The sequence below is a fragment of the Channa argus genome, chromosome 11 (genome assembly GCF_033026475.1).
Source record: "Channa argus isolate prfri chromosome 11, Channa argus male v1.0, whole genome shotgun sequence".
NCBI classification, from domain to species: Eukaryota; Metazoa; Chordata; class Actinopteri; order Anabantiformes; family Channidae; genus Channa; species Channa argus.
In genome coordinates, this window is record NC_090207.1 from 17,529,888 (window position 1) to 17,818,245 (window position 288,358).

The window sequence follows — 288,358 nt, forward strand, 5'->3', positions numbered from 1 at the left end:
GTTTGTTATAATGAATCAAACTTGTGAGGCAGCTTTCTCTTAAGCATCAGCCTCTGATCTATGATAACAAACCCATAAGTTCTTATGTACAGTACAGTGCACATCAACACAAATGCTCCTGTCTGGCAAATTCAGTCTGATTTTGATCTGAAAGAAAGGGATATATATACTGGTCTACTATGAACTGCATCCATACAAGAATCAGATAAAACTTCAGATTATTGAATTTTGCATTGATTTAATAGTATTTACGTCTTGACAGCTCATTTTGTATGAGATTATCCATAAGTCAGTGCACAGGAAAGGAAATGGACAGCATTGCTTTCCCAGGACTCTACACGTATAGAAAAGTTTAACTCCACGTGCAATGACAGGGTGGACAAGCTGAAGAATATGAAAAGGGAATTTATCTAATTCCTTTCAGAATCAGCGGAAAAATGACTACTGTTAATTTTCTTTCTCCTATCATTTACTATTCATCCATTCTACTGCTCTGTCTCTATGCTGGTGGTTTTTGTTGTTTTCAGTGACCTTGTTCACCGTGTAGAGTCCTTAAATGTGACATCTTCACAGAGGTGTCACAGGAAAAGTCCTTGATCTTCCAACACTGTATTTATAGGAATAGTAACCGGGGTAGAGAGAAGGATCAGTGGCAGGTGGCTTTAGGGGGTGGGGAATGAAGACGAAAGCATTTCTGCTCTCTGTTGACTTGTGCCTGTTGAAAGGCAAACCAGGGACCAACAGGGACTCCGCCAGTCTTACTTACAGTTCGGTGCTCATCGTCAAACCTGTCATGTGGAGACCCACCTCAAAGCTAAAGTTCCTGCTTCCCTAACAGGATTATGAAGATGCCAAACATCAGTTATTAGTGGTGAAAAAAACTATCTTAACCTGCTTTACAGCTGAGGTGCACACAAATAAGAAAGGACAAATTACAATGGAATGGACACAGGATCCCAAGAGAGAAGACGTAGTGAACCTATCATGCTCTTCAGTAGCTAAACGTACTCCATGTACTGATGCTCAATGCATAATTTTGTACAAATCCAAAGCGGTATAAGGTTAGAATACAACAACAAGGCAGCTTGTATTCTCAGATGAGTTAGGGAGGAGGGGTGGTAGTGCACTCAAATACGACGGAGTCCTCTCAAATTATACTTCGTGGCCAGGTGATGCATGCACAATTTCTGCACAATTTCCTGCTTTCCATGTTGACATGGCATGCTCCGGTCTGAGTGTGTTTGTAGCTGTGTTTGTGTTGATTTTTACAATCTTTGCAATTGAAAATTTACCAAATTCAGTAGTTTTTTCATTTTACAAATTAGCTAATGTGTGATTCAGACCAGCAAAAGGGTTCAGGTGGCTAAATGCATTCACTATATATATTTCACTTGTCAAGAGCAGTGATGTAAATTATGAAAATAACTTTTCATAATACACACCAACATTTTTGCATCCTGAATGTGCACATGAGTAACACTTATGAACTTTATTCTAATCTGATTTGTCAGAATTTGTGAATTATGGTGGAGCGAAGTGAAGCAAAAGCAAGTAGAAGTATAAGTGTGATAAAGCTTATTTTTCATTGTTTATTGGCAACTTGGTGGTGGAGTAGTTAATTCTGCTGCCTCACAGCTTGAAGGTTCCATGTTAGAATCCCAGCTTTCTTCTTGCATGTTCTCTCCGTGTCTGTGTGGGTTTCCTCCACAGTTCAAAGATGCATGTTAGGTTAATTGGGGACTCTAAATTGCCCATAGGTGTGAATGCGAGTGTGAATGGCTGTCTGTCTGTGTACTTTGCCTCCCAAGCTCTGTGTTTGCCAACATTTATTCCCAAACTCTGCGTTGACTATAAAACAAATCCATATTGGGAAATGTTGATTCATTTAGTAAGTACAGGTTTCTGTAAATCATAAAGAGCAATTAGGAAAGTCTACAATCTTAAGGTGATCTTTTCCTGTCAAAGCTCCCTGTTATTTAAAATCTGCTACATTCCTTTTGAATTTAAAATTGAAATTGAAAAGGATGTTTTGAAAATATTTTCCACACTGTGATGCCAAGAGCATCCAGAGAAGGTCCCATCTGTACAAAATAGGAGCGACTTTGGGCAATGCAGAGCAGATCGAACGCATCACTGCCGCCTACAGTGACGCAGAGCAATCCATCATTATTCGGTTTTGTCATATAATGCCTCTAAAGGAGTACAGTAAAATATAGCTCAATTATCAAATTACCATCTAACTATATTGCCACGTTCCTCCTTAAAACACATTACTGGTGAAACCTACTAAAATGACTCAGCTTGAAAAAGTGTCCACTGGCAATTTCTTTTGAAATTTAGAAATTTAGTTTCTCTCTGTCTTTATAAAGGAAACAAATTAAAATGGGATGATTTGATACTGAACCTGGAGCATAAAGGCCTCTTCCCGTCCTGTATTACTTATGATTCACAGCTCATTAGACAGAACAGTGTCCTTATGAATTTTTTGTCAACATCAGATTGATACATTACTGAGATATTGTATGGGTAGTAGAACACATGACAGGCAGCTGTGCGGGCCAATGGGGGTGGCACTGGCCATGCTAAAAATGTAATTGGCCACGCCAGGTCCCAACCCCTGCCAGAGTAACAAGGTGGTGGGTACCTGCAGATCAAAAGATCAAGTGGATCCCAGTTTCGATAATCTCAACCTATTTTCATTTTAAAAAAACAACCTCAGTTGTTCTGCTACTTGGTTGTGTGAGGTGTTCAGACAAAATTAGTTTTAAAAATTGTGCTTAATTGTAAACAGCTGATTGTTGAATGTCAGCTCCTTCTCAATGAGTACTATGTGCAGCAAGTGACATATGAAGGGATTTGTGTGTAGAAAAACAAAAAGATCAACAATTCTGAAACATACGTGAAAACATAGGAATAAGGGTTATAATATATGCAATTGCTAAACAATGTAAACTTGGCCAGGGAAAGTTGTGGAAAGCAACTAAAAGTAAGAAAAATAGTTTGTTACTTTATTTAACTACATTTTTCATCTGTACAATCCAATGCAATTTAACACAGAAGCTCTGCCATGAATTCAACTTTTACAATGTTAGAATTTCTCAGTGTAAATGCGATCTTACTCATATCTGATGGTCCAACAATTAGTTCACTCCAGAGATCAATGTATGACGAACACTGAACATCTATTGTATTAGTTTCTCAACTGTCCGATAACGGACTAATTATACAAGTTTACGAACATTAATTTCATAAGCACGTTCACAAACAGTTTCATGAAACAAGTTTTTCAAAGTATGGCTTAACCCACAGAACCCGGTAAGAAACCGTGTGCTTCCACAACTACACAATGAACCTTTCACTTCCCCATTATCTTGTAGTCAGTTCCTTTGCTACAGTTACTGTCTCTCTGAACTGAACTCTCTTGTAACAAAACCATTGCAATGCAATGTTTATATGACAACTGGACAACAAACTTAAAAGATAAACTACAAATGCAAACATATAAAGGCAATCATCAAAGCCATATGATGTCACTAATGACATCATCAGTACGCCTAAATGTATACCCCTTAATCCAATTAACTTTACAATACACAACATAAACCAAAAACAGAGGAAACCCTGGTTGGCTCATATGCTCAGTTTATAAGTTGAAATTGTAAGTAATAACTCTACTCTCTGTTTATTATTGAGATCATAGTGGGTAGTGGAGTTATACTGGTGTGCATTATAAGAAGAGGTGGTTCTAAGGTTTAGGCCCCCTCCTTTGTTTTTCATAGCGTGGCAGAGCTGCTGTATTGGATTCATTAGATTGTACAGGTGTACCTAATAAAGTGGGCAGTGAGCGTAAACATTACTATGATTCACTGACTCACACATTTTTTGTTGTTACTGGCTGTTTCTGTCATTATGTGATAGAAAGAGAACTGAATAATCATCAGCTCGTGCAGCCAAAACTGCTCCAACCCATTATTTATGTCTATTGCCATTAAGTAACGTGTCATTATGATAACAAGTGATTACTAGACCCTGGACCCCCCAAAATGGCACTTATTCTGCTCCACGTTGAGCACTTCAAATTAGGGAGAGTGAGGGGCACAGTTTTTGCCTATTTCTCCATCCAAAGTTTTCAACTAATTAGTCATTGTCATGGTTTTGTTCGGCTTCAATGTAATGTTACCAATGTGTAAACATTGGATGAGCGATTCTGTGATTATAGCAACTTTATAGGCCTGTGGTACAAAGCCTGTTTCTAAAGATAGATTAATCAAGTCTAATATAAACATGTTTATTAAAGGTAAAACAGCAATTTGGTTGGAAAAGACATGTTGTTTTAGAAGTTAGCTCAGTGAGGTCTATGTGTAAGGTAGCTGTTGTACATGAAGATCTATCTGTACTATTTGTGGGTAAGTTCGGATGAATTCTTTCCCTAAAGCTACAATTTTATTCATAAAGAAATTCATGAAGTCATTGCCGCTCAGAGTTAAGGGAATACTAGGCTCAACAGAACTATAGCCCTTTGTCAGCCTGGCTATAGTGCTGAAAAGAATCCAGGGGTTGTTTGTATTGTCTTCTATTAGTGATAAATCAAATGCTGTTCTGGCATTACGGACTTTGTTTTGAAACATGATTAAACCATTTTTCCAGGCTAAACAGTGATTCTTCTAAATTAGTGGAACACCACATCCTTTATAAGTTCCGTAAAGCCTCCTTTAAGTTGTGCATTTGTGAATTTTACCATGGAGATCATCTTCTCTGATCCACTGCTTTCTTTTTTAGAGGGGCAACAGTATAAAGCATCATATGCAGTGTGACTGCAGAATAATCAACTAAATTTCCTTAAAGTTGTTCACAGCATTTTTCACTTAAGCACCTGCTGTACTTTCTTCCAACTGCTGTATAGTCCATTATTGTAAATTCAAATCTTATTAAAAACTGGTGTGACAAAGAAGAGTTATGGGGATATTTTGTTAAATTATAAAATTTTGGGAACAAACAATTGGATCTAATAATAATCTAAACATCACCTCTGATCAACCCACAATCAGTTGAACAGTAAATGAAACCTTGGCCTCATTTAACCACGTTACAATAACTGTCCTTGGATATTAGTTTAAGAAACTTATCAACAAATGTCCAGCAGGTGTCCTCATGCACTCATGATAGGGAATTGGTTGTGACAGCTTTCTGAAGCAGTTCACTGTGTGCAGAACGACTAGTGTTTGTGTTTCAATAAATAGCCCAGATAAAACAAGCAGGTCGTTCAGACAAATATCACCAAGTTGCATATTGAATGACTAGAGCAAATGGTGCATATGGCACCAAAAATGACTCTGTCACATGTAAAATATGAAGATAATATCCCTGCTTTAACTGACCTGGTTTGGGTCTGTAGTCTTTCAACAGGGGGGCTTTATTAAAACCATAATACTAGGCCGGGGAGTCTATCTCCCCATAATAACAGCACTCTGAAAATGAAGAAGGCTAAAAATATTAGGTTTTTTTTCCATTATGCGATGTCATGAGAATGAGATGCACAGAGACTGTTTGTCTCACTCTCTCTCTTTTATTACATATTTACTAGAGTCATATGTAGACACAATGATGTGTTTTCACTGGGTAATAGAGATGTGAGAGTGGCGTCATTGAGAGGCAGTGACAAATCCTGCAAGTCCAAATAATAATGACAAAAATAGGATAAAAGCAGTTTAAAAAATTGAATTTGTTAACATCAAAGATGACCCTACATTAACCAATGGAAATGTGAAATTGCATTCGCATTTTTGTTTCACTTCAGTCTCATTTTTGCATTAAATCACATTGACGAAGTTACTACATCATCTGTGAGGGAGGCCTTTACAATGGCAGTCTACAGTCATACTTGGTATAAATAATTTGCTACTAGAAACTGCGGCCCTCTGAATCTAATGCCCTGTAAAACTTTTGTGTCAAGTCAGTGTTGAGGGTGAGAGTCCTCAAAGGAAAGCTTTGTCTTTGCCTGAACTTTGTTTGTCTGAGCACCCCACTCCAATTATACATACACAATGAGGGAGACAGAGGAAGCTGAACAGATTCCTCCAAGGACACCATGCTGCTGACCTGAATACCAATGAAATAAACAGTAGGCAACAAAACTGAAGTTTGTACAGCAGCGATTCAGCTTCATGCAACTTGTTTTAAGCAAAGTACAAGTAAAGATGGTGCTTGTTGTTCACCTCCATTATGAAAAATGATGCTGTGCAGTGTCAAAATGGATCCTTCAATTGTTTATTTATTTATTTTATATTAGCTCAGTGCACTGCCACCTGAGGGGAAAAAAAACGTGGAAATAGACAAAACACAAATAAATTAGGAAGCATCTTCAACAATCTGGCAAAACAAAAGCACCATTTTCAAAATAACGCCCTAAACACTGCAAAAAGAGAAAAGAGAAAGAGCCTACTTAAGAAAAAGAAGCATAGGTTTCTCTCTTGCGTTGGTCTAAATAGTGCCATTATAGTTTGGACATTGAAGAAGAACTTGGATTTGGATCAAAGGAGCAGAAACGTTTGTTTTAAAGAGTCTACAGTCTATTTGATCATCTTGACAAAGTCTAATTTTTAATTGCACTGTACCCATGTTTTCAATTTACAGAGGTGTGAGAGGAAAAGCCCTCGATGGGATGTTTGTATAGAGTATAAATAGCTCAATAGTAACACGGAGAGAGGGAGGGATCGGTGGAAGAGGAGGTGGGGTGACCCCCCCCTCCCCCCGCGTCTGTCGCAAAACAGACAGCCAGCCGGCGGGGACTCCGCCAGCCTCGCTTCATTAACAGTCCGGTGGTGCTCCTGAGCCATTTTTGCCATTTGTAGACTCACCTAAAACACTCACAAACACGTTTGTGAAGATGCCGCAAGTCGATGATCATCGGTGGTTCCGAAACATGTATCTGAACTCGGTTTGAGTTTAGAGTTGAGGCGCGCGAAAAAGGAAAAGACACAAAAGTACAAACGTATCGACACGGGACATCAGAGAGAAGACTTGGGTAGGCTGCTGCGTGAGATGTCTCTGTGTTTGGAGAGCAAGTGAAGCAAAAAATGGGAGCTAATGTCACCCTATGATCTTTAGTGCTACTAATGTAACGGTGTTTGTGTGTGATGGTGTTTTTATTACTCAGACATTACTATGCTCAGCTGTTATATTATGTGTCATCAGTCAACACTGTTGATTGTCCACTCTTAGTGAACTGCAGCCACGCAGCTTGTGTTCTCAACTGAGCTGGGTTCAGTCAAATAAGATGGAGTCCTCTAAAACGAGGTGGTGCAGGTGATGCATTCTGCACAATTTCCTGCTTTCCATGTGGTCAGTGCAAGCTCAGGTCTGAGTGTTTGTGAAGGGCTCACACTCACTGTAGGAGGGCAGCCTTTGGTGCATGTAATATTTGCCTACATTTACATTAGATTAGATGTAAAAACACATTTATATGGGTCAATGAAACCATTCAGGAATACACATATTTCTATGATGTTTTGCTGTTGCATGACGTGTCACTTTAGGTTTCTTTCGTCTGAACGTGGCGTCAGGAAGTCTTTGCATATGTCTTTCTGCACAAGTTTGTATGTTTTTTTACGTGTATGCTTTTCCAGTATATTAACTTACACATCTACCCAAACTAGAAGTGTAAACGTTTGATTTACTGACAAGATGTTTTACAAATGAGCGGCTGTGTGATTTGGTACTTTGATAATCAGAGCAGCATAGGGTTCAGATGATTAAATGCATTCACTAAATATATTTTACCTGTCAAGAGTAGTGATATACTAAACATGTAAGATTCACGTGCACCAAAACAATTTGTAAATACATTTTAGTACACTGACTATGTGCATATTTCCAAAAATTTATTCCTATATGAATTTTAAATGCATTTGCTTCCTTTAATGTGTCAAATACATGGGGGCGGTAGTCGCTCAGCTGGCAAAGGCAGTCGTCCACGGACCACAGGGTCAGTGGTTCGATCCCCAGTGCTGGTTATATGTCGAAGTGTCTCTGGGCAACCCCCAACAGCCCTTTCCCATCCCCAACTGTGCAGTGCCGGTCCAAGCCCGGTAGAAATTGGGGAGTGTTGTGTCAGGAAGGGCATCCGGCTTAAAAACTGCCAACTCAACATGCGGACAATGATCCACTGTGGCGACCCTGAACTCATGGGATAAGCCGAAAGGACAAAAAAAACACCAAATGTGTCAAATACATCTTGAAATCAGAGGAAATGTATTTATCCTACAAATGAAAAAGCATTATCCTAGTGGTAATTAGGACAGGAACCACAATCATCTAAATTATGTATTTGTTATGGAAATGTATTGTAATTGTAATACACACAGCATAAATGTTGTGTGTATTTCGGTTAACTGCACCCCTGAACAGTTCTGTGCTCCAATAGATTACTCAGATTTATTAGATGTTTCTTTCTCTGCAGCATACACTCAAGCAGATCTTTCCTTGTGGGATCTCTGTAGTCTATTTGCTGCCACATTCCTCACTTTTGCTTTAATTGAAATTCTAAACTGGATTTAATGTCACCTCACTTCGGCAAAAATGTGGCAGGATGTTTAGGACATATTCTACAAAACTGCGAGGGCTCTTTTATTGACAATAACCCAAGTTAGTGGTTATGGGGCTAATTTTGCCCACAGTGATGCCACCAGCTTTCAGAGATGGTCCCATCTGGTATAAACATGGACCGACTTTGTGCACTGCAGAAAAGATCAAATGCATCACTGCCACCTACTCTGACTTAGAGCGATCCGTCTTTATTTGGGTTTGTCAAAAAATGCCTATAAAGGGAAAAATAATGCTCAAATGAGTTTTCAACCACAGGCTTGGACTGTTGCAGTACTGCAATATCAGTTGGAAACAAGAAGACATTTGTTTTCTAGTTTTAAATTCATCAGAGGGTAGGGAGGTTTAGAAGTGAGCCAGTGAGCTCAAGTTTTTATCTGTTAAACTCTGAGAGGGAAAACATTAACATTCTCCATCTCAAATTTGAAACTTCCGCCCTCCCTTTCTCTCTCTTTCGCTCTGTCTGCATTAAGGAAATGGATAAAAAACTATGTTTCATTACCGGAAGGCAGAGGCATTTCCTGTTTTGTAATACTCTGATCACAAAGAGATTATTAGAACAGTGTCCTAAAAGGCATCTTTCTCTTCATCAGGCTGACACTTCTCTTTTACATTACTACTACCTGTAGCTACTCATGCAGGTATATGTTGTTCTATAAAGGCCAATGGCATCAGCAGGGATAAAGCCACTTAGTAAGTGGCTTGTCAGAGAGAAAGTAATCTTTAGGTGACCTTGCTGGCCCACGTGTGGGTGAGCATCTGCCTGACATATTTTCTTGTCTTTCAGGGATATATTGTGGAGCTGAAGTGACCAGCATGGTGCCAGTTTCAGACTTGAGCATGATCTGAGGATGGGGCTGTCTGTATGGGCCATCATGGCCATTGTGTGTAACTCATTGGTGGGTATCCTCATCCTCATCCTGTTTGTCATCCTCTACAAAGCCTGCAAGGTGCCTTCACGCCAAGAGAAAGTGCCAGTTGTAACATCGGAGCCAGAAGAGAAGAAGTCAGGAAAGAAATACCTGCTGACTGTGGCCTGTTCTTGACTTTAAGACACAGACTTGAAACGGAAACAACAAAACAACAGTTCGTGGATCTTCTGCGGTTCAAATATTACAGAAGAGCTGTAGTTTCTTAGAAGACTAACCTAAATGTGAAATTCAATGTTTTTCTTATTTGTTTCCTCTTCAGCAACTCTTGTCAATAATTTCACTCAGTGTTTGCTTTTGTCTTAGATGCTGTTCACATCTCTCCACCATCAGCTCTCTTTCGTCCAAGTCATTCAGAAGAGCTCAGAATAAGCTAACGGAATTAAGAGTTGAGGCAAGACCAACAACAGCAAACACATCTAATCCTCTTATATCTGCTGTGCATCACTGGGACTGTCCATCTGTCTGTTCACTTTTCTGTACACAAATTGCCTCTACTCCATTCTTTTTCATTGCTCCACAACAGACAACTGAGAGGATGTACAGGAGTAAGGGCAAAAACACTTGAATAGAAGAATTTGGAGATGGCTGAGAGATACAAGTATATTTTATAGAAGAAAAAGTGTACTTATTTAGCTAACAAGTGGCTTGGCATATTCCAGCTCCAGTGCTAATGATGGCAGCAAACAAATGACAGGTAGACAAACATCTGACATTGTCAGGAAGAAGAGAGATGCTGCTGTAGGAAGTGTGGGAGTAGAGAGACAGATGCAGACAAAGGGTGGATTTTTGGTGGAGATGATCAAATGCAGGGAAGCGGAGGCTTTCACGTTTTGTTTACAGAAAAAGGAGCTCAAGGCCCCAGTTTGACATACAAATCTCAGATTTCACCAATCCAGCACCCCAGAGATTAAGACTAACAGCAATAATGCTACTGGTGTCCCAGTGTGCCTCCTTTATTTATATACAATTGATTTTTTTTCTTTTTTAATAAAAGGGCTCTGGAAATATTTTATATTTATGAATATGAGTTTAAATGCATTTAGTCCAATCGGATCTTCACTTCGGTGTATTGCAACTTGTTATTTGTGGTTATTTGTTGATTTTAATGACTTAAATCATATATAATCAACAGATTAAATGGTATTGAGAATATGCTATAATTTAGCATTTTGCTATATTTTCACTGTGATAATTTGTATAATGCTAAATGACTTGTGGTCCTAAATTTATCATTTGTTTCTGATGTCTGATGGAATAAAAATATTACTCTTGTTTATAATTCAATGTTGCTATGTCCCTTTGGTGCATATTGTCAATTTTTTAACAAACGATATTGAGTCACTTGAACAACTGATCGTTTTTCTTGATGTCCTCAACTTAACTAATCAATGAGGAACACACTGACCTCAACAGTGACCCACATTCAGTTTGTCAGCTTTAAGCCTAAAATCCTTTTCTGTTCCAATGATCTAGCATTACAGCTAAGGGGGAAGGGGAGGAAATTCTGGCTGTTGTTATCGTCTCCGAGTAGTGAACAAGATCTTTATTATACAAATGACTGAGCATACTGTAATAATCTTTAGGTGCTTGTGCTTTTTATGTAGTTTTTCCATTCAATTCTATACTAATTTTGGGGAATTTATTTGGCAGCTACATGTGCATAATTCAGCTTATAATAAAAAATATTAATACAATTATTTTCTAAATACAGAAAATGAGGGTAGATTGAAGTTCCCCTACAAAAAATAAACAGTAGTCTTTCCTCAAATGACTCCTGCACAAAAATATCAGTGATAATATGATATAATGATAATTATACTTACAAAGTATTCTTTCCAAGTGCTAATAATAATTTTATTATTCTTAGTACTTCATGGACACGGGTGATTGCATGTAGGTGCTTTCATTTGTTTTACTCTGTAGTGATCTTCTACTGATGGATTTATCACAGATCTCTTGAGATAAATTATATAACTGTGTAATGTCATTTGTTTGCAATTAAAATGAGTCAACTACATGTCCACTGAGTGTGTCAAAAAGAAAAAGATTGCAAATACACTTATGTAAATATGTAAAACAGTGGTTTACGGCATATATGAAACAGATGGTTGGGGCCTTTGGTGGGCTGTTGACTTGAAACCGCTCATCATCATAGTGTTTATCTGCTTCCCTTCTATTTATCTGCCTGCCAGTTTCCCCCTCTATCTCTTTGGCATTCTTTCTCTTATTTGTTTCTCTACTCCTTCATAGTGCCAGATCTATGCAAACTGGCCAGCACACATCCAGTGATTTACTCCATAATGAGCTGTTTAGATGAGTACAGTCTAAAACATACTGTTAATGAACCTTTGCACTGATCTTCCATGTTTTTCAAACTAGATCTATTCAAGAAAGTCATGATTATTATTTGTATAACCTAATTAATAACGAATGAAAACCCACAGTAAGCCCTGTTCAGCTTCTTGTATCCATCAAACTTCCACTGATCCATCCATCTCAGGAGACAGAATTATAGTGTGGATGATGTTTACTTCATCCAGTTAGAATTAAGCATGGCTTCTGAACTCAGCAGTCACATCATCACCCCATTTATGGTAACGCATTACACTGCAGCAAACAAATTTCCTGGGTTCTCCAATGGTAGTAGAGTGGGAAGAGGGTCACTCAGCTCAACATGATGTTATATAATGATCGGGACGAATAATGCAGACAGAGAGATTACTAATAAACATGTGAAGGGCCAGTAATCTGCAGATCCATCTGCACTACTGGAAGGGTTGCATAATGCACATCAGTCCAAACTGAGTCATGGAAAGTCTCTCTCTCTCTCTCTCTCTCTCTCTCTCTCTCTCTCTCTCTCTCTCTCTGTGTGTGTGTGTGTGTGTGGCCTACTATCAGATCAAATGTTAATATGTTCTACACTCTAACTGCATAAAATGTATGGATATAAAAATAATCTTATGTAATTTGAAATTGTATTTAGGTGCCCCAACCACAGCATTTCAGGTTTCAAGTGTGTGAAACAGACTGAGATAGGAAGTGAATTTTGACGTACTAATTTATGAAGTATAATGAGTAATTTGTGTAAAGTGCTTGTGGTTTTGGAATGGTGTTTAGGTGCAGGAATGAATATAGTTGCTTTACTTGTGTTTGAATAATTACTGACACAATTTTAATCATACTTAATCAGATTTGCATACCAGAACCCCCAGGGGGGTCCCCCATGGTGTCATTAAATCAAGTTTGACAGTAGTGCAACTCTAATTTCAAAATTATTATAATTCTGTATAAATTTGTTAGAATTAATGTTTATGCTGTCAACAGAGTTCCAATTATAGTAGGAAACAAATGGAAACAATGATGATAGGACAAGCATCAATACAGCAGAGAAAAGTATGTTAGACGCAGAAAAAAGGAACATTGTCTCCCTAACCTGCACACATTTCTTTCATTTGTTTTAAACCACAAAATAAAAAGACTGACATTTAAACTCCATATGTGCTGCTTTATTCATATCTGATTCACATGCATGATCAGAAGTAAGGACCTCAAAGTGCTTTGAATTTGAAAAAAACACATTAACACTTCACCTTACAAGTCCTTACTAATGTCTCTCCTGTTGTGTAGAATTAGACTGCCACCTGCTGGCTCAAACATTATTGTGCTCCTCATTTTGTCACCGCACTTTTGGCTGCTGCTCTGGCTCATTAGCTGCCAAGACCCCTCTCTATTATGCTAAATGGTCTGCACTTATATAGCACTTTTCTACCTATTTTATTTTCTACCTATTGGCCAAAGAGATGATCGAGAAAAAAAAAACATACTCACAAGAAGCTTGCCGAAGCCAAAGCTAAAGCTTCTTATTCACCCATTCGCACTCACAATCACACACACACACACACACACACACACCAATGGGGGAGCTGCTATTCAGCTGGCCAACACTCATCGGGAGCAACTAAGTTGGGGTTCAGTGTCTTGCTCAAGGACACCTCGACGTGTGACCGGAGGAGCTGGGGATCGAACCACTGTGAAATTGATGGACGAACGTTCTACCTTCCTGCGCCACAGTCCCCCTCTATTACTGTGCTTTTGCTGCTCTCTGCTGGTAATTGTAGGTAAGAACAATGTACAGTCATTTGTAACAGACTTTCAACCTTCAATTGACGTGACAGATGCTTTTCTTCTGTACCATTAACGATAGCTCAAATAAGTGCAACTCTAGATCTATGCGACTTTAAGTATACTTATATTATATTTTAACAATTCATTAATTATCAGGTTCCTGATTTATCCTCACGTATTTACCAGCACATTTTTGAATTGTAAACTGCTACCAAATAAAACATTACAATCTGGAGTCTGGTAGTATGAGTATAAGTAGTATAAAGTCGCAATGAAAATAAACATTTAATATTAATGATAGGAATTTATTGTGTTATACTCCAACACTCCAGTATGTTGCAGTGTTTGTTTTGTTTTGACTTTGTTACAGTTTTAAAAGATTTGTTTTTGATAAATCATACACACAAAACATTAGTTAAATGTTTACTGCATCTTTTAAACATTTGCTGTATTTATTTAATGCTTTATTTAAAACACTTTCATGCCCCAGCCTCATAGTAAGTAGTAAAGACTCTGGTTAACTTAAGTACAACTGTCACAATGTAAAAAAACCCAGGCAAGGTTAGCACAATTAATGTAATAAAGGCTAAACTGAAAAAGCTAAAACCATCCAGAGGGTCTGATGGTCCATTGCATCATGTGATGTGGTTCCAAGAGGTCTCCAGACAGGATTCCAAAGTTTCATAGATGATCAGACACAGTGGCAGAGATGCCATTTGTATTATTACAAGTGTACTTGAAGCTGTGGTTTTACTGAAGACTAACGAGTCTTTAAAGCTCCAGAATAAGGAGTTAATTAACTTTCAGGCCGGTGGGTAAAAGTGATTTGTTTCTGACAGTGTATTTCTACTATCAATGTAATATTATAGTCATTGGCCGTGTGGTTTTAATGGAGAATTATATTAGAATAAAACTAATCACATAAACTGAAAACTGCATCAGCAGACAAAACACTTATGATAGAGAATTTCACATATAGTGTTATGATTCCCTCAGATTAGACAAAATCTGAATCACTGACACTCCTCACTTTGCTGGGGACCACATTGGTCCTCTTCAAAAGGCCCGTTTTGAGTCCCCGGGCCCTAGCTTGTGATACCCCACCCGGAAGTGGGTGGTGGAGTCACCGTCACCCAACTGGTCACACCACCGTCGGCATCCTGCGTGCTGGGATGTAGCTCGCCACCGGAGAACAACTGAGATTTTTATAAATCTGATACCACTCACAGTCTCTGCGATAACTCATCGAAACGACCAGTTATATTTAGTTTTTGGGCGAAAGAAGCAAGGAGGCGCGCTGCCAAAATGATGGAAGAAATAGATAGATTTCAAGTGCCGAGTGCCGTGCAGGAGGCGGAGATGCAGGCTGAGATGCAGCCGCTGGTAAGTCACATCCAGCAGAGATGATCGCTCAATGTTTTGGTGTTGTTTTCTTCTTTAAAAAGATAGAATTGTTAGCTACGCCAAGATGCTTATTGCATGAGGCCTGCCGTATCATAATGTTATGATTTGGGATGCCGAAAAATCCATCACCTGCCATGCGTAATGTTAGCTGATGTGCCAGTAGATCTTTTTCAATAAGTTTAAATCGCTGTAAAACAATAACATGTGAAAATGTCAGTTTAATAAATCAGATAATAATTCATTTGCTGGTAAAGAGGGGTTTTGTGCCTTAATGTAACGAAATCAGCGTCCAGTCTGCTGCGTAGTGAGCAGCATCCGTCATGTCTGGCGAAAACAAGCATCCCATCCCATCACTGATCCTACATCCTGCATCCGTGCAGCTAAAGTGTCACCTCACCACAATTACTGAGTGGCTCATATAGGCTCCATGCGTGTATGTGCCTTTAAACCACCGTAATTTGACTTAAAAAAAATAAATCTGTGTAAATTGTTTAGCGGTGCGCTCCGTGGCCTGTAGCGGGGCCCTGGGTTACTGCAGCCTCCAGGGCGGCCTTTGCTGCCCACGACCGGGGCCGCTAGAGAATCAGGCTAGACCCACAGTAATATGACCTGCTGTCCTGAGATGTCCGCATATCATTCATCAGCGTGTGTCATGTAGCCACTGATTAAAAAGGGATATGAAATGTAGGCGAGATGTGTGCGTTGTTTTCTAACGGGTTTCCAGAGCAGATTTTTTAGTTTTTGCTCTTTTTGAAACAAGCTATACATAATGATTCATGCACTGGGATTCATTACATATAAAGTAATTCCCCTTCACGTTTTATCTATTTATGACTATTTACTGTTTATTCAAGTTGTCTGGGCATAGAATGATCTATAATTCATTACAGAAAACATATTAATTATTCATGGATGCCTCAGTAATGCCCATTTCTGCTCATCTTTTTGTCCATGCAGGACCCGGCCTTGTCCACAACTTCAGAGGGGGACTCAGACACAAGGGAGGGGGAACCTGTCACCATCAACTACAAGCCCTCACCCCTGCAGATGAAAATAGGTAAGAGTAAGTCAAGTCTACAGCATGTAATTGTAATACATTTTACTCAGTTGTAAACTATCCCATAAATAGTAACCTGCTGTCAAAAGAGTAACTTTTGCTGTAAGGCAGAGGATACTTTGTACAAATTGTGTTGAGACATTTTCTCTGATAGGGTGATGGTATGTAAGGATCAGTTTTTGGAAGAACATCCTGTCTCAAGGCAAAGGAGATAATACTCATTGTTATGTGAGCAGCAAATATATTAATTATCAATTTATCTGTCAGTTTTTTTAGCAATCCAATAATTGTTTTAGTTATTAATATGCCACAAAATAGTTTTTTTTTATGTTTTTTCCTGAACAACGTTTCCATGACCCAAACCAGGTTCTGTTTACACTGACAATAGATACAGATATATTAGAAGCTAGTACTAGGTTTAGAACAAATCTCATTTCCATTTCTCAATGTTGGTATGCTGAGTAAAACGTGAGTAAAGAGAATGCAATAATTTATCGATCATTAAAAACATATTTTTACTTGAAAATAGTACAAAGACAACATTCACTGAGAAACTTAATCGTTTGAGATTGGGGCATGTTTTTCACTGTGTTGCATCTCTTCCTCTTCTAACAACAATCAGCAACTAAGGAAACCTGTTGCTTTAGTTTTGAAAGTGCTTTTTCATCCCACTTGCTTGATATAAAATTTCAACTGGTCAACAGTTCAGGGCATCCATTATCATCATAATGTGCCAAATGTTTTCAATGGATGACGGGTTTTGACTGCAGGGAAGCCAGTTTAGCAAATGGACATTTAGACTACAGAGTCATGCTGTTTTATTACATATAGAATGTGGTTTGTCTTCACTAAAACAAAGAAGGCTTCTGTGAAAAAGATGTAATCTGGGTGGCAGAATATGTTGCTTGAAAACCTACTGTTCAGCGTTAATGGAGTCTTCACTGATGTGCAAGTTTCCCATGCTGTGAGCACTAATGCAGGGGTTCTCAAACCTGGTCTTCAAGCCCCCCCTGCTCTGCTTGTTCTCCAGTCATCCCTGCCATATTCACTGCAGATCATCGGGTCAGGTGTGTTTACTCAGTGAGATGCTGGAAGATACCATCTTGATGGTGGAGTGGGGGAAGACAAAGTGAACTGATGCCTTCGAGCTTCTGATTGACTGAACACAGTCACAGATAATATGCGGTGGGTAGTATGGGGGTAGTTGGAGAATAAATAGGATAGGGGGTTTTATGAACCAGGGTCAAAAATGAAATTAGAAAAATCAAATGAAAATCAAAACAGTTACATTTCTTAGTTTCAACATTTATTATATTTGTGCTATTTACAATGAAAAAATATGTTTCAAATGATTTTCAAATCCTTGTTTTCTTTTTATTTACACTTTATCCCCACTTTGCTGCCAATGGGTTCTATCAATCATTTATAAAGTTTGTTGTCAGGTACATCTTAATTAGCAAATAGATGTTTAATGTTTAGATTGAGCCTCTTGTGTTTAAGAAAAGCACAGTCCCTAACCTCATTTCAGCAAGTTCACTGGTAAACATCACTTATTTCCTAGCTACTCTTTGCTAAAGCCTAAAGATACTAAATGTTTAAAATGACTGAAAAAGCGTGACAATGTCCTTTTTAAAATTTAACTCAAGCACCCACATGCATATTGATTGTGGAGCCGCATTAATTGCTATATTTGCACTTCACATTATTCGGTTTGTCTTATTCTTTGCAGTTGTTCCAACATCTAAACACTGTCATAAAATGTCCTGTCTTTAAAATATAATCTGAGCATTGTTCTTTAATTGTGCCTGTTTGGTATATGTCCTTTAGCTTTTGTGACCTTGAGATGGAAAAGTACATTTGCTGATTTTCTAAAACTCTTTTAAGGATTGAAATGTAATGTTGATAACTCTTGGCACAATAAAATTATACATTAACATACAACATTTCTAGCATTTTTAATGCTGTTGACGAGAAACAAATGAGAGAAAAGGGAGGCTAAAGCTTTTGAAGTCACACAGAGTGTGTTGGTATTGCTGTATGTTAATAAAACCTGGTCTGTGGGGATGTTGAGGAAGAGAAAATGTCAGTAGTAGAAGTCAGATTTAAAATTGGTACCATTCACTGGTCGTCACACTCATTAGTGAGAATTTGTGCTTTTGTCCTCTTTGGTAATGTGTCAGGGTTGTTTCATCCGGTGTTAACTAATAAACTAAAAGTGACAACAGAAAGTTGAGAAAAATATTTGTATTAGCAAAACAATGCTTTACATTAGTCCACTATGAAGCTTTATTAGCTTATAAGAAAATTGCTACATTGGATTGCACATGTCCTCCAAGTCTTGGCATAAATATTAGTTCGGTCTTGTTCCATCACTTTTGGCTTTTGGTGCAGTTTGTGTGTCATTTCATGCCTTAATAATGTATGTGTGTGTGTTACTTTGTGTCTCTTGTGTGCAGAACAACAGAGAGAGCTGGCTAGGAAGGGCTCATTGAAGAATGGCAACACTGTGGGTAGTCCAGTCAACCAGCAGCCCAAAAAAAACAATGTCATGGCCAGAACACGGTAAGTCAGCCAAGTTAGGGGAAAACACAAATATCCAGGTCGCCATCGACGTCTAAGAAAGACTTCGATTTTCTGTTGCTTGCTGGTATCTTTCTGTGAAATGACAGTAACTACAGTGCAGCCCAGTGGTAGATTGTGCTTATCACTTAGTTTGCTACTCTGGCTAATTTACCAAAATAACTGAGGCCAAAATTGAGTTTTTATACATATTCAGTCATGTCATGCATTAGGGGCGGCTATAGCTCAGTTGGTAAAGGCAGTTGCTTACGGACCACAGGGTGAGTGGTTCGATCCCCGGCCCTGGCTATATGTCGAAGTATCCCTGGGCAAGACCCTGAACCCCTAACAGCCTATTCCCCCTCCCCAGCGATGCAGTGCCGATCCAAGCCTGGTAGAAATTGGGGAGGGTTGTGTCAGGAAGGGCATCCGGCGTAAAAACTGTGCCAAATCAACATGTGGACAATGATCCGCTGTGGCGACCCCGAACTCACGGGATAAGCCGAAAGGAGATCATCATCATCAGTCATGTCATGCATTGATTCAGGGTTTGTATGATGTCCAAGTTAAAAAATTGGACTTTTTTCATACTTCTGTTGTTACTGTAGTTCAGCTGTGATGTTGCCCCCAGGCCCAGGTCCGCCTTCCTTTTCTTTCAACATCTGTGCCAACACTCGTCTTACCCAGCTCTTCCTGTTTGTAAATCTCTTTCCCCCACCTCCATCCTTCCTCTGTTGTAACCTTTCTGCTCCTTTGATTACTTCTCTCTCTCTCCCCATTTCTGATTTCTCTTCCCCACAGGTTGGTAGTGCCCAATAAAGGCTATTCCTCTTTAGACCAGAGCCCGGATGAGAAGCCTTTGGTGGCCTTAGACACAGACAGGTAAACACACACGCAGCAATACACTTTTTGCCTCTCTTTACTCTCTTTCTCAGAAATATGCTAACTTGTGTTTTTCTGTTTCAGTGATGATGATTTCGACATGTCGAGATACTCGTCATCGGGTTACTCCTCTGCTGAGGTGAGCTGCATGATATTTTACATTTATTCTCTGATTTACTCCCTCCCTGGCCTTCTTCTCCATCCTGCATATTCATGTTAATCCTGTAGGTGTGGGCTCCTTAGTAGTAGTTGTTGTTCACATGGCAAAGTACATTACAGTGTAGAGTTAATGGACAATAGATGGGACAGGAAAAACGTTGGGATTTTAAATGAAGACAATGCTTCTCTTTGCTTACAAACAAAGGGATTGTTTTGCTGAAAAAAGGCATCACAGTGGGACAGTAGTCATCACGTTTATGAGAAAGTACAGCCATCTGTTAAAGTGCCATGACTCGCTTTGCCATGGTTACAACTATAACTTTTAGCCAGTGTAAGTCACGACCAAATCTTAATATCTGCATGTTGTGGGGGCGTCTGGTAGTGAAGTGGTTGTCACATAACCACAATTTCCACCGTTGTAGACCTACTCACTACCATGATTTCCTTCCTGTCCAAGATGTCCACTATCAAATATAGCCCCCTCCCTAGCCAAAACACATATTTGTGGATGTTGAATTAATATTACAAAGTGATAAATTCAAAGAAAACATGTACTTCTTGTCATAAAACAGTGTGGGGTTTTTTGTGTTGTTTTTTACAATGTACATTGCAATTAACAATTGTGCTTGTGCCTTCCTCTAACCCATTAGTTCCTCTTTTTGGTTTCATAAAGCATTTTAACTTGTACAGCCTTGTTGCTGTGACCTAGCTCCTTCACTATACGTAGCATGAAGTGAAAAAGGATGTCTCCCAAAATGTCAAATATTTCTTTAAATGTCCCAAAGTGTAATGGCATGTGAGGTTGTGTGATTAGTGTTCCGATTTCACTGCAGAGTGTCTTTTTTCATGGTATAGTAAAAAAATATAGTAAATGTCTTGTACTGATGCACTGTACTGATGGGGGTGACCAATAATCTCTTCTGTCCCTCCACCCTTCTTCAGCAAATCAATCAGGATCTCAACATCCAGCTGCTGAAAGATGGCTACCGCCTAGATGAGATCCCCGACGATGAAGACCTGGATCTGATCCCGCCCAAATCAGTCAACCCTACCTGCATGTGTTGCCAGGCAACCTCCTCCACCACCTGCCAAATACAGTAACCCCAGTAATTTGACCTCCTTCCCCCTACCCCTTTCCACACAACATGATTCCCTGATCTTCATCTGCTGTGAGTTTACTTCACCGCCAGAGCGGCGACAGTGAAGCAATGGTAGAATATTGTACTGACAGTTAAATGCTATGATGATAATGACAAATAAACAAATTAACATTTAGAAAGTTTGGTTTAAAATCTAGGAGAAGGAACGAGTGTGAAAATATGTATTTAAAATGACACTAAAGATATTGGTTTCCTCCTATGGTAGGACATTCACTTGTGTTTGGCAGCCCTTTTCTTGGTGAACATGATGTGACATAACGCACTGATACCAGAAGAACAAAAGGTAGGATGGAAGCTGTTAAGTGATTTCAATCACCCTGAAGAATAAGAAACGTTATCATTGCTGCTGACTCAATTGTTCTGCTTACCTGAATTCTGGCTTGCATTTTTGCATTTTCCTGTTTTTTTGGTTGTTGTTTTTTTTGGGGGGGGTAATTTTTATTTAAATTCTTACTTTTTTAAACAGAGGTATCAGGATGATTAAATGTGTTGAAGTGAAGATATTTGAAAAGTGAGGATATCTGGTACTGTATTTTGTTGTACTGTACATGGTTGTTATGTAGCACAGGTTGGGTCATTGCCTCATTCACATCAATTTCAGCACTGCCGCTTTCTTTCACACACTGGCTTGGGATGTTTTATGACAGAGTGTATAGATGAATGTATGAACATAAATGGCTGAGGAACAAATTGCATGAAAAGCACCAGACTGAATAATTGAATGGAAAATAATAGGTAGCATGTTGCACATCAGATTTCAGCCCCATGTCTGTTGTGCAATCACATGCTACCATTGTGGAGCTAGCGTCACTTGATCTTCTGAATTTGCACTTTCTTCTTTAGTTATTTTGCGGCCATTTCTTTGTACTATTTCCTGCATAACAGTGACAGTGTCTTATCGGAAATGAAAAGGGAGGATTACATATCATTGCCCTCTAACACATGATGCTCACATGATTCAGATGCTATCAAGGCCAAAGGGTCTGGAGAGGGGCTTTAGGTTGTTTTTTTCAGTACACTTTGTTGTGTTATTTCCTGCTGAACCATTTTTATTCTTACACAGTGTATCACTATGGGAGCACACATGTTCAGTTACCTGAAGTATTTGCCCTCTCTCTTCTCTGTCTGCCACGCACACACATATATGTATATATATGCATATGCATGCATATTAACATGAAATGCCAAAAAAAAAAGAGTGAGATGGAATCCATTTGTCTCTTATGAGTAATAGATTGGAATACTTCTAGTAAAACTAGAAGAATCGTTGACTTGGAGAACCAGTATCTTTCATTTATGAGCCTCTCTCCCCTTGAAATCAGTTGATTATTTGCATTTAGAGTATGCCTTAAGTACAGAGAAGTTTAAACGATGTGTGTATTTATTGCCATATTGATAATTTAGTTTATTTATATGAGCATTTGCTGTTGGTGAAGTTTTTTTTTAACATTTAGACATGGGTGTTAATTGTTTTTAGTTGTTTCTTCCCGTTTTTTAAATGATTTTTCTTAAATTGTAAACACTTCCATTATAGTATTTAACAATGTTATTGTTATGTGTGATGTATGAAAACAACAAATAAACACAAAGCTAATGTAGCACTCCCTTTTAGTTTAATGCTTTTGTTATTACACCTGCATCTCAATATAGTATATAAGTATAAATAAAAGAAATCCCATTCTATATTAGACTGAGTCAATATATATATATATATATATATATATATATATATATATATATATATATATATAATGACTTAGTCTAATATAGAATGGGATTTCTTTTATTTATACTTTATGAACTCCATGTTACTGGTGTGATGTACAAAGGAAGTAATAAGCACATGTTTAGAAAGCAAAGAATTTAATGCTAAAACTTTTAATCAGTAATTATGTATATTGCAATAACATGGAGCCTGCTTTTACAGTCCCTGATTACAATACAATATGATCAGAAGTAAGAGTTTCAGTCTGAAGGCACCAACATCTAATTACAGTTGTCATAATGCCAGAGAGGAATAGATTTTCACTTCTGTAGCTTGTCTCCTACAAAGTTAACAATGCCTCACTTTACACTCTAAAATACTGGATGTTTTAAATGCAATATGTAGGCAGGTATAAAAAGAAAACAAATGACATTGACAATGTTTCGAGCTCCTTTAGTGGACAAATAATCTGAATCCCATTAGTAATATAAAAAATTACTAGACAAACAAATAATGCAGTGCACCAAACAAACACATACAATCATGCTACATGATGGAATTAAATGTTTATCAAACTTGTCAACAGAGCATGCTGCCTAGGACAGAAAATTGAAACGATTCGATTAATTTCTGTTGTGAGACATGTTGTGCTTCCATATCACCACCAGAGGGTGTTGATAGAAATGACCTTGCATCACATTATTCCCTGATAAAACGCAGTCCAGACCCAGAGTAAACACAGGTTTGTTTCAATGTACAGCAGCTGGCACTCTTGGTATAACAGACAGTCGTTCATATTGAAAGTATTTAATATCAGCATAAATAATTTGTTCATTCAGGTAGTATTTCTAAAGGTTGATAATGTACAAATTCCTCTCTGCTACAAAACCCTTAAAAGGCACAGATGTCCTTGCTCACGGTTTACACACTTCTGCATGAATCACAGTCTTGACACCAAAAAGTGCTTCAACTGCAGGTGAAAATGAACAATTCCCACTCTATTTTTAAAAAGCTATACCCTGTTATGTTTTCCTGCGCTATTTAAAATTCAAGCCTGAAAAAACAACACAAATTGAGACGCGTATGCTCATTTGCTCATGCTCTACGGGCCTTCCAAAGTATGTCCTTAGTTGCAAATATTTAAAGTTTATCATCATGGGACCACAGTTATGTTTCGACACAGCCTTCACCGACAAGCTCACAGTAGAGCTGATCAATACCCAACTCTGTATTTCTCTATATTATAGCTTTATCTTATTACGTTCTAATATTCACTTAACTACAGAATATTGAGTATACCATCTACCTAAACGGTACTCTGTTTAAACTATTTACATGATAATACTGTAATACTGGACATTCACCTTGTCTTTGACAGAAAAGAAACTGTACAGGTATTTATCTATTTGTGCAATTGTGTTAAAGAACTGCTGAATTCCCAATTTTTCGACACAAGGGGGGTATCTCAATTTTGCTGATTTGTAGTCTTTTTACCAGCTTCACTTGCAAAATAAATCTGTCATGCAAAGTGAACACATGTAGTGTTTCTGAAAACTATATATGCACTTTAATACAATTTGGATGGCAGATCCTTTTAGAAAAAAATCATACAACACAAAGGAAAATTATTACAAAAAGCAAAACATCTAGACCTGCCTGACAGACCCTGAATAACTGCTAATAAATACCAGTCACCCCAGAGAATAAAAGGGGGAAGCTCTGGTTTGATTAAGTCAGGTTTTTTTTTCTCCATATTACATAAGACGTAGGAAAACTGAATCGTTGTCTAGCTGGTTGAACTGTCTGACTCAGAGGGATTTTATGTGCACACCCGCCACACACACGGGTGTGTCTGTGTTTGCCTTTCTATCTACAGTGTGTAAGTGAGTCTCACACCCCTGCAGGGCTTTGGTCTCCAGACTCAGACGACGACACAGACATGGAGCAGCGGCGTCTTTTGGCCGCACTGGAGCCCAGGAGCATGCTGGGATGGAAGCCTGTGTGTCGGCGTGCATGTTTAGTCAGATGGTCACTCCTCATGAAGCACTTGTCACACATTGGACAGTTGAAGCGCTTCTCCCCAGTGTGTGTGCGGTAGTGACGTGTCAGCTCATCTGATCGGGAGAACTTCTTCCCACAGTCTTGCCAGGTACACGCGAAGGGGCGCTCACCTGAGGAGACGCACAAGTGTTGTCTTACATTACTTTAACTTTCATTTGATTACACTGATATCACAAGCTCCAACTTTAAAATGGTCATTTTGTTCTTCAACACTGTTTGGGGACCACAGATGTAAGATGTATAAAAATAAATATAAATAATATCATGTTTTCTATATTTATATTTTTTATTATATAGAAAAAAATGAAAGTGATAATCCCTTCCTTTCCAACATTTAATAATGGTGACAAATACAAAAAAGACCACAAAGCATGTTACACAAAATTAAATACATATTCTGTGTATGAACAAATATATTTCTACCTAAAAACAAGACTTTGATACTAAACGATGCTTTCAGGTTTGGGGTAAAATGAACCCCAGAGAGGTCATTGTCCCGATACATAAGAACAAACAGTTATGAAACTCCAATAACAGAAATATAAATAGACTTATTTGGGAGGGAGGGGCAATGTTGTGTAAAAGACTGTTTCAACACCAGGAACCTAGACCTGGACCCTAAACAAACTTTAAGTTTGACCTTCATTAGAGCTTTAACTCTGTTATCATCCCAGTTCACATGCTCATTCAAAAACATAATTTGAATTCCCTTGAAAGAGAGAGGTGTGCTCCTAACCAAAATAAGAACACACGTAACAATTTATAAGTGAGAGAACGAGCAGAAAGCTTCACTATAAATACAAACAAAAAAACAAAACGTTTTGGCAAACTAAAACTCTACAAACAGCATTTTCTAGGAACATTAACAGAACATATTGCAATGGTGAGTCATGACAAGATTCTCCTGAAAAACAAAAACAAAAAAACAAAAAACGTGTATGACTACCCCCACCCCCTTCTCCACGTGTTGCCCTAAACCACATGCCTGCTCTTGTTTACAATGTGACGGGAGGGGAGGAGGGTGACGTATGAGGAAGTAGTGGTGCAGAAAGGTTACCTCCGGACAAGAACATGTGGGTACAACAGTGTCGCAGTGACCTGCATGTGAATCAAAAGCCAAAATGTCAAAATGTACAGAACATTTCCTCGCTGTTAACACAAAGATGATGTCTCTCCTGTTAGATCACACGCGAGTGATAACAATGATGTTAGTGTTTGGGTAACATCATGGCTCAGTGTGATGTAGGATTCTTATTGCAGATCCTCTGTGCATCACAAATATGGGCGGCAGTACGCGGTGTTCCCAGAGCTCAGTGTGGGTCGGCGTCAACAGAACATTAAAATACACCCCCTCTATCTCACACACGCCCCCCTCCACTCTCAGCCATTTCTCTAACCCTAGTCAGACCCCCAGCAGGGACAAATTCATGGGACTGTCTTTCCTGTAACCTGTTATTCATTCGCAGGACCATGTGGTCTCTCCCTTATCACTCTTAACATAGACCAACGTGGACAAAGGGCCTTGATACCAACCCTGTTACATCAAATTAGACTAATAATGACGTCATATTCTTAGTGTTGTACCTCTTAGGCTTATTTCATTTTTACAGATGTCACTTATATACAACGTTTGGCGTCACAATAAAATACTATTTTTGAGTTTTGACCAGTGTAAAAAATAATTTCACAAGTGGTCAAGTTTTCGAGTCAACCGAGCCATTAGTTGTAGGCGTGCCCCCCCCTCCACCCAGCTCCAGCTTCCACTTACCGGTGTGCACCCTTAGGTGGGCTTTAAGATGGGACGACTTGCCGTACATCTTCCCGCAGCCGATAAACGGGCAGAGGTGCCTCTTCTCTGGACCCTCCTGTCTCGTCTTGCTCCGGGACTGTTTGGGTCTCACAGTGCCCCGGCTGTCCCCGGGACTTAACCGGCAACTTGGCCGCTCCACCTTCTCCTGTGTGCTGGCGTCGCTTCCCCCGAGGCATCTGCTGCCTCCCGCGCTGATGGCGTTTGATGGACTGCATTTGTTCAGGTCCAATAAAATCATTGCCACCATCAATAACGTCCTGTGCTCCTGGTTCTCTTTAGGCATGTCCTCTGTCCGCCCCGGCTGTCGGCTGGGGACACAGTCTGCAGAGACATCAAGCTCCGACATCACTACAGCAGATCCGGGTGGAGACAATAACCAATGTATATGGCTTTATATTTTAAAACAATCTGTCAAAGCGGAGGCAATAAAGTAATCAGTCCACACTCCTCCCAGGAAACATGCACTTAACCATCCACACGTGTCGTCTTCAATGTGACTATTCCGCATAGGCTGCGTTTTCTTGTTGAGGTTGCAGGGCGGTTAAAATAACCAACCCCCCCTCCAGGAAAAATCACTGAACTGTCTGAATCGTCTCCCGGCACTTACTTTTGTCCTTCTGCTTCTGGATCCTTTTTCTCTACATCCCGGGTCAAAAGGTTCTGCGTTTGCCGATCGTGTTATTGCGTCTGCGTGTATTCCGCCCCTCGGTGCGCTCACACACATGCGTCAACTTGTCCTATTTTATTAGGAGGAACACTTCTCTCAACTATAAGAAACAATTTCGCGGAATCCCACGGTGTCATAATAAAAGAGGGCTGTGATTGGCTGAGATGAAACGTGACTCGTTTTTTGGAATTGACTGTTCAAGAGATTGAGTGAGGGGAGACTGGACCAATCACAGACGAACCGAAGGGCTGGACTAGACTGATGCTGCCTTCAGGCACATATAAATACATAATCCAAAATAAGTATTTCAGCTGCAGCTAAAATTGCTGCGTACCTAAGCACTCCTATCTAAAATACTAATACATATGTCATAATCGTATGACTGAGAGCTAGTTCCATAGTTATTACAAACTTTTGCGTTAACTTTGAAAAAAACTAACGAATGTGTGCTATACCGCGGGGTTTTAAAGAGTGTAAAATGCACCATCAGCAAATGTTGTCTGCCTATCTTAAACATCACCACAAATATGTCTGCAGTCGGAATTAAATGATTATTTGATGCCACTAGGGAAAGATTTAAGAAAACACTACTGATAATTTATGAGGTGTTTCTTGACTTTATAGAAAGGAAACGTGGAGAGCAAAATAGCATTATAAATGTAATTTATTCTACCACAGCAATTTAAATCCAAATTCTTTACTGACTGAAATTGCATTTTCTACCGAACGGAGAGATCAGATTTCCGACACACTATAAAGAGGCACTGCCGCGTCAAAAACGGGGGGCTGGGTTCAGAATCACAGTACGCCCCCAGCTTCACGCTACTGCCAACAACTGCTGAGAGTGGACACTGCTGCTTATTGGAGAACCCTGTAAACCTTATTTTTGTACATGAAAACATGTTTTATTGTTATATACACATGCATAAATTGGTTTACATTTAAATGTAGCAAAAGGGTTTGGGTTTATAGATTTATAGGATACAGGCTTATCACAAGTCTATAAGGCTAAGTTTGTGCATGAAACCCACATAAAGGCCTATAGATAAAGACTATAGCCGTTAGGGTTGCTCAAGAACAGACATGCTCACCATCGCACCCTCAGCAACCCCTGAAGCTCCCACAGTTTACATTTTTTGAGTGGACAAATTAGATGCATTGCAGCCAGTCAAGGTCATACCGCGAGGTTCACGTTCAGGCCAGAGTCTATAAGCGGCTGTTGTTGACACAGATCGGTGCCAACAAGTGCAACTGCAAAATGTTTCCATTTGCTTTCACGGTCCTTTGCTTTCCACATTTTTAGCTACTTAAAGCAGTAACTGGTGTCTCATAGACTACATTTTTGGGATCGTTTATTTTATTTTTTGTTTGGGGGGGGGGGGGATATTATAAACAGTTATAATAATAACAATCAACATGCTGAAAATGATCCGCTGAGGCTCACGGGATAAGCCAAAAGGACAATAAATGAATAAATAACAGGCAGAGAAGAAAGCCACTCCTATGTCAAAAAAACTCTTAAGTTTCGGCTGAACCGTATCTGTCTGTCTGTCTGTAAAAGCAGATTTATTGCCATCCCATAATTTAAGTGTCCACTCTGCTCAGACGGTAAGACGGTGAAAGCTCCTATGCGTGCACATCCAAACAGGGACTGCACGGCCCAATCCGCGCTGGAACTCCGCCTCCGCTTTGCTTGATTTGGTGAGAGGACTCCTACATTTCCAGGAAAAAACAACCTGGTTGAAACTGGGGTCTTGGCCGGACGTGTACTCTGCAGCCCCAGTAAACATTTCAGTGGAAGAGGAGGAGCTGTTCAGCTGTTCTTGCTCCCCGCTTCCCTTCTCACCAAAGTGCAATAGTTGAAGAGCGTGCATCGCATCTGGGTCACGCTGTTGCGCTGACTGTGACGAAGTTGTTTTTCTATTATATTTCTAAGTGTGCAGGCGGGCGCGTGCCCGCAATACATTGTGCCAGAAAGAAGGAAAGGGGCACGTGCGTAATCTCAGTACAGAACAGAACGTCCCTTCCCTTGCGGAGTAGCAGTTCCCTTAAATGAATCGTGCCACACACCCTCAGGCAGAAAGATAAGACGAGGGTGCAGAGGAAGAGGAGGACAGAGAGGACAGACCGGAGGCAGCAGCGTGTCGAGCACAGTGCTCATGATTCTTAGCCATTAAATAAACACGCTTATATTACATTATTCACTTTAGGAGTCAATACAGTCACAGTGACAGAAAGTGTATATTATTACCACTTAAGTTCTTAAGTTAGGAAATAGAGTAGTTAATATATTTCATCACTGTATTCATCTATTCAAACTCCATAAAAACGTAGGACATGAAGCTTATAATTTTCTTTTTTAAGGAGACAAGTAGTGTCAGAGACAGAGACATGGCATATGTTGTAGTGCATGTGGCATTTTATTGTAAGAGATATGGTGCAAGAGACTTTGTTACATCTGTATGTTACCACAGAATGCAATCAAGACTCACACTTCAACTCAAGAAATACCTTAGAGGTTAACTTACATCTAATTGATGTAGTACAAGTTTAATAGAAATCCAACAATCGTTTGTTATTCTCTTTTGGTATCAGTCCAAGTCAATATTTCAGTCTCATGGGACAACACAATTACTGTCCACCAAGCAGCACCTGTCCCAATCATGTCTCAGCAGCCAAGGAGGATTGACATCATGCCAAAACTGCAGAACAGCTTGTGTGATGTGCTGCATAACTTCATGGATAGGAGCCATGAAAGGGACTCACAGAAATGTAGATGTCCCCAATCATTAATCCATACAGATTAGATTAACTTTATTTTATTAATCAATATAAGCAACATCGGTCTTTTCTGTGTGTTTTTCTGTGTGTGTTCGTACTAGCTTGGGTGTGTGGGAAACACGTCTCTGTTTTTCTTTCTTTTTCGTTTCATGAAAACAAACCGATAATCCTACATTTTCCTGATAAGATAACATAGATTTGTGTCATGCACAGAACAGGCATGGCAATATCTTTATCTATTAATTATCTATTAAATATGCAGATAAAGCAAAGACAGGCGAGACACAAAGTACCAATCTATTTAATTGTTTATTTAACAATGCATGCCAGACATGATCCTATTCACATTGAAGAATATAGATTTGTATTTGCATCCAAATACTTACTATTTCAATTTCAGATTATAACCTCTCTGTGTCTTTCTTTGAGTTATCTTTACAGGGCACCTCTGTACACTCTGAATGGAAGAACTGCATGCATTTAAATAAAAATAAAATAAATTGTGACCATCAAACGGCTAGGTCCCTTTCAGTTGCAAAAGTACAATATCAGCTATTATTGCAGAAAAAAAATGTGCGTCAGCTCTCTTTAGCTTATGAGTCACAGGTCATCATAAGAGGGAAGCAAATTATCATCATATGATTATGAATCCAAAAAACTGTAGGATACAGTGTAGCAAAATATTTAAAAAATACTGTACATTGAGATTCCTTAAAATTGTGTTGTGTTGGCATGCCTCCTTGTTATAAGAGTCATCGACATGTCTGGGCTACCACCCAGTTAATGCGCAAACAAACATACTGCAGACGTGCACACTTCCCATAAAAGCCTGCCCATTAACAGCCATGTCAGCATATCACAAAGCAGTAATTAGAATCATGTACACAGGTGTTTGGCAGTGCCCTGGACTAAGATGAATAAGACATATGTCATTTATTTTTTCACTACTGGCAAGATAAATATATTCTATTTTAAAAAGTAAAAAGCATCTAAACTTGGAGTCAGACATCTGTTTTTTTACTTAGGGATGCAAAGCTGCGTTGAGCTGTATAACCCTTGGCTGCCATATCTGCATACACCACAGGTCAGTAGAGCACAACTTAGCTTGTATCCATTTGGTTTGGCAAAGTTTGGTTCAGTCTGTAAAGATAATTTGTTCATCACTAAAGTCGTTTCTATTATTACTAAATTATACATAAACCTAAAAAAAATACTAATTATTTGTACTTTGGGGAATTTAAAGTTCATTCATATACTATTGCCATTTGTGAAGACATAAACCACAGTTTTAATTTACAGTTTCCCTATATGATACCCGAAGTTTCTGGGTTAGACTCGTGAAGCACAGTGATTAATGTGAAGCCTTCTGCTGAAGACAGTCATATATTTCTTTCATTCTTTCTGTCCAGCACCACTTTATGATGTACATACTACCTTGCATCACTGTGGTAATGTTGTCCCTGAGCACTGACTTGGGGTCAGCCTTTCCCCTCTAAAACACGCAAATCTGTTGAGTAAATTGAAAATCTCATACTTCAAATGTACTAAACAGCTATAAATCTGTGTTACTTCCCAATCTGTCCAAATTACATGATCATACTGACCATGTGTCCACAGTGTTGATGTTATACTTACTCGGATTAAAGGGGTATTCCACTGGTTTAAAATATAAATGCCAGGTTACTTATCATGAACACAGTTGTGTAATGTAGATGTAGTAGTCTTCTGAGGTCTGGAAAAATAACCCTGATATTTGCTGAGGCTTGAGAGTTCACATGTGCCAAAGAAAATATTTATTATTGGCCGCTAAAAATTTGAAGAATGAATGCCTTAGTCATCCAGAGAAGGTACATCAAAAGATGCTATTCGTTTGCACTATGGGAATTGCAGAATCCAGTTAAACCCATATTGGACACACATCCCCAAAAAAGGATAGGTCAATATTTGCTGCTTTGATATTTGCATCACTTTTAAAAACCAGAATCCTGTAAATAAGGTGCAGTATTGAATTGCTGGAATACCCCTCTAATGTTGGAAAGTTACTATGAACAGTCTGGATCATCAACTACATTTGGTTGTGACAGAGACAAAAGTAAATTCATTCAGTTTAAGCAAGAAAATAGACAAACTACAACAGCAACAACTTTATGGTGACACAACTTCCCGTCTCATTTTTATGTGCAAATAGTTATTTCTTCATTTATGAAACCGTTACTCTCAGTGAGAACCTCTTTGTATGTGTGTTTTAATTGATTCAAACAAATGTCCGTACAAACAATGATAGAGTCTACCAAGAACAACAACCCTCCTACTCTGTGTGAGAAGTGTTTAAAGAGAATAAAGGTCTGAAAAAGGAACATGTTGGAAATAAGTACTGATATGATATGATTAAGGAAAGAGAAAGATGAGAAATTTCACAGATATTTGAATCACTTCAGTCTGCACATACTCCATCCATGCCAAAAAGGCACCAAAAGTTTGGTATACTGGCAACTGCGTATTGCCATGTCAACATTACAATAGAAAATTCTCATAAGCGGCATAACAATAAAAACTACTTTAAATACTTTAAATATGAAATGTACAGTATATAAGACAACCCTATAATTAATAAATTATATAATACATCAGCATTTAGTGCATGTAGATGGTCATCACGATTTATTAAATTTAAAAGCTTAATTAGAAAATACTCAAAATCTGACAAAAATATCACTGAGAAGATATAAATATTAATTTTGTCATTCAAACAGGCATTTACTGTAATTATCAATTATGAGCAAGAGAATGTCAATAAGTAGAATCAATCTCAAAATAAATGCAACATGATTAAACTTAATTGTAATAGTGATTAAATATAAAACAACATAAAAAAATCTGTAAGAATTCTATTATTTTCACCTACAGAATCTTATCTTTACAAAGCTATCAGAGTAGGACATCTTCTCCCCTTCCAGACTTCTTCTTATAAAAAAGAGAGAGAGGTTTTGAAACACTGGATTTCATCTTTTACCAACTCTGTGATTCCTCCTTCAAGTCCCACCTTTCTTAAATCTCAATTAAAAATGCATAAACTTTGCAGCTTATTCTCAACTTTTTTTCTTTAAAGTACATTTATAATTAAGCTCTGCCTTCTAAAACTGTCCTTGACCTGTATGTGATTTATTATGGATTTATGTGGGTGAAGATTCTCAATCATCCAAGTTTGTTTATCTGAAGATTGAATCCTCTTTCCTCTTGGTTAAAAAACATTTCACTACTTCCAAGCATCCAAGCAGCTTCTTCCGTCTGAATAAAGTGGCTAGGGAACCAAGTTATTTTAGGGCTTTGCACTGTGGTGCAGGGACCTGATGACTCTTAGTTTGTGTTGCAGTGGGTGGTGGGAGTCAAACTGTGGGTACCGGTCCAGGTGTTTCCTTTAGATTTCAATTTCTAGATTGCCACAAAGCCCAACGTTCACTGTGCAGTCCAGGAAGGCCAATCTGTTGTCATTGGTGTCCTCCCTGATGAACTTGATGTTGTTGTCAACTGCATTAAAAGCCTGTATCTCCTGGATCTTGATCTTCACTCAGGTGTCATTTTTCATGCTGCCCTTTCATCCGTCCCCAGAAAAATTAAGACCACTTCACACATTTACTCAGGAGTTTAGGGGGTTAGGGTTGTAATCGTTACATCTTGATGACTCCACCCTGTTCCCGCCTCCAAGCTTAACAAGCCTATTCAGGCCAGGGTGGAACAAAGGCCTAATCTAGAGGATATGATTAGGTTCCATAAGCACTTTATTCAGACTGAAGAAGCTGCTTGGATAAGTAGCGAAACCTTTCTAACTAAGAAGAATAAATGCCAGTTGACATGATTTCGATCTTCAGATGATGGACTTAGTCACTGTTTTTTAAAGCCTTCTTTTGCAGTGGCTGGCTTTGAATGCAAGTAAACAAATACAAGAGAGAAGCAAATGATATTTATGGAATAAATGAAGGACGGATCATTAGGTAAAGATGGATGTAAGATCATTGCAATATATGCCACTGTCAAAACCTGAAGGAGGAGGGCTACAGCTGGTTGAGTGGAAGGATTTTTGGTGTTAGGTGCAGGCAAAGAAGGTTCACATCAGGTTTACCCAGCAAGCTTTGCTTCTCAAAAAGGCTAACAGAGGCCTCTTGTCCCCATTTTTTTTGCAATTGCACTTGTTAAAGCTCTCAGTTCATGTCTGAGGATCAGGTTTTCTAGTGATAGGTGTGATTTCACTGACTGTGAATGTGTGCAGACATGAAAATATACATGTGAATGTCTATATGCACTTCATAAAACCCTTCTTTCTTATTTCCTTTCCTATGCTTTGGCCTTTAGCATACTGGCTACCCTCATTTACTCTCTTTATTTCATTCAGGCTTATGCCTTAAATCAGTCCACCAAGCACAAGATTGTTGACACCTGCTAATTTCAGTCTTCACATGTTGTTTCTTGCTTTATCCTGATAATAACTGAGCTTTTCACACTTATCACATGGCTAATCAACTGAGTTCCAGTCACTGCATGCACAGACCGCTGACATTGGATAGCTGTGACTAAAGACATGTGATCGACTTCTTTTGACTGGAGTAAGTTCTTTCTTTTTCTAGCTGAACTGGCAAAACAAGAAACAGATTCAGTAAATATGCTACAATATGTGAACAATAGACAAATGTTGTTGTTGTTTTTTTTAAAGTGATAAATATTGATTAATTGAAAGGTGTATTTGTGTATCCAGAGGTAATTAGTTGCTATGTTACAGCCACATCCAGTGCATCCAAGAGGGACAATAGTCCTCAGTGGTTCCAAAGATGACACTGAATCCTTTATGATACAGCCAGACATCTTATCTTCTTTCTGTTTTCTAATGCTGGGGTTTTACAAGGTGGAGTCAGGATTGTATGAAGTGAGGAAAATGTATTTGAAGTGAAAATTGTGTGACTCTCTGCGAACACCAAATTGTTTTTCTTCTCTCCATCTCTCAGACTTGACACTTTCTACCATTTAATGCAGGTACGAGTAACAGTTTGCTTTTTCTCTAACATGTTTTGATGTGTGATGTAACAGAGTGACAGATGTCCACTTGATGTGAAGGTGGGTGGAAGACATACAGTACAATTACACCTTCCATTGAGTTATCTTAGCTACAAGAGGAGGTAAGAACTAGTCTAGATTCATAGCTCTTAGTTTTGGACTGGTGTACAATGGGACCCAAAATAACCTATACTTGCCCCCTGACTCATCATTTAGAGTAAAGTTGCCCTCCAGCACTGACTATGAACAAATACTAGTCTTTTCTAACCTAAAACATTGAAACTGTAGATCTGCTCCACATCAGCATCTAAGGGAAACTTCACCCTGCTTCCACGTTTGCCTGTGGCCCTTTCAGGTATCCTCCCTGGCCCCAGTGTGTGAGCATACTGACCAGTGTTGTCACGTGTAATTCTGTCTCTCAAAGCTGCGAAAAGCGGATGGAGTGGCTAGCTTTCTCATGGAGAGGCTGTCAGTCTTGGCTGCTTCAGGCCGTGCTCCAGACTTACTCCTGAGGAAGGGGTTTCTGGTTCCTGCCAGACCCCGCCCCCCTGGCCCAGGCCCCCTGTCTCCCCCCAGACCCGGTCCCCTCTCCATCCTCTCACTCACTGACAGGCTCTTCCTGTGCGGAGGGGCCAGTGTGACAGAAGGATGGGAGTCATCTGAGGAGCAGCTGTTTGCTCGCTCTAGCTTGGAGAAGGGGGAGCAGAGAGGAGCTCCGCCAGGCCCACCAAGACCCCCTAGGCGAGGGGTGCCAGGGGCTGGAATCAGGTCCTCAGGGTCCTCTGGATCAGACTCTGTATGACTAAGCTCTGCCTCTCTCTCTGGGTGAGAGGAACCAATGTCTGACGGCTTATCAAAGGGGAATGAGGTGGATCCTCCGGGGGACTGTGAGCGTTCTGCAGGAGTGTATGGAGCTGAGACACAGCGTGTATCAATGCAGTCAGTAATGCTGGTGTACTCTGCAGCTTTTACCTGAACTCCTGCCCCCATTCCACCGTAACATCCTCTAGGTGTGAACATGAGGCTGTGGGATTTGACTAGAGGAGGCTCATCTAGAAATGCTGTGCCTGCTGTAGAGAGGTAGCGGCTGCTCTTAGAGCGTTCAAGCAGCCCTGCTGAGGGAGGTGGTGATGGTTCTGTGTCCCAAGGAGCTAAGGAAGCGTCTGGTAAAAGGTGGGCAGAACAAAATGACAAATCGGCCGCTGCACTGTCATCAAACATTGCTCCAGCCGTGCCGCTGCTGCCTGCGCCGCCCTCCGAGAGCCTGTCGCCCAAACCGCTGGTTGCAGCGCTGCTGAAGTCCCGGCCTCCCTGCAGCACCGTCTCCATGGTGTCAGACTGCACGGAGGAGTCTCTCTGGAGCTGTGGGATCACACGGAGAGGATCCAGAAAGACCTCCGCAGGCCCCACCTCCTCAGAAGTTGAGACATAGATATCAATGCATGATGATGGACGGTGCTGCTGGGAGACCGACAGCGTCGCCAGGGGAAGGGGCTTAGACTCCTTGGGGGCCGCAGATGAGGAGACAGATTGGGAGCTGTTTGCTCGGTGAAGACTGAGTGAGCGCTCTTTGAAGAAGTTCTCGGCTCGTTCAGCTCCACTTGAACGTTCACTGCCACGACCCACTCCAACATAAAATGACTGGCTCCTTGTCCGTGTAGCTATGCCAGTAGGAGTAGGAGGGGACATGGAGCCTTCAGTTGTTCCCTCCAGGGCCTCCTGTAAGCGGTAAGTATTCCCCTCTGTGCTGTTAAAGCTACTTTGACGAAGGATGTATGCTGCTTCTGGGCACTCACCCTGGCGGAGTATGTATGCAGAGTCTGTGCAGTCAGATGAAGTACGGGAACGCACTTTGTTGACCTCACCCCGTTCAACCCCTGTCACACGCTCCAGCGCTACTGCAATCCGTCCAATCAGCTCCTCCATTTGGGCCAGGCGAATATCAACAGTCTGCAGTGACGCCTTCATGAAATGTTCCCTCTCATTGACTTCCTCCAGACGCATTGCCATGTTCTCCACCCTGATAGAGTAGAGAAAAAAGGAAACAAAAGACATTAAAGATAAGAATAACAGGGACATACTGTGCTGAAAAGACAACAAAACAAAATTGTTTCCAGGGACAGAATTGGCTGAAATGGCACACAGTGGTATTTAGGGATAAACAAGGAATACAAGTGAGTTCTACAACTCACTGTCGTCCGAGGATTATTCTATAATGTGTAGTCTCTAAGCTGTGTGTACTATCCTGCAGCATGTGAAATTCTAAATGCCGTTTATGTGTTATCAGATTGTCTTTTTCCTCTCAAGTTGCTGTGTGTTGTTGCTCTCTTGACCAAAAGACAAAGGAAAATAATATCAATAATGACGTATGAGAACTATTGCTAGAAGGGCAAAATACAGACATATTTGTTCAGCGTAGCATTGTGTGACCTTTCAGAAGTGACTCTGATCCGCTCATCATTAGAGGAATGGAATCTGTCGTCTTTTTCTCTGAAGTACTCCTCGATACATTGCTCTTCAAAGTCATGGACTTTCTTTAACTCATCCTCTGTGATGAAAAGCTCTGCAGACAAAAGGGACAGTAAAAGTGTTTAGGGTAATAAACTAATAATGTCTGGAATGTCCAAATTACAAACACTGTGCTAATTATTTGGAATCATTATTATTTCAAAAACACTGCTAAAGCACTAACAACAGAATATGAATGAAAATAATGTACAGTGATCGGAACCAGCTACAGCTCTGAATAAACTCATGCTCACACGGTCATGTCCATCCTCAGTTTTATCTGTCACTTACTCAGTCCATAATCCCTTTCGTCGTCGTCATGCTTGCGCCAGCGACAACACAGGTGCTTGAGGACCATGGTTATGTGGCTGAAGATGATGAGAGGTGGAGGAAGGACTGGGCGCTCATGGAAGGTCATAATGAGCTGATAGCGCTGAAACTTCCAAACCTGGTTGGAAATGGACTTCACCTCGAAGAATGTATTACTATAAAGGTGGACAGCCACAGCCAAAAATGCCATACCAATAAATAAATTTTAGTAAACTGAATAAAGTCAGATCATGTGCTAATTATAGCTATATTGCAAAGGCAAATTCAGACTCCAAAGTGTATGTGGAGAAATTAATGCAGCAGAGACCAAAATATAATGCGATTAAACAATTTTGCTATTGTTTTGTTTTTTTGTTTTTTTATTTGCACGTCTCATTAACTACTCTAACAAATGATGAAAACAGTATGATCACCCTTGCAACATAGATTATTCAGTGACACAATAGCAGATCATTAGCATGATAATGTCTCTATGGAAGAAGCACCATCCCATCAAATGTGCTACTAGCCTCTAATGACTGCGGCTTAACACAGCCAAAACAGAAGCTCGTGTTGTTTCTCTTTTCTCTCTCTTTCTCACACACACACACACACACACACACACACACACACACACACACACACACACACACACACACACACACACAGAACTCAGTTATGTCATCATTATCATTATGCTGCCAAAATAAGCATGTTTCAGATCCTGAGGTATCTGTCAATTATTAAAGGTGGCAGACTGAAACTATTAGAGTTTACGTACTTGAACACAGCTATGAGCAGGTTGACTAGCAGTATGTTGGCCACCAGCAGATAGCAGGCCATGATGGCTGGGACAATCCAGGCACCTGTCTTACAGGGAGGCAGAGCCACCACCCCCCCATCATCTGTAGTAATGTTCTGCCCACAGGGGGCTGCACAACACCAAAAAATAAACACACACATACAAGTTAATTCAAGGCAAACAATGTCTTTTGAGTCTTGAATCCATCACAATAGTAGAAAACGTTCACAAAAACTATGAAGACATGCAGACACAGAACATAGACAGATGAAAGTGTACACTCAAGAGAAGTCAAAGCTAAAAACTATAATAAAATAAAAAGAAAACATTCATAGAAATGTACAGGACCCAACAAACAAAGAGACAAGCAGACCTGAAAATACCACACAAAATGCATAACTACATATTTTGCAAACAAACAAGAAGCATAATACATTGTTATGCTTCTTTTCTTAAAGAGGGAACTAGAGACAGAGTGGATATTATTATGGCAGGGGCCTATGTTCAGAAAATGTGCATCTGAAAACAAAATACATAAAAACACATTCATCATGTATCATCACAATTTGTGTTCCCAATATATTTAAACATGTAGCCAATGTTTTAAATATATTGTCACATGTGTGAGCCATAGCTTCATTCAGCAATGGTTGATTGCTCTGAATCATTTGATGTACTTAGGATACATAGTATGTTTTTTCCATCTGTGATGGTTCAGTTGCTGTGATCTAGGGAACATTCAGCATTTGTTCTTTGTTTGTTTGCCTTTGAGATTCATTATAGTTATGTTCATCATTGATTCAATTGTTTCACACAATGCAGCCCAAAGACAGAGAACTGAAGTAATTAATTGTTGTTGCTGTTTTTTTTTAACCTTAAAAATTTGGATTTAAAAACTCTGACAACTGAACCACGTGAAAAAACAGATTATAGACGATGAAAGGTGGCTGATAAATATGTTCTGGTGTTGATGTGTTTATTTTTGATTATTCCTGTACAATGTGATATTTACGTTTCAGTTTCAATGGTTTAGTATGTTAAATGTGGGTTATATTCATGGAAATAAATTTAGCAATGTTGCAATTGGTCCAGTAAGAAGCTGAGCCGGCGTAAGGGGAAGGTGACATGGTTGACGTGACAGATGGTGTTAACATGGCAGGGTCACTTCTTCAAATTATACTAACTCATGAACAACGGAAATAAATCAAGGAATATCAAATATTAAGACTTTGATAGTTCCTCTTGTTGTTCGAATGTGGAGAAAAATAAGAATGACAGCAGAAAAAATTTGAAAAGTGCTACTGCCATGTAACAGTGCCATTTGCAAGCCAGAACCAAAATTAGTCAGGAAAAAAGTTGCTTACAGGTTATAGCCTTGGGTCAAACTACTGAAAAGCTAGGTAGTCTCATAAAACAGGTCATGATTTGACTGGTATCTTTCTTTTCACAGAAAATGCTGCTGATATGTGGCAGTTGACCCCAGATGCCAACACATGAAGGCAACTCTAACCATAGAGCATGTGGAGCTGCATGCACACTTTGTCTCAAGTGGCGTCTAGTGGTAGGAGTTGGCATGACATGGTGGTAATGTGAGGATGATGAAAGAGGTGGGACAGGTAGATGTGGTTAAATTGACGTCTATGTTTATAGATTTACTGGAATTTTGACTGCACTGGGCAGTGTGGGATGGACCATTATTACGCCAGCTTCCGTGAGTTCGTAAGTAATTTTCGACCAGCCAGAGTTTTTCATTCAGCCTTTGCTGTAACTTCCTACTATTCTTATCTGAAACAAAGAATGAAAACATTATTTCAGATCTCTTCTCTTTGGGCCACGCCTCACAATATGTACACACCATCATATATACTACCATACATATAGACAACAAAACAGCACAGGAATACACTTTCACTCTCAGGACATTTTCTCACAGACACCGTTCAGTCTCTTTCTGATATATTGAGTGAAAATGTCACTATGAAATAATGCAGGGACCAAAAAGATCAAGACAAAGTGACTCTAAATGGCAACAATCTGATGCAAGAACCCGAGTAACTTCATAAAACCATAATGCAAAGATAGTGGTATAGAAACACAATCTGTCAGGAATTTCCCTTCTTCAAAATCTTTGGATGTGTAATTCTTCTAATAAAATATATTTGAATATTTATGCAATATTAGGTGATCTTGCTGGATCTTTTTAACCGCCAATGGAATTATTTGGCTAACACTGTCTGTATGTCTAAACACAATGAACACAAATGAAGTTTATTCAGTAGCTCTTATACTCTGGCCTAGAACTTACGGTCAATCTGGTCAGCAAACACTTCTCCGTATATCATCCAGTAAGGCATAAAGAAGATGTTCCTGGCTAGCATCCAGGATGGGTCTTCATTAGGGTTTAGGATAGCTTGCCGTGCCACCCCAAAACTCATCAGCACCACCAACATGATGATCACAAAATACATCATGTCGATCATCTGACACAGGGAGGGGGATAGAGTAAGGTTGTATATAAGAAGAGAAATAATAAGAAGCAGTTAGTATGAATGTTTAAAGAAAGGAACGATGATTAAACAAGAATGAATGAATACATTGAAAAAGCAGTAATGAGGCCAAACAGGGGAACAAAGCAAAGAGAGAGTGTGCTGGTCTGTTACAGCTAGAATTGCTGTTAAAGTTTGATGAATGATGGTGTGAATTTGCTTTTTTGATTACTATCCCTCGCAGAGTCTTAGTTGGTCAATCGAACTTCACTTTAGTTTGTTCTGCAATGAAACCTGAAGTCAATATTTAAAATGCATTTAATTTGGTTTCCCAGATTGATTCTGGAAGTACTCCGAACTGAATTGGGAGAAAACACTTCCCCTGTGCTAATTTATATTCCAATTTATAAGCTAATTTATAAGGGTGTAAGTCATAGTCTTTCCCAAAAGATAAAAAACATCTTAGATGTAGTCACAATTTTTACAGAAAAATTGGAGCTAAAGTTGTCAGTCTAACTATGATTACTTTGTTATAATCATGATAATGATGGGGCTGCTTCAGCTTTTTACTTTATGCAGCATTTGTTTTTCTTTATTACTCTTAACTTGTGTGATTTGCAGACCAGTTATTGGAGAGCTGTAACATCTTATGTATATGGCAGTTACTTGATTAAGTCACCAAATGCAAATTGCTCCCTCCCTCTAATTGCTGATTATCATATCAAAAAGAGTGTGCGTTCAGTGGTACACAGCTCATGTCAAAGACATGAACATCAAACAGATACAAATTTGGGCCTTTGATCCCTTTTTTAGTTTTGTCTTTATGTACATATCAGAGGTTCTGATCTTGTGCTCTTTGAGATCAAACATTAAGGTTGAGAGCCACACAATCTCCATGGAGACAGGCCCTGCCCACCACATCCAAATTAAACTTCAGTAATCATGGAATTCAGTTATCATGCTGAGTGAAGTCAGAAGGTACAGTCCGTTAAAAGTGAAGAGAAAAACGTGTGAGTTACTGTGAAAAGACAGAAAGACAGACGGAGCTTGTCTTGTCTCACCATTTTGCCAATCATCATCACATAGGGACCCAGGTACTTGTTGACTCCAAAGATGTCAAGCAGCCGGATGTACCAATAGATGATGTTAACGCAATATATGACCCGCCCATAGCTCATGAGCGGTGGCTCCTGGAGACGCAGAACCATGCCCACAGAGAATATGAGGATGGCCATGAGGTCTGTGATGTTCCAATACTCCTGCAGCCACACCTTCACTTTCTGCAACAACTTTCCTGGCTCAGACATCAGGATCTGTAAGAGGGTTAGGAGGGGAAATTAGTAGAGAAAGAAAAACAAGAGGTTGAATATCATCTGCAGGGATGATGATAAAAGTGTTTAGAAACACAGCGACTAAAGAGTAAACGGGATACCAACCCACACAGGGACTGAAATAGAAGAACAGAAAAATATGAATGCATTATAGCACAACCACCATAAGAGGGCAGTGTGAGTTCATCAATGAGTGAATCAAAATTTCTGAGCAGGTATTTTGCAGCTGTGAACGACTGATTAATGCATTTCATACACTTACAGTACAAACACAGCCATAGAGTAAAGCTGAATTAGACATTGAGTCCACATCAAATAAGGCCATATGCGTTTTCTATTTACTTTTTCTTTTTTCTTTACCCATATCTGTTTCCTGCCATCGTTTATACCCTCCTCTCAACCCCTCCTCTCAACCCCTTGAGTTTCCCTTTCTGCTTCTGCTTCAGATCAGCAATTCCCCTATTTATTATGAGGCGTTTTATGATATGGGCACAATGTGTAGCCTCTGCCCACATTCAACTCTTTATTTTGTTTTCATTAGAGTTCTGTACTTATGGGGCACATCTACACGCAACCATTGCTAGAATCTTTTTTACCTCTCTCATCTTCTCAATGCCGTTGGTGAAGATGTAAGCGATGACAATCCATTCTTGAGGAGAAGGCCATAGGTCCATCTTGACCAGAACAATGTAGTTGAACAACATCAGGTAGCCAACATATGCCATCTATGTGAAAGCACAACAGCAGGGGGAAATCAGCAGGATGACATTTATGGCCATATGGTTCTGTTTGAGTGTATAAATAAATAAGTTATATTCTTTCTGCATACAAAATGGCTCAAAGGGTGAAAAGGGGTTTTGTATGTGACTGCTCAAATTAAAACCTTGTTTAAGGAATGATTGGACCTCATTAAATCTTTGTTTAATTCAGGTTTCTTCACATTTGATAATCTGATTGCTGTACCTCCACAGTGTGCCTGAAATTGTCCATTATGTGTCTCCTGAAGCTGAATATATTTAAGTCCCAGTCAGGTTTACACTTAACAATTTCCTGCATTTATTTATGCATTTTGGCTCATCAAGATTCAGATTAGATCAAAGATCAATAATAATGCAAGCCTAACTATCCCAAAATTAAGTTGTCATGGCCTGACATATGTACACTAAACATATGAAAATGTAAAATTTATTTTTGCATATGGTTTTCATGAATTAATAATAATAATTCTTTAACTAATAAAATCAGTGCTTAATGTTGAATTAAAATTCAGTTAGGTGAGTGGAGCAGCCCTACATGCTCAGTTAATTATTTTAATAGGTTTGACTCATTTTGCTATAGGCAGGTCAATGATGGATATGATTTCAAACCTGGTAATGAAGTAAAGTTTGACCCTGAGAACGCAACCATCTGATAATATCAGAAGCATATTGTCATTTAACATAAAGGGTAGAACTATAGATCCAGAGAAAAGCAGATGGGATTAAACAAAAGACAGTCAAAATATTTTCTCAACATAAATAAACTCTGAAATCCCTGCTAGTGATAAAGAGATGTTTCCATTCGTTGAGCAAATTGAAATAGCCCAAGACAAGTTACGGAAAATACAACACATACGCTCACAGGCAGATACTGTACAAAACACAAGCTACCCACAAACTTCAAAGACATCTAGATTTGCATAAACTAGTTGAATAGTTCTGTATAGAAAGATGTAAAACCCACATCCTGAACACTTACTTTCTCACATAAGTAAACATTCTGCAGCATTAAATCAAATATCAACTTACTGTAATGTTTAGTGCGGAGTACGTCATGACTCAGAAATTTCAAATGTCCTTGTGTCATCTTTATCTTATTTCTCGTCTTCACTCTCCTACAGTTTATAAACATACTGCTTACATTTATCTCACCATATCTTTTGCAGTAAAACTGGGTAATGACAGGCTGGGACAGGAGCATGACAGTAATAGAGGCACCACTGAAGTAGGAACTAACGGCAGGGAACCCAGCATTGCTGCTGTTGCATAAATACGCTAAACTCAGACAGTGCCAAGTAGAAGCTGGGTATGTAGGTAGTGTTGCTGAAGCTAATACTGACCGTATGAAACCAGAACTTCACAATTGGAGCATTGTAGAACTCGTATATCTTGTGTCCCATGGGGATGAGGCGGTGGCGGTGCTGAACCTCCTCAACATCCTTCTTTCTAGATGTCTCTGTGGTCACCTTGCCCAGCATTGCCTGGGCAAATGCAAACCCCCCGTGGAGCGAAGGAGCAAAAAGTATAAGGGATAAACGGAAGGAGAGTTTGGGAAACAGGACATGTGATGGATTGGAAAGACAGGGAGGAGTGGGGCGTGGAAAGAGAGTGATACAAATATGTGGAAGGGAGGAGACAGGATGGGAAGAGCCAAAAACAAAGAGAAAAGGGGGAGGGAGAAGGTGGGGAGGGCGAGAGGGTTACATTATGGTTTAAAGCACAGTTTTAATATCTTAATCAAAAATGCAAGCACAGGCAATGTCATCATTCCGAAATGTGAAATGTATGTTTGAGGTGGAGTGTTGGGTGAGGGCTGGTTACACGGTATGACACAGACACTCATGGATTTGTGTCTCAGACAACAATTAAGAAGCAAAAGAGAGACAAAGACAATGACAGAGGAAAGACAAAAGAAAAAGATAAGACACACACATATATATAATTTCAATCTGTGACACATTTCCTTATCCATGAGAGAGGGTTTGGAGCCCACTGTTTTTATGGGTCATGGTCTTAATGTCAAAGCAACATGAGACCTCTGAGGGAGTTTATTTATGAAATTGCATTGTATGTTAAAAGTATACTCGACCTGGGCAAAGATAAAAACATTAACAGCTCTATCCAAATATTCGAAATATGCACTGAGTAGTTTGACAAGGTTCCCAGGCCATTGACCAGGTATAATAATGAAAACACCATTGCTATGGCAGGAGCAAGAAATCAAGGAAGAACTCGTGGTCAGTTAGGAATGAAGGGGTTATTCCATTTTTCAGAATATGTGAAACATATACATCGAAGGTTTTGTCCCAGGCACACACAGACAGGGCCTTCAGGGTGAACAGATTCAGATGCCAGTGTGCAAGTTACACCATGCTTTACTGTCATATTGTACTGCACTAGACATGCACATTATCTGTTCAGCAAGTGGAGACGAGCTATCACACATCCATCAAAGTGGGGTTCTCTAAAGCATCTGAGGAATTGGACAATACAATCTCCCTCTGTGGTGCAGCAGTGTGTGTACATCTGTATGAATCTTTATGTGATTCATAAGTATCCGAGCTTGCATTCGTACAGACAGAATCCAGAGCAACAGGATGGGCTCACTGCAAATGCATCCTCTGGTAGCAGGATGTTTTTTTAACAACACTGCACCTCAAGGACTGCATGTGTAAAATGGCTCATTTTGTGAATCTTTGCATTGGTTTGCTGGCTGTGCTTAATGCAGATGGAGAGTATGTACAGTGGAGCTGAAAGGCCTTCAACTTCAGTTCAATCACCTAATGGCACTACCTAAAATCCAGTTTGTGCATTAAAAATGCTTTTCAAATTCCAGTTTTTATTTAAACACACAAAGTGGATCTTGGCTCTCCAGAATTGATTGGATTGAAATGGAACAAGCCCTAATCCTGCTGTACATCCAAGTCTATGCAGATGGACCAACTCTTCTGCTGTGAGCTGGGAGAAGGTGCTCAGACTTTGCATGATTTAGGCTCTGCAGCAGCAGGCGGACACAGTTATATAATGCAAAGCCTGGGCCTCCCATGCTCAGCAGCCAACATGCTGAGTGGTATGCTGCAGCAAGCCATCACTGATGGGAGAGAGTGTGGGGCAGCAATCGGCTAGCATACAGTACTGTACCTCAATCGGAACTGAGCTAGGAGAGAAAGGGGGAAGAAAGAGAAAGAGCTAGGAAGAGGGGAAGAGTTGAAAAACAACGGTGCAAAAGCAACAGAAACAAACGTAAGGAAGCAAAGAGAGAGCTGAACGAAGAACGAGCGGGACCAAAAAGGAAAGGCAGAGTAGAAGAGAAGATGGAAGAAGAACATACACAAGGGAACCCACAAGCGGCGACAGACTGAGACGCTACAACTCCACGACCATGTCTTTGCTGAGACGACGAGAAACAGTAAAGGCTGATTTGGCTGGAAGGATCCAGTTGGCCAGAATAGAGAAACAAGTATGTGTGTGTATGTGTGCACATGTTGTCATCTCGCTGTGGCCAGCAACACCATTGTTTATAACTAGCCAACAAGAGATAATAACGATGGACACTAATTCTGGGTTATGTGCTTAATTATCAGTTTATATTCTCAAAAAAGCATGTGTGTTGTCTCAAGTTTGATGTGTATAGATTCTGAGATGCAGGGCTGAGGTGGGTTCTCTCACCACGGAGTTGTACTGCGTCTCACAGTAAGATCTTACTGTGAACTCCATGTCTTCGTCCTCCTTCTCCTTGACTGTTTTTTCAGGCTCCTCCTCCTCTTTCTCCTGCAGGTAGGCCTCCTGATCCTGGGGCATGTAGGACATCTCATCCTTGTTCTTGAACTCCAGACTCAAGATAGATGGTGGCAGAAGCAGCCCTAATATTACCTGGATGATGGAGGTGGAGGAAGAGGAAAGTTAAAAAGTAGAACTAAGGACACAGATAGTATGGGACAATCCTATCTTCATAATCAGCCTACGACACGCACATGTGAAACTATTATAACACAAATTTACCCTGGTGAGGACCTCACAATCACACACTGATGCCTGGATGGCAAAGCTTTGGTATTTATGACAGCTCAGGAGAGGGCCTTCATCACTGAAGACATTTATAAAAGCATTTGTCCATACAGACAGCAAGAGTACTGTGCTGCCAAAACACATGAGACACACACCCGCAGCATATAAAGGAGGCAGATGTGCTGTAGACCCCTCAGTTATGTAATAGTTAAACAACAAAAGCAAGAGTGAGGTTTTACTAGAGTGGGAAAGTGAAAACAAAGGAAAAGAGTGAAAGCAGTGCACTTGATTATCTCGGCTGACCTGTGAAATTTAGCTGTTTTTGTTTAATTTGTTTATATTTGCTAAATTCGACTATTTTAACCACAGCCCAAAGTGAAGACTGTTGTCAACAGTCATGACAAGGAATCAAAGGTGAAGATTTCAATAATCTGTCTGAAGTTTTGATGTGCTGAGAAGTCAATATACCAATGTTATGAGTTGAAGTGGTCAAGTGTAGAAGCTGACTGTCCTCACAACTACAGCAACTCAAACAGGTGGACACATATTATTCTGACAACATTTGGACAATGTTATTTGCTGTATATCATGAACTCCCAGGGGCACTAAATCTTGTTTGCTCCACTTGTGGTTTCCTTTCTGTCTTTCTGCTCCAGTGAGCTTGCCTTAGCAATGCAATCCGTCCCACCCCCCCTTGAAAAGGCCAAACCATACTTAAAGCACTTGTAGCCTGCCCCTGCTCTTAGCTAGCCAGCCAGACCCATCATCCTGTCTTACTCTCTAAATGAATGAGTGTGAACCCAGTCATCCCTATAACAACTCCCAGGACAACTCTTTATTATAAATAACTTTAACCTCTGATCTGAGCAGATGCGTCCTATCACCCTACTGCCAGACATCTGGAAAACACACATAAGAAATAACTGCTCAAAACTCAACCACCAGTCTTAACTGAAACCTCTCCCCTAGGCTCAAAACGATGTTCACCACATGAGCCTCAATGTAATAAATGTGGGACACCATTTAGGTTTTTTTTAGTAATTAAGGTCAGTTCTTCTGTCCCCTCTGGCCTAACAGAAAGCTTTGCAGGGTTATACTAATGAAGCTGTGGTGGAAGTTAAAGAAAGAGGAAGAGCCACCCAGACATTCATTGCACTAATGTTTCCAAACGTGTACAGTTGTACAATTGTGTTTTTACTTTTAAGCCAGAAACATCGTGAAAAATTAAACTGGCTTAAAACACACACTATGGAAGTTTCAACAACTTCATGTTATTAACCTAACTGCATTATTTGGATTTGTCTAGAATCCAGAGTTAAGATCTTGAGTTGATATTATATAATCGTGAACATGCTGAATAAATAGTTCCATTTTTACTAGTCTTATTTGAGTCATATATATTTAACAAGTAACTACACAGACACATTCTACAGAAAGGTAATCAGCAAGACTCTCCCTTCACATACACACATTTCTACCTGGTAGCTCTGGGAATTTTCTGTAAGCCACTAAACAAATCCACAAGAGCGATTTGGGATGCATCTATGAGAGTTTCTCAGGGAGATGAGATTATATTATTCTATTACCTTTAGGCCTGAGTTCTTGCGCATACGCAAGCGTCCCATCCACATGTCGGTCAGTAACATCTGACTGCAGGTGTGAGCGATGAAATCTCTGTGTTTGGCTGCTACAGCCAGCTGCAGGCAGGTGGCGTTGCTCCAGTTCTTCAGTTCATAAGTCAGCAGCTTCATGGCCATCTGCTCATCCTGTTTATAGGACTGGTCTAGGAGTTCCACTGCCAGCTGGCCAAACTCTCTGGGAAATTATATGCAGGACATATATAGGCACATGGAAGCACAAACTGAGACAGTAATACACTTTACCCACTTGTGAAAATTTATTTGAACTGATCAAAGAATCTCTGATCATGTACCCAAATTTTGGATGAGCTAAATCTGCATAGGCACACACACACACACAAACACATACACACGCACATGCACGCACGCACGCACGCACGCACACACACACACACACACACACACACACACACACACACACACACACACATAAATAATAAAACAGCACATAAGCAACATCCTTTGTGACATGTATACCACATTTAAACAACAAGTAAACACATGTAAACAGCAAGGAAGGTCGACATTCTTACTGGGATGGAATAGAAGGTGTGGAGGAAATGCTCTGAGCATACACACAGACACATTCAACCCCCCCCCCCCCCACACACACACACACACACACACCTAAACACACACTCACACATCCCTTAACACAACTTCACAATATCAACCATTGAGAATTGCAAACAAACATTAAGAGCCACTCCTCCTTGCTCGAGCACTTTAAAACCTCTTCTTTCAGACACTAAAAACGCCAATCAATATTCTGAGATTCAACCTATTGTCAGCCACTGAAAGGACATAATTTTACACAGACACACAACCACATGCACACGCACACAAAAATACACAGTCCAATATTTCACTATACAGGAAATCCGACCTGTGTATTTTAATGGGTATAACAAAGAGCTAACACAGCTGGGGTTTTCAATATTAAAAACAAACCAAAAAAAAAGAAAACACAGCTCACGGTGTCACCGGTACAGTGCACAGCAGAATACAGTGGAACAGTGTTCCATAAGTGGATGGATGAGTTTTTGCCTATACGTGGTTTTATAACATATAAACTTCTAAAAAGTGAACTTAGCAATGTCTTTTTAGAGGATATTCACAAGTACCATGCTAGCAAGATCTTCTCACATAAAATAGGAATTAATGCATGACCCTTCACACATAATGTTAGTTCACACAAATATCCCTCAGGTTCAGATGAATATAAACACACACACACACACACACCTAAGCGTACAAACATACAGAAGAATGTTCACAAACATTGCAAACACAAGTCATTACACGATTATACGAAAATAGAAAAATGTATGTAGTTAAATGAGCCCTCTAAAGCTGTTCTTTGACTGTATGTGTGCACTGGGGAGGTGGCTGGGTTGACGTAGCTGGGCTTGTAGCATCTGAACATTTTTACTCCTAATTACCAGTTATGTCTGCAGCCAGAATTCTCATCTCTAGATAATAACCTTCATCTCAAATGCATATCCTTAGCTAATGATGCAACATGCATACTGCAATGTATGCTATTAGACTGCTATATGTCCTTTTACATCCCATGGGACACTGAGGTCGTCTAAATTAAGTGAGGAAGAGATGGGGGGAGAGAATGTTTGTGTGTTTGTGTGTGTTTCTGTGAGTGTATCTGGCTTTATGTGCTTAAGTCAGGGGGTAAACATGCACATCTAAACTACCCACTCAAGCTTACATTGATCACTTAGTGCAGAGATATTTCCAAGCCCTGCTTATGAATGCAAAATCACATTGAAATGTTCTTTTGAAAACCATACAAGCAAAGATGGCTTAATGTGTAGGTGTATCATTCATGACACCCACCTGGAGTTATGGTTCAGCTCCTGGGAGATGTCATCCACCATGTCGTTCTCGGAGGCTTCGTGTGCCATGGCCTTACAAAGCTTACAGGCGACCAAGGCCTTGGCCATGGCCTCTTCTCCATGCTGCCAAAAGAACAGTGCCATCTTCTGACGTTTCATTAGCACAGCCCACACCATCAGCTCATGGAAAGGGAAAGGGAAGTGGTTGATTTCTGGGTCATCTAAATCAATGTCCACCTCCTCCTCTCGTTTACGTGTTGTCTTCTGGCGACCTCTGCGGATTGGCATGTCATCCTGGTGGAGATCCATATCAGGTAAGAGGGGTGGAAAGAAAGAATCATCCATGTAGATATTTTCCAAGGAATTTCATGTTTTTGTTCTGTGCTCATTCTGAGCTGCATACAGATGCAGTAGATGAATTCAGTCCTTGGGTGATTCCAAATGGCGCCCAGGAAAAGCGGCTCTGAGATTGCCCACATTAAACAAATGTCTAAAATACCTGGATCATATTTATTAAAGGGGTTGGTAAGACCGAGACAAGAGAAGGCACTAACTGTCATAAACAGAACAATTTAGAAAACCTATAGCAGATGCGGTTTCATATAACTTTTCATAAAATCTTCTCATAGAATTTTAATTGTTGATAGTATAATGCAGTTTACTTTTTGTTTGACCTTTTTTGTTTAAAAAAACAAAAAACAAAACACTAGATATTTCTCCAGGTTTGCTTACCGTTCCTGGTGACCGACACTGCCAGTTGCATTTTAGTAGGCTGCATTACGTTTGTGATTTAACAGGTAGACATGACCGTAGCACCATACATTTCAATAATCAATACTCATGTTTTATGATTACATTGCCATACCAATTATCTTATAAACTGGCATAAAAAAGTAGGAATAAATGAAACAAGGCAATACACACACACAGCCATTCACTTCAGATGTAAGTATCTCTAAGAAACTGAAGATGCATGCTGTGATAAATGCTTTACAGTGGGGACACGTCACAGTATGTATCAAAAGAGATATCTACATACAATTAATGTGTCTGGAGCTATTACACTTTATATGTCCATGACTGGGTTTTTATTATAAATCTGATGAATATGTGAAATGAAAATAACTATGAAATCTATGCAGATTGGCAATAAAATAAATAAAATATGCCTCAAGGTCTTTCTGTCAAAGACTGCAAGACACAGCACACACTGGCTATACACTTAGCACATGCTTCATGAGAGAAGACTGAGTTTTAGATGAGAGACAGTAACAGTGAAGGAAGGACTGAACAACAACTTTGATGGGATCAACACTCACCTCCATCCCCAGCAGTTTCAGGGCTTTGGGCTAGAGAAGCAACAAAAACATAAACAAAAAGAAAAAGGCCTTGTCGAATTTGTTTTACAGAGCAACGTCCTCTATAGACACAACACAGCATAAACTAACTGACTGAAAGACAGATTCAATCACATTATTATGTTAAGTTTAAAAAATTAGGGTTTGGCATTTTTTGTATATACGCAGCAACAATCTCTTATGCATGTAGCATTTTGCATGTATTAATGCAAAATGTATTTGTGCGTTTGGCACTGTACTGTGTATCTTAATTAAAGCAGGGCATGTATGAATTATGCATTCATAAACCATCGTCTCTATTGGTAAAAATAGCAATAGTGTCCAGTGTTTTTTTTTTTTTTTATATCTGCATCTATTTCAAGGCTTTGTTCTTAGGTAACATTTGTTTGTGTGTGTGCATGTATGTACACATTCATTTAATCTAGAAAATCACAGTTACATTGAAACTGACTCCCCATCTTTTTCTCTCCCTTTTTTTGCCTGTGTCTCCATGCTGTTCCTTCGCTGCGTCTTTTCAGCTGCTTTGTTGCTGCCATGGCAGACATACAATAAGATAACTACATACACACACTTTCAAATATGGAAACACAAAGGTACACTATCAAATATAATTTTTTTGACTTATAACATATATATCAGAACAACAGAACATCAATGAATACATTATCATGTACAGTATGTGTTTAGAAAAATGCACAATAATGAAACAGCATTACACAATTTGAGTAATGAGTTTTCCCACTTTGGTTGAAAGCGTGTAATCAGTGAGAGGAGTTTCAATGGTGGCTGGAGCGATGTGTTTACAGTATATTCTTGTGGTTATTATGGCTCATGATAAAAGAGCCACTAGATGGATGGCGGGTTGCATCAAGGCAATAATACATTGCATGGCCACCCTACTTGATGTGGAAATGAAGAATAATGGGAAAATGACTTCTGTGTGAACAGCACCATGATCAGATGGATTTAGTGACAGCTCTACAAAATCAGCTGTACAACTAATCCCTTAATGTTATGTTGACGTTTTTTAAATGCTATTTCAGTGTCTGGGTTTTAGGTTAGAGAAGTCTGGCTGAGATATGCAGACCTACAGAATTTGCCATCACCTCGAAGACAATCTGGTACTATTAGCAGTATGCCTAAAGGTGTTAGTAAGCTTTATTGAATTACTTACTTACGGATTCTTTGATTTTCTGATCAAAGAAAATCCACCTTCAATTTTAAAGTCAAAATACAACAGTATAATACTAACAGTTATCACATCTCATACACTGCTTATGTTATCCATTTTAGCTTTCCGGGGCAAATTTGATCATGAGGCTAGTTGCACTGATTGTATTCCTGTCATTACTGAGATTAAAAATTCCTAGATGTTAGTGTTAAAATTCAATAAGTAATTGGATTGCTAAGGAATCTTTCACTCACCCTCTTGGGTCCAAAGAGGTTGTGGTATAGAGTTCTGAACCGTTTCCTGGTGTAGTTACACCGATATGCCCCACCCATGAGGTATTCAATGACCAGTCCGATGTCGATGAGGCTGATTCGGTAGTCCGGAGGAAGGTTTCCCTGGAAAACCAGACAGTGTCAACAGTTACCAACCCATGCTAACTGATTAATACAGGAAGGAAAGCAAGAGGGACATAAAGAATAAAAACATATCCATGTCAAACTGTTTTCAGCTATAAAAGAAAACGTGATTTTCGGATTCACCTTGAAGTAGATCCAACTGAACCCTGGATATTCTCGCTTGGAAAAAACACACAATGTCAGTAAGTAAACCACACTATAAACAAGGGCAGGGGTGATGAGATACACAGAACCTCTGAGATCTCTCTTCCAACTCCTCAATAAAGCGTTGTCCCAACATGACTGTGGTTTAGTTTATTTTTTGATAGCTGGAACTTTGGTCTTTGTTTGAATGTAGAAAGTTGTACCATACCTGCACAATGTATCAGTAAATTTGGTTGAAGCATATACAGATTGCAGTTTCAGGTATTTATCTTCAAAGTTTAAAGCTCCAAGCTGTAACATATTCTCTTAAATTTATTAGAAGAACAGAATATGAGGTGCAATTGAAAGTTCGAGTGCAATATGAAAATATTCTTTGAGGACAATTAAAGAGTCTAAAAAAATGGATGATTTGTTATAAATGTTTCCCTTATGGTAATAATGAGATCTTCTCAGTGAGGTTCAATGTAGTCTTAAAGAGAGGAATAGAGAAACTGGTAATGACTCACTCACTTGAAAAGAGGGAAAATAGCAAGAAGATAATCACTATTAAAATAGATTTCATTTTGCGTGAGAACTACAATCCTGTCAACACTTGCTGCTCCTAATCGTGCCCCCAACATCTACCCCAGATTCTGCAGTCATTATCCTGAATCCCACTGTTCCTTTGAGCTACTCCAATTACCTTGCATGGCTTTACACCCACCCTGATACCATTTTCATTCTCTTCATTTATATGAGGGATCCTAGAGAGAATCATCTCTGTCCAACTCATTCCTGGCCAACCTTCATATCCAATGATTCAATTTCATAATTTTAATTTCAATGGCCATAAAGCCTGGCAGCACTGCTGCCAAACCCCTGTAGGCCAGAGGTAGGTCAGATACTACTATCTCCCCATTGCACTGAATGCACCATGTGGTTAGCAGAGCCTTACTTCAATTCTCTTTGGTGGTGAAGCTTAAGCTAATAACTGTTTGTTTACACTTCTGTCTATAAAACTTTAAGCACATCGACTGTTCAGTTTTCAATTCCCAGTGTGGTTGGTAAACTCTGTATTCTGGCTTATTTAGTAATAAGGAACCTGCTGTACTGAAAAACTCTCTTCCCTGCCATCATAGGTAGCCTGATGAGTTACTTTTGTTGAGGTGTCATCTTTTGCTAAACGTATAGATAATGTCAGTTACAATTACAATACAGACCATATTCAAATATCTAATGCACTGTACACCAGTGTTTCTCAGTCCCAGTTCTCATGTCAGCCAATGGCCTACAGAACCAATGTACCCAAATATTCCAGCTCATTTCTTTCTGCTCATATTTTCAATTAGCAAAAGTAAAATTGTTCTTTAAACATCCCCGATAGCCCTCTTTTAAATGTGAAACTCAAGGCCCATGGTGTATTGCTACAAACCTTTGGCCACGTAACTGCATTGTTCATTTACTCTACAGGAAAACCAATTTCTGCTTTGGCAGCTGGAGTCCACCAGCCCATCTCTGGGATTCTGTGTTTTCTCACCCAGCTTTCACACAACCTAATGAAAACACCAAATTAAACCAGATAGTGACCTTCACCAGCCCTTGCAGCTTTTATTAGTACAACACCTGCATCTGATCAAAATCAAGTACTGGTGACAGTAACAATCTACAGAAGAGGAACAAAAACAAAGCAGTGACATTATGCTGTCTTAGTCCATGGATAATCTAATAAGCATCATACTGCAACAATAACATACAAACATTCAGCTACACTGTGACAGTTAAACAGAGCTTTGCAAAAATAAGATGGTAATGTTCTGCCATGCACTACAGTGTGTTTGCATGTTTATGAAATGATGTAGTGAGATGTCATGCATCATCAGTTATATATTCTATGTGTGCCAACTAGAGATCAGTGATGCATTCAAAGTCAGAGAGTAGGTAAAGGAAAGAGTGAATACAAATACAGTAGAGTCTTTCCAGGGACTCCCAGAGGAGTGTGCAGCATTAGTTCACTCAGTAACCCATGACCTCTACATTATCTATCAACAGTTGGATCACCCCAATTGGCATACATGTGCTTAATGCAAAACTCTAGGATGCAGTTTTCTTTTCAGCAGTAATCATTGAAATGCTATAGATGAGCAGAAAACAATATTAAGGATAGTGTTGAACTTTTTTGAGTTACTGAAAGATGATAGTTCCTCCTTAAGCAGAACACTTCTGTGCAGGTTAATATAAAACAAATAGCTACAAATCAAAAAGAACTACACTTATTAATGGCATTAATAATACAAATAAAAACACATGGAATCTGGGTCTACAGAGTCAGCCTCACAGCAGTTCCACTGTGGCCTCAGTTTGTTCAATTTCAAAGTTCTGTGGATAAAACAATGTTTAATACATGCAGTGTTTGTTTAATATGGCAGTGTTTGCCTTAGAGAAAGAACAGAGTAAATTGCTGAAGAGTCATGGGAGGGATGAAAGTCGTGCACAGCTCTATGCAGCCACTGCAGCCAGCAACTCCAGCTGAAAGAGAAAAGCTAGCCTCCATTTGCAGTTAACAGCAACGAGGCTAGAAAATGTAGACACACAAACTGCAAACAGAGTAACAGCACACATTGCAAAAAAGCAACTGAAACTCTACTAAGTCAAACATGTCTTCTTTAAAACACACACCCAAGCCAACATTGCCATACTTTACACAGCCACAGAGGGAGAGAAACGGCAATGATGCGCATACCTTTTTGACATCTCTGACAAGGTGATACAGTGTATTGGATGGTCCATGTCTCTGTTGGGAGAAAGAAATTTATAAAAATCAGACACAGTAGTATATTATGTTCACTGGTCACATCAGTAGTACAAACTTGTTCTCTAGCAGCTTAGTATGTTTCATGCAAGCAAGCTTTCAATCAACATTTCCCTGTGAAACTCAGTATTAAAAACATTTGCCAAAAGAAGCTGTTTAATTGTGTGCTACAACTATACGATGCAGCATTATATTTATGATGCATTTATGCACACTTGTTATTACCGTATTGTAGAGCTCCTCCAGTCTGGAAAGTGTGAGGAAACGGTGCATACTGACTCCATTTTCAATCAGAAGCTTGACAAAGTCCACTCTGTCCAGAACTAATGCGTCCAACATTGCCTGCTCCAGGGAACCAACCTAAGGCACATGATTTTATGGTGATACCATACACTGTACTACAAACTATACAGGATTAATAAAACACTATTCCTTTCACTAAAGATGTGAGTGGAGCCACAATAACTGTATCATTTTAATATCTATTTATATTGTTTCCTGCATTTTCTCTATCATATCTTATGCCTTCATACAGCACACAACCAATATAAAGAAAGCTGAAACTGACAGTTTCAAAATCTAAAGTTCAAAAACCACAAGGAATGCATACTTTCCAATTATGCTCACAGATAACCACAACAGTCTGTGATTATTATACAGTATGCAACCATTTTCGGATCCAATCACCCATGACTTATACTGAGTTGCTTTCTGCATCACAATTGCTTTAAAAGCTAAAAGTATCACCTTTTTCCTATTAATCAAGTTATTTTGTCCTAAGATGACACATTTTCAATTGAATTTCTAGTATGCTCTATAATTTTTGTTCATTACGTAACCAATTAAGTTCAATTCAAGACTGAAACACACAATGCTTAAAAAAGCCCTTTTGAGTACGGTCACAATATCTGCTATATAATGTGTAACAAGCTTTGTTGATCTTACAGGCCACTGCTGTCCGTAGATGAAAATCTGACTGCGGGCAATGTCCACTCTGTTCCATGCCAGAGCCAAACTCAGCTGGTCAGGAGCGGAAGCATTGGCACCTGAGAGAGGATAAAGTATTTTATAAATAAATGTCATTTTCAACACTGATACAAACTCTAGAGTAAGTTAGATATTTATTAGTTCTCTTTACATGCTCACATTCTCTTTACACTACATATGATGTTGTTTAATCTTAGGTGAGAAGCAGCTATTGAAAAACATGTTTTCTTATACTGTATTTCACAGTGTTTATGTCGGTATTAATGGTGAATCAATGTAAAGTACCAGTGGGGTGAGAGATATTGTGACTGCAGCTTCTTCAATTGTGTAGTTTTGATTAGGAAAAGATAAAACTATTCATTTGAAGCTGTTGTCAGCTGTTATTTGACTTGTACTTGATTATAGTGGGACTGCCCAGATCTAATGTTGTAGAGATGAGGAGCCATTTCTGCCGACTAAGGAAAGCTATCTCCAATATTAAAGTGCCGGAGCTAAGGACAATGTTTGAGCACTGCAGGCAATACATCTTCAGGCTTGGTAAATCTTTGCCCTTATGGCTACTTGTGTTTCCCTGTCTGCGTGCAAAGCATCTGCTCTGTTCCTCTATGTATTTATATGTGCCTGTCATGTGTTTCTGTAGAAAAGAAAATGTCTTTGCGTTAGTGGATGACAGCTTTGGTCTTTGATGTATCATTACACTTGAATCATCCCTGCATAAAATTTGGGCTTTGTTGCTTTAAGAACACCATTTACAGTTTTCTGGTTTTCTGGTAACACCACATGCCCACAACATATTTATGGGGAAGAAAATAACTGTAGTACATACAGCATTGAGGCAGGAAGGAGAAATAGTGTATATAATAATTTGGACAAAAGGCTCAAAAAGCAGCACATGGACAGATCCAATTAGCTCACTGCAACACATTTGAAAGTAAAGACAAGCAAAAAGACATCCTGTTTACAAGATCCAGTGGCATCCTGACATTAAAGATAAAATGATACTGAATTGAATGTCATTTCGTCTTATCCTGTGAGTTCAGGGTCACCGCAGCGGATCATTGTCCGCATGTTGATTTGGCACCGTTTTTACACCGGATGCCCTTCCTGACGCAACCCTCCTCAATTTCTACCAGGCTTGGACCGACACTGCACAGCTGGGGAGGGGAATGGGCTGTCGTGGCATGTCCTGGGGGCTTACTGCATACTAGTATTAAAATGTCCATGATTTAATTCTTTGAAGGGACATTTCCCATCTGTTTCTCTTCAGGGGGAAAGAAATGATTATGATGAGCTTTAAGGATAACTTGCACCTTTGTGTCACAGCAATAATGTCAAGTAGTTCAAACTGCAAGTATCTCACAAGGGCTTAGATGACTGTGAGACAGAGCAATAGCTGGTGGAATGGAGAAATATGAAAATTTGAATGTTTTAAATTAAAATAAACCTCATGATTTTTCATTCATTCAGCTTCAGTGTAAAATATTAGAATGAAAGCAATTGCAGTTAAACTGTTATAGTCAGACACAGATTATTTGTAGCTGCTTTTGCGACACATTTCAAACATTGTTGACCATCAAGAACTAAGATAAAACACAGTGTGCTGTTCACGTTAACTATTACATTGGGGGTAGCTAGGGGAAGTGCAGAGGAGAAAGAAAAAACTACTTATTTCACACTTCACACAAATCCAGCATAAAATAAAGTATTATAATAACCCCTTGTGTGTAGACATGACTAATATTTAATAAGCACACCGGTTTTATCCCTTTAAATAGTACTTTGTCTGACTTTAAGGCCTTCACAGCATTGCTGGAGGATAAAGGTGTAAGTTCAGACACAACCCTGCTAATTAAATGCAGAGCTCACTAATAAGCACTTTAGTGAAGTGGGGTGTATGTTCAAAGGCAGGGTGGCCTAACTTTATCAAAGACCTGTGGTTTCATGCCTACGGGGAGCTTGAACTGCAGACGATGGACTTTATGAACCCAATCTTACGCACACTGACTACTTCCGACAGCAGACAATCAATTACACCAATCTCCCCTCTGTTACACCGTGTAACTGCAGTTTCCTTCCTTCACTGTTCGCACTCTCTCTCATTCACCCGCAAAGGCTCACACTCTCAGTGCTGCTCCTGCTCTGTTCCCCTCTCACTGTGTATTCCTGCTTAGGAATCTGGTTTGTTGAGCTTCAGGCGGTAGCTCAATTCTTCAGCAAAAAAGTCTAATCCAACGTTTTCAAAAAGCTCTCAGGCAGGATGTTACTGATTCATTTTACACTAAAAGCCTTAACGTGTATCATTCACTTAGCTGCAGAATGAGACTTGCATGTAAAAGGACCATCATGCTGTTTACCATAAAGCATTTTTTGTCTTTTTTCCTAATGTTCCTCTCTATTCCTTGTTTCCTTTTTCCTTGTCATCTAAAAAGAAAGTTAAAAGAAAGAAAACAAATGATGGATTGATCAACAGATGAAATAAACAGAAAGCATGTGTGAGAGATTCTGAGATGGAAATAAAGATCCAGGAGTGAAGCATGGGTCAAAGAAACTATTCAACTTAACATGATTTACATAAATTATGTAAAACATGTTTCTCTTTCACTTTCGATCTCTTCAGTCTCTACTAGCTTCGTCTCCTCGTCAACCTCTGTGGAAAAAAATGTTTCTGTGAGGTACAGTTTTTGAGATAGTCGATCATATTCTATGAACTGCTAAGCACTCCCACAGGGCTCAGTGTTCCTTTATACACACACAACTGTGTGTTTACATATTCCTTGCAGAGGCAAGAGCAACTGTGATCAATGAAAGCTACTGAACAACTAATCGAAAGTATAGATCTATAATCCTCTGTGCGTGTGGGGAGGGGTGGCTTGGGCATGGGAAACAATGAAGTTGGAAATAAGTTGGAGGATTGGGAACCATGGAGGTTGAGTTAAAATGCTATTTCTGCACTTAATTTTTCAATTCTGCATATAACATTTTTCAGCAGTCCAAGATTCAGAACATCTGCTAACTGTATATTTTCCTGTGTCATTTTTCAGTTTCATGCATCGTTTTGCTGTTACTATGCTGATTTGTTATTTTCCATGCGTTGTGGTGTGACATGTGGCAGAAGGAAACCAACACAGCTAGTGGCATTTAAATGATAATTTGCATGGATGGTAAACAAATGCCTCCAGATGACATCACTTGAAAGGAGCCTTCAGTTTAGATTGTGTTATATTGTTACTAATACTATGGAGTTTGTTATCATGGTCAACCTGCTTTCCCAGAGCTCCCCAAGATTACATCATCTGAACTCCTAATGATGAAAAAGATAATAATATAAGCAGTGGAATATTTTAATATAGTGAAGTCAGAGGGAAGTTTAAAAGCATTATTGTACATTTACACCATTATCTAAAGCCATAGAAAGCTGATTAGAGACATAGAAAGTTGAAAACTGGTGAAATCATCATTTAAGAACTTGTTAGACGTAGAAGTAAATGTCTTATCTGGAATGACAATGTATTGTTAGTTCAGCATTCCCTTTTTAAAAATAATTATTGACCTGATGAGCAATACATTTTGTAAATAAAAATTCAATTGAAATACATACTTTAAAAGAAAAGCCCCAAAAGAGATGGCACTTCTCATAATTCATTGGTGACTATAAGTGCCTTGCTGTAATTATTTGTCTCTGGACACAGAGTTAATAAACGGCTGTGTTCACACTACTTAATTATTCTGCAGGTGCTGCTTTCGTATTAAGGTTTTATTAGCATACAAAATTCGAAATTGAACTCACTGATAGCAACATGATAGCTAGTTATATATATACCAATATAGCAACAACATCCTCACATTTAAAGAATAGTTTGATATTTTGTGAAATGTTTACAAATGCCAAATGCCAAGAGGTAAAAAGCTGTTGAATAAGTTAGAGCCAGTGGTCAGTCAACTTCACTTAGCATAACCAGGGAATTAGAGGAAAACAGCTAGGCTGTCCAAAAGTAATACAATCTGCCTGATCTGTCTGCTGCTCATTAAATTAAAATATTATATGTCATTTTTTTAATCAGAAGAAAATGATCAAATCTTTATGATTTTATTATGTTATATGCCAGACATGCTAGTAAAACTAATATTTAAAAAAAAATCTGTTATTTTTGTTAAAGGACTGAACCAGTGAACACTGCACTTATATTAGACACGAACAATGGTTTTTGTTAAATCTATAGGTAAACCATTGTTTGATAAGCTAATAATATCAAGAGTGACACTAGGAGCTTGGCTTCCTGCCCTGCACGACTAAAAATTGATTAAAGGGGCCATTAGCTGAGATAAAAAACCCCACAGATGACTATATTATATTTCTCAGTTATAAACTGAAAAAAAAAATCTTGTGTTCTTTGAACAGGGACATAAACTAGGACAGTGTGTGGAATGCTTTCTGAAATGATATCATCTTCTATTATGTAGAGAAAGTCCCAAATAACAACAGGCCCGCAGCGTGGCTGTGAAATTGAAATCACTTACACTACACTTATGCTCCAGCACACATACTGTACATAAATAAACACACCCACCTTTGAGTAATGCAGTGAGGATGGCAAGGTCAATGTCTTGATGACCCTCCGACCCCATCCGGAAAACTGTTATCTGGGAGACAATGAGAAAGCGAGACAGAATGGAGGGAAGGTGAGACAGACAAAAAGAGTGAGAGAAACATGCTTTAACTCTACAGGATCCAAACTATTTGAAATGGACTTTAGTCCTGAGCCGTTTTACTTTTGTTTGCTGTATCAATGCTTATGGCATAAGGAAATTCATTCAAATCTTGAGTGAGAGTGCTTTCATTTGTTGTATTGAACTGTTTCACTAAAGCCACTACTGCTGAGATGCTCAAAAAGAGGGAGTTGAGAGGAGGAGAAAGGAGAGGCATAACTCAGAAATAATATACTGTATGTCCCCCTCTCCAGACTCTCTGTGTTATGTCTTCAGCAGGGAACACCACAAAACTCTCATGTACAGCTTGCTCACTGCAGGGAGGAAATGAAGAGATTTGCTGAGGAAGCAACTCAGGAGAATGAGACCAAAACCATGACAAAGGGGGGATTAAATAAATTATCAAATGGCACTTTCCATTATCAAAGATTTTTGTTCTTTTCCTTTTGCTATGTTGGTTATTTTCTATCTTTAAGTGAAATATTTTACTCTAAGTGCTAAGATGAAGTAATGGTGTAATGGATAAAAAGCCATTGAGACAAAAACCTAAAAACAGTTTCCTGGATTCTCTGTTTTTTCAACCAAGTGATAGTAACATGAATGAGGCACATGCTCACATGTGAGAATGTATGAAGGGCACCTTGTGGGAGGCACATATGGGAGAATGCGTGTTTCGAATGCCTGATAAGCTATTCCTTTAATCCTACTATCCAGTCATCTATCTCCTCCCACCTCACCCTCTTTCCTGCAGCTCATCTCCCCTCCCATCTTCCTCATCTAAATGGCTTTATTTTATGGAGCTCTGGGAAACTGCAGGCTTTGGTGCTGCTGTTGCTGCAGCATTCCCTTGGGCAATGCAGCAGCAGCATAGGCTAACCCTACTCATTTACCCTGTATCCCTCTCTCTCTCTTCAGACAATCTGCTTTAAATGCACAAAATCATGCATTTGACAATGATAACTTACAGTATCCGTGCTGACTCACTCATCATTCCTACACCATATGCTAAGGACATGCTGGCTCCTTCCCAAGAGACAAATGAGGAGTGGGTCACCTGTTTCATACATTGCAAATGCAATCACTAATAAGGGAAGCATCTACGTGTGTATGTGTGTATGTGTGTGGATGTGAAGGCATTGACAGAGGTCTTGATGATTGGGGACACCTACAAGTTTTTGTTCCAATGTGTAGGGTTATTGTGTAGGGTTCATGTTTAGGATTTCTGTGCAAACTTAGAGCAGTGCATGTTTTTATGTTGAATAATGTGGCCAGATTAAAATGTATTGGAATAAGGTTTCAAAATAACAGATGTTAATAAAATGGTTAGGGAGGCATCAGTTGAACTGTGTTTGTGTGTGTTGTTTGCTAGAGAGCTGTTCTTGCATTGTAAAGAATCAGACTATGAGAAAGAGATAAAGAAAGATGGAGATTTATATAATATTTGGAGGCACATTCATGTTCAAACCTAATTTCTCGAATCACTACAGACTTTTCCTTTGGCTACTTATTTATTACAGCCTGTAGGTATACATATACAGTACCTCGAATCAGTACCTCGAATGCACACACACACGCACACACACACACACACAGAATGCCATCAGGACTAAAGGCGTATGCCAGTGTGATAGAGGAAAGCTTATAATTATAGAAGATTTTGGCTGGTCTTCAGGCTTTTCCATCTTTACCTGAACTTGTCTTTCTATCACTGATAATCTTTATGCACTGCACCTCCAACCACTAATCTTACAGCAACCTCCCGCTGGCATGCTAAATCCCACCCCCACCGTCTTACCCTCATCGTCTTCTCCACTTCCTCCTCCCTTTTCCCATCCTCAAATCACACCCCCAAGGTGACCCTGTGAAAATTCGCTGTTGTTATCAAAGACACCTGACAACATGGAGGCTAAGCAACGGAATCTCGATGACAATACACGGTTGCTAATTTGATCTCAACCATCTCGCAGAGAGTCATCAATATGTGTGTGCAAAGGTAAACAGACAGCTTCCCTCCATCTGTTTTCATCATCTTGACAAGCAAAGGTGCTATTGAGTACTTACAATAAGCGAAGTTTTGCCAAACAGCTTTACTGTTTTGTTGTTGTTGTTGTTTTATACTCATGGCATAAACTCACTTGTGTTGTACATTACACTTTTAATCTGTTGATGATAGCTGTGCTTGGTTTAATACTGTAGCTTATATGCTGTTAACTCAGCACCAACATGCAAGAGACAGAGCACTGACTTATGACTTACACTATGCTGACAGGAATATAGGGGAAAGAGAAAAAGTGGGAACGATAAGGAGAAAAAGACAGCAAGGGTAGAATCAGGGAGGATCCACAAGAGACGGAAAAAAAAGGAAGCATGTGTACATCAAAGGATAACATAAGGAATGAGATTTAGCGCTGACAAATTAAAGAAAGACATAAGAAATGAAAAGAGAAGGGGTAGCCCCACCTTTCCCAGTGTGACTGGATTGAGTCAGAGGATTTCTTTATCTTTAGATGCTAAGCTACATGTTTGGAGGATCAGAAAAAAAGCTCTCCACGCTGCAGTGAGCGAAGCTAATTGGAAAGCTTTCATCTTCATTTAACAGGCAAAGACCCTGCTAATGCTGCTACATCTATAAGCATGACACATGGCAGACACCACACACACACACACACACACACACACATGCACACACACACACACACACACACACACACACAAGCATCTATTGAAGTACATTAACAATGGTAGCAATATTGTTTTAGATCTGAAGAAAACTAAATTTTTGCATAAAATATTTAGATGTGTATTCATTATTTTCTTGGATAAACGAAAAAGCCTACACTCTTCACTAAAACATCCAAAGTAAGAAAGAGGGAAAGAGGGAAATAAGTTTCCTCATTCATCAAATTTTACACTTAGAAAGTGCTTTGCAGATAATCAGTTAAGGAATTCTTTTTCTCCTGGCATCATGTCTGATATCTCTGTACCTCAAACCATTTGGTTCCCCTTCTCTTACTTATTTTCTTATTTCCTCTAATCCTCTCTTTTACCCCCATCTGCACCCCCCACCCCCCATCTTCTTCTCCCTCTCATGGTCCATTAAATCACTGTTTTCCTCTCCTTGTTTTCCTTCTACTCATTCGTAGTTTCTCTTGTCAGGGGAGTGGAGGAACATTGTGGACTGGTGGTTCATCCTCAATATTTCATTTGAATTAAACATATAAGGACTATTCAGCACCTAAATATTCATGCCAACCTGGAAGATACCAGGACAGTCATCTTGCCCCCCCCTCGCAGAAGAAGAGTGAGGGATTTAGTGGGACAGAGTAGGGAGAGAGAATGGCACACTTGTCTCTAATTAGAACAGGAATTGAATACACATATTTTAAAAGCACTGATTACAATGCAGCTTCTTGTCTTTTCAGTGGGCCTGTTGGACACTCATGTGAAACTGTTTAACCTTTGTATGGAAGAAATCAAAGAAGCGATGTGCATATATGAGGACGATAATTACTCTGATCATTCAGACAAATTGTTACAAATGTGGCCTAATCTTTCTTTCACAACTGCATTTCATTCACCTGTATAACACAAAACCTATATGCTTCACATCTGTAAACTCAAGGGTTTGCACAATATTAATTGACCTGGTTTGCTTTTGTTTTGTCTTGAATACAACTGTCAATTCCAATAATAGTACGACAACGACAAAAACATACAACGCAAATTAACACATACAGTAAACACTGTATGGATATCAGTGTGCATGTTTTTAGAATGGCAAGTTTGTTGCCTCTTGGTATAAAGTTCAAACAGCCCTAAGTATGATAAACAAAGCAGAGGGTAGAAGGAAATAGCTGAAGCACAAAATGTCTACATGAATAAACCAACATGCTGAAAATAAGGAAAAAGAAGACACAGCCTCCCTTTAGTCTTCCTCCTTCTCTTCACTTGCCCTCTTAAGAAGACACACACTCTCCCTCTCTGATACATTATCCCAGCCAGTCACCCATAGTCTTTTTCATTTCCTCCTACTCTTTGGCTTTGCTCCTACAGAACCAAAAAATGAAAGCACAGACGTACTGGCACAGAAACAAACACACCCTTTCATTGTCTCGTTCTATCTCACACACTTACCCTCTTCAGACTGATGTACTGACCCAGGATAAATCTGCATTTTCTGCAAGTGTGAATGAGTCAGTGCATATTATCCAACCTGCCTTTGTGACCCAGTCCCAGACCTGGGTGTGAACATGGTTTAGACACTACTCTGCAGTGGGATTCAAGGGGAAACACAGCTTTTTGAAATTAGAATGATACTTTGTAACAGGTATTACAGATGATTTTCAATGCATATCTATTGTGGCATAAGCATAAAGCATAAGATGATTTGTGATATGTGATACTGCAACTTTTCATTTTTAATTTAGTTTGTTATAGGTTTCTGTGTCTTTGCTGTATTCGTGTATTTTGTCATCATTACAAGACACAATAACAGGTACAGAATAGTTAAATCACTAATGGTCAGACCGAAGAATATGTTCAGCAGCATGGTGCATGGTGACACATGGATAACAGCCTTATCTCAAAAGTGTTACTACCTATTGCAAGTTGTGTTGTAATGTATCAAGCAGGAAACCACCAAGCAAAACCTAAATAAATTAGATGCCTAATGTGTCATCAGGATTTACAGTAAGTAAGTGTATTAAAGCACTGTTTGCATGTTGCTGGAGAAATAGAAAGAATTTAATCCAGAGGACTTTTTAAATAAAACTGGTAAACCAGACCCTGGAGCTGTCTGTCATTTTTCCCCCCTGCAGTCTTACAGTTACTCCCTATCCAATATTACATACATACGCTCTGTGACTTTCAGAAAGTGAGAGCGAGGGAACCCCTGTGATGCCTATCAGCCCAAAAAATAGGAGGCTGGTAAAACCACCTCAGTGAGATAAACAGAAAGGAGCCTCTTTAAGCCATTTGTATCACAGGGGACTAATAACTGCACAATGTCTCTCTATGTGACTAGGTATGTGAATAATAAACTATCAGCTAATTATTATTAATCATTTATAATTACAAAAAAAAGGATATATAATTTAAATGTATTCTTGTCCATTGTAGAACATGGTTACACCACTACCCTTTAGTGGTTAAAGGCATGAAGTTAAACATGCATTTGCCGACCACCTCTAAGAGCAGCACAGTTTAAGGGCCAAACACAAGATACACTCAATGTAAGAAATAAACACGGATGAACACTGTAATGTCAAGATGAAAAAATACCACAGAGTAGTTTTCTAGTGGCTGTTAAGTGTGAGAGACAGCAAAGAGAACCACTGTAGCCAAACTGCTGAAATACAGAACGAGCAGTAATCTAATCTGTTTTACTTTGAACTTAATCAGCACAAAACTGATGAATTGTATAGAGTAACAGATGCAATTTACCTGTTTATTATTTATGAAACTTTCCGTAAATTGGCATCCCATAATCAAGTCAAGTAACTAGATGTTTTCTTAATGGGTTCTTTAATTTCCTAATTTACTGACATTGTTTCATACATTGTTACCAATTTCAACAACTTTATTAAATTGGTATAGTTGTGAAACACAAAATCCAATGTTTTTTTATTTGAATGGTGGACAAAGTGGCACAGCAATCATTTAAAGCAATGCTGTGATATTGGTGCAGGAGTATAGGGTATACTGCTCACATTTGGTATGGCAGGACGTAAGTAGGAGCAGCAGAATCAGATTATCTGACCTCTACAGCTGCCCGTGCTCAGTGATTTACTCCATTTACTTCATTCATCACACAGCCACCACAACCCCTCAGAACTCAATCAATCCATTTACATGTTTCATAACCATGACCAAAGCATGAACTGCCTGTAAATTACTATTTGTATCCTACTAAGATAGAACATGTTCTTGTGTAGTTGTTGTGTAATTATGCCTGAAACACATACTAAAATACCGACCTTTAGAAACTTTACAAAGACTAATATCTCATTTACTGTCATCTAGCAAATATCCCGTTTCTTTCAAAAGACACTGTACAGTGCACTATGTTCAAAGTGAGTTGAGACAAGAGCAAACTAATAGTCATTTATTATTAATGCAGAACTAAGATACAGTGGACGTTGCTTGATGTTTGCATCGCAGAGGATGTGTTAACCTATTATCATCAGCCAAGTGCCGCAGTGACACTATGAGGCAACAAAGCACCATGCTCCCTGCAGCTGTAATCAAATGTACCAAGAATAACATACAACACACATTAACAAACATCATCTCTACACACAACATTTATCAGCATTGTGTCTGGCAATGGGTGTGTGTGGACACGTCTTGGAAACCCTTGTTGCGAGGTGACTTCGGCAACGTGAGAAAATTTGGCTGGTGCTCAGAGCATGTGCACAAAGGATGCATATTTGTATGGCTAAACATTGTGATCATGGATTCACCAGTTGAATATGGGACTGGAAACATTTTAGACATATGAAGAGATTTTGGCCACTCTTCACTTTCTCACAAACTGGGATTTAGACTTGGTTTTAGGGTTATAATGAGGCATTTTCAGCATTTGCAAAATATGATATGTTTGTTTGCTGGCATGCGTATATGTACACAAGTATGTACAGTAGATGACACTCACCAACTCCTTCTTCTTCATGCACTCCATGAGAATGATGAACAGATGTTGGGCCTGTGTCCGACTATAGGTGAATGTCTTCTGGATAGTCACCAACAACTGGTCTCTTAGAGACTCGTTAATAATGCTGCAGAAGAAGTCAGGTGGGAAAAAAAGAGTGTGTCAGAAGTCAGGGCATCAGACAGAGGTAGAAAAAACCAGCCAAATTAGATTTGTCAGTATGTTAATTCAAGGTCGACAGGGACTCTCAGCTCTACTGTGTCTGAGGTCTTGGTGAGATGCTATGTGATTGTTCACCGTCATCTGTAACCAGATATGTGAAGCTGTAAAAACTATTCTAAATTCATATTGTGTCTCAGGAAGAAAATAGAATCTAAATTGGTTGTAATAAGTAATGCATCAGCACATTTCAGAAAAGTGCCAAATTTTACAAGTTCTTGCATCACTTTGTCTTTTTATCAATTCCCAAAGAAGCTGTTTCAGAATTACATAGTTGCCACAACATTATATAATAGTCAAATTTTAAGGAACTTTATTAATTTTTATCAATAAATAAAACAATAAACTGAAATAACTGATTACAAACATTCTTATGAGGAAAGTGTAGTTACTTTTTTCACACTGGACACAACTTTTATTATTGTTTGTTAAATACAGAATACAATGTACACATGTGAGTGCATACCCTCCCTCCTCAGAGTATTTGTGTCCGAAGGCCAAGATGTCTGATGCTCTACCGCTGCCATCACACACTACCACAGGGACTGGAGGCGTGTCCCTGAGGTACTCCAGCACTATGGAGATCACATTAGGGCCTCCCTCTACAATCAGAGCCACTACTGGCACACCCTGACCAATACCTGCATATAAAGACAAAGAAAGCAGGAAGAACAGAGTGATGGAGTGGGTGTAGAGAGGAAAACCCATGTGAACAATATACTAAAAGAAACAAAACTGGAATGAAGGAAAAGAGAACAATAGAAAACAACAAAGAAAGGACTGTCAATAAACAGACTTTGCTATATCAGGCAAATCTTATCCACAAATAGAAAAACTAAATTTGTTACCAACAAGGTGTAAATGTGACTCCTGTGATGCCTCTACTGTCAAGACACTGTAAGCTTTCTGTGGCAGTGGTGTCAATAACAGAGAGGTTTAAAAAAAAAAAACACTACCAAAAATAACAATCCCACTTTGTTCTTTGTGCTCTGTTCCTGTGATGTGTATGTGTGTCTGGTGCGTGTTTGTATTCACCACATATACTCACACTGTGGGGACCAAAATCTTTAAACACACTGACACTGTTGGGATGCTGCCTTCCTCGTGGGTTTAATGTTAGGCTAAGCATAGGTTTAGGTTACACTTGTTCACTCTAAAAAATACACTATCATAATTTTCCCATATTCTTCAGGCTTAATATTACACAAATAAATATGAAGTATTGATTAAAAAATGACCCACTAGACAGTGACCTGTTTCATCAATCACTGAAATCCACATCTTGCCAGTAAACCTTCTCACTTCCTGTCTTATCTATGGAGATTCTAAGTCATTCAGTCACGAGTCATTGTTGCAGTGTGATGCACTCCTTCAAACTACAATTACCACTTCTTTGTCCAAAATGTGTACATTTTGCTCTTCATGTTTGTCACATTGCAAATCCTTGGGTAAATATTGAGAGGTGAATATAGGAGGTGAAACGTCTTTAAGAACCACTTTTGGAAACATTTCCTGTCATTCTCTCTAGAGTCTGTTTGGTCATTTCATCCCTATCCTCTCTCTCCCTTTCTGTTTCATGTGATTGTATTTTCTGCCTGATGTTTTGACTCTTCTAATTCAAAAGCTGTGTAACTACCGGATCTTCCCCGCCCAGCACCCTCATTCTGGTCTGCATAATTCACAAAGGAGAAAGCATAGTCTGTCTCTCAAACACGTAGGCAGATGAGCACCGAGTACAAATGCATGCTTACATACTGTATCCACACAAACACACACACACATTTCACCATTACGCTTTGCCTCACACAGCCTCATGTGGCCTTGCAACAGGGACAGTTACATAAGGAGAATATTTTAGGGGCCTCTCCTACTTCAAAGAAGTAAAACGTCACTTGCGACAACACATCACAGGACCACACATCAACAGGGCAGAATATCGGAGAGAAGCAGACTAATGACTTGCATTTTCTATCCTTTCCATTTCTTTCGGGTATCTATTTTTTTGTTTATTTGCACATGTGCATGCGTGTGCGAGCTTGCAGTTGTGTCGGATCAAGCATTGAGATTGATGACTAGTGAGCTTTGGAGGCAATGTTGCAGTGTCTAAAGCAGATTATTGTTGAACTGAAACCCACCGAGGAGCAGATGAACAGGGGAAAGCACAGCTGTGTCGTGGCCAACTTTCAGGCGAAAATTCAGCCTGTGTTCACATACGTACACATGCTAACAGGCTAACAGAAATGGAAAGAAACACTTGCAAACAAACTACAGGTTCAAATACCACAAATCATTAGGCACATTTCAGGGTAGGTTTGATTCTCCCACAGGTAGTTTTTCTGTTTTTAAACAGGTGGGAACATGGACGTATTAAAACATGGCTGCATAAGTGAATCATTGGGAACTTTAACTAAAGCTACCAGCTTACAAATGTATAACACTGTATGCATTAAAAAAATATATATTTCTGTATCTGTGAACGTAGCATCCACCTCTGAAAAAAACGGCCACACATTGCAGTGCTGGTCCTGGTGGCTTGTGTGAGAACTGAAGCCTTAAACATATCTGTAATAATGCTTTGCCAACTGCTGCTTCTAGTAAACATGTAATTTCATCCTTCACATTTAATCCTGTGATTGTTAGCAAGAATGATTTCATCTGTGAAGGGCAAATTTTGTGGTCTGAATTACCAGTAAAACTGATGTAAAAAGTGTTTGAATAAATCCAGTGTGACTACATGAGTTGGCGTATCCAGAAGTATACCTATTGTTACTGGTTTGAAATATAGGCTGGAAAGCAAATCTATAAAAAAATCTACTAAAGATTTCCAATCCTTCTTCTTGTGGTCAGCCTGCTACAGACTGCTATGCGATGGCCTTTATTTTCTCTTTTCCAATTTTTGAATTAATAGTAAGATGGGGCTCATCTTTACTAAAATGAGAACATGTAACCTATGAAAGAACCCCTAAACGTTTAAAATAAATTTCTGTATTATCTATACAAGCATTATTGTCTATGTTGTCTAGACATACAGTATATAGAATGTATACACATTTCTTTAAGACATTTTACACAATATATTCTGTTCGCTGGGTCTGTTTCAATACATTCTGTCTTTCCACCCCCTTTTCCTGCATTGGCTATATCCATGCACCATTCGCACACTCCAACGCATGAGACAACACAATAATCAAACACCTACTCTTTCTTTCCCTCGCTTCTTTCTGTGTACCATACTTTTAACCCAGTGCCTACACTTTACCTCTCAAGAGGGAAACTACCCTGTGAAAGTGTAAAAAAGCAGAGGCAGAAGAAGCGATGGTTTATGAGAATCCACGGCCACAACTTTCTATATTTATTCCGCCTGGGAGACGAGGAAGTAACGAGGGACAGAAGGAATATGAAGGAAAAGAGAAGCGTGTAAGCGAGACACACATAACATGCTTAACTGGTCTTAATTAAGGATCCAGCAATGACTCATCCTCTGTGTGTGTATCTGTCCTGGTGTGCGTGGGTGTGTGCAAGTGTCTGCGAGTTTGTCCTCGTATGTGTCAAATTAGTATCAGCATGACCGGAGGAGGTGTGCTACAGTATGTGGGTGTTGTTTTCATACCCCACCATCACCACCAATTTTAATAAATAAAAACACTCTTACACACACAAAAAACACTATTACTCCATCAAAAACTAAAGCAGACAGGAACCATCAGTGACATGACTCAACAGGCTACAGAACAAAAGGTCACTGGGTTGGGTACATGAAAAGGGCATAGCCTCCCTTAATACTTACTTTTCTAGTCACGTTCTCATATCAAAATATCTTGTCATTTTAACCTAACTTACATAAATTCAGACTAAATCCAATGACCTGTGCCACCTTTTTATCAGTTTCAATTACCAGTCAAATTTTACTGTTATTGAAGCAGAGTGAGCCAATGCGAACCAGGGACCTCCTCCTCTCATCCCACTTCCTTTAATATAACTTCCCTGCTGATTTCTAGACAGACTGACTCTGCAGAGGCCTTTAAATTCAAACTCACTTTTATGTCTTTCAGTTAGTGGCTTATTCTTTGATTACTTCAGGACTTGTACCTCGTACAAATCTTTTACTGGAATGATCTGTCTCATTAAACCTGAAATGTACAGTAAAATATGGTCTGCAGATCAGATTACTATATACAACCATCTCCAACAACCAAACTCTAACAACCATCTCTCTAATCTCTTGTAATATTCTTTCAAGCACATGGGTGTCTAAGCCATGTGCTTTTTTCCTTTCTATCTGTTTAACCAGTCTCAGTGTGCTGGTCCATTAGACCAACCAGTTGAGGTAAATTTCTCATTTGTAACATCGGCCATCAAATCTATCCAGGTATAGACTGAAGGAGTCACCTGCATGCTGCACCACAGTTTCAATAGCACAACCTGGAGGTGTTTCTACATGTGTGTATCTGGATAAGAATGCGTGCTACAGCTGTCCAAAGAAACAAAATTAGGCAGTAATAACATTCTCATACAAAATCAATACAGGTTTTTTCTCACCAAAAGCATTGATTTAACAGGGGAGCTGTCAGGTCAGAAGGTAAACAGACATAATTTGAAGCTTGTGTAAACCTCAAGACAGGCATCAAAGAAGCCAAATACAAATGCAAGCAGCGCACTGAGGGGAACCTTTGAGGAAAAAAGCAGCCATAGCATCTGGAGTAGAATCCTGGCATTGACAGGCCAGAGAAAACACAATGTCTTGAGCCAGTTTTTCCCCATTTCAACACTCCAAGGGATGGAGTTGCACCTGAAGTGCCTAAATGACAACAGGCCACTAGTCTTAACACCAAAACAAAATAAGGCTTTTAGAGACTGATGTTCTCACACAACCAAACATAGATACTTTATTTGTGGGCTTCAGTTTTGCATTTAACACCATGATTTCATACAAGCTAAATGACCCTGGGCCTGAATACTGATTTCTGCTTCTAAACTATAGATTTCTTTGTAGACAGAACGCAGTTTATAAAGATTGGAAACTATGCCTCATTAATTCCCATCCTGAACAGGGTGCTGTCTGTTGAGCCCAGTGATGGTTCACATATTTCACCCATGACTATGCCCCCCATCTACACTTTACAGGAGTCAGGCTCAACACTTCACATTGAAGCATAAGGCCAATAATCTTGGTATAAACAGCACAAAGATCAAAGAGATTAATTTCAGCAGACCTGTGAGCACACACTACCTCCCAGATTCAGTTAGGGCTATAAAGCGGTGCTTGATAGTTTGTGAACCCCACCTAAAACATTTTCATAAAAATTCTAATATTAGTAATACAGGCCATTAAAAAATTATACTTGTTATTTAATTTACTGAGAAAAATATACAAATGTAATGGCCATCTGTGAAGATTCTCAGATATTCGGGTCATCCTTATCCAAGAATTGCTGTTCAGTGGCAACTAGACTTGTTTGTAGTTCTTGCTTGTAGATACTTTACCTCTTATTCAAAAAGAGCTCTCTTTAAAGGAGTGATGACACAAACAATTCACCGCTGTACTTTACTCTTCTGAGTGTTAACACACACGTTAATGCATATATGTGAACGCTCAGAAGAAAACTGAATACAACATTCGCAGCGGTCCTTTCCATGTTTGTAAAGGTCAGGTTCACTAGTTGCACATCCACAGAATACTGCACAGGACTTTTATTACACAGGACACGTTGGAAAAGACCCTCCCCGAACTTAAAAATTGTTTTTGCTACCGGATGAACTACAGCTAATGCCATTACATTAATGTACATGAAAGTAAATTAACACAATTTGTGTGGGGTTTTTTTTGTCTATTCTATGTGAAATTGTGCACATGGTCTTTTGAAAGAGCTCCATCCATGTCCTGCATCCATCATGGAAGCTTAGCTTTAAAAATACTGCTGTAGGTATGTTGATGTCCAAGAATTGTTAACCTGGTTGTGTCTTTTGGATGTTGTCGAGGTCAGTGCATTTGCTGTGCTTACATAAACCTTCGAAAACCTGACCTTCACTGTCAGATTCTTTAACTAAATTGCTAAGTTCAAAAGATTTCTATTTATATTCTCAATTTATATCTATTTATATTCTCACTTTTATTATTCTTTAACTAAAGTGCTAAGTTCAAAAGATTTCTATTCATATTCTCACTTTTATTAACTGATCTATTTTCACCTTTTGTTTGTGAGTCACTTTGTAATATTTGTTTTGAAATGTGCTACATAAATACCACTTCACTTACTGACAATGATCCCACCATGTCAAATAAAACTACTATATTAGTCTTGGACAGATTAGACAGTTGGTTATAATATATCAAAAGAATCCAATAGGAATTTGGCAGATGTTCAAAACAACTTAGATGCTGAAGACCTGTAAATGAAATCCCCACTCTGCATTGCCTATAAATGGACCACAGGCTGCAGCTACTATCTGGGTAACATGTCAGTCTCACTAGCCAATCAGTGAATTCTTGCAAATCCAGAGTTGCATGTTTTATTTGATAACCCATAATCACTGTTTAACCACTGATTTGTAGCTCTTAGAAAGAAATAATTAGTGAAAATAAATAGTGTATATAACAGATACAGAAGTGAAATAGAAAGACAAAGTTGATATTCGTTTATTAGCTGTTCATAATCTATTAGGACATTTCTTGGATTCTCCTTAGTTTTACTACTTCTAAGAAAAAGAAGAAGAAAAAAGAAAAAAAATAGTTCACACTACTGATAATGCACTGAAATTATTTTCATACGAAATAACACATTGTATGTGTGCATGTATATCCTCCACCTGAAACCACACCTGGAGCAAATCTTGTATCCAACCTTACTCTGTTATGTCTCCACCACAGGAATGAACACTCTGGTCATTTATGTTTATCATTTGGACATGTTTTTTGGATTCAATCCTGCATGAACACTGATCCACACTTACAGTGTCATTTTAGTCCGACAGATTTAACCAGTCATCATGGAGACCCAAACCAGAGACAAACAGAAATTAATTTGTCTGCTGATTGATTGGGGACCTAAATTCACTTGAAATCCTTTATATTGATTTGTGTTCCTTATGAAACAATATGTAAGCTTATCTCCATAATATTTTCTGCTATTTGTTGCTTTATTTGAATGAAATACATTTGACAGGGGCAGACTCAAATTGTGGCACTGCAACTTCATGATATCTGTCAAAGAACAAGAGCAACTAAGTAATCCAGTTGGTCTCACATTAGTACAGCATTAAAAAAGAGACATTATTGACTATATCTAAAATAATCAAGCATTTAGAGTGCTCAAAGTGAATTACAAGCCTCTTGAGTTGTACCAGATTTTTTTCTAATCTCTTCTGAATGAGCTGCTCCATGGTGGAGGTCACAATGTCACAGCTAATCTGAAACGCAAAGGCTTCTGGCTTCTGGATTCAATTACCCCAGCTGTTTCATCCTGTACATATTCTGTGATTAATGAAACTACTGCTTTTTGGGGGTCAGTGAAGGTTGCACAGCAGACAGTTAATACACACACATGCCTACACCTATGCACACATTCAATATTTACAAAGTACTTATGTGTTCACCTTAATATTCCAATTCATTTAGGTGAAATGGACAAGGGCAAACTCAAGGTGCCTCATTTATTCTCACAGACTATCTCAACTTGAACAAGTTAATAACTTTTATTTCACTTTGGGCCTGAAATGTGAATCCAATTTGAATTGTCATAGAGTATGTGTAAAAACAAAATCATGAGTGAAAAAATAGGTTATTTCTCCTTTTATTCATTCAAATAAAAATAAAAACATTCATGGATGAAGTCTATTATGTCTGTCCTGTCATTACTTCGTCACTTTTTTATCCTGCTTTTTCAGTGAAGACACCTCACGATATTATCTTGTCTGCACTGCACTCTCCTCACCCACACACTTTCTTCACACCTTATGCAATTTTCTCGTCTGTATTCTCACTTATGGTCTTCATTTTCTTACTCTGCTCTCTTTCTTTTTGTGTTTTGTCTCTGAGAGGCAGGCGTGTGATTAAAAAGCAATATAGCTACTGCTAGAGAGGTGTCAAAAGGCTGCCCAGTGGTTGAGTGAGCTGTGTTAAGTAGTACCAATTATTTCATTGATTTTCTTCAGTTTCACAACATCTGCTACACTAGCTTCAGTAGATTGGAAGAAGGAGTAAAGTGTGTGTGCCTGTTCATAAATTAGAGTGTGCTGATGAGCAATGTAGGTGTATGCACTTTTTTAAATTTACAATTTAAACTGTAATTATGCAATGACTGTTGATGATCACTAGTTATAAACTCATTTTCTCTATTCACATGTGATTCAGGCTCATTTCCATCTATGTCCATGTTGTATTAAGCTACATGATATTGGCTTTACAATTCAAGGAAGGGCCACACATGGCACAGCAGGCCACATCACTGAGCATTTACTGTAACGTGTGAATATGCTGGCTCCATTCACCATATTTACGACCTTCCTGTTTCCTGTCCTAAGACTTTTATTTTGTTTACAGTCAGCCAGAACTGTCCCTAATATATTCTCGTTCACTTTTCACTACAGAGGGTACAAAACCAAAAAAAGGGGGCTAGCTGTCACAAAATCTAGAGGAAAAGGCAAGAGGACAAAAAATATGAGCATTGTCACTAACGGTGGCAACTAACCACTGCACCGACTGTGCACCAATGATGAATTTTGACAATGGCACGCAAATAGTTGTGCAAATAAAAATGTAGAAAAGATTTATGTAAAATGATTATGAAATCAAGCAACAGATCTGTGAAGTGACTGTCTGCCCCTAAATTAGTTCAAAAGAATTGCTTCCGATATGTATGTAGTATAATACTGTGGACCATTTCAGGCAGTAATGATGGCCATTGCATGCAAAAGGATTAGCAACAGGATTGCCCAGACATCACAAAAATACCACAGGGAAAAATTACGCATATCTCTTCACCCTACTTCTTTCATCTTGTGTTTGTGTGAACAGTGTCTGACAGTGTGTTAAAAAAGAGCTTTTACTTAGAATCTGCTGTGTGGTCTAGAGCCCACGTGTCAGGACATTCAAACTAAACAGCTTTTCCTCCTTCTTTACTTTCTTTATCCTCCTTTCCTTGACAGGACCTCAGGCTACACTCAGATCCCACGGGAGCCCAGCTGTGAGGAAAATTGATGTACTCCTCAAATGACTGCAGAAAGGTAATCAAATCAAGAAATGGTCCTTGTCTGCCAACCCTACAGCAGTGAATGAGGAAGTAAAAGGTCCAAAAGAAGAACAGGATACATACATTTTGTTTAGATAAAAAAAGTTTGCATTCCATTAGGTTGAATTGGCAAAAAGAGTAAAACAAAGAATGTTTTTTTTTCATCAACCTAATATTTAATCTGCATTTAAAATTTCTTAATCATTAGAAGCAAACAAAAATGGAAAGTTATATTAAAATAATGAAAATTATATCAGTGAAAAGATTTGCATGCCCTTTGATAAACCAAATTTACCTTAATATTTACTTTTACTATGTAATTGTCAATTTCTTATGTAAAATTTGGTAACTGATATTTAAAAAAGACTGTTAACACTTAATGCTTGATGAGTGACACCATGTGTGTTAAAATTAGCTTGTACTTTAATTTTGCAAGTGGGTAGATCTCCAGGCGCAGTCTCAATAAGTTTGGTGAAAAAGACAGAAACAGTAAGATCAGAAAAAGTGCCTTCAGAAGACCTCAAAATTAAGTTGGTAAACCACAACAACACAAAATAGCTCAGTTTGTTGCTGTTCAGGTGACCAGTTTCCTTCACAAGATGTGCCCAGTGATAACTTGGACAAGTTTTTGTACTTTGCAGATTTAACAGATGCACTACTTCAGCAGTTTGCGGTTTAGGTACACAAACCATTTTAGAAAAGTCATTGACCCCACATAAATTTAGATGTTGCCGACATAGATCATGTTGGTTTTTATCTATATTTTTTAAAGTAAACAAGCAATGAGTGGAAGTGTTCGACAGATTTTTTTAAGAGATGAGAGAATAAGGTTGTGGCCAACCATGATCAAAATGAACATAAATACACTGTTTGCAGACTATGAGTAATTCACCAAAGACTTTAACATTAACAACTAACAACAGCTCACAAGGAGTAAATTGAGAGAAATATGTAGTTTCTGTGCATATTATAGTAACCAAGAGGGATTAGGATACTTGTTTTTCTATGCATTTTTGCGTGTGGCACATAAAAGAAATGACAAACATGATTATTTAGGTAAATTCAGATAAAGGGTATAGATTGGGCTCCTTGTGTTTTTGCATTAAGGATGATCTTTTCAAAACTAACATTACTCTATTGGCACTTTGGAAGTTTTTTCATAAATTGCAAATTTAGTGGTAGCACCAGGGAGCAGTGTGATTATGCACATCATCCACTGCATTTACCTCATTAAATCAGATGACAAAAGAATGTTACAATATAACCACAAATAGCTTTACACAAACCTCTACATGAGGGTAAAAAAAAAAATCAGCATTCTACGAGAGACACTGGATTTCCTTGGTTCATTATTTTTGAGCATCCTGACCTTTTTTCCATCTGTCTTGATTTTTTAATTAATTAATTTATTTTTTATTTATTTTGTATCCCACTGACTTCTGCATCCCTTCCTGCTGCTTTACACACTGAGCTACGAGGCCGCTGTTGATACAGTATGCAGAATACATTGGTTTTATCAGTAGTAAAGCCTTAAAGACAAAAATAATGAAGTATTTACTTTGTTATATTTATTTTAAACATGACTATGCTGAGGTTTAGAATACATGTCAAAGTTCATAACGCATTCCAAAAAATAAAAAATAAATCAAAAGTAATGTACTCAAGCATACATGTAGAGTACTGTGATATTACAATGTTTTAGAGTTTTTCAGTGCTATTTGTCCTAAATTTGCAATTGTGCCTTGACATAAAATTAACCTAAAAAAAAAACTATCGCCATCCTCAGAGGCAGGTTAAAGTACTGAAGCTAAGCATTTGACATTACAGACTATTTCACACAGTTGAAAAGTGTGAATTACTGTGCTCATGGTTGGCACCAGATACTTATAATGACCTATCACCTTGTTTTACTCACAGGCGTGTTAGTGATCACACTGGATCCTGATATATGTTAAAAGTAGGCAGATGATTAACAAACATGAAATGGTTGATTATCATTCAATGGATTGTTAAGATGCTTGTATGACGACTGGGCGTCCCTTTGCCTTCCCAGCCCCTTTTGTATGAGTCCAGGCATAGGATGACAAAGGGAAATCCATAAGTCACAGTACAGGATAATGAACATGGATGGACGCTGTCAACCATTTCTTAAATCCGCGAAGTCTTAAATATCTGAAATCTTAAATCCTTGAAGTGTAGGGGTTAGGAAAAATATTCTAGTAGTAACACTTGTGACATTCAACATACACTTTAAAAGCTCAAACCTTTGTCTTTTGATTTTGCTCTTGACACCATAATGATGTCTACTTAAAGTACTTCTGAACACTCAGTGCTGGTTTTGCTAATTTGTGCATATATAAAACCAAACAAAGAGGGAATTATTATACAATTGCATAATGTTAACAGCAATAGATGGTAAAAACAAATAAATCATAGTTGCAAAAATTTATGTTTAAGGTTTGTTTCCAGCTCTGACACATTCCAAACAATGGTGTGCGAGGGTATTGAGAAATGCATTTATTGGTATCAGAGAGGTTTTTATGCGTTTGTGTCTTTATTTGTGTCTGTGTGTGAGAGAAGGAAAAAGGCAGGGAAATGCATTTTGTTTTCATGTAAATCCATTTGGCTTCTAGACAAGGTATAATGTGAAACTTGAAAATGGAGCAATGCAATGTGACAAGGGCTCAATGGCGAATTAACACTCCACACAAAGGTGGAGACTCAAATTCACATTAATATACACACAGGACACACAGCAAGCATTGAAAAACACTTTCCACTGTCCTTTTGGGAAAATTTTCGATGCCAGAAATTTTAAAATACAAATCTGGACAATCACATCTGATTTACCTTTGTTTGATTATAAGTGAGTACAACCAAATGAACATGTTGTGTCTGCAGTACAATACAGCATATATGTGTGTACATAGATGTACAGTAGTGTTGTGCTTGCCTTTATGGCTGTCTTTGTTAGCTGACTGGCTAGTTGTAAACAGCACCCCCCTCAAAAAAGACAAGCATTAGTAGACAGGTTCATTTTTAGAAAGACTTCATTTGCGCTGTCAGGAAGCTTTGAAAGGAAAAAATAAACTCTTCCTAAAGGGAGGGACAATTTCAAAGGTTCATCAAGTTATAGCACGCTGGCTAAAAATACATTGACAGCATGTTTTTTCTGTACAAAGCAGGTAATGATAATTTTAGTCCGGTTGAAGCTACAGAATAGATTTTGAACTCAATTAACCCACAGTGGCGTTGTTGATAAAATATGGATTGCAGTTTTGCCATGTTGTTATCACTCACTGTGCTATTTTAAATCCATCCATCCATTATCTTTAACCATTTATCCTGTTTAGGGTCGCGGGGGGCTGGAGCCTATGCCAGCTGTCACTTGGCAAAGAGAGAGAGACAGAGAGAGATACACAAACAGACAACCCTTCACATTCACATTCATACCCAAAAGCAATTTAGAGTCACCAATTATCCTAATATGCATGTCTTTGGACTGAAGGGGGACAACAGGGGTACCTGGAGGAAACCTACGCAGTCACAGGGAAAACATTCAAACTCCACACAGAAAGGCCACAGTCAGCAGGAGGATTCAAACCAGGGACTGGGTTTGAGCTAGGGAGCTGTGAGGTGGCAGCACTAACCATGACCGTGCTGCCCACTCCAAATCAACTTCTCAAAGTTAGGTAGTTTAAGTTTGGTGATTGCGGACAATAAAATCCACTCACGTGTGTTGATCTTCTGCAGGGAGATATGTTTTTCTAGCTGGCGTCGCAGTTTGACCTCAGCTCCATACTTTCCTGTGGTACCGTTGTCTGCCAGGATGAAGTGGGAGTGAAGACTATTTAGTACTGTCAACTTGCTCATAGGGTTGGACATGGTCTGGTATGGACGCACCACCTAGAGAAGATTTAAGAATCATGCAAACTTCTGAGGTGACCAACAGGTGATGTACATGGACAATCTATCTATCTATCTATCTATCTATCTATCTATCTATCTATCTATCTATCTATCTATCTATCTATCTATCTATCTATCTATCTATCTATCTATCTATCTATCTATCTATCTATCTATCTATCTATCTATCTAACAAGACCAGAGCCTGCCTGACAATCACAATTAAACTCATCTGGTCATCGGGCAGACATTTGGGACCAATCAAGCATAAAAAAAAGAGATCTTCAGCATTTAATCATCTCATTAATCAACTCTGCTTGACTTATACAGCAGGACAGACATGCAGCATATTCTGATGAAATTTTAACTATAACATAAGATTGATTCCCAAGATATTAATGAGTCAGCATGTACTCCATAATCCCCAGAGGTACCACCAGCTGCCCAGCGTGCGTTGAAGCTGTTTACCATAGATCAGATTGGCTCACTCAGCATCTTACAGTGCAAAATACATTGTCAATTGTAATTCACAGGCTTTGCCAATTTTGAACTGCACATGACAGTTTTCACATTTTTCACAAACACGTGATGAGACATGCAAGCAGCTTCCCTTAAACTATTTTTATTGTTTCATTATAGTTCCATTACTTTTCTGTTAGAGACTTACATCTTTTCCAACAAGGTCCTCCTGATTTTCTACAATGCCCCAGGGAGCAATGCCAATGGTGCAGATCTTCCCCCTTGACTTGGATGCATGGTCTTTCAGTGCATCACCCACATGACGAATCACACCTGCGTGTGTACATGTTTAAGAGTGTTTGAGTGGAGGACAGAGAAACAGATGAATCAGTTTTGTCATTATCAATAAAATACTTCAACTTAGATAATGATGCACTGTTGTGCACTGTGATAGATAACCAGGATCTATTAGAGGGTGGCAGCCAATTAACAGCCTGGAAACCAATGTGAAAACACATACGCACACACACACACACACACACACATACACACACAGAGCTTCAAGCATAGACAGGTCGTAGCTCCAGGCCTCTAGTTGTCCTCAGGGGAGCAGCAGTCAGACATGGAGCCCATCTTATCTCATCTCTCCTACTGACATTCATTCTTTCTCCACCTCCACCCTCAAATGTCCCTCCAATCATCCCTCCATCCATTATTCAGGCCTCTTTCTTCCTCCTCCTTGCCTCTGCACCCATTCTGTCACTAAATCTCACTTTCTATTCATTTCTGGAGTCAAGCCAGTGCACTAAGCACACAGAGCTGTATCACATCTATTTTTATTTAAAACTCTACTATTAAATACTATTTTCCCACTTGTTTTTACCAAAATGGAAGAAACAAATATGCAGTCAATATTGTTGCAATATACTGAAGAAAAACTTCATACTAATGTGTGAATCATATGGAGTAAATCTTTCAGATAACATTTCAGTTTTATATTTCAATATATTAATTAATCTGATTTTGTCACAAACACTGCTACCCAGGCAACTTGTTACTGTCAAACTTCAAAACAGTTTATTTTTTGTTTTCAATTTTCCATCCCTCAACCTCATGCATTCATGATCCACTACATTAAGCTTTTAATACTGCTTCAGGCCAAATTCCTCCAGCTGTTCAATATCACTGTGTATTCATGATGGGTCCTAATAGCCTCCTCAGTCATTTCTGTCACATAACTGTAATCAAATATAACTTTAGTCTGAATGTGACATCTCTTTATGGACTAAATGTCATAAAAACAAAAGTGGTTTCATTCAATGATACTATTTTCATTCAAGAGTCATGGAATAGTAATTGAGAGTCATCTCACTCTTTAACAGTGATCTAGTGCTTCAACATCTTTACAGCTTAGATGACTTTGATCAATGCAAATAAATAGCTCAGATTTTAAGAGGAAATTCTAAATGAACTCATCTTACTCCACGAACACAAACGCAATACATCGCAATCAGTTTCTACAAAAAGAGGTAAGGCTGTGAAAAATAATGCCACACGACTGGTCAATATTGTTTTCAGTCTTCTGAACTGGTATTCATGAACTGAACTTTACCTGTGTTGACCCCTCCAGTGAATATCCAGGCTCCTGTTGTCATGGCAGCCTTGATGAGCCCTTTGCCAAAGACCTGTTTGAGTTTAGGCTGTAATTCAAAGTTTTGCAGGCCCCCATGGACTGAGATTAGCAGCTTGGGCAGATCCAGCTGCCACTCCTTGGTCATAAGGTGGAGCAGCAGGTCAGGCTTGGTGTCATATGACACTCGCACATACTACAAAGAGCAGGAAATGTGTCAGTAAACATATATTAACACATCTGCTTCACCCTCAGGCACATTGTGACTTGGGGTCTGTATGTGCAAGAGACTCAAACACACACACACATGCACACGCAGAAATGTTTACACTACATGTTGCAAGAGAATTAGATTTGACATGAAGGTAAAATAACGAAATGGAAAATATTACTGGGACCAGTGTGGCGGACCTGCATGTGTATATGGCATTGTATATATCATTTTTCAGTTTACAAAAAGAAGTGAACAGATGTTTGCTTTGATTGAAGAACCACATTTCTTATGGAGCATCTGTTTATCTTATTCCCACTCAGACACCCAACCTGACATGTGTCTGGATGAATAATTGAATACTGTGAATAAACCAGACATAATTCAGCCTTAATCATCTGAAATCCCACAATGCTACAGCATGTGTGTAGTGATTCAGTTATAATGATTATTACAGATATTCACTGCATGAATGACATTTACCTTTATAGTGCATTTGGCATGGACTGATTAATCAAGCAGAACTGTATGTGCTGCAGTCTCCAGGCCTTTAAATCACTAATTATATATAATTACATCATAACAATTTAATTAATTTCACAATCATCTTCGGGCATGTTGGCTTGATAAAGTTTGTCCTTCTGCAAGTGTGTAGTGGCTTTTAATTAGTTTTTGGCTATAAGAGTGTAATCTGAAAAGAAGCAGGATTCAGGAAGGTACACATAAACCCTTGTTGAGTCCTATTTTCAGTGTAATATTTGGACTATGTATGAAATGTAATACTTGAGAAAAATTTGGCAATCATTAAGACACCTAACCATTTTCACGGCAATAGAATATTTCCAGTAGCCAGATAAAGAGGTGCACTTATTTCACAGTTACTGTACGTCTTCTACCAGAATTCTCTCAAATGACATCAGTTTACTGCAGTCGCTAAAAAAAAAACTGCTTTCATTAAAAAAAAAAAGCAAGCTATTCAGCTATTATGCATTTGAAGCTACTGCCATTTTGACAGTGTTTTTCTTTTCACTGAGGGTTGCTCATTTAACTGTATCTTTGACCATGTATCTCAATACAACATCTGAAGACAATGATATTGTCAGTAATATGATTTTCTTGTTCATAATTTACAGTACATATTTCAGATGCTCAGTTTATGATTGCAGAAACATTTGAAGACGATGTTTCTCTTTATACTGTGGTCATATACACACAAAATCATTTTAACTCTAGGAAGTCATTCTATCAGAGGTCAAAGCCAAACATCACAAGTTCATAGCTTGCCATGTTGTGTATTTTTGGGCAACAGCTACACTATATGGGTGATTTGTCCTAGTTTCCCAAGCATGCTGATGGTCTCAAGAGGCAAGGTTTCTGGAGGACATTGACAAAATACAACACAGTAGATTTGTTATGGCAGTCACCATGGCTTTGTTGGAGTGTCCTCCTCCCTGGAACTCAATAGTGCCAAAGGCATCAGTGGGACTGAGCTGTGTGTGTTTGCTGATCGACCACTTCTCCGACAAGCTGTCATTCTTGGCCAAACGTTCTGCCTTATCATTCTGACTGGATGAGATGCCCGGGGGCAGACCCACATGCTGACCTATTAGACGTCCACAACAGCACCTGGACAGAGGGAAGTCAGAGTCGAGGTAAAATTGGTGTATTATACAGTCCTTCACAGAGAGTAGCTGCTATCTTGAGCAGTCTGAGCCCCAAGCAAATTGCAGCATTAAGAAGGAAAAAAGAGAGGGTGAGAAGGTGCTTGTGTGTGATTGAGAGAGAGAGAGGAAAAAGAGCGTGAAAGCTGCCATGGGTTTAGCACTAAGGAACAAGGCTGAAGATGACAGCTTGTCATCTGACCTTCATTTCCTGATTGGGGGGAGATGAGTTATTTCTTGCAGTCATTTACTGGCTCTTCCTTTTTATTGTTCCTTACTTCTCCCTCACAACTACTGTAAAGATAGCAGTGACAGTATAAAGTGATTTGTGTATATATTTATTTTGGTGTTTTAACCTCACAGGATGGAGTGGGAGCCCTGGGAGAAAAATCAGTAAGGAAGCTTTAAGTATGACTTCTTGCTATACTGTCATCTTTCCCTGGTCACATCACATCTCGACTATTTCAGCGCAGGAGTTCCAGGACTCAAATTAATGCAGCAGAGCGTCTCATTTCTGATCGGCCAGAAAAAGGAAACATGTCAAACCACTGTTTAGATCTCTGAACTGGCCTCAAGTAGCTGCCCATAGCTAGCAGTTCAAAGCTTTAACTCTTACCTACAGATGGGTCACCTAAACAGCACCTTCTTAAACCTTCACCCTCATCCTAGTCTACAATCTCATCCAACCAATGTGCTCTGCCAGCCAACAGTTTCTGGTGGTCCCTATGAGACACAGCGAAAGATCCCAAGGTCCTCAGATCAGTGTTTCTGCACAGGTGAAATGAGCTGCTTAACACTCAGCAGCTTCGTCCAATATTCAAAAAGCTGTTGAAGACTGACGTCTATAACTTCCTATGCACTTAAATTAAACTAAGAAATGAATGAAACATAAAACAACTAATTTCCTATCTGTGCTACAGTATCTTGCACTTGCATCTCACGAAACTGAACATTTCTTCTCATAGTACTAGCTTTACTTTAATGTCTCCTCCTCTTTGCTTGCTTTGTTGCTTTGGATAAAAGCGTCTGCCCAATGACTAAATGAAAAAGTACCAGCACCCTAGGCCAGACAGTTTCAACTTTTTCTACAACACTATATGCAGCAAAGTGCTGCAATGGCTAATCACATACATGCAAGCATTCCTCGGGGTTTACGTTGTAATGTGAATGCTGTTATTTTGGCTGGTTATTTTCAGAGCATTGTGACCAAAGACGAAATTGTTGCCACCAAGAACCAATGACAATAATCCAATGTGTTTTGGTGTCTAATAAGCTTTTACACTTTCATTATGGAAAAAGACTTGACTCTGAGTTTGTCACCTCAAGCAACAACATCAGCTATAGGGTCAGTAAATATTCTGATGATGAGAGTAATATCTATAGATAGTGTCCCTCTTAAAATGTTTTTTAAGAGGGACAAAATGTTTATTAATGTTTATTTACTTAAAGTGCACAATTATTTTATTTATTTGCACAAAAGGATAGTAAAATTCAAATGAGATAATTTAACAAGTCTATCTTGAGAGTTTCTAAATGAAATTTTGTATGATAAAATATTTTACTGTCTTAGTGAACTTTCAGAATTTCACAAATGTCACTAAAGAAAGTCATTTTGCCAACAAGTCCAGTATTTGGGTTGATTCATGGAGACACTAATGATGGATTAATGAAACCGTGATGCAAATATAGGACATTGTGTGATTACTGTGAGGCGTGTTTAAAAGGGTCAGTAGTGAAACAAGGAATCATAAATATGCAGACTTCTTTAAACAAATAAATCTTTAACTTAACTTTAACACACTGTCTGTATCTCAAATACTAAAACCAGATTAAAAATAATGTAATTTACACTTCCTCAATATAATACATTGACATTTTTTCCCATCTCCTTCAGAGTTCTACTTACCTATGGGGGTCTTTGCCGCTCACAATGATATGAACACATTCTCTCTTGCTGAATGCTCTCTCTATCCACGATTTCTGTGCCTACAGAAATTAAGACAGAAGAAAAAAGTCAGTTGTTGTCAGATAATAGTGCTTTGACCTGAGAGTGCAGGAGTGACAGCAGACAGACAGCAGAAAGAGGCTTATATCATGAGTGGGCTTGTGGAGTTCACCTGTGAAGGAAAAGGTTTGAATGCTCTTGAAGAAAAAGGAAAAGTGATGTTAAGCAGCATCTGTTGTGTAAGATGACAGTCTGAGCCTTGTTATACAGAGACTTCTTTGTCACTGCTTGCTATTTCCAAGCGGCAGAGCAATTATTGCGGATTGCAAACAGAGCATACACTTCGAGATGTTGGACCTAAAGTCTCAGAAATACTAAAATAGATAAATAAAAATCAGGAATTTCACATACAAACTAGGTCTGGAAATTGAATTATATACACAGTCCTTCACACATAACTCAAATACTGAAGTGACTTATTTAGTGACTCCAGCTCAAAAAAAATGAGAAGTGTTCAGAAGAAAAAGCAAGTGTAAAATGCACTAAGGAATTTTGTCATAGTCCAGTCATTAGATGTTCTTATGTCCAACCAGCTGAATATATCTGTACAAAAACATACAATGTACATTATGCGTGTGTGTTCATGTGAGAAAGCATTTGCAAGTATGTGTTTCCATATGTACTTTGCGTTTCTACTGTATACAGTTGAATGTTGCATTTGTGAGACCAAGAAGCTCTGCAGTCACATATCCTGCAGGACTGATTGACAGAAAGACTGACTGGATCCAATTATCCTGCTATAGACACGGCCAGAAAAAAGCACTGTAGAGCCACAGAGCTATCCCAGGATAAACATGCAGCAAAGGATTAGAGACAGATGCACAAAGATCCACGATCCTTGATAAGCAAACAAGGATTCATACACAAAGTGACATGTGGAGTGTACTGAACTTTCTCTGAGCTAACAGGAAAGGGATTTGGATAAAAGGAAGAAAGATATCGGCTTGGTTTTTTGGTGGCAACGGTCTGTATATGTCTGCTTTTTACCATAATGTTTTGCACAGAAGAGATGCATTACAGACACCGGCCTGCTACTAGTACTAAATACTAAAACGATTAAACAAAACATAAAAAAACATGTATTGGTTATTCATACTACAATAAGTACATTGGAAAAATAAAACAGCCACATCAAACTTTACTCTTTGCTCACTGTTTTTTGCATATTTTTAAAAATATTTCCCTTGCTACATGTGAAATCAAAGGTCCTTATTTACCCCACTGACCTAGACTGAAATAAATCGTTTCATCTGTTGCCTCAAATCATACTTTCATAAATCATATTTTCCAACCAAAACACTGAAACAATTATAAGCCATGTTCCTGCCATAATAGACCAATGTCTTTCAGTTTCTTTTCCTGTCTTTCATTAGTGTATATAATGAAATGTTCCATCCAACTAAGTTACTTATTGCATATGTTTTCTGCCTCTGTCTACCATATTTACAGTAATTTTAGTACTTTGTACTCAGCACTTTGAGGCTCTCACATTAACACCTCAATTCAAAGAAGAGGGCTATGTCAGTGTGAGGTTTTGTGGCAATGGAGCACAGCACCAGAGATCCAGAATAGGACCGAAAGTCACAACCGGACATTCGCAGACAGCCACAAGGGCACACAGGCCAGACTCCCTAACACCACAGCAGTGGGAACACAGCGGCCATCAAAACAAAAGAACAGAGCTTTTTATTCTGGGAGAGCTGCCCCAGCTCTTCTCCCAACCAGCAGAGCTGAGGGCTGCTTGTACAGGGCTTTCCCCACTGCCATGGCTACAACAACACACGCCCCATCTGCCTGACTGGCCCTGTCACACCACGGCACGCCAAAACCCACCGCAACTGGCCACGAACAGCATGGGCCTGCACACAGGCACACTTACCCTAACACCAGACTTCCCACGATTAACCATTACTCTGGGGTCTGGGGGGCTGTTTTTAGAGATCACTCTGGCCACGATGACTCAGCAGACCACAACAATGCCCCCTGCCCCATTCTTTCTGTGACATGCTAAAACTATGTATTCATCCGCAGGCTCATCCTGGTACAAACTAGATCCATTCAGCAATTGCAGCAACAGTTTATTGGTTTTATTTTGGGAGGACCAATAGAAATATCACAAACAGAAATGCAAAAGCCCATGGACAGGAGCGAACCAAGTAGCCTTACCCCAAAGTATTCAAAAACAAAGGCTTCATGTTGTATTACATATTCTAGCTCTACCTCTTTTAATTGTAATTTTTATGGTATACACATTCTCTGACTTTCCTTCATACTGTTGTTCTTTTCTCTTGCTTTTCCTCTCACACTCAGTAGTGTTGCTTATGAGATTTGACATGGTGTGATGAGATGGCACACGGCCCGCACACCATTGTGTAATTAAGATTTATCACTGGGGCACACTCACATGTGGTCACACACACCAACACAAACACACAAGCTGTCTAGCAAAGCGCTGGATTGTGTTTTGTGTAGTGCTTGTTTGTGTACGTGTAAAGATTAACTGTGTGGCAAGTGTGGAGCGAATGTCGGCCTGTTAGAGGCCTTGACTCCATTATGCTCAACATTCTGCCATATCCACCTTGTTCTCCCTGTCGTCTCTTACCCCTCCTTTACTACTGCATCCTCTTTCTTATTGGCTGTGGCAGGGAGCTGAATTGAGGCCCACATCCAATCAACAGCTTTATCTCTCTGCTACCAAACTTCCACAGCCCTTCTATCTCATAATTTTAACAAACATGAATGATTCAGTGCTTATACTGTCATATAGGTGGACAGATAGGTAGATGGGTACATTGAGCATATTTAGACATATTTATGTAGTGTCACCCCCAACACGCAAACACTTTGGTTTTACTTTAAGATGAGTACGAGTAATAAATAGAGCGGCTTTGTTTTGTCTGTGGATTTTTATTTGTGGTTCACTTTGATTTTATGTGGATCAAGAATGATGCAATAGCTAAGTGAGCTATCACATTTCTAAAAAATCTCAATAGATTTGATGAATTATTATCATGATAAATTGCGAAAGTCCAAGATTAGATAACAATTCTGGATGAGTATCACAAAAAAATAACATTTGATGCATCCTTAAAATAAAAAAACAGTGGAAAGCTAAACCGAAATCACTTTTAATGCGTGTTTAATTTTTAACCTTTCCTGCAAATAACTGATTAATATGTTATTTGAATATAATGATGTGTCCTATTTTCACTGTCTCTTCAAATTCAAAAGAATGTTTTGTTATTAGAAAAGCATTGTTTCAGTGATCTTTAAATTTGTATTGTGTTATTTGTACTACATACCATAAAATCATGCTCATAAGTTACATAAATGAAATCAAAGAGATACAGTAAAATTAAATAGGACTAAAGTCAATACCAAACGTAGCCTTCTAAAACAGTTTCCAATAAAGTACCGATCCACATATAAACAATAAAATACCTATTTAACTTAAACACAGTTCATTTTTCAATGCATTATAAAACACAAACTAATACAAAAGATGCTAAGAAATGGAAATGTATTTCCTGCAGAGATTCAGATTTTAAATAGAACAAATAGTACAGGATTCCCTTTGTCCAATCAAATGCCATGGTTATAATAAATTGGTAAAAAAAATGTTGTGAGATCATTAAGAACCTTTGTCAGAGAAAAATAGTGGCCGCACGTGTGTTTTGTAAAACTCACCTGTATTTTGTGATGTGCTGCATTGTTTTGGTCTTCCCGTTTTAATTAAGGTTGATGCATTACAAGTCTGGTCTAAAAACACGAAGGAACCTGATCAGAGCAAACCTGGTTCAGGTCACCTCTCAGTCCTCAGGCAAATGATCCAACTCTGGGACTATTAGCACTGCAGGAATGTGTATGCGTGTGTGTTCATGGTGCAGAAGGTAAACTCTGCATAAGTCCTGAAACCCTTTTTAACTAGTCTTTACTTTAGTTTCTCTCACAGTCTCCTCCCCCATGTGCCTCCAAACTAGCTGTATGTATGAGCCAAGACATAAAATCCCACATTAAGGTAGATGTAGTTATTTTGTCAATTAATTATCCATTTACACATATTGCAGCAATAGTCTGACTGCTTTGAAATATTTAGGTTACTCTGTAGCCTTTTCCAACAACAGTGTGATCAGAAATGTAACTGCTGTCCTCTATTTTTCACCAGCAACTCACCTGTTTTAGATTTAGATTAAAATGAAAGCGTCCAGCTTTAATTTGTCAGGCTATGTGTGTATGTGCTTGTGTCGGAGTGAGTGTACAAGAGAGAGGGAGAGGGGAGTGCCATCTCCCCTAGCCATATTTCTGTCAGGGACAAAGACTAAAGAGGGATTTTGAATGGCAAGAGAACCTATTAGGTGGAGCAACATGAAATTCGTCTTGCTTGCTGACCAGCCTCACCTTGTCCTCGATGACACAAAGACACACATACAGTACACTACGTGTGGCTTTTGCAGTTGTACTTTTCGCAGTTTTCCAACAAGCACAAGGGATGTTTCCTAACTGTTTTCATCAAGTGGATTAATGTAGCTGTAGATAATGCAAACCAGGTTTAATTAGCAGGAGCAGTGGGGGAAACTGGGCACATAAGAGTGTAATCTGAACTAAATGAAATCTAATAATGCAAAAGTAGGAAAAACACAGAAAGGAAAGAGAATGTAGTTTCCGAAAACAGCTAATTCCTACTTAATGTAAAAGACACACGCACACACTGACAACAAACTGTGAAAACAACTGAAATTAGCACAAAACAAAAATGCTGCCTTACATTGGTTATTAGTGAAGTGTATTCTCCAAATGCTTAGAGGAGTACACCTGAGTCCAGAGACTCCAGATGCTGCAAGGCACCTCAGGCAGGATTTATTAGATCACGCGCATGTGTGCACACCTATGGGAAAACACTAAGCATGTCAAAGTAATACTTTTTACTTACTTAATTGATTTTTGCCAGGAATGCACAATACCAGCATACAAACAATGAAGCACATTTCCACACATCAGTTCTAAATGCCATTTCGGAAACTCTGCTACAGCATATCCTCAAAACAAATGCCATACTAATGCGTACATTTTCCAAGCCAGTGTAACTGTGTCCAGTACATTTGCTCAACAAAACTCCTATTTACCAAAACAAAACTAGGTGTACTCTGATCATGATCATGAACAATAAAATACATGTCACATTTGCTTTTTTGTTTAGATGTGCTATGCTGGTGGGCTACACATTTTTGATAAAATTTAAAATGGCCTAAAGTTATGTTGATTAATATATAATTAATATATATCACATATTATTAATTTTCTATCAACAATAAACCTATGGTGTTCTTTACAGGAAAATGCAATCATGCATCAGAACATTTTTAGCAGGCAAGGAAAAGTATCTCAATATTCTGTATAGTATAAAACGTAGTAAGTACTGTATGAACACTGATAGCTCAAGGAGCAGTTTCAGTTTCCAGATGCAAGCAAATAGCATGGAATAAAATCTAATTTACTAATAACTAAATATTATTTATCTACTGATATGTACCACTACATGCCACTATAGCATTTTGATGACATTGAGGTAAAGTCTGCCATGATAAGAAGAGTCTGGCATGCAATACCCCATTGAGCTGAGCCCTTACTTTGTATGCATGTAACAAATTATCTCCTCTGTATGGTGTGTGAGCATTTTAGGAAGCAAAGACTGATGAATATACAAAAAAAACAAAACAAAACAAAAAACAAAATTGTCATTTTGATTTAGATCTAATGCAAAACACACTCTTTGCAGTGACAGTGTAGTTGCAAGTAATCATAATGACCGTTATTTAACTTTTTAAAGTTTCATGTTTATGTGTGAAGAGGTGAGAAAATAAATGACTGTTAGTTTTTTTGACAGTAAACTTGAACTTACCGTCTAATAAGCCTCTAGTGAACTTTATGGGCACTCTTCACTAAATTTAACATTGATGGATGAGATGGTCATTTGGTCTGCTCCCTCCCTTATAAGTAATTCTACTTGATGTGATGTAAATACTTTATGCAGTAATGAAAATAAGATAGAAGAGTTTAGAATGTGCAAGTTGGCTGGTTAAAATATGGAAATGGCACAGCAGAGTAATATGGTGGGGAAATAGCACTCATCAGTTAAAAGTAAATCTGAAACTCTACATTAATGACTGGCCAGTCTACAGGTCACCAGCAGAGCTGTTATATACACATACCATGCATAGAAAACTATTTCTAAGACTTTATTTTGTTCTATATTAAATTTAAATAGATACATTTGGTATTTTGCCAAGAGGACAACCTTAAATTGTAACTTATACAGTTTTACTTCTTGCATGACAAATTGAAGGTTTCTATTTTTTTATTTAGTAAATCTGAAATTATTTCCAAATATTTCTTCTTTTTACAAAGAGGCTGTGAAAAGACTCTCTGAAGCCATTGTTTGGGTCTCTTCTAGATGCCGGCTGATCAGGGCTGACTTGAAGTGAATGGCCATACGGTTCAAATATATTCAGCACAGCCATTTCACCTTCCATCTCAATCACACTTATCTACTCAATGTCACTGTGAGTGCCCCTGTGTCTCTCTCCGTTTATTCCTTGTTTCTCCTTCATCTCTTAGCTCTATCAAGGCCTTTTGTAACCCTATAAAACAATAGCTACTGCCAAAGCATGTACACTATATGTAACAACAGATATGGACAATATTATGTATGATGACCTTAACCCGTAAGCCCACAGCATCTTTGGCAGGTCATTGCATTGGTATACAGAACTAGATTGTGACTTAAGCCATGAACCAGACCCATAAAGAGCAGTGCCAGCTCCATGATGTTGCTGCTTGCATTAAGGATGAGGTCACTGCCTCTAAATGTAATCTTGTCAAGAGGAGGAACCATTTATGCAAGTGAAATAGCATTAACTGACCTGAACACACACAAACACCAGAGGGTAGTCAACATGTGTGAGTATGGGCCAGCACACACACACACACACAAACATGACAAACATCCTTTAAATCAGCTCTGTTACCATGTTGCCATATTTTGGTTTAAACTTTAAATCTCTCCTAAGCTGCAAGATGCTGAAACAAGTGGAAAATGTATTTTGTGGGTTTGCATTACAAAGAGAGACAGCGATGGTGAGCAAGGGGGGGGCGCATGTGTGATTATGTGTGCGTGTGTGTGTGAGCGTGAATACATGCATGTGTACATTCATGTGTCAAGATGGGTAAGCAGGGCTATTTTGTTCTGTTACACAAAAGCTGATGTGTTTTCTAACAAAATGGTCAAGACACTGAATAGCCGAGTAAAATCCTGAGGATCTTTGCCAGTTGCTAGCCTGAGCCTTATTAAGAAAACCTTCAATCCCAATCAGACTTTTCTACCTCTGTTCAGCAGCTCCTCTTTAGTCTGGTAGAGTGTAGGAGAGCAACAAATGTTTTAGCAGGTTAACCTGAGTGCTAACCTAGTGCAGCCCAAACAACATTTCCCATCTGTCAATGCCCAAATAAAATGGCAAATACCTTAAAGGTAATCACCATTTCGATGCAAATACACAATAAATTCAAGCTTTTCTTTCCAACAGTGACAAAAATGGATGCCCCTTTAAAGGCAAAAATTTGAATAAGGACTTTTGTCATATGCCTCTTGAGTCAATTGCTCAAAATTTCATCATGTTTGATCTGCTGCCCAATTATTCCATGCAAAAAACAAAATAAATGAATATTTTACTTAAACGCAAACATTAATAAGCAGTAGTGATACAAATGAAATGATTTGTGTAATTTTTTATGTGTCACTTGTTTTATCTGTTTCAATCTAACAAACTAAACAAATTCACCCAGTGAAATTTTAACATGCTGCATAAAAAGTATGCCAATGTTTTTCTTAAGCGCTAAACTCCATGTCTTGTATCGTCCACCTGCTTATAAATGGCACACAGCGCATCTTAAGGTTGGTCACCTGGCTATTGCTTTCTGCTTGATTATTACTTTCAAAGAAATTTATGCAGTTTTAAGGCTGTAATGCTGTAAATCTGTCCCTCAATCTTGAGGGACAGATCTTGTCTTTCCAGGTCACTAAACACACTCAGTTCTTGCGATTGGTTTTACATAATGTAACTTCAGGATATGGAGTACATAGAATCATACACAATATCAATGACAACATTAGTAACACGTTATCAGTGTCTGACCCTTTATCTCCATGACCTTCACTGTTCTTCACTTCACAGCAGGTTGCACTCAGGTTATTGGTTTGCACTGCAGCAGCAGTGTAGCAGCAGTAGCAGACAACAGTCTGCATAGAACAATGGGGAAAATCTGCAGATGTTGACATATTAATACTTCTGTTTCTCAGTTCCCAAAAGGGTAAACAATATATGCAAGATAGAACACTAGGAATATTTATGCATGTACGTTATGCATTGCACTGTACTGCAATCTCCAGCAACAACTCGTGGTTACTGCTCCAGATGATTATAAGTCACCATCGAATATCCTGCGTGAATTGCATAAAGTGCAGAACTGCGTGTTTGTACATTAAGCTGTTGTATTATCTCTCTTCTTCCTGAGTAGACAGCTGTGTATTATATGCACTTATTTGCGTGTTGCAGTGTATGTGTGGTGTGTGGTGTGTGTTAAATGTGTGAGTGTAATGAGAGAATGCTTGCTTGTTTTAGCTCCTGTCGTTTTCAATCCATCTCCTGAGGCTAGAATAAGCAGCTCTCTTTCCCACAGGCCTTTGCTAAGCCTAGCTGGGATCTGGCCATGCGGGTTCTAATCAACACTGGCATGGCCATTCTGTCAGTGACAGAGACGGGAAAGGGAGGAGGAGAGAGGCTCACACTTTAGGGGGATTGGAGGTGGTGGGCTGATGTCAATATGAGAGGAGATGATTAGGAGGAAAGGGGCTGGCTAGACAGTGGACATGACTGAACAAAAGGTAGGTGGTAGGAGAGATAAGAGGTGAGGGAAGCTGAAGATGGATGAGTTGGTCATAAAAATAAAGAAGGAGGAGGAGGACCGAAAGACGGGGGAAACCATAACCATGTGACATAACCTATTTTGTATAAGTGAGTTTGTGTGAGACATGAGGGTAAAACTGCCACAAGACAAACAGAAAATGTCGATGTGAGCAAAGGCAAAAAATGGCTGGAGAGAATGTGGACATGAATTAAGAAAAAAAAAAGGCAAAGCTAAAATGGGGATACTATTGCTATAAAATAACTTCTTTTATAGCAACAGTGATAGAAAAACTGTGGAAAAGGTGGGCTTACAGAGAAATGGGCATGAGCACAGAAAGAAAAAGACTGACAGCAAAGAAAGATAAGCTGTATCTATTTTTCCTGTGTCAAGACAAAGAGAGAGGAAATCTTACATCAGAAATAAGCAAGCAGAGCGATAAAAGAGAACGAGAAGCGGTGAGTCACAATGAATGACAAGGGGAGCAATCCCCCAGTGAACTTCAGTCATTCTAATGGTCACACAGTTTTTTACTTAACTGCTGTTGGACTGATACCTGCCGAGTAACCTGCAGGAAGTGGAAAGAGGAAATACAGCTTCTAATAAACGTGTTGATGCAGTATTCTTTGACAGTACAGAATACCTGGATATCCATCACGTGCATGTGGTCAAGACCTTATACATCCCGTCACTTGTTATCTCGGTGCCACCAGTGACCTGATAAAATAAGCCTGACACCATGTAGCTGTCTTCTTTTTATTTTCTTGCCTATCTTTACAACTGGCATGCATCACTTTAGCTGGCTAGTAATATCTCAATGTCTGTGTCGGAAGCCCCAGAACCAAATAGTTGGAGCTTTGTTTCCTTCTCTAAGAGACTGCATGGCCACTGACCATCAACTGTTTTATTAGAACAAAACCCAGAGCAGAGATTTTTCTGGTAAGTTGCCAGTTTTTAGTACCTCCGTAGCACACTTTCTGCTGCTAGTTCCCTCTCTGAGTTGCAGTTGTGTGGTACTTGCAGAGAGGTCACTCCAAGGTTAAATAAGCAATTAAAACTCTATCGCGGCTTAGGTTTTGACACTGCCCATGTGGGGGCTTCTCTCTCTGTTGCTTCTTTAGATGGTGCTTCTCAGCTATATGTTTTTAGGGTTTCCTCCTCTGTGCCATATACTGATATTTCTTTTTAGATTCCAAGGCCTTCCAGCACCTTGAGCCCTCGGCCCAGAGTGATGTCCCACTCAAAGCATTTGCTTACATGCCAACAGAGGCAGGCAGGCTGATTTCTAATTACAAATGCAAATTACCGATCCACTGCCAAATGTGGCTTGCTTAGTTTGCTTTTAAAGAGAGGTGTAGGTATACACTTTCCACATTACAGCATCTCTCTTTCCATGCCAAATACCCTCAAGCCCTGTGTGAGTGCACAAAAGAAAACACACTCAGTGACATTTTGCTAATTTGCACCAGCCTTGGTTTTGGACCCTTGGATCTTGACAAATACAGTTTCCAAAGGGATACAGTCTCCAGTTTGAGTTCCTACACACTGCAGATTGTATTTCTCCCTGTCAAATTGACCTGCCAATCACATCCTTGCCTTCCTATGTGCATTTTCTCCAGTCCCACTGCTCATGATGGCACTACAAAGAATAGACAGGTGCAACCAGACAGTGTTGGAAATAGCTCCAAATCGGCTTGATTCCCTATGTCTACTAGCTGTGTGCCTTGGCCTCTTTCTTGGAAGCAGGGTCTTCTGTTTCAGTTGGGGATATGGCATCCTCAACCAAATTGCCATTAGTTGGATGTTTGGCCAAACACATCTCATTACTGATCACCTGAGATCATTCTGTATTTAAGACTGTACCTAATTTGAAGTGTCCTCTACAAGAACGTTGTAGGCAAACAGGTAAATTCTCTTTTCCAGTTGGTGCAGAAATCAGAGTGTACTGTAAAACCCAGGCATTAATCAGATTTTTCCATTTCGACTCTGCTGCAGGCTGTTTTATTTTCTGCAAAGGCTGCTGGATCAGCAGCTCTCAATTTCTACCAGGTAAACGTTGCTGCCATCTCAACTTAGTATGTTTTGTTGACAATCATACTGAAGGGCTCTGTTCTCTAGTGGGTTGTTTTCAGAAAAGGTCTTAGCGATTGCACAAACTATGTGCAGTGCCCATGGTTTCACTGGTATAAGACTAGTCATCTGACTGGTGTGTTATAGTCGTCTACCCTCTTCTGGCGCAGCTCCTACATAAGCCAAAATAGCTGGTGCCTGGTATACATAACAGAAAATGGATGAGTTGATTACCAGTAAAAAGCATAAATTAATTACATTTTAAAGTTTGATAAAATTGACACATGCCCTCTGAGACACGATGCAGACCCTAGCTACTGTAGCTGGCAGTAGGGAAGATGCCTTTTAAAGGTCTGATGATGCCAAGCATCACAATAAATAAATAAGCCTCCTGCAACAAAATACACCCTTGAAACAGTCCAGCTTTAATTATAAATGTACTGCCTTTACTAGTTTGTATGAAATAAACATAATCTTTTTAAGACTTTTCTAGCAAATGATTGTTAGGGACATTTTTGCATAGAACTTTCCTGAAGGTCATATGAACAATATTCTGCGTGAAATTATGTCTTCCATAATTTGACTAATTTATCAGGCTTTGTCAGTGTCATTAACACTTATGCAGACATTGTGGAAATGCTTTTTTTCAAGTATGTAGCTGTCTAGGGATAAAGGAAGGTCACCATTCTTAATCCTTCCTGCAGCACTCAGATTGGTCAATTGTTTCTCCCACTGTTAAAAGCAGAACACAACACCAGACCTATTCACTAAATAAAGTGTCAGTTTTGTTAACGCTTCAGACATTATGAGCTAGACTATGTCAACCAAAGATCAAAGGCTTTCGGCTTGTCCCTTCAGGGATCACCATAGCGAAAAGTGTTCTGCACGTTCACTTGGCTTGAGTTTTTATGCTAGATATCCTTCCTGCCGCAACCCCACCATTTTATCCGGGCTCGGGACTGGCACCATGTTGGTGCTTGGTGGCTGGGTGGGGGCACACCTGGTGGGGCGGGATTCGAGCACGTGGCCTTCAGCAGCCCAACCCAATGCTCTACCACTGAGCCACCAGGCCCCCTCTAAGACTATGCCAACCATTGCATTACAGCATGTCCTGGTTAGATTTGTTTTTTTTTTCTCTCTACTTTTTTCTCTCTCACATTATTTTTCTGGCTACAAACTGTATCTCTACATATTCAGCACTTTTGTAAAACCTATTATTCTGTAGGTTTTGCTATACTGTAAAATAAAATCATGTTCATCAGACCATTGCGAAACAGATTTGGGCACTCTGCATGTTGCTACCATTATCATGAAGTGCCACATTGGCCAAAACAGGAGGCGCGCGTGTTTTTGTGTGTGCAGCAGACCAGTGCTAGTATAGTGTAATGAAGTTGCGGGTTCTGTAGTGGTTTAGGTCAAGAGCTGTGTAATTGCTTCTTGTGCAACCACTACTTACTGGCCAGTACAGAATTTGAATATGTGTTTGTAGAAAAGATGGACGGTCTGAAAGAAAGAACATTTTGCATTAAAATTACATGATTCATAAAGGCCTATATCAACTGAGTCTGTTTTCTGTCAGCACATTTTACTTTGTCCTTTCAAGTTCTTGCTCTTTCTTGTCTCTTTCATCAGTTTATGACAGATGCATTTCTCAGGTCAAGTGTACATGGCCAGTGATTCATTTTTAATTCAACAACCAGCACAGCAGTCACACAATGATTCAGACGTGATTCCATTAGAGCGACTCATTTGCTCACTGTGAGAAAATCCAGATTTTCAAGCAGCAGACAGACATGTCAGAAGGCTTTCTCAAATGTGAAAACAGCCAGATTCTAGAAAGCTTTGTCAAAGGAGGGGAAATTACTTCTTTAAAAAAGTAGCCGTTTGTCTATGTCTAATCATCTAAACGTCACACACACACAAACACAAACACACTTCGAAATTCAACATCCTAGTTTGGAAACACAAGTGAAATATAGATGCCAGTGTTTTTTAATGTGCCAAATCTTGCATTTATGGTTAATAATGTGAAGCAGAAATGAGTAGCTAAATCTAATTATCCCCATCAGAGACAGTGTGGTCACACAAAAATGCCTCACACACACAGACATAAGCACAAACTATCTGTCTCTTCTTCTCTCTCTGTCTATCTCCCCATTGCTTCCTGCACAGCGGGAACAGCTGACAAGTTTCCTCTTGTGGCATGCCATCAATATTATTGCACACACAAAACACACACGCATACTGTATTAAATCCTCTACCAAACCCATGGTATACACAGACCTTATCAAAACAAACTCAACCCTCTACCATTTTTTTCAATATGCGTTTAAATCATTAAACCTGTATTGAATTAAATATCTCCTCTTTGTCTGCTGCTCTCAAGGAACCTGTTTTTGACCAATAAGCAGTTTGGCTGCTGGTGAACTCAATCTAACTCGCACAATTGAAGGGCGACAGGGAGACTGGATCCACAGATAGTTAGACAGGAAGGGAGGCAGGGAGAGGAAGGAAGTCACAGTTTGTGCCCCCAGCCAAAATGTATTATGCCAGTGTTGGCCCTGCTGAGAAGGGTGTGTATTCATGTGGGGTTGGAACATGTGGGAGCATTATCTTGTAATCCATTTATCTAGGTAAATCCAGTCATTCAGCCTCGTGAGTTTTATCATTTCCACCACTGTGTATTTATTTGTCCATTTATCTAGTGACCACATTCCCATGCTCTCCATGATCCATTCCATCCACTTTGTTCTTCCTCCTTTTTAAATATTCTTTTACACTTCACTTTCCACTTCACTCTTTATGTTCTCCCACACATCTTTGCATTTTTTTTCCACTCCATCCCCTTTTCTGCAGTCCGTCTCTGCACCACTGACACAGATCCTGGCAGCGCAGGATGTTGTTACCATGGATACCAAAAACTAGGAGGAACACCCCTCTGTAGCCCCTCAGGCATAACTGTAAACTGGAGTGGGTGATCTCTGTAGCATACCCGAGTGCATCAGTGCACACATATGACAGAGAACACACACACACACAAACACACACATAAAGAGAGAGAGAGAAATATGTAAATCATTACAGTACAAACAGAGGGAATATTAGTTCAAGTAAAAACAAAAGATGGGACAATAGACCATGTCTTTTTATCAGTTCTTCTCTCCATCACAATTTTTTCTGTAAGTCAGGTGATATTTGACCAGCCCATACTCATTTCCAAGAGAATCAAAAAAGCTGACTTTTCCAGACTGTTCTACGTTACACACTGATGCTTAAGGTATCCGTTTGCACCAGTGATGGACGCTCTGAAGTTTCAGTGTAGTGCAATGTAAATCCAGACACTTCATTATTTGACACCTAAAACAATGACTTTTGAATTGAAAAGGTGTCATAGGGAGGCGGATGGGGTGTTGGACAAGACAAAGGACTTTTCCACAGGAGACCAGGATTCGAATCTAATTATCCTAACTAACTGTCCACCTATTTTTTTGCTCTACTGTATATTTTCACTTTAAATGTGTTATATAATGTATTTAATATGAACATGAAAGCAGCCTGTAATATAAAAGCAGGCTGGTTTATATCTGAACTAATTTTTGTATGCTGACATTTTTTAAAAGTTTTCCATTAAAATTACACCGTATGGTGATTTATTATCAGCTTGTCAGCTAAGATGTGTATCAGAGGTGTGGGCAGATCAGGGTACATACACAAGTGCTTTGCCAACTGCCTATCTCAACTGAGCATTTTTGTAAACACTTTGTGTTTAACAACCCAGATCACACGAAGATGCTCTTTTCGTCAAAGAAATAAATAGCTATGTCCATTGTTTATTTACCCTGCTTCTGCATATTAAAAAAAACACACCTACCTACTAAAAATTGTAAACATTTTATTTACTGCTTTATGTATTTCCAATAAAAAAATGTTCTTTGAAAAATTGAAACATATATCAAAGTACAGCCAAATTTCTCAATTTCCGTCCAGAGGGCCTGTAGCCAGAAACCCATCGGTGTGAATCAACTCTTTTGTCTGAGTTAGCACAGACTTTGTAATGTATCGGTGGTCAAAGCCACACTCACACAAAGCTCTTTACTGAGACCTAAGCCATAATTCTATTGTTCCTCACACAATCACTTCGTGTCTCGTTGGATGTATGTTACTCCTTGTCTAACCCTGCAACTTGTTTTGTGTATGAGACTGTTTGCAGAAAAAGACACAAACATAAACTAACATTAAAAGTCTATAAAATGTATACTAATGTACAAAATGGATTATAAACAATAAAAATACAGCTGTACATTTTCAATACATGTACAATACATTTTCTAGATACATAAAATGAAGATTAACTCAAGATTGTGTTGCTTGTCTACATACAGCCTCTGGTTACAATTGTTCATTGTCCACATGCTGCAGGTGTTGTAACTGTGTGGAAATTCTGCAAAAGGTCACTTAAATATCCAATAACAAAGCATGTTAAGACACACACACAGACAGTCCTATGTTCTGTTGATCTGCTTTGTTGTGTGTCACCTATTTCCTCGAGAAAGCCGGCAGGGTATAACAGAAAGTCTAAAAAAGAATTCTACTAGGATCTTGCAGCGGAACAGCTTTGAATGTACGGGAACTTTTAAAATTCACACCTTTTCTCACTCTGTCTGGCTACATTTCCATTACACAATAGAAAACATTTTGATGTTTGGCCAGCAGGCAGGAAAAATGCGGCTATACTGTTAAGTTGAATAAAAGTTGAGGCGATGTCCATGATGTTGGTGCCAAGGTCACTGCTACACTAGTGGTACTTAGTGTTTCTCTGTGATTTACTTTGTGACCAAAGTGTCACGTACAGTAAGCCTCAGGATTCACTTTCATGGTGCAGCAATGACAAAAAGAGCTGTGCTTGAACTGCTTGGTAATTTCTTGACCATAAATTTAGCTTTGCCCATCTTCTGCCACAGCATTTGCTGAGCACATAGTTGGGAAGAGAGGTGCAAACATGGGGGGAGTAAATTAAAAAAAGCAGCACAAAGTGAGTTGCCAGTATTTTACATGAATGTCTTTGGTTTTGTACTCAATAAACAAATTTGTTACAGCATAAAACTACTGCCACTTAACAAGCAAACAATAGAACAATTTTTAAAATTCAATTAAACCATGCTAACTGATCAGGATGTGGGGACTGGCCATCTCTGAATTGCCACCATATTTATCAGCAAAGTAATTTAAATAACTCTTTTCCACAGCTGATTTAGTACGAAATGTTTATCAGTAATCCCTGTAGCCATCCCAGGGCAATAGGGCACAAAATTAAATCTGCACCCTGTGAGTTCAGCAATTAAGCAACCGTTTATCTGTTTATGAAACCATGCGCAAGTGATGCCAGGCTGAAATAAAGTTAACACAAACAATACTACACCCATCAGACTGGTCTGCTGTGCCTCAATATTTTCTTTTAGTGGGAAATTTTGCAATACAGCAGCTCATCAAGCTATGTGAACACTGCTCTCTTTAATTTTATCTTGGAAAGGTCATGTTTTAATGTGGTATAACAGTATAACGTGTCGATTAAATTATGGCATCAGAAAAATGTGGTCACATTCTGTAAATGGGTTGATCAACATTTTTATTATTTATTTGTACCACCTTAGGACAAGCTAAATAATACTCCACCCCCTGTCTCTGACTACAGTTTTGAGGTTTCGTGTGCTCAGGTTGTTCCAGACAACAATATATTATATATAACTCCTGGGAAAGCCTCTTTCCATTTTCTAAGTTGTTGTCTTTATGTGTTTCGGAGATGGGAACAGCTGTTCCAGAAGCCAGTAATGTGGATATAATAATACCCACACTGTATTGCATGTGTTATAATATGAAATAATAAAATAAGACCATCAACAGTGACAAAAGAGGTCCAACTGTAACTGTCTCTCCTATTTCTAACAGCTAGTTCACTGTAAAGGCTCAGAGTAAAATCATGTTTGTCATTTTGTAGACAGGTATTTATGTAGATGGCAAAAGCAAGTCAAACTTAGTTAAAATAGATTTGGTGACAACTGCTATGGTGTTCATGCCAGCAAAGGCAACTTTTACCGTTTTGAGAGAAAGTCCTGGACATGTGAAGCTTCGTAGAATCTGTAGCAGGCTGAGAGAAGAGACACCCTAAGGGGGAGCTACTGTAAAGCAGATGGGCAGGACCAACAGGCACAGGAATAGATGTGACAAGATGCTGGTGACCAACTCACATCAAGGGCCAGCTGCAAATAGCAAGAGAGTTATACAGAAACATGAAGGGGGGCTTGTCAAGAGGAGTAAGAGTGGTAAGTATGTAGAGGAAAATTGAGGGGCAGGCAATGTAGATAAGAGTGTCAGTATAGACACTTTTTTCTATTTTTATTTTAGACTCTGTCATTTCAGGTTGAAAAAGACCCAAAGCAAACAGTTCCAAAGCAAACAGTTTTGTCATGACTGCTGTGCCTAATGAGGAGGAAGTTGGAAGGACTAAATGCAGCCAAGCTGGTGCTTAGATTGATAGGTGTATAGAGTTTAAAGACATGGGTCTCTAGGATTAAGAAGTTGTAAATTGTTTAAGTGGAAATGTTTCTTTTTCTCAGCTGCTGTACAGAAGAAGAGCACTGCTAATAATTGACTTCACATTTCTCCTTCCACTATCCTACTCGCAGTAGTTAGTGAACTATGACCCAAGAAGAATATGGCTCAAGTATCATGAAAGATTTCTCAGTTATAACTTTTATTTTAGTCAAATACAAGTATTAAAGTACAGTATTAAAAAAGTGCAACATATGTTCATCTGTGAGAAACACCTCTGACATATGTTTCAATTACAATTAACCAGCAGTCAAAGCCTGTATCAGCTGGTCCATAAAGTCAGTGTACAGTGCTGCTGGAGAAAGTGTAGGCGGGCTCCCTGTTTCTGTGTGAATCAATGAACCACTCACTTTATGTTCAGCCTTTCCCACATACATTCACAGCAAGAGCCTGTCAGTTAAATCAAGGCAAATGTTAAACGGCCTTAAAGACAGGTTTAGAAGTGATAGTAGGAGGCCAAGCTCATTAAAATGATTTGTCCCACCTACACATTGAGCACAAAGCCATTTAGGCATGCTGAGATGCAACACACTTGGAAATGAGATAAAGGCAGCAGTTGAATGAATACGAATGAGGGAGTATAGTACAAAAGTACTGAAACTTGTTCAAGTCTGCATGAAAACCATGTTATACCCCCGTCAGTCATGTCAAAACTCAAATCAAATCCAAATGTATGTAACATGAGGTTCTCTTAGTGTACAATACATGAGGGAAGGCATCACAGTAATTTGACTCGTTTGAATATGTTGAAACTTTTACAAGGCACCAAAACAACACCAAAAGTAGCAATTAGTCTTCTGAACTTTTCAGCAAGACAGCTTACTATCTAAGCAAAAAAATCTTGTACAGACCAAATAGAATCCATCCCCTCTATTAGGAGTTATGATTGTCTGTTTCTGTGTAGATAAATGTGAGTATCTGTTTGTGTACTAATAATATTGCTTTGCAGCCATATAGGCTACTTGATCCAAGCAAACACTAAAAACAATTTTGTGTGGCTTGAAACATCATGGAAAATGTTTTGCAGCCCTTGGCCAATTTCTCTTGGCGATATTCAGATGTCTGCTGTCAGTGGACTAGCGACTTGATTGACTCAGTTTTTGCTAATGATGCCTTGAAAGACAGTTTTGGGGGAAAAGCTTGAGGAAGGACAAACCTCCCCATTAATCTCTACCATAGCAGATGGAGTGTCTGTTGATTTGGGAATCTCCATCTAATTGGATGGGTAAGAGGCAAGGGTTTTTTCAGCCAGAGAAATGACAGGATAATGGGTCCAAAAACACTGGCACAAATTACATCATGCCTAAGGTGACACATCAAATGATGCACATGCTTACACATGTGGATCCAACCAGCACAGGTTTACATTATCAACATGTATTTGTCCACATGTCCAACAGTACACTCTAGGACATTAACCACACACAAACAGATGCATACATTTACATTTCATCTTCTTCTTCTTCTTCCTCTTTATTAATCAAGCTCTAATAATGTGAATTTATGCTAATTGTTACTCAGATTTAAAGAAAGCATGGTGCTGTTATCAACATCTGTACACTTTATGTTCGGGTGAGTGGGAGGAGAGGAGCTTGGGGGAGAATGTACAGGACTTTGACATCTGTTGTCAAGGTTTATCTCCATCTTCAAATCATCACCGTGTCTCCGCCAGCAGCATCTCTTCTGTTTTACCAGATAATTAACCGTTTGTGTGTAATTTGTCCTTGTTCAGCTGGGATTTGTGCCATGCCCTCTAATTGGACAAAGAGGAAGTGGATGGTACAGTAAATGGCCTGTATTTACACATCATTACTTCAGGAAAGAAAATCTCCTGCAGTTAAAACATACAAACGCCTATTAATTAATGTGGCAGAGAGCAAAAGAGGCAGCAGAAAAATATCAGAGACTGAAGCTGGGACACGGACAACTCCACAGTTCAAATACTGATTATAATCCTCTGTAGTACTTTATATTATTATTGTGTACTTTTTATTATTTGTAGTGCTATCGTGTACTTTGTAGAGTCCCTTTCGAAGCAATTACAAATATTTCAGGTCTTTTTGGGGTAGGTCTCTATAAGCCTTGCCCAACTATATTTTCATCACCCATCATTATTTACAGCTGTCTGGATTTGAAGAATTTATCCCATTCTCCAATTGACTGATGCTGCTGACACCACCACGCTTTACTGATGAGATGGTTTTAGCGAGTTTAAGATCAGTGCCTGTTTGTCTGCCTACAGTGTTTTTCTGATCATACTACAGCTTTAATTTGGTGATCAAAAATTATCACAAAATCAGAAAAGTATCACTAATAAAAATTATAGAATAATTATGCTAAACAGGTAAGGCGTTTTTCAATCAATGTACTCTAGCTCTAATGCATACGGGAAAACTCTCCTGGACAATCATTCTTTATTAGAACAGCAATTGGGTATTGTAGACAACATGTGTAGGGCCAAAGGAACCAATACCTTTTATGAAAAAACACAAACAACCTACGCTGCAGACGATAGAAAAATCAACAATCCATTTCCATCGTTTGGAAATGTTTTTAAAGTCACAGTCTGTCTTCCAAACTCCAGCAGCAGTAGCTCACAAACATGTCTCTTTTGCTAAAATTAGTTGAACCCAAGCTGCACTTCTTCCCTTCTTTTTCAGTCAGTACCTGATATAAAAACTCAAAACAAAGTAAGGGCAAAGCAAGTGCAATTTCATATTTTAAGACATGGTGCCTGTTAGAATATTGCAAAGCCAAGATTTAAAAGCAATAATGTGGTTGACTCGAGATTTAGAGTCCCAGCATGGAAACATTTTGCAAACAATGGCACTGCCTCAGCTTTTTGTACAATGTATAACACATACAGTAGCAGAGTAGCAGAGCCTTTGATGAACTAATAAGAATGGCTGTTATTTAAAAGTTGTCAGTATCAAATTATAGTTTCAAATTCAATGATCGAAACTTAGAACTGTTTAATTAGTGTATGAGTCAAACTTAATACACCTCTTGAAATTCCAATTAAAAAATACTGCTGAGTTTTTTGTGAACGTTACATTTAGTGGTAACAAATGCAAAGTCTAGAGTTTTAACAAACACTGAGAAAAGTATTCTCCTCCTCTGTAAATGTAAAAAGTGTTTACTATCAATATTGATTTATTAGAACACGCTATCGTGGCCCTGAGAGCTTGTGGCACTGCAAATTGAGTAAACACAAGCAAATTAAGTAAACAACTTTAGGCACAGTGCAAAAAGACCCAACTAAAAATAGAGCTACTCCCTATTTATTGTACAATAACTGGTTCACTCAATAGTGAACAGTAAAGTGACATTTAACTATTGTCAGAGTGTTTCATAACTAGCACCTGTTTGAGTCGTAATTTTCTAATCTCTAAAATAGGGAGCATTGCATTGTGGGATTGTTGAAAGTTGGGTATGTGCTAGTTTTCTGTTTTTAGTTTTCACCTGTGGTATACTTTGAGGGCACTATATAGTGGATGATTTACACACTCAATATTTGGAAACTACTACAAAATGGCGAACACACTGTATAGCTAGTGAGGATGATTTTGGACACAGCCTTCAGACGTTTATCAATATGTCTGGGTACATGCAGTCTCTTTCAAAGTTTGCATCTACCCAGTAGAGATCAAATACCCAGAAGTGTTTTTGCTCCACTCGTTTTATCAAGGATGCTTTGGGAGCTGACTTGTCTGGACTGGTGGAGAGTTGAGCTCAGAGCTGATTAAAATGTCATCCTAATACTGCTATCTCAACACTTTATTATCATGCAAGAAAGTTTCCCCTTACATTTCTAATATGTGGCCCATTTGCCCAAATCATTTCTGTTTGTAACTTTGATCGGACGTTTTCGGCCCTGTGAGAACTGTTCATTTAGATGAGGAAGTGGTCATGTCTACGGCAGAGCATTGCATTTACCTAAGAAAAAAACATTGACAGCTTCTATGAGAAAAAAGTCTCGTAATTACAAATTACAGAAGTAAGGATCTTGTAATTATGAGAAACATAACTTGTAAATTCACACTGCACTACTTAAGTTTTCATTTGTAAAGCCCTTTATATGCATGGATGTATTTCTATATTGATTTGTGTGAGTCCACTTTTTTTGTAAATTTTCCTTCACAAATAAAATACATAAAAAGGCAACTGACAACAGAGCTAGAGGTAAAAGTACCACAGCTTACTGAGATCAGTCTGTGGTCCCCTGGGATGACAATGAATGTTATCCCTTAAATCCTCTCAGAAGCTGGGTTGCAGGCAGTGTAAAGTCCGTTTTGTAACATCTGACCCTTTTTTGTCACTGTACATCAACTATTGTACAGTTGTGTTTAAGTGTAATTGTCAGTATTAAGTAAAGGTGCTGCTGTCACTATGAACGCTGCTGCCCCAATTGCAAATAGAGCTCTTGTCCTCGGTGTCCAGATTCAAACTTTAAACTTGCCAAGTCTGAACTCCCAAGTTCGGAAGTCGAGACTCAGTGTACTCTGTATTGATTAACGCCCTTAGTGTTTTCCTTGTTGCCATGTTTCTGACCCACCAGAGCTGACTCTCCCTCAGTGGGTTGAAAAATGAGCTCGGTAACACTATAATGCTGATGACTACTATTAAACTAGTGTTAGTTTCCTGCTTACGTAATTAATATAGGGAAATGTAAACTGTAAGCATATAGTTGACAGTTGCTTTTTAGTTGCTCTGGAGACATTACTGTTGTCACCTGTGCTCCTTGCAGTGTTTCTCAATTTGGTTGTGTTTTGTCTATTTGCATGGCGATTTGCAGTGCAGTGAGCGCTTAGGGCCACCATAACATCCAGACTTTGATCATGTTATGGGCAATATTGCCCGGGTCGGCATCAGAGCAGAGAATCTCTTGCCTTTTCATGTCATTTGAATGCTGTTTGGCCAAACCTGACTGATGATAAAAATTCTTAGAAATGTATTTTGTTTGGCTTTCCCAATCTTAGTTATTGAGTGTAGACGAATAGGCAAAAATGGCTATTTTAGCAACTAAATAATTTAACATTTAATAATTCAATATTACATTTGGAGAACAATGTGTGCAAAAGGTGAGAATCAAAATTGTTTTTGAAGTCACCATAAATGCAACTGTTGATTTTCTGAGATTTATTATGTCAAGTAAACTGTACGTCCAGTAAAATGCACAGTCAAGACAGCTGGGTTATAGGTAATGCTGATGCATGTAGAAGAGCTTTACTTAGATGATCATCATGCTCCCAGTTACACGTACACACACAAACCCTCAGCCTATCAAGCACAGTGCAGCAGGCTATAAAAGGCTGTAACTCACGTACCCTGTGTCAATAAGCAGGTGCTGCAAACAGTCTGATTTCACAGTACGTGACTTAGCTTTATGTTTAGGTCAGCAAGGGTTTACACAAGCAGTGGGAGTAAAAAGTCAGCATTTACCTGCTAGTCTGTGAGTTCTAGAACACCACCAACCATGAACAAATACAGACTTACAGTACATGCATTTTTTATACAGAGATTATCTAGACCTACATATATTTCACCAACAGCACATTTTTTTTTACATCTAACATAATTTACAGGAAACACACACAGGCAACAATAGTTTAGCACCCACTCAACTTCCCACTCAGATAGACCCGTTTTATAAACCAGCACAATAAATAACAAAAGTTTGGCTGTTTTAATATGTGAAATTATCTTTTGAAATCCAAAGATATACAAGATGTATTTGGTTGATAATGGTAGAGCATAATATACAGAAAGATCACAGACTAAATTCCTATAAAGTTTAAAACTGTAGCACTATAAAGAACCTTGCTTTAAATGTGTAGAAAAATACTGTCAAATTGATTTACACATTTATTTTGAACACGCATAATGATGTTATAATGAAATCATAGAGCAAGTGCCATTGGGGCCATTCCTAAGCATGACTGGCATTTTGCCGTGTTGTTTTATCATAATAGTCTAGGCATAATACTTAATACCACAAATAATAAATGAATGTCTAAGTAGGGTATTATATATTGTAAATAAGCATTGTTTTTTACAGATATGTAAAGTGCTGCTTTTCCTTGAGTTTCACTCAAAAGTCACTAGCTAATGTCAGTAAAAATGCTAATAAACCAATATTAATCAACTTCTTCTTTTTCACTTTTTTTTTAACCTCTGCTAGCCCTAAGAGATCCTAGGGACATTTTGTGCCATACAGTTTTTCATTTTTAAACAATTTTGGCTGTGTTGAATGAATATAGCTCAAATATGCCAGACCATATTGTTTTTTTAAGTTAGAATTGTCATGTTAGTTCCCTATTTTAGCCTAAAATGGCTAAGCTACACAAAAACCAACACATTTGATCCTAACAACTAAAAATGTCCCATTGTAAATGTCCCATTCACCCATTCACACTCACACACTGATGGCGGTGGCTGCCATGCAAGGTGATCACCTTACCCACCAGGAGCAACTTGGCGTTCCGTGTATTGCCCAATTTGACACGTAGCTGGAATCGGGGATCAAACCACTGACCCTGTGGTCCGTGGATGACTGCCTTACCAACTAAGCTACAGTCAACTATATTTTCTGTAAGGGTGCTTTGCTAATGAAATGATACGTGTGTTGGATTGATGGTGTGTGTGCAGTGTGTGTGCAGTGTGTGTGCGCGTCTGTGTGTGTCTGTTTGTCTAAATTCAGTTCTATATAAAACCCCAAAAATATAATTAATATTATATATGTATATTTCAGCCTGAAGCTGTTTAAAGTGGAAAAAATATTAATATAGGACCAAATGTGTGAGTTTTTAAAGGACCTTTTAAGGGCTAGTATGGCTAAATGATTTGTCATGTATTGGTGTATCAAACATCAATGCATCAGTCAGCACCCCGGGAACAGACAATAACATGTGGTTGGCAGGAGCGAGATAAGCAGGTTAATCTACAACAGATGGACAGAAACAACAGGACACAGAGAACTCACTCACCAGAATTACACACAATGTCACCCCGAACAAACTCTTGGATCAGATTTAAGTGAATACTGGGCTCAGTTTGTTTTTCCAATAATTGATATGGTAAAGAAGGTATTTTGTACTGATGGATAATGGCAGAAGGCTGAAACAAACACTGTTCACATTAGATTTTTCTATTGTCTTTTATGGTGCAGATGGGGAATCTCTTTTCATCTCAATGTCATTTCCATAGGGAGTTTAAACACACAGCATTAACACCTTTGCATACAGTGCATATGTTGCCTTCTAGTGCCCTCTCCCACACAAACACACACACACACACACACACACGTACTCCCTCTCTGTGTTTCTTGCTCCCATGCCTTGCAGAATAGTTAATTTGAAATGAAAGAACAATCATTTGAAAAGGCTTTTATGTTGATTTTTCACACCTGTGCCAAGTCCAAATGACATCACATAGTCCACTAGCTGTTACACTTCAGCGGAGGAAATGGCTACACAAACTCATCAACCACCTCATCAATGTCTATCAGCGAGAGTCACACTTACTAAGAGATACCTAGAGCCCACACAAAAGGTAAACGCACACGCAAACACACACACTGAGCACACACACTGAGCAGCTGTCACACTGTTTCCTTAAACAGAAACACCTGAATAGACTTTAAGTACTTAAGCTAAGTGTGGACATTTTGTTGAAAAATACATGTCACTAAACAGGCCCTGTGATAAATGTAGTGGCACTAAGTAATGTGTGCATTTAGACAGCACACTCATCAGCCTCCCTCAATACTGCCAGGGGTTGTAGCTTGGTGCAGCTGTGTTCTCTTCCAGACTGACAAGAGCACATACATTTTTTATTTCCGTTCAGGCATGTGAGAGTGCGAAATTTTCAAAAACCTCAAATTCTTCCATTGGGAAGTCACACATGTCTTACACACGGAACAACACCATATTTGCACTTGGTATGAATTCCCTTCTGTGTTTTAGGCGTGTTTAATCGTGGCCATTTGCTACAGCGCCCTCCGTAATATTTGAGTTTTCCACTCATACATCCACACTATAATCAAAATATTTAATCGCAAAGAGACCACAGGGCAGCATGGTGGTGGAGTGGTTAGCTCTGCCACCTCACAGCCAGAAGGTTGCAGGTTCCAATCCCCAGTCAGCTGTGGCCTCTCTGTGTGGAGTTTGCATGTTCACAATGTGCTTATAATTGATGTTCCTCCCACAGTCTAAAGCCATTCGGAATGGGTTCATTGGTGACTGTAAATTGCCAGTAGGTGTGAGTGTGAAGGGTTTTCTGTCTGTACATGTCTCTGTGTTGGTGTCTGAGATAGAGCAGAATCCTGTCCAGGATGTACCATGGCTCTCTCACAGTGACAACTGTCCCCCTGTGACCCTGAACAGGATAAGTGCATACAGATAATGGTGGACAAAGAAACTGCACATCTGAAACAATTTTCAGGAATCAGGTGTAGGTTTGTAGGCCACTGTCTGCAGAGGACTTCATAAACAGGATTGGAGAAGTTAAGAATTACTTGTCAAGAAAAGAGAAACAGAGCTCTGGGAAAAAGGGTTTTGTGGACAGATGAAATCAAGATGGACATCTATGTCAGAGTGATGTCAGGAGCAAAGTATAGAGGAAGGAACGAAAAGCCTTAGTTGCAAAGCATAACCAACTAATCTGTAACGCACATTAGGGGACCTGCACACGTTCAAATGAAAGCCTCAAAACTCACTGGCTGGCATTTCAATTATTGGAGAATTTGATTAAAAACATTCTGGTTATTGGGGGATGTTTTTAAATATAAAATACTGACACATTTCAATTAACCAAGTGAGTCATTCAGTCTGAACGTAACTAAACTTGACTGTCATATGCTGAGGAAAAAACTTAAGGGGACTAATCCAAATAAATAACAAAGGACGTGCAACGAAGTGCTAAACATAACTACTTTCATTACATAACTTCTGTGTCCCAAACACTACGATGCTCCAAAATGGGCAACTCAGTATAAACACTGCCTTGGTTCCTTTGTGGTACAGTGAAAAAATAAGCACTCTAACTGCATCTAAGTACAAAGGCAAATAGATAACTCATGGGTCTTTGTTATGAAGGGCACTCTATGTGTGTCTGTGTATCATGTCTGAGCTGCAAACGTAGATAAATGAGCAGACTGCGATATGACCTAACTAAAGTTTTATTGGCTAAGTCTGGAGATGTCTGGACATGTGTACTTATATAAGTTTACGTTTTTTTCCTGGATGAGGGACTCGGCACACACATCTTTTCCTGAGTCCATAGATGGAGAGCAACTGGCACTGGCAGGTGACCTCTGAGCTGATCTGATAAAGGGGGTTAGAGGTTCTTTCCAGGCGGATGGGCAAGAGCCACAGTGCATTGTGGGTACATGTTTTCCTCCCACGTCTGGACTAGTCTGATAAGGCCAAAAGAGCTGGCTAAGGATCAGGCTGGGCGAAACCCCTGAGTTCCCCTCCCTCTTTTTCACAGCTTTTCTCTCTCACACTTTTTAGCAGGTTTTCACTCTTCATTTGTGACATGTGTCCCTCTCTTACTCGCTGTCCTCTCTTGCTCTTAGGCTCTCTTACTAATTACACTATACTCTTCTACCTGTTTATCATTGCATTACCTTAGACCTCTTCACTTCTTTCCCATTCCTGACTTATTCTCTCAGCAACTCATTATTGCCTTTAGTCCTCCACCAAATTCTATTTCGGGGTAGAAAATTGTATTTTTTTCCTCTCCTTCCACTATTGAAACACCTCATCACCAGCACTCAACACTTCACTCTCCCTTTCTTTGGCTCTCTTTTTCCTCTCCTCTCTAGCTGTCAGACTGTCAGCCCACAGACACATTCCTCTAAGAAAAAACATTGAGAAGTAGGGACGTGTGAGGGATCTGGAGGACTTGGGGGTGGTGGCAATTCAATGGAATAAGGATCAAGGGTATAAACTAGAGCTGGCAATCTCTAAGTAACCCACAATGACATTGAATTTAGATTCAGGATTCAACTTATATGATGTTTCACTACAGTATATAAAGGTAACTGTTGTGACTATTTTGCATATATATATATATATATATATATATATATATATATATATATATATATATATATATATATATATTTATTTATATATTTATATATATATATATATATATATATATATATATATATATATATATATATATATATATATATATATATATATATATATATATATATATATATTAAAGAATATAAAGAAAGGCAGCTACATTACTTTGTCCTTACTCTATCAATTAGCTCTTGTGGTAATCTTCCCTAATCCAACCACTCATCACACCAAACATTTATAATCCTGGCAGTTTTTCTCTTTTCTCACACAATCACATGTGTAAGCCAGATCTCCCATTAACATGAAACTTGACCACATGTTCCTGGCTCATCCTGCTCATCTGCTCTGTTGTTGTGACACATCTTGTGATGAAGGCTAATCGTAATTAAGCCAGGGACCAACTCTATCCGATGCTCTGCTGCACGACTACCATTTGAGTGCCACTTTAATTGCTTTTCTTTCACCGATTCCCACCTCACTTGCCTGCCCCATTCTATCAATCACTTCAATTCCATAGGGAAAAATGCGTCCTTACAAACATCCAATAGAGTGTGTGTACGTTTCTGTGTTTGAGTGTGTCCATGCATGTTCAAGCATGTGGGTGAATGCCCACAATTTTAATTTTACATACACCATCTTGCATGCACGCACACACACACACACACACCCACACCCACACACAAATGGGCAATAATATATGCATGTCCTCGTGGATTGCTTTGCATGCTCATGCATACCCATGAGCTGGTGTCTGCTCACAAAATGAGTCATGTGTGTTTCACTGTGCACCTGTGGTCCTGGGTTGTGAAGGTTTCCACAAATAGCTACTCTCATTTACAGCCTCTCTGTGGTCTAGGCTTTCTTTGTCTGCCTCCGTTGGCACCAGATTCTGTGAATCAGAATCTATCAGACACACACTCACCATAAACAGTACAGCTGTTCAATACTTACACTATACACTTGAGGTAAACAATGCTGGTTCTGTAGATGTTGTAAACATGGGATCAAACTAAAACATGGTGTCTGTTCTAAAAGAATGTTAAATGGTAATGCTATCATTACCACTACTATCAGGGCATTACTGCCTTTTACATGCTTTCAAGTAATTTCAAAGCAGCTTACTTTCTACTCCCAGATATTTCTGCAGCTACATTAACAAGTGTAAAATAATTGAAAGCAAAAAAAATTGTTGTAGTATTTACCGAAAAATGTAACGTACTAAAGTACGTTACATTTTTCATCAACAACAGATAGAAATGTGAAATAATAATTCAAATTACAACAAAAATGGGGATTTCAAATTTTTTGTGTCATGCCTTTTTATTATCATTTAAATAAATAGCCAAGCACAATACTGTATGTAAGCCAAACCAACGTACTTAGTAAATATGAAACATCTTATTCCACAGACAATCTGATGTAAGTTTCATTGGTGAGTAATTCTGCGATAATTAACATGTTAATGATACAATAAAATGAACTGAAACTGCCATAACCTTTCAACTGAAGTGAGCAGGATGATTGTCACATTTGAAGAAGCTTTTTCAAAAGTTAACTCATTTTAACACACCCGATTGAGTCACAGCTTGAGATGTAATCTATTAAGAGCTAAAATGAGAAGCTGAGCAAGCAAGTTTCCCTTGATGTTCTCATTAATGATCTCCTGCTCACTATTTCTTTACGACACTCACACAGAAAGAAGGCAATGTGTTTCTGCACTTCTCGGCCTCGTGCAGTGACTGGGATAAAAGTTTATTACATAAGGTTGCTGGCAAGGCTAGAGATGGTTCTCATCGCCACAGCACCTGCCAGAAATCCCACAGAGCACCAGGCACATATTCCTCATTACACAGACTTCCTGCATCCTATTTTCTGTACCCCTTTCTGTCTGCTCATTCATTCATGTCTCCTTGCTTAACTATTCATTTCTTCCTCCTTTATTATTGTATATTTTCTTTTTCTGTCCTTTATTTCTGCCTTCCACTTCATCACCCCCTCTCTTTCTTTCTAGAAAAGTGATGCATCCTACTTTCCTCCTGCCTTTTGGGATCAGGCTGAAAGGCAGAGGGAGTAGTGCCAGTGTCTAAGTCTCTGGTCGTCCTCATAGAGTGCATAATCCTCTTGATGTTCTGCCACTGTTGTCGCACACTCTGGAGGAAGGCACAGTGTTACAACATCCATACTGCATGATTGCATGAGTGCTCCATAAAAGAAGCATCGTATATAGAGAAATATCAGAACTGTAACTATATATAACAATGTGGAGCTAGAAGGATGTGGAACTGAATTAGGTTTCAGTTTAGGTTGTCTGTTGCTTTGCACAGTGAAGCCATGGGAGCAAGCATACCCAACAATTCAAAATGCCAACAAATTACTGCCAACATTTATTTTTGTCCTTTACTAAACACAGTTGATACAGTTAGTCTTACAAATGAGCGACTCTATCTCATGTCAACCTTTATCTTTCCTGTCCAGTATGCTAGAACCTGCTACCTATTTAGTCACAGTGCCCCTCACTTCTCCTTGTACTTATTTCTTGTCTAACTGTAGCTGGAATTAAAATTTTATAGAAAAGATGAATGTATTATGGCTGATCTTAGGAAAAGACTACTACTATAGTATTTTTCAATACAATTCCCTGAAGACAATTATTGTCCTCAGGGAATTCACAACACTGCCACTTCAGTCCAGTGTGTGTATGTGTGTGTGCGTGTGTGTATGTACATACATATATATATACATATATATGAATTTTTCAGGACATTTAAAAGGCTGTGCGTGGTAATGAGTTATGAGAAGATTGCAGAGATAATTTTAGACTCTTGTAAAAATTGCACTTTGGAAGTGGAGCAGTGCTGTAATAACCTCTTAGATGTAAAATGACAGTCCTCACTTCAGGGCACAAGTTGTTACCACAGATAAAGATGGAAGTGTGACTGGTCTGTACGATGTAGGATATTGAGAGGGTGAACTGGCTTGACTGGCTGATATGGCCACAGACATATCAAATACACTGGACGGGAGAACGAAGTAAGACATGCAGAGAGGGAAAAAGTAAGGAGAAAAGTGGGAAGGAGGAGGGGGAGAGAGGATTTCAGAAGTGAGTGTGTGTGAGAAGGACTGAGAGATGCATGGGAGGACAAAAATAGCCCTGTGTGGCCATGCTGTTCACTTTCATTTTCCATGTCCCAATATCCAATTTACAGCCTCACACAGGCAGGCACATATGCACATATACTCACACACCTCTCTCAAATCTTTCACACATGCACAATATTAACACAAATTGCATTTACACACAGAGAGATCCACAAATGCACACATAAAAATGTTACCTTCATGTTAAAATTGGTCCATTCTTTTCATCCATTTCTAACAGATGATAAGCTGAACTTAGCCATGCATTTTTAGCAAACCTATAGCTGTAACATGAGATTTAAAGCTGTTCATCCAATTTAAAGGGGACAAATGTTTGAATGATAGTTGGGGGTAAAGGCTTGAGGGAAGATGTAGAAAGTAAAAGAGATGCATAAAGATAAATTCTTAGATGCATACAAGCAAAGATGGCAAAGGAAACAGAAATGAAGAGAGCAATTTGCACACACATAGTCTCAGTTGACACAAGGCCCACAGTGACATATAGGAATCCAGGCTATTTTTCAGCAGATTAAAAGCTGAGGTTTGAATGTGTGTGTATGTGTGTGTGTCTTCATGCGTGCGTGCATGCGTGCATGTGTATGTGTGTATCATTTGAGCTGAGGGGAAAACCCTGATATCTCCACTGGGTACACACTCCTTATCCATTTCCTCTATTTTGCTACAGAGCTAATTCACTTCTATTAAAAGTATCATTACAACTCTAGGCCAGAGAGGAAGCAGGCTAATCACACACGCAATAAAACCATACTGTCTCGATGGTTTAGTATTTAGTGTAGTCAATCGTGTATTTTTGTCTTGAGGTTCTGGTGTGTTGTGTTCATCCACGAGTGCACAGAGAAACATTTTTGAAAGAGGAATTTAGGGGAATTAAAACTACCCCTGCGTAAATTAAGATGCCACTCAAAGCTAATGATCCAAGTGAGGTCACGAACAGTGAAACCATGCACTGTGTAAGGCACAGAAAACAACACTTGCGGGTAGATGGATGCAGAATAAGAGACCGATGCTGACAAAGAGCTAATAAAGAGAGGAGGAGTGAGAGGAATTATTCTAAAGAGATAGCAGAAAATTATGGAGAAAAAGTGGAACAAAGATCTTATAAAGTCAGGCGGCGTGAATTCCTCCTTAGCAGATATGCTAGAAATGAAAAAGCAAGGAGGAAAACCGGCACAGATTTTTGACTGCAGCTCTGAATGTTTGATGCAAATTTAAACACTGATTGCATGTCAATAAAAAATGCGTCAATAAGAAAGGCTTGAAATAATAAAGTTCATAAAGAGACAGAGGAAATTAATCAGATATTGAGAAAATGTGTGTGTGTATGTGCATATATAGCACAGCTAATGACATGTCCTACTTCTGGTTACTGCACAGTGCTGGCCAGCTGCTCAACACAACAACATCGAAGCGTAATTACTTCCAAGTGCTAGAAACAAAATTAGATTTACACAATCAATCAGTTACTGAAAGTCCCTTCCATCTGCTCAGCGAACCCAAAGCATGTTGAATACCAACAGGCATGTGAAAACTGCTCTTGTATGATGATGCAGTAGTTTTTGGTGGAATCGTTTTACTGAAGACGCTACTTATCCCAGTGAAATTAAAAGTGGGGGATGTTGAAGCATGGAGGAAATGTTGAGATAGGACAGACAAGGTACAGATAGAGACAGTGATGAAATGTGACATTATGTGAGGCTGGACAAGAGCGAGTGGCCTGTTCCAACGGTTTCATAGATCAAAGCATTTTGTAAAGAGGTTCCTCCTGTCCTAAAGAATCGTCCAGTCTTTCAACATTTTTTACATTATACAAATCTTCTATTCACTGGTCTTTATTTCGCAGTCATAACGCAGTCAGAATTTAATATTTTTTTATTATTGTACTATTTGTTTTTCCTATGAACACTAGATCATTAACAACCAATCACACCCCTTCCTCTGTTTCTGCAAAGCTAGAAGCTTTGCAAATTTTATGTTTAAGTTTTTCTTTTTTTTTGGACTCAAAAACTGTACTTAAGTAAAAGTACAAAAACACAAAAAAATGTTTTCTAGTAAAAGTACCCACTGACATTTCTAATTAAGGTAAGTGCATGATTTATATTTACTTAAGGTAATAAAAGTAAAAGTACTCATCTATGTTTTTTTGGCACTAACTAATTTGACTAAACTTTTTTCAGTTTTATTTCTAAACTACTCATGTTGTAACAACGATACAGCCACTGATAAAATGCCATGAGAGCTGGAAATAAGCTCAGGATGCACAGAACAAAGAGCCACAGAAATCTTTTAACAAGGACAAAATATGGATGTAAATGTATGTGGGTCTTATATGCACTGGATTTAGTCCAAGTAAACACAATAGATGGTCGAGCGTTATCCCACTGTAAACTAGTGCATGTAGCTGCTTACTTCAAGAATATTCTGCTTTACATCTGCCACTTTCTGCGCACATGGCACAAAGATGGAGAGGGAGGCAACACCATGTTCAGGTAAGAAAAAGTTTGGAGCGCTGCTCATTGTATTGTTTGATCGACTTTGACACCACATACAATGATCCCATTTGAAGGCATATTTACAGTGAATTCAGTAGCTTTATGTCTGGAAATAGACCATTGGTCTGGGGGATTCTGCTGTGTGCTCCTGCGAAGTGAATGCAGAACTCTGTAGACTAGCCAAACTCAGCACAACACACCAAACAATAAAATTACTGCATACTGGCTCAATTTGAGCAGAGCTAATATGTCAAATAATCTTTTAAGTGTATTGATGGAGGGACTAACCTGCGCCTGGTTTGTTATAGTGATACCACTGTCTCTTGTGACTAATTTTCATAAAAAACTGACAAAATGGTACGATTGTAACGTGTAACACATCTTTGATTAGAAATGTAGTGGAGTAGTAAAGTATAGATATTTGCTCTTAGATGAATGGAGGAAAAGTCAAAGAAGCCATAATTAAATGTATTTAAGTAAAGTACAGATGCGTGAAAATTATACGTACAGTAAGTTCGTATAACACCACTGTGTTTATTGTACAATTACAATTTATTAACACTCTTAACAATTATATATATATGGTTTCTACAAAAACTATATATACAGGAAACCCTAAAATGAAGGAATAAAAACTACTACAAACAACATTTGTTGTAAATTAATCTGTTAAAATGATAAAGGCCAAACTGCAGCTTATGTAAAAGATGTGACTGTGTGTACAGTAGCTCTGAATGTTCGATCTCTGGTAGAAAATTTAAGGTAAAAAAATTTAATCAGCAGTATCTGTGTGTGATATATGGCACTGAATAAATGGGCCATTTGGGTGTAATAAATGATATTATAATTCTTTACAGAGTTTGTAAGTCTTATGTCAAATAAACTAATACAAACACATACACTATGGTACAGTCAAAATCCCAAATCACAATGATCGTTCAACACTTAACACACTACAGCCATGACAGTAGAATTGTTACAAAATCTTAGTAATCTTAATAATTAGTTAAATGCTGATGAATTAGTTACACAGGAACTTTTTATCACTGTGTATGTTTACAGAGAAGACCTGTACATCTGTTTGTAAAATGTTAGAATTACTTTTGATTTGTTTTATATAATGAAAAACTGAGTATCCTTGGATCAGTACTGCAGCCATTAAATACACAAAACATGTAAAAAATAGCATCATATGTGATCATTTATGGAATAAGGGAATTATTAGGGGTGACCCTGGTGATTAACTAACTTTTAAAAAAACTGCAGTTTGGCTGAGACACTTCTACTGATACTACTGATCTGATAGTCGCTGTCCGTGGTGCTGATTTAGAAGTAATGTGGCTGGTTTTCGCCACATTGTTACAGTAATAATGACTGTCTGGCTTCAGTTCGGCATGAACAGCAGCTCGATTGAATACAAACACACACACACACACCTCAGTAACAACATAGCTGCACCTCTCAGATGATTAGACAGCCACTCGTTTTAGTCTCTTGAGCTTAGGAGGCACTTTAATTTTTTTTCCCATCCTCCCCTCACACTGCAGCATGCCTTGCCATTATCTTAACAGCCTTGACAATTATATGTGAGAGGGATTAAATGGAATTGTATTGGTTAATGGAATGGTTAATCGTTGACCTATTGATTTGCTGTGAATGCTTTTATTTTTTTTAAATGTAAAGATCCGTGTATACAGTATGTGAATAAGTACCCCGAATATGCAGTAAAGGCAGCAACAGCCAGCACATCACAATACAGATCCAGACACACACAAAGAGTCCAATATACTATAGAGTAGGGTTATGGGGGAAAAAAAAGATAAACTTGAGTATCACACTATTATGTTTGGTGACACTCTATTATTTTACTAAAAACACTGATTGATTTACTGATCTTAAATCAACATATCCACATCCCATATGCAGTGACAGTTGGTGTTAAATTCCTAATGACTAGATAGATGTTGTGATTTTCTACAGCTCTCATTACATTAAAAACTCAGATTTTATTTGTATGATAGTAAGTATTTTATACTTTGAAATTTTTTCTAAAATTAGATTGAAAGGAAAACAAACTGACCTCACCTATTTCACCTTGCTTACAGTATCGCAATATATTGCAATATGTTGACTCATAATCCATTCATCATGTTACCCATTGTATGGCCAGATACTTGCCAATACACAGCCCCACTATAGTAAATTGTTTTAAACACAGTCTATAAAGGTTTATTCATCATGTACTATTGCAATTCCATTTCAGCATTCCTACTGTGATTGTTTATAAGTTGTGGGTCTGGATCTGCAACTCAAATCCCCACATCTTGCATATCACGAAATAGAATTGGTGAAATAAACACAAATTAAATGTAACATGGGTTACAAGAAACACGGATTACCAGAAGCTCCACATTAAAAATATTAGAGAAATTGTTGACATAATATATGACAACATATATTATTATATGACGTTAATATGACATGAACAAAACAAGCAATCACATACAACCCCACCAATAAATACGTAAATGTGCACTATTGTCCTAAGACCAATGTCACACCTTCTGTGTGACATAATTTACAAAGCAGATCAGGAGAATATGTGACTTAATGTTCTTAAACATTATTAAATAGACATCCATCATCAGCATATAATTCTCACTGACAATTTACAGTCAAAGGTTAGTGCTGAGAGTTTAAAAATCTACTGAAAGGTTTATGGATGCTGTGACTCTGGCAATGATGTGGGAGCTAGGTGAACTGACAGGAAATTTGCATTTGAGTGTGTGCCACACACTAGTGTGTATGAACATCCCATGGTAAAGACGTAGTAAAGAATGTAAAGAAGTAGTTTGTTAAATTATATATTTATCCTGAAACTGCAGGTCCTTCCAGCATCGATTCTCATAAATGATTCAGCAGCTGACTGGTAGGTTGAATCACTCTGTGTTATCTGTTGCATTAATTCAGGAAAAAGTGCATTTGCAAACAAAGAGTACAAACAGCATGATGACAAATTGTTTCCTTGAGCTGGTTTCATGTTTAAAGATGCAGATATTTTAAAACGCATAAAGGACAATTTTGCAAACAGCTTGTTACATATCCCATGGTGTTGTGTGGAGGCATGCCAAATAGGAAATATAAAGTCTTAGTGTTTCTGAATAAAGGAATGAGGTGGTAATTGGCAGCTTATGTTCTCATTTTGGCTCATTTGTGAGATAATGTCCTAATTGAAATGTCATAAATTCATTTCTTCTGTTTAATTGAGACGCAGACAAACAAGCTTTGAGACATTTTATGAGTTCACATACAGAAGAAAAACAGAGTAAGTGATGGATGAGCAAGTACTTTTCTCAGTAGTGCACTCATGCTTCATTACTTTAATATAATGATATGTTAATTATGTGTGTATATTGTTGAGTTTTTTGTGGGTTTGTAATTCATTCTACAGTTTGTGACCATATGCTTTGTTATATCCTGTGTATAACTGATGTTACTATGTTGCATGTTCATCTTTGCAGGAACAGGAAGAGAAAATTGTGATTGTGTAGACTAACATATTTCTAAGAATTTATGATCTTCTCACATATCTAATGTCAAACATGACAGTACCACACAATTTCCCAGCTGAAATAAAGTCAGTAACAACCAAATGCACACACAATTTATATGGGAAATCCAATTGGGTAATTCATGTTTTTGGTAAGCTTGGTGATTAGAACAACGACTGCTGTTTCAATCTTAATAATGTAATAAATAATAAATGTGTAAATGAGCACATTTGAGCACATATGAATCTAATGCAAAGATTCATTTCAGCCTAAAACCAAACTGTGCTTTAATACTTAAGCTGTTCCAACAATCACATTATGTCTAAATACCAGTTAAAAACAGTAATTGGATGTTTCATGCGTGAAATCCTGTCAAACTGTTCGTTTGTACATTAAACAGACACTTATTACAAACCCGAAGATTATTTTAGGAACATTGCTTAGTCAGTAAAAACCAACAGATGCTGAAGAGCAGCACTGCTGACTACGACACCGGTGCAACAACTGTATAACTGTATTAGTTAAAATACCCCATTCTAACACTAAAGAACAGTAGTTTAACAGTAATACATAAGGGTACGAAGAAACTATGCTGAGATCCGCTGTATGATTTGTACCTTACTGTATTTATAATAATAATAATAATAATTCTATCAATCAGTTTATAGGGCACTTTACGTACATTTTACTTTACAAATTATTTACTGTAGATACAAAAACGTGTGGTGCCATCTATGGGCAACCTATGTACTTTTTACCCCAATTATCATGTAAGTTGTTAGGTCTTAAAATGCTCGTCAAAAATATATTTATTTCATAAATATGATTATTGGAACTTAGATATGTACATGCATTTCACATACAGTAACCAAACTAGGTGAAAGAAAGTACTATGACATGACTTGTTTTTAGCCTATTTGATCCGAATGTATTTTTTATAAGATGCTTAGTATAGTCTATGCTTTGACAGGCAAACGCATAGGACGCGACAAATTAACAATGCAAGGTAGAGACTAAAAAAAAAGGGCACAAATCAAATTACTTCACAAGGAGAAACAAAGAAAGGATTATTACTGTATTCACTGTATGCAGCATTTTCTACACAATTGCTGCACAGCAGTGCAGAGGCATCACCCCTATCTGATTTCCTCAGAGGGTAAATGGCCACTTATATAGGAGGGAGAAGAGATGTGAAATAAAATTCCCTTAAAACTGACTGTTTAGACAAACTATGGTAATGTAGCACGATCATTAAAAGTAAGATAAAACACAATTATATTTTAACAGAGGCTGTTGTTTGAAAATGTGAGGCAGAAAGGTGTGTATTTAAAACAACCTGGATTTTGATGATGATGAGTATTAAAATATTAAAATCACCAACAGAGGAAAAGAGCCGATCCCATTTCTGATTCTCTGTCTTGTATTTTTTCCCTGGACTACACTTTATCCTACTGGGCCAATTCTAAATGCCGAGCTTAAACTTGTAAAACTTTCAGCTGTTTCAATTTTAGAATTATCTCAGGAACAAGGCACAAGTTCTGACATCGAGAAAAAGGATTAAATCTTAACAGTCAGCCATGTCCAGCAAAGCGTACTTAGAGAGGGTTAAGATAAAAGAGCAAAAGGTTTGGAAGGCATAAATGACAACAGACTGCATGACTCTATTGTGGTTTTACATGCCTTGGATCAGAAAAAACACCTTTCTGTCACTCTGTCACCATTACTCTTCTTTAAAGTGACACTTGACCAATTGGTTGCCATTTTAAAGGCTGATAGCTGTGAATTTAATAACTTGAACACTCAAGTCAGTAAAACCTGGTTAATTGTCATTTCAGAGCCCTTGATTTAACATAGCCTCCACAATTATTTCAATATTTAAAATTTTTAACTAAAACTAATTTGTACTGTGTCATTTATTAATGTGACAGACAATTATCATAATTAAAGTGTTAAGACTGTTGGATCACACTTAGGCCTGTCACAACATCTACTTTTGTTAAATGCACCCCATTTGCACGACACAGCAGACCTGCAGCTGTTTGATGCATACAGATGTTAGGCCATTCTATTTTCTGTAAGCTTGGATAAGGCATCAACCAGAGTCGATTTCACATCAATAGTATTAACTACAGTACATGGTCTTGACACCATGAAAACGATATTTTCATCTAAACAATATCAGAGCCTGCTTTATGTCAGTCTCACACATCCACACACACACATGTACATGCATATCGCTACAGCTTAAGTGAAATGGGGGAGGGTTAAATCATGCCAAACCTGGCAATAGATTTTTAATGAACTGCACTGAATCATAGGTGAAACACTGGCAGCAGGTGTATCAGCAGCTTTGGATGGTTGTGTGTTCTTGTAATAGACATAAGACAAAAGACTGCTATACTGGTAGAGTTTGAGGACACAGATATGATGGTTGTGTTTACACACGGGTGCAGGCATGTTGTGTGTAACATTTCTTGATGTGCCAACAATTTCGTTTTAGACATGACAGTTGGAGTTTTTGACAGAGGTATTTTAATGGTTTCTCCTACTCTGAGCATGGTGGTTGAACACATGTTGAAATCGTGCTCACACACTGGTGCTTCGAGTACATATAACCTCAATTGTGCCTTTTGAACTGCATCATAGATAGTCACTCATCATACATACAGTATATAAGCACACAGCTACACACAAACATGCACGCTCAATGAGCTGCAAGTGTCTCATGCCAAAATGAAGATAGAAAACATCTGACAGTGTATGAATTGTTGTAAAACTCACATGTACACACAAAATAGCAACAGTATGCAGTCAGCAGCAGTAGGTAGGTGTGGTAAGATTGTTGGGGGGAGGGGTGCAGGAATTTCAGTCTGAAACTGACACTCATTGATGTATATCTATAGAGAGGTTCACAATTCATGGAATATACAGTAATCCGCTGTAGCTTTATTTTGTCCACTCTAAATTAAAACTGGGATAACTTTTACTGTATGTTATTTCACATTATTTTGCATCAGGAAAATAATGAAAATAATAATCCAGCAAAAAAACTATGAAAAGGCAAGATGCGAACTAATGTAGTGACCCAGGCCTTACGGGATAAGTCGCCAAAAGGACAAAAAAACTTCCACAACTAACACATCTTAATTCTGGAGTTGCTTCATAAACAAATCTTGCAGACATGTGCAGAGAAAATGGGAACAGAATCCATTTTTTCTTTTACTAGCAGAGCAGTATTCAAATCAAACTTATTTTTGATTTATCAAAGTTTCCATGCTCAGGGATTAAGCCTAGGGAGAAAATAAATCCATAGGATCCAGTTTAGTGTAAATATAATTTTTATGGTACCTTGGAGTTCTTTAATACTCTAAACATACACATGCTTAGAAGTAATACTGAATCCTAATTTAGTTCCATATTAAAGTACATAGTAAGAACCACAGAATGTCCCCAATCACAAATCCTATATGCAATATTCATTTCAATTCATTCAATTAAATAGGCTATACAAATGCAAATGTCTGACATGTGAGCCCAGGCACTCAGGCCTGGGTGGTTCAGTGACACTTTGATAAGGCCTGATCAAAAGCAAGTGAGGAAGAGCCATTCAAGACCTGCAACAATAGCCCTCCTAACATAGTGGCTGTAACTGTCTAATAAAGGCACACGAATGAATGAGTGACTGAGGAGGAGCTTTTAGACTACAAATGTCTGTAAATCAGCCATACGAAGGATATGAAACAGATGCAACAACACGTGTTCAGATACGCAAATGAATATGCACTCATTCACACACATTGTGTTACACACTCAGGTGATGAGATGAATTTGAACTAAACCTAAAACCTCCAACATGAGACTTTACATTGAGGTGCGATGTTGAATTCAATAGACTCCTCTTTCCTAAATCTCCTCACCGTCATTTCCATTTGTTGTTTTCTGCTCAACTATCCCTACAAATCCTCACCTCTCTCATTTTATGGCTTTTGTTCTCTGGCTACATATTTTTCTCTCTCTAAGTGGTATTGCTTACTCTATTATACCTTCACCTTTTGTGCTATTTTGACACTGTCTACCTTCATCACTCCTTCATTTTGTCTTCCTCTCCATCATTTATAAATCTGCTTTTTCTCTTTCAACTCATTTTCTTTGACACCTCTTTTTTTTCTATTCCCCTTGTCTCCATTTTTGTTGCCACTCTCTGCACATTCCTATACTTTGAGTTTTTTGCCAGCAGTTTTGACACACTACTCTTTATTTTCAGCTGCATCCCCTAATACCTTCTTAAAGCTTGTCTTCAATCCACTGGTGTAGTGCACTTGAACAGAGTGAGCGATGTGTCATAGTGTTCATGTTGTATCCTCACACCTCTTTCTACTTATCTTTCTTTGAAAAAGAGCCACTTATCTGGAGGGCTGCCTGACATATATTTTACCATACATTTCCCTTGGCATCTATGTTGTATTTCAGTCCTGCTCCCTCCTCCCCTGTGTTCTTTTACCTTAAGCAGGCGTACAGACGGCAGGAAGGCTGCATGGCACAGTTTTCTGATGGTCCAGTTGAGTGGCCGTGGCGCATCCAGCTGGTTCATGGTGCCCACTCTTTACGGTGCAGCCACTGGTGCCTGGCAGCTTTTCCAGCACCAGGATCAATGCTGCCCCACTAGGACGGCAAAAATGGGAGAGGGTCTCCAACTCCAACTGCCGAAAAGCACGCAAGTCCCAGGGCATGACCCTCGACAGACAACCATCAATCAACACCGCCACCACCTTAATTCCTTTACTTCCCCAAGCAGATGACGCTCCTTCCCTGCTTGCCCTCTTCTTCAGTGTAGCCCACAGAGATCCAAAGAGTCCAGAAAGAGCCAAACCTGGAGAACCAGAATCACCTGCTTCCGCTTCAACCAGTGCTCAGCTCTGGCACTAAAAACCCAAACAACAGAGCAGAGCGCAGCAATGCACAACAGAGATAAGAGTGGGTGAAAGGGATGCAGGTAGAGAAAGAAAAAACAGATAGAGAAGGAGGAGAAATGGAGATGTGAGGAGAAGAGAGATGTGCAGTGCTATGCAGTGCAGTATAGCGCAGAGGGAAGAGGAGAGGAAAGGAGAGCGGCGCAGAGCGCATAAACGGAGCAGCCTGACAGGCAGCGGCTTAGATATGAAGCTGCATGCACCCTACTGTCTCCAAGATGAGAAAGAGAGGGAATGAAAGACAGAAAGAGAGAGCGAGAGATGGAGAGAGAGAGAAGGGGATGACATGTAACAAGATTCAACATAACTGATGAACAAGCTGGAATTGAAACTATAGAGATGGGATGCAGGAGAAAAAGACTGCCTCTGCGCATGGAAAAAACAATGGAAGAGAGTGAGGGCACGATGAAGAGAATGGGAAGAGAGGGAAAGGATATTATGAGGCACTGTGTGGTGGTCAAAAGGGAAATGGATGAAGCAGAGTGAAAGCTCTGTCTTGTAGAGTGAATTCAGATGGAGCTTGAAGATGGAGGCACATTAAGCAACTTGGTGCTGAAGCTGTGGAGAGGGGTACGACCTACTTACTGATTCACACGTTAGCATCTTATTTACACATGAAAGGCTCTAAAGCAGAAAAAAAAACCTGAAAGCAGGACTTTTGATGTGACTGTCATGTTGCATAAAGTCTTTTTTAATGCCTACCTACCTTGTATTCCCTTAATTGATTTCAGTTTTCTCTATGGGCATTATGGTTAAGCTGCAGTCACAGATCATTAAAGCAATAATAGGAAAGACCATCCTGTTTTCTTATGATTTCTTTTAATCTTGACCAGCACATTCCAAGTGTCTGATTTACACATGACTAAATTAGCAGGTGTTTCTCAATAAGTCAGATGTGTATGAATAATTTAAAAATACAGTTTATGTATTACCAATTCACAATGTATCAGTATTTTACTACAACAAATTACCTTTATATACCTAGGCTCTAATTCAGTATAAATGTGTGTCCTTTGAGCACCTTGGACACAAATGTCCGCATTAATCTTGTTTAATGTTAAGTACTTGTACACATATAATACCTGTTATAAAGATCTATGCACTTTAAAATGATCTCATCAGGTTTGATTAAAGGCTAATTGATTCGTGTCACTGTCTTGGGACTACAGGAGAATTGCATTTTGTAAATGCTATCGGTTCACATCCCACAACCATCCACAGAATTGTACCAGGCTAGAAAATATCAGCGATGGCAATTTTCATCAGTGTGGTAGGACTCTAAAAGATTTCAATGCCTACTTATGAAGCGCACTGTCAAAAAATGAGCTGGCTATTTATGCCTTATCTTTGTTAGTGTTCTGAATTTGGCGTGCTTTTATTTTTCTATTTCTAGTCACTCAGACTGTCTGTCTCCAGTGAATTACTGATACATAATACTCAAACACTCAAAAGCTAGTCGAAAGATATGAACAACAAGATATGAAAGATACAAATTAAAAACTCTTATAGGCGTTTTAGCATGTTTGCACTGGCTGACTCAATTTGATCTTGTTCTCGGGTGCAGAGACAAAAGCACAGGGGGCTCAGAGGTGTTGATGCCAGCATATGATGCCTCCTGTTAGATATACTGCACACTGTCATTGTTTAAAAATAGTTTTATTGTTTGTCACAGGGAATACAGCTGTATTAAATATCAACTGTCTGAAAGTGCATATATGTAATACATGCCCAAGCTTAGCTAAGACATGAAATCTGTGCAAAAAAATATAAAATAACCCTATAATATGGACAAGAGTGGGAGAAATTCCCCTTAGATTTAAGCTTTCACAAAAAGTAACCTTGAGGGAAAATTAAGCTCACATATAGTTAAAGCACATCATTCACTGAAGGCTGTCAGAGTTAATTCTGGAAGCAACATAAAGAACAAAGAGTAATATGCAATAAACTGAGTGATGTTCTCCCATATATATCTTATACCAAAGGTAAAACTGCAGCTTCTGCAATGCAACATATGACAAAACATGCATAATACATCACATCAATCTTGCTGTCATGTTATTCTAATACATCAGTGATAGGACAGAGTCCCTTGCTGTGTTAGTACATCTTAATAACTCTCTTGAATTGCCACCTCACCGACTTTCAGGGTGAAACCCAGTGAGTGTTTTGCCCTGAGTTGAGGAATGACATTAGGACTATCCAGCTCACTGACCACAGAATCCCCTAAGGACCTCTAAGACTTCTGGGAGATCTGTCTGTCAACCATACCACAAGTCAATGTAGAGATGGGAGCTGAGTGGGAAAGAAAGTAGGGGAGTAGTAGAAAGGAGAAGTGATAGTAAAGGAAGGCATGAGAGCGCACCGTTTCCCCCTAACCCTCTCGCTTTATACTTTTTCAACTTGCCCATGAAGGCTTCAGCCAACCTGTGTAGCTCAGTGCACTGTCTGCATGCTGTCTCTAGATGGCATCCTTCAAATGTACAAACAGCCTTAGTATTCTAACCCAACTCATATATATTACTCCAGTAACTAATCAAAATTATTAACATTATCTGAATACAATCTACTTTATTACAATGGACCTAGAGTGGCTCCATTTCTTTACTAAATATATCTAGATACTAAGCAGATAGTAACATCTTCCTTCCAAAAAGAGCAACATGCAAATTTGAACCACCAGAGGGCACAAGTGCAACACACCTGCTGCATCTTGTTTGTTTTATCTTCTCAATCTTCTTGACTACACAAATTATCACAACATTAAAAGGTATTAAAGCCCTGGCAAAGAACAAGACCAGACAAGATGCGGTTTAATTCTCTCTCAATGATTTATTTCTCCCAATAGGAGCTTAACCTGGCAGATGAGGAAGGCAGTTTTATGTGAAGTACTTGAGAGCTGGGTGCTTGTTTCAGATGGAGGCAAAACAATATATATCAAGATGTGTTTTGTCACTTATATTCTTAGATTAAGCAGGAATAGGTATTTTACATGATAGTTTATCTTAAAGAAGGTTAAGATTGAGGTAAAAGGCAATTTTATACAAAATACTATAACTTTAAATAGATACAGTCCTGTACTCATAGTATGTTCAATGTGCCAAATAAAGTCACTTTGCTGTAATGTCTGTAGGTGTGGATTTATGTGGTATTAAGTAAATGTAAGAATGTGTGCAAATTGGTGAATGAGTGATGAATAATTTACTAAAACCTAAAAGTACTTGTGTGGGAATTTTGTGTTGTATTTAAGTTTGTGAGAGCACATTTATGGGTAATAACCCTGAGTAGGTGTAGTCTTTTCTTTTCTGAGACATTTCTGCCACAGCAAGACTTTGTGACATCACCTATCTACACAGTGACAGGAGTGAGAAATAAGCCCATTTCCACCTGTCATTCAAGCAAATCCAGGAGCTCCAAAGAAGCCGTTCACTCATAGAAAATCTGATCACTCTCTGCAGGTATTGGTGCAAAGAAAAAAAAATATTGTAAGAGAGGGGAGATCAGTGAGTGTCTGTCTGACAGAATGATACAGATTTGCGGAATATTGTATTTTATGCACAACATCTTGACGTTAGTCCTTGCAATACTGTCAAAATATGCGTTCAACAGAACTGAACATGAACAGAACTGAATTGTGTGAGAGCAAGACAGAGACAGGGAGAAGTACATGTCTACAAGGGCCTGCTGCTGAGATGAACTAAGATATGTCAAACTACAAAATAGCAAGGAAATATTGATAATATTAATATTAGTAAGTAAACAGCAGATTGTGCCATAAATGTACATCTCTGGTTCTGCCGTGGCTTCAAAAAAGTGTTCAGACCCCTTCACTTTTTGCACAATTTAGTGTATTATGTATTGAAATCGCTTATGAAAACCAGCAACAACTATCACCACCACTTTGTTCTGACACGCAATGTGAGTTGGGGTTTACAGGTCACAGTTCAGAGCACAGATGTATTATTCAGTCAATTTGAAATCCTTCTTCCATGAAACTTGCAAAAATAAATCTATATTTACCACTGGAAAAGCATCAGAAATCCAGTGAAACCTAGTTGGACATATTAGCTTAAACATTGGCTGTTAAGTCTTGAAAATAGTAAGTCTAAGCTTCTGTGTGGGAGCATTATACCCATTACAATGACAGGAAAAAAGAGGGGCATAAAACAGCGACTATGTACAAGCACTGTGCCATACGTCCGGCTTAGGCTTGCTTGATGAACCATTTAACAAGACATGAGCCTTGTGGACAGAGCAACTCCTTCTCCCTGCTGCATGTAAACAGCATCCACAGGCAGATATGGACAGGGCAAAATCCATAACTAAAGCACTGTGGGTATTTACTGTATAGTGAAACAAATACAGCCCTATGCAGACGTGGAGGGTGCAGGATTTTAGCAAGTTAAAGTGCTAGAGCCACATTATAATATCCCATCTCACTAACAGGTAAGCAACAGTAATGAACATAAAACAAACAGAGCAATGTTGTTTTGAAACATTGTAAAGTGCATATGTGGTATATGCTCCACTATGCTGATAGGCTTAATCCATAATGTGGCCATTTTATTTACAAACAGATGGTGCACATTTTGTTTAGAAAATGTGCAAATCTTAATAGATATGTCTAGATTTGAATTTAAGTGTCTGAAATTAAAAAGCATTTGGCAATGAGTTGCTAACCTTTTTGCCAAATAAATAAAAATAAAGTTGAAATTAGCAATGCCCCCTGCCTTACCATAAACATATTGAACCAAACAAAAAACCCTGAACCTGGAAATGTGATATGAACTATAAATTGTTCCACCTCCATTCTGATCTAACTGCAGTGATTCTCTTTGCCACAGGTAAACTCTATTTCTGGTCAATTTCTGGACCAATCTGGATGAAATTTAAAGCAAACGAGATCCAACATTTAGGGTACCACATCAAAGGGTCTAAATTTCTCTGGGTCGAAAGTTGTGAAAATATCTAAAAGTAGGCCTATCTTCCTATTTTCATATTAGCTAAAAGGCAGGTATTAGGTATCATCTTAAAATTATATCTACAATATAGTAAACTATTAGGCAGAAGTAGCTAGCCTACCTGGACAAACTTTATGTGTGAAGATGCATATTGTTTCTGTTTTTGAATATATTATTTTATGAAGCGTTAGTAATGCACAAAAATGTAATGATTTATTGCTGCAAAAATGCTATGATTAAGTCAATATGGAGTATGGCGTTGATTCAATTCCCATTTGTCATATCTCAGAAGATAATATCCACTCCGTGTAATTGCATTTACCTCAGCAATTGCATTCATAGCAAACAATCCACTCGTAACCTACTTGTTGCTGTGGCAGTACTCTCTCTTTCCCAATGAGAACGAACCAGGTGTCATGACTGGGGCTTCAATTCCCTCATGGTCAACCATGGTGAAAAAAGAACATATGGTACCAAGAAGTGTTGCATTGTAGATGCAAATTAGCACAAGCACACATACAAAAACACTGTCAGTAGTTTAGCAAGTCAAAGTATGTGTTAACAAAGTTGTCGGTTGTTGATTGATGGTCCCCAAAGCGTCTATTGAATTTGGCTCCTTCTCAATGTTCTCTGTATGATGCTTATCCCATGGAGGATTCTCAGTAACTGATAGTTTAATACCTTTCTCCATGTGCTCTCAAACACACACACACTTCTACCCCCTACTTCACTTGCCCTGAGGAAGCAGGAAGGCCTCTGCTGAGTTGGCTTACTCCTCCATCTGGGGAGAGGCAATGAATATTAGCCTGTAGGATGGAACCACATGCACAAACTACTGCTCTCAAAATGTGTCCTTTTCTATATATTATTAGTTTAATTGCCCACCAATGACTATGGTACCAATCACCATTGTGATACTATGTCTCAGCAGTTTAATGCTCCACAAAAGGTCTGTAACATCTGAACTCGTCTTCCGCAAGCATAAAATAGAGTATCTGTCATCACATCACCAAATTCAGGTCCACATTTTTCAGCTATGACATTTAAGCCTCAAGCAGTACTGCTGAATTTTATCCACTGTTGACAAACAGCAGTGTTATCAGTTAAGCCAGAGGTAACAGACAGAGAAGATGAAACTAATTAAAAATGATGACCTGCAGGGGTTCCTCACGGGGCAGTGCACAAAGCTATCTTTCATCAGAGCTTAACAGTGTTATTTCACAGCAGCGTTATTTCAGTTATGTTCAGTATTTAGATTCATCATCTTCTGGACAGCAAAAAATGCCCGAGAATCAACTGACCTTTTTAAAATCTATTTAAATATAATTCACTTTCAACTTCATACTGGCTCAATTAAAGTAATTCATTAAAGTGCTACCACACATTAAATGGAATTAATTTAAAATATTACTGTATCAGTGAAATTTATCTCATGGTATATATGTGTTATTTGCTTTGTAATATGTCACCTCAGTAAAAAACATTTTATTGAAAAAGTGTTGGTGGGAGACCTACAAGTAATGCCAATAGGACAGTGGTAAATGGTAGGCAGGTAGAGGACTGCAGATGAGGTACATAACTGTTAGTAGCTGTGTTACATGTTATAACTAGCTGTAACCAATAGAGGGCTTTAGTGCTTTTTGCACAGACCATGTTAGAGACCCATATTAACCCATATTAACCATTATTTCCAGAATGCAACCATAAGGGGGCACAATCCAGTGTCTTCTTGCTCCAGTCCCAACTCTGGATAAAGGCAGAGGGTTGTGTCAGGAAGGGCATCCGACATAAAACATATGCCAAATTAAACAATTGGGCTACTGTTGAACGAAGAATAAGAGGAGGAAGGCATATTCGTAGGCAGAGTGAGGTAAGGAAAGCCAAGAGTATAGAACAGAATGGACTTTGAATCTTATTACAATGACAGGGGAGGCTTGAGAGATGGTTGACATGATGCAGAAAAGGAAGGTGGATATACTGTGTGTCCCTGAGTCCAGGTGGAAAGGTAGCAAGGCTAGAAGCTTAGGAGCAGGGTACAAGTTGTTTTACCATAGTGTGGATGGGAAAAGAAATGAAGTAGGAGTTGTCATGAAAGAGGAGTTTGTGAGGTACGCTCTGGAGGTGAAGAGAAGAGAAGTGATAATAATGTGATGAGCAGGTTTGTTCTTCAGGACAGGGGTTAAGAATGCTTTAGGACAGATGATGGTAGACTTTGCAAAAAGAATGTAAATGGCTGTAGTGAATACTTTTTTCCAGAAGAGACAAGAACATATGGTGACAAGAGCCGAGGTAGAAGCACTCAGGTGGACTACATCTGGTGTCAACATTGTAATTTGAAAGAGATCAGTGACTGCAAAGTATTGGTAGGAGAGAGCGTAGCCAGACAACACAGGATAGTGGTGTTTAAAATGACTCTGGTGGTGAGAAAGATGAAGAGGACTAAGGGAGAGCAGAGGACAAATTGGTGGAAGTTGAAAAAGGAAGAATGTTATGTAGTTTTTAGGGAAGAGTTGAGGCAGGCTCTGGGTGGTAAGGAGGTGCTTCCAGATGATCAGGGAGTAAGGAAAGTGGACAAGGAGACTTGGTGTTGGAACAAGGAAGTTTAGGAGTACATACAGAGAAAGTGGTTAGCTAAGAAGAAGTGGGCCACTGAGAGGACTGAAGAGAGTAGACAGGAGTACAGGGAGATGCAGCGTAAGGTGAAGGTAGAGGTAGCAAAGAGCATATGAGACCTGTATGCTAGACTGGACACTAAGGAGGGAGATGTGGATTTCTACAGGTTGGTGAGGCAAAGAGATAGAGATGGGAAGGATGTGCAGCAGGTTAGTGTGATTAAACATAAGAATTGAAATGTATTGACAGGTGCCAGGAGTGTGATGGGAAGATGGAAGGAGTACTTTGAAGAGTTAATGAATGAGGAAAATGGAAGAGTAGAAGTAGGTGTGGAGCAGGAAGTAGCAAAGATCAATAAGAGTTAAGTGAGCAGGGCGTTGAAGATGATGAAAACGCAGTTAGTCCTGATGACATACCTGACATAACAAGATCTTGGAGAGTGAGAGGATGACCGAGAAATAGAAGAGAAGTACAGAGAAGGTCATAGGGAGTTGCACTGTGTCTTCTTACATTAGAGAAAGTGTATGACAGGGTGCCGAGAGAGGAGCTGTGGTATTGTATGAGGAAGTCTGGAGTGGCAGAGAAGTATGTTAGAGTGGTGCAGGACATGTGTGAGAGCTGTAAGACCGTGGTGAGGTGTCCTGTAGGTGTGACAGAGGAGTTCAAGGTGGAGGTGAGGATAGACAGGAATCTCCATGGACTATGATGTTTGCAGATGACATTATGATCTGTAGTGAGAGCAGGGAGAAGGTGGAGGTCTGATCTGGAAAGCAGCAGAATGAAGCTTAGCCGCAGCAAAACAGAACTACATGTGTGTGAATGAGAGGGACCCAGGTGGAACAGTGAGGTTACAGGGAGCAGAGATGAAGAAGGTGCAGGACTTTAAGTACTGAGGGTCAATGGTTCAGAGCAACGAAGAGTGTGGAAAAGAGGTGAAGAGGCGAGTGCAAGCAGGTTGGAACGGGTGAAGGAAAGTGTCAGGTGTGTTGTCTGATAGAAGAATATCAGTGAGAATGAAAGGAAAGGTGTTCAAGACGGTGGTGAGACCAGTGATGTTGTTCAGCTTAGAGACAGTGGCACTGAAGAAAAGACAGGAGGCAGAGCTGGAGGTAGCAGAACTTAAGATGTTGAGGTTCTCTTTGGGAGTGAGGAGGATGGACAGGATCAGAAATGAGGACATCAGAGGGACAGCTCATGTTAGATGTTTTGGAGATAAAGGCCAGATTGAGGTGGTTTCAACATGTTCAGAGGAGAAACTTTGAATATATCTGTAGACGGATGCTGAGGTTGGAGCTGTCAGCCAGGAGGTCTAGAGGAAGACCAAAGAGGAGATTTATCGTACAGTCACATCAGAAGAGACAAACAGTACACATGGTTGAGTTTTCCCGTGGAGATTAAGAGGGTTAATGTTATGCAACTCCAAGCTTTTGAAAAGGAACAACATGCTGTTGTCTATGCTTAAACACCTGGTAAATCCGAACATGTACTGAGGGTGAACTGGAAATGTCTGACTGTTTGCATTATGGTGAGGAAAGTGGACTATGTTTACAACCTCATTTGAGAGATGGCAGTTGCTTTATGCCTATCATGAGAGTCAACAGAGAACCAACTGGTAAATAACGATAGTAAAGGAATCTATAAAGCTGGACAAATCAGCAGCAGAACACTGTCAAATAACCAAGTCCAATACCCAAACTATAAGCACAATGAATCCATAGACTGGGTGAATTCAATTGCATGGAAAGCATGTTCTTCTACAGTATACACACATTGGCTTATGTGTGTGTGTGTGTGTGTGTGTGTGTGTGTGTGTGTGTGTGTGTGTGTGTGTGTGTGTGTGTGTGTGTGTGTGTGTGTGTGTGTGTGTGTGCGTCTTCAGCCAAGGCTTAAAAGCACCTTGAAATGCCCCAGAACTGAGGAAGGCAAATACAGCACATAGTGTGTTGTAATTATAGGATCTCTGTCCATAATAATTGGTGATGATTAATGTACAAAGTCTACTGGTGGTCCTTGGAAATGGAATTTTTAATATGCCATCCAGCCTGCAGACTATGCGCACAGATCTCATATAACAGATCTACTAACAATTTTCTCTCACTGTTATCGTCTGTAGTTTAGTAGTTAGGCTGCAAGAACTAAGTCTACACTGACACATATTGGTTTTACTCTTTTTAACAAAAGAAAAAAAATGGCTATTTCTATTATTTACAATGGCAACACATACTGTGCCTAAAGTATTTATTTTTGTACACCATTGAATACTTGTAAATATCATGTGGCTTTTGAGAAAAATTTACAAAAAAAGACTTTCATGTCAAAGTGAAGACAGATCTCTACAAAATAATCTCAATTAATAAAAACTATAAAGCAGAAAAAAATCTGATCACATAACTCAACTAATCAGCACTGATGCAGCCAGTTGGTGTAAGCAGTCACATACTGTAATTAGTTAAGCTGAATTAACCTGAGTTCAGTGAATGTGTTTAAAGGATGATACAGGAGACAAGACAACTACATTTTTAGCAAAAAATTATCGAAAACCAGAAGTCAGTCACACTCAAAATCTGAGTGCTGGGGGTGACACCAAGACACCTTAACAAGATGGAAAAGACTGTTCATACAGCGACTGCATAGGTTCTTCACCACTCGAAGTTTCATGAGAACCAAAGTACCAGAAGGAAGCTGATGCAAGCAAGAGAAGAACAAATTCCACACAAAATGGCCCTTGACAACAGATGAGCTACAGTCCAGTGTTCATTAATGAGCCTTGGGTACCTGGACCCTGTCACTGGTTTACTAGTAGTCCATTCTGGAACCACTCTTAAGGCGTGCTGACCACTTTACATGGGGAACATCACACAGGACCTGCTCTTTTGACTCAGGTTCCTACCCGACCCAACTTTCATCCCTTATCAATGTTGCTTTGGTTCTTACACTCTCCCATTGTACCTGCTTCCAACACGTATACAAATCTGAAAACAGATCTCTACAAAGTACTGTATACTAAAAAGTGACTTGAATTAGGTGAATGCTTATGTAACCACTAATTACTGTTTTATATTTGAATGTTTTCAATTTTTTTTAGTTTCATGTCTTCTCACAGATGAAGTAGATGAGTGGGATCAAAGAACCATGGCAAGAGAAAATCCCTGAAGTCTTTCTCAGACACATCACTCTGATACGGACTTGTAGGGCAAAGCTATATTGGAGAATGCAGGCAAAGACAGAATAAGATCAGAGAAGTCTGTGGCAGAGATAGTGAAAAGTGAAAGCAGATAAACATTAGAGTCTACAGTCAGGTCTGTATACAGTATATTTGAACAGTAGAAGAACAATTTTCATTATTTTGGCTCTGTACATCACCACAATGGCTCTGTAACAAAACAACTAAGATTTTCTTTAAGAGCAGATCATCAGCATTGTATGGGATTTGTCAAAGAAACTGGATGAACTAGGAAGGAATTACGGCCATTTCTATTAGCAGACACACAATTTTAGTTACTCAAAAATATTGGGACAAGGTGTAGGGTTGATTTCCAAGGTGAATGAGAGAAAGGGTCATTTAATGATAAAGGTAAAAAACTCTTTACAACAGTTTGCCAGATCAAGAACAAAAATTCAAAATTGAAGACACACAAAACCTCGAAAAACAAGGAGGAGCTGGACCACTGCACTAAAGGCCTGGCTGATCATCATCAGGGGAAAAAAGGGTTCTGGTGTTTACTGCAACACATATTCAGCCAAGTATAAACCTTTATTTGAGTCTTAAAATTTAATTTATGGTTAAATAATACTAATATTAGTGGGTTTTATGAATAAAAGCTGTTTTTGAACATGCCGATAAGATAGAATTAGAGGTAAGTTGGTTTTATGGTACATTTATTTGAGCATTCAGGTCACTTTGATCACTATTTGCACTAGTAAAATTATAATGTTCTTGGTTGAACTACTTACTTTTGAAATACCTTTGTGTGTGCGATTACGCAGAAGCAGGAATAAGAAAACGAAAACAATAAAACAAACTATAGTGTGTCCTTGAAAGTACTTAAAAGTAAATTTGAAACATTTTAAGTTAAGGTATAGTGAACATCGTGGGAATTTAAAAGGACTTACTGTACATGATACAATATGAGTCAAAATGTGCCAGAACTAATGGCATAAGTTTAGTAGTGGAAAAAACAGAAAACTTGGGCATCCAGTCTTTGCCATCTGAAGAAATAGATAGTAAATTGAGATGATACAGTAGGTGAGTGAGATTTCTGGGCTTGGCAGAAGGAGCCACCTATAATGCAAAGCCTACATATGATGTGCCTAATTTTTCAGGCACATCATAGGCTGGGAAGAAAGATCGTCTTAAAGATTAGTACCTCCTGCATTGCAGGTTGTAGGGACTGTGGTATTATTTTTGTTGCTAATGGAGATGAAACACCATCTGGGAAAAAAGAACGCTTACCTAAATTGAAAAGCTGACCCAGTGCTGGACTCCATTTACCAGAATAACAATGGCAGCAGTGTCAAAAATAACTCTTACAGTGCAGTTAGGATTCACAGAACACAAAGCTGGCACTTGATGTAGGTGAAAAAGAGACAAATACTAGTGTATAAAATGATTAAGGATTAATTGCTATTTTAAAGCACTATAATATTATCATTTAACTGAGCACAATTTCTAACCACAAGGCTGCAATTTAGGCAATTAAAATGTTTTTAAATTATACAGATTCTAATCTCTTTTTAGAGGTGTCTATACAGACTTTCCATTGAGTGAAGAAAGATAAAGAAACACTGACAGTAGCTCATGCAATGTTGGCTTGGTCAGTGTCATTTTAAGCTTGTTTGCAGTATAGCAATAAACTATTAAAACATTGTACAGGCATTTGCAAATGTTAGTGAAAAAATAAATGTAAAAATATGCAACTGTTAAAAAACCAAGAATACAGTAAAATAATTTCCATGTACTGTATTTACCATTAAAACTAAATAAGAAAAACAGACATAGGGCAGATACATTTATCTAAAGCTATTTACAAGTTACAATAAACCCTGTGGTTAGCAATGGTTTGTCTTTTAACTGTGATCCTGCTGTAATGACTTAAGTTACAATACATGGCAGTGTTTTCTCAGTTCCTGCAGCCACATTTTAAGGAGGTTTTTCTTTGAATATGTAGATTTTAGACTAACAATGCCCTAATCTGAAGACCTAACCTGGGGCTGCAAGCCATATACAATGAAGTATGTGCAAAGCATGTGTGAGTGGGCAGTTGAAACCTCTGTTCTGGCCTGCAGAGGCACTGAATGCACATAAACACATACCAACCTTTACGTCCATAGCTCATTTGGAACTACCCTGTCATAAACCTCAATGAACCGTTTGTTGAACTAGTGCAGCCATGTAGGGAGCCATGCAGGAATTTTTTGCACCCTGTTTGGTGCCAGGCAACAAAATGTCCTTGCTCACAGTGGAGCCAAAATGGTGGCCAGTTGCACAATATTGTGTTTTCTCTAAACACAGATAAATGTGGGATTAAAATGTGCAAACACAGTGCTTTCCTTAGAGCACAAAAACATCAGGGTTAGATTAGGTTTAGGCACTAAATAAAGCAGGTACACTTAGTGAAAAAGGTGTGGCTTTCTTAATGTGGGAAAGTTCTGTGTTTTGTGACTCATCCACCACCCAAAGCTCCTCCAGACAAATGTTTGAATACAACATGACAATCTTCCAGCAAGATGTTGCCACATGATAATACTCTTTGTCGGCCAGTACAAATAACCTGCTCTGCCGTATTTCACATTCAGGCACTCTCCCACACAAACACACACGCACAAATCTATAAATGCCAGATTAGCTTTAGTGCTTGCTTGCCAATCTAATCTTCTGAGTCAACAGAGCAATGCAGACATGGTTCAGTGTCAAAAGCCACAATAATGAACAGTCACTCGTTTCACTCCAGTACTGCAGAGCAGACTGTTGTCATTAACTCTAAAGCCTTATGCTTCAGCAATGCACTCTTTGTGGCTTCATTAAACTTCTGATTCATTAATTCAATCCAGGATTACTTTGAGAATGTTGGTTTTAAACCATCAGCAACTGAAAGATTTCTGGCTTGGACAAAGACTATTGTAATCTTATGTATCCTATTTCTCATTTTAGCAAAGGTTAGTTTAATGAAAAAATTCTAACCATGCCCATATTAACTTATATCAACTTTATGCACCCTGTCATTTGAATAATAACCACAGTGCTGATATTTTGTTGACATACAGGTTAAAAGACTGACACAACAAGAACATCAGGCTTTCTCCTACAACAGTGTCACACCGGTTGTAATTTGTGCCACTGCTTTTTACAGTAGCACTATATTTACAGTTTTTTTTTTAATGCTGAAACCACTTTTTCAAATATCTTCACACAGTCTGCATTACAGACATGCATCTCAGCTAAACAGTTCATCTCACCTCCAAAACCCTTTCTCACCAACAAAACATATCATACACATTTCAAAAATAAACTCTTTCATCCACAACACTGGCAACAAATCTCACTCAGGAAGCAAAAACTGTCACTCTTAGCACACTGAACTAAAAAATACTAACAAAAGAGAGCATTACATCAAAGACATTTTTTAAAGTTTAAATGCTTTTTCAGATAAATCTGTAAATCTGTACCATTATAGAATAAGATATTTGCACTTTATTGTGTGTAATAAATTATTGTATATTATATTTTATATTGTAAAAAGAAGGAATCTATAATGCAGCAGTTTGCTTCAGTTCCATTTATGGATTACATTACTTGTGCAGTGATTTTCAGTACTTTATGTATATCACTCATACCCTCTATTCTGCATTTGGCCACATGTTTTCGTCAACAGCACATCTTATGTCTTTTCTGTCAATGCATCTTGGGAAGCATCTTGAACCCTGGCCCGCTTCAGGAGAAATATCTCCACACCTTGCATTCATAGTATCTATATTACAGACAGAAAGTCATATAGAGAGTGGTCTTAAAATTTTCCCCTCCATGCAGAGAAAAACTCTTCTATAGCATTTCGGAAGAGCAAGTATGGAGGCAAGAAAAAGACAAACATCCTAGAATGTGCAGCAAACCAGTCAGTGACTGCAGCAGAGTGGTGGAATGCCACATCATCCCACCAATCAACTACAACCCATCCCATCATCAACTACAAATGTGTCTTCCTTTCCCTTATCTACTTGCTTATGAGCCAAACACAGGTCACCTCAGAAGGTTTTCACCTGTAGACTGCACTCAGCAATATTTTATATATGATTTTCTATAGGTTTCAAAGTGGCTAAAGCAAAAATGCATGTTTTTTTCCATCATTCTGTTTTGATTGCGTTTTTAACTGTTTTGAACAAAGTATGTGAGCATTTGAAAAATGTGTTGTAAAATCTAGTGTTTCGCTCGGGATGGTCTCTGACTGAGAAAGGAGTTCTGGTAAGTTTGCTCAACACGGAGTTCTGTTTTGCTGGCTGTGTGAAGAGTTTTGACAATGTGACTTCAATTTTGCAGCCTGTATATCTGAAGAGATGTCTAATTAAAGATCGCATTCAATATGTCAAAATGTGCAACTTGTTTTATTTGTGCAATCTATGCTTCATTGCTGCTAATGTTTATTATCTTACATGCTGCTCATTACTTGAGAATTATTGAAGCAATAATTTTTTTAATATATGTTTGTTTTACTTGCTGAAACAATGTTTAAACAAGTAGGTTACAAACTACATGTAGGGGTAATTTGGTTGTTACTGTGGTGCTGAGGTCTGTGATTTAAAATGTAATCATTAATTTCTCCAAAGAGTGTGAGCACAAATTGACATAATTCATCAAAATGCAATTTTAATAATAGTAGCAAAATTGTACAGTTAATTGGTGCAATTTTACTCTGTATACCTGTCTGTTTAGTCAAATTACATTTGAATTTTCAAAGGCTGAAAGATAAAGAAAACAGGAATGTGCATAGAGAGGTCAGTAAAGCCGAGTAGGCATGCGAACAAGTCTTTTCAGTCAGGTTTTCTTTTGCATATTGATGCGTAAATGCTCTGTGATGAAAAGGGAGTGATTAAAGATGCCTCTCAAAGTGCTCAAGTGTGTTCATTTAAATACATAGGTCACTGACATAGCAATAAAATTTGGATAGTTATAATTGAAATCAATTAAAACCAGGTAAGGCTCTTTCCTTAAAGTACATTTAACAATGTGTTTAAAAGCGGTTACTGACTCTGCTGGCCTTTTTCACCTCAGACAATTCATTTCAGAGCTTTAGGACTGCAAATGTTCTATCACCACGCATTTTCTGCCTCACCTCAGGGACAGATGAAAAAGCCTCTGTCAGAGGATCTCAAGCTATGTACAGGTTGGGACTAAGAGGTCAGATGTCTAGCTTAGGGAGAGGCCACAAAAGACTGTAAACGCCAACACTTAAAGCTTAAAATCAATTCTAAAAACATACTGGAAGCAAGTATTTGCTTCTCCTTCTTCTGCAAGTCAAAGCTTAAGTTACAGTTAAATCAAAGGCCAAGATAACAGGACACCAGATACAGCAGGATCTGTTTTGCCATGTGCAAGGAAATGTGGAAATGTGTTTATGACTTTGAGAACTTAAAAAATGGAGTGTGAACCAATCCAGTCAAAGACTGGTCAAAATATTCACCTCTGTGTACTCCTGAACTGCAAGTGGTAGCAGAATTAGAGAGTCTCCCTGTTGGCCCTCCAGGTTTGCATCACACACATTGCTGCAAAAAAATGAATATTTGACCCTAATCATTTACTATGTTGCACTTGATGCACACAACTTTGTGTGAGTCCGAATTTGCAGAACAGGCAAAAGAGCATTGGTGTTTAACCTTTTGTTTAATGACTATTGTTTTGAAAGTGACAGAAAATCTATGTCAATAATCATCACAACATCACATCGCTGATACTGGGGAGCGTGTGGTAAAATAAACACTGGAGCCCATTAAGGGCAGCATTTTTTAGTTTATTGTAAATAGACAGAGGTGCCTTAAGGACAGGCAGGCTTAACAGCAATACGACGGGGTTTCTGGGAACAAAAGGGCTTTTGAAATGAGACCCTGTTAGGAAGTGGCACATATATGTACAGGTTCAAAAGCTGAAATGTGCATATGCTCACATACACACACACACACACAGACACACACACACACACACACAGATTGAATGGCTACCTGCAATTCTGTGTATGAAAACAAAATGTCACATTGCCCTGACATAAATTCTGAATTAGTTGTTGAGAACCTCAATGTTGCCGTAGCAACATAGACATAGTGTAATTACCATCTTGCAGGGTGGTGTAATAAAGCTAGACCCACAACCCTGTGGCCCCAGGACTCCTGGTAATGGCTTTTATGGCGATCATTATGGCCACATCGGCACACCAGGAAATACATATGAGGATAAGCTTAACCTCAAAGCCCAGAGCTCATGGCATCAGAAAGAAGAGCTTCAAAGCCACAGTTCAAAGAGAAGATACAACATGGGTTTTAGATCATCAGGTCTCTATTCAAAGATATCTAAATTTACATAAACAAAATATATCCTTCCTTCAGTACGCTGAAGGTGAGACAGCTTTCCTTAAATAAATAGCATCTGTGCAATAGTAATATTTATAATTTTATGAAATATAATATTAAACTTGAGGAAAAAGTTGCAGAGACATTACATCACAGGAAAGGCCATGTGTTTAATGAGTGATGCAAATGTATTGTCAGCTACTACGGTAACTGCATTGATAAGGGGATATGTCAGGATCAAAGCCAGCTTAGCAGAAGAAAATATTTGATTGATCAGGTGATGATATCTGTGGAAGACCTCTAAGCTGTAATGCTGTTCAGGCACCAGGTTAAAATTAAGTTCATAACCACAAACTAGACAGACGTTTTAAACAAAAGTTTTAAAGATTAAAGATTGTACTGTGTTTACCACCTGAACTTCTATCAGCACCTCCAGGATTTTCGATGCTATGGTTACTATACCATTTACAGTCGCAACAAAAAGTACTATTTGCTAGTTCCTGGTTTTCTCTATATAATGGTCATGAAATGTGATCTGATCTTCACCAAAGTCACAAATATGAAAAAACAAAATATTATTAATTCATTTATTTTTAGTATTTAGTACTTATTCTGTATTTTTATACTGAGTTAACTTTTAAAAACCTTGATACCTTGGAGTACTTCTGTAATGCTTAGTAAATACAGGCCCTGATCTTCACCAAAGTCACAAATATCAGTAAACACGATATTTCTAAAATGATAAAACACTAACAGTCATGACCTTTTATGTCTTTATTTTATGCCTTATTATGTCTTTATCTTTAAACTTACAATGTGGTGGTGGAAAAAGTGAAGCTAACATTAGGCCTCTGATGTCACTGAACATCCACTGGAGTCAGGTGTTACACCTTGTCTTATAAAGATACCTTAGAAAACCTACTGTACAATTGTTTGGCAAGAACCCACAGTACTACATGAATATGTGGCATAGAAAGAGAACAGCAGTATGAAGTATGATGCTTTGCTGCCTCTGGATTTGGACCACCTGCCACTGTGGAGTTTATCAAGGTATCCTACAGAATAAATTCAAAGTAACTGTCCACAATTGAATCTCAGAAGAAAATAGATGCAGAAGGACAATGAGACTAAACATTAAAGTAAATCTAGTAGAGATATATTTACCTTTTGGAGTGTCCCAGTCAGAGCTAAGACCTCGACCTAGTAGAGATGCTGTGGAATGATCTCAACAGAGCCGTTCACACCAGACATCCAAGAATGTGTCTAGGCTGAAGCAGTTCTGACAGGAAGAATGATCCAAAATTCCTCCTGAACATTGCACAGGTTTTACCCACAGGTACAATAGTTTGTTGCTGCTAAAGGTGGATCTACTAGTTATTAAAACACTGTTGCCATTACTTTTTTTTACCATCACTTTGTATGTTTAATGGGTGTGTTTTATCAGCTTAGAAATTTTGTGTTTAATGGTACGTGACTTTAGTGAAGATCAGATCACATTTCATGACCGATAATGCAGAAAACCAGGGAATTGCAAACAGAGCCATTACTTTTTCTTACAACTGTACTTGAGCCACCAAACAATTACCTGGGGGAAACCCTAAATATTGATATTCAACATTAAAAGGTAGAGGCAAAACAGAATAGTCTAACTGCAGCCACTCTGAACCCCATAGTTGTGGATTGATCATGACACATTCTCTAGCAGCAAAATCAGTGAAAACAGCTTGATGTTTCAGAGAGGAGTAATGGAAATTGAAAACTACAAATTATCATTTCTTTTTGCATCCATAAAAACTTTAATCTAATGTGAACTGTCTAATGGAAGTGGTTTTGCTAGAGGCATGACTGAGCATCTCTAAAATGCTTTTGTCTCTGTCTCTCTCTCCACTTCTGTTGCTCTCTTCCTCTGTCTGAGAGAGGATAAATTAGCGGAAGGAATTCAGAGGGAGGCTGCTTAGAGAAGGGTTTAAAAAAGCTTTGATCAGGACCCATGCCAGTAATCTGACAAATCCATAAGGGGAGCAACTGAAATCATGTTACTTTGTAAGAGGCTATGTTGCTTTGTCAAGTCACCATTTTCCAACCTGCCCTGGGGATAATGAACTAAAATATCTTATTTGTCATTTTACTAATTTTAGATTTTAAAACACTACATACATTCTGGATCTATCCTATACATGTTTGTGTGTGTGTGTGTGTGTGTGTGTGTGTGTGTGTGTGTGTGTGTGTGTGTGTGTGTGTGTGTGTGTGTGTGTGTGTGTGTGTGTGTGTGTGTGTATAGTCCACACAGAGTCCACAATCTTTGTAATACAATAAATAAAAAGCCTCTCAATTTAGTTCATGAACACCTTTTGGTGGTCTCCTACAGTTCGCTTCAAAAAAATATCTCTTGCGGAGAAAGAAAGGACTATGGATCTGTCATAATACTGCTCCTTCTCTTAAATCACACAGAGAAAAGAAGGCAGATAAATGTATCTGGAGACTGGTAAGATAAAAACAAGAGAAATAGGCAACAAACCAAAAGAGTCGATAAATGAAATCCCAATTACCTCCAGAATTTGATGAGGTCTAAAAAAAAATTTCTGACTTTCTTGTCTGCTTGGAATTTTCAAGATTACAAGAAAAATAAAGAGATCTTGCTAGTGTAGGATGTGGTATTTAATCTACAAAAACCTGTCAGCTCCTTTTTATTTTTAGCAATTCAAGCAGACAAAGGCAGACAGTGCAGGCAAACTCAGTAATAGGTCAAAGAAACTTTGCGGGCTGTAGCACAGAGAGTCATCTCGAATCAAACTGCAATGGTGAGCATGTTTAAGGCCACAATTCTCCACCATCAGGCATGTTTCCGTACACATGGTGGAATCACACCACACACAAGTATGATGTCTGTCAGATCAGTTGTAGTCATTACCTCAGCAAGGTAAGTGGAAAAATCATTTCCACAATAACAAAAGTTTGCCATGTGACCTTATCAGACCCCTTTCTCCTCTTTTGCTTCTCCATACCTTTTCATTCTCATGGCCAGAGTTCATTTTGCTCTTTCTATTCCCCAGCTTGAAAGGTTCACCATCCACATCATTGCTCTGAATGGTATCTACGGAAAAGATATCCTCAATTGGGGTTCAACAAAAAAAGGGCCACACCCCACTGTGTGTGAGAGACACAAGACAGATGCAAACACATAAAATGTGCCACTTTTATTTGTAACTCCTTACACCCGGAGACATCTCAAAATTATTTGTCTCCTCAACCCTCTCTCTTAAAGCTCTATCTGTATCATACCCTCGCTCGAAACACAATCACATAAAAATAGGTGCTTTTATCCTCCCTAAAGATGCTTTGTCTCCTCAGCACGTTCTCCCACTTTCTAACACCTCCCACCACACTTACTGCTTAAACAATTTCTCCGTGATACTTTAGGCAGTTTCCAAGCTACTGTTGCTACGGATGTCAGTCAACACACTTCACACACACACACATATACACACACCATTATAAACACACTCACAATATCGCATCCATAAAATAATGATCTTATATTTTCTACAGGTATGCCTGCGAAACATATAAGGCAGATTAAAATTTTGACGACTTAGCTGCTGTGGCATGTCAGCAGCGATAGAAAGTGAAATTGAAATCTAAGGTGTGGCATGACAGTTACTGAGAGGCAAATCTCTGATGATAGACGACCTTTTTGGCACCCTGGCTTTTTGTTTTGCTGCTGGTACTTCCTGGTTTATTTGGTGTTATGGTTACATTTTGAAACACCTGTCTCTGTCACCCCCCAGTTTTTCTAGCTGTAGAATTTCTGTTTAATTAGTAATAATGTATAAATAATATGCAATTAAAAAAAAAAACAGTTAGCATGTTAGCATCCATTGCCAATGGTTGATTAGCGTTATGACATTGAGGCAGCATCCTGATTTAAACCCAGTCCCATTCTATAAAGTTAGCGGAGCTGATTATATTATTATATTATAATATATATTATATATATATAATATATTATTTTGTTTGTGTGTGTATGAGCACTATCCTTGAATGCAACAAGGGTTTAGCATGTGTCTGTTTATACCACTGGCATTCATACATTCACCACCAGTGCTAATGAGATCTTAGTGCTGATATATTAAAATAGACCCTGTATAGATGACCACTCAACCCACCCCCTGATCAAGATCCAATTCTTGATCCTGATAATGACAAATTTGAAGAAACATAAACTATTTTAATGAAAGAATGTGAAGACTTTATGGAAATACCATAAGTGACTACACTTTTTATTGGTGTGGTCGTATGCAAACTATTATTAGAACTTCTTGAAAAATGCAGTCACCTCCTTCAAAACAATGAGTCTACTGAAACTAAAAGGCTATTTATCTATTCACAGTACCCACAGCCAACAGACTTACTGAGACAATAGTGTAAAAAAAAGATCCCAGCAAATGTTATTATCTGACAATATGTACTATTCATCTTTCCTGACACTTGGTTTTAGCACTATCTTGCACTGACTAGTGGCTTTCCCCCACATATATCATTAAACTCGCTTTTGATAATGAAAGATAATATCTAAAAAAACAAGTAATAAAAAGACAAAAGGGCCATGTCAAAGCGGCAAAATGCTCATGTAAGGCAGCCATTACATGTGTAATGATTTATTTCAATATATTATATAGCCCCAATTCACAACAAAGCCATCTCTAGGCACTTTACACGAATACAAAAATTTTGCATAAGAGCAGGGGAAACCTAACGACATGAGCCGTTCAACTTATACACCTGTCTTACATGGTAATGTTATATAGTCTTTGGATATGACCACAATGTAATTTTCTGCATGCTGTCAATGAGAAAGTCAAGAGAACTTTGTAATAAACATTTTGGCAAAGGTGGTACAGTATAACTCTTCAATTTAAACTCTGGAGCAGGTAAAAGACAGACCAAGTCCAAAATGTTAGGACAATGTGCAAAACACAAATAAAAACAGAATGCAATGATTTGCAATTCTCATCAACCCATATTTTAATCACAGTAGAACATAAAACACATATCAGATGTCGAAATTGAGAAATCCAATCGTTTCATGGAAAAAGTTTAGCTCATTTTGAATTTGATGGCAACAACACATCAAGTTGGAACAGGGTGATGTTTACCATTGTGTGCATCCCCTCTTCTTTTAACTACTGTTTATAAATGTCAGGGAAGTGAGGAGGCCAGTTGCTGGAGTTTTAGGAGAGGAATGTTGCCTCATTCTTATCTGATGCAGGATTCTAACTGCTCAACAGTCTTGTTGAGCCTTTGTTGCTGGATTTTTTTTTTTATGATGAACCAAATGTTTTCTATTGGTGAAAGGTCTGGACTGCAGGCAGGCCAGTTCAGCACCCAGACTCTTCTCATTTGAAGCCATGTTGTTGTGATGGATGCAGTCTGTGGTTTAGCATTGTCTTGCTGAAATATGCAGGACCTTCCCTGAAAGAGGCCCATGCCATAGGCACTCAGAGACCCCCATACCATCGGTGATGCAGGCTTTTGAACTGTTCACTAATAACATAATTGATGGTCCCTCTCCTCTTTAGTCTGTAGGACATGGCGTCCATAGTTTTTCCAAAAAAAAAAAAAAAAAATGTAAATTTTAAATCCATTTTGCCTCAGGCCTGTTTTTAATGCAGTGCCACCTGAGGGCCAGAAGATCACATGCATCCAGCTTTGACTTTCGGCCTTGTCCCCTTCACATAGAGATTCCTCCTGATTCTTCCTGAATCTTTTAAAGATATACTGTAGATGATGGGATCGCAATTTTACATTGAGGAAAATTGTTCTATAATTTTTGGACATAGTTTGTGTCTAAAAGGTAACTGCTGCCCATCTTTATATTCGAGAGGCTAATCCTCTCTAAAATGTTCATTTTGTACCGAGTCATGTTACTGACCTGTTGCCAATTAACCTAATTAGTTTCAAATGCTCCGCCATTTGTTTTTGATTTGCAGCAAATACTTTTGTCCCAACTTTAAAATGTGTTGCCACCAAATTCAAAATTAGCAAGTGTCCCATAAAAATGGTAAAATGCCTCAGTTTCAACATCTGATATGCTCTTTATGTTCTATTGTGAATAAAATATGGGTTGTGTCAGGATTTGTGTATGAGAACAGACCCCAGAATAGACACAGTGAGAGGAAATGTGGTTAAAGAGAACTTTAATCAGAGACACAAGGGAAAGAACAAAACTCAATGCAGAAGTTTGAAGACAGGTGTGTCAAAAGACTGTAAGGAACTAATAAGAATCTAGAAACTGGCACTAAGGAACTTAGCAAGGGTGAATCTGAATCAGAAAATGAACACAAAACATATCTATAGAAAATCCAACATGAAATTAGTGCAGTAAGACTAAAGTTTCAAAACAAATACCAAACCACATTTCAGATAATAACGTCAACTTAAAGTCAGAATCCGCATTTGAACACAAATACATAAACTAATAGCCTGGACAAGGCTGCAAACCAGAGCAAAGTGGTTGGAAGAAATTAAAAGCTTTCTTTAAAAAAAAACACCACGCAGGATATTAAGAGAGCTAACCAAAGATCATTCCAGGAGAGAGGAAAAAAGCTGACTTGGTTTTAGAAGGAAATAATACAAAATACAGAAAAAGCCCTGAATCTAGGAAAAACTAAACACAAAAACAGGACCAGAAATACTTTGTAACTAAGGAGGATAAACTTGAACCGGTCTGGGACAACTAACGCACTCTCAAAGTTGAGCATAGACAAAAGAACAGATGCAAACCAGATAAAACAGTAACTTAAGTAAGGTCAGGAACAGTTATTAAAAATAACCACGAGTGTGGATAAGACAGATCTAGAAACTACCAAACCTCAGATCAAATGATCTGGCAGGAACTTTTTTGGAATTTGGGTTGTAATAATGAGAGACAACTACAATATCTTAACTGAATACTTGATATGGAAAAGAGGTGTTTTTGTTAACATGAAATTACACATGAAATGTGTGTTCATCTGAGAAACATAAAAGAGAAAAAATAAGTCATATAATCAGATTATCCTATGGTAATCAATGAATTTTAACTGTCTGTGTAACCAGTGTTTACTCAGCTGAATTTTGTTTGTGAAAAATGCTCCACTCTTTAACTTAACTGTTAATGTACTGTAGCTACAGTACAGGAAATATAATAGAGTGATACATCTTCACTCTGGAGGATCTCAATTGATTTGAAAAAACTTCAATCGAGCAATTAACTCATTGAAAATAAAGGTGTCAGATTGAGTAAGATACTTCTTACTTAACAGTGTTAAGAAAGTATATATTGATAGTTATTAATGTCGATCAACATGAAACAATGATGACAATTTTGCCCATTTCTCCCAGTTATCCTTAGGTGCAGCACAAGCACAGTCAGAACTGGCAGCCCCTATGATGTGCACTCTTCTCACTATTCCCTCCCCACTGGTGACCCCATGTCAGCGGACCCCTCTGTCAAATTATTAGACAGTGATATGGCTGAATCTGAGCTTGTCCAGTAATAAGAGCTCTATGTTTGTTTATTTTTCTGTGTGTTTGTGTCACATTTATAGGATTCTGAAAATATCCTTTGCTGCCCTGATCAACATACTTTAATTTGCATCCAAAGCAACTACCTTTAGCTATCACATCATATGCAGTGTAAAAGCTGTCACTTGAATTTTGCTGTATTTAAATAAGACATTTCTTTTCATGTGTGTATTTGACTGTAATACGTTTTAGTTTTTTATTCTTCTGATAATTTCCATAGAAACACATTCAATTTGTTGTAAATTAATATAAGCAAAAGTAAGAAATATATAACAATTAAACGAGTATTAAATAGAATGGGATGAAACATTTTTTGCTACCAAGCAGCACATATTTTCCACTATAATCACAGTGCAACACTTTTAACTGTCTGAGCACTGATCATTGTTTCCAAAGCAAGCCCTCTAAAAATACAAATTTCTAAACGATGCCCCGTTTCCATAGGAACGGACACAACTTGCAACCTCTTTCCGACCTATGCCTCATAGAGTAATATCACACTTGGATTCATTGTAATAAGAATATGACACATGCATTCACACATTTTCAGTTTTGTTCCCCGAGGATAAAGGAAATCCGAAAAGCACAAATTGAATTTTCAAGAAAACACAATTTGGTCCCCTTGCACTGATGCAATGAAAAATCAATAGTCCTCACTAGACTGATACTAGAGAGCAGAGGTCAAATGAAGAGGTTGTTATGTTAATATACAGCATAATGAAATGGTGAGATATTGTTTGAGGGATCTACATCGACAATTCAGCAGCAACAATTAGTGTATCAGCCTGCATTTAAGTATTCTTGCCATAAAAAGAAATCAAGTTACACAGATTCACATTCACCCGACTCAAATTCCCACAATGCTTCACTTTTCTCCACCCATGGACTCTCAGATTACAAGAGCACAGTGACAAACTGATGACATAATCTTATCAGTAAAAGTGGGATATTTTGATATCTCTGCATTGCACACTGTGATAAAAAGGGGACACTTGTCCTATATGAACAAAAGAACACTGAACAAGTTTGTACTGCTTGCACCAGTTTCCTGTGAGAGAAATCAGCGCTGTCCATGAATGGCTGCTTTAAAGGGTTATGTTTTACTATGAGCGATGCAAAGGAATAAAGACGACCTGAGCATTAAGTTTCTTTCTACTCAGATCTTGCCTGCATGTTCTCTGTCACAATCCCTGTGGTAAAGCCCATACTTAGCGGCTGTAGCTCAGTTGATAAGGCAGTCTTCCACATACCACAGGGTCAGTGGTTTGATCCCTGCTCCTGGCTAAACGTCAAAGTGTCACTGGGCAAGACACTGAACCCCAAGTTGCTCCCGGTGGGTCAGGTGAGCACCTTGCATGGCAGCAACTGCCATCGGTGTGTGAGTGTGTGTGTGAATGGGAATCAAAATCTTAAAGCACTTTGGATAAAAGCACGATATAAGTTACCATTTAGGTCTGTAACCACTTTATGTTCTGCAAAATTGTTAATCCATAATAATACATCATAATATTATAGTTTTTTATTGGTAATAGAAAATCTGCATCTGAAAGTAACTAAAGCTTTCAAATAAACGTAGAATTTTAAATAGTCCAACATTGACATGGAGGAGTAAATAAATAACATAAAATGGTAACACTAGTGAAATGTACTTTGTACTACAAACCTCAAATTAAATACAGTGCTTGAGTAAATGCATTTTACTAATGCAAAACAAAAACATTTAAAATGATGCGTAGTTTGTGAAATAAAGCTTGTTAACACAAAATTGTCATATCACATTTTATTCAATATAGCAAACTTGTTAGACAACATCTGTTTTGTTTTTGTTTTTAGCTGCTTTTTTGTTCTTTCCAAAATCCTTTCTGCTGTTACACGCAGTTTTTAAGGATGGTTCACAAAAAATAGCTACCAGCAGGGGCCATGAATGATGCCATGAAAGTGATTAGTTAGAAAACTAAACAATGAGCTTTAATTCAACAGTTGATTAATAATGATCTGTAAGTTTAATAAGAACAGTCTTATTAGCATTGTCATAATGACAGTGCAGCATGTGTGTACAGGTGGTATACATTTGATTGATGGCACGTGTGGACAACTGGCTGTGTTTTAGTTTAAATAGCTTAAAACTTGAGGTAACTTTTAATTGGTTATTTTTCCTAACGAGCAAAATCCTAAGATGCACACAGTGAGCACCAATGAGCCTAATCAGAGCGACTAAAAACCACAGAGGAAAAGAGACAAATGCGTCATTGGAGCAATTGAATTCATTCTCTGGTGCCAGAGGTGATCACAGTGGGCAAAATGTCTGTTTTAAAAACTGCTGTGGTCCCACTGTGACATGAGATGAGGCTCATTGCAGACGAAAAGCATTGGGGTGTTTGTGTGAGCTGCAAGGCTTTGACACTACCATCATGCTTCAAATTGCCATATTCTCCAAGGGAGGGTGCTAATGACATTCTGGTTCAGACACACAGTGAAGCACACAAAACCCACACACAGACATAACACATGCACACCCACACTACTTAAACCTGTAAAACCTTTCTGTTTTGCTGTAAAAGGGACAGGGGATTTCTCTAGCTGTGCCTCCGTGATTCACAGATGGTTTGATGAACTGCAGGGCATTTACATGGCAAAGAGGAAAAGCAAACTGAAACAAACTGAGACACACACTTTATCACACACTTCTACAGATGCTCACGGATCACACACACAGTATGAAGAATATATTTGCCCTGGTTCAAAAACATTAACTTAAGATTAAATGATAAATATGATACGGCTAAAAGACAGCTTCTGTAGCCGACATGACATGGAATCCTCTAGGGACAAAATGTTTCCCTTCACTGTAGCTTTAAACTACTTTTACAGCTATATAACTGTGTTACAGTGAAATATCTTGTCTCACAAACAATTTTGATTTGCAACAAAGAGGAGTAATCAACAAGTTGTTGACAAATGTATTGGTCATTAGTCACAGCTGAAATAACTACAAATACATTTTTAGATTCACACACAAATGTTCTCCTATGTAGCAGAAAACTGCACTGTAGCACGTACCGTAAAGGAGAGAAGCAGTGCTTAAAAACTAGCAGCTTGAGAATGACAGAACACATCACAGTTACAGTAAGCATTGGAATTTGATTGGGTTTATTTTGCAGACATCAATCGCTTTTTAAAAACTGCATGGATCAGCTGTGCCAACCCTCTAGATGGGATCGGTACATCTCAGTGTAAAAAATAAGGGTAGAGAAGCTTCTCTTTTTGCTTCTCATTGAGCAGTGGCTGTTGCTGTTAAAATGTCAAACAGCAGCTTAGATCAGCGGTCGCGGTAACTTTACTTCTATGACAGAGGCCAAATTTAAAGTTGCTGAGTTTTCAGGTTTGTGTATTCTCTGCAAGTCGGTGGCAAAATAAACTTTCTGTAAACCAAAGAGTGTTTAGGAGTAAAAGGTGTCACCCTGCAACCCTGTGTGCACTTCTGCTCCTCCTTTCATCTGTTTACAGGACATTGTGGAGAAAGCGTTAAGATCGCTTCATTTTTCCTGTAAGGCTTCATAGATTCTCCAAGGTTGGAACTACTGGAGAAGTGCAAAAAGATAGATTTAGTGCAAATTGCTACACTTTATAATATTGATTTTTGAAGTCACTAATAATTAAGACACTGACTGAGCGTGGAGCTATTGTATTACAGTTTCCTGCTTTAAATGAGCTTGTACGTCAGTACGGCTGTACCAGGCGTGGGCAAGGCAGAGGTTGATTCTCCAGCTGACACAAGCACCGGAGAGGATGTTGAGAGAGGTGAGCTGGGGAAAATCCTGTTTACTCTTCCTCGTCTCAATCCGTCTCCCTTTACTGCTTCTGGGTCCAAGGCTGATGCTCACCTAAAAATTCGGCTAGCTCGACTGCAGCTCGAGGCCCAGGAAAGAGCTCAGAAACGACAGGCTCAGTTAGAAGTTCAAAGGCTGCAAATCGAAGCAGATACAGTTCGCACTCTGCAGTTGGATCTTAAGACCCAATCAGCTGCACATTCAGTAGCTCCTGCGCCTGTTTCTGCTCCACCTACATTTGATGTGAGTAAGCACATTTCCCTGTTCCCATCCTTTAGAGAATCAGAAGTGGATGCTTACTTTGCTGCATTTGAACATATATCTGTAGCTTTGCAGTGGCCAGAGGATGTTTGACTGCTACTGATTCAAAGCAAATTGCATGGTAAAGCACAGGAGATCGTTGCAGCACTCCCTTTTTTCTAGAATATGACAAACTAAAGACAGCAGTGCTGTGTGCTAATGAGCATGTGCCAGAGGCTTATCAACAGAAAATTAGGAATTTACGCAAATCTTCTCTTTGCCAGGACAAGGAAGACATGTTTATAAATGGTATCAGTCTTATAAAAATAACAGATAACAGAGTGGCCATTTTGCTGGATAAGTGTAAGAAATGTATACTTGAACACATTTTTACCTATTTGAATGAACAGAAAGTCCTCTGCTGCTTTTTTAGCAGGTGAATATATATTAACTTACAAGCCTGTATTTGTAACCACAACAGAGACCCAGAGCTCACCAAAGATCCAGGAGACCCGAGAGTTAAAACCAGACAACCCAAAATCAGAGGCAAGGGAATGCTTTTACTGTCACAAGCCTGGGCACATCATCACTAATTGCTTCACATTAAAGAAAAAATGGGACAGGCTAGAGACATTCAGTAAACCTACCCCTGGTTTTGTTAAAACGAAAACTAGACACAGGAATAATTTACACCTGCCCGATCCGTGTTATCACACATTCATTTTTGAGGCTCAGTGACACATGGTCGGTATCACATGAACGCTTGGTCTGGTCACTTAAGAGTCATTAAAACGTACCGCTCCATTTTGAAGTACTTTTTTTGTCCAGGGTTAAAGCAGGATGTTTATGCAACTACAGCAAATTTTGCCGTAGTTGTCATGTTTGCCAGTAACTGGCATCCTAACCAAATTATACCTAAAAGCAGCGTTACAGTCAACCCCAGTGATAGGTCAACCATATCATAGGATCATTATTGACTGTGTTGGACCCCTGTCACGAAGTCCGGCCACTTGTACTCGCTAAAAATTTCGTGAGCCACACCCTGCCTGGAGGCTATACCTCTGCAGAAAATGACAGCCCCTGCCGTTGACAATACACTAACAAAGTTTTTTCTACTTTTGGCTTGGGTAAGAGAGCCAGAGCGACCAAGGTTCCATTTCCTCTCCCGTGTGTTTCAACAGGAAATGGGAGAGTTACGTGTGCATCATGTGACCTCCATACCACCCTGAAAGCTCAAGGTGCACTTGAGCGTTACACTTGACATTAAAGAGCATGTTACAAAAGTATTGTTTTCAAACAGGTCGTAGCAGGGATGACGGCCTCTACAAGGATAATCAGACTGTGAGAGAGACACGTGGTAAATCAGAAGCTACTATCAAATGGCTTTTGAGCCTAGAGATTAAGTGTTAACATTGTTAGCTACTGATGGTCCCACTCTAGGTAAAAGTTTACAGGACCATGTAGACTTCATAGGAAACTAAGTGAAAGGGACTACATAATTTACACACCTGACCGCAAACCTAAGCAGCAAGTTTGCAACATTAATATGCTGCAGTTATATCATGCCAGGACATCCTCCCATGGTGCACTCACTAACTGTGAAACATTCTCCAGCCTCATATGATACGCTGATGGCTATTTTCAAAGATCCCGGTCTTTTGGCTTGGTTTCCTTAATAGAGCTGGCTTTTACGCCAAATGGCTCTTAATTTAGTATCATTTGAAGCCTTATATTTTAACCTAATTTAGCAATTATGAATGGTTTGTGTGTTGGTAAGCAATTTTTTTATTTGTGTTTTTATAGTTTTTTTTTTCTTTACCAAAAGTATTACAGTTACTCTTGTTACTGTATACGTGTCAGCCCCCTACCTTCTTTCACATAATGGTATGATCCTAATCTGTCCTGGCATCTGATTCGTCGCATTTGGTGCCCATTAAAATAAAGTCCCCACCCCTGTCTGCATGGATTCTCAGCAGAGCTGAGCAAGAGCAGATGGGGATTCCGCTCTTCCCAATGGGAGTCAGCTCTTCTCTTTCGCTACAAAGAATTGGCTCTTAGAGACAGCTCGTTTGCGAACAAAAAATCACTAGTATGCTATTAACAGTGCTGGGCATTGTAACAGATGTTTGAGAAGATGATGGGTTGCGTAGCTTGCCCATGGTGCATCAAACAGTTCGGTTGACTAACCTGAAAAATTGAAACTCTTTCCCTCTTGATCAACAAAATGATCTCATAGAGTTAGAGTCAGATTTCTCCACCATTCTTAATGACACTCCGGCTCGTACAAATATCACCAAAACATTGTATTGATGTTAAAAAATCAAGCCCCTAAGACAACATCCGTACAGGGCCAATATAAAAAAGGGAGCCCTTTTGAAATCTGAGACTGATTATCTTTTTCAGAATGGACTCAAGGTACAAAGCTGCAGTGCATGGAGTTTCCCATGTAATGGTAAATGGTAAATGGTCTGCACTTATATAGCGCTTTTCTACCTATTGGCACTCAAAGCGCTTTACACTGCTTCTTATTTACCCATTCACACTCACAATCACACACACACTCATACACCGATGGGGGAGCTGCTATGCAGCTGGCCAACACTCACCAGGAGCAACTAAGTTGGGGTTCAGTGTCTTGCTCAAGGACACTTCGACATGTGACCGGAGGAGCCGGGGATTGAACCAACAACTGTGAGATTGGTAGACAACCACTCTACCTTCCTGTGCCACAGTCGCCCACTGTCTGTTAGTGGAAAAGTCTAATGGATTGTCACACTGACTTTAAGAAGGTAAACACAGTCATGGTTCCTGATTACTATCCAGTTCCCCGAAAGGAGGACTGTGTCGACAATGTAGGTGATGCAAAGTTTGTGAGTAAGCTGGACTTGCTTAAGGGCTATTGGCAAATACCTTTAACAGTGCTTCGGAAGTTTCCACCTTTGTGGCCCAGAATTGTTTTCTAAAGTACTTGGGATATGCAACACCCCTGACACATTCCAACAACTCATGAACATAGTCTTAAACGGACTTAGTAACTGTACCGTGTACCTTGATGATGTAGTGGTATATTTCACTACTTGGAATGAGCAGGTCTGTTAGAAGAAAAGTCAAATGGATTGCCACGGTTCATCACTGACTTCACCAACATTCAATAAAACACATAACAAATATGTGGTTCCTATTAAACTTTCTAACTCAATCCCTACCTTCCTTTTACTCTCTGCCATTACAGCTTATGCAAAATGCTACACATATTTTTTAAAACAGTTCTGTCAGAAGAACCCTAAAAAATGTATTATGTTTAAAAATGGCATTAAGGATGTTTTCACTGTATTAGTGTATTTATGTCTAACGTCCTACCTTTTCTAACTTGATAATATCTGTAATCCATTCTCTGCTTGTTGAAGTATTGTCTTCAGTTCAATTATCAATATTTTATTTGGGACCATAAAGAGTGATAGGCACATTTAGACCCACAATAGACACGCAAGACACTGTGCTAAATATATGCAAGTCCCCCAGTACGGGTGTTAGTGCTGTGAGCTGAAAATCTATGTTGGTGTGGATCATTGCCTGTTCAGTTATGCTGAACCACAGCTCTTTGACTTTATTGTTGTCCCATGGCAGATGAATCAAAGATCCTTCTGCTGTATCACATTTTGAACATTTACAGTCATCCCTCATACCCATTCTGTGTAGCTGTGCCTGCGTGTAATATAATCTATTTAGCATTTAAAATTATCTAAAAATTTTTTTTTAGCATTTTTCGATACCATCCCAGGATGTCCCAGTGTAATAATTTCTCAAAGGATCAGACTCACATGACACAAGCATTCAGGGTACAGACACAACCTTAAATCCACAGTATTGAATTGTCTTTCCCATCACTCTCACTATCGGTCTTGGTGTCTAATTCTCCACATCTTTCATTCATTCAGCACTATCATTGATTATAGGATTTTCAAAGCGTCTGTAGAATAATTCTCAATCTCTCCCTTTCTCCTCCAATTTCTGTCCCTCACCCTGTCTCACTCATTCAGTCATTCACACAGGATCAGTCAGAAACTTAGTAACATACACACACCAACACAGACAGGCACACACACACACACCCCCCACACACACACACACAGATGTGGCCATTACAAACGACTAATGATTCGAAGTGTCTAATGATTTGAGACTTGCAGTTGTGTTTATCATACTATCACTCTGTGATTCACATCTAAGCAACACAAATCTCAGCAGACCAAGCTTTGGTTCTCTGTGCACATAAACACAAACACTCACACTTGTTATAATGTTATAAAATATAACATTTCAGTTTTTAAAAATTAACATGTTTACTTATTCTTTAACACATCTGTGAAAACAACTGGCTGACAACCCACTATCTCACAGTAAGTACTGCTTAAAAACATTTCCTCTGGGATTTTGTGAATCAGAATATGTGTGCAAAACAAAATAACACTGGTTACAGGGGCAAAACGGAAAAACCAGAAATGGATCTCATAGCTCCGATCGTGCATATCTCTGTGTCCCACACATCTTCTAGCTCAGATATCGCTGCCAAATATACAGATTGGCTAAACGTAATGGTCTATGAGCACCAGCCGCCACAATTTTGTTATTCTAACCTTGATCTCTTAACATCAGGGAAGTTAACAATCTAAAAATAGAGTGGATTGGACCCCAGATCCATCAAATCCACATCACAGAAAAGCTTTGTTGCTGCCACAATGACTAAGGGAAAATTGTAAAAGACATTAATCAGTGAGAACATGATAACAACCCTAGTGCAGATGCAGGGGACAAGCAAGAAGTTAAAAATGAAGTGAAATACCAGAAGAAAAGATTTGTATCATACTGTATATTAGAGTCACACATTCACAAAGTTTTGACAATAATTCTAATAACAGAATACCAAATTTTTAAGTGTATCTAGGGATCACCCAGTACCAGACTCAGTACAAGTACATTTTGATTTGAGTTGATTAGAGACACTGGACAGTTAATGCTGGTGCAAAAAGCAGGAGCAAAGATAAAGGCTGGGGACGCAATTGAAGACTAGTTAAGAAAGACTGGGCAGTTTAAACCTAAGCACGGTGTCTTTGACATTCTTGAACGAGCATACAACTGATGACTGGCTGGAGTGTGGGAAGAACTGGCAGACAAACTTGCAAATCCCGCAAGAACCCAAATTCTCGCTTGGTGTTGTGCCAAAGCAAACATGGCAGTAACTAGTAACTTGTACTTCAGCAGAGCAAAATGCACTGAAAAGAACAGAAATAAAACAAAAAGGCGAACAAAGCACAGATGGTGAAATCCTTGATTGAGAGAACACAGACTGTAGAGCTTAGAGAGGAAAATGCAGCTAACTCCGTTCAATGAAGCTTCATCTAAAGGTCTAGTCACTGTAGATCCCCCTCACTTATAGCTAATGTCATAAATAAATAAGAAATGTAAAATTATATAAGAACTTTAGCGGAGCTGAGTTTGCAGTCAACTTTTGTCCTCGTAACTTAATTAAAAATACATCTACTGTAGACATTTTTCCACATCTCCCCACCTGCTCAACCAGTCTGAGGTGCCGGTCCAAGCACGGTAGAAATTGGGGAGGGTTGCGTCAGGAAGGGCATTCGGCGTAAAAACTGTGCCAAATCAACAAGCGGACAATGATCCGCTGTGGCGAACCTGGGGAAGAGCCAAAAGGACAAAAAAAAAAGACTCTACACAAGGGCAGTATCGGACGTAACACTGGTTAAAATATGTTGCTTTCACAAGTTTTGTGAAAAGTACAAGAACAAGTACAGTATTTCTTTTCTGATCTTTCAGCTGTTTCAACTACTAATGTAAATGTGACTTTGCACCATGTACAAAAGCTGAATCCAAGTAATTTGAAGCTTCCCAACATTTAGCTGTTTAGATGATATTTACATAATGTTTCTTCATTACCAGCAAACAATTTTATATTTCCTTATATTGGCATCAGCTTTGTAGAGGCATAATGTTAAACAACATTTTACAGCAAACTGTCATTAGTTATTAGCCACTAAAACCATCTGGCAAACAAACACTGGTCTGCACTCTAGTACAAATACTGTGACTGTAAAATTGTAGTTGATCTATAAAAAATGTAAATATCTCGACTACTCAAACACTGCTCATTATCCTCTAGATTACCTTTGAACAGATAAACAACACACAATGTAGCTTATTTCATAGTTTAAACCACTGCCCCAGTTTTACCTTCTTAATTAAATATCTACAGGGGGTCAATTTACTCATTATATATATGGAGTACAGACACTAATATCACCAATAGTACATCAAGAGTACCATAATATTATGACGCAGTAATAGGTGACTAGCATTGATAACCTAGCACAAAGAACATGCTGAATAATCTGACATGTTTACAATAAAGAGTATGTTTATAAGAAATAAAAATATAACATTATGTTCAGAATACAGTATCTGGTTTCCAAGGTAACTGGTGATGGATCACTATTTAAAGCTAAAAACAGCTGCACAGAAGCAAAAACAGTATGTTATCATGGGTAATACTTGATGCCTTCAGGCACCACAAAGTGAATCATCTCCTGATGAATTATATGTTTAAATGCATTTAACTAACAGACAACTTATTCTCCCAAATTCTTTAACCTATTTAGACCTAATCCCTCACTGCTGCTCAACTCCCTCCCAGGCAAACTGGTATTGTGACACCAGCCTTTCCTGTCCCATTTCCTTCACAGCACCCAGGCCATTGATTAATCTTTGGGGGAACATGTAGAGGGGGGCTGTGTATCCTCCAAAGATCTTACCGGTGGCTGCTGAGAGTTGAGCACCCCCCTCTTGGTTGACCCCCCTCTGGAGCTCAGCCTCTTCCAGGACTCTGAGAAACGCCCCCTGGTGGTGGGACGACCTGGTCCAGATGTCCCAGACGCAACAGATGAATCATCCCGGGTGGAAAATGTCCGCTCCATTCGCAACTCCCGCCGCTCAGCCCACTTCTTTTTGGATGCCATTGGTGTTAGAAATCTGCTCCAAGCAATGTGGGAGAAGGAGCAGTCGGCTAAGTCAAGGAAGCTGTTCTTTGATTAAACTCGTGCTACAGGTGGCATCATCACTTCGTTCTTCACTGTGCTGCCTACTGAACTAGCCTGATTGCCTTGGCCTCTCGTCTTTTTATTTAAGTCCTCTTTTTCACTTCAAAAGACTGATCAACAGAAATTTCCGACTCCTTGCGCCCCGTTTATTTACTTTTTTCCTCTTTTGATCTCTTGATCAAAAGCCGTGGGGTAGCAGGTCGTTCAGTAACAGGGGTCTTTCAGCTGCACTCCTGTGCTCTTCTTGCCTGTAGTCTTCCTCTGGGGGGATGCTAGTCAGGTGGCGAAGAGGAGAGTAGAGGTGGTGAAGCAGAAGGTGCTGTCTTCACCCTGTTGCATGTGCTGTTACTGTGGCTTGGCTGTTGATGCAGTATTCCCTCTTCACACAGAGAGAGAGAGAGAGAGAGAGAGAGAGAGAGAGAGAGAGAGAGAGAGAGAGAGGGAAACAAGGCAAGGGTAACCGAGAGGGAGGGAAAGCAGAGGCGGTGGGGGGTGGAGGGGACGATATTAAGAGCCAGGTGAAATGGGCTTCAACGCAGGGAGAAAATAAACCAAAAATAAGAGGAGGAATGAGCAGATGACAGCAAGAAAGGTGGAGAATTGAAATAAAAGAGGTTACCAGACAAGGGAAACGAAGAGACAGGGAAGAGACTCTGGAGTGCAGGGTTCCTGTTGAGCAGAGCTGCTTTAAGCTGACTGAGAGGCACAGACACAGACACCCTGTTCAGTCAGTCACTCTCTCACTGTGAACGCTGTGCTTTGAATACCCGCAGCTACTAAACCTCCATCTCCTCCCTTTCCTCATCCTCTCACTCCCTGAACAATCATTCACAATCTTACTCTCCCCTTCTTTTCTATGCGGGGTACATGTCCCCCCTACTTTTTCTTCTTCTTCTTTGATGTACATGGTTCACAGTTGATGAGTTAAGCCACCAGAGCCTCTGTTGCAATAAAAAGAGCAAATGACAATACCAAATAAATGGAAGGTCTGATCATTGTCCCGCTGTTTCCAAGTCTTGTTCTTCTTTCACTCTGTCAGGTCTCAAAGTCTTCAGATGTGCCAAATAGTATGCAATGCTATGGAGTTGTGGAGTTGACAGAAGATGAAAAATTGAATAATCCCTTCAGGTGCAGCAGCGAGGAAAACACTTGTCACAATGCTGTGGCTACAAAAGCCTAAAATGCATCTAACTCTTTGGCCAAAGAAGAAGATAAAATGATTCTGCAACAAAAACACAAGATGAGAGAGAGAGGGATAACCACAGTCAGAGCAAGGGAGACAATAGGGCACGGGGACAGAGTGAGGAGAGATGACAGTGTCTGAACACCGGGGACATTCTTGTCATTGCTCCCAGCAACTACTCACCACCTGGGAGTTGGCTCCAGTGTGTATTTAGGTGTGTTTGTATGTGTGTGAGAGAGAAAGAGTATGACTGAGCAAGTGAGGGACAGAAAAAGTAAAAAAGAATGACAGAATCTCCCTGAAGGATGAGGGTAGGATGAGTGAACGAGGGAGGGAGACAGAGAGACAGTGGGAGTAAAAATGCCTAATCATAAGTTTTGATCAAACAGTGAGCGACACCACAGGAGTCAGTCCTCACTATTGGACCCCAAACCTGACAGCTACAGACTGAATCTGTTGACAATTACGATGTATTTGATCAGAAAAGCTGAATGGAAATGTAAGAACTGAACAATGACCAGCCTGGCAAAAGATACCACAGCTGGAACGATGAGTTAACTGTTAGCAATTGATTGCAGATTTGCAATATGAATTTTTTTCATATTTAAGCCTTTTCATTATCGAGGTTGATTTACTCTTTGATTTTTTCATAACTATGAATTGAAAAGCTCTGGCTTTTGGACTCAACATACAAGAAATTTGAAGACACCTCTTTGTTGTATGGGAAATGATTACCTTTGTACTATTGTAACATTTATCAGGGGGCCTGATGGATCAATGGTAGAGCATTGGGGTAGGCCGTGGGTTCGAATCCCACCCTACCAGGTGTGCCACCATCTTTAGTTGTGTGGCTCTCTTTGACAGGGGTCACTAATATCATAATTAAAGCTGTCCTGTTGGGAGACCTTTAGTTAGCCAGCATGCTAACAATAGACTACAGCGACACTTCAGAGAACAGCCAAATGGTGAAATGATTATTAAGTATCTCTATTTCCTAACAAATACAACGTGTGTGTGTGAGGTCAATCCACTGTTGACAACAAAAGTGGACACTTGTGTATCTTTTTGACACTATTACTATGAATTGTCATTTTCTACATTATTGACACACTTCTCAAAATTAGACAATGGGGAGAAAAAAACAGCACATACTAGCTGTGCCAGCTGATTAGACAGGTAGTTCAAAGCCAAGCTCAAATCTATAATATGAAATGTTATTAAAATGTTATTATATATAAATGTTATTACGACTTACTAATATTTGTTAGTTCACTGGAGTCATTATAACAAATTGGAAAACATTGAAACAAGAAGGTGAGTTGTAAATATTAAACAAGAAGCTCTGAGGAAATCTGACATGTTGGCGTGTGCTAGCTGACATCTGCCTTTTTCCTTTCTCCCAGTGCCACCCCCCCCCCTCTTTAAGATCATCAAAGATCCACCTACACAGGCTTGTGTGGTTTCCTTGGTTACCAACCCGAAAAGTTCTATGTTGCGTTATTATCCTCTTATGTATTACAATGTGCACTTGTGTACAATTTCACAAATTTATATCCATGAAAACACACCTTCACCCCTACAACAATACCAGACACTCAACCACTAACCTGCAAAAAACAATTATACACACACAGACACATAGCCATGCACACCAATATGAAAACATCTCACTTACTGTTGACCATAAAATACAGTCATTTTTCTATGGTAGATGATGACATTGCTTCAAAGTCAGTTAAGGAGATATCTAATAATACATAAAAACGAATAAACAGTATAGCAAATAAATAAATAAATGAAGAGGAAGAAGACATCTTGTTAGGTTTCAGTATGACACTGCCATGCACAGTGCAGTCACTTGCCTTATCTACATATACCCTTTAATCCTAGGTCATTTCATTAAACAAGTTAACTTTTTAATTGGCGGTCTGATTAAAAGATCTCTTTATTTGGGAGTATAGAGCGTGTCAAACTTAGACTCTCTAACAAGTTGTAGAAAAAAGAAAGAAAAGAGCAAATCGTGGGCCTTGGAAATGGAGCTGTCAATAGCAATACTTGAGAAAAATTGCCTAAATCTCCAAAACAAATACCAATTGTCAAACTCTATTAACATGGCATTAGTTTCTGGTCAGGAGTTTGTTGATGATGAAAGGGAATTTTATTCCCATAGACAACAGTGATATTAGTCTTATCATAGTCTTAAATAATTAAGGTTTTTATTTTATAAAGAAACATAAAAAACACATTCAATATTAGACACATGCACAGCTTTAATGATACAGAAAAAGTTAAAAATGCTTTTGCTGTGCCCTACATTACATAAGCACATCATTATATCTTTTATGGCCTTTCACTATATTCTATGGTGTTTTACTCGATTTAATTTTACTGTCACAGCTATTTCAGATCTGGTATTACTTGGTGTTATTATTTTACTCTTTTTACATGCATTTACATTTCCATAATTTTTCTGCTCAAGCTTTGTAGTTTTACTGGCATTTTACAATAGTGTTATATTTGTAGCTGTATTGTGCCTTTCACTTGCATTGTACTTGATTATTTATGAACGTTTGTCACTTTCACTTTTTATTGGTTTTATATATGGGATCAATGCAAAGCATTTCTCTAAACTGTGTATCCAGAGTTGACTGAACATAAACATCAGAAATCTTTGTGCACAAATAAAAAATAAACTCTAAGGCAGTCTGGCTTAGACTGAGAACACAATAGCAATCATTCCCATTGGTGTATTTCATATTACCCAGTGTTTCCATATGTACTATATATAATCTGACTTTCAGCCTCTAAGCTCTCACATCTGATTGACCTCAGTGTGAATTTCCCCTTAATTCGATTTTAAGATTTACAATAAGAAGTCGACTAATTCAAAAATAGTGTTAACATTTTCCCATGAAATCTTGTTAGATAATTGAAGGTTTAAAGTATGTATGGTGGTAAAATGGTGGTCAATTGAAATAGTAAAAGTAATAAATAAAGGAGATGAGCTTCTAAAGTTACTCTCTTTAGAAATACATGAATAAATAAATAGATATATGGTGGATATACATGTCCATTGATTTAAACATCAAACATTTCTGTCTATTTTCAATCGTTGAATGTATGTTGAAGCTCCAGGGACAACAGCCAGTGTTTTTCCTACCTTTATCTCTGTACACAGTGGGGCCAGGACTCTTCTAGGGTGAGATTTCCTCGTCATTTTCTTCTGCAGAAATCAGAGAGAGGAGGGGACAGAGAAGAAAGTAAGAAAATATTCATCGTTCTTCATAACATCATGAGTAGATTAATCACCTCTGTGCAACTGCTTTTTAAAGGCTCTGTTCTTCAACTAATATTTTGTACACTGTCTACCCGTTACTCCGTTTTTGGATTTCATAATCTGCAAACATTTGGGACATTTATAACATAAGTATATATATTTGTTTCTGTTTCATGTTTGCACTTAGATTTCCCCAATAACTGTTGTGTTGTACTCGTGTACTTGCAAACGATCTGGGGTTTCTACTACCTTCATGTTGTAAGCATGATGCAATGTGTTGAAAACTTTCACACTGAATCGGGTTTCATAACTCTAGTCTTTGTAGTTTAATTTATACTGAGCTAATAAATTCTTACCATCACTGAACTCTTTTCACTGCTATTTTGATTCTATCTTTTTTTGTCAGATGAGCTGAGCTAGTTGAGCAGAGTTTTCGTATTCACCGAATGAATTTAATTTAAAGGTTGTTTCTGTTAATCAGATTATAAACATGTGGTATGAAATTACTGTTATATATATTTTTAGGACTAAAGATTGAGTCAATTTAATTATCTTAAAGTCTGTTTTGTTCATCTGTTAATTGCCAGCAGGGTTTTGAATTTTTTTTTTTTTTTTACAAACACTTCAGTGTTATGAATATCTTGATTTAAAGAAATGTTAGAATCCTTTACTGTCATTACCAGATTCCAAACAACAGAAAAGCAAAGATAATAAGAATGATGTATTAGGTATTCAAAGTTCTACTCTTATTTTATTTTTAATTTAGTTTTATTGTAATCTGGTGTCATTCTGATACTTATTCATTCCTAATATAAGGGTGTGATAATAAAATGGATGAAAGACTTCTCTTTCTCTTCTCATTTCATAATGACACCACAGCAGACCATATTCCAATTTGTAATTATAAATATACTCTAAATATGTGTTCACTAAATGGCAAGAAACAATGAAGATAGAAAATAATATAAATAGTTACATTAATATTTATTTTATAAATATGTGTTTCTTCCACTTACAGAGGAAAAACACAACTTGGCTACTACTGGTTTATAGTATCTGTCATGCTTCCCATTTCCAATTTATTCAACCTAATCATTTTTCTGTTTATTCAGATGTGAGTCTGGCAAGTTGCCACCACACTAAAAAGTCAATGTTGAAATTTAGTCAAATGATTTCAGGCTCATCTTATTCCTTGAACATGGAATGGTCTGTGATAAGTGTCTTGTCTGTTTTCTTCCGCCAATACTGCATTTATCTTTTCGGAATCAAACATTTTGTATTCATGCAACAAAATCCATCCCTCCGTTTTCTCATTTCCCCTCATTTGCATCTAATTTTTTTCTCACTCTGGAAACCAAATCAGCTTGGTGATGAACATTAGGGACAATAATTACCAATGCTGCATATACCTGCAGAATCAGTTGGGAATAAAGTTTATTCCAAAAAGTGCATGAGGTTTGCTCTGTTTACCACACATGTAATTATTCTCTATCTCCGCTCATCTTAACTCTAATTACCGCTTCCCCTCTCTGTGTAACAGAAAGGTTGGGGATGCATTTTTAAGCAGCCAGATGCCATCAATAATTCAGCCACAGCATTCACTGACAATATGTATGTTTCTATGCCAGAATTGTCAGAATGTATGAAGTATGCCTGCTGAGTGCAACAGGTACATAACCCAGTGGAGGAAAAAATAAAAAGAGTATGATTTGCTGTGTGAGTTATCGTTTGTGATCATCCTGTATCAGGGGTACAAAAATCAATAATCCTGCAAGAAAAGGGTACCTGATAAGATTAGAACCATATTCTTTCTTATTGTTTCAGCTTTACTGCAGCTGTCTGTAAGTCTACAGGGAAAGATGCTAGCTGTCAAACTCTACTAGTGAACACTCCAAATGCAAATGCAGCCTGTGGAGAAGTGTCACCAAAGCTGTCGATGCTGCTGCTGGAACGCCTTCAGGTCTCACAGGCTGTTTGACAACAGACACAACGACAGGGAGTAAGCCTATGATATTCTCAATATGTCCACAAAATGATACATTTGTAATTTCTGCGTCTATTTATGTATGTGTGGGTTTGAATGACTCACTAGTGCTGGCTCTCTGTCCGAGCCACCATACACTAATAAGGGACAGCTCATCTGAACCACAGCGACAGACCCGTTGGGAGACGAGTCACTAACCACTGAATCATGGAGAAGAGACCAAAGCATGTCCAGCCTCACACACACACACACACACACACACACAGTCCCTTTGTAATGATGACCAACTGCTGAGGGAAAACTACCTAGGTTAGGTTAAACTACACATCTCCATCCACTCTTCCTTTGTGGAGATAAAACTCAGAGAAAAGGAAGACTTAAATATTTATAACTATGCTTGGCCCTCAGTTACCAGTGTAGCAGAGGATGCTGTTATGGAGCTGAAGCTTCTAAATTGTGAAAGAGGAAACTAAACATCAAATATGACAGATAAGCAAACTCGAGAAAAATAAAAGTAAAAAGACTCTATTTAGGGGACAGAGAATCCCTCAAAGGCTTGTTCTGGAGAAATGTGTTAAATCCATGTTTTATCAGACTTACAGAGAGCAGGCTATTGTGGATGATTTATACATAGAGAGCATATGGTTGCTTTAGTGTCCAACGGCCAACAGATGGAGGGGCAAGGCAAGAAAGAGGGAGAATATGGGGAGACAATTATCATTTATTTAGCACACCAGCAGCAGACCCCTTCTCACCACTGATCTGTTACTACAGCATGCACAATCCAAATTTTATCATCACTCCACAACACAAAACGAAAATTCAACACCAGAAAAACCACACACAACAGTAAACAAGTTTTCTTTGCCAAAAAATGGCCTGATATCTCCTACTTCTCTCCCATCATTTGATCCAAATTTCAATTCAATTTCAAAAAGGCCAGTGTCTTACCACTCTGAGAGTCACTGAGGCTGATACAGGAATCCTCTTCAGAGCAAAAGTCCTGCTTCCTTTTAAAGGCAAAAAGGTGGAGTGAAGCTCGGCAATTTCATGTACAGGTGAGGACAGCAAAATCCAGATGATTGGAAGTACAGGGAAATGGTGGTTGAGAGAAGATGGCTGGCTCCAGCAGTCAGAAGCCACAGGTGGGCAAGACGTCCCTCTGCTAGTGGAGGCGTGTTGGAGGACAGGGTGTGACGTTGCCACTGTATGTGTGCATGTGTGTGACAGTCAGAGGCTATTAAAAAACATCTGTAGATCCAAGTAAATCAATGGGACAAGGATGAAAGTCCAAGAATTCCACAATCATCTCGTTGCACCGCTCTGTGAAGTGCCTCTGATTGGTTTAATAGCTTGGTAAAGAAAACCTATCCTGTGTTAAAAAGGGGAAGAAGATCAAGATGTCATCTTCTCATGGTGCACGTCTGTCCAAATGTCCAAGGTGACGAAGAGGAAACAACAGCATCCCTTTTCCTCCACACATGGCACATCTCCCCTGCTCTTTCTCACTGGCTTATCAGTTGGTGCCTTGTAACAAGCTGGCAGGGCCTTTGGTTTCAACGGAGGTAAGTGAACGAGTACGAGACGCTGGATGTTGGACTTGGACGGACTTGTTCGTGCAGATCTGGCTGTAGTCCGGGCCTGATGAGCATCTGGCAGGTGGAGCATCATCAACAAAAGCACCTGAGTCACAGTTACTCTGAGGGGCTGCGGGGTGGGAGACTCAGTGTGTGTAACCCCCAGTGATACAGACCCTTTGAGCATCTCATCATGGCAGGTTGCTAGGTGAGTCTGTTATGTCACCCCCCCACCCCCAACACACACATGACCCCACACATAATAAACAGTACACACAAGGCACAGTTTGAACGGAGCAGAGTTAATGATAGCAAATAAAGAAAAGTAAACAGCGGGAGGCTAACGAGTGCTAATTTCGTTCTGTGCTCTGCTATGAATTAATCAAGAGATCCCTCAGATGCCACAGCAACAGAGGGGAGGAGTTGTCGGACAACACTGAGGGCCCCTGTCATTCTGGTGATCATTTTAGGGTGTTCAGATGCCTCTCTGTTGTCTGGAAACATGAGCATGAGTAACTTCTCACTTGGTTCACTGGTTTCCACCCATAACTAATTTTCTTATTTCACTCTTCAATGTTGTTTGTCTGTTATCTTTTTTTCAGTTCTTTGCCATGATTTTCATTTTCATCCATCCTCATCCTACCCTCACCCTAGCTCTCTCCCTTCTCCCATCATGGCCTGTCTGTGCTGATGCAGCTGTGACATTGTAAAACGGCTCATCCGATTGTGGTCTGTCACATCAGGTACAAACTGGTGCTGATCAGGGCCTCATTTAATTCCACCCTGCTCCATCATGCAACCATGCACACCTGCTGCAAGCACACACACACACACACACACAACATATGCTTTCTAAAGCACTAAAGGTGTTAACACCGAAGGGGAGAGACAGGTCCAAGAAATAAGCGTGTGGACATTATAAAATTATTAGGAATGGTGCAGCATCTTTGACAATGGGTTCACACAATACTGAAGCAATTAGTAATCAATTACCTGATTGTGAGTGGGTGGTTCTCTTCAACCAACACATTTATTACAAAATGGAGCATGTAGGGCAGAAATAAGAAGAGACAATAATTGTGGATAAAGAAACTGGATGATGAGGGGGAGGTTGTGGAGGAGGATGTGTGGACAATAAAGTAAAGAAATAAAGTGAACATGAAAAGTTTTGATTTCACCTGTGCAGATAACGACGTCCTTATGAACACAAAAAGAAGCAGATGTGTACTTTTATGTGTATTTCCCTGCTCTGTATTTTGTACACAAAAACACTCACACAAGAAAAGACTGTTGAAAAAAGACACAAACATTAAGAGCTTTAAAGAGATTTTCTATAATAACAGGGGCTTAATACATTTGTGCCTTTTTGGGTTTCTTGTGTGATCGAATGTCAATCAATTGTCACTGGTAGAAAGTAAAGTCTTTCTCTCACCCGAGGACACACTTAATCTATATGTAATCAGGAAATGATGTTGGCTGATGGCACAGCTCCAATCTCCACTTTTCAGACATCAAAACAATTTAGAAGACCAGACATACTAATACACTCAGCTCGTGTCACATACTGAGCAGTGTAGACAATTTATTAACGCTAATTAAATAACTGTATGCCTTTAAGTGGTCTTAGTCTTTCAGGCTAAACACTGAGCACCTCAGGAGATTTGCCCTGTGATTTCTGGAGAGCTGGCTAAAACTTGCTCATATGATCAGATGGGCTAGTGACAGCTTGGAGCAGGAACTCTCAGCAGAACAGCGGGCCCTGATGCTTGATCCCTCATAGCAAACACAAGTCTGGTACAGTTTTTTTATTTTTCAGAGAACAGTGATTATCTCGGTTTGGAGACCACATTTCAAGTCTCAACTTGATTTGTCTCAACAGTTGGTTTCACAGCAAGAATTAGTTTAGTTGGAGGTCGAAGCTGGCAGCATCAGATGTGATTGCTGCCATCGCTATCATTATTTTCAGAGTCGTCGTCATCATGATTGCCAAACACTAATGGCCTCATATTTCTGTCAACATTTTGGTGGCCTCACAAGGGCATTTTGTGAAAAGCAATAAACATAAGCTACAAAAGCTTTCAGTAAGTCCTCAACCATGACAAAAATCTGTAGATACTGTGTCTGAGGCAACACGTTTGGGCTGTAACAGCCTTCACAAGGGCCTTAACAGCCAAACTAAATTAACATTACATTTATCCAAATGAAAGCAAGCTTTTAATGATTGATACACACATGAATAAATTCCATTTGTGCACAAATCAGTGGAGACTCAGTGCAAGTTTGGCTTTAAAAACCCCATGCTGAGTCTTAGCATTTAAATATCTCACAGCCCCTTTGAGTCCCCAAACACTACATGTAGTCACATATTAATTGAGTAAGTGATTAAAACACAGAATAAGCACCTTTGACAATAAATAACAGCATCATAATCCTTTTTTTATTGCATTTCTCTGGGCCTGATTAGCCAGTGTCCTGCTGTGTGGAAAGTACATGGCATATTTTCTAGTAACAGCTCTGACTGGGTCAAGGCTGTGACCGTCACAACCATACCTCTTCATCTACAGGTAGATAAGGTTAATTTACTGCCTACTGGGATGGGAACTCATGAACCATTTGATGTTAAAGGGTAATTGACTATGTCTGAGTAATGTTGTGTGACCGTAGAGCAGGACATTTAGTATTTTGGTGTGTATTCGGGGGGGATCAGTCTCAGATGCACAGATGTGTAAGCATACTGTCAGAGGAGGTTATGGACATCATTAAAATATTTCCCACGACCTTAAAGCCATTCCACCCACCACTGCACTGACTCATCAGTACACGCTTAAGCTGTATGGGGTCGATTTGTACCTTTTTGCAATACACAGTTAAATGCGTACTATTGGCTATGCTACATTTGGTCTCATCTGGCTGCCGAAAACTACTTTTAGTTGTGTGAGACTGCACCTTCCCCTGTGTGATGACTGAGCAGAAAGGAAACTGAGGCCGTACTTGCAATGGAAAGCTCCCACTGACCTCAACCTGCTTGTCTTTGTGTGCCACTTTGCTGCGGTTACTGTGACATTAAGCAGACAGGAGATTTACATTACTCCTCAGGGCAGCGAGGACACCGGGAGAGGGGTTGTCATGGAAACGGACCCCTACATGGCTGTCAGAGTTGTTTAATTATTCACGATCACCATTGCTGAGCATCAGTGGGGAATCAGCTGGAACTGTTGAACCAATTGAATGCTGAGATTAAAAAATTATGTGTGATCCAGATAAACTCAAAGCTTGAATATACAAAAATGTTGGGCTATAAAGGTTCTGCCTGGACCCTGTGCACACAATTTATTTCTATGCAACTATGCACAATGATCCACTGATTAAAGGCAGGCGGGAGGTTTTTATTTCTAACTTCAGTGGTCATGTCATTTTCTGCTAGTAGTGTATGTGGTTTGGAATAGGAGTTTTAAAAGACGCACTACACGTATTATCCTTGGGAACCAGGCTTTCTGACATGACTAAAGTTGAAATGTAGATGCATTTGCCATATTAAGTTTAGTTAAGAAAAATAAGAAGAAAAACAAGAATCTGACTTAGTATGGTGATGGAGTGGTCAGCAATGCCTCCCAGCTAGAAGGTTGTGGGTCCATGTCTCTGTGGACTTTGTTTACATGCTCTACCTGTACTCGTGTGGGTTTCCTCCCGCAATCCAGACTTGTATGTTAACCTGTAACTCTAAAATACCTATAGGTGTTAATAGTTGTTTGTCATTCTGTGCTGAGATAGACTGGCGACTTGTCCAGGGTGTAATCCGCCTCTCTTCCTAAGAAACAGCTAAGACAGGCTCCAGCCTCCCAGCGACCCTACACACGATAAGCAGTTACAGATAATGGATGGATGGATGAAATTTCATGCTGTCATTTAAAAATAATGCAGTTTCTATAAAACATATTTCCAAATCAAACAAGAAATAGATAATGGATAATGATTTAAAATGTTTTAAACTCAAATTCAAAAACATTTAAACTGTCTATTAATAATAATTTGTTTTAAAGTGTTTGTAAGTATGCAAGACATGTCAAAAATGTAACTTGTGTATTTTATGCTGTCTGTTGTCTGATGTTTTAAATGTTTGCTTTTACAGCACTTTTATCCAAAGCACTTGCTTTGAATAAAAGCAGTTGCAGTTGCAGCAGAAGCAGTTGCTTCTCATTCACTCATTCACCCACGATGGCAGCTGCTATGCAAGGTGCTCATCTGAACCACTGGGAGCAATGAGGTTTTCAATGTCTTGCCCAAAGACATTCAACACAGAGAAGGGACCAGAGCCACTGATCCTGTGGTCAGCTTCAGCTGCCAAATAGTCATAAGCCATTGAGGAGAGGTAAAAATCCATCCTGTGGTTTGATAATTTGACTGGTCACAACTGCCACAAAATTGTTTTATGACAAAATGTGACTTAAATATATGTCATATATCTTTAAAATGAAAATTAAGTGCAGAAACTACTTAATTTAAGTATATTTTCCTTTCTAGCTGTTTCCTGGAATGCAAATACATTGCAGTTCACAATCAAACAACACACAAATAAAATAGTTCCTGATCATAGTAAACATAGTCACATTTGTCCTGCAGAGAAAATGTTAATTAAAAAGAGTACACGTTAGTACACAAGTGTGGTTAAGATACATTTAAATGTATATATAAATGTATTAAAATGCAGATTAATTTATAATAATCAACTTACAGTGATCATCACTAAGTGCATACTATATTTTGGTATGTGTCAATGATGTTAAGTCTACAACATACACATTAACATCAAACACAGTAAACCCACTGAGCATAAAGACAGCAACCCCTTTTATCCTCTGCTTTATCTTTTATTTACTCACTATGTTTTCTGCATTTGTAGGCCTTGTTTTTTGCCTAAAAAAAGGTTGAGAAAAAGTGATAAATATAAGTCCAGGAGCAGCTGTCTGAATGATTTAGTTTTAAAATATGCTACGGATGCATCACAATGTAGCGTGTGTGTGTGTGGATACAACTATACCTTTCTCATGACAATAATATAGAGTATAGCGCTAAAGGCTACCGCCCACACTCCAGCACACATAAGTCTCGAGTATCATATTTTTAGCCTTGGCATTTCTCTAATTGTATTTGCACAGTTCAAAAGCCTGAGTATTACATAATTTAAACTCAGCTATAAATAAAACTCAGTTCATCCATGTGACATAAAAGCTTCTGAAAAATGCTGTGCAATGGGATATTCTAAAAACATTCCAAGAAGTGAAAGTTTGAACGTGTCCAGAAACAATCAGTTAGAAACAATGAGAAGAATTTTGTTGTAATCCTATCACTGTGACTGGGCAGATGGCGGGGTGTCAGAGGGAGCTGCTGTCCTCGTGTGCATCATTTTGCCTGCAAAGTGTGTCACACCAATCTGTCCCCTTCGCATTTCCCGAATGGTGTGAAGTGTGTGGGAGCACTCAATCTTCATGGTCAGTAACCATATTATGGACAAGTAAATTCACTATCTGAGCCATATGGTGGGCTGCAATCAGTCTAATCTGCACCATATTTCTTGAGGCAGTGACATTTTGCATGTCTTTTTCTTGTAAAGGAGCTTCTCATACAAACCCAAGCAGAAATGATCAGTCTCATGAGGATATCATCAGCAGGAGCACATGTTTGTCTATTTTGAGGCAGCTCCCTCGATGTACAACATAAAGTTGTATTCATCAGTTTGCCTGAAATGTGCTACCGTTTCTTGCCTGACTGCTTTCTTTAGAACAGGACGGATGATGAATTTTTACTGTAACTTGTTTATCAGTCATTTAAAATAGTCTAAACAGCTGCAGCACTCCATGTCGCCATATATTTTTACTGTACTTAAAGTCATACATGTTTGATAGAGGATGGCAACTGATCTTCAGGAGCTTGTGATAACGCTACAGTATCCCTCTGATCACTTCCATCTGTGTTGACGCCCGATGTGGTGACATCAACTGAGAGGGTTTTTTGCAGGCTCTGGGTAATGATGGTGATCCATGAAAGAACTAAAAAGGAGGCTCAACTGGAAAATCAGATAACAGAAATGACATTTTCCAAACATGTTTTGAGTATAATACTACTTGGATACTTTTCTGCACTAATTTAATTTTGAGCATCTTTGATTTAAAAATGTAGATTTGTGCCGTCATGAAGTACAGAATAAAGTAGGAATTGCCAAAAATTACCAGGCTGCCCCCAAGCGGTGAAGGTGTATATCTAGTAAAAAGCAAATAAAAAAAACAAAAACAAAAAACTGTGCTTATGAACTGTATTGAATGCTCATGGGGGTTTTAAACTCTGAGATAAATAGAGATATATATATCTATATCTCTCTCTATCTATATCTATATCTATATTTTTTTTTACAGAAATTTACAGAAAGTACTTTTGTTTTTGTTTGTAGCAGTTGCTGTAGCTACTGTGTAAGCAAATAAAACTATTTTATCACAAAGCATAAATGTTTATTTAAATGGCAAATATCAAATGCAAAGTTTTCACTTCGAAATAATCTAAATTCTTTTTTGACTTGAATGAAAAAAAAAAAGTAAATACACACCTTTGACAACTTGTCACAAGTACAGTTTGATTTATATCAACCATATTTTCAAAGTGGTTTGAAAATCTGTAATTTGACAAAACAAATCTGAAAAATGTCCCCCCCCCCCATTCTTTTGCTTTTTTTAAACATCACAGTGGTTAAAGGGCAACAAAGTTGAACAATTCTCCATCTCCATCTCATATAATCAGTCACACATATACTGTCACAGATAGACACTTCTCATTCCACAGTGGGGGAGCCCTGCTCACATCCAAACACTCTTTAAAAGATTTTATAGTATAAATGTCAACACAGTCTTAATCCTTACAGCTGGTATATGATCTCTAGTACTCTGCTGCTCACTACTGTACAGTTATTTCTAAAAAGCAACCTTGTGATATATATGAACACATTTGGCAATAATGAACATGAAATATCATGACTGAGGCAGATACAAGGTAAAACATTCATATCTGTTTAAGAAAAAAAAAAGAAAGTTATATAATATGAATATTTGTGCTGGACATGATGCCAGCAGGTGAAATATAACTGTGAAGAGATAAACACAAATATGTGATATAAGATCCAGTAAGTCCATTTAAGAATTCCTTAAAAGGTGCTTAAAAGTTGTACAGCTGCACAATGATCAGAGCAGGTTTTCCAGTTAGAGATTCAGTTGTTATAGGCATTAACGTTTGCTGGTGGAAAGGAAGTACTGACCTAAAGTGTCTTTAAGTTTTCAACCCCTTGGAAGTTTAGACCTTTTGTGTTTTTAAAACATTGAATCATCATAATTTACTCTTTAATGCCACAGTGAGAACAGATGTCAGTAATCTAAATTAATTAAGTATAAAACGATGGTTATAAAAGTATTCAACCTCTTTAAAGTAGCTCACCGAAAATCATCACTAATGCAGCAAATTGGTTTCAAAAGTTACATTAACAAAAGGGGGAGACTAGTGAAGGAGGTCAGCAAAACGCCAATGTCTCATGGTCACAAAGCTCAATTTTATTCTAAGACTTCTTCCACTTGTTTTCAGGGTCTCCTGCATGTCTTCGGAAAATCTCTAATCTCTGAGAATAAATGTGATCCTTTTCCTCATTACCACTCTCCCATTAAAGTTACAGTCTAAAGTACAGTCTTTATAAGTCCTTCAGTGTCATGGTGGCCTCCCTCACTAGTCTCCTACCACAGTCGTTTAGTTTTTGAGGATGGCCTGCTCTAGGCAGATTGATACTGGTACCGTGTTTCTTCCCTTTTTAAATGATGAAAGACCAAGTATTTAAGTGACTTCTATCTGCTTCTTTATAGTCTTTTCACAAAGTTGCTTGGAGTGTTCTCTGTCTTCATAGTGTAGTTCTTGTCCAGGATACTAATTCACTAGTAACTGGACCGTTGAGGTTCACCGTTGATAATTTACAGGTCAGTTACTTTAAAAGGGGGGAAAACAGTTTGGATTGATTTGTAGAGATCTGTTTTTAATTTGGCATAAATTATTTTGGTATATTTTTATCGAAAAAGCTACATTTCTTTATTTATTTCTTTCAACAATATTTCTTGTTTTAAATATTGTTGGAAGAAAAAAAAATGGTGAAAACTTCCAGGGGTGTGTGGTTGAAAGACACCGTATATAGTGTCTGTTTAATATCTATTTAATTTGTGGTCACAAAAGCATTACAACTAGACAAAATTGTATTATTAATATGAACATATTGATATTAAAATGAATATGGCTTGTCATTTGCTTGCATCAATCACTATTACAATACGTTTTAATGTGCTGTGTGGCTTAATATTGCTATTTATTTCTCAGAAGCAATTTCATAATTTATTTATGACCTGAGCACCTTTAATCCATCTCATTCCATTTTCAGTTTTTAATCAAACATGGTTCATTTTAGGGACAATGCCTTTATTTTTATAATGTCCCTTTGGCCTGTGTGTCTTCCTAATGCATTGTGCTACGTTTTCAGACCCAATCCAATTCATTCGGTTTTCATTTATTGCAAAATGAATAAAACACTTGTAGGTACTGCATATAAAGGGTTGGTTCAGGTTTGTTTTTGTTGTTGTCAGAGATAAACAACAGAATTACAGTATTACAAAGCTCTATTGGATCTCTTTGGCTGATAAGGCAAGTTGTGTCTTTAAAAGGAAAGTGCATCGACTCAACAACCCCAAGGGATACTTACACATACACATGTGCGCACAAGCACACACACATACACAATCACAGAAGTCGTTACATCGTTCATAATAATACCTTCTCTCCATATGAAATTGGTAAACATCTTTCTATTGTTAATAAATTAAAGGTTCAGCAGTTCACATTCATCACCTGGTTGTGTGTGTGTGTTTGTGTATCTTTGCGCAAGAGTGTTTTGGTAGGTAAGTTGTATAGTTCACATTGATCGTTATTGTCCCGTGGCTTTTTTTAGTAGCTCCAGGTCCTTGCGTATTTGAACTGCAGGTGGTGCACAACCGTATGCCTCCAAACCAAGGGGGAGGTAGCGCTCCTGCAGCCCCAGGACCTCATCCCTCTTTCCAGCTTGTAGAGAAACCCACGAAGGGGAGGGAGAACTACCCTTGAACCCCCAAAGTGCCACACTCTCTGTGGTGAGAAGCAGCAAAATTGTGTAAGAGACCCTTTGCACCCAAATACCTTAACTAGAAAGCCATCAAGTGTGTCACTAACCTTTACTGTGCAGATCAGGAGTTTTAGCCATACCAAAGGAGACCAGATGGGGTGCTAAATCAACCAGGTCTTCGGGCTGACCTCGTGTTGCCATGAGGACTATTGATCTGTTGAGAAAACAAATACATCTGTAGATTAAGCAAGAACTTACTGCTACACATAATCTGTAAATAGTAAAGTTGCTTTGTCCATGTCACAAAGTGTAATGTAAAATATTGTAAGGGGCGTTAGCTGCATTATGTTTTCTTGGCTCACCTTTTTGGTATTTTACTTTTTAGATAGTGTTCCATATTTTCATCCACTGTAGTAAACGCTGAATTCCCAGTGACCTTTCCAGAGCACGAATCCACTGAGACGAAGAAATACCCAAGTGTGGAGAAGAGCATGGTTACCTCATTCACCTGGCGGGTGACAGGAAAAGCAGTTTGAATAAATTTACATTGAATCTGAAATTTTAATTGAAATGTACTGATTTTACTATTTGAGATTTGGTATGTTTACACTGATAAATGCGTTGTCATCTCCTAACTGGTGCTCTTTGGTGCTGACAGACTTTACTTGTGTCTGGAGGTAGGACGTCCATGGTTCACTTGAAAACACAAGCTGGGACAGAAACACTCTTGTCAGCAGTGTTTGCATGTTTTTAAGCAGCTAAAAAAAATTTAGCTTAAATGTAGCAACACAAACCTGTTTAGCACCACAGTCTTTGCAGGGCAGTGCAGGGCTTAGAGCTGGCATAGGCACCACTGCTGAGGGAGTCTTCGAGTACTTGGGATAAGCCTTAGCTGTACAGTTACAGGTCTGTTTTGTGGATGTGGTGGCCAGGATTTTCACTCTTTCGCAGCCTTTTACTGAACAGTAACTGTGACCATCACGACCGTGCCGGGCCCGAAGGTAAAACCACAATAAGCTGGGTGCAATAGGAGAATAGCAGGAGTTAAATAAACTTTCAATAACTAGGGAGCCTAAGAGCGAACCGGAGAAACGATAACACTAGCTGGAATCAAAAGGACTGGTTTTTAATACTCTCACCCAACAGGGCGGTCAAAGAAGTACTTCCGTTCCAGCGGCCTCTTCTCCAGCTCTGTGAGGGATGAAACAGTGCCATAGTCTGTAAGGTCATCAAAGGTGTTGCTCTGCCTATCGTTGATGTCGGCCATGATTTGAAATGTTGTGTCTGATGGGTAACAGAGTCCCACCAGCACCCAGTCATCTCTAAATGAAAGAAACATTTAGAAAGACTTTACATTACACAGGGACTCCTCAATACACATTAAAACAAGGAAAAAGTGATTCAGCACATCTGAATAACAATGTACTGAAAGTATCATGTCACGGGTTTCTCAGAGAACAATATATCATTGCGGAAATATAGAAGTGCAGCCAAAGTCACACACTTACAACCACACACAGTTGGAGCGGTGGTACTCACTTATCAAAGTTGATGAGAGAGAGGACAACCTCTCTGGGTGCAGGTCCACTCCAATGGAAAGTGTAGCTCTTGCTCATCATCAGAATGGGCTGATACTGCTGAGATACTGCAGCCTGGCTGTTAATTCCCCTCAATACCAGAGGAGCATCGGGGTATTCATCTCTGCTGATGGATAAACTGAGGTTGGGAGCTCCCAGGGTCTGAATGTACACCTGAAAGAGAAGAGAAAGTTGTAAAGGGTACATACATATATAAAATAAAAAAGAAAGTTTTAGCATCCTGACACGCTGTACCTGAGAGTAGCGGCCACTGCAGATCACACCATTCCACTGGGACATGTTCACACAACCAGGGTGTTGGATCAGGTAGTTGTCTGCTCTGCCGATGTAGGTGTCTCTGTAGCCTGTTATTGACCCATCAACATCATGAAAGATGGAGTTTTTGTCACCGTCCAGATCATTGTCTTCAAACCACTGGCCAGGGCGGCCAAAGAATGTCCTTAGACCCACCTGAGGTAATTATTGGGAAAAGAGGTTGTGAATTCCAGGTATTTTTGATTTGGTCACGTCACTTCTGGTTAATACTTATTGTGGTCTGTGACAAGACTGTGTGGTAAAAATTAGAAATGTGATAGCAACTACTAATGATTTACCTTTTGGGGAAGTGTTATGAGCTACACTTTTGTGTGTATATATGGGAATGTAAACTGTATTTTAAGTCCAGCACTATGTTATTGTTGAAAATAAAAAAAACAAAAACACATTTGACAGACTGAAGATGGAAAAAAAAAGGATTTAAATTCGATATCACTAAATAAAGTACATAATCTGCATTGGGGACACTGAAACTCCTTTTAGGCTGAAATTCTGAAGAGAAATCCTATGTGTATGTAGGTGTTTCTATTCCACATTTAGCTGAGACAACCAGTCTAAGTTTATTAACTAGTTGATGAGGGTGGTAAGGGTGAGGGAGAGAGTAACTTATAAATATATTTTAAGGGAGGAACTATTGCATACAACCAACGTCCACCTAACCCACCACTGTCACACATACAGATGGTCTAATCCTGTAGTCTAAATAAAAGCATCACCTTTGAACACCACAAGGGGGAGTCAGTGATCTATAATACAGGTGTCCTCTTTTCTTCTTTGTTCTATTTAATGCTTCAAATAACTTTCAACTCTGTGACATTTATCTGATCAATGTGAGAAGATGGGTAAAGAGATTAAGAACAAATAGGAGACGTCAAAGGTCGTTGCAGGGTTTGCCAAAGACTTCAAACCCTGCGTATAAAGACAATAGAACGGCATTAGATAAAGGTAAAGAAAAAGACAGATTAAAACAAAAAAAGTCTATTTAGGACTGGTCACAACTACTGTATTTATAATAGCAGTAAATCTGTAGACTAAAAAAGAAGGAAGCAACATGTGGTTAAAAGGGAAGGAAATGAGTATTAAAAAAAAAAAAACCTGTGGGTAATGACTGAAATGTTGCAGTGTAATGTGCCTATGGTGTCTCAAGTGACATGTTACAAAACATAGATGTTTATACTTACAGAGGAGTGGAAACTGAGCTGGGACAGGTTGTTTCGTGGGGTGAGCTGCCAGGTGTTCTTCAAGTTAAATCCCACTGCGCTGGTGTATCGCTCTGGTGTGGGGGTAAACTGTCGAAATGTACTCTGCGTAAGCCGCACCGGACCATCATAAATCTGGAAACCTCGGATTGGGAATGTTCTACATTGGGGAAGGAGGAATATTCCATTACGACAGCAGTAATTAAATATGAATATTTAATGATATTATATTAATATTAAACACTCCTATGTTTGTAACAAAATCTATATACAATCAGGTCACATGCACTTTTTGAAGAGATCTAAACTTTAAAATGTAATTAGACTATTTAAACAGTATTAAAACACATTTTCCGAATGCAAGTGCTCAATAATAACTGCGGACTGATAATCTTAGAAAAAAAATACTTTACTATCACTTTTTCCTGTTGATATTATAATTAAGGGTTCTATTTGACTGCTGATGTTAATCAAAGGTTAAGTTTCTGTTTTAAATTGTTTCCATAATGTGGATGTTAAAGTTATTCAAGGTAACATCAAATAAAAAAAAACTGACAGTGGCAGTTTGTAACAGAACTTTAAATTTCATTAAATCATCAAATTTTCCATGCATTTCGGTGGAAGTATCATATTTTTGGCCAAAGAAATGCATGTCAGCAGTTCTTGAAGTAACCACAACAACCGGCAAACTGATGGAGCCAAACGTCACAGTGTGGTCAGGAAGTGTGTGAAATATTAAAATGGCCTGCAAACTAAATTAAGCCTCGTCAATCAGACACTAGTGAAAGGCTGGTACACTTTTGATTTCATCAAGCATCAGTCAGGTGTACCTGACTAAAGTAAGATTTTTTACCAATCAAGAAGGAAATCGTGATATCAAACAGAAATGAAAAGAATGGCCACACTGTCACGGTACTGGGAAATCTAAGTGAGAAAAAAAATCCCTTTGCTCTAAAGCTTCTATAATCAGTAATCCCCATCTATGAAAACACACAATGATTACTGCCACAGTTTTTGAAAAACTGCCTAAAATATCACTGGAAGGAAGTCAATCAAAACAGAACTTCCTTTCACAAATTCTCAAGCTAAAAGCAGCTGTAGCCATCCTCCATCCATCTGTCCCACTATCTGATTGCCTTATATTATTTTTGGACTTTACTCAATTCCTTACTTTGATCATTACCGTATCATTCCACTCACCTGTTTCTAGGCAGTGTCCTCATCTTTCCATCAGCACCTCCAAGCCCCCAGTATTTATTCTGGCCCCCATTTGTCCCTCTGTTTCGGCTTTCACCCACAAAGAGAGAATGTTTCACTTCCTGGCTTGAGCCTTCATCCTTGGGATAGCTACCATCACTAGAGAATAAGAGGGAGATACCATACAGATAATGATTGATCCTTTTTAGGAATGAAAAAAGAAACCAAAATGACAGACAAGAAAGGGATGAAAGGAAAAATTAGATATCCAGTCTATGTTAAGCATCTGTTCATCAGCAGTGATAGGAAGAGAAAATGAGCAGAAACATCTGAATATTATCACAAGGCTGCTAGAAGAGTGATTTATATAAGCGCACACCTGGCAAATGATAATCCCACTCCATTGTCTGCAAAGCTGTAAAGATAAAGAAAAGATCTGTTAATGCTTTAAAGTTAGTTAAAGTAGTAGTAGTAGTGAGTATCTAAGTAGCAAGACAAATGTTAACAGATATTTATCCAGTGTTGAGGAAATAAATGTCCTCTAAAAAAGGGCTGGATCCATCTGATATGTATGTGAAATTATGTCAGGGAATTTACAAAACTCTGAACTGTCAGTCCAACAAGAACCAACAAAGTTGGGTCAATTTATTGCAGTCGATAATGTGGTGGTTTCCACTTCTTCATTCCGTTGAAAACATGACACTTCACACTGCATCACAGCCTGTGGCCATCTCACCCAGAGTTCTGGATGATGATATCACCACCTCGTATCCACGCTCCCAAATCATTGTTCTTAAAAGAGATCAGTGTGTCGATAACTGCTGCCACCCGAGGACGGCTAGGATCAGCATTCTGGTGAGGGCGGAATCTGAAAAACCACAAGAAAATACACATGCATGGATTTATCACTGTCTTTGTACTTTTATTTTCAGAGTTTCAGCCCTACAAAAATGTGTAATCTATTTTTCTCTGCACATGTGGTATGCACGCGTGCACACACACACACACACACACACACACACACACACACGTTAATTAATCTTGTTAGATTAGGAAATATCGTGTGTACAGAAGTGGGAGTAACCATAAATAATGTTTCTGCAGCTTTCAAAAACTGACACCATTTTATGTAGTCAGTATTTATGCTTTAGATACCATGAATATGTCCATATTTTATGAACCTTGCAATGGACCAAAGTGGATCACATTAATCTCAAAGACTTATTCTTTGAAAGCTCTTAATATCTAATATCATCTTCCTCTAGTTAATTACAAATCTCCTTCAAATTGCTTGCACCTTTTAACATTTAAAATTCTGTACCTGATTCTGCTGAACTCATACACTTACAGAGTGTGGCCAGCAGTCGCAGTGGACACAAGATTTTTTTCCATCTACTTGAGGACTATGTTTGGGTAGGGAGCAGCAAAGTGGAAACTCAATCTGTGATACCTTGTTTTCTCTGTCTGCACAAACCTGACAGACTTTCCACCAAATGCAGTGAGAGAGTAACTATCAAAACTATTAGTTAAATTCTAAAGGATTTACAGTATGAAACTATCAATTTATTAACAGTGACAGTGGCATTTAACAAATACAATGGCAAACCACATTTCTTGTGATACTACGGTGGCCCTGAATTTTCAAAGCACTGCAATTGGAGAAAACACAAGCAAATATACAAAAACGACTTCACCAATTTAACAATACAGGAGAAGGATTAACAAACGCACTGCGAAAAGTCACAACCCAACCAAATTGAGAAAAGTGCAGCAAAGGCCACAACACAAAGGAAATAGCTCCAAGAACAACTAAAAATAAATTTGACTGTCATAGCAATGTTTCCACGGAACACAAAAAAAATGATGGACATTTAGATTTGGAAATGTATTTTTAGGTGCTCTTAAAGCCATTTTCGTTGTGTTGTGGCTTTTTCCAGCGTGTTCCTTAATGTTGCGCCTGTGTTGTTAAGCTAGTGAAGTTGTTTTTGTATTTTTGCTTGTGTTTTGTCTACTTGCATGTGCTTTCTCAAATTCCAGTGCTTTGAGCTTTCAGGGCCACCGCATAATACGGCGTGTAACCACACACCCCTATGATTATCCACCACAGACTCTCTCAAAGTGCCAAAGTATGGCTTATGTGTGAAAACATATACAGTGTACTAGTTAGATCTAAGTCACTATTAATTTACATAAACTGATAACTGACACCTTTAGGATATTTTTCATACATGTCTTAACATGGTATAAAATGTAACTGGACACACATACACACCTGGCACCATTATCTAGACACAAGTATTCCCGGGGGTCAGCAGCACTAGCATTGGTTGTCTTCACTCTTTTGTCAATGAACAGCCCTGCCTAGAAAGTAAAAGTATGAGAACATTAAAACTCCAAGCTTTCTCTAAAAGTATAGGTAGGGATCTAGGATAGACCACACATCTATTTCTTTTGGATGAACAAAAACAAGACTAGAAACAAAGCTTACAGAATGGAACCGAGGAAATAACCCATGTACTACATTTAAAGAGCTACACGAGATAAAGTATACAGTCATTGCTGTACATGGTGCTGTGGAAGCAAAACAAAAAAATACCACACACAATGTTTAATTTATATCATCGTATAATGTATATTTATATTCACCACAATATGAATTAGCTTTGTAGGTTGAAAAATACATTTAAGGAAAAATTTAAGTTGTTTGTTTGGGTGTTTAATGTATATAGAAAGCTGCCCTCTGAGTGGTTCTTGTGGTAGAAATGAGATATAGTCTTAAACCTCAGGGCTCCTTTCTCTGTAAGTGAGGCTGCTGTGGTCAGACTGGACAAAGAACTTACAGTTCACCTGCCTGACTTCTGTCAGTACACAACACAGCACTATTATAGGTCCCACTAGTGTGTGTGTCTAAGCTCCTTTTTGGCAAGAACCAAGTAAGCAGGAAGATAATTATGTGCAATCCAACTTTATAACTTATAAATACAAAATCTAAGTTTGTTTTTTGTTCAAACACACACAAAGAAATAGATGGCATAGAGAGGTATGAAACAAAACGTGTTATGTTGTTCTGTATAGGGGGACAAAGCACAAACTGACTTGGAAATGCTGGTGGTAATAACAAATTTAAAGATGAGCAATGCAGATGATACCTTAAAGTTGGAGTGGACACGGTTGTTGTAAAATATCCCCAGGGGAGTGAGTTCTGCCTTGGTCTCTGGTACCAGCCCATGAGAGTCTCCGGTAGAAGAGCTGTGAAAAACAAACCATATGCCAGCATCCTGGAAAAAGAAGGAAGCGTAGACAAATGAGGTAATAAACAAGACAAATTGTCTTTGTGGTAAAGATGGACAGAGCAGGAATATCATCATCTGGGCTTTTAAACATATCTACAGGCAGTGCTAATGTTTTTCAAACATAATGTAAAATAGCTCCCATCAAGTTCCACATACAGAACAAGAATAAAGCAGGTATAGGATTTCATATGATCTCACGTGATCATTCATGTTCATGGCTCATGAAATGTAGACAGAAAACCTGTATATTACACAAAAACAAAAACTAAGTAGTTTACTGCATAGCTCTCCATTGTGGACCTCCATGGTTTGATTTAAAAATAAAAAGATGGGATAATGCATCCTCATTTTTGGTTCTAATATATTAGAGGTCTCACAATATTATTGCAGCCCCTATCAAACATTAAAGTCCATTAAATCTCATTTTATTGATGGATTACTTTTATAAGCATGACTTAAAAAAGTTATTAAGAACCATCTTATACAACTCCGACATTATTACCTGAGAACCAGCAGCTGCATTGCTTATGAGGTTGTTGTTTGGGTTGGCAATCCAAAATGTTGAGACTGCCCTGGACAGCACCCACACACAGACAGAAACAAAGGAAACACAGGTAAAAAAAAAAAATTAAAGTTTAATACTTTTGCATCTTGGAGATTATGATCAATAAGCAGAGGACACAGAACAAAGAATTCCTTTAATAAGTCACAACTCCAACATAAACACTGTATGTGTTCAGCTCTGCCAGCACTCACACACTCAGAAAGTCCTGAAAACGAATCTTGTCGTTTCCCTTACAGTGGAGCTTTGCTTCCTGTTATTACATTAAAAACATCCCCTGCAGTGGAAAGGTTGTTATTGTATAGATAAAACCATGCTGCAGATATCTTCCTCACACATCATTACCAAGTACAGTATCACTGGAATCTTGGTCTTCTTTGATAGTCTCACAGGGTTTTCCACAATGACTTGGAAAAAAATGGAACCAATCATGTGTGTTGATTTGGCCCTACTGTTTATTATTTCAAAGACAAGATAATTTCTCAGTCTTTTATGTGTCTTTCTCTAAACATTATGCTACTAGAGTCAAGATATTGTCTTGTTTGTAGTTCTCAGGGCTTGACAAGTGTGGCTACAGTGTCCCTATAATTATCTGTCTTAATAATCATTTTCAGACAGACCCTAGTGATATAATTACAACAAACTACAAAAAAAAAGCCAAAAAAACATCTACTTCTAACATGTCATCATTATAACCAGACTCTTACTTGCACTCTGTGCTGGGTGAGGGAGTGTAGCCTTTGTAGACTTTGTCTTTGATGCTGGTGCAAAGGGTTTCATTGCGGTCAGTTGGCAGCAGAGTCCCAGGTCGAGTCAGCAGACCAAGGTTGTGGTAGAAAGTGTTCCGCTGCTCAATCCCATCCTCGAGGAAAAAACAGTGACCCAAAGTGTTATAGCCTAAAGTGTTCTTCACCTGGGCCAAAGACAAAAGACCAGAGGACACAAATAGAATTAAAGATCACACAGAGCACAGATGGACTTTTACAACCATGGCAAAATAACAAATACAGTACTTAATCACAGTTTTTTCCCACAGGAAATGGTAACTTGAGCCTAATGGAAATAGTAAAATTTAAGTAGAAATCTTTGGTAAACAAGAGGCCATGGACATTTGTTAATCTATCATGGAAAGAAAGAAACAACCCACAGGAAAATAATGTATGTTCCAAATGCTCTATACTTAATGCCTTAAATACTTAACATTCCTTTAAAAAAATGTTCCTACTATTTTTTTGTTTTTAACTTAAACACATCTGAAACTCGGTATCAAGGGAACTGTTAGAAGATACACAAGGTGTCAAAGGGGAAACAGGAAAAACACGTCAATGTTATCCAAAACTTTTTAAATTCCATTAGCTCCATGCAACTAAGAAAAATGTTTTCAATGTTGTGGCCTCAAGGACAAAATAAAAATTAACTCATGTCCTGACGTCAAAAGGGAGCACAAAGACAATAGGGTTTCATAGTTTATTAATCACGCTTCTCATGTAATAAAACAAATACTTAAAGACATTTACTTCAGTCCAAAGAGACAGATAGACAGATTAGGAGAAGAAAGAGATGGAAAGAGGGCATTTGTACTGGGAAATTCAGAAGGAGAAAGAAAAAGAAAGGGTGAAACTCGTCATTACAATAATCAAGTGATGAGGTTGTAATGATGAGCATTAAACAGCTTGTATCAGTATCAGATAACAATCATTAGTAAGAGCTGTCTGTGTGTCTACATCTGCTGGAAATTCTTAAGCACACACAAAAAAAAAAAACTAACCAGTAGACCATTGGAGGCATGGATAGTAAGACAGCGGGAGAAGGAGTGATGTATGGAGAGCCCATCAACATAGGTGGGTTCTGAGTAGCCTCCCTTCTGGTCAACATCACCACACATGTGAAAGTGAAGAGGGTAGCGGCCTTTCTCTTCTTGCTGACCCATGTTCTTCAGCTCAACGTGGGACAGATGAACTGATGAAAAGTTACCCAGGACCTGACAGTTTTTTTTGGGGGGGGGGAAAGAGAGGGGAAAGCAAGAGAGCGAGCGAGAAACAGAAAGAGAGAGAGAGAAACAGGAAGAGAGAGAGAGAGAGAGAGAGAGAGAGAGAAAGAGAGAGATTAATTTAGTTAAAAATGCAAAAGCAGCATGTCCCTCTGAACAGAGCACAAAACTTAATTTATGCATCACATTTCCTGAAAATCTCCACAGCATTAATGAGTTTATAAAAACAAACTCCACCCTAAGATGAGCCACCAGTAACCCGCTCCTCATTTGGACAGGGTAAACTGACTTCTTACCACAGATAAATTTTTCCTGGTTTTCCATATCACAAATTTACCCAGCCAAGATAAAAAATTAACCAGAACAAGAACTGCCGTACTGCAAACCTGCTGCATTGCACACAAAGATGCTGAAGGGTCTCTCTCTGACCACAAAAAGGACAGCCTGTCCACACACTAGGATCTAAGTAAGTCATATATCTATTTGTAGCTATAATCCCATGCACATCCCTCCATTGGATGTCCCCCATGCATTTGTCAACTGGGGGTTTGTACAGGGACCGCTAACATTTTTGGAGAAAATTCCACACCTAAAACCTCAGACTGCCTCGATACCCTCTATCCCACCAGAGAACCAAAGTGTGAGACTTTCACACAGCTATGAAACAGTTTCTGTTTGCCCAGGCAATCAAACTGCTCCAGCAGTGTGATATTGGAGGTCAAGACCACCTGGGTTTTCTTGCCACTCCCCAAGTGCAGGAGACACATTTAGGGATGGGAAAATGTACTCACATTCATCATCCCATTGGTCAGAGTACAGTTATCTGAGGGGACTTGGCAGGGCATCACAAACCCCTCTTCAAAGCTTGTGCAGCAACCTAGCTGATTGAATCCCAGTCAGCTCTCCAATTTCCACAGCAGTGTTTTCATTAGATGGCCTACTTGGACAAAACCAGCTGTCTTCAGACTGGACTGCACACTAGGGGAAGAAACAGTTTTCCTCAAAAAGTGGCTCTTCAAATCGCCACATGCCTCAAGTGGCTGCGAGGTTTCGCTGAAAGGTAAAGACTTTCTGGGACTGCAGGACAGACTTGTAGAAGGGAGTCATAGCAGACCAGTCCAAATCCTGATGGTCAAGCAAAAACTGTTTTTCATAGCCTACACCAGCAGCTCTCCTAAGCAGGAGGCAAACTGTGTCTGTCCAACTCTGACCAGAGGTGTAAAGAAAACACTGCACAGCCTGTAGACAAAATGTCTGTATTCTTGCGGAAACTTCAATAAGGCCCTACCCTCCTTCTTCCACAGGTAAATAGAACACCGGGGCTCTAAATCCCTCAATCCCTCTTGGGCGTTGGAGAATAGACAACCTGTGCCAAGGCACCGAGGCAACTCGAGTATTGGTGACCAGAACCCTTCCCTTACATGATAGTTGGGGTAGCAACCATTTCCATTTAGACAGTCTAGTAAGCAATTTCTCCTCAGCACCATCCCAGTCTTTCCTCTGAAAGTCCTGTGATCCCAGAAAGACCCCCAGCACCTTCAGCCCTCCTGTTTTCAAGATCAAGCAACATGACAGACTGAGGGCAGCCTCATTCCCTCATTCCCCCACTAACAAAGCCTCACTATTCTCCCAATTTACCTTGTCAGAGACCTTCTGATAAACCCCAATACTATGTATTAAACTATCAATGTCTTCCCGTCTTTATTGGTCCTATCTGGAATGCATTAAGATTGATCTTTATGCACTTATTTCCAGAAAGAGCTTTAGCCTATTAGCCAGCACATTTGATAGGATTATAATCCATTCACAAAAGTGCAGCAGGTCTTCAGTGTTTACATAATCACAGGTGTCCCTTTGGTGAGTAAAGAAAGCACAACTTGCTGACAGGATGCAGGAAGTAAGCCACTCCCAGAGCATTCTTTTAAAACCTCCAGCAAGTCGGGACCCAAGTAATTCCAAAAACATCTAAAGAAAGCGACAAGCAAACCATCAATCCCAGGAGACTTGTGTAGTGCCAGCTGCCCAATGGCTGTCGTTAGGATAGCACATTTATCTGGTTTGATCTGGGGCAGATTGAGAAGTATATTGCTGACAAAACACACAAGTGGTGGACTATCATCTCCCACCACTGAGCTACTGAATTAAAGTCTTTTTTCCTGCTTCTCCACTTCTCCCAGAAATCTATAATTCTGCAGTAAAGTTCTGCAGTAACAAAATTGTGATCTGTGAAACCTACTAAATAAATAAAACTTAATCTGTTGCTAAAAAGGTTGAGAAATGTAAATCCTATTTAGAAGAGCAGCAGTGACCCTTCCATCTGTGACTTTAATCCAAGTGTACTGTCTATTTTGAGACTGTTTTATTCTCCATGTGTCAATGAGGTCCAACTCAGTCAGTATGCTTTTTAGATAAGTGGATGACTGTAGGTGTGGTTCTTCACTTGTCGTATACAAGGTATAGGCTGCTATATTCTATACAAAGTATATAGACTGCACAGTTATTAATTACATTGTTTTTGTTGTAGGGAAAGAAAGTTCATATCAGGGTACTAAAGGCAAACTGTCAACCCACTCTGGTCCAATTAAAGTTTAGGTCCACAGTGTGAGACTGTATTTACCTGTGATGAACAATAGCTCTGTTGACATCAACTCTAGTGACTCAAACTGCTCCAAAACCACCATATTCCTCTTTATGAATACAAGAATAAGACTTATACAGAAGGAGCATAAATTAAAAACTAAACACACATATATATAAATGACACACACATCCACAAAACAAATGGACATAGGAGCAAATACAGTCAAATAACTACAATAGAAATATGCTTTACAGTACTGTACTTTGTGGGTATTGCATAATCCACACGGTCTGTTTACTGTTAGGAGGAATTGGCCAATGGCTCCACCTAACTTTAACCCAACCACAATACACATGCTCTCTCTGTCACACACACACACACACACAGCTTACTGATGAACTTCTTCTTTTCCCTCTGTCCTTTTCTATTACTGATGCAAAAATACACTTAGATAAGTGCATACAATATGCATGGCTTCTTAAATGCATTTAAGACACCAAAGATGCCAATAGTTGTACATTTATGTTCAGGGTGGGGTCCGTTACATACAGTCTAAGGAATGTTATTGTGTATATGCCACGAAAGGGAATAAAATCCTACCATCTTTACCCAAATTACAGTATCGCCTTTATTAGGACTCATGCAGATTAGGAAAGATATGTTGAAGTTATTCCTGTGCTTGACCCTAATCCATCTTCTGTCTTTAATGTTAGTTCAATTTTATAAAAAGCCTTGTTAAGAAGTCTAAGCCATAAAAGTAAAAACATAAATAAACCACTTTTATTTAGGATGGCACAGATAACCAAACCAAGTGGATACTTGAATTCTTGAGTTGAATATGGAAACTAAGGTAAGTGCAGACATAGTGACATTTGATTAAAAAGGTAAACTTATGCTAGAACACACACACCCACACACACACACACCTTAATGTGGCCTCCAAAGGTGTCATGGTTGTAGAACTGGCACATGTTTCCATAGCAGGAATTTTCCATTTCCCCATAGATGAGAATGTTTCTGGAGAGGAGAGCCACTTCAGCACGCATATCAACTCCATCTATGATCTCTCCAACATGGTTATACTGTGGCTTCCCTGGGTAGCACAGAAATGTAAAATCTTGGTCATTTGCTACAACTAGGTAAAACTTTTAAAGATTAATTTGGTACACAAAAGTTGTAAAAAGGTGTGGGACATTATTTGGTATAAATATAAATGTCAATCAACTTATCTAATTAAAGTAGAAAAGAAAAACTGGCACTGAAAGAAAATAATTTAGTTTTACTGTCCACCACAGCAACACAAAATAGCTTCTAAATATTGTTTAACTGTTCTGAGGTGGCAAGTCCCTTTGCTAAAAATAACAGCTTAAAATAAGATGCAAAAGAAAAGCAAAATGTGTGAACTAAACTAAGGTGTTTCTGAAATTGGTGTGCCACACATTGTCAACAAGAAGAATGCATACCCACATCACCAACTACCCACACACCAAAAAACCCACAAACAAATTTATTTTATTTTTTTATAATAAGAAAATCACCCTTGGCCAAAGGGTGCAGCTGCCAATGTTAACGCACAGCAGATACCAGCTGCTCAGCCCTTCCTTGCAGCAGAAGCACAAATTGTTACACTCTGCTTTCCAATAAGGAGATTAAGTTTGTTGACAAATGAGGAATGAGATCAGGATGTATGTCTGACAGAGAGATGGAGATAAAAAAAACCTAGGATTTGAAGCAGAGGCAATATATCCAAGTCCCATAAAACCACTGTGGTTATTATTAGATAAGGGTACTATAAAAAAACATAAGCTGACCATCTCTTTTTAGGCTTCCTTAAATAATCTTACATCACCCTAAAAGCTGCATAGGAAATGAGAGCTCTTAGTAGCACTGTTTCTGATCACCACATTTATTAACTTTAATGAAGAATCTTCTTGGTCTTGGCAGAAATTACTTCTGAGCCCTTTCACATGCATTCTAATATGAAAAAGGCTCATAGCTCTTCTTTTATACTGCATCGGTACAAACATAATATTATATTAAAAGCCACACAGAACAACACAGGAGTTAACAAAAAAATAACAAACAGAAAGACTATTTCAAATTGTAGCCCTGAAACATGAACCTCTTCTCCTTAAACACAACAGTGGCCTCTGCCTCACCTTGTATCCTGACCTGCCTGCTGGTGCAGTGGGGGCAGGGCAACAGGGTAAACTCTTCAGCCTGGTGCATGGAGTAGTCTGTGCTGGCAACAACAATGCGGTCTCCGGGTTTCCATGTCTGTTGGACTTCATCCTGCAGGTTCAGCACCACTTGGTCTACAGCATCCACCTGGAAGCCTGAGATGGGGAAACCTAGGATAGCGAGGGTGGCATAAAATATCACTGGGGATTAAAAAGCACTTATTTTTAAAGAAATATGAGGCAGAGCAAAATGGCATAAATGTGGTGCTTTGGTATAGTCCAATAAATTCCATAGTCCAACTGAATTTTTTATTTTTCAGTAGCAGCCATTTCCAAATGCATTTACAATACACCTCAAACAGGAAGAAAGCAAAGGAGGGTAAGAAAAAATGAGTGTTCTGAATAATTGTGAAAGTATAATAATTTATTTGCCATTAACTCTGTTCCACTGAACTCTAAACACCTGCAGTAGATAACCTCACAAAACATAACCATTACATTAAGAGTGATTGTCAAAAATGTGCTTTACACTCCATGCACAGCTGCAGTAAGTAACCCAAAGCCATGCAAGTGTTTCACCCAAACCACACACACAACTTCCTATTTGCCTTGGCACGTGGTATTTTTCACAACGAAATGGGCACAAAAACACTGTCACCCACACATGGAAAAGAATCATGTTGAGATGATAGATGTGTGAAGCAGCTGGCATGTAGTAAACCTCACTCCTCATGCTGTCCTGTATCTCCAAACTCTGCTCTTAAAACTAATGAAACATGAGATATTTTACACAGACACAGTTTTCATGGCACTGAAGCCTGTGATTGCGAATACCAAAAAAAAACAAACATTTTCAATCATATACTGTCGCTCACCATTCTTCCACTCGCTGTAGGCAGTGACAGAGAAGTCCACTCCATCCACTGAGGTGAAGTTGCGTCTTGCAAGAGCTCTTCCTCCAGTGTCATGGTTTTCATGTTCCCTAACATCTTCCGTGCATGACGCGTTACCACCACCCACCACTGACACCAAAGCCCACGCCTGTCTATGGGGGGTGAGAAGAACAGGGGGACACAGATAGAAAAGAGAGGGGTTCCATTTCAGACAGTACAGTAACAAATCTATGTCAAACAGCTATTAATGACCACATTTATGAGTTTGATTTCTACATTGTTTATTTGGATGATGAAACAGTTATTATTTAAATGTTTTCTCTTTTACATTCTCATTTCAACACAGACACAAATAACAGTGGTTTAAAAACTTGATAAAGTGGAGATGTTAATGGTACTTCATGTAGCATATTCAATTCATTTCAACAAAGGAGAATATAACTCTACAGAGATGCCTTTAACCAAAGTGATGCCAACTACAGTAGCTAGAGGTAACACCAGAATTAATGGGCCAGTCTCAGCGTGTGAGGATTTCAGGGAAAATGTCAACAGCACATGGAAGGTTATGCAATATCTTACAGATGCAACAGCTAGCCAGACAAAGGGTGTGACCTGAACTACATAATCTTTCTTTCTGAGTCAAGGTGTTACAGTGCAGATAAGTGAATCACACACATAAACCTCTTCCACAGAGACTACAGTTACTACAGAGCAGACATTTAGGCCTATGTTCTGGGAAAAAAGGGATGTAACTAGTGACTAATGTAATACTCCGAAGGGAAAGGAAAGACCCATGATGAATCTGGGTGGGAATTGAATAAGAGGAGGTCAGTGAATATCAGAGTACATTTCATGCAATAAGTTCGCAAGAGGGAAAAACTAAACTATATCAGAAAGGAATTATTATTATATTATTTCAGGAAGGGTGTTCAGAAGAATAATGTGTGTTTTACATTTAGTTCAAGTCCCATCTTCTTCATACAATAATATTTTAAACCCACTCTTCTAAACTATAGCATGAACTTAAAGTTTTAGTCAACTTAAACCATCCATTCATTATCTGTAACCGTTGTGTATCCTATTTAGGGTCATGGGGTACACACCCACACCCAAACTCCCACCCAGATCCGGCATAACATACTCATTTTTATTATTGAGTTCAAATAAGGTAGTGGAGTCCTACTGGAGTGCATTATAAGAAGAGGTGGTTCTAATGTTATAATGAGATGATCAAAAGTTATTAGCATGACTCCACTACCCACTTTGACCTCAATAATAAACACATAGTATAATTATTACCTTTCTGACAGTTTCAACCTAAAAACTGAAAATCTAGTAAAAGTAGAATTCATGACAGATGCATTAAATTGCACAGGTTAAATAATATGAATTCCCCACTCTCCCCTAGTTCGGGCAGTCTTACTCCTTCCTACAAGCTTGGGCCCCCTACTACGGATAAATTAAGAGGAGTCCGTCTTTTATCTTCAGGTTGCTAATATGTAGCCTTTCACTTTTTCCTTTTGCTACATCCAAATTCAATAGCCTTCATTTAATGGAAGCATTTTAACAACCTTATTGTTTGGCCAGAAAAAGAATGAGTGTGGAGATGAATTCACTATAGAATAGCACAAACATGTCTATGAGTGAGTGCGATTGCTGAGAGATTTAATCTCCTGAGAGACTAGTTCAGCCTATACAAATCTATGGATATTTCAGTGATGTACTAGTTTGTTACAATTTATTTAGAATCTAAACATAAAAGTAAGATTACAAGAGGATTATGAATCATGCACTAGTGCACCAGGTTTTTCAGCTCTGATGCAACAAAAACGAAGCCACCACAACTGGTTTCCAAATAAGTTGCTGGAGCATTCCCTGGTGTTTCCTTGCAACATGCTATTACAGGTCATAAACTGACCCGAATTTCATCAATATGCTCACTACTCTACGCCACAAACCTCAACCACCCAACTCTATCGGCCTAAAATCATTAAACTGCAGTCTGTCTTATAAATACATGGTACGTGTTCCTTTCTACCACAAGCAAGTCCACAGAATGCCAAGATGAAAATTTCTACTCCAATAAACAACTAGAGAACACACTTCACAATCATACACACAGCTCTAACCTTTGATCTATTTAAGCACTGTGCAGTGGGTTTGGAGACTTCTGGTTCAGCCTGGCACCAACCCCTAGAGGTGAAATTTGACACTGTGGTGATGTGGTGATAAACCTGTACACATGTGTTTGAGTGACAGTAACAGAAGGGCTTGGGTCGTGTAAAAATGACTGTAAATACTATTCTCTCACTTTATGAGGACAGGACTACATCTCAAGTAACTAACTTTTCTAGGGAATAAGCATGATTGACATAAAATCTTCTGCACTATTACATTATTTACAAATTCTGGAAATGCTCCAACCATAATCCCATTATCTAATCTATGTTTCCTTTTGCTGGCAGAGCACAATACTGTGGAAACAGGAAGAGGAATAACAATGCAAGGGAACATGTCAAATGAAAAAAAACATACATGAAAGAGGAAATTTTCCAGGAAGAATGGCCTTTTTAATAACTGGGGATTCAAAAGTGAGAGGCCTTTTAGTAGTAAACTAAAGACACATTAACCTTCCTTATCAGCCCCAGGAGACCATGAACAAACAAAATATTCCAAAAGTCTTGCATAACCAACACCATTGAGAACCAATAGCAACTTTCCAAGAGTTGTGTATCCTGTAACACAGCTGAGCCACAAACCTGAAAACAGACAATCAACAAAGCAACATCCAGACAACAGCAGCCCATATGAATTTTATTTGTATGTGATTTGAAAAAAAAAAAAGATGATATACAAGTATTTAACTCTTGTGTTACACTGTGTACTGAAAATATTTACCTGTATTGGAGAGAACTGACAAAGCTGCTCCCAAGCTTCTCTTTAATGGCCTTTTTTGTTTCATCCAGAAGACTTTTGACAGCTGAGTCTCCTACAGCCAGTGCTACAATGCGGCCTGCCGGCAGGGATTGGAGCAGCTGGGTAAGCCGCTGACTATCATTGAAGGACTCGTGTGTGTCATAGCGTTCCTGTGTAAGTACAGCAGCTGTGTCCTGGTCTACCACACGGAGGTTGATGCCTCTGCTGAAGTTACGCTGAAAAGCATGACCCCCTGTGGACAGCCCATTGACAGGGATGCTTCGGGTAAGCAGAGACCAGGAAACCCTCTCAGTACCATGAAGCTCTAGAGTTCCACCGCTCTTAACTCCAATGAACTTACGGCCCAGGCCAGGGACCTCGGGGAGCTTCTTGTTGTCGGAACGGCCCACCAGAGCGATGGTGGCATGAGAACGGTAGCGACATTTGGGAGCACCAATGTGAAGGGCACCGCCATCTTCTATGAGGATGTAATGTGTTCTCAGTGTTACATTTTTGGAACCATCAGCATTGTCTGCAAAAACGACCCGACCTGTGAGAAATCAGACAAGGACAAGCATGAGTTGTTCCCTTCTGCATGTTAGATCAAAAAAAATAAAAATAAAAATTAATCATGAGCCAAACTTTATAGATGATCCTGTTTAAAATATGTGAATCCACTAATGTTATAACTTTAAATACTGCTTAATAAATCATACACATTCACGTGCTTACCTCCAGATTGTATGGTTAAGGAACGAAAGGTAGCAGAAGATTCCAGTCTGAACAATTTACCCCTCGCGACTACAACATCCTTTTCTGGTGTGTGCCCTGGGTTCCAGATACTAAGGGATGGGTTATGGTCTGGACAATTTTCTGCAAGCGTGAGCAATCAGTAACAAATCAGACAGGGATATCCTAAAATCTACAGAGATGGTACATATAGTAGCGGCTTGTGTTTTACTGACCATCTAACACATCTCTTCTGCTGAAACTGAAGACAAGGATAAGTGTTAAGAAGAAAGAACCCACTGATACTCCAAAGCAGATCAGTGTATTCTTTCTTTGCTGGAGGCTTTGAGAACGTCCCTTGTGCTGGTTCTCCTCCGATTGGCTCAAAGTAGCTAGTCGGTCCAGCCGTGCACACTGAGGTTTAATCGGTGGAGGTGGTGGAGCCTTGGCAGGTGGCGGTGAGCGGACTGGAGCCACTCGGCCAGGGACATAACCTGAAGACCTCTGGTGGTTTCCATGTGGTGGAGCCACAAAGACGGGTAAGTGACTTGGGCCATCACTTGTCGGCATGGTATACGTGTCTTCTACCTAAGAGGAAAAATTGAGATAGATGTATGAAACGTATGTAATGCACTGACAAACTTGATTCAATTCATGTGGTCACTTAGGACATCTGTTCGGAAAGGTTGAGGAACCATTTACTAGTACTTTCCCCACAATCTGCCACATCCAATTCTGCATACAAAAAAACTGCATATTCTTCCTGTAACTATGTTATACACATGGACTTAGCATAAGTTTGTTTATTGAGTTTACTGTTACCAAATTTATTTAAAATTATATGCGGTTTCCAACCCCAATTCAAAAAAAGTTGGTATAATGTGCAAATCCTAAATAAGAACAAAATGCAAAGATGGAGGAGCATTTGACAACTAATTAGGTTATTAGAAAACAGGTCAGTAACATGACTGGGTACAAAGGGAGCATTTCAGAGATGCAGAGCCTCACAAATGTAAAGATGGGCAGAGGTTCAGTAATCTGTGACAAATTACATCTAAAAACAAACAAAACAATTTCAGAATAATGTTCCTCAACATAAAATTGCAAAGACTTTGAAGATCCCACCGTTTACAATATATAATATCATCAAAAGATACAGAGAATCAGGAGGCATAAGGAGGAAGGCCGAAGGCCAAAACTGGTTGAGCATGGATGCAGCACTGCATTAAAAACAGGCATGATTGTTCCTTACCGCATGGGCTCAGGACCACTTCCAGAAATCACCGTCACTGTCTGTGTAACTGTAAGTTAAAGCTGTATCATGCAAAGAAGAAGCCATATGTGAACACGATCCAGAAACATAGCTGTGTTCTCTGGGCCAAAGCTCATTTAAAGTGGTCTGAGGCAAAAGGGAAAACTGTTCTATGGTCTGATGAATCAAAATGTCAAATTTTTTTTGGAAGCCATGGCTGCAGTGTCATGCAAAGTAAAGGAGAGGGAACGTCCAGCTTGTTAATAGCGGACAGTTCAAAAGCCTCCATCTCTGATGGTATGGGTGTGCATTAGTGCCTATGGCGTGGACATCTTACACATCTGGAAAGGCACCATCAATACTGAAATGTACATATATGTTTTAGAGTAACATATGCTCCCATCCACATAAAGTCTCTTTCAAGTAAGGCCTTGCATAGTTAAAGCACATACTACATCCATCCTAACAGCATGGCATTCACAGGAGAAGAGTCCGGGTGCTGAACTGGCCTGCCTGCAGTCCAGACCTTTCACCAATAGAAAACATTTGGCACATTATAAAACACAAAATCCAGCTACAAAGGCCCAGGACTGTTGAGCAGCTAGAATCCTGCATCATATAAGAATGAGCCAACATTCCTCTCCTAAACTCCAGCAATGGGTCTCCTCACTTCCCTGGCATTTAGAGACGGTTGTTAAAAGAAGAGGGGTTGCTACACAATGGTAAACATCACCCTCTTCCAACTTTTTTTGACATGTGTTGCTGCCATCAAATTCAAAATGAACATACATTTTCCATGAAATTGTAAAATATCTGTTTCAACATCTGATATGTTGTTTATGTTCTATTGTGAATGAAATATGGTTACATGAGATTTGCCAGTCATTGCATTCTGTTTTATTTACACATTGTCACAACTTTTGTTGAATGGGGTTGAAAATAATTTATGTCATTCTTGTAAAGGCTGCTCAATTAAAAGCAAAGCGTTAAGAGACATAGGGGCTCTATAATGAGGGAGTCAGTGAAAAGGAGCACAGACAGAAAAAAATCTAAGATGAAGAAGAAGATACTGAACGACCATACAAAATGATAGTCAAAACAGATCGAGGTCAGGGAAGAAAAGGGCAATAAGCCACCAAGCATCTCACTCATAGACCTCCAGGTATACTGGACGTGGGTGTTTAAAAAAAATCATTCAAGTGATCCCCAAGCTCATTTGGCCTGAACAGCATGACATTGCTTGCTTTTGTGCACAGTAATGTAGGAGGTTTTGCATAATGGATCGCAGCATTCCAGAGTCAATGTTAACACAGCTGAAACAGATGGCACCAATTACAGTAGGGAAGGGGGAGAGTGCTCCAGCTCGAGTTTTTTGTTGCCTTTATTTCCCACAAATGGAGAAAGTAGTACAATCTGATGCCATGGACACACACACACACACGCGGCTGCACACGGAAAGGGATCGGAGAGGAACTGACACTGCAAAAAGAAACACATTAGTGGCACTTTTCTTTAACACGAACACCCTATACCCCTGTAATGACATTTCCACGTTATTTTTCGCCATTCATCAACAAAATCTCAACAAGTTCAAGTTACATGATTTAAAGAATGACCAGGTGCTTTTTAAGAAAGTTTTTAAAAGTGTAAAACTGCATCCAAGAGAAGCTCAGTTGAACCCTGAAAGATGTTAATCTGAAAATCATGTGAGTGGCTTTAAATACTTAATAATAACAATACTACATTGAACCTTTATAATGTTTTTCACTAAGCAAAGACGCTTTACAATACTTAATACTTCACATACATAACGTGCACAGGCTCACACACATAGCCTGTGTGAGTGGAGCCACACAAATGACTATTGTCTTGTCAAGCCAATTACTCATTTTTCAACTCAGAGAACAACAAACCACTTCAACCGACAATCAAAGTAACGTACTATCACAGGGTGCTCAACAAGGCCACAGTCACTTGTAAAGGCTTCAACATAGGCAGGGCCTCAAAGCAACTGCTCCAACCAAGACATCTTGAATTGTACTATTAAATTGAATCTGTGTAACTCACTCTTTGTTTGGGGTACAGCTTATTCCCCATGTGGAATGAAATTAACGAAGGTTTGGTCATTTCATTTGTTTGTTCATATTTGCATGGTCAGTGCTTCGCATTAGACTGACTCAGTGGGAGCCCTGTGATGGGATGACCCCCCAGGCATTGGTCTTTATTACTCTCTTTCAGGATCACATTCCTTATCATAAAACAGGCCAAGCTGCTCCTGCTCCCCTGTTACCAATAAACTGACTTGGGGGACTCACTAACTTTGGAGCTAGTAAAGGTCTAGAAATGACACCGATCGCAAGGCTGCGCTGCCCCTGATAAACATCATGTAATTGCTGATAACGACAGACTCAATCTCTGTCTCCCTCCTCCTCACATTTCCCTGATTTCAGAGCTACTGAATATCAAACAGATGTGAGGGGAAAAATTGGAGTCAAAGCGGGACAGACCATCACACATTCCTCAGCTGTAGAGTCACCCTTTACTTTGCAATCTGTAACTGGCAGAGTAGCAAACAGTGAGCCATGTGTTTCCTATACTCGCTAAAAACTGTAAGTTGAAGCAGCCCTGTCACAAACTCTACCAACCTTGTGCAAGTAGTCGGACCACACAGAAAACATGTGTGACATGGGAGGCTTTGATTAGCTACTAAACACAAAAGGCCTCCTCTCACATCACCTTTCTTCTCGTTTAAATTATTAACAATAGGCTACTAACATTTTCAGAGGGTAAATAATTGCCATAAAGCATATCACGTTGTTCGTATGTTACGCATAACGTTACAATAATTGAACAGATTTTCCTGAGCTTTAACAGATAGGGTATCCGCACTGAACGCTGCGGGTAACTTTTAAACACTTGCCTGCACCGAAAGTCACTTTCTACGAGCGTATTACCGCCGCTTCCCCGGAGAAAGACTCAGCCGGTGAATCCTCTCCCACCCAGACACAAACACAATGTGAGGGGACGTTGGTTACCGTTGTTGAGACTGTCCTGCTCCTCTCCGGCTCTGTCCATTCGCTCTCCGCACAGCCCTGGAAAACGTCCACCCGGAGCTGCTGAGATTGACCGATTACTTCTTACTTACACAAGTGTACTTTCCTCGTCCCTTTATATATGTTCTTTTTCTTCACATGGTGGGGATTTTTTTTTCCCTCTCTGCTAATGGGCTGTCGTCGCCTCGTCAGATACGTCAGGCAGCCCCCAGTCCCAAAGACTCGAAGGTGGGCGCGGCTTGGGAGAGAGGGAGTGGCGGTGCGTTCACGGCTGCCGAAAAATAAAACTGCAACTTTAACTTCTCTGTGCCATTCAATGACACAAGATATTTTCCCCATGCGCTTCCTCTTTCTCTTCCTTATTCTTCTATTATTATTCTTAGCATTATTACTAGTATTAATTAGTAGTAGTAGTAAAAGTATCCAAGTCCCAGACCTTAAAATCAGTGGAATACAGGTTTTAGATTGCTTTATTACTTTAATAGGTGCTTTAATCTTCTCTTCTGAAGTTTATTTTCTTTATAAAGGTCTCAATGCTCCTTCAAAGCATTTTCCCCAAATACATTTTTATTTTATTTTGAATTTATATCCATTCTATTGTGTTATTTCCTTTGTTAAAACATTCAAATCTGTTTACTTTCATTCTTTTCTTTTTTATTTAAACTCCCACAGGTTGCTAAAAAGACACAAATTCCCATTAATTATTTCTGGTCTCATGACGTCTATGATTTTTTATCATAGTTTTATCAAGGGTAAGGGGGCAAGTGAGACATCCTTTTCTAACGATTTAGTCAGAGGTAGTGTGGGTTTCCGAGGAGCCAATGAATGGGTGACCAGGAGTAGTGACTGAGGGAGGGGCTTAAACATGGACAACACTGCGACCTGCTGGAAAAGTAGAGGAAATACTCTACCAGCAACTCACGTTGGCGTGAGTCACAAACATAATCTCCTTTTATGTTAAGTAATGAATGTTATGTATGAAACGCTAATACCATGAATAAACAGATCCATTTATTTGTCAAAGAAACACTTTCAAACCCTTTTCTCATCCTAAACCATTTTTGTTCCTAAATTTATGTAACCGTGCTGACACCTCTCACCTCAAGCAACATCAAGTTAATAGTTTTTCCCCTCTCAGTGTAGTGTGCCTTTCAGTTTGCACCAGGGAACTAAACTGGGAACCTGTATACTCTGCCAATTCATAAAATCATGAAATATTGAAAGATTGGAAACAATAGGCATAATCTGTTCATTGGCTGTATTTAACATGAGTTGGTTTTTTGGTTTAAAAAAAAAAAAAAAAAAATGTGATTGTAAAATTTAGGGGTTTGTCCTACCATGACAATCAATCATTCTGACAGAGTGCAATGTGCTGCAGCCAAATATCCTGGGTAATGACAGAAGCACTGTCTTGTCATACACACAGACCATGTGTCACATGAACATTAACTCTATCCCATTACAAGCTACACCATCTCCGTCACATTTATAAAAAAATATATATTAATAAACACAAACTCCACTTTTTTCCAATGATTAGAACACTAGGTAACAAATTTGATTGCTTCTCAAATATTTTATTATTATCTCTATCCATGTTAAAAGTACTATAATATTGTTACATACAAGTTCCTTCTGTACTGAAATATGCTATACAAAATTAATCTAACAAAAACAACATTAGTCGAGGTGACCAATAAGACCACACAAAAAGCCTGTGGTCTACTAGTTGTCATATGAAGAGTTAGAGAGAAATTGTATTAACTACAGTTGAGAAATGACAAATGCTTGTGGAAGAAAAAGAAAACTAACATGTCCAGTACAAATATTATTTACAACATGAAAATAAAAAAATGGCAACTTGGATTATGATACAATAAAGTTGTAAAAAATAAAATAAGATTGTTTTTATAACCCCAGAGCACACCAAGCCATCTTTCTTTCTCTCAACAAGTAAGCAGACCTGAAGGTTTACAGTAGCACCCATTGGCTTATTGGTTAATTGTCACCTACCAACATTATTTGAACCTCATTGTGAATGCAGGCTCAAGTTAACAGGTATTTAAAATACCTATAAGAAAATGATACATAAAGATTTCTTATAGCAGTTTGTGTTTGTTAAGCAAGTAAGGGGGTGAAAAAAAGCACAAGTAAGGGAGGGAAAAAAAGCACTTTGACATTTACTCTTCATAGCACTGACAGTGAATTCATCAGACTAATCCATTGTTTTACCTACCTCAACATTAAAGGGCAAATCAGCAAATGGATCCAAAAATGCCATGCAGACAGACAGATAAAAGTTAAGACAAAAACAAAACACTCTGCAATGCTGGGCCACCTACAACACAAACCACTGTCCCCTCAAATATGTTGCAGGTGACTAAGCAAAGGTGGTGTTCATTCTTTATCAGCTCAAATGTGGTTAATGTAATATAAAACATTGCTTTTAAAAACTTCCTGAGCTGAAAATGAGTCAACACCAGATGTGTTGCTAATGTTCACATTCAGTCCCAATTGGCATTAGTGGTATACCAAGTCTTGACCAGAGCACAGACTGTAGCTGCTGTCACAGTAGTTACATTGTCATAAGAAAAAAAAATAGAAAGATCTGACCCAGGTATATAAGCTTAGTGTAATAACAACCATTATTTAACTTTATATCTTCACACCTAAAAGACAGAAAACACTGTCAACAGTAGATTTTATAATAGTTACTATATTGAGCAGATACTTGGTTTTTTGCCCACAAAACTGTCCAGCACTTCAGTTTTCTGAAAACCCAAAGTTCAAAAACTACAGTGTAGTGATACTGATCTTACAGCAACAATACTTCAAGGTAAACTCAGAAGTTGGAACTGAGGAAATAATTTCAAAATACAGTATGAGGAAAAAACCCACAAATTACTGGTTAGTAATATTCAATGTCACTCTCAAGCGGCAATGTGAGCAAAATGTACCGTTTAAGACTAAACAGAAGTAAACTGATTACCGAGCTTTGGAGGTTTTTCTAGACATTATTTGTACAAAGTACACTTCGTTTTGTGGCAAAGTCTCTGCAATATATTATACTAAACATTTGGCAACACCGGCACAGCAAGATAACATGTCAATTTGTCTTGTACGGTTCTTCAGTGACAGCTGATATGTGCAAATATTATGTATAATAACAATGTAAGACACTAAGCTGAAAAAGAAATTAATGCTGACAGGAGTGTGCTGAACCAATCCTGGTCAGATGGAGTTTAGTTGGATTAGAAACAGTGGTCCACATCTGGGCCAGTCCAGTTTGTAGCAAGACTGTTCCCAATATAAACAAATAAAATAAAACAAACCTCGGGAGATTATGAGGTTTGCATTTAAAAAAAAAAAAAAAAAGGGGACCAACTGTGTCCTTCTCAAGGGCAGCAAAAACATGACACATACACATTCACACACACACACTCACATATTGCACATAAACCTAGTCCAGTACGTCTGTGCCCGTCTACTTCCTCTTTCATGTTGTGCAATCCCTAACATGATAATAAAAAAAAAAAGAAGAAAAAGAAAACTAAAAGCAAATGATGGTATTTGTAAGGTTCACAGCTGCAGCATGAGGAGTTGAGCTTCAAGGGGGAGAGGTGCTTGATAATGAGCAAAGTCAGCCACCATAAAGTCAATACTACACAGACTGCTTATATTAGCATCACTTGACCCCCCCCCCCCAAATAAAAAGGGAAAAAAAGTTGCGTCCCATGTCCATTATCCAACCTCTTCTAAGGTCATTGTCTTCTACCCTCTCATTTCCAGCACCTTTACAAGTTGACTAGCTCATGTGCAACAAATTGTTTGAGCCTCTCTAGGTACTGTCCATAAAGCTCTACATCGTTGTGTCCGGCTCCCTCCACCCACAGCGGCTCCACTGGACGCTGGCAGCGTTCATACAATGCCAGGCCATGGGAGAAGTCGATGACCTCGTCCTCTGTACCATGGATCACAAGTACCGGCGATGTTACCTTGGAAATCTTGTCAATGCTTTGGAAGTAGAAAATAAGAAAAGGAAAATAGAAAGATGTAAAAATACAAACTACACCACATGTAGCCAGACAGAAAAAAAGACTTTGGTTTAGGTATGGTAATCTTAAACACTATTAAAAATCTTAAATGTTGAAATTTCACAAAGAGAGAGAAAAATGGAACAGAGATGGTTTGGTGACTGACCACCAGAGGGAGCAATTGAGAACAGTTTAACTGAACTGATTTGACATATCTAAAGGTGTCCATGTTTGAGATTTTTTGTGTTTTCTTATTCCATGTTCATTCATATAGTGTTTACTAAATTGATGTGCACACTTATTTGAGGTTGTACCTGCATTTCAGTGAATATTTGTAATACTGGACATTTAGCCTGGCAGTCTTATCTGCCAACTGTCTGAACTGTGCTCACTTTGGAAAGGCGTCAAAGCAGTAAGTCTTCTTTGTGTCGGGGAAGGCCACCCTCATGCCTGAGGTGAGTGGGGAGTGGAGGATGACTGCAGCACTCTCATAGCGAGAAGCAAGGTCCACAGAGGGCACAGTGCCAATGCTCTGGCCGTATACAATCACGTTCTCTGGCCGGATGCCATATCTGCAAGAAGAACAACATTTGAGTTATGATCAAATTATGGAAAGGATATTTTAACTAGTGGTAGTTCGATACATTCAGGTTATTTCTGTGTTTGTGACAGCCACAGACAAAAAAGTCCAATTAGGGCTTTTTTCTTCTTTTTTCCCCCATATAGTTTGGAAGTTGATTTTGATAGCACTTTATAGAACAAAAGGAAACTAGCTGTAACCACAATTCTCTAGATAAAGTTTACTTTTTACATATCATTTAGTAAATCCACTCATACTGCCAATTAGTCTGTCGTTTGTCATTTCCACCACATGCTGCTCCATTAGCAAACACACACCTGTGTGCTGAGACTTGCTCATACTTTATTATTGGCTGAAACATCATGCCACAGTGACTCAGTAATTGTAGGCCTAAAACAAACGCACAAAGATGTGCTTCTGTTGCTTTTCAGAGCACAGAAACCCTCCACTGCAGTATCATGATATAATAGGGAGAAAGGGGAATGAGCATAAGAGAGAGACATTGATACTGTAGTGAAGCTGTGAGAAAGAGAGTCAAAAACTGAAGAGAAGACATTCCACAGCTGATTACAGAGAACATGACCCACTCTAGCAAGCAAGCAGTCAGCTGACGACCTAGAAGAACACTGCATCACTGTCTTTGCCACTGCACTGCTGGATAGTGCACAGTAAACAGCCACAACCAGCCTGACAAAAAACCCTACTCTACTTTATAATTAAAATTAGGAACACTAGCATTACAGGCTAAACATTAAAGCTTCTGCCACCACACTCCTACAATACACCGTGATGAACAATACATAAACAGCAAAGTTTGACACCACTCTACACTGCTGTGATGGATTATTATAATTAGAAACTGCACACACACACACACACACACTCACACACACACACCTAACACAGTCTTTCCAAAGGAACATTTTGCAGTAATGCAGGCCAACTGCAATAAAGGCAAATAGACTTAAGTGCAAGCACATCCCCTTCAGACAGAAAACGGTGAGGCACACACACCTTGGGTATTTGTGTGAACAACAGTGTCAACTGTTTTAACAGCACAGTTAACTCTCAAGGTTGGATGACTTTAATATATACAATTCAGGGACTTAAAAACATATCATATGTAGTTGCTTAAAGGAGAGGAGAAGAATTGCAAGGAGGAGACCAATATCTCAAGTTTTTCTAGAAGCTGCATTTTATTTTTTTTTTAAATAAAAAATGTCCTGGTGTGGGATTGGGACTAATAACTCGCAAACAACATGCATCAAAAAGATTTAACCACTTGTAAGTAAATGCCACCGTGTTTTATAAACTCTCGTTCTCTGAGCAGCATTAGTTGCAAAAATTTCTCTTTGGTCCACTTATTTTTTTACAACAATGTTTTTCAGAACCTAAAAACCCTCAGTTGTGAAGTTTTATTATTATCAAAAGAAATTTAGTAAAAGAAGAATATACAAGATGCTCCGACAATCCAACAATGACCTACTAATGAAGAGCATGCATTCTGCTTTTACCTGCTTATGCATCAATTTGACAAAAAAATACCCTTGTGGCATAGAAAGGTTTAGCAAAGTAGGGTTATTTTTATTTCAAGGTATAGGTTCAGCTAGAACACAACAACATGTAAGTTACATAATAGAACGTTTAAAAGTAAAATGCATCCTCATTTTCTCTCTTAAGATCAGTAAACTAAGTGGAGAGACAACACAGCAAACCATAGGGGTAAAAAATAAATAAATAAAAAAATGTCAAGCAATCTGAAAGAGGGTTTAGCAGCTGTTTCCAGGTGTGATGAAAGAATATGGTTTGGTACAAAGGAAACTTTATGTAAACTTTTTTGTCACCACAGCCCTGTTTATTTAGTGCCATAAACACTTATTGATGTAGCCTCCAAGTAGACCTTTATCATCTTTTAACTCATGCTTATCTAAGCTAGTGTTCTTCACCATGTCAAGCTACTAAAGGCCTGGCATTCTGAAGAAAAACACTCACTATGCGGATGTCTCTGAAAAAAAAAAAAAAAAGTAAAGCTCTATGTCAATACACAGAGGGTAAACTGAAACCACCTGACAATTTAATCATGAGATTTTAGAGATTCAGGACAGTTGCCATCTAATACTGTAACATAATTTCACATGATTTGCTACAATCCAAGCCTGTGTTTTGCTTGAGGAGGCACAAGCATAAAGTGAATAAATAATGCAAGGCTTGCACCTATGAACTGCTACTCACAGTCAAACCATCCACACTGCTATATGGATGGCTGTGGCTTTTAGTCACATTCAGGAAAGGCCATGCAAAGAGGAGGATGATTGCAGTGCACATCTGCAGTTTCATTCTTGTTACACTACAGCAGGCCTGGATCAACCTAGATCCACACTGTGTACCAGCTACCAACAGTCTACAAATTTACTCCGTTGGGCTTGAATACCTGTGCAATTTTATAGTAGCTTGGAATTTTAGGTTGAAATTGTCAGAAAGGTGATAATTCTTGAGGTCCGTGTGGGTATTAGAGTCATACTGGAGTGCATTATAAGAGAGGTGGTTCTAATGTTCTGGCAACCATATTTAAAATGAATGAGGTGGCCTGGTCAATCATCCTATTGATTGACCAGGAAGTGAGATTTCCCCATTTGTTGTTTTCACAGTAAGACAGTCTGAAAGCTTATTAGATATCGGTTGCTAGGCTACCACTCAATATTAGTCTAGCAGGATTGACGGCTGGCCCACCTCCATCTCAGATGGAGAAGAAAATGATACAGTGCCAGCCTGCATTACAAAACACACACTGTGTAGGTTGTTTCTTTTTATCAGCTTGATTAGTCTTTAGTCAACAAACTGTACCCTTTTCTCGCTTTTTTCTTATGTGGTACATCAAACAGATCTAACACATTCTTTTGCTAATACATGTACTCTTATGATAATGGAGACAGTGTAAATGTGTGTAAACCTGCTGAATCATTACATGAATCATCTGACCCACTCCCTGCTCAGGTGAAGGGTGTGCCTCATCCAGCATGACTTAACATAAGGTGCATTGAAGGAGTGAGTGTCTATGTGGTGGGCTGAACAGTTGCTGTCTGTTTGCTATTGAAGTGACAGGTGTCATATGACGGGAGTAAAGTGAAAGCAGTCTATTCAAAAGAAAAAGGTAAAATAAAGCCTGAAGATCAGATGACAAAGGAAAGGAAAACAGAGCAAAAACAGTCATGATTGTAAGTGTTCAAAACATCAAGACACTTTACAGAGAAATTAGTGAGCTGTTCTCCTTTTCAGCCTGTGCAACTGAAGTGAGAAACATTCACAGGTCATGTAGGCAGTCAAATGACATGACGCTGCGTACAGTGGCCATTTGATGTGATAAACACAACCTAGCCATTTCATGTTCTGCAAGGTCAATAGCTTGGGTTGTACCAGCTTTCTATCACACAGGCAGTCAATTCTGCATCTGGAGCAGTCCCCCCAAAAAAAAGGCAGGAGATAATTTATTGTATTAGAGGCCTTAATACTCAGATTTAACAAGGAGATTCTACACGTCAACTTCTAGCGTTATTATATAGGAGCATTAATATTTAATCGGTTGGTAAGGCAGTCGTCCACGGACCACAGGGTCAGTGGTTCGATCCCCAGTCCCGGCTCTATGTCGAAGTGACTCACTTCTGGCAACAGACTTATAGCTTAGTGCTGCTGGACTGGTACTAGTACCAAGTGAATGCATAACAAAAAATAGAATGAACTCTTAGTCATTGAACCCCACCCAACTCATCTTTACTTCAACCACCAACACCAATGGGACTGTTAATTATAGGACTACAAGGGCCTAGAATTGGATTATGCACAAATAGCTTCTTGAAAAGTTGTTTCCTTGTTCCTGAGAGATTCTCATGTGATCTTTCTACATTTTCAGGGGATGAAACCTGTCCAAGTCAGGTGATAGTGTCTAAGATTGATGCTGGCCCAATCTCTGCTTTGCTACTTTTCAAATCCACAGCTGAACCAATTGTTGAACTAAAATAGTTGACTTGTTCCAGTGAAAACATCCCCGGAGCCCTTAGTAACACAAATGGGCTAGGCAAATGGGCTCCCTGTCTGACGTAAAAGTTTAGTTGGCATAGGAAAATTAGTGATTATATGTAGTTGGACTGTCAGTACAGTTGTTCAACTATATCTTCAGACAATAAAATACTATTCTGAGTGAACCACATGTAATTATATGCAGGACATCACACTATATCTGAGCTTACATGTACAAAGAAAGAACCCTAATGTTAAAGGTTAGCATTTATGACAAGAATAGTTACCACTTCCTGGTAAATATAAATACTCACCAAGGATAATTTAATACAGTTTGTTTTACTCACATTCAGTAAATTTCAAAAGGTAATTTCTCTGCTGTCACAACAATGTGTAGGAAAGAGATTCATTAGTCAGAGAGAGAAAGAAAAAAATATAAATTAAAAAAATATAAAAAGGGGAGAAAAACACAGGAGCCTTAAGTAGTATTTCAAGTAGTTCATAGTTAACTGAAAAGGAAAACAAAACAAAAAATACATTTCAAGAAGGCCTCTTTACACAAGCACACATGTATAGCTTCTAGCCACCAGAAAAGCAGGTTCTACTTCACAGCGGTGGCTTATTTCCTGTATGTGGAGTCTTTATGATCAAGAGTTTCCTGTTTAACTTGCCAGTTTCCTTATTTTAGGAAGGCCCTTCTTTACATATATGTCTGTTAAGGATATTCTACAAAATGGCAGAGATGGTCTAAAATGTAAAATAAGGGCTAAGACATTTCCAGTAGTTAAAGAAACCATAACCTTTTGTTGCTAGTGGCTCTTCCAGTGTTATTTAGCTGCACCATCAACACATTCATTTACCACAGAAAAATCATACACTCACAACAGCACTGCTATGAGATAGGCACTCCACATTAGAGGGCATTTTTAAAGTTTTCCTGTGCGAATATTTACCATCTCCTCTCCAAGTCAGTTGTTTGTGTTCCAGCAGGAAATTTGTAAAAAAAAAACAAAAAAAAAAACTACAACATAGTGGCCAACTGGATCAGCCTTTATTCCCATCATACCCAAATAAACAAGACGACACAAATGACAGACACTTAGAGAAATGAAGACAAAAACTGTTTAAAGAAAAAACCTCATCCTTTTCTCAGACACCACAGGTGTGGGGGAGAAGCATCCATTTTCATGTGTACATAGCTACAACAGTCTCGTTCCCAATAAATCTATCAACTATTTCATCCAGTGAATGCCAAAGCTGATTTATAAAATACCAGTTATAATTTCCCAAAACCCAAAGTCACCTTGAAATAGCCACATTTGTTTCATGTCCTAACACAAAACATAGCATTTTCCGACAAAAGTTACTTTTCCTAACAGATAATTTTCAGAATAATTGCCATTACATTTCTGTTCATTAATGAATGAATTACTTATGATTGTTTCAGGTCTAAAGTACATGTGCTGAAAGTTTGTGAGAACCTGATACATAGATAGAACCAGCCCTAAATGTCTGTGTGTTACAAATGGCATAACAAAAAAGGAGATGGCGAGTGAGTAAAAGACAATAAGCAGATATCCGTAAACATGGAAGGAAGTGAGGGACATGGGGACAGACAGCCTGAGGAAACTGATTTGGCAAACAGGATGACAAAGTAGTAGTCCATAAATTATTCCTATTTACACAGTTTACACATGCAAATTAATGCAGACATAAAAGCAACAAGTAGTAAAGAATACGCTAGATCTGTCAGTTGAAAAATCCTAGATGCTCACTGCTAAATAGTTAAAATCAAATATAAATAAAAATAATAAACTGACAAGTCTATTCATACCCTGCAGAGAAACAAAATGCAGCAGAGTACCCACTGACACCTACATATGCCCAAACAACATAATCATAGAAACCATGCTCCTTATAAATCGCCTACAAGAACATCATGTCTTCCCTTGTTAACTTCTATTTATTTTCTCTTCTCCCATAGTTTTATCAGGATCAATCTAATCACTCTCACCTTGCTCCTTTGGTAGAATCTTGTCCTATTCTCACCCTCTGTCCAGAAAAATTACATGAACTGAGAGTCGCTATTGCTTTTATTCCTACAGCCTAATTTGTAAATTGCAATTAAAAGAAATAAGGCTAGAATAGGAAGGTGTCTGACAATTTTGCCGTTTATTCCTCCTCCCCCTAATATGTACACTATAACAGTATTCACTGAATGCAAGTTAATATCGTGTCAAGTTTAATTTACCACCATTTGTGTTTATCTTGCCACTGTACTAGTACAGTGGCCACCAATTGCAACAACAATAAAAAACACGGAGGGTTTTAACATTGTGGCTGATGATTGTAAATCAATTATATTATAGCCTATTGTAGCTGTGATTGAATAAGAGGCAGGGTAAACTCTGGACAGGTCACCAGTCTCTCATGGTGAAAAGAGAGATGTACAAAGACAGACGACATTCACACTCCCATTCACACCTATGAGTAATTTAGAGTCACCAATTAAGGTAGCATGCATGTCTTTGGACTGTGGGAAGAAACCGGAATAGCCGGAGGAAACCAACCCAAGTGTGCTATTCAATAACTCTTATGAAGACATTGTAATACTACTAATCAAGCACTCCATATTTGTTTACAGGTTCCCCTGTCATCAGCAATTCTCCTTACCTTGACCGCAGTGCCTGCCAGGCAGCATCTACATCAGCATACAGGTTCTTCTCTGAGGGTTTCCCTGAACTGGCCCCATAACCTGAGTAGTCGTACGAGAAGACGTTGCAGTTGATCCGTGAACCTAAACCAATGTAGAAGCTACTCATCTGGCCCAAGTCCACTGCGTTCCCATGGGAGAACAATAGTGTGTATCGAGCAGTCGGTGAGCAGCGGATAAACATGCAAGCAATGCGGTTCCCTCTCGAAGTGCGTGTCATGAAACACTCAATGGCATCCTTCTCACGGGCTGAGTACTGCCAGTCAGCACGCTCAGACAGGTGTAGTGTCCATCGGCTGCCACTGTCATCACACATGAGGCTGTAGGTGGGCTCTGGGGGCAGGAAAGCCAGTTTGGAGGCAATCTTGCTAGGGCATGGTGGACAGCAGAACAGGCAACATAGCTCACTGAAGGACAAGTGGTTCATTCTCAAAACACTGTAGGGAGAGTGAGAATGAAAATAGAAACAAATACATTTCAACAGTAGATTACATTTCAGAAAGGCCTTTGAGAGTGAAGGATGAGAGAATAAACTGATATTTCATCAGACAAGAGAAACTGGGTCTACCAAACAACTAAAACATTAACTTGCCACTGCATAGCCTCCTGATTAATAACAAGGAAAATACCAAAAGAGAATATTCCTGCCACAGGATTTGTGTTCTCGCTGAATAAAAGCCATTTTGTCCAAGAGTGTTTAAGTTCCAAGACTGGGGACTTTTAATACACCATCACTTCCCTTCTGCAAAATGTTTGGTGAATGTACTTTGTAACTGACTCTACGTGCTTTTCAAAATTGGGATCACTGTGTCAGGTCAAGACTATGTGTTATGGGTTGCATTTCCAAGGAAGTAGACTTAACACATTACACCCTGCTATAACCGCTTTGAAATTACAGTGCATTTAGACCCCATCACTTTTTTAGTTTTGTTATGTTGCAGCGTCATCCTGCAATTGCTGCAAATTCATGGTTTTCCTCATTGATTTACACTCACTATCACATAATGCCAAGGTAAAAACAGAATTTTAGAAATGGTTGCAATTGTACAATAAAGGAAAATTGAAATATCACATTGGCATAAGTATTGAGACCATTTCCAACAACACTTGAAATTTAGCTCAGGTTCCCCTATTTTATCATTGATGAGATGTTTCTAAATTTGACTGGAGTCCACCTGGGTTATAATTAAACTGATTGGAAATGACTCTGAAAGGCACACACCACTCTATAGAAGGCTTCACAGTTGACAACGCAAACTGTATCAGAGCAAACACCATGAGGTCAAATGAACTGCCTGCAGAGCTCAGGGACACAGATTTCAAAACAGAGCTGGGGAAGGCTACATAAAAAAACATTTGCTGCAATGCAGGGTACCAAGATCTCAAATGAACAAACTTTGGCACAACTATAACTCTTCCTGGAGCTGGTCACCGGGCAAACTGACCAAGAACCCAATGGTCACTGACAGAGTTCCAGACATCCTGTGAAGAGATGGAACAAAGTTCCAGTAGGACAACCCTCACTGTAGTGCTTCATGCCAGAATGGATAGATGGAAATCTCACCAAGATTTAACTCTTTGACCCAAAGAGAATTGAAGCTTTGCTGTCAAATACGCTTCAACAAAATACTGAGCAAAAGGTCTAAATTCTTAAGTACATGTGGCATTTATATTTCTTCTTTTTAATACATTTACTGACGTTAATAAAATTCTGTTTTCACTTGGGGTACAGAGTATATAGATCGATAGATAGATAGAAGTAGAAGTAATCTAGATTAAAAGAATTTTAACAATTCTATCCGGCTGCAACATAACAAAAGGTGAAAAAAGTGAAGGGGGTCTGAATGCACTGTATACCCTTAAGTGACAAGACTATTAAAGTCTTACATCTGAACAAAGCATCTTGACCTGCCTTTAATGACACTTTCAAGCTCCCATGTAAGAGCATCCTCAGAGCATTACTTTCCTCTACTTTATTTTAAAACAGGGACACTCACGGAATAGCATGCCCTCTGGCAAACACTAGCCCAGATGTTATCTGAGTTTTCTGTTAGTTTTTAAACGGTGACTTAAGCCCTGTATTACTCAGAATGATGAACCACACATTACACAGATATGTCTCCCACTGACACCTCTTACAATATTCAATTTTCTGAATAAATGGATATTCACAGTCTTGGGAAGTTTCAGTTTCACCTTCACCCATTTTTTTTTTATTGTATTTTACCATTTTACCTTGTTTTAATGATTCAATAGCAGACCTAAAGCTAAAAATCCCCCGTTGCCTTATTTTACACAGGTGACTTATTTAGCTTAACTACCTGTTCAAACGCTATAGAGACGAGCGAATAAGTCAAAGGTGAGATTTCTAAAGCCAACTCTAATAAATTAAGGTGCAGGATGTTGCGACATCGTAAATGGGCCTTTGAGAAATACAAAGTAGAGTTTTGTTTTTGCTTCGAATATTGGCTAAAATAGGCCACAATCTCCCAGCCATGGAGGCAAACTAAAGCCCGCAGGGGGGTTACTCTAAAATGGTGGTGGGGGCAGAAATGTGTGTTCAGCCAGATCACAAAGATCCTACAGCTGGTGTATGGAGGTTTAGTTTCCACCGTATAGAAACAATTTATTGTCAAATTGGTGGAGCAAGTTGCTATCAACACTAAGCATGTAAGCGAGTGTGAGCTTCTTCTAAAACTGGGTACAGAAAGGACCAACATTACCTGCACAGAGACTGGACGTTGCTTTTGTTTTCTGACGCTATTTAGAGGTGACCGTGTTGCCCAATGTTGCCGTAGCCAGGGGTTATCGTCGCACCAAGTAAACTACTTTATCTTCTCCACAACAGTAGATTGACAAGGCTATCCTCGGCCAGATTATCGTCTGTTCCGTGTCCTACTTGCCAGAGATGTGACCATCAGTGTGTAACGCTACAGTCGTCTTGAAAACACAGCTGTGAGTTAGTATTAGCTAGCCGCTTAGTCCTCCGGTCCAGACAGACCAAAGCTGCGGTTCCTTTTCTTCTCCTGTCGGTTCTGTCAACATATGGTCCTGAATGATAACGAGCTCAATTCATTCATGTTGTTCAAGTCTATACGGCTCAACATCAACATGGGTATTATCGACAACGCTGTAAAATTCCCTCAGTTCCTGTCACACGCCCGTGGTGATCCGCCAAACACTTCACAGCAGGACTTCGAATTCACTATGACACATCACTACTGCTGTTACGAAAAAATACGCCGCTTGTTATCTTGGCTCTTGGGAAGGGCAGCGGTGATTGGCAGTCACGTGGGCCAATAGTGAAGATGCAAATAATAATGATACGACCAATAGAACACTGTGAATACGTGTGGGCGTGCTTTGTCAAAGCCGGAGAGTCGTGACCTAATGTAAGATTAACGTCTGAGAGAACGAATCGCGGATTACGATTGCCAGACACGAGCCAATCAGCATCGACAAAGACGTTTTTACCTACTGGTAGGTGACGTCACTAGATTGCAACTGTTTTATTAGGAGTAAATTAAAAAGACATTTGGGAAGTTTTCTCTGTTTAAGTGTAGCTAACATCCATCTCTCTTGATTTTTTTAGCTCGTTGACGGTTCGCGTTTTGACCACAATGACGTCACACGTGGTGCTCTTTTCTTCTTCCGGGTTAGTCCTTACTTTTGCGTGGCTGTAGGATTTGTGTGCCCATGTAACTTCTGTTACTAAAATCGACGAGATAGGATGAGTTCTCAGAAAGGTAATATATCCAGGTCTAGAGGCCAAAAGCATCAGAACACAACTGTCTTCAAAAACGATAAATACGGAGCAACTGTACAAGTGAAGGTGTGTGAATCTATGACATGTGTAGCTAATAGGCACGTGTACTCATTGTGTAGAAATTAGGTCGTAGTTTTTCTTTGAACGATAACAATGTAGCTTATAGAAATAGTACTTACTTGCGTGGTTTTTTATGTTTTATTAACATTAGACTTCGACATGCGTCACTATTATTGTCAGTTTCAGTGTATTTCCATTGGATGAGTCATGTTACAACATTATTATGGACACAACTTACCTGCTCATGTGATTGCAGAAGGCAAAATCAAAGATCCACGATGGACTGTGTCAACACTGTAAGGGTGTTCTTGAGTGGAAAGTCAAGTATAACAAATACAAGCCACTAACACAGCCTCGAAAATGGTGAGTACACTTGAGTACTGCAGACATGAATTGTATAACAGAAACAAGTGCTACAGCTGCTCCTGACGTCACACACATAATTATGCAACATTATCAAAAGGTGTATACTTTGCATGTGACCTGGCTACATGAGACATTTCAAAGAGATCAATGCCTTTAGCAAATTCTGTGTCAAGATACATCCTCCTCCTGATGTCTTTTATGTCCGATTATCTTCAGCAAACTCAATAAACCTTTGAGCATTTGAGCTCATTGATACAACAGCGAGACTCACTCACTTTTGCAGGTGTATTACACTGATGTGTATATGCTATAAAGTGTTGTTTTTTTATGGCTTGATATTATTTTACTCTTCGATGGATCAAAATATTAAATTGTAGGTGTTTCCAGTCATACCACTGATTTTTTTTTTCTTCTTTCAGTGTCAAGTGCTCTCAAAAGACGGTGAAGGATGCATATCATATAATTTGTAAGCCCTGTTCTCTTCAGCTAGAGATCTGCTGCAAATGTGGGAAGAAAGAGGAAATTGCTATTCCGTGAGTGTCCTGAAGTTATTAGAGGGATGGCGTGTATGTTTGTTTGTGTGACACTTGAAAGGGACTTTTAAAACATTCTGCATTATGATTTTAAATAATTAAAGCTTTACCACCATCTTGTGGACAAATGTATATATTGCCCATCAGTCTCTACACCTCCATTTAATGTCCTTCAGATAGTAGTTCAATTTACTATATAATTTTATTTGCATCTCTGGTTATATTATGACACTGGAAACAAATTTTCTCACTCTTCTTAGAGTAAACATTGTATCACCTGACACTACCTCATTTTGATTTTGTCTTGCTGTGTAGAGTAAACTCACATCTGGACAAGAAGGGCCAAGAAGAAGATGGTGAACAGAAAAAGACAAGATGTAGAAGAGGGAGTAAAAAAACAGCTGACTTGGACAGTGATGACAGTTATGATGATGATGATTATGATGAGCGTGACTTTGGTGACCTTGAAGATAAGGATGGTGAAGACTTTGACAGTGACTCAGAACTAAAGAAAACCCAGAACAATTCTGCTGCATTTCCAGATTTGTCCCAAGTTCATGTTATAGACTAAAGACGGTACAGTGTGTTGTACCAAGTAGCTTTTTACCTATAAAGCACTCAAGTGTATTAAATGATAGATTGTGGATCTGCAATGTGTATGGGCCACATAGGAAATAATCACCTGGTTGTTTTGTTGTGGTGTTGGACAATGGCCTGCATAGGCATTCTGGCCAGTCTGCAGCTACACAGCCTCAAACGTACTGTTCTTGTACTCAAATTTTCTTATGCTGACCCCTGTCTCCCACTACATTAACACCACCTGGTGGCTAAATGATTTAGACTAACACTGCAGGTCTGATGCGGAACCTGAGTAAATGTTAACCCTGATGTTAACATTTACACACAATTGTTGACAAATGCTCCCTGCAACATTAGAAAGTTTTCTGTTTTTGAATTAGATAGTGTTTGAAGACAATTACTGTGAGAAATACACCAATCAGGCGTAACATTATGACCTGTGTAATTAATGGAATCCAATGCACTCTCTGGCATGAATTCTATTTTTACGAGTAGAATTTCTCAGATTTTAGGTTAAAACTGTCAGAAAGGTAATAGAAGAGGTGGTTCTAATGTTTTGCTATGTCATTCGTTTTAAATGGGGTGGCCAAAACCAGTGGTCGAGATGTTAATGAGTATGTTGTACAAGCTGCAGTACATTTGCAAGCAATGCCAGTTGGATATTTTTGATTAAATGCTTAATATTCATTTCACATATGGAAGTTACGTATACAGTTGACCTAAATAAATCTAAAACCTAAAAAAGCCTAACACTGCAGGTCTGATGCGGAACCTGAGTAAATGTTAACCCTGATGTTAACATTTACACACAATTGTTGACAAATGCTCCCTGCAACATTAGAAAGTTTTCTGTTTTTGAATTAGATAGTGTTTGAAGACAATTACTGTGAGAAATACACCAATCAGGCGTAACATTATGACCTGTGTAATTAATGGAATCCAATGCACTCTCTGGCATGAATTCTATTTTTACGAGTAGAATTTCTCAGATTTTAGGTTAAAACTGTCAGAAAGGTAATAGAAGAGGTGGTTCTAATGTTTTGCTATGTCATTCGTTTTAAATGGGGTGGCCAAAACCAGTGGTCGAGATGTTAATGAGTATGTTGTACAAGCTGCAGTACATTTGCAAGCAATGCCAGTTGGATATTTTTGATTAAATGCTTAATATTCATTTCACATATGGAAGTTACGTATACAGTTGACCTAAATAAATCCCTTGAAAAATCAGTACTAAAAGAAGAAGTGGAATATTTGCAGAAACATCAAAAATGGATGGAAAAATACTGGCAAACCCTTTTACTCATTTGTCAGCATATAAGTATTTAGAAATAAATCCAATACCACAGTTCTGCATAAAGCTGTACCCTAATGGAAGACATAATGTTTAGTTTTTGTTGAAAATGTTTTAAAAGAGTTTTTAACATGTTCAGCCCCTTTTTTTTCATTTATTTCTAAAAAATTGCTGCTCACTGTATTTAATATACACACTTAGTGTTTTTTGAACACAGCTCAAAGATTTCTCTGTAAGGCTCGGCAGTGTAATCATAAATCTGTTAAGTCTCTTTTGGGAGAAAATTATTTTTCAATTTGCATATTTTCTCATTTCTGCTAATATCTTGCCACTTCCTGTCACTGGATGCCCTGTAGTTACGTAGAGTTAATGACTTGCATGCAAAAGGGTGTTGTAATTTATCATGTGGGGGTGAAACAGATTGCAGTTCCGTATTATGATATTCCACATGAAAGGATTTATCAGTGAGCTCATGGGGTACATTTATATTTAGTGCCTTTGTATTCATCATGAGTTTGTCTGGTTACATCCTCGTGATCATCACTTAAAAGTTGCAGTCTTGCGTTGCCCCTGGTTTTCCAATTTACCATACATTGGAAAATGCCCTGCTAGAGTTTGATTGTCGGGAGAGATGTACATGACGTGTCAAAGTCAGCCTTAGCTTTAGATAAACATCTGAATTCATATTTGGAAAGAACTACGGCTTAGGAGAAACTGTCTTTCAGATTGCGTCTGTCTATTTTAATGTAGGAACATTAAATTGTATACATTAACAAATCAAAAGTGTTTTGTTAAAACATCTTAATTTGGTCCTTTTCCCTCATAGCCTTTAACATGTTTAGAACAGTACAGAAGTCCATTTCTATAATGAACCTTTTCAGCAACGTGAATTTTGGGAAAAGAATGCTTTGTCATGTGCTTTCTATAAAATCCTCAAACCTGAGGTGCAGATCCTTCTGGACTTCCCTGAACTTCCCCAACAACACTCTCCAAGGAAACATTGCATCTGTTGTGCTCTATCTTGGCATGAAACCATATTGCTGCTCTCTGACCATCACTTCTCCTCTCTGCCTATAGCTTCCACTACTCTTTCCCACTACTTCATGCTGTGGCTGATCAACTTCATGCATCTCCCTTGTTCTTAAAAACTGAGTACAAGTACGCATCTTCTCTACTCCAGACACAGAATTTCACTTTCCAGAATTTTGTCAAACTACCTGGTTAACCACTCCACTCCTATGTCATCTGGGCCAAGTGACTTTCCATTCTTCATGTTCTTCACAGCTTTCTGTGACTTGTCCTTACTGATTTCATATATTTGCAGATTTAATATCTATCCTTCATTTACTTTCTTTCTCATCTTTTCCAATAACAAGTAAAACTGCACGTACAAAATTATATGGTACACGAAGAAACCACAGCTACACGTGGTCGTGAGCGTCTGAAGTCAAATAGATCGACAAATGAAGCTGTTATAAAGGACAGAAATATCGCAATATTAAGACAGAATTGAATAGTTTTCCTTTATACAGCTGTTCAAAGACTTCTCATATCACTGGTCATGTGATAAGTTTACCGCTCTTGAGGTGCAACACAGGAATTTAATTGATGATGATGATGAGCTGAGGGTCAGAGATTCAATTTTGAACTGAGTTTTGCACACTGTTGTTTTTTTTTTGTTTGTTTGTTTGTTTTTGATATCAGGAAGAGTGCGATGCTCACAATCTGCTCTTGGATTAGCCTTAAGTTATGATTCGGGTTTTTTTTTTATCTCTCATAAAAACACGTCTCTCACATTGGTAAATTAGTAAAGGTTTGACAGTAATTCTCCGGGTCCCTACATCCGACATTATTATATTGACCACATAAATCTTGTGATAGAATCAATGTTTCTTGGTTATGCACATGAGGATCAGCAGTGACTGACAGGAAAATGCAGGCTCGGTGAATTATTAAGAGGATATAGTTCAAATGCGCTTTGTGCGCACGGGGATGAAGTTGGCATCTGATTGGGACTTTCGATTAGGGAAAGGTTAAGTGAAGTTACATTGCAGACATTTTCTCCGTGTTTTGATACATTTTATTGTTATGAACAGCTGTTAGACGTTCTACAAACAATCTCGACAATATCTTAAGCCGTTTATCTATTTGACAAAAATTTTATTAATCCATTTTAAGAAGGAGTTTTGCTGTTGCTTTTCTCAAATGATCCAGATCCAGAGTCATAATTAGACTTTTCAACTCGAGTCTAGATAATCAAGGAGACCCTAATGAATGATTATAACATATTTTCAGACTTGTGAAGATTGATCTGTAAACACTCAATAAAGGACCGGTTTACTTCATAGACCTTCGCTTTTTTATTTGAGATCGTTAATACAACAGACAGTGTTGATGCTATAAAGTGCTGCTTATTAATATTTTAATCTTCAGTGGAACAAGCTAGCTTCCAGTGATACCAACAATCATATATCATTTGTAAGCCCTGTTTTTTTTTTCAGCTAGAGCTCTGCTCCAAATGTGGGAAGAAAGTGTCCCTGCAATGTGTTATCAGAGTAATGGTGTGTGTGTGTGTATGTGTGTGTGATAAGGACTATTATATCATTCTGCATTGGTCTCTAGGTTAGGTTGTTTTGATTTAACATTTTAACATATGTTTATTCCCAGTATCATTTTATTTACATTATGACATTCATAACAAACAGGGGCCTGATGGATCAATGGGTGGAGCATCAGGTTGGAATGATCGAATCCCCCCCACCCAGTCATCAAGGTACAGGCCCACCCAGTCATCAAGGGCGCCCTTGGTGCCACTCTCGAGCCCCAAGGTAAAAATGAGAGGATTTCCATGACAACAAATCTTGAGGGACCTTTTTCTCACTCTTCTATGAGTAACCATGTTATCACCTGATACTGCCTCATTTTGATTTTGTCTTCCTGTGTGGAGAAACATCTGGACAAGAAGAAGCAAAAAGAAGATTGTGAACAGAGAAAGACTAGAGGTGGACAAAGGAAAAAAGTAAACAGCAGACTGGCAGTCTTTCCAGGGCGTATCACACCTCTAGTCTAATGACAGCTACGAAAGGCTCCACCCCTCTATGATCCCTGAACAATACAAGTTAGATATTAAATGGAGGAATAGATAAGCTCTTTTTGACACACACACACACACACTTACTGCTTTTACCACTGCGAGTGGATTTCTCTTTAGTGCTCCAGAGCAGTGTAATTATAAATGTTTTATGGATTTTTGGGGGAGAAAATTATGTTGCAGGGTTCATAGGTTCTCATCTCATCTCAACCCACTGGATAACCTTTAGTTACATGAAAATAATGCCTTAATGTAAAAATGAGTGTGTTGTAATTTATCATGTGGGGGTGGAACAGACTACTGTTGATGAAAGGATTTATGAGATCATGAGATCCACCATAACATTATGACCACTGAGAGGTGAAGTATCTTCTTACAAATGCACCTGTAAGTGGGTTGAAGCTTATTTTGTCCCTGAAATTGATTTGTTCCAAATAGAAACCATCGGTAAGCAGAAGGATTTGAGCGAACTTGACAAGGGCTAAATTACAATGGTTAAACGACCGCATCCGAGCAAAACTGCAGCTCCTGTGAGATGTTCTTGCTCTACCAAAAGTGGTCCAGGAAAGACCAACCTGTAATGAGCATGAAGTACCATGGGATTTATCTTTATACTCCACTTTTCACTGTGTGAGCTAAGTTTAATATATTAAAGCATTGTCCCTATAAACTGACTTTGAAGTAGGCCATTGTGTTAGTTGTAAATTTACATTTGAATACATTTTTGGACAGAATAAGGACTGTGGTCCCTATCACTTTCATTGTGAGGGCTTTAGCAATAGACCCGTTTTAAATGATATTTTATGTATTTTTGGTTTACCACTCCACTGCCATCTCTTAAACATTTCAGTGTCTCCACTATGTTACCTGGACCAGCTGTCTTTCTTCAGGGTTCATATATCTGCTTCACCTAACCCTCTGTCTCTCTCATCACTAGGGTTACGTGATGGGCCGTAGGATTTTATTTAATCTCACTCAAAAACGTTAATCCCAATAAATAAAAGGTTTGAGGGTAATTTGCCAGGTCTCTGCATCTGACTTTCTTTTATTTGCCAAATAAATCTTGTGATGGAATGGATGTTTCTTGGTTGTGCACATGAGGATCAGCAGTGACTCACAGGAAAATGCAGGCTGTTTCATCACTGTTGTGAATGATTAATCGGACACAGTTCAAATGCGCTTAGTGCGCACGGGGCTAAAGTTGACATCCGAATCGTGACTTCTGATCGTGGATGGTCTGAAAAATATTGAAACTGATTCGTGAAACCTTCATTCTATTTATAAAAAATCAACAAATGGTTGCAGGTGGAGTGCAACACCAGGCTCAGATACCAAAACCACAACACTTTGACTTTTCAATCAAGGGTCTAAATTTTCAAGGGGACTCTAAAGCATTATTAAAGCGTTGTTTCAGATTTGTGAAACCTCAATAAAACTCAATAACTCTATTCATTCATACATGGGTGGACTACCTATGAAAAGACAAAGAGAATTTGGTAATCTAGACATGATTTCAAAGTCTAGTGCTGTGGTTTTGGATCTTGACTGGTCTAATGTAAAAATAGCAACTGCGATTTTTTTTTTCAATTTAGCTATAAATTCAGCTCTTACAAAATGCTTTGAGCGTTGAGATTGTAAGAATGTCTAACAGCTATTCATAACAATAAAAGATTTAAAAAAACTTGAAAAAATGTCACTTTCTAACGTTACTGGGGTTCCCTTAACGTTCTCTTTAACTGCGGAATCGGAAGCAAGAATCTGATGCCAACTTCAGCCTGCGTTGGACATCAGCCGGAGAGCAGCTATGACACAAAAGCGTATCTGGAACCGTCTTCTTTAGTCTCTGTTTTGAGGATTTTATGCCTATTAGTTACAAGTTTAAAAACAAACAAACGCCAAACCGCACGCAGACACACACTCCTCTCATTGGCTGATTATCTTTGCAGTCAGGTGGAGTCGTGCCTTGATATTTGGAGCTCCCCATGTAAAAAGCCCGGTGCGCTGCTGCGGTTGCAGGTGTCCTTCGGCACGACTAAGACTCCACTGGAAAAGAGATGGCAAACTTTGACAAACCCAACGCCGCAATTAAGCTCGTTTTCAGAGGAACATTTATTCACTCGACCCAGAAGTCTGCGCTGGATATCCTGGAAGATGCGCTCCTGGGAGTCGACACTGCGGGAAAGGTTTATTACACGTTTTCATATCTGAAACCATGTTTGATCTGATTTAGAATCTGATGTAGAAAACTTTACTATTTGCTGTTTTCATTCGTATAACTCTTTGCAACTACTCCTAAATCTTTTGTATAACACTAAATCGGGCAGAAGTTGGAATAAAAGACGTCTTAGCCAAACGGAAATGTGTTATATAATACTTTTAACTTTATTTTCCACAGTGCGCAGTTGCTGAGCAACTTTGTCACTTTGGTCTACAATAGGCTGTCAGACACAAAAATCTTAAGGACAGTCTGAAGCCTCTTCAGAAAAAATAGAATTCAATTTCACAGGACACCAAAGAAACCCTAAAGAAACTTAGACTCCCTGAGCTCCCGTAAGCTGCTTATTAATGAGGTAGATCAAGTGTATTGCAAAAGCTGCGGACTATCAACATCAAAGATGTTTACACAGAGAAGATCCTACTGATAAAATTGCATATAGAAACATTTGTCTTCCTGCAGGTTTTGTTGATGTATAAGCAAAAGGTAAATATTCTAATACAGCGTCCACTGACCCCTGTCCACAACATTAGTGCTGTTGTTTTTGCAGTGGCTGATTCATTTATTTTGTAGTTTGCTCTTCAAGCTTTCCTCTCCCTGTCCACACCATTCAGTGGACAAACACCTAATGGTTTCACCCCTCACCACTTATAGCTCTAGTGCTTGCTGACGTGATATTATAGGGACAAGATTTACTTCAGACAGGCTTAGCCAACTTCTATTCTGCCATCAGATTGCTTTTATTGGGAATAGCCAGGAGCTGGAAAAACTCTCTCAGACCTTTGGATTCAGTCCATCTGATGTCACTCAACTTACACAACAGTAAGTAGAAATGAATTACTGGATCGGTCCACTTTAACAATATTATTTTATAGTGCTTGATATGATATTACCTGAATAAGTTGGTGACATTGTTTGACAGATATAAACAGCAAAGCTTCTTTGTATTTTACTGCTCCACAATGTATCGGCTATGTGTGCATACTTTAGTGTGCATACTTTAGTGTGCATATTTTACTCAAAGAATATGATTTATTGCTCTTGGCTGTAATATACATGCCAACATTTCCATTTCTGCACTGCAGTGAGTTCTTTATGCCAGGATTGGTGGACACCCACATCCATGCATCCCAGTATAGCTATGCTGGTACAGCCCTGGACATGCCCTTACTGCAGTGGCTCACCACTTACACCTTTCCTGTTGAATCTCACTTCAAGGACTTGGAGTTTGCCCACAGGGTCTATGCACAAGTAGTGGTGAGTTTACCAGTATCATATAATCATAGTACATAGCCATTGCATCTTGTTAGTAAAGACAAACATCTAGTCAAAACTAAAAGTAGGCCTAAACTTTGATAAGGTTCTGACTTTGTCTATATCATTACAGTGCATCTGTCTTGTAAAAATATAGGAAAAGTGTAAATTTTACCCCCCCCCCCCCCCCACACACACACACACACACACACACAACTATTACAGCATTAACGTTAAATTGAAAAGAGAAAATAATATATACATGTGGATGTAATCCTGTAGTGTGATGTCTTACCTTTACAGAAAAGGACCCTGAGAAATGGAACAACTACTGCTTGTTACTTTGCTACCATACATACAGATGCCTCTCTTCTGTTGGGCCAGATTGCAAGTAAAACTCAAAACACACACACACACACACACACACACACACACACACACACACACACACACACACACACACACACACACACACACACACACACACACACACACACACACACACACACACATGCATTTTTATGGATCCATTCTCTTCAATGTTTTCTATCGAGCATGGATGAGAAGTTATACAGTCATGTTCAAAAGTAAGTCCCTCTATTGATTCAGTGTGTGTGTGTGTGTGTGTGTGTGTGTGTGTGTAAAACCATTTAAAGAATCAACTCTCTCTAGTGGGACTTAATATAAAATACAATGTCAGACGAACACCAAAATATAACTGTTTTTCATTTACCATGTTGTTGTTTATTTCACAAAGCCAAAAAGAAAAAGAACATGTGAGCCATACTATACTGTAGCCTCCTTATGATTCAACAATTTGTAAACTTAGCGTAAATACCTTTATTTAATGATTTGCACAGCTTTCTTAAGGTCCAGACACAGCTTTTGAATTGAGTTGAAGTCAAGACTTTGACTAGTTCTTTCCAAGACCTTTATTCTTTTACTTTTCAGCCATTCAGATGTAGATTCAGTAGTCTACTTTGGATCATTGTTCTGTTTGTTGACCTGTCCTGTGATTGAGAGTGGGTGTGAGGTGTTTCTGCTTAAATGCTGTACACATGGTGCTTGTGGTCTCATTTGTCCATGGTTTGGTCAGATGCAGTTTTGCAAACCCCAGTTGGGGTTCTTTTTAGACAGAAGAGGCTTTCTCCTGACATCCCTTCCAAACAAACCACACAGTCTTCAGTCTTCTTTTAATTGTCCTGTCATGGCCTTTAGCATTCAACATGCTCAGTGAAGACGGTAGGATCTCAGATCTGCAGGAGCTTTTGAGATATTTGTATATTTCCTGGGAAGATTGGAAACGATTTGTTTAGTGAACAATCTGTCACACTCCACATTGTTTGAAAATGATTTTTTTAAACCCTTTCCAGGTAAATGTGCAGCAAAAGCTGCTTCCTGCCATCTGCTGATGGTCACTTATTTAAAGGGCTGATGATTAGCAGTACCTGGCTGCTATTTTCCCTCTTACATTAATCCTATGGAAGTAGTAAGGGGGTACTTAGTATTGCCCACATGCTGTTTTTTTTTATTAATTAAATAATGGCACAGTAAAATAAGTTTTATGTTGTTCTTCGTCTGAGGTTGTATTTGCCTATACAAAGAGTTGCTGCCATCAGATGAGTTTTATTGTGTTTTTACACAAAGAAACATAGAATTAAAAGAGGAAGTACTAACTTTTACACAACTGTAAACTGGTTGTTTAGGTGCCTGATGTGTATATAATTTATTTGAAAGGCTGGTGATGTAGTTAATTGAAGAGCTGTGTTATAGGTCATAACATTTCCAGATCATAGTTAAAAATAATGACCTCCTAGCACATAGTTGTGCAGTTGCCAGTTTATGGTGCATACCATATTTGTAGCTGATTTAAGGTGGAAAGTGGAGGTAAGGAAATAGAAATTTAAGTAAACAAAAGTAATGTTACTCTGTTAACATAGTTGGATACAGTTGCAAGAATTGTAGTTACAGTTTGCATTTTCCTGGTTTTCTGCATAAATTGGTTGTGCTTGTATTGACTAAGCCTCTCAGAGTTGCAAATCCTTCCTTTACTCACCACAAATTCTCAAAAAGATGCAATTTTAGAAGTTTAGATTCTGTGGGTGAAGAGATGTTTGTAACATGTTATAACACAGAGCTCATTGTAAGACATTGTTTGAACAAAGTTTAGTTTAGTTTAGACAGATCTTGAGTGGGGTTTACTATAAAAAAGAATACATCTTGTGTAGTTTGAAATTGTGGTCATTAGAACGTTGCCTTTCAAGATAGATGCGGCTGATTTGGATCAGTCACAACCGACACTTTTTGGCATAAAAATCAAACGTCGATTTGCTCTTGCCACAGCACAGAAAATCTGCAAATGTATTCATTTCTCCACCAGGCCTTAGCCTACAACTCTTAAATCACTGTTTTAACTGGTGTTGTTGGATCCATGGAAAACAGCTGTCATAAAAAGGATCACCCAAACAGCAACTGAGACACATGGATCAAAACATTATCATAACATTGACACCAATGCTTGTGGAGGAGAACTACATGATGATTTGGTAGACAAATGATCTGTATGCACAAACACTTCAGGGATCATAGGTGAGTTCTGACTAAAATACAGAAGTCAGCAGGCTGAAATCCCACCCCAACAGCTTTGGCCCCACCCAGCCACCAAGGGCCACCCTGGAGCTGGTCCCAAGCCCGGATAAAAATGAGAGGGTTGCGGCAGGAAGGGCATCCAGCGTTAAAAGTCATGCCAAATGAACGTGTAGAACATGTTCCGCTGTGGTGACCCCTGAAGGGACAAGCCAAAAGTCGTTGATATTTGAATGTCTTAAAATAGTGATACCCTTTCCTAGGAGTAGTCTTACTCCTCACTAAAATTAAGAGTACGAGGCTTCATAAATAACTAATTTTTTGTACTTTATACTAACTTTCAGCTTAATTCCTAGGAGTGATTCTGAAATGCTTAGTAAATACAAGCCCTGACCTTAACCAAAGTCACAAATATCAACAAACACAATATTTCTAAGCTGATAAAACACAAACAGTCATGACTTTTCATGTCTTTATTGAACACACCCTTTAAACATACATAGCTATGGTGGAAAAAGTAAAGGCTGGGTCTCGGATGTCACTTAACATTAAATGGAGTCAGGTGTTAGCAAACCTTGGGCCCAGTCAATAAAATGAGAATGGAGGTGTGTTTTAGATCTGCCTCAGCCTATAACATTGTCGGTGCGCTATTCACAGCTGCAAAGCTGTTATTGATTGCCGCTGGAAAGGGTTACAGACTGATCTCAAAGACTTTGGATATTCATCAGTTCACAATTAGACATATTGTCTAACTGAATGGAGGTAATTTTGTGCTATGGCCACTCCCCATAGAAGTATACGACCAGCGAAGATCACTCAAAAAAGATAAAAAGCAACCTATAGCTACACAAGGCAACAGCTAAAGGCTTGAAGGACTCATTGGAGTGGGTAGTTGTTAAAAACTGCTCTCAAAAAACAACTTTGCAGAACACCTGAGGCCGAAAAGACCATGTTCACAATACATAGCATTACTGTCTTGTGCCCACATTAAGTTAGAATTGTTTGGAAAGAGACAATGCCTACATATGGCTTAAAAAGAGAACTGCATACTACCATGAAAACCACATCCCCACAGTGAAGTTTAGTGGAAGAAGCATCATGGTTTGGGGCTGCTTTGCAAGTTTGAGAAGCAAGTTTGTCAAAAAGAATTGTCCAAAATTCCTTGCTTTAGGAGCTTGCTTTAGTTAATTGCTGCCAAAGGTTGATCTACCAGTTATTAAAACAATGTTACCATAATACACATTACTTTGCATGTTTAATGGGTGTGTTCAGTAAAGACATGAAAGATTATGAGTGTATTTTACCAGCTTAGATATATCATGTTTGTTGATATTTGTGACTCTGGTGAAGATCAGATCACTTTCCATGACCAATTTATGCAGAAAACTAGGAAATTTTAAAAGATGCTTGTACTTTTTCTTGTGATTTTTCTTGATTCATAGTTATATGGTGCGCAATGTTAGCATCCCTGATGGTGCTCACAACTTGTTTTGTTCACCTTTATACCTTGTCCTTATCATGTTGGTGTTATGTTATGTAATACTGAACACACACACACACACACAAAGAGTACATTTGTATTTCCACTGACACGTGTCTCCAGTAAGTCCAGTTAGTCCCGTTTTGACTTAATGTGCCTTGAAAAAGTATTCATATCCTTTAAAATTTTCCACATTTTCTCACGTTACAACCACAAATGTATATGTATTTTATTGGAATTTTATGTGATAGACCAAGACAAAGTACGTAATTTTGAAATGAAAGGAAAATGAAAAATGCTTTTCAAAAATATCTGAAAAGTGTGGTGTGCATTTCTATTCAGCCCCCCCGAGTCAATACTTTGTAAAACCTCCTTTTGCTGCAATTACAGCTGCAAGTCTTTTGGGTTATGTCTCTACTCACAACTAGAGAATAAAACTTTTGCCCATTCTTCTTTGGAAAATAGCTCAAACTCAGACAGATTGGATGAACAGCAATTTTCATGTTTTCATGATTCTCTATTGGATTTAGATCTGGAATTTGACTGGAACATTCTAACACATGAATATGCTTTGATCTAAACACTTTTATTGTAGTTCTGGCTGTATGTTTATGGCTGTTGTCCTGCTGAAAGATGAACCTCCTCCAAAGTCTCAAGTCTTTTGCGTAGTCTTAATAGGTTTTCTTCTTTGATTGCCCTCTTTTTGGCTCCATCTGTCTTCCCATCAATTCTGACCAGCTTCCCTGCTTCCCTACATGGTGCTGCCACCACCATGTTTCACAGTGGGGATGCTGTGTTCAGGTTTCAGCCACACATAGCGTTTTGCATTTAGGCCAAATATTTTGGTCTCATCTGACCAGAGCACCTTCTTCCACATGTCTGCTGTGTCCCCCCATGGTTTGTGGGGACTTCTTATGGCTTTCATCTAGCCAATCTTCCATAAAGGCAAGATTTGTGAAGTGCGTGACTAATAGTTGTCCTGTGGACAGATTCTCCCACCCGAGCTGTAGATCTCTGCAGCTTCTCCAGAGTTACCATGGGCCTTTTGGCTGTTTCTCTGATTATCGATCCCCTTGCCCAGCCTGTCAGTTCAGGTGGACGGCCATGTCTTGTCCTTGAACTTCATGATGCTGTTTGTTCAATAATGTTCTGTTCTTAGTCTAAAACCAAAAGCAGTCTTCACAATGGATAGCTTATGTGTCTGTACTGCACCCATACCACGCATTGGACACTGAGTTTGGCAGGTTTACATTCCCTTCTGTGTTATCAGGTTTACTGAACCCAAACCTTTGTCCTGTTTTGAGCACCTTTTCTTTATTTGTGGGAAGCATAGGCACATATACATTTTTTGAAAATGTAAATATATGAGTTTATTTTTTATCAGTGTTGTTTCAAAAATATAAAAAAATGCCAAGACCATTGTGCTACATTTTCTCAGGCAAGAATCTTGTGACAGCCAAAGTTCAAGGTCCCAGCCTAGTTAAATATATAGTTTCAGGCTCATCGTCAGCTTGATCCCAGTAGCACAAACTTTTCCAGCACTAGTGACCTCTAATATTAAACTTGGAGAAACTTTGCCTTATGAGTTGATGTTACCCCACATGAAACAACCATGTGCCATTTTAAAAGTAGATTTTCACATACAATTAAAATCTACTATTTAATTAATATAGATAAAACTAGAGTATTAATAATAATTTCAAAAGTGGCCCTACATACCCATATAAACAATTTCAATCATTTTGGCCTGTAGATGTTTTTTATTGTAGACATTTTATCGAGTCATACCAGGAAAATGTTGGTCAAGCAATTTTTGACTTTGTCAAGATGAAGAATTTCTAATAATGCTATTGAAACCTGTGAATTGTAGTGTCATGTTGCTCAGGTTGAAGGTAGGTGGAACTGTGCTGAGAACAACTTGTAGTGCTACAGGCAGACAAAGCTAACAGGTAACATGACCTGCACAACCATGTATATTATTGGATAAAGGCATCAAAATAATATAGTGTTTAGTCCAATGACCACCTCAGCATTTTGAAGCAGTAAACTGTAATTTGCATTTGTTTCTTTACAATACAGACACAGACACTTGTCACAACAGGAGGAATCATTAAGGCTTTATTCCACTTAGCTGTGCAAGCATGATAGATCACCAGCAGAAGAATTAATTAGCGCTGTCAAACCAAGTAGAAAGAAGTCAAGTTGACATGATTCAATCTTCAGATCGAATTATTAAAATTTTTATTTGACATTAATTCCAGACTGTCCATAGTTAATTGCAACTGTTTACAAATTAATCTCATATATTTTATCTGTAAAGAAACATTTCCCATGTTTTAAAACTCTTATGTTGGCACATGATAGTACTGGCTTGGTGAAGCTAGTGAACTGACAACTAAGGAAATTTAAATTACTTTAGGCCTTATTAATTTCTGTACCCAGGAGCGACTGTGGATATTGTGCCACTTACATATCGCTTAAGTCTTAAATCTGTTTATCTGCTTAATTGATTTCTGCCCCTGTGATTATATTGAGCTGCTGTAGCTGTTATATCCTGTTTAACACACACCTAACACCCACTATTTTCCTGATTTGTACAGCATGTCCAACACCAACTGTCAGGAGTAAGCAGTTGGACAACGTACAGATACAAATGCGCTTTGGGAATGACTGGATGCATGTATTTTGATCTCGCAGTTTGTCTGTTCCGACATAAACATATAGTGTGCGTTTCATGCAAAGTGCCCACCGAAATGTGTCATTTATATTGGTTTACATTTAGCAAAGGGATGTCAGGCATGCCTGTGCAAGGACAAATCCTAAAATAAATGATTATAGACTGCTCTAAGGCTGAAAGATACAACTGGGAAATAGTTTAAATGAGGAAACGCTATACCTAATTACCTGGGATGACAACAGGAACTAGTTTCAAACGTCTCCCAGATGCCTTGTTTACATTTTACAAATTACATATTATTGTTTAAAAATTCACACATGCAGTTTGCTTTAAAAATGTTGAACGTTTATTTATTTTCTTATCACTATCCTTATGAATCTCACAGATGACTTTGGACAGCGGGCCTTGGTGGGGAAGGTCTGTATGGACTCGAAAAATTCTTTAAATTACTGTGAAACCACCCCGGAGTCTCAAAATGAAACGCGCCGGTAAGCATCAATTGTTTAGAGTATTAAGGAAATCGAGTATGTTGTAACGTGGTCTTGTGTGTGAATATCACCTGTACACACAATGACATTGAAATTAACTGTGTGTTGCTGTGAATCTTTAAAATGTTGTGAGATTAATAATAGTTTATTCAACGGTGTAATGCTGGAAGTGCAGTATATAGTTATTGAGTTTTAGAACAATAGCATGACAGAAAATGTGCATCTGATTTTGAATCAGTAGTTACCTCAAATAATTAAAATGATGGTTTTCCTCCACCAAAGGTTCATTAAAGAGCTCTTAGACAGAAAGGTAAGAATGTGTAATCCACTAAACAAAACAATTGCATGATTTAAGAAAAATTTAGGTTAGGTTTGTATTGTTTTTTACGTGTTTGGTTGACTGTTTTTTTGGACAGTACCCTCTGGTGAAGCCAGTTGTGACTCCCCGCTTTGTTCTATCCTGCACAAAAGATTTGCTTGGAGAACTCGGAACAATTGCTAAGAAAACCAACCTGCACATTCAGGTGAGCACAATGTTGCAACCAAAACCACATTCACACGGGACTTTTGTAATAGAGACATCTAAGGCTTTTTCATACTTTCCGCATAACCTGGAAATGGTCACAGGGACACACATGCAGTCCAATTTATAACAACGACTGGGAACACAGAAACATTCGACGCATGTTCACTGCAAATCATGATGACAGCTCTGGACAGTAGCAACAACAAGAAGAAGATCTTGTTTGATGCATTTGACTAAACCACGTAATAAAGTGATAGATATAAAACAGGCTATCAGTATCTGACCTGAGGTGTTTTTAAACAATAAAATAAATACACACACACTATTTTCAAAGGCATACTTAAAGAATAAAGAATAAAAAACAGCTGCAGAACAGCATTTAGCATTACTTATCCTGTAACTTATCAAGTGCTACAGCATTGTTCAAAGGTACCTGCCCTGATTCTTTTACAGTAACAGTTTGATGTCTGACCTGTGTGTGTTTCCAGAGTCATATCAGTGAAAATGTGGAGGAAGTGAAGCTTGTAAAGCAGCATTTTCCTGACTGTAAGAATTATGCAGACATCTATCACAAATACAACCTGCTCACTGACAAGGTGAGTACATAATCATACCCCTACCTACACACACAGAAAGATGTGTTTATACCAAAATATGACTAAATTGCTAAATTCTGTGTGACATTATTTGTGATTGGTATGTACACAGACAGTGATGGCCCATGGCTGCTACCTCAGTGATGAAGAGCTGAGTTTGTTTAGAGAGACAGGAGCATCTTTGTCTCACTGTCCTAATTCCAACATTTCGTAAGTCTCAAGATTATCCGTGATTAAATGCTATGAGTCAAGGCTGATGAAGATTTTACAATAAAGTAGCACTGCAAAAAAGCAATGCAGCTTATTTTTATAAATGCCTAAGTTCAAAGATAAGCAACAGAACATTCATATTGGCAGGAAAATATATGTAGTCATTTAATTTGGTTCATTGTGTTTATATATTTTTTCCCCTTCTTCCCAGGTTGTGCAGTGGAGTGTTAAACGTCCGCAATGTCCTGAAACACAAAGTAAAGCTGGGGCTGGGAACAGGTGGGAAAACAGCATCTTCGTGCACATTTTCAATTCAAAGTATATAAATCAACCTCAACATTAAACAACCTAGTGGTTTTAATGTTGTGATGGGTAGGGATTAGTATGGGCACGTGGGCGCTATGCAGTCCCACACAAAGCAAGCTGTGGTGTACTGTGTTTGCTGACACCTGATTATCACGGCCAGCATTGAATTTTTCCCGCGTTTACCCTTAGCACCACATTAGTAAAACCAGCATGTGGTATTAATGTTGGGGCTGATTAGTGAACATTAAAGCATGCTGGGAGCATTGACAGCAGTGAATCAGGCCTGCTGCAACAGGATGGTGAAATGGCAATACTATGCTACATCATCTAGTTTTCAGCCATCAGTTATGTTGCATTACTGAGCACAGTCAGCTGAGAAGCACAGTTGACCACTGAATTTGCAGTTACATTTAAAGTGCAAGTAAAAATAGCAGAGTTTTCTGGTCTTAAGGCAGAAAAATTCTGATTTAATTGACACAATGCTTTTTTTTATAACCACATTGCATTGTTTTTGAATGCTTGTGACTGTTTGCATGCTTGTATTGATTTGACCCACCGGTCTGTGCATGTGGTGTTGCATCAGATGTGGCCGGGGGCTATTCGGCCTCTATGCTGGATGCTATGAGGAGAGCTCTGGACGTATCCAAATTCTTGACCATCCAGAACCCAGAACACAGCACACTTACTTTTGAGGAGGTGTTCAGACTGGCCACACTAGGAGGCAGCGAAGGTAAAACACAAAAGTAGCTGTCATTTTGAAAGCAACACTATAGCACAAGATAACACTTAACTGTAACTGTAATTTCTGCTTCAATACACCAATACACCTGCTTCAATTTTAATTTATCAATGATTATAATACAGCACAGCACAAATGTTTAGTTCACCCTCATTTTTCTGCAGCCCTGTCCCTGGATGACCAGACAGGGAATTTTGAAGTGGGCAAAGACTTTGATGCACTGAGGGTGAATTTGACAGTTCCTGGTGGACCCATAGACCTTATCCAGAAGTCAGAACCAAAAGTGGGTAGTGGGGCATTCTCCAGATCTTCTCCTTTGCAGAAACTTTCACATTTCAGCAAAATAATTCAATGTAAGTGTAAAATTAATCGGTCTTCATTGATTTCAGATCCAGCTGGAAAAGTTCATGAATCTGGGTAAGTGACTTTCTACGTATATTTGTCCACACTTTCTGTCACTCATGTGCCACTGCCCACTACATGCAGGTTGGCCTATATGTTTTCCTCTGTTACAGGTGATGATCGTAACATAGTGGAGGTGTTTGTGGCAGGGAGGAAAGTGGTACCATTCACAGAGCCAACAGCGTACAACTGCACAGAGTAAAATCCTCCTGTCTTCTGAACAGCTTCACCTGTTTTACAGCCTGAAAAACATGTGTATCTATTGGATGAATTATACAGGACAGGAATGATCCACTGGAGATGCCCCATGGCTGCATGATCTGGATTACTGCACAGATGTAGACAAATAAGTAGAAGATTATCATCATAAATATTTTATTTTTACATCCAGACAATAGAATAGAGATGTGTTATTTATGAGGTTCAGTCTTCAGCTTGAATGCAGCCTGTTCTTTAAGTTTAGCTTATTTTCTTATCTCTGTGTTATTAGAAATAGTTAACTAATTACCCAGCATTTTATTACAGACTTTTCTGTTAACATTCCATAAACTTCTTGCCAATACCTTTTTAAACTAACAAAGATTTACATACTGGTGACTGTTCACCTCAATAGTGTGTCAACCAAAATATGTGATATTGCACATTGATGTCACATTGTGTTACCTTAAATTTATGATTTTCTATGAAGTGACACAAAAGCGGGACCTGGTTTGGTGATGTAAAGCTGTCCAGTGCATTGTTCAGTGTCCTATCTGATTTATGTACAGTGCTTGATGATCCCATTGGTATGCTTTTTAATGCTTGTGTAGCTATAATGCTTCATAACCAGAAGACAGGGATTAAGTTGAGTTACAGCCCATACAAGTACACTCCATTAAAGTATTTAAAATGTCAAAGTCACGAGATTATATTATTCTACAGTACAGCCGGCTTCAGATTGCACTCATTGGGATAAAACTGGGGACTTAATACAACAAGTAAAAAGTTGCTATTCCTTTTATATGACTTACACACTGACCAGCCACAACTTTTAAACCACTTGGTCATTTTAATGCATATATGTGGCTGCATAGCTGCAGACTTTGCAGACAGAGATGATAATTTAAGCTAACATTTAGCACTTGAAATCCTTGTCAGATTAACTTCCAAGTTAAAACTGAGATATTTAAATATGCTTACTTACTAAGATTATATGTAGTAATATAATATATTAATAGTAAAGGTAAATCTAATAAAGTAACTGCTACACATGTTTGCTAAAACGTATTGGTCTTGATAAACTAAAATGTGAAATATAGCTAATTTTATCAAATTACTAACACAAATATTACATTTTACTCATTGATGTTTCAAATTTTGGAAGATTGAAATAAAGAATTGGCCTACCAAAAAGTCTGTTTCGATTGTTTATACACTGTTCATCTTCCATCTGGAGTAATTTTCCCAATCCTGATCAAGGATCAAAACCTATAATGCAGATAGAAATTAAAGATTAACAAAGTGACTCACTCGCCCGGCCCACCAATACCAATACTAATAGGCAACTTTCATTATCTGTGCAATAGGCAGCTCAGAATAAGAGACGGCAGGAAAAAGATGTGGAATGCTATTGCTGTGATGTCTCACTGTCAAGGCCTCTGGTCCACTTCAAATAAACCATTACATCACTTGTACTGAGGAGAAGAGGTCATGCTAATAGTAAGGGTCAAGAAGGCTAACACAGCACATTAAATAGATATCCTCACACTCTCAGAATTTAACTTTTGTAAATGTAAAAAAATTCCTATTGTTATAGAACAAATAATGTTTAGCATTTCCTCCCAGTGCTTGCGTTTTCCTCCAGGTAAACCAGTTTCCTCCCACAGCCAATCGAAATGCATGTTAGGTTAATTGGTGACCCTGCCTCTTGCCCCATGGCAGCTAGAATAGACTACAATGCTATAATTTTCTCTCAGTAGGAGCAGTTCTTGACTGACTTCACGATCAGCCTCTTTTGCATTTTCCCTGACATGATGGTGTCTTGATATTGATGGTCGGCCCCTGTGAAGTGCCTCAACCTCAACCAAACAAGAGAGAACGGAAAATAATGGAACAAGAAGACGTAGAGTAGATAGAGGAGCAGAAAGAAGAAAAAACAATGAGATTGAGGAAAGGAGATTAATAGTGAGGAGAAGGGGAAACTTGAAAAGCTGGAGATAGAGACAGAGAGGCAGAGAGAAACAAGTAGGTTCAATGTAAATGCGAGAAGACACTTCAAGTTTTAGGCAGTTTTGCAGGGTTGCCTACACCTTCAAACGTGCAAACTTGTAATATGCAAAAATTAAACTGAATTCAGAGGTAGTAATGTATCGTTCGCGAACGGTCCTGTTCTGAGAGCCGATTCTTTGTAATGATAGAGAAAGGCCAACTCCCACCTGGGAGAGCCGAATTTCCAGCCACTCCTGCTCAGCTCTGCCAAGAATCCATGCAGGCAGGGGCGGGACTTTATTTTTATAAGAACACCATGCGCCAATCACATTCGAGGATAGGCTAGGATCATACCACTATGTGAAAGAAAAAAAGGTGGGGACCCATGTCATATTGTTAAGACTTTGGCCTTTATTAATTTGTTGTTTGTTTGCTGTGGTTCTCTGTTCAGTTGTTCATTTAAAGGTTTGATTAAAATATTAAACAATAGTAACTGTATTTGTAGGGCATAAAAATAATACTTTTAATTGACACGGGAAATAAAACTGCCTACCAAAACACAAACCATTCATAATTGCTAAATTAGGCTAAAATATAATGCTCCAAGTGATACTAAATTAAGAGCCATTTGGGAGGAGTAAGAGGTGGCCTTTTTAAGGGAGCCAAGCAAAAAGAGCTGAATCTGTGAAAAGCCTGACTTCCCATCACTACTAAAACGAGTCCGTCAATTGTTGTTGAACATTTTCAATTTAATTCATCTTTATTTATTATGCGCCAATTCACCACAAAGTCATCTCAAGGCACTTTACGTACGCTGCAGTGACGGTCTTTCCCTAATCATGATCTTTCAGGAACTTATTAATTCTTACGAACCACCGGCACTTGAGCAGTATCACTATAAAAAGTTATCTGGGTTTTTTTTTTTTAAAGCTGTGACCACGTTTGAGGTTCAAGAAATCAGTACTGTCCCTTGGCAGACGGAGGACTGCATTCCTGTGAGACAAAACTCTGGACACCAATCGCTTTCCCAGCGAACACTCCTACATTCAGGAAGTGCTGTTGAGAAGCCCATAGGTTTGGGCGAAGCTTGTTCGCAGGTTCTGACGTTGTACGTCCCCGTCTTGTGTGTTTTGGGGTGCTAGAGAAACCCCAACATAACAGGTGAGTTTCAGTGTTATAAAAATGTTTCTTTCGTAGCCTATAATCTAGGTAGGCCCTCCCCACCGTCTATCGCCTTTTCACTCTTCAGTTGAGTTGATTACCTACATAAAATATTACTGAGGGTGATTATACGTTTTAGTGTCTAGTTAGTCCATGTTAAGCCTTCTTACATTTTATTAAAAGAGTTATGTGGCAAAAACTCAACAACCTCTTGCTGTAATAAGTGAACTCCTGACACGAGTGAAAATGTGTAGCTACAGTAAACCCTGTTTGTGATCGTATAAATTACGAATGGTTTGCATGTGTTTCCCAAACCTTTTGGATTGTTCACCACAAAGCTGTTGTGACCAGTTCAACCAAAAGGTAATTATTCTAAAAAACAACTTGTAAATGAAAGTCAAAAAAGTAAGCAGAAATTGAGTATGTTGTTATTGCAATAATTTTTTTTATCCTGGTTATTATCTTATTCTTGCCCTGTGGTAGCAAGAAGCCTCCCCATCACACTGATCCAGCATCCACTTCAGTACTGAAAACAACCACTGCTTTCCAGCAATGCCTCTGTTTCGGGCTTCGGGTAAACGTGTTGGGATGAAGGCTCAGCCAGGACGGAGGTGGATGAGGGGGTGTAGAGGGAGTTACAGGAAGAAAGATGAAGATGGCTGTGTTCTTTCATTGACGCGACTGTGTCTGCTAAGCCTTGCTGACAACATGAAGGAAGTGTGGGCGAAAGACTATGCCAACAACTACTTGGATCACTATACTTTCAGCCACATAATGGGGCCTTTCAACTTAATGCGTGAGTTTGTGATGGCTTATTTCCAAGACAATTCTAGAATAATTAGGTTGCCTGCCTGCTTTCAAGTTGGCACTTCAGTTTTGGACAGCAGCATAAAAGTGTGGTCATACTGCACAATAGGTCAGTGTTCACATATGTTTCTCATGTCTTAAATTTCGATTAGCAAACCTCATCAACGCATATTTTATTCACAATACAACATAAACAATATATCAGATGTTGAAACTGAGATATTTTACCATTCCTTGGAAAATATTAGCTCATTCTGAATTTGATGGCAGCAACACATCTCAAAAAAGTTGGAATAGAGGTTTAAGTTCTATTTTTTACACATTGTCCCAACTTTTTTGGAATTGGGGTTGTATAAGTTTACAAATTGTTCTGGGGTGGGGCTTCTAGTTATTTAAAGTATGTATTAAATGAGTTACTGTAAGCATATGTAATCACGTACATTGTCTCCTCATTTTTATCTTTTTCTACTCTTGTACCTAACATGTAGCAGGAGAACTTGTTGAGGAGCTGATAAGGCTGCTGTGCACCAGAAGGCAGTTGTCCCAGGCAGCCCTGCATCTCTTACTGGTTCCTCAGCTCCGAAGTCTGTCTCTAGACAGTAGTCCTGGTCTGGTCACCTATGCCCTTTGTGGTCACATTGCTGCACGCTGCAAGGTCTGATACAAACCAGTGTCATCTCTCTTTTTCTCTCTTTGTCTCTTAGATAAATAGATAGATGTCTTTGTGTGTGTGTGTGTGTGTGTGTTTTTACTATTTACTGCTTATAACTGGGCATGCAATTATTGGTTGTGATTCAGCTGAACAGGACCTGGATCGGTGTATTTTATTTAAACAGAGATTATTTCAGCTAATGGAAGGGATATTTCCCTGGTTATGATTGGGGTCACACTTTGCAGAATTCAGACCTTATATGTATCTAAGAACAAAAATGTAATGCCTCTTCTTTTCTTTATCATTATATTACTCTACTGGTAGTGACAGGATTTCGCAACAAAGGAAAGCATTTCATCCTATTTTAAATTTATAGCACAAGGTCTAAACATTGTATTGTTTTTTTGTAAAACATCTTTTCTTCTAATACCTATTTAGAAAGAAATTATATATTGGAAAGTAGTAGGAGTAGACATTTGATGAAGAATATAAAAACTCCTTTTCTCTTTTTCTGGTATGTGTTTATACTTCCTCTTATTTTTCTCAGGGTCTGTGGAGTCTGGACCTATCTGGAGCCCAGCAGCTTCCTCCAAAGGTCCTATCAAAAACGCTCTATAGTCTTCCCACCCTGCGCTCACTCTCGCTGGCTGGCATGCATTGTGATCAATGTGTAATTAGAACAATTGCCCAGCGCTGTCGTTTTTTGCGCCATCTAGATGTTTCCCGCTGTCACCTTCTTTCCCCTGCTGCATTGCTTCCTCTTGGAGGTGGGGCCTTCTGGGTTTCCTCTGGCAGTCCATCTGGGTCTTTTCAATGCATGTCTAAATCTCAGTCTTCTGTTTCTTCTTCCTGCTCTGATCCCTCCACCTCCTTGTCTCCTCTCCCCCTCACCAGTCTGCTTGCTTTGGATATTGGGTTTGGGGAAAAAGAGGAGGACCCTGTGGCAGCAGCAGCCTACATGCTTCTCTCCCTGCCCTGTCTCGAGAGATTTGCCATGGAGAGCCTTGCACAGGCCTGCTGTATTATTGAACAAAGACAGTTTGGCCAGACAAATGAGTTTGCTGACAGAGAAGGAGTTCCCAGGCTGGATGAGGTGTGGGCTGAGAGGAGGTGCAGGCAGAGCATGGATATTTGGAGGAAGAAAAGAGAAGCAGAGGCATCAGCAAATAAGGAAGATGATGATGATGATGATGATGATGATGATGAAGAGGAGGAGGAGGATAGCATTTTGTGTGAGGGGTATCGTAGTGACATCGAGGAAGATCCAAATAGAGGTGAAGGGCCAAACTGGTCTAAGAACCAAGTAGATGAAATAAGGAGAGGGGTTTTGTCACAGTCAAATAAAGAAGGCTTGATCCTAAGCCTAAAGGATGTAAGAGGTGTAAATTGTGACTTTTTAGGCAGTTTAGGCCATTTATGTCCAAACATCTACTCCATCTCTATGAACATTGATGGCCACGAAGATACTACAGCAACCAGCCAGGAGTCTCTGATAGCTGCAGGCCTTCAGACTTGGTCAGGTCAATTACGAAGCCTTACAGTACACTTCCCAGGCCCTCTGGGGGGTCTCCTTCCAGCCTTGCAAGTTGTAGGTTCATCCCTGGTGTCTCTCACCCTGGAAGGAGTGAAGACCAGCACGCACACCCCACTAATGGAGGTCATTAAGGCCTGTGCCAGACTACGAGAGCTGGTCATCTCTGCTGAGCCTCCCACAACACAAGAGGAAGAAGAAGATGTAGAGGACCAACGGGATAATCGTGACCTTCCCAAGCTGCCTAACCTCTGCTCTCTGAGACTCAAGTAAGGCTAATATTACAGTGAGGTGCAAAAGGTAAAAGGCTAGGAACTGTTGACCCTTTGTGAGCTTTCTGTGTCAAAATTGACCTTTTGAATCATTAGATTTATAGTTTATTCATGCTTTCTCACAGAACAAATACATGTTTTAGAGTAAAACATGGAATCAACCTATGTGCTTTAGTTTTATCTAATAGGTTGATCTGTACCATATTATATATGTATTTTATTCATGAGCTCACAGCTGGACATTACAGAAACATATTTTCTTAGAGCACACAAATCGTTTGAATGAACTCTAAAATTTGTGCTGTCAGTAAATGTATTTCCACATTTGTTATTAGCAATATAAGTGCATATTTGTTATGTTTTTGGCTCTGCTTTACTCATTTGCTCTCTTAGAAACTGCTGCTCTGAGTACAGTAGCTTTACTCAAAATCGCTCTCTCTCTTAATCTCTCGAAATGTCAACTCTGTGTGAACTCAGCTCAGCCTGCACACTTACTCAAGTAGGCGCAGTGTTTATTACAGAATTTATTAGTTAATAAATGCACATTTTAGTAGACAGTTTTTAGAAATGCCTATTTTCTACATCAGATTGTGTTGTATGTAGCCAAATGTTTTAAATAGAAAAAAACAGCCAATCACAATTAACATTTCCATAGTGTATATATTTACTAAACACAGAATAGATTTTTATTTGCTAAAACTATTTGTATATTCTCAAAAATAATTTTCCTTTTCCCACAATATCTTGTTCTGCTCTCAGAATGAGGCACAATGATAACACGATAGATCTGGCACCTATGTGTTAGGGGATTGTATTACAAAATTTTAGGCAAATACAAATATCATCAACCAACTCTAGACTGACTTGAGGAAAAAGGTGTGTTCAAACTCATGCTTAGGTTGTTAAAACTACTTTGACCATGTACAAAAGTAATCTTTGTGCTCTTTTTTGTGTCTCCCATGTGGCTGTGCCTAAAGTTTCTCCTATGAGCACAACCAAATGAAGCCTGTTATGTCCTGGATGGCTCTGAAGAAGGTGCTCAAGTGTCTCCTGACTGGTTCTCCTTCACTGGAGAAGCTCTCATTGGTGTCCCTGCCATGCCCTCTGGATTGTGTTTTACAGGATGTACTACAAGTAATTGACTTGGACCTGGATCTTATTGCAGATTTCACAGCCTTACCTCCCTTGCCACTTGGGCGGGTAGAGCACATTAGTCTGTTGCGGACAGATGTGAAGGTGAACACAGTAAAAAATATAATGCAGAGGAGCAATAGACTCAAGTTTCTAGATGTGAGTTATTGCTGGCAAATCAGTCATCTTGAGTGGTTGAATTGTAAGAGGATCAGTAAAGTCCAAGTTGTCTGGGTGTAGCAAAGTGAAGTTTCAAATGAAGTGGCAACACCGTTGAAGGTAAAATTATTATTTTTGGAATTAGTCATAAGTATCCTATGTCTTATTTACGCTAATGGATGACAGCAATGCCTTTAATATGTATTTGGTAGTAGAAGAATTTATTGCTCTAGTACGTCAGGTAGATTTCATTTGTTTTAACAAAATCTGTATTGTGTTTTAAATATTTTGACAATCACAATTTTTAAGGCAATGCTGCAATTAACCGACAGCATATAAATTAGTCTCTGAATGAGAAATCCCACGGTATGTATTATGTACATCAGTACAAGTTACAACTAAAAAGGACTAAACTGACTGCCACCTGTTGGAATTGTATTTTATTACTGCATTAAAAACAAAGGAAGATGTTTATTGCCTGGACTTTGATTGTTCCTCTTTTTAGAAGTAACTAACATGTAGGAGCAATAAAGACAAAATAACAACTTATAAAAGCAGTTACAACAACTGAATAAAATTGCAAAAACAATAGGAAAGCATCCGACAATAAAAATTGTAATGTTTCAAACACAGTAATGAACTATACTGAACACTATGCAGCTACTACACACTAGTAACCTATAATATAATTTATAATGTGATCATTGCAAGTGAAAGATTAAAAGATTCAATTCTTCAGATGCAATAGTTTGAGACATTAAAAAATGGCTGAGAACAATAAGATAAAATAGATAATATCGAAAAAAATAACGTTTACATCTTCAAAAATTGGATTTATTGGATAATGTATTGGGATTGAACCAAATAAATCACAGAAAGAATACATACATACATTCTGGCTGTTTTATTTAGCTTACGATAAACGAGACAGGTAAACTATCGCCGTTTTTTATTTATTTATTTATTTTGTTTGTTTGTTGTTGTTATTGTTATCTTGATCCACATTCCAGCAAGTAGATTGGCGATTAGGCACCTTGTTCTGGTGCTTAACAATTAAATGTCAAGAAGAGGGCTGTTGGGCGGAGTGCGTTTACTTTGCTGCTAGATTTTCGTGCAACGTCGAGACAAAAATCAAACACACCGCGGACGAGACAGTTACGTCACTCGCAGGAGACGTGTCACATAACATTCGCGAAACATTGGCTAGCGTTAAGCAGCTAGGTGCTGAGAAATGTCACATTTTCGAGAAACGGGAGGTGTTAAAGTGTTTTTTTAGTAAGTATTAAGCCACTTAAATTTAAACAACGCACAGCTTTATGGTGTTGACACTAGCGGTGCGTATTAATGTGTTAGATTCATGTGTTTTAGCTGGCTGCTAAGTTAACGTTATTTTCAAACACTTGAGCCAACAATTAACGTTATTGGCCTTGTTTTTTTCTCCTGACGTTTTTTTAATGTGTTCTGTTATTACAAGTTTAAAGACATTTAAATTTTATATTACAGCTCCCGGTAAACATTTAATGTAACGATAACTTTAGGCCTTTATCATAAAAAGCTCAAACGTTCCCTTATATATTAATGGAATTGCGTTCAAATGCTTGGTGTTTTCTCTCAAAAGGTCATGACGAAAAGTTAGGAAAACGAGATGGAGATGCGAAGTCTCCGCCCATCAGCTGACTGATTAATGATTTGTGTTAAATAAACCAACAAGTTGAAGACAATCGGCATCATGGGAAGGTTAGTTTGATGTTATTTGTTATGTGGCAGTGCGATTCACACAACTGTAACATATATGTGACATAGCAGGCATACTTTCTGCTGAGGCTCTTCTTTCTTTATTCGTTGACAGGATCAGCTTTTCGTGCCTTTTCCCAGCCTCATGGCATTTCAGCCTGTCATCCCAGGTTCTTCCTCGGCTCCTGATGCCTTCCCTCAGACAACTGCTCGTTAGTGGCTTGGTGCTCTGCCTCATAGGACTACTCTACCTACTGCTTGTCACAGGAAAGGGACACGCCAGCTGGATCAGAAATGAAAATCACTTCCACAGGTAAATTAAAAACTACAGTCTAAATCCATATGTCATTTTGAACCCAGGCAGTATAATGTTAAATGAGTGTTAACATTTCTGTTCTTTAGGCACTTGGCAAGAGTGACTGATGTGGATGCAACCGATACAAGCAACCCTAATTTGAACTATGGGCTGGTGGTTGACTGTGGTAGCAGTGGCTCAAGGGTATTTGTATACTGCTGGCCCCAGCATAATGGTAATCCCCACGAACTGCTGGAAATCCAGCAAATGCGAGATCAACACCGCAAGCCAGTTGTCATGAAGATCAAACCAGGTAATTTTTCCAGCGCTTCACTTCCTTCTAATCAAACTGGTATTTAAATGTGAAGTCAACATTTAGGATGGATTGTTTAAAGACAACTTAACTACTGTAAGCAAGTGTCTTATTTACACACTGTAAAACAATATTTTTGTTTTTTCCTTGTAGGTATCTCTGAATTGGCAAAAACACCAGAAAAAGCAAGTGATTATATATATCCACTACTGAGCTTTGCAGCCCAACATATTCCAAAAAACAAGCACCAGGAAACACCCTTGTACATCTTGTGCACAGCTGGAATGAGAGTACTGCCTGAAAGGTACAGTTGGACCTAATGAGGATGAAGTGAAAATAGGACTGCAAGAAAAGTTCAGCACAGGCTGAGATGCACTGAAAGGCAAAAAAAATGATTGATGATAAAGTTGTTTGTTTTCTTTTAGCCAGCAAGAAGCACTTCTGGAAGATCTGCGCACGGACATTCCAGTGCACTTTAAGTTTCTCTTCTCAGATTCCCATGTGGAAGTAATTTCTGGAAAACAGGAAGGTAATATAATTGTTTTGTCAACAAATTTTTACCACCCAGAGGGTGTATGATTCTTTGCATTGTTGAGCTATTTTTAATTTAAACCCAATTGATGTAGCAGCATTGATTGATAGCATTCTATTTAGGTTATCTAATTGTTTTTTTTTTTAATTAAATAAAAAACTGTTTGCTTTCAGGTGTCTATGCATGGATTGGAATAAACTTTGTTCTTGGAAGGTTTAACCATGTACACAATGGTAAGCATTTATTCAGGTGCTACTTCAATAGTATACCACATTAAAAAGTAAATGTAATTTAGCATTTTTGCTGTTGGCCATTAAACAGCTGATATGCTACTATAAGTGAAATAAACCAAGAAAACTTATGGGGAAAACAGGTTAGGCGAGGTTAATCTCATGAAGTTCTTTCCCTTGCTGACTGTCTCACCTGTCTCCTGCTTGTTGTGCAAGATGGGGAAGCAGTAGTGGAGGTACATGTCCCAGGCAGTGATCAGCAGGAGGCGTTGGTGAGGAAAAGGACTGCTGGTGTCTTGGACATGGGCGGGGTCTCCACACAGATTGCATACGAAGTGCCCAAAACTGTAAGCTTTGCTTCTCCACAGCAGGTTATTATCCACACGCAATTCTGTTTTTGTGCTGTCTTTGGTTTTTGTCACTCACCCTTTGTTCTTCTTCCTTCCCTCTCAACCTCTGTCATTTCCTGTATTCACCATTTTTTGGAGATGATCTGCTCTCCTTTCATCAGTGTTGAAGGCATACTGTAAGCCTGCTGCATGACTTCATAGCAGGATTTAGGGCTGAGTACTTTTCTTTTAAGGACCGTCAAAAAAACTGGTAGTCACCTGTGTTCAGAATTTTTTGTGTGGTGAAATAATTGTGAATAGTAGCTTGTTTGGCATATGCTTCTGCTCTCATTGTTTTTTCATAAGGTTTAATCAAATTTTGTCTTTGAACTTGGTAAGTGTAGCTTAAAAAAATCAACAAAACATAACGATGTCCTCAACTTTATGTTGCTTAAATTGTAGCGGATCTGTAATAATCAGTATTTGTATTGCATCTCAGCACTGCTGTTATGTGTTAATGAGCATGTGGATGTCCTCATTCTGAGGCTGATTTTTGTTTGTTTTGTAGGAGGAAGTTGCCAAGAACTTGTTGGCTGAGTTCAACCTGGGATGTGACGCACATCGCACAGAGCATGTTTATCGTGTTTATGTGTCCACCTTTCTCGGTTTTGGAGGAAATGCAGCACGCCAAAGATATGAGGAGAACCTTATCAAAAATACAGCCCCTCGAAACAAGTGAGATCCATGACCAGAACTAATAGGCTTTTTGGGGGCCGGGGTAAATGTTTTCAACCAGTCGGTACAAAGCATTGTGTGTGTATTTAATTACTCTTTTCTTTCCAGGCTTTTAGGCCAGCATATTGGTGAGACAGCAGAGTCACCCATTTTAGACCCTTGCCTTCCCACGGACCTGCAAGATGTGATTGGTCCATCAAAACAAAAGCTCTATCTGAGAGGCACGGGAGACTTTGACCAGTGTAGACAGATCCTCCAGCCATTCCTCAACCGCACCAATGACACTCAGACCTCCCTCAGTGGTATTTACCAGCCAGCCATTGACTACAGCAACAGTCAGTTCTATGGCTTCTCTGAGTTCTACTACTGCACAGAAGACGTACTGCGTATGGGTGGGGATTACAATGCTTCAAAATATGCCCAGGCTGCCAAGGTAAATGCTACAGAAAAAATTACTGTCAAGATTTCTCTCTCCATATAATGTTAATAGCACCAGTCTTGCTGTTTAATATAGTTAAATTGTTTGCCTTTTTACCTCTTGTAGGGTCTGTTGTTTTACTTATTTTTAAAAAGGAGGCATGTGTAGTATTTGGTTTAGAACTTTCTACAAAACCTTTTTTACAAGCAATATAATTTTTAGTTATTTAATTTTACAAACCTCCACTCCTTAATGACCTCAGTATGATTCTGCTTTAGTTTTAACTATGGCAGCTAGGTTATGGCCAAAACCATAATCATGATTATTTTATTCAATGTTGCAATTACGATTACTAAACTTGATAGCCTATAATTAAACGGAAAAACAAACATTGCAAATTAATAAATATTATAGCGTAAGCAAGAACGTGAGGGACTCTTACATGCTAATGTTTTGTTTTGTTTTTTGACGCACTGATCACACTTTAAGGTACAGAACTGCATTACTGTTCGACAGAATGCTAATAGGTTTTGCTAGCAAGTGAACTATCTTGAGTTTAATTGAAAATGTGGCAGCCTGAATGAGAATTTGAGCTTTTAGTGAGGGGTGAAAGCACACTGCTGTAAAGAAAAGGGCCACAATAATTGTTTTATCTAAATTTTTTGTTTGTTTGGTTTTATAGTTATTGGAAATCATAATCCTAATTTTAAGCAAATATGGATCAATTGCAGTTTTGTTTTAATAGCATAATTCTTAAGAGAAAATTACAAATAATGTACTATTTATTGATGTTATCTCTGGAAACTATCTTAATGTTGTGCTTTAATATTTGCAGAATTACTGTGCCACCCAGTGGAAGACTCTGAGGGAACGCTTTGACTCCGGCTTGTATGCATCACATGCTGATCTTCACCGACTGAAGTAAATCATACAGAATTATCAAACCACTTGCTCACATTCCAAGAAAATATGCCTGCTACTATGGACCAGAATATTTATCTTTGCCTTTATGTTTGTGTCTCCAGGTACCAGTGTTTTAAATCAGCATGGATGTATGAAGTATTACATTCAGGCTTTTCTTTCCCAACAAATTATAAAAATCTGAAGACTGCCCTATTGGTCTATGATAAGGAGGTCCAGTGGACTCTTGGAGCTATTCTTTATAGAACACGGTTTTTGCCTTTGAGGTGAGATAGATTTTCTCTCACATGCATCTTGCTCTTAGTCAATTTCCTAAGCGGACCTTTAAGTATTGTTAGCCAGCGAAAATTATTTTATTAATTCCTGCCTTGTTAAAACTGCTCTTTAGCCTAAGTGAAGGAAAGATTCATCAGAGCTTTCTTTTATGGCAGAAAGATGCAAATAAATGCAGAGGAATGTCACTGTTCACTGTGAAACTTAACTCTGTTAAAGCATCCAATAAATGGCAATTTATACACACTCTTGCACAAGTGAGCAACACAAATTCAAAGATAGCTGTGGACTTATAAAACCTGAAGAATAAGCAATTTGGTCAAATCACCTACACTGTCAAATCAAACTGCCATAGGACTTTTTCAATCTGTTGTTTTTATGTTTGTTTTTTTTTCGCATCTTACAGGGACATCCAACAGGAAAGTCTGAAAGGAGTGCACTCACACTGGCGGCACAGCTTCTCCTTTGTCAACAACCACTACTTATTCCTGGCTTGTTTCTTCATTGTGTTGCTGTCTATTATGCTGTACTTACTGCGTCTTCGCCGCATACATCGCCGCACGGCACAGCACTGCACCCCCTCCTCTGTACCATGGCTGGAAGAGGGCCTTGGTTCACCTACAATCCCTATCAACCTCTAAAATTTAAGTCTGGACAGAATGTCTGACTCCCACCCAGTCTTCAGGCCTTATCTTGTTAAGGCCATGTGCTTATTCAGTGAACCGTTGAAGGCCGCTACCCTGAAAGCAGGGCTGATCCCTGCTATGTTTTAAGAGATGGTTCTGACATTTTGACAAATGAGGAAGACATGTGAATCTTTAGGTTAGGTTTAGCTTAGCTGAGCCAATATGTTTTGTTTTTTTTTATTAAGAAATCATTTTCTTTTCTGCCACATACTCTTTTGTCAGTTATAAATGGCAGCTGTGTCCACATGTCTTTTTATTTTATTTCCAAAAACTTAATGGTACTTTCCTCACAGGTAACCTCGCATATCCAATGGGGGTCTATACTATATGAATTTCATAAAGTTGGGCAAATATATATCAGTGACTATTTATTTATGTGTGTTGGCATTAGCCTTTCTTTATGCCTTTTATATGTGCATTATCACATTTCTTTAATGGTTATTAAATGGTATAAGCACTTGCCATTTCTACAGAAACCTTGAATGCAATAGAAGTCATAATAAATGTAAAGAGCACTTTGAAATGCAGTTGAGAATGGAAATGAGCAGCACTTCACATCTTTTGTATGTTTCTCTTTAAAAATTGTACTGCCTCTTATTTATGTTGAGAGATGAGTAGCCTTTAATAGATATAATAGTGCAATACATGTCTTGTCACTGTTGGGAAATTCTACAAAATACATCTGCTCTTTTGTCTAGACTATCAGTCTCTTGTTAAGCCCTGCTGAAAATCTTGTGCTGGGTTATCTTCCTATGAAGTTGTATACCATTACATATTTATGTTGGGCTTCATTTTCAGAAGCTGTCATATTACTGCTGCGTACGGGGTTGTAAATGAGAGCACATGCCCCATTATTTATATGAAAACTGTCTCTTAAAATGTTTGCACAGAAATATACATGTCAAATTGCAATCCAGTAATAAAGATTTTATGGTACACTAGTCTGTGTATTCAGTTTGGAGTAGATCGCCCTTAAAAAGAATGGCATCAGTATTTCTTAGGAGTAATGAAATTGGCAGTTCTGAAATCCAACCGTATATGTGTTTTCAAGCCGTACACACTGAATTTAGTAGCTCTGACTGCACATACAATGGCAGCAACAGTAGTTGAAAAAGTGCTTCTTTATGCTGAGTCATTCACTGATACACCCACAGCCATACTGCAGTGTGCCAATAGGGAGTTACACAGGATAGTTGATAGTCAATAAGTCCAACTTTAATTACTACTGTGACTGCTGGCCTGCAACATAACAAAAATCGTTTTGGCATTTTTGCATGCACAACAGAAAAAAACCCATCAAGAGAATAATTAGACATGCATGATCATGTATTCATCCTGTAATTTAAAACAATCAAAATATACATATTATACCATTTAAGAAATAATAATAATAAAAACATGTGGTTGAGTACAAGAGAGACCTGAGAAAAAATTCCTTAGCCTTTATAGAGTACAAATTAAAAATACAATAATAATAATACAATGCATTCACACATACACTGCAATACAAATTTTTAAAAAATCATTATTATTACTAATAACTAATAGAGCTTTAAAGTGTCTCAGAGGAGAACGAGACTGAAATGTAAAGCTGTTGGAATTCATTCAACTACATATTACTGCAAACCAGGCCAGAGTGAGAATAAGGAACATTTAAAGTCAGGTTGTTCTGTCACCTGGTATTATAGATATGAATTCAGAACGCAATGTAAATATATTTTGGCAGCATAAATAGCAATGCTTTATATATGAAGACATAGGTAGACTGTCAGTGATGACTATCTGACTTTTTCTTATGCCTCACAGTGGTAACTATAACTATCTGCAGTAATCGGCTGAATGACATTGGTATCCAGCCTCCAGTGCTTTACAGTGTCCACAATCCAAAAACATGCATGTTAGGTTAATTTGTGACTCTAAACTGCACATAGGAGTGTGAGTGTGGTTGTCTGTTTATGTCTCTCTTTGTTAGTACAGTATAAGATATATTTGGATATGTTTATATATATATATATATATATATATATATATATATATATATATATATATATATATATATATATATATATATATATATATATAGTTTTAATTTTTAAGCAAGATATTCTTTGTAAGGTTTGTAAGACAGTTTACTCTCTAATCTAATTCCTAATCTAATTTAAGTATTTATTACATTACCTTTACATAGATAGTGGATTGGGAACATCAGTTTAGGATGCTCTTGTTCTTAATTACACAATAAGACAGCCTACACAAAGGTGTTAAATTCAGCTTCCCCTTGACCACCTACATTAAATAGATGCTTGTTTATTTAGTCGAATCTTGAATTTTGATGGTTGGAGTAAAACCAAAAGTTGCCACCATGCCTCTATCCCATAGTTGGAGTAATTATATTCCTATATTTGTTTAAAAAGTTTTTTGGGGTATTGCAACTTTTGCTTGAGGATTTTAAGGGTTTTATTATTTCATCCACCACAGTGTAAAAAAAAACACAAATTGATATGTCTCTTTGAAAAGGGTTTGGCACGGTTTCTCTGTGGTATCAATAAACACATGCATTTCGATTAGGAGACTAAACCTACTTATCTTTTCAAACAGGACTGTGTTACAATTTTGTCAAACCCATTCAAAAAACTGTCAGAGGCACAAATTGAGTCGCACATCAACCGCAACAAAAGCATCGTTGTGAGGAATCTACCATAGAAACTTTTCATTGGCCGCGTCGGACGAAGAGCCCGCCCTAATAATGAGTATCTGAAGGATAATTGGTTCATATTCTCCCGAGCTACGCCTCTACTGGCAACGTCACTGAAACTCCAGTAAAGTAGGGATGATGTTGTGGTTATCCATGCCGCCGACTCCTCTCTGAGTGTTTTTTTTAATACAGAAGACCAACTGTGGGAGCTCACTACGCATGGAGTTGAGCTCGGAGCGTGTGGTGGCAACACTGGAGATGTCTCAAATCACAAGCCAAGACGACGAGCCTTTTTCTAGTGACGGCGACTATGAGAGCTTGCCACCTCATGTCTCAGTGACGACCCACATGACAGCCGGAGCGGTGGCTGGCATACTGGAGCATACGGTGATGTACCCCGTGGACTCTGTCAAGGTAAGGCACTCAGAGACAGCTCGGCAGTAAATTACACGTGTTTGGCAAATACAGGTCATCACTAACCAGCTACACAGCACGGCTAACTGTGCAGACTGCCTGCTGTCTACTGCTAACACACGTTAGCTATAAAATGTTCACGGTGCCCATCCTTAGTTAGCCTCGGTGTTAGCTCATTTAAGCTCGGCGGACTGTTGCTACAAGTCGACTTAACAAACTAGTTAAGCAGGCTAGTTTCCAATCTGAAAAATACCATTAATGTTAGTTAGCCAAAACGAGAACAGTGTGTTACATATTTTCGCCTTTTCCTCGATTTAACCTGTCAACTGTGCTAACATGGCAGCTTTACTCAACTTTAATTTATCAAAATCACATGTAAGTTAAGCACGGTAATAAAGTAACCGCACTTGTAATAGTGAGCTCGTTTTGGAGTGAGTTAACACGCTTGTATGGAAACTAAAGTTTTCCGTGAAGGTCAAGTACCTGGCTTACCTATAATTGAAGTCACACTGCCTTGAAATTTCAAGTTGTTATCACAACTTTATCATCAACCTTAAAGGGACGAACCTTTTACACGTTCTTAACTCTTGTGCAACTACAAAGTGGAAAACGTGTGACCACTTGTAGGCGCATCGACCTAATTAAAGGTTAACAGTATGCCTTTATATATAAATGCATCAACAACTTTATGCAAATTGTTTGAATATACATGTTATGTGCAATGTAAAGCCATTATTTAGAATATAGAGTACAAGTGATGGGGCTTTTTATGTGCTTTGTGGATAAATACTTGGTAGACAAACAGTTGGTTAATAGATTAGTCAATCAGAAGAACATTTTGGGTTATAGTTGGACTTAACAAAACATTCAAAGACACAGGTCCATGAATTTTGCACAGTTTTTATGTTGAGTACCTTATGATAAAAAGTTAATATTGATGTATTGACTGATACTCCCCACAACCAGGGCAGCACATCAGGTAACATAGATAAGTCGCTACCTGTTTGTTTTTAGTCTGGCACCTGGACAATAACTCTGTAAACCTCAAAAAGCAGTTAAGGTGCAAAACCTGCGAAACATTTACTATTGAATTGTTGCACTGAAAACATCTCCGAACTCCAGCACTTTCTACAGCAAGTGTGTTAACCATTTCTAACCACCTGTTAAAGTTGATAGTTTGATCGTTTGGCAAATGTTAAGCTTGTTAAAAATTGTCTTAGGTCTGTCAAGGGGAAATAGGAAACTTTTGGTTTGATTGTGAACTTTACCCCTACAATCCTCTCTCTTCTGCTTAGCCATTGTTTTCTAACAATGTTGTGTTGTTTTGATAATTTGGCATGCTGCCATACCCAATAATAATCTTGATGTTTCACAGACAATTTCATTAACATACAGCAACAAAAAAAGTCATTACATCCTGATTGCTGCAGTGTCCCTTGTCCGTCTACCCGTTGGCCTTTATTACACAAACCACATTAACCATTTCCTCTTTGGGTTTTTAAATTTTTATAAGCACCTTCCAGCTTTAGAATGTGATGCCCATTCAGTTCAATCACTGTGTGTCTGGGGTGTGCACATAACCTGTTTTGAAATTTCAGTGGCTAAACTGATGAAAGACAATCATGGTTCCTGTTTTATCCCTCCTACATTATGTGTCTGTGTCTTAAGCAAGTATTTGTTTGATATATAACACCATACTGGATAGAAGTATATTAGAATGTTTGATATCCAAAAGAAATACAACTTGTGGCTGATTAAAAAAGAGTTTGTAGGAAAGTGGTAATAGTCCACTTAATGTATGGTTCAACCCCTGAGGAATGGGACACAGCCAAAGCTGAGGGGAGTAGCCTGTACCAAAGCTGGGGGGGGGTCTTATCGGTGTTGCGACATTTGGAATCAGCCTCATGCAGTAAAGGGTGTGTGTTATGTAGTTGTTCTTCTGAAGAGTTGATTAGCAAATGGCTATTGAATGATAGCACACAGGGTAGTGTAATAAGTGGGGGTGTTAACATTTCATAATGCTTAAAAGGCTGCACGTGTTATGTGTTTTTACACCTAACTTTCTTGTGATGTTAATAGCATCTTTTTATACACAGTGCTTATGTTTAATAGGTAATGTTATTACTGCCACATAAAAATGTGATACAATTTCATTGGGAATCATGTTTTAGATATGGTCGGATTTTGAAGATAACTGAAACAAGAATTACATTTTAATTCAGCGGCTGAAATTCTTAAGACAGTTTAGTTTGCATACTGTTTTTGAAGTTTGTACATAATGTACTGGACTGAATGTTTTTGACTGCACTTTATCTAATGTGTGACACATATTTGAACAGTTTCCTTTCATACCCGATTGATACAGATTTTTTTAAGGCTCATACTAAATTGATATTTAAAAGTACAAAAAAAAAAACAATCTTACAATGATATATTGCAATATATTGGCCATTTGTTATATTATTGATGGATAATGAATTTTCCAGTGCAGGTGATGTCTTAACATTAAATATAACATAACCACCTGTTAATTAGCTTAGGTTTAAATTTTGAAGTTTGGTTTTCAGTAAGATGAGAGGTGTTTTATGATTCAGAAAGTTATCTCTGAGAAAGACCATAGTCTTCCATCATATTGTTAGAAAATGTATGTAGGGTAATTTGTCCCCAGCAAAGATTTTCACCAACTATTATTGTAATTGCTAACAAATGTATCTACTTCTAGATCCTCATTAATAGTTTTAAACATTTTAATGCCTCTGACCTTACCAAACTTAAAATGTAAACTATGCTACCAAAGTTTGTGTGCCCAAGTTCCCAAATTTCACATCCCATTAAAGGGAAATGTAATTGATACTTTATTGTTAAGTCGAAGGAAGGAAACCTATGGGAACATGGTGAGGAAGATAGACATGGCCTATCTTCCAGACCCTCCCCACTTCTCTTCGTAGATCAAAACATGCTTTGTGCTGTACAGATAACTTGGCATGGTGGAGTAAAAACAAAGAGCTGCCACAGCCTCCCACACCAGCCTTGGTAGAGACCGACATCACTCAAACAGGACCTCACTGCTGCCAAGAGCACTGTCAGTACAATGCGACAACATTACAGGGAACAATACATCCAGAACTCATAACTAGGCTTTATATCAGGTGCCCTCTTTAAAGCCACTCAGAGCTTTACCTTTAGTACCTTATATGGTAGCTGTTTTGAAATCAAGCTGTTTGTCAAATAATGGCATTGGTTAAAGTTCTTTTTTTTTTTTTAGACAAGGATGCAGAGCCTGCAACCAGACCCAAATGCACAGTACAGGAATGTGTATGAGGCTCTTAAAAGGATAATTCAGACTGAGGGGGTCTTCAGACCGCTAAGAGGCCTCAACATCACCATGATGGGAGCAGGACCAGCCCACGCACTCTACTTTGCCTGCTATGAACGGCTCAAACGCTCACTAAGTGATATCATTAAAAATGGAGGCAACAGTCATTTAGCCAATGGTACGAGTTCCCACAGTTCATGTCAAATCACTTGATTGTAATTGTAACCTTTATCACATTAAGCATCATAGTCCAGGAGTGTAGGAGGAGTGTAGTTAGGATAAGTCATATTAATGTTGTATCCTGTTTACAATGGAAAGAATTAAACCATATCCCAAACATGCCATCTGAAATATTTGGTGGGATATGAAACACGATAAATAAACAATTGGTAATTTGCATGGCCTCGACTAAAATAGTGCTCAAATTCATTAAAGTGCATTTGTTATGAAAATTCGTATAAACAGCCATAGATTTGATCTGAAAATGTGTTATATTGCAGGTGTTGCTGGTAGCATGGCCACTGTTCTCCATGATGCAGTCATGAACCCTGCTGAAGGTAAGACAGACATTTCTAAGTGATGCTTTGATCATTTTGTTTTTATGATAACCAATGATAAACAATGAATTACCTAATAATGAACAAACTAATAAATGGTAGCTTTTGGCCTTTTCATTGGATAAAATGAGCATTCAATCTTTTAAAGCAGCACACATTAACCGTGTTTTTGGACTATTCTTAGTCAGCACTTTGTTAATAATAAGATTGTTGAGTTGGTTGTTCCTGGTCTGTTAACTAAGCATTCCTATAATATAAGGAAATCCTTGGTCCATGGGCAAAGTTACATTTTGCTCAGTCAAGTCTTTTTATTCCATGTTATTTTAGATATTTTTGTCAAAAGTTCAAAATCGAAAGTGTGTAGAATGCATATGAAATTCATGTAATTAATCCTGAATTAAACACACTTCTTTGTTTCCTTCCATGGGTCAGTGGTAAAGCAAAGGATGCAAATGTACAACTCTCCATATCGAGGTCTTTGGGACTGTGTTCAAACAGTGACGCGTACCGAAGGCGTGAGAGCCTTCTACCGCAGCTACAGCACACAGCTGACGATGAACATTCCTTTCCAGGCTGTTCACTTCATCACCTATGAGCTGATGCAGGAACAGCTGAACCCCCACAGACATTACCACCCTAGCAGCCACATAGTGTCAGGAGCAGCAGCAGGAGCCATTTCCGCTGCAATCACCACTCCCCTCGATGTTTGTAAAACCCTGCTCAACACACAAGAGAATGTAGCGCTCAACTCCATGAACATCAGCGGCCACTTAACAGGTATGGCTAATGCTTTCAGGACAGTGTACCGGATTGGTGGCCTAGCAGCCTTCTTTAAAGGGGTCCAAGCTAGGGTCATATACCAGATGCCATCCACTGCCATCGCTTGGTCAGTGTACGAGTTCTTCAAGTATTTTTTGACAAAGCAGCAAGTGCAATAGTGGAAAAATCAGCAACGTCTGCCCTACTCTAAGGAAAAACATGTTTAAACAACCCACACCTGATTAAAGAACACGCCAGCCTGAAGGTGTGTGAGCTCAAGGTGTTAGTCTGTTGTTGAGAAGTTTTTCTCTCAGCAGGAGACAATGTGATAAAGGTGTGGCAAAGAATGACGCTCCCTACAGTTTTTTTACGTTCGGATGATGTTGCACAAGGAGCATATGCAACAGAGAAGATGATTCTTAAAAGGACAGATACATAGAAGTGTTCTTCCTCCTCCTCTTCAGAGACGCGACAATCACAACTCTCCAAACTCATACACCATAAAATTAAGATTCTATGAATGATGTTTGTAGTTGTGAATAGCTGTGAGTTTTTTTTATTTATTTTGTTAGCTTTCTGAGGCTTATATAGTCTTTTATGGATGTGGAAAAACCTAAAGCTGTTTGTTTTATGTCATGGTGTATTCATAAACAAAAATTTGAACACATTCCTTATTTCCACTCCATGGCAGATGGGACAGTTTTGGTTTTCAAGTGCCTGGAGTCTCTTTTGCTCTCCTGTTTGTGACATATTTTGTTTGTTTGTTTTATTTTGATCAAAGTTGTATCAAAAATTGTACTGTTAAGATGAGATCTTATAGTGGCTTTTTATGTCATAATTAGTCAGATTTGTCAAATGTTAACATACCGAACTGGATAGTGTTTTGCAAAATATGTTCTTTCTGAGAAAACTACCGTTTCTCTTATTATTTAATCTTGTAGGAGGTAACGGTCTTGTTATTTGCCTTGTTAAAGCGCAGTACTACAATGGTCCTGAATCACGCACAATAATTTTTTAAAGATGCGTACGTATTGCAAGGAAGGCAGCTTGTGTATATGTATTCATCAACTTAACTATACATTTTTTGGGTGACTATTTATTGAGAAACCTAATTATGCAGGTCCAAAATTGTATCAAATAGGTCTGCTCCTTTGGATGGCGGCCATCTCTCACCCTTCTTGTGTGATTGTACTCATGTGATGTTTTGCTTTTGAATGTCTTGTTTTGTTTATGTGTCATACTAACTTTGAACCAAGGGGTTGTTGATAGAACAGTGACCAGAAAACAATATGTGAACCCCCTGGAATTAACTGGTTTCCCGCATTAAATGTGACTTGAACATTTAAGCCACACAATGTGCTTAAGCTAATAACAGACAAACACTAAAATCATCCAGTACAATACCTTGATAAACTGGGGGCCTGTGATCAACTCACTCCAGTTACTGTTTATTGTCATAGTCCTTGGTGTTACTACTTTTTACAGTCTTAAATGTGAATGTTTGACAAGAACAATACGATAATTTGTGTGTTTTTAGTGACCATATTTAAAGACGATTTTATACATAAAAGCACCCATTTCCAAAGGGTTCACTTACTTTTTCTTGTCCTTGTGTAAAAGGTTTAGTGGGAACATTCTGTACGATTTAGCACCAAGACTTTAATTTTAATTTAAAACAAATTGTCGGGTACTTTCTGTACCATGTTATCATCGGACAAGTAAAAACCTGATCAGCTGGTAAGCAGGCAAAACTATTTTCTTTTATTTCACTCTTCCTGTTGTAGTTACACATTTCCTGTGTGCTCACTGTTCTTTCCAGCCTATTGTCTATTTTTGATTCAGTAGTCAAGACATTCCTTCAGATATTGATGTAATCCAGCAAACGGCCGGATTTATTTGTTTTTAATTATAGAGGTTTCCATTTTGTTACTCTGGAAGAGTTCAGAGAGTTCGTCAGTTTCCAATGGTCTTGCAGGCCCTTTAGCAACAGATTCAACATGCTTGTACAGTAGGGTAATTATCTGTATACCAAAGATATGCGTTGCATTCTATGCAGCTTTCTTTTAACCTTATGATATTGTGTGCCTCCCAGTGAAGGGCAAAGTTGGAAATTCTTTAGTACGTTCCAATTAGCTCTAAAGCTTATTATTATGTGTGTGAAGTTTCATGGTGTCAGAAAAATTTTTTATGCCTCAGTTTTTTCATTTGCTATTCAATATGTTTGAAAATTATGTTCTGAACTAATTTCTAATGACTCCTCAGTCCCCATTATATAGATTAATTATATTAATCATAGTAGGTCCACAGACCACAGGGTTAGTGGTTAGATCCCCAGTCCCGGGGATCTATATGTCGAAGTGTCTATGGGCAAGACACTAAACCCCCAACAGCCCCCTCCCATCCCCAGCTGTGCAGTGCCTGTCCAAGCCTGGTAGAAATTGGGGAGGGTAGTGTCAGGAAGGGCATCCGGCATAAAAACGGTGCCAAATCAACATGAGGACAATGATCCGCTGTGGCGACCCTGAACTCACGGGATAAGACGAAAGGACAAAAAAAAAAATAAAAATAGATGCATGTGAAATTGACTTCATATAAATCGATAACATATTTTGCCAGCTTGAATATTTAAAGTACAAGTAGTTTAACTTGCATAGATTTGTACTGCTGGTTTATACAGGGAAAATAAGCCAGTCAGAATAGGTTTTTGATTTATTGTTACACTTCTAATCAACACTGATTTCCTTCCCAATTATTACTTCAAAGTGTTGATAATAATCATAATAGTTCAATCATAATTACCAAGTTGTGTTGCAGCCCATGTGTTTTAACATGTCAGAGTAGTGTTTCTAATAGATGCTTATAATTCAAGTGAGACATAAAAGTTGATATTGGAGGATTGTGATTGGGGATTTCATTTTGTGAGAATTTTGATGCTATTTACGCACAAATAATTGAAATGTGAGTTTATATTTGTTGAGTGCCATCTCCAGGTTATGAATGCTTGGACGTTCGATCATGCAACAATGGAGATATTGTGATGATGCTGCTACAGTATGTAACACTGGAGCTGAAATAAACATGCAACTCAGTAAAGCTTTTTGTGGGTGATTTGTTTGTGAGCCAAATCAAAATTGATCTGCATGTCCTCTTTCATTCTTCCTTGTTTGGAAACATTTCTTTATTCTTCAAATAATACCAATAACTAGTCAAATGATTTGATTATCAAGGTTCACCATTTAAACAACTGTTGGTTCTCCTTGAAAAGAAAAACATGAATAAGGGTCTTAAGAAGGATGCTATAAAATACTACAGCTGCAGACTGCAAGTGTGGTTAAGAAGACCTTGAGATGCAGTTAGTGGACAGGCTCTGGTAGAGATCACAGAGACTGTCTTAAAGTCAATAACTCTTGAGTGAGTAAGTTCTTTCCTAAAATTTGAGTGAGGCAACGCAGTAGTCATACAGGTCCAGTAGAGGGCCATATAACATAATTTAAATGTCATTACAGAGATGTTTGCCCCCATCTTGAAAGGCAGTGTTGACATGTGTTGTCACATGTTCTGAGCCACTGCCTAATACTTAGATACATGATGTTATAGTCAGTGCATCACTGCTGGCTCGCTGTATTTTTGTCTTGGATTTGTCATGGAAAGGATTTTGAAAAGAAAGACTTTGTCAGTTATTGAGGATAAAACAAATAATTATTGCACAATAACTTTGACATGTGATGAGTTGATTTTATTGATCACTTTGCTTCTGTGTTTATGTTAACTTAAATTGCCATTGTTTATGAAATGTGCTATATAAATAAAACTGAATGACTTGAATTTAATATGTTTTATTAATATTTTAAATGATTTTCTGCTGCAGTGAAGCAGTTCTTCTTTTTTTATCTCCATCTGCATTTTCTATATAAACATAATCATCTCTAACTTTTGTTACATTGCAAGAAGAGAAAAAGTAACATTAAAAAAATATAATTGCACTTTACCCAGTTGCCCTTTTTTAATTTGATAAATAAAACGCCACAAATGGAATAATTTAACTAATAATTTGTGATGTGAGTACAATGTGTAAAATCATTGTCAAGTAGTAACACAAAACCATGGATGTGAATATCATATCAGCATTGCTTTAAAAGTATATACGAATAGATTCATACATTTTTAATTATTTGAATGGCCTAACTGATCTCATATTGTTCACAGATATCCTGGTAGTTTGAATTATTAGGTTTATTTTATTTTTTTGTTTATCTCAAGGTAAACATTGTATTACACACACGTTTCCTGCACATAATACAAAATGTAATGGCAGAAAAATGAAGACTAGATAAGTGAAGATTAGATTTGTTACTGAAATGGATACAGGGCTGAGCTTTATTCCGAACCAACATGTCATAGAACACGTACACTTGCTGTTGTAACGTTGTTGTCCCTGATGTGTTTAGTTTTCGCCCTTGTCCATGAGTAGGTTGTTTATTTGAAGCTCACAATAAACGCACCTCTCAGCGCATGTCCTCTGTCCTTGTCATACATATCACTTCAATCTGCAGTAAACTGTCCCACTATTTTATATCTTTATCCTTCAGATAAGAACGCTAGAAATGTACTCTTCTTTCTTTACCTGTTTCTTTCCTTTTTTTCTTTCTCTGTCTGCTTCACAAACATATTGAATATGGACTGTCTGCAGTTGCACAATCGTTACTTACCATCAAATACACTGAATGCAGCAGTGTATCTGCTGATGGGAGAAAAAAGGCAGCTGCTCTACTGGTACCGTAACATGAGGGATCCAGTTACACCCTCCAAGGGAGTTTAGGAGCGTTCCCATGTAGACGGATCAGGGCTGTTTTAAACCTCCTTATCAACTCCTACACATTTGTCAGACAGTCATGGCATATTGAAGCACTGACAATGGCTGTCATTGTGGTCGGGCTTTGGCTTCCTCCTCATCTGTTAAGAAGATCTGCTTGTTTTTCTAAGCATCATTGGCCACCTTGAAGACTTCAACGATGGCTCAACAACCACACTGTTTACTGCGTCACACAATCAGATCCATATAAGTACAAAGACAGTAAAATCCCCGGTGCACCTTGGCAGCACATGTCACATGACTGTTATATTTCTAGTTCGAGTCCAGTTGGAGGCCTTTGTTGCATGTCATCCCTTCATTGTCAATTGTGAATTAAAGGCTACAAATACCTCCAGAATAATCTTAGAGATTTTTAGGTCCTGGAAAATTTTAATGAACTCATGTACTGGCAAAATATTTAACCCTAATCCTAAAGTCTTAAACTCATAGTTGCTGCTTTTCAGCATTTGCCCAATTCAGGTAACCCAGGTGATGCAGAGACATATTAAGAGAAGAAAAGGGAGGGAAACAAACAAGGGAGGGAAATAAACAAGTGGGTGTTTTGTCGATGCAGGTTCTCATCCAGGTGTGGTTATCTGGAAGTTGAGTCATGTCAACTGGACTTCTTTTTTCTTAGTTGGGAACATTTTGCTACTTATCATCGAAGCTTCTTCAGTTTTTAATGAAGACTTGAATTCAATTGAGCTTCTTCAGTCTTTACTGAAGAAGCTGCTAAGGGGAGTAGCCAAATGCATTCAAGCATTACAATGAAACGTACCATAATAATAGTCTAACCTTCAGCCTCACCCTTTAACAAGCTCCTTTATCTGATGAGCATGTTCATAGGCCCTGAGAGACACTGAAAGATACTGTCAGGTTTTCAGTGCCGTCAAAACAGATGCTATCTGCCCTCTTTATGTCTAATTACCTGTTTACTCCAAGAGCCTAAAGTGAATGGTGCCGCTGGTGGCATTGTCACTTACCAGAAGGAAATTGTTAAAGATTCATGCTGGATTTAATTTCTTCTTTTTTTGAGCTGAAATCTATGTTACTATGTTCAGTGTCTTGTATGAGTTGATTTTGCAGAGTATAAAGGCGGAGTAGCTTCATACACGTTTGAATAAGATTGCATTGTTTTAGTTAAATTAATGATTCAGAAGAATGTGGAGACAGAAATATAAGAAAATGTAAGAAAAACAAAAGAAATATATGTAAAAATAAGATCATGATAATCTCTTGACACTTGTCTCACTACAAGGCAAATCCCCGTGGGCACAGCTTCTCCACAAATTCAAACGGGTTACTGGCGTGAGAGCTCTCATATCTCCCTCTATCAATTCCATCAGTCCTCTACTCACACTTTGGTTATGTTACTAAAATCGTGTCCTTCCTAAAAATGTAAAGCCCTAAATCTTGCAGGCCATCTTATCAGCACAGTTAAGCACTGTGCGTAGCCCGCCCAGCATGCCAGTCCTCACAGAGCAGGTTTGTATACTCACTTTACAAGCCATAAAGGTGGTATGTACAGTGCATGAAAAGTTCAATGTCTGACTCTTAAGTTTGCCCAGAAACACTTGGCTGTTAAAGAGACTGTGTCCATATACTTTACATTAGAGGTATTTAAACCGTGCAACAATTCAAATGTAAAATGCAGGATGTCCTGATTGTTTTTCTATTAGATTATTTGCAGGACCCAAATTTCTTATTGTTCTTTTGCTCAGAGACACATCTGAGTATGAAACATCTGAAATTACAGCCATTATCTGTAATTTCATTATCAACTAATTGGGTTATAGTTTATTTTATTGCACGGTTCTAAATAGATAAAAAGAAATACAGTTTTATGTGATTGTACAATAACTTTTCTCATCAGCAGTCTGTCTCCATGTAGTCAGGTGTGGGACTCTTTAAAGAAATCAGGTCTCATTCCTCAGCATTCTTTTACAATATCATCCTCACCTCAGTGTAGTTTTATCTTCCCCTGTAGTTTTAGTATCAGCATATGACTCCACACACATAGTTTACTGTAAATGTCCCCGGCACATTCAAATTGCCAGTATTTGTGTTCCACTTATAGTTTGTACTCACCAAAGTCCTTTAAATTCAACTCACTTTAATATGATTGTGCTAAAAAAAATGTACCATAGTCATCATTTAATGAACGTATATTTTCCCACTTTTCATAACAAACAAAGCAATATTCAGAATTGTTGCAGTTTGTTGAAAAAATTATTTTCTTTAATTTATTGATTAATTATCATCGATGCTACAACGGACTTCAGAATACTGTAAACCTGTGTCTTCTTAACACAGGATTAAGCTAATTCTTATAGATTTTTAAATACTACATACTACAGGATGTGTTCATGTATCATTTTAGTGGTAAAGGTGGCAAATGCACTGGATTCATAATCAGTCTCAAATAACAATGAATTGATTTAAAGAACATTACAGCTTCCACAGAGTAGTACACAATGGTTTACGATCAAAAATCTTAGCTTTATGCATAATTTTGGCTTCACCATAATGCTGGCCAGTGGCCACTGTAGTCCCACAGGAAGGGTCTGTACTGGTAAGCTTTGCAGAAGGAGTTTATTAATGATGACTGGAACAAGTCGTCTCTCAGGCCTGTTGCTTTGTACATATCTTTACAGAACTCTGATGTCTGCTGCTTTCTTTTCGTCTTGTACCTCCGGTTCTGAAACCAGATTTTCACTTGGGTCTCAGTTAGTCTTAAGGTACTGGCTAGATGAGCTCTCTCTGGGGCAGACAAGTATTTCTGGTGGTTAAACTTCTTCTCCAGTTCAAGCACTTGGAGGTGTGTGAATGCGGCCCTGGAGCGCTTATGTTTCCCTGTTGAGGAAAAACTGTTTGACTCTGACGTGCTGGTACAAGATGCCCCCAGGGACTCTGTGAAGTACAAATATAATCTGGTCAAAAAAGGCGACAAAACTCATTTTCATGTTTTCTATATAACATGGCTTTAACTTCTCATGATACAAAGTAATATTTTTCTCTCAAATATTGATTCCACATTTTATAATAATACTAAGTACACAGAGTTTGTTGGATTATAAAATGATTACAATCCTGCTATTACAAGCCTGGCGGGACTCACCTCTCTGCACTCCATATGCTGTCTCCTCAGGGCAGAGACGCTCAGACAAATTCCCAGAGTCTTCTTTCCATTGTAAACATCTTTCCATTTTCTGTGAGCAGCATTTGCCATTAAACGTTGCACTGTCCTTAATGGAGAGAATGTCCTCAATGAGGAAGGAAGTCTGAGGTTTGACTGTGTTCGTCATGTCCGTCCACTAATCCACAAGTCAGAGGCCTCTCAGTTCCACAGGGCAGCAGTGGGAGACTGTGGTTTAAGCAGGGTGTCTACTCACACACTCTGAATTTATTCAAGAGCTGGGGCGGGTTCATCCTGACTGCACTGACAAGTGAGAGAGGAGGGACAGGTATTTCACCGTGTTTAACTTATCTTGGGTAACTTTCGTTTTCTGCCTCTTTCTTGCAATTTCATGAATGTTTGGGCAATAATATCATATTCATTAATCATGAAGAAAACAAAAAAATTCAAAATTACTTTTTAGCATCTTAGGTTTAAAAAGTGGTGTTTCAGAAACAAAACTAAACAGAAACAAGACTAAAGTGCATTTAGTCAACTACAGTACATATGTACCATCAGTTTGAGGTACCTATACTTCATGTTACCTTAACTTAGAAAATATAGTAGTAGAAAAATATTGCAGTTCTTAACCAACATTTATTTTACAGCTTTGTGTATTAACATTATCCTTTTAACATATGATCTGCCTATGATATTCTGTAAATCATAGTCAGAGTAAAACAAGTGTAAAACTAAGTTTTATTATGTTAGGGTTAAGTTTTTTAATATACAATTTCGGTGTAAGGAGATGCAAAAGTGACCCTAATCCTAACATAAGCACAATAATGCACATTCAGCTAGTACAAATGTTCTTTCATTATCAGAAGTAACAAATATGGTCACGGAGTTTTTAAAAAAGTATAACATTATATACAGACACACTGAAAATGAACTTTGATTAATTTGATGAAGACCATTTGTACTAGCCAATTGTGCAATAAATATTGCTAAATAAAAATGTTTGTTTTACCATTGTTGCCATTTCAAAATGAGGGGATGTGTATTTTTGCATTCAACTGAAGAAATGTTAACAGTCCTCGAATCTCACAGCAGACACATTACAAATCCAGATTTATCATGTTATTCTGTATTATAGAGTCAGTGTACATCATAGAGTAAATGGACAAGTAAGTAACCTGATATTCTGTGGCAGCAGGGAGACAACCATGTCTGCAGTACGAGAGAGGGGGTCAGACTGGGTGGTCATAGCTACTGGAGCACTAATGAGTTCGACACATTTAGGCCGGCTCCTGGCTCCTGAACGGACTCTGTCATTGTTCAGTGGGTGTTTATTTGTTGTTCCCTGTGGTTCAAGCCTGACCTTTCTCCAGAGACAGAGACATTTCCTAGCTGTGTCTGTGCTCCTCTGGGGGTTCATGCTTCGTTTGGAAATGCATGAATGTGGGTATGATAAACATGATCCTTTCAATGCCCCCTGGCCTTGCTGGCTCCTCCAGTTTACTACCCACACACCTAGTAGTCTTCAACACCTACACTATGTCAAATAGATGAGTATTTCCATTGTCCTTTGATTTTCTGCAACAATCAAACGTCAGTTAAAATATGTCCCATACTTTTACGTGCTGTGTAAATGTTTGTATTTGAAATATATAGAAATACAGTATAAACATAGATACATGCATAAATGTGCAAATATGTATATAAAGTCAGACAGACATACTGTATGTAGTCTATAGGTAAAGTGATGTTTCAAATCTACAGAGATTCCTCTTAAGCATTTAGCTGTTGTCTTGTCAACACAGTATTAAGATCATCAGTATGATATGCTTCACCTTGAATGCTTTATCTGCAGTCATGTGTCTGCCAAAGTATGTTGAACTGTAAAGTTTTTATCCTTCTGTCTAGACACAGCTTTTCTTTCTGTTTTTAAAGTGTTTATGGTTAGGTTTGGCTCACACACTGAAATAAGATGGGATAGAAAACATGTTTACTCATCTGGCTTTATTGCAAAAGCATGAACAAAGAATGCTCTACCAGTGATGCTGTCATGCCCTGCCCTTATGCTGAATCTACATTGACTGCTCGCAGTTTTTTTCGTTGCACAGATATTTAGCAGCATAGCATAGCTGCACACCAGACGTGACATAGTAGAACCTCTGGCCTTTGAGTCTGGAAAAGCATTTGTCTTCCACAGCAGTAATGTGTGGTGACAGTGTTTTCTCTGAGTTGCGAGATGTTGTGCCATCAATCTTGTGTTGTTTTGCTGTTAGGTCTTTGACTGAGATGACGAATAGTGAGGCTTTGTTGTAACAGTAGCGTTATCAAAGCAAATTCATCAGCAGAAGTTCTTTCTTTGCCAACATATGCAGTGAATGTCAACAAAAAGAATTTGTAGATCAGTCATTTTTCATTACCCTTGGTGAGAAGAACCGTAGAGTTCTTTGTTTAGCTTTTCTTGAAATATTTATTTTTGTTAACTTTTATTAATTTTGTGTATAAAACAACAAATGTATTTTTATAAGACGTAATGTAATAATCTTCCACAAGAGGGAGCTTTAACGCAACATAGAGTCCACACATGGTAAACAAGCCAGCAGCCACTTCAGGAAGGACCACACAATGAGCCATTACCGAGATACATTTATATGAAGAGTCACATTATGCACCATCAATGCTTAACATTCATGGGTTGTTTAATCTCGATTTAGCTCGTCTCTACAAAAACCACAGTCTCTTATGATGATTTAGCTGGAACAGGGCAGATGATTGGACAGATGAACGCTGATCATAATCACCAGATTATCAAACTGGCATTTAAAAGCTGTTATTACGTAGCCAACAATAAGACATGTGATTTTTCTGAAGTTGACGTAAAGCCCAGTTCAGGTTGAGTGAAAAGCTTTTTATGTAAACTATAATGGAGCCATTCACTGATGGCCAAACGTACAGTATGTCTCTATTTCAACTGACCCTCATGCAATATGATTCATAACAGTGTGGTCATGCTTCTCCACACACACACACAAACACACACACACACACACACACTCACCACAATTGCACATTATTTTCCTCTTCTGCCATTTTTTCATTTTTCAAATATCTAATCAACACAAAAACTGCTCCAAACTACACAGGTTTGTAAAATGCTTCTTTGCTTACAGACCTTTAACATGTACCATCACTTGTTTTAATATGATTTATTTATTATATTGCAACCATGCAGCTGTCAACTCAGTTGACAGTCAGCAAATAAGAAAAAAAGAAAAAAACGAATGTACTGCAACAGAACTTTATTAAAGACATTAAAACAACTACAACAATAACACACATACAAAAGGAAGAAGACGTAAAGGTGGGATTGGTTAAAGAGCAGACGGGGTGTGTTGGTATGTTACAAAGGTAAGGGGGGTGGAGGTGGGGGTTTCAGGACGCCATTTTGCTATGGCTTCCCCTGTTCTTTTTCTTCTAGCTATTTTCTTTGTCATCTCTTTTTTCTCTTACAGTTCTTTCTCAGCCCTCATCTCTGTTTCCTTTCCCAACAAGTCCTTTTCTTTTTTCTCCTTTTTTCACCTTCTGTCTCTTTCACTTCATCCTTTTCCTTTTCTGCACCTGTTTCATCTTATTCTCCATCTGAGGTTTCCTCCATTCCTCTTCCTTCTTCAGCTGCTCTACAAAGAGGATTTTCCTCTCAACCTGCAGCTCCTGTACGTTTTTCTTCCACCTTTCCTTATTTTTGGCCATCTCCTCTTGCAGGCTCACCTCCAGAGCATTGCACTTGGCCTTCCACTGCTTGTTACTCCTTCTTGTTTCCTCCTCTGCTTTGGCGAGCAGGGCCAAGGTGTCGTTTGGTTCGAGCCTCCCTTTATCTTGTCTATCTTTTTAGAAGCTTGTCCTTCATTTTAATATCCTCTTGGAGCTGGCTCACCTGCATTTATACATATGCCATGTGATCCCTTTTCTCTTTTAGAGCCTTGTTTTTTTTCCTTTAGCCGACACATACAGGTTTGGGGCAGGCTGCATTTTACACATTTTTCCACTGTTTTTCAGTGAACAAAATGTTGTTGTATTGATTGTGTAAACAAAAGTCAAACACATTTTCCCAGTTTATTGATATTACTTGCGAAATTATGCATCTCCAATGCACCTCTGTGCAACCCGCTGCAAAATATTCTTAAATCAGCATTCAAGCTTTTATTACTCTATAAAAGATGCCAAATCTGTGTTTCTGTTTGCAAGCATGGATTGAAGATGACAACGGCACATATGGTAATGACACTCAGAGGCCCTGGCAGAAGGGCCTGAGGAAGAGGTGTTTGCATGTGTGGTTGACGACTTTTAAGAAGAAAAAACAGAGCTCAAGCTTCAAATGAAGTGAACAATTATTGACTATGTTGTCAATAATGGCTTGTCCTTTACAGAGGCTGGACAAAGGGTCCAGCCCTTTCCGAGTCAGAGTGATTCAAAATCAGATCTTACTGTAAACCATTGTGTTGTATAATGTACGCCGTATGATGATGCAATTCTTCCCTCCATACTCTCCTTTTCTGAACCCCACAGACTAATTCTTTTCATTTTGGTGATGGAAGGTTTATGATCACTGGTCATATGAACAGGTGTTCCTTTCTGGAGGCAATGAATGGTGGCTGCATGGTAATAAATGTAGAGACTGTCAGGGATGGATTTGCCATGCAAGAAAGATTTTCCATTAGTGCATTGCAAGGATAAACATCCACTGTGATGTTGATCAGAATCTGTGCCTTAATTTGCAGTAGAGAATGAACTAGTTCATTCAGAAAGTTGTGAGTACTTTTTAAAATTTTTCTTATATTTTTTCTATTTTTTCTTATTTTTTCATTGTGAAAAGGATACATTACAAATGCTGGCTATACTGTATCTGCAGATTTGTTTAGTATGGAGGTTTACAAGGACAGTTTGTGGGTTTTCAACAGGCCATCTCAAGAAAGTGCGGGTTCAGAGTGCATCAGGATTTTTCATCTCTAGTAAAATCACCTTTGCTTTTGTTGTGCTTTTGTTGCATGTTGTTAATGTTTTGTCAGTGTTTTTACCAACAAAATGTGTCATTTTCAAAACTGTTTTGAAAATGTGACTTCAGAGTGGAAAAGAGTGTCTAAGCAAAGAACAAAGAACTGTAAAAACATCCAAAAAAGCAAACTTCTAGTCAAACAACACATGAATTTTATATTTAGTCCATTTACTCATCTCGATTAGGCCACAGGTTCTCATCAACATCACACTCCCTCATTTGTTACTTTGTTATTTTAGAAAATAACCACACAAAGGAGGATGTTTTATAGATGGGTACGAACTGATCGCTTGAAGAATTTTGTGTAGGGGTTTTGCACACATATACATTAAGTAAATATACATATACGTTCAGTTTATTGAATATTTATACATCAATATTATTAATATCATAAGATTATAATTGTGGATAATTGTGGCTATGTGTTGTAAAGACCTCAGTTGACAAGATGATGGAGGACTTCATTGTGCTGATTTTTGGTGCTTATGCCTGACTGTTGCACTACAATTAAGCGCCTACAGTAAGTGTCTGCACCCCTGATGACTGTGTTTTATTATTCTGGTTCATGACTGTGGTATTTTGAAATGCAGTGCCTTGAAATGGCAAAGAAGTGACATCATGTTAAATTCCCGTGTTTGATGTAGAGAAGTGTATTTAGTATTTTGCAAAACATGTTCTTTATAAGTCACACATTTTCCCCCCAAAATCTAATTTTCAATTTAATTTACTACATTACACTGAAAATGAAACATTTGAAAGATTGTTGTGCTCATCAAGTAAAAAAGGACGTTCTGGGGGAAAAACCGTGAGTGCCATTACTGAATAACAAGTTTTTACAGGTGTTGTTGAGAGGAGAGTCTGAGTTTGATATGGACATTTGAAGTTTGTGAAGATGATTGTACATTTATGCATTTGTGTAAAACAGCATAATTTCAAGATGTATAAGAAAAAATTTAATGCTAGAGTGACAAATGTCACTCCATGTCCAAGAGGGGACATTTGATACAACATGATGGCAAACTGCACCTGTGTGGTGCAGTCACGTGTTAATCTTTCTTTTGGAGAGAATCTTTATTTAGTTATTACAATTTTTTTCTACATCAAACTTTCTAACACACAGCTGTAGTAATAAAAGATACAACAGATACAACTAAAACATTTTAAGGAGGTTTGTTCTTTGAATATGTAGATAACTAAGACCTAACCTGGGGCTGCAAGCTCTATACAATGAGGTATGTGCAAAACATTTGTGACTGCATGGTTGAAACCTCTGCTCCGGCTTGCAGAGGTACTGAAATTACTTAAACACACACCAACCTGTCCTCCAAACTTTACATCCATATAGTTTTTTTGGATCCAGTGGCAATCTGTTGGGGCCCTAGGCAATATTTTATGCATCATTACACTGCTTTGTTGAAGATATGGAAAATACAATAAAATACAAACCACACTGCACAACAATACACAGCAATAATACACCGTAGTGATTTATAGTTCCCCTGTGCTCATAACTTAGCATTCATAGCTTGACAGTTAGCTTAGTCGGACACAGCTTTCAGTTTACTACAGAAAAAGTATTGTCAGAGTTAGCTGATTATTTGCAGCCTGCTAGCTAAGTTAACAAGTTGACCTCTGGTGTCCTCTCACTCCAGCAAAGCTGGACACATTAGGCTGCTCTGCTAACTTAGTTAGCCAAGTTAACTTAAGTCTTTTTCTCTCCCAAAATGCTGAGTCCTGTCCATTTCCATCGGCTGGTTTTCCTTTTTCTTTAGACCCGTTTGTTTAAGCTGGATCATGCGCTACTTGTAAGGCGTGAGAGTTGGGGTCCACTTAGAGAAGTCTGCGACTGGCAGTGTTGTTGCAAACATTGCACACAGTCAGTGCTGCACATAGTTTAACATCTGTCAACCCTCAGGGGCCCCCTACTGGCCTGGCGCCCCAAGCATTTAGCTACCTGCCTGCTGGCACAGAGTGCCTCTGTTTGGACCCACTGTCTCATAAACCCCAGTGAACCATTTGTTGAAATAGTGCAACCACAGGTAGGCAGAAATGTTTGTAAATTGCATAAAATGGTGGCTTGTTTACAATGGAGCCAAAATGGTGGCCAGTTACTTACAATCTTTTTTTTTTTTTTTTTTTTGCCCTAAACACTGAAAAGTTTGGGATTTAAAATGTGTATACATAGTATTTTGATTAGAGTAAAGCCCAAAAACATCAGTGTTAGGTTAGGCACAAAATAAAGTTGGTATTGTTAGTGAAAAGGTGTAGTTTACCTACAAATTTAAAGCCAACATAACCAGGGGGACCTCAAAAATATTGGCTATGGGTTTGCAGGTTCACTCTTGGTGTTGAAGTCTGCTAGGTTGATAATCAAGCGCACACACACACACACTGCACCCACACATACACAGGTATTATCTGACCTCTTCAAGTGGCTCTGGTCTCCTCTCTGTCTACAGCTTCAACCTTATCTGTGCAGAGATGCTCCTTCATCTTTTGTCCTGTCTCCTCCTTTTGGCTGAGACACTAAAAATGACACACACTCAGCTTTTACCCAGTTCATATCATTTAATGGTCACATTGTAAAGCCAATCAACTTCATGTAATCTGCAGGAGTCCAAAACGAAAAACCTAAAAATTGGCCTACATATAGTAGAAGGGAGTTTTTAGTCATGGAGCTTTTGATGTGATTAGTTTGTACTAATCCCTCTAGACTGAATTATGGATTTAGAAGTGGCCGAGCTGCTGCTACCCAGGTAACCTAGATGAAAATAAACAGAAGTAACACACAATTTGCTATGAATTCAGTATCTGTGGCTCATCAGTGACTGACAGGTCAGACTGGAACAGTTCCCCGTTTGACTGAAAGTTTGAAAAAGTTAAAGAGCCACTCTGTCTGCGGGTTTGTTTACCAAGCAAAGCTCCGGGACAGGACAGGCTCTCTGGCCTTATCAGCGGATTTGTGAATGGGACAATAATGAGCTCAGTTTGATAGAGCAGCGCTGTCAGCTCGGATGTCACTTCATCCATTAGCTTTTGGATGACTCTCTTTGACAAAGTGCGCAGATGACAGTTTCTTATCGGCTGTGTTGTTTTTAACAGGATCCTAAAAAAGATCATTATAATTCTAACTGAGGTAACGGGTCGAGACGTTTTTTCAAATGTCACATAGATTTTCTTAGACATTAGCTAAGCTTTGTATTTCAAACTGCAACATATTTTATTTTAATTGTCACAGTTGAAAAAGCGTTTCAAACATAAATAAAAAACGGGATTGCGCCCTTGGAAGCAGATTACCATAGAAACGTAAAAGTTTTGAAAATGAATTCATATAACATGTGCTTTTGTTGCCAAAACTAAATTTCATATATTTAATGTAAATTTTGAGGGCTATTCATTTAAAAGGAAACACAGAAAACCAACGATTAAAAAAAAATATCTGGCAACATACAATACACAATTTACAATAATTAACTGATTTTAAAATAGCTGTTTATTTCTTTTCTTTTTTTTAACTTATAATATAAGAATATTGAATCCTTTAATCACCAGCCTCTTAAACTCTGTAATGAAGCCTGAACGTGTCCGTGGTTGATGGACCCCTCACTGTGACCTGTTATATCAAACAGAGGGTTATTGGCCATTTGTGCAGCAGTCAGGGACACACCGGGGTAACTGCAGCCATACACGCTGCCATACACAGGATTATAATGTCCAAATGTCACACTGTACGGTGCCGAGCTGGCGCTGGCGCTGCACAGCTTCCCGTCCCGCACCAGCACCGGCACAGCCACTCTTCTCGGCGCAGGTGAATAACCCACCAGCTCCAGAGACTTGTCCTGCCTTTGACGCTTACATTTGTACCTCCTGTTCTGAAACCAGATTTTGACCTGGGTGGAGGTGAGTTTGAGGATGTGGGCTAGGTGCTCTCTCTCCGGGGCGGACAAGTAGCGCTGCTGTCTGAAGCGCCTCTCCAGCTCGGACACCTGGGACTGGGAGAAGAGGACGCGAGGCTTCCTTCGCAGCCTGGTTCTGCTTTTGGCATTTTTGTCGCAGTCAGATGAGCTGTGTAGACCGCTCATCTCTGCACATCAGGAAAAAGAGCGGTTGGTTATTTTAAAATCAATTTGGTGCCAAGATTGTTAAACACATTAAGTAACTAACAATATATATTTATATTTATATTTTATTTTATCTAAAGTAGAATTAGAATCTAGTGAAGGATTCCTACAACAAAATCACATGTGAAAAATTTGACTTTCTTCTTTTTGTATTTACTTCATGCAACTTTACATTTCCACCGCAATTTGCCGCAAGTCTTTTTTAGAAATGTTGTAAACATTAATTTTATTATTTAAAAAAAATCCTTTATAGTCCCGAAATCTTTTAAAAAATACGAAACGAAAAGAAAAAAAGCACAAAAAATTGTAATGACTTTAAATTCTAGTTCAATATTTTAAAAACGACAAAAAAACTTACTAAATTCAAAATTGATTTTCGTGGATGATTATTTTTGCAGATTTGTAATAATTAATTTTACATTTTACTCAATTAATTCAAATCAAATCTTTTAGGTAAATATTCAGTTAAAACTGCAGTAAAACAACGCATATAAAAAGATAAAACCCATATTTATAATAAAATCCTATTAGTCAAAAGTCAGGGCTCCATCATTTCTTTACACTGTAGGTGATTATTTTTAGATGACTGATGACAAAATTGGGTAAATTCGTGGAATTCCCATTACATTGTGGGTTATTGAAATAAAATTATTATTAAAATGCCTATTTGTTTTTATAAAGGAAGGTGCAAATGTGGTCGTAGGCCATATTTCAGCACTGCTACAACTCATCCAAGGCCCCAGTCTGTCAGGCGGCCTAATTCCGCGTTAACAACCATCAGCTGTGAGGATATAAATTGACCGCTATCATCTCACCCTGCTCATGTATTTCCTCCTCTGCTGTTGAGTTGTTGGCCTCCACCTTGTCCTGCACCCCTGAGACGCACGGCCCTGTCTGGCAATCATAAAAGTCCCTGCTCCAGGACGCAGCTTGCATGAGCTGATGGTGCATCGGAACAACTTGATCAGACGTCAGAAATTCATTTTCAAAGTCATGATGGTGCTCCAGCTTCAAAATATCCCTGACCGAAAAAGGCGTCGATGTCGTTGAACTGGGATGCATTTCCACCTCGTAGGCTGGTTGCAAATGATTTTATTTAATGCTTTGTACGCGCTGTGCTTGAGCTGCCGCTGATACTTCCAGACGCGTCCCTTAACTGACTGATGTGTGAGGGCCTGGGAAGATTTAAATCATTCAAGGGTCCAGCTAAAAGAGCAAGGGTAGCGATATATCTGTCAACCCTCTCAAAAACCTTGGGCGACACCCAGTTTGCGCGCACAGTTTTTTCTTCTTCTCACCTTACAGGAACACCTTTCATCATATCCGTGAAAGGAGGCGTAATCAATAAGATTTATTGGGAGAAAACTTTAGCTGACGGTTAAATTAAGCACGGGCTGCCAATAAAGCTGGAGCTTTTAAAAAATTACGAAATTGTTTATGCTTTCATATTGTTTCAATAATTTTGGAATGAATTATCAGTTTTCAATAGTGAATAGAAATAAGCTGCACTCATGCATAATATGTGTGATCAAAACTTTCTGAAAAAGGAAAGTTGGTGGCACAAAATGTGTTAAAACAAATTAAACTGTTTAAATGGGGGCTTATTTAATCAATGCATAGCCAAAGCACGCTTCTGGTGAGCTCAGTAAAGCCTCTTAATCAGCGCGCAGGTCCTCGGGGGTTGAGTGATCTTGGATGATGTTGAACAGCTTTACCATCAACATTGTTTTCCAGCCACGTTATTAGTGTTCTCAGGCCACAACAAACAGTAACACTACACCTGATGTTGTGGAAGTGGAGTGGCCGCGGCGCCAGGCTGCAATGCATGACTGAGGCCAAGACGTGCGTCCACACAGACAGGAACAAGGACAGACACGGGCTGTCCCACTGGGGACGCAAAGAGATATATGGGGAGCACTTGAAGGGCTGCACACGATGTTTTCAAGATTGCCATTGATATTAGGTCAAAAATAGGAAACTCAACCTAAAAACCTCTGCTTTTAAGCAGGGGTTTTCCACATCACTGGCACCTGTTGAGCTGCTGTACCAGCTTCCATAGGGAAGATGTGATATAAATATTGCAGAAACGTCAGAATGATTATCGAGTTTTTATTCGGATGGCAGAGTAGAGGCATATGACCCATTTATAACAGTGTACATTTTTCGACAATTCCTTAACATATCTATAGTGAGGCACAAATTCAATCCCCATTAATAGTAGTATAAAAACCCACTAGAGGTCCCTGTTCTGAGGCACGACCTGGTGCAGATGTGTGGTAACAGAGGTGGACAGACTCTAGTGCAGCTAAATGTCAGATGAGTACAGCTATTAAAACATTTGTTTCTCTCCCGCTCAGTTAATGGGGCTGTGCATATAATGTTTCCCATTATTTGTATGAAATATTCCATCTTGAATTTCCGAAGAAACATTAAAAGCCTTGAAAACATATATTTACAGGGCTCCTCACACTGCACAGCTAAATTGCACAAAGTAAAGTAATCTTTAAACTGTATGTGTTGTCCCTTTGCTTTTGGGTCATCAACTGAAGACTTTTTTTTTATAAGAGAACATAACACATTTATCCTCCAATTAAAAACAAGAACCAGTGACAGCAACACTGTCCCTAATACTGTCCAGGTTATTTTCAGTGGCAGCAAGTAGAAGAGTCAGTAGAACAAGTTATGCATTCAGTGAAAAACAAAACACCTGAGGCTGTGGACCAACTACAACTACAATATAGTAGTAATAGAACAGCACACACTCATTATTAAATTTCTTCAACCATCATTCATTAGTTATGCAGTCTTTTTAACATTGATATAAAGTGTTTTACTGCATTTCTTAATAAATATTTAGACATTATAAAAATATTCTGGAAAAATTATTAATGTATTCCCCTTGTTGAAGGTTTTGAGACAGTCCATTTTCCCTTTTGTATTGTTTGTTTGTTTGTTTAGATGTTTTCAATATATTGATTGTTATTAGTAAAGATTGAGTTTTGTACTTTATTTTAAAGTGACTTATGTTTTTACATGTACTGTAAAGCCCACAGTGAAGTTCACACACCACTAAGTTCTATCATCAATCAACCCAGTGGCCCGATATCTACAGTGGGGCAGTATATCTTAGCATTAACTCTTAACATTTTAAATAATTCTATTTAATTTCCAGAATAAAATAAAGTTTTACCTCACAATAGTACAGTTTTTCTTCATAGCTTAGAAAATAGAAAATAACTTGTACAGTTAAAAAATGTTCAGTTTTTGTGGAATGTGCAAGGAAGGCGTATATAGCGAATTAGTTTTAATTTTCTCCCATTTTCTATACACATTTAAGTAGCTAAAAATAAAAAATTTACATGTGGTCTTAAACAGCTGTTGCCAGTGTAGTAACTGAGTGAGATGTGAGTTTCATGTTAAACAAAGTTTAACAGAACCTTACATTTTCATGCAATGTTTCGGTTTCTAACAGTGTGCTCTGTGAAAAAACACACCTTGAACTGACAAACCAGAAACCTGAACTTCAAAGGAACAGGGGGAAAAACTCAGAAGTCAACTCGGAATTGTTTGGCACCTTAGGGATTTCAGGGTGTCCAGTTTGATGGGTAAATTACTTAATCACTGCAGCAACTTTCTCCGCAGGCTCAGAGCAACGCTCTCTTTTCTGTGACTCATGTTCCTTAAAAGACTTCACTATTGATACCGCGCTATGTCCCCATGCTGAAATATAAGAAGTTAGCTAAGTACAGTTTACACAAAATAGCCCTAATTAATCATACAACAATATAAGAGGCTGATAGAAGCTGAAAGAAGAGATACGCTGGTCTTGCAACGACTGAAACCAAACCCAGCCATACTGTAGCCAATAAGAACCCAAAGATACTTGTCATAATGTGGCAGACTTTTCACTCAGAGTGAGTAGAATCATTCACTAGTCATGAAAAATAGGACCCTATTCGTTCATTCTCCATAGTATCCACTGTGGTTGGAATAAGCAGGATGGTGCACTAGTGGTGAGAAATGACCTACATGTCTAACTCTACCTGTACATGGAAGTGATTACACCAATGTCAGAGTGTCTCCATGCTCTGTCCATAAATCATTCTCCTGACATCATCAATAACTTTATTTCATGGAGCAATAAACAATAAACAAAACCAATGTGTTTTGTCTCTCTCTGTTTTGATTTTCACTCTCTCTCATTTTCTCTGTCGTCTTTTTACCTCTTTATATCTTATTGTAGTCGTTTTGCACCAACTTGTAGGCATTGGGCATGTAATCCAGCCACAGGGGCCCCCTGACCACTTGGGTGGCTGGACCTAGTCCTGGGCCCACTTACTTATCCATCCACAGTGTTGAGGAAGGGTGTGTGCTTGTATTCTACTTTCACAGCATACGTTTTAATGTACATTTCTGATGCAGGAAAGAGAGAAAAGGCAGGTGCTCAGTTCAGTCTTGGTCAGTAACACGCATGTTGTCACAGAATACATTCAAGGCAGATGGAGAGCAGGTAGGCAATGTAGGCTGAACCGCACAAATAAGGGATGTAAGTGCAGAGGCAAATTGGACAATTGCCGATACATAGTAGGTAATGACACAGGTAACAGCAGGTGTTGCATGTGGTGGAATACTGAGGCAGCCACAGGGCAAGTGGAAGTGCAGCATTTGAAAGGGCAGGGGATGTAAAAGGGGCAACAACAAGAGGCAGGTGAGAGACAAAAAACTGCAACCTAGGCAGCTACAGGCTGTGGGACAATGACAAGAAAATGACCACATGATGTCTTGGCTGGAGTTTACCACTGAAACGATGGAGGGTGTCCTTGTACATGTATTGTTTTCTTTGTCCCCGTTTACGTCTTGCTCTGGGACCCTGACTATATTTTGCACTTCAAGCTGTTCCAATCACTTTGCAGGAGCAGTTGTGACCCTATATTCAATCATGGGTTGGGTAAGGTCTTGGATTAATGTGTCAGTCCACAATTTATTTAGAAATAACTGTAGAAGACCAGCTCTTTGTAGCTTTTATTTATTAAAATGAATACTGCTAATACATATTGTGTGTACATTTCATAATAATGGAGTTTAAAAAAAAACACATGATAGATGAATGCGTGTGTATAATACATAGTCTTGGCCTAAATAAATGATTGATTCATTGGGTTTTATTTTAAACAAAGTTTATTTTGATGGCTTAATATTTAGTAGTTGTAGTTGAATAATATACGGCATTTTTATGCCGTATGTAATGTGCTTTTATTTATAATGGCCAATGTCATTCTCCAAGTATTTATGGTCAGCCTTTCTTGACTGAGCCCAAGTTATTTAAGAAAAATGTTCCAAATTCTTGAGGCTATAAAGAAAAATGGACAGTTAGGGGTTCTACAGGAACTGCAAGTAGAAATTCTGATCAGAGTCCAATTAGATTAGTCCAATTCTTTTCCTTTCATCTGTTCCCTTTCAGGGGTCGCCACAGCGAATCATCCACCTCCCTCTAACTCTACCCTCTGCATCCTTTTCTTTTCAAACAACTACCTTCATGTCCTCTCTCACTATACCCATACATCTCCTCTTTGGTCCTCCTCTAGACCTCCTGCCTAGCAGCTCCAACCTCAGCATCCTTCTACCGATATATTCACAGTTTCTCCTCTGAACATGTCCAAAGCACCTCAATCTGGCCTCTCTGACTTCATCTGCAAAACATCTAACATGAGGTGTCCTTCTGATGTCCTCATTCCTGATCCTGTACATCCTCGTCACTCCCAAAGAAAACCTCAACATCTTAAGCTCTGCTACCTCCAGCTCTGCCTCCTGTCTTTTCTTCAGTGCCACTGTCTCTAAGCTGAACAACATCGCTGGTCTCACCGCTGTCTTGAACACCTTTCCATTCATTCTCACTGATAATCTTATCACAACTTGCCTGACGCATTTCTCCACCCGTTCCAACCTGCTCGCACACGCTTTTCCACGGTCTCTGTTGCTAATTAGGGGAGTCCAGTTACATATGTTAAACCTCAGTTCTTCACATGTTCTGTTCTCTACGAGAGAGTGGTATTAGTCACAATATCAAACTTATATTGCTGGAGACATGGCTTTTGAGTTCTCTCACACATTTGTGTAGGGTGTGATTACTTATTACTTATTTGTGGACTGCTCACTGCAGAATCTCAGCTGACCTCCAGTGAACATGGTGGCTTGAAATAATACAATGTGGAGTGTTTAATAAAAAAAAAAAGTCCCACATCCAGCTGCCACTCTGTGGTGGGGCCAGCTCTGTAGGTATAACTGAAAAAAAAAAACTAGCATTTAGGTACCTAGTTAGTAAACGCATAGTAATAAGACAATGAGGTGAGGAAGTGGAGCAGCTTTAATTAAATTCCTGACATCTTACCATAGAAAACCTCAAAAACAAAAAACAGCTTTTCTAAAAAAGCAGCTCATTCCAAAGTCAATATTTACATCTTAATATCTTAAATTTTTCCCAAAGCTGGACAGTGGGAAAGAAATCTGTGACAGTGGCTATATTTGAGATACAGGTCATTTAATTTCCTTTAGTGGGAAAGGCTGAAAATACACATCTTAAGCATTTATCTTAGCCTCCGACTTCTAAAGGCAGCCTCCACTGACCCCATGTAGCTAGGAAGGGATCAGCACCAGGATCAGCTCCTTGCCCAGGTCGTACCAGTACAGCACAGAAACCGGTGCAGACATCTCCACTGATCCAGCCTTAGCACTTCAGAGGTATGTAACACTACTACCTGTTTGGATGTCTGACAAGTCCTCTTCCATGTCTGGGCTCCTCTCATAAAAGTACTGGCTTCTAACGGGTCGCTGCTGTAGTCTTCAAATGAGGAAAAAAGGAAAGTAAGTAATCCATGTGTCATTTCAAATACAACATGAGAAAGCCCACTTCCTGAGAATGATATATGAAGTACAGGGCTGCATGTGACATATTTCATCTCCAACAAGTTCCTTGATATAGGCAAGACTCCAAATATTAATGCACAGTGCACGCACACATACACACACACACCTGCCGAAATAGAATGACCCAGTTAAATGACCAGATCTCCACATATGATTTGAAACTGTTTATTTAGACAATTAGCGTAAGGAGTGTAGGACGTCCTCCAGTGGGGAAAACTCAACCAGGATTCAGAATATACTGCAGTAAGGTCCAGGTGGAAAGTAGTTTGCGTCCGCCACGTGGTCCGGAAGGGAGGGGGAGGGGGAGGGGAGAACCGTCAAGTCGAGGAGAGGGAACAGAAGTCGAACGAACAGTTCAGTCCAATAATCTGAGATCCAATTCACAATCCAATATCCAAAAGTCCAAATCCAGAGACGGAGAAGCACAGAGCAGAGGTATCCGAGGGAGCAGAAAAAGGCAGAGCCGAGAAACAGAAATGACCAGAGGCAGAGAAGTAGTGATACAAAACCAGAAGGGGCAGAGGCAAACGAGACAGGTCCAAAACATGGTTCGATGCACGAAGTCAGGTGACAAACACAGAGTGAGCAGACAATCTGTTGATGGGAGAAAGCATATTGGCTGTTTAAATAGTGAAATAGTGTGGGAGACACAGGTGAAAGCCATAAAAGTGATATTGCGGTAAAGCTGTGGGGCACTGCAGAAGGGTAGAACGGGAAGTGATCATTTCAAAACAAAGGTCCAGAGGCGGAAGTGAAGCTG

General features: G+C 38.7%; 12 protein-coding genes and 1 long non-coding RNA gene across 36 annotated transcripts; 7 read left to right on the forward strand and 6 right to left on the reverse strand.

The window, feature by feature from the left end:
- Nucleotides 1–6,746: 6,746 nt before the first annotated feature.
- On the forward strand, nucleotides 6,747–13,028 carry LOC137136715 (uncharacterized). Its single transcript, XR_010915617.1, has 2 exons — nucleotides 6,747–7,024; nucleotides 9,389–13,028. It is a non-coding gene; the product is annotated as an uncharacterized lncRNA (long non-coding RNA).
- Nucleotides 13,029–14,783: 1,755 nt separating this feature from the next.
- fam219ab (family with sequence similarity 219 member Ab) lies at nucleotides 14,784–22,480 on the forward strand. Of its 3 annotated transcripts, none has more exons than XR_010915474.1 (7): nucleotides 14,784–15,041; nucleotides 16,020–16,119; nucleotides 18,576–18,681; nucleotides 19,480–19,560; nucleotides 19,645–19,699; nucleotides 20,662–20,888; nucleotides 21,085–22,480. XR_010915474.1 is itself a non-coding variant. In XM_067520036.1 (7 exons), the coding sequence occupies exons 1-7, from the start codon at nucleotides 14,964–14,966 to the stop codon at nucleotides 21,119–21,121; spliced, it is 612 nt and encodes a 203-aa protein (XP_067376137.1). In that variant the 5' UTR covers nucleotides 14,784–14,963; the 3' UTR covers nucleotides 21,122–22,480. The 3 variants fall into 3 exon arrangements, 2 of the variants coding, with proteins under 2 accessions (XP_067376137.1, XP_067376138.1); XM_067520036.1 differs by having other exon boundaries at nucleotides 20,662–20,816; XM_067520037.1 differs by having other exon boundaries at nucleotides 20,662–22,480.
- Nucleotides 22,481–22,725: 245 nt separating this feature from the next.
- klf9 (Kruppel like factor 9) lies at nucleotides 22,726–27,235 on the reverse strand. 2 transcript variants are annotated; one of them, XM_067520057.1, is made up of 3 exons: nucleotides 27,063–27,235; nucleotides 26,414–26,776; nucleotides 22,726–24,755 (listed from the first exon to the last, which is right to left on the reverse strand). In XM_067520057.1, exons 2-3 carry the CDS (start codon nucleotides 26,736–26,738, stop codon nucleotides 24,475–24,477), a joined length of 606 nt encoding a protein of 201 aa, XP_067376158.1. In that variant the 5' UTR covers nucleotides 26,739–26,776; nucleotides 27,063–27,235; the 3' UTR covers nucleotides 22,726–24,474. The 2 variants fall into 2 exon arrangements, with proteins under 2 accessions (XP_067376158.1, XP_067376157.1); XM_067520056.1 differs by having other exon boundaries at nucleotides 26,414–27,233.
- Nucleotides 27,236–30,221: 2,986 nt separating this feature from the next.
- Nucleotides 30,222–166,748, reverse strand: trpm3 (transient receptor potential cation channel, subfamily M, member 3). 15 transcript variants are annotated; one of them, XM_067520040.1, is made up of 27 exons: nucleotides 165,673–166,330; nucleotides 88,084–88,163; nucleotides 85,941–86,142; nucleotides 84,288–84,501; nucleotides 82,884–83,008; nucleotides 82,042–82,213; nucleotides 69,547–69,721; nucleotides 68,865–68,988; nucleotides 62,074–62,146; nucleotides 57,464–57,564; nucleotides 56,744–56,878; nucleotides 56,450–56,500; nucleotides 53,710–53,745; nucleotides 53,425–53,565; nucleotides 51,961–51,990; nucleotides 50,643–50,935; nucleotides 48,738–48,966; nucleotides 46,849–47,016; nucleotides 44,484–44,624; nucleotides 42,982–43,110; nucleotides 42,116–42,367; nucleotides 40,874–41,048; nucleotides 40,225–40,353; nucleotides 38,548–38,698; nucleotides 37,749–37,942; nucleotides 37,380–37,512; nucleotides 30,222–36,969 (listed from the first exon to the last, which is right to left on the reverse strand). In XM_067520040.1, the coding sequence occupies exons 1-27, from the start codon at nucleotides 165,874–165,876 to the stop codon at nucleotides 35,349–35,351; spliced, it is 5,478 nt and encodes a 1,825-aa protein (XP_067376141.1). In that variant the 5' UTR covers nucleotides 165,877–166,330; the 3' UTR covers nucleotides 30,222–35,348. The 15 variants fall into 15 exon arrangements, with proteins under 15 accessions (XP_067376141.1, XP_067376139.1, XP_067376147.1 ...); XM_067520038.1 differs by having other exon boundaries at nucleotides 46,813–47,016; nucleotides 165,673–166,329; XM_067520046.1 differs by lacking the exon at nucleotides 165,673–166,330 and adding an exon at nucleotides 129,618–130,577.
- A 13,711-nt stretch (nucleotides 166,749–180,459) lies between these two features.
- On the reverse strand, nucleotides 180,460–207,127 carry cemip2 (cell migration inducing hyaluronidase 2). 3 transcript variants are annotated; one of them, XM_067521366.1, is made up of 24 exons: nucleotides 206,773–207,127; nucleotides 202,837–203,188; nucleotides 202,604–202,744; nucleotides 201,854–202,421; nucleotides 198,938–199,107; nucleotides 198,042–198,233; nucleotides 196,809–196,975; nucleotides 193,080–193,292; nucleotides 192,019–192,224; nucleotides 191,252–191,321; nucleotides 190,606–190,734; nucleotides 189,729–189,817; nucleotides 188,193–188,324; nucleotides 187,836–187,871; nucleotides 187,460–187,657; nucleotides 186,242–186,419; nucleotides 184,980–185,195; nucleotides 184,687–184,898; nucleotides 184,287–184,469; nucleotides 183,942–184,164; nucleotides 183,756–183,857; nucleotides 183,510–183,655; nucleotides 183,255–183,361; nucleotides 180,460–183,170 (listed from the first exon to the last, which is right to left on the reverse strand). In XM_067521366.1, exons 2-24 carry the CDS (start codon nucleotides 203,168–203,170, stop codon nucleotides 182,974–182,976), a joined length of 4,209 nt encoding a protein of 1,402 aa, XP_067377467.1. In that variant the 5' UTR covers nucleotides 203,171–203,188; nucleotides 206,773–207,127; the 3' UTR covers nucleotides 180,460–182,973. The 3 variants fall into 3 exon arrangements, with proteins under 3 accessions (XP_067377467.1, XP_067377468.1, XP_067377466.1); XM_067521367.1 differs by having other exon boundaries at nucleotides 187,460–187,615; nucleotides 206,888–207,126; XM_067521365.1 differs by having other exon boundaries at nucleotides 206,888–207,126.
- Nucleotides 207,128–208,461: 1,334 nt separating this feature from the next.
- abhd17b (abhydrolase domain containing 17B, depalmitoylase) lies at nucleotides 208,462–221,488 on the reverse strand. Its single transcript, XM_067521283.1, has 4 exons — nucleotides 220,970–221,488; nucleotides 218,207–218,683; nucleotides 211,332–211,511; nucleotides 208,462–210,919 (listed from the first exon to the last, which is right to left on the reverse strand). Exons 2-4 carry the CDS (start codon nucleotides 218,671–218,673, stop codon nucleotides 210,700–210,702), a joined length of 867 nt encoding a protein of 288 aa, XP_067377384.1. The 5' UTR covers nucleotides 218,674–218,683; nucleotides 220,970–221,488; the 3' UTR covers nucleotides 208,462–210,699.
- Nucleotides 221,489–221,805: 317 nt separating this feature from the next.
- c11h9orf85 (chromosome 11 C9orf85 homolog) lies at nucleotides 221,806–224,777 on the forward strand. The gene is made up of 4 exons (XM_067521284.1): nucleotides 221,806–222,078; nucleotides 222,329–222,435; nucleotides 222,858–222,971; nucleotides 223,287–224,777. The coding sequence occupies exons 1-4, from the start codon at nucleotides 221,977–221,979 to the stop codon at nucleotides 223,540–223,542; spliced, it is 579 nt and encodes a 192-aa protein (XP_067377385.1). The 5' UTR covers nucleotides 221,806–221,976; the 3' UTR covers nucleotides 223,543–224,777.
- A 4,922-nt stretch (nucleotides 224,778–229,699) lies between these two features.
- On the forward strand, nucleotides 229,700–242,822 carry gda (guanine deaminase). The gene is made up of 14 exons (XM_067519926.1): nucleotides 229,700–230,115; nucleotides 230,881–230,969; nucleotides 231,233–231,404; nucleotides 231,705–231,792; nucleotides 238,530–238,632; nucleotides 238,915–238,942; nucleotides 239,049–239,156; nucleotides 239,647–239,754; nucleotides 239,867–239,964; nucleotides 240,176–240,243; nucleotides 240,854–241,000; nucleotides 241,174–241,292; nucleotides 241,399–241,426; nucleotides 241,525–242,822. The coding sequence occupies exons 1-14, from the start codon at nucleotides 229,987–229,989 to the stop codon at nucleotides 241,611–241,613; spliced, it is 1,374 nt and encodes a 457-aa protein (XP_067376027.1). The 5' UTR covers nucleotides 229,700–229,986; the 3' UTR covers nucleotides 241,614–242,822.
- A 616-nt stretch (nucleotides 242,823–243,438) lies between these two features.
- On the forward strand, nucleotides 243,439–249,783 carry si:ch211-214j8.12 (uncharacterized protein LOC100000539 homolog). 4 transcript variants are annotated; one of them, XM_067519921.1, is made up of 6 exons: nucleotides 243,445–244,759; nucleotides 245,098–245,122; nucleotides 245,243–245,555; nucleotides 246,055–246,221; nucleotides 246,766–248,018; nucleotides 248,999–249,783. In XM_067519921.1, the coding sequence occupies exons 3-6, from the start codon at nucleotides 245,312–245,314 to the stop codon at nucleotides 249,390–249,392; spliced, it is 2,058 nt and encodes a 685-aa protein (XP_067376022.1). In that variant the 5' UTR covers nucleotides 243,445–244,759; nucleotides 245,098–245,122; nucleotides 245,243–245,311; the 3' UTR covers nucleotides 249,393–249,783. The 4 variants fall into 4 exon arrangements, with proteins under 4 accessions (XP_067376024.1, XP_067376023.1, XP_067376022.1 ...); XM_067519923.1 differs by lacking the exon at nucleotides 245,098–245,122 and having other exon boundaries at nucleotides 243,439–244,759; nucleotides 246,058–246,221; XM_067519922.1 differs by lacking the exon at nucleotides 245,098–245,122 and having other exon boundaries at nucleotides 243,444–244,759; nucleotides 245,247–245,555.
- Nucleotides 249,784–250,447: 664 nt separating this feature from the next.
- entpd4 (ectonucleoside triphosphate diphosphohydrolase 4) lies at nucleotides 250,448–256,718 on the forward strand. Of its 2 annotated transcripts, none has more exons than XM_067519924.1 (13): nucleotides 250,448–250,586; nucleotides 250,930–251,048; nucleotides 251,161–251,358; nucleotides 251,448–251,653; nucleotides 251,807–251,957; nucleotides 252,079–252,182; nucleotides 252,359–252,418; nucleotides 252,632–252,786; nucleotides 253,313–253,479; nucleotides 253,588–253,912; nucleotides 254,733–254,818; nucleotides 254,923–255,084; nucleotides 255,498–256,718. In XM_067519924.1, exons 2-13 carry the CDS (start codon nucleotides 251,041–251,043, stop codon nucleotides 255,730–255,732), a joined length of 1,857 nt encoding a protein of 618 aa, XP_067376025.1. In that variant the 5' UTR covers nucleotides 250,448–250,586; nucleotides 250,930–251,040; the 3' UTR covers nucleotides 255,733–256,718. The 2 variants fall into 2 exon arrangements, with proteins under 2 accessions (XP_067376025.1, XP_067376026.1); XM_067519925.1 differs by having other exon boundaries at nucleotides 252,632–252,762.
- Nucleotides 256,719–258,605: 1,887 nt separating this feature from the next.
- slc25a37 (solute carrier family 25 member 37) lies at nucleotides 258,606–266,611 on the forward strand. The gene is made up of 4 exons (XM_067519928.1): nucleotides 258,606–258,886; nucleotides 262,152–262,380; nucleotides 262,703–262,759; nucleotides 263,192–266,611. Exons 1-4 carry the CDS (start codon nucleotides 258,692–258,694, stop codon nucleotides 263,695–263,697), a joined length of 987 nt encoding a protein of 328 aa, XP_067376029.1. The 5' UTR covers nucleotides 258,606–258,691; the 3' UTR covers nucleotides 263,698–266,611.
- Nucleotides 266,612–270,390: 3,779 nt separating this feature from the next.
- Nucleotides 270,391–271,757, reverse strand: nkx3-1 (NK3 homeobox 1). The gene is made up of 2 exons (XM_067519929.1): nucleotides 271,489–271,757; nucleotides 270,391–271,280 (listed from the first exon to the last, which is right to left on the reverse strand). The coding sequence occupies exons 1-2, from the start codon at nucleotides 271,673–271,675 to the stop codon at nucleotides 270,889–270,891; spliced, it is 579 nt and encodes a 192-aa protein (XP_067376030.1). The 5' UTR covers nucleotides 271,676–271,757; the 3' UTR covers nucleotides 270,391–270,888.
- Nucleotides 271,758–280,098: 8,341 nt separating this feature from the next.
- nkx2.7 (NK2 transcription factor related 7) lies at nucleotides 280,099–281,736 on the reverse strand. Its single transcript, XM_067521343.1, is given in 2 exon segments — nucleotides 280,099–280,618; nucleotides 281,450–281,736. Coding segments are annotated over 2 exon segments (807 nt in total).
- Nucleotides 281,737–288,358: the final 6,622 nt, after the last annotated feature.

What these genes read in the sequence shown, in the direction of transcription:
- fam219ab (XM_067520036.1), top strand. Translation starts at nt 14,964, where the DNA reads ATGATGGAAGAAATAGATAGATTTCAAGTGCCGAGTGCCGTGCAGGAG. An exon ending in AGGCTGAGATGCAGCCGCTG is followed by an intron (nt 15,042 to 16,019) that starts GTAAGTCACATC and finishes TTGTCCATGCAG; the next exon opens with GACCCGGCCTTGTCCACAAC. An exon ending in CGGGTTACTCCTCTGCTGAG is followed by an intron (nt 19,700 to 20,661) that starts GTGAGCTGCATG and finishes ACCCTTCTTCAG; the next exon opens with CAAATCAATCAGGATCTCAA.
- klf9 (XM_067520056.1), bottom strand. Translation starts at nt 26,801, where the DNA reads ATGTCGGAGCTTGATGTCTCTGCAGACTGTGTCCCCAGCCGACAGCCG. An exon ending in CCACCTAAGGGTGCACACCG is followed by an intron (nt 24,756 to 26,413) that starts GTAAGTGGAAGC and finishes GCGTCTCCTCAG; the next exon opens with GTGAGCGCCCCTTCGCGTGT.
- trpm3 (XM_067520038.1), bottom strand. Translation starts at nt 165,876, where the DNA reads ATGGCATCCAAAAAGAAGTGGGCTGAGCGGCGGGAGTTGCGAATGGAG. An exon ending in TCTACGGACAGCAGTGGCCT is followed by an intron (nt 56,879 to 57,463) that starts GTAAGATCAACA and finishes CATGTGCCTTAG; the next exon opens with GTTGGTTCCCTGGAGCAGGC. An exon ending in GCAAGAACTCAGGCCTAAAG is followed by an intron (nt 47,017 to 48,737) that starts GTAATAGAATAA and finishes TCCATCATCCAG; the next exon opens with GTAATATTAGGGCTGCTTCT.
- cemip2 (XM_067521366.1), bottom strand. Translation starts at nt 203,170, where the DNA reads ATGCCGACAAGTGATGGCCCAAGTCACTTACCCGTCTTTGTGGCTCCA. An exon ending in ATCATCATCCAGAACTCTGG is followed by an intron (nt 187,872 to 188,192) that starts GTGAGATGGCCA and finishes TTATCTTTACAG; the next exon opens with CTTTGCAGACAATGGAGTGG. An exon ending in AAAAGTAAAATACCAAAAAG is followed by an intron (nt 183,362 to 183,509) that starts GTGAGCCAAGAA and finishes TTTTCTCAACAG; the next exon opens with ATCAATAGTCCTCATGGCAA.
- abhd17b (XM_067521283.1), bottom strand. Translation starts at nt 218,673, where the DNA reads ATGAACCACTTGTCCTTCAGTGAGCTATGTTGCCTGTTCTGCTGTCCA. An exon ending in TGGCAGGCACTGCGGTCAAG is followed by an intron (nt 211,512 to 218,206) that starts GTAAGGAGAATT and finishes TTCTTCTTGCAG; the next exon opens with ATATGGCATCCGGCCAGAGA. An exon ending in TGCTTTGACGCCTTTCCAAA is followed by an intron (nt 210,920 to 211,331) that starts GTGAGCACAGTT and finishes CTACTTCCAAAG; the next exon opens with CATTGACAAGATTTCCAAGG.
- c11h9orf85 (XM_067521284.1), top strand. Translation starts at nt 221,977, where the DNA reads ATGAGTTCTCAGAAAGGTAATATATCCAGGTCTAGAGGCCAAAAGCAT. An exon ending in GAGCAACTGTACAAGTGAAG is followed by an intron (nt 222,079 to 222,328) that starts GTGTGTGAATCT and finishes ATGTGATTGCAG; the next exon opens with AAGGCAAAATCAAAGATCCA. An exon ending in CTAACACAGCCTCGAAAATG is followed by an intron (nt 222,436 to 222,857) that starts GTGAGTACACTT and finishes TTCTTCTTTCAG; the next exon opens with TGTCAAGTGCTCTCAAAAGA.
- gda (XM_067519926.1), top strand. Translation starts at nt 229,987, where the DNA reads ATGGCAAACTTTGACAAACCCAACGCCGCAATTAAGCTCGTTTTCAGA. An exon ending in GTCACTCAACTTACACAACA is followed by an intron (nt 230,970 to 231,232) that starts GTAAGTAGAAAT and finishes TCTGCACTGCAG; the next exon opens with TGAGTTCTTTATGCCAGGAT. An exon ending in TCTCAAAATGAAACGCGCCG is followed by an intron (nt 238,633 to 238,914) that starts GTAAGCATCAAT and finishes CCTCCACCAAAG; the next exon opens with GTTCATTAAAGAGCTCTTAG.
- si:ch211-214j8.12 (XM_067519922.1), top strand. Translation starts at nt 245,312, where the DNA reads ATGCCTCTGTTTCGGGCTTCGGGTAAACGTGTTGGGATGAAGGCTCAG. An exon ending in ACATTGCTGCACGCTGCAAG is followed by an intron (nt 246,222 to 246,765) that starts GTCTGATACAAA and finishes TATTTTTCTCAG; the next exon opens with GGTCTGTGGAGTCTGGACCT. An exon ending in CTCTGCTCTCTGAGACTCAA is followed by an intron (nt 248,019 to 248,998) that starts GTAAGGCTAATA and finishes CTGTGCCTAAAG; the next exon opens with TTTCTCCTATGAGCACAACC.
- entpd4 (XM_067519924.1), top strand. An exon ending in TGTCATGAAGATCAAACCAG is followed by an intron (nt 251,654 to 251,806) that starts GTAATTTTTCCA and finishes TTTTCCTTGTAG; the next exon opens with GTATCTCTGAATTGGCAAAA. An exon ending in GCTTTGCTTCTCCACAGCAG is followed by an intron (nt 252,787 to 253,312) that starts GTTATTATCCAC and finishes TTTGTTTTGTAG; the next exon opens with GAGGAAGTTGCCAAGAACTT.
- slc25a37 (XM_067519928.1), top strand. Translation starts at nt 258,692, where the DNA reads ATGGAGTTGAGCTCGGAGCGTGTGGTGGCAACACTGGAGATGTCTCAA. An exon ending in ACCCCGTGGACTCTGTCAAG is followed by an intron (nt 258,887 to 262,151) that starts GTAAGGCACTCA and finishes TTTTTTTTTTAG; the next exon opens with ACAAGGATGCAGAGCCTGCA. An exon ending in AGTCATGAACCCTGCTGAAG is followed by an intron (nt 262,760 to 263,191) that starts GTAAGACAGACA and finishes TCCATGGGTCAG; the next exon opens with TGGTAAAGCAAAGGATGCAA.
- nkx3-1 (XM_067519929.1), bottom strand. Translation starts at nt 271,675, where the DNA reads ATGACGAACACAGTCAAACCTCAGACTTCCTTCCTCATTGAGGACATT. An exon ending in AGCATATGGAGTGCAGAGAG is followed by an intron (nt 271,281 to 271,488) that starts GTGAGTCCCGCC and finishes TGTACTTCACAG; the next exon opens with AGTCCCTGGGGGCATCTTGT.